This window comes from Stigmatopora argus, chromosome 13 (assembly GCF_051989625.1).
Source record: "Stigmatopora argus isolate UIUO_Sarg chromosome 13, RoL_Sarg_1.0, whole genome shotgun sequence".
In the NCBI taxonomy this organism is placed as follows: Eukaryota; Metazoa; Chordata; class Actinopteri; order Syngnathiformes; family Syngnathidae; genus Stigmatopora; species Stigmatopora argus.
The window spans coordinates 10,304,792-10,592,137 of NC_135399.1; the positions used below are offsets into that span (position 1 = coordinate 10,304,792).

General features: G+C 40.6%; 16 protein-coding genes across 40 annotated transcripts in view; 10 read left to right on the plus strand and 6 right to left on the minus strand.

Annotated features, from left to right (window-relative positions):
* Positions 1–2,084: 2,084 nt before the first annotated feature.
* LOC144087229 (olfactory receptor 52E8-like) lies at positions 2,085–2,791 on the plus strand. Its single transcript, XM_077617596.1, has one exon. It carries the CDS (start codon positions 2,085–2,087, stop codon positions 2,571–2,573), a length of 489 nt encoding a protein of 162 aa, XP_077473722.1. The 3' UTR covers positions 2,574–2,791.
* A 1,006-nt stretch (positions 2,792–3,797) lies between these two features.
* Positions 3,798–66,679, plus strand: adarb1b (adenosine deaminase RNA specific B1b). 4 transcript variants are annotated; one of them, XM_077616682.1, is made up of 12 exons: positions 3,799–4,033; positions 25,397–25,455; positions 43,735–43,773; positions 53,165–53,239; positions 56,079–57,004; positions 58,118–58,232; positions 58,357–58,525; positions 58,600–58,751; positions 60,023–60,191; positions 61,961–62,142; positions 63,247–63,425; positions 63,617–66,679. In XM_077616682.1, the coding sequence occupies exons 4-12, from the start codon at positions 53,212–53,214 to the stop codon at positions 63,791–63,793; spliced, it is 2,097 nt and encodes a 698-aa protein (XP_077472808.1). In that variant the 5' UTR covers positions 3,799–4,033; positions 25,397–25,455; positions 43,735–43,773; positions 53,165–53,211; the 3' UTR covers positions 63,794–66,679. The 4 variants fall into 4 exon arrangements, with proteins under 4 accessions (XP_077472809.1, XP_077472808.1, XP_077472807.1 ...); XM_077616683.1 differs by lacking the exon at positions 43,735–43,773 and having other exon boundaries at positions 3,798–4,033; XM_077616681.1 differs by lacking the exons at positions 3,799–4,033; positions 25,397–25,455; positions 43,735–43,773 and adding an exon at positions 44,543–44,772 and having other exon boundaries at positions 58,603–58,751.
* A 1,917-nt stretch (positions 66,680–68,596) lies between these two features.
* LOC144087230 (TRAF3-interacting protein 1-like) lies at positions 68,597–72,684 on the minus strand. Its single transcript, XM_077617597.1, has 13 exons — positions 72,340–72,684; positions 71,870–71,938; positions 71,645–71,806; positions 71,412–71,534; positions 70,948–71,332; positions 70,788–70,808; positions 70,599–70,725; positions 70,433–70,525; positions 70,222–70,345; positions 70,102–70,138; positions 69,954–70,027; positions 69,517–69,728; positions 68,597–69,247 (listed from the first exon to the last, which is right to left on the minus strand). The coding sequence occupies exons 1-13, from the start codon at positions 72,469–72,471 to the stop codon at positions 69,085–69,087; spliced, it is 1,722 nt and encodes a 573-aa protein (XP_077473723.1). The 5' UTR covers positions 72,472–72,684; the 3' UTR covers positions 68,597–69,084.
* Positions 72,685–72,910: 226 nt separating this feature from the next.
* Positions 72,911–82,085, plus strand: LOC144087365 (TRAF3-interacting protein 1-like). 2 transcript variants are annotated; one of them, XM_077617814.1, is made up of 15 exons: positions 72,911–73,130; positions 73,964–74,032; positions 74,369–74,530; positions 74,752–74,880; positions 74,963–75,367; positions 75,446–75,502; positions 76,001–76,085; positions 76,184–76,204; positions 76,282–76,345; positions 76,442–76,531; positions 76,639–76,762; positions 76,852–76,888; positions 76,969–77,045; positions 81,179–81,396; positions 81,509–82,085. In XM_077617814.1, the coding sequence occupies exons 1-15, from the start codon at positions 73,008–73,010 to the stop codon at positions 81,675–81,677; spliced, it is 1,830 nt and encodes a 609-aa protein (XP_077473940.1). In that variant the 5' UTR covers positions 72,911–73,007; the 3' UTR covers positions 81,678–82,085. The 2 variants fall into 2 exon arrangements, with proteins under 2 accessions (XP_077473940.1, XP_077473941.1); XM_077617815.1 differs by having other exon boundaries at positions 74,966–75,367.
* A 1,276-nt stretch (positions 82,086–83,361) lies between these two features.
* On the plus strand, positions 83,362–93,460 carry asb1 (ankyrin repeat and SOCS box containing 1). 4 transcript variants are annotated; one of them, XM_077616474.1, is made up of 13 exons: positions 83,362–84,473; positions 84,604–84,742; positions 84,851–85,153; positions 85,258–85,640; positions 85,773–85,958; positions 86,268–86,335; positions 86,639–91,324; positions 91,593–91,749; positions 91,942–92,041; positions 92,845–92,912; positions 92,985–93,214; positions 93,278–93,323; positions 93,385–93,460. In XM_077616474.1, the coding sequence occupies exons 1-5, from the start codon at positions 84,377–84,379 to the stop codon at positions 85,901–85,903; spliced, it is 1,053 nt and encodes a 350-aa protein (XP_077472600.1). In that variant the 5' UTR covers positions 83,362–84,376; the 3' UTR covers positions 85,904–85,958; positions 86,268–86,335; positions 86,639–91,324; positions 91,593–91,749; positions 91,942–92,041; positions 92,845–92,912; positions 92,985–93,214; positions 93,278–93,323; positions 93,385–93,460. The 4 variants fall into 4 exon arrangements, with proteins under 4 accessions (XP_077472600.1, XP_077472599.1, XP_077472597.1 ...); XM_077616473.1 differs by lacking the exon at positions 83,362–84,473 and having other exon boundaries at positions 84,538–84,742; positions 91,593–91,862; XM_077616471.1 differs by lacking the exon at positions 83,362–84,473 and having other exon boundaries at positions 84,538–84,742; positions 88,803–91,324.
* hdac4 (histone deacetylase 4) lies at positions 93,408–192,797 on the minus strand. 8 transcript variants are annotated; one of them, XR_013304526.1, is made up of 35 exons: positions 192,653–192,797; positions 192,177–192,328; positions 161,073–161,261; positions 160,838–160,983; positions 159,883–160,033; positions 159,403–159,523; positions 159,140–159,258; positions 155,518–155,646; positions 155,343–155,449; positions 154,612–154,731; positions 153,967–154,183; positions 153,155–153,366; positions 151,210–151,449; positions 149,021–149,210; positions 148,679–148,812; positions 148,266–148,368; positions 147,222–147,268; positions 145,196–145,303; positions 142,933–142,988; positions 142,661–142,748; positions 141,371–141,490; positions 141,198–141,295; positions 136,813–136,931; positions 136,177–136,310; positions 130,892–130,976; positions 130,664–130,805; positions 130,499–130,534; positions 125,137–125,282; positions 121,722–123,091; positions 97,364–97,471; positions 95,314–95,501; positions 94,568–94,646; positions 94,370–94,470; positions 94,177–94,230; positions 93,408–93,570 (listed from the first exon to the last, which is right to left on the minus strand). XR_013304526.1 is itself a non-coding variant. In XM_077616469.1 (27 exons), exons 1-27 carry the CDS (start codon positions 166,901–166,903, stop codon positions 125,261–125,263), a joined length of 3,237 nt encoding a protein of 1,078 aa, XP_077472595.1. In that variant the 5' UTR covers positions 166,904–167,066; the 3' UTR covers positions 125,042–125,260. The 8 variants fall into 8 exon arrangements, 2 of the variants coding, with proteins under 2 accessions (XP_077472595.1, XP_077472596.1); XR_013304525.1 differs by lacking the exons at positions 192,177–192,328; positions 192,653–192,797 and adding an exon at positions 166,900–167,066 and having other exon boundaries at positions 159,409–159,523; XR_013304524.1 differs by lacking the exons at positions 192,177–192,328; positions 192,653–192,797 and adding an exon at positions 166,900–167,066 and having other exon boundaries at positions 149,021–149,207.
* Positions 110,406–113,362, plus strand: LOC144087019 (uncharacterized). The gene is made up of 2 exons (XM_077617282.1): positions 110,406–111,308; positions 112,609–113,362. Exons 1-2 carry the CDS (start codon positions 110,723–110,725, stop codon positions 112,644–112,646), a joined length of 624 nt encoding a protein of 207 aa, XP_077473408.1. The 5' UTR covers positions 110,406–110,722; the 3' UTR covers positions 112,647–113,362.
* On the plus strand, positions 119,099–121,547 carry twist2. The gene is made up of 2 exons (XM_077616475.1): positions 119,099–119,918; positions 121,328–121,547. The coding sequence occupies exon 1, from the start codon at positions 119,354–119,356 to the stop codon at positions 119,897–119,899; it is 546 nt and encodes a 181-aa protein (XP_077472601.1). The 5' UTR covers positions 119,099–119,353; the 3' UTR covers positions 119,900–119,918; positions 121,328–121,547.
* A 6,364-nt stretch (positions 192,798–199,161) lies between the features above and the next one.
* On the minus strand, positions 199,162–207,170 carry pgap1 (post-GPI attachment to proteins inositol deacylase 1). Of its 3 annotated transcripts, XM_077617357.1 has the most exons (27): positions 207,120–207,169; positions 206,887–207,054; positions 205,709–205,862; positions 205,414–205,589; positions 204,473–204,644; positions 204,202–204,362; positions 203,824–203,876; positions 203,684–203,750; positions 203,509–203,614; positions 203,376–203,434; positions 203,206–203,289; positions 202,980–203,029; positions 202,839–202,890; positions 202,692–202,769; positions 202,536–202,611; positions 202,396–202,469; positions 202,265–202,316; positions 202,124–202,193; positions 201,937–202,048; positions 201,663–201,701; positions 201,244–201,428; positions 200,962–201,171; positions 200,518–200,653; positions 200,374–200,424; positions 200,113–200,300; positions 199,942–200,046; positions 199,162–199,869 (listed from the first exon to the last, which is right to left on the minus strand). In XM_077617357.1, the coding sequence occupies exons 1-27, from the start codon at positions 207,138–207,140 to the stop codon at positions 199,731–199,733; spliced, it is 2,838 nt and encodes a 945-aa protein (XP_077473483.1). In that variant the 5' UTR covers positions 207,141–207,169; the 3' UTR covers positions 199,162–199,730. The 3 variants fall into 3 exon arrangements, with proteins under 3 accessions (XP_077473483.1, XP_077473484.1, XP_077473482.1); XM_077617358.1 differs by having other exon boundaries at positions 205,709–205,833; positions 206,887–207,170; XM_077617356.1 differs by having other exon boundaries at positions 206,887–207,170.
* A 671-nt stretch (positions 207,171–207,841) lies between these two features.
* On the plus strand, positions 207,842–216,223 carry wdr75 (WD repeat domain 75). The gene is made up of 21 exons (XM_077617830.1): positions 207,842–207,981; positions 208,720–208,849; positions 209,099–209,164; positions 209,412–209,502; positions 209,730–209,854; positions 209,938–210,008; positions 210,098–210,214; positions 210,293–210,381; positions 210,457–210,615; positions 210,762–210,821; positions 210,926–211,041; positions 211,116–211,291; positions 211,431–211,594; positions 211,917–212,109; positions 212,948–213,042; positions 213,129–213,224; positions 213,448–213,617; positions 213,682–213,741; positions 214,123–214,269; positions 214,409–214,500; positions 215,547–216,223. Exons 1-21 carry the CDS (start codon positions 207,896–207,898, stop codon positions 215,764–215,766), a joined length of 2,523 nt encoding a protein of 840 aa, XP_077473956.1. The 5' UTR covers positions 207,842–207,895; the 3' UTR covers positions 215,767–216,223.
* Positions 216,224–217,901: 1,678 nt separating this feature from the next.
* slc40a1 (solute carrier family 40 member 1) lies at positions 217,902–224,507 on the minus strand. Its single transcript, XM_077617528.1, has 8 exons — positions 224,193–224,507; positions 224,041–224,108; positions 223,417–223,576; positions 222,969–223,084; positions 221,890–222,016; positions 221,483–221,731; positions 220,602–221,243; positions 217,902–220,269 (listed from the first exon to the last, which is right to left on the minus strand). Exons 1-8 carry the CDS (start codon positions 224,224–224,226, stop codon positions 219,953–219,955), a joined length of 1,713 nt encoding a protein of 570 aa, XP_077473654.1. The 5' UTR covers positions 224,227–224,507; the 3' UTR covers positions 217,902–219,952.
* A 2,801-nt stretch (positions 224,508–227,308) lies between these two features.
* cops8 (COP9 signalosome subunit 8) lies at positions 227,309–234,340 on the plus strand. Its single transcript, XM_077617827.1, has 7 exons — positions 227,309–227,448; positions 227,817–227,887; positions 227,960–228,008; positions 228,419–228,551; positions 233,156–233,263; positions 233,338–233,400; positions 234,193–234,340. The coding sequence occupies exons 1-7, from the start codon at positions 227,377–227,379 to the stop codon at positions 234,270–234,272; spliced, it is 576 nt and encodes a 191-aa protein (XP_077473953.1). The 5' UTR covers positions 227,309–227,376; the 3' UTR covers positions 234,273–234,340.
* trim63b (tripartite motif containing 63b) lies at positions 228,590–231,441 on the plus strand. Its single transcript, XM_077617826.1, has one exon. It carries the CDS (start codon positions 230,048–230,050, stop codon positions 231,086–231,088), a length of 1,041 nt encoding a protein of 346 aa, XP_077473952.1. The 5' UTR covers positions 228,590–230,047; the 3' UTR covers positions 231,089–231,441.
* A 3,732-nt stretch (positions 234,341–238,072) lies between the features above and the next one.
* On the minus strand, positions 238,073–281,733 carry LOC144086644 (collagen alpha-3(VI) chain-like). 3 transcript variants are annotated; one of them, XM_077616615.1, is made up of 44 exons: positions 281,540–281,733; positions 277,139–277,223; positions 274,422–275,015; positions 273,066–273,659; positions 272,375–272,983; positions 271,172–271,762; positions 251,478–252,089; positions 250,755–251,375; positions 250,084–250,680; positions 249,386–249,997; positions 248,931–249,265; positions 248,656–248,734; positions 248,282–248,427; positions 247,981–248,073; positions 247,866–247,919; positions 247,604–247,675; positions 247,408–247,434; positions 247,300–247,344; positions 247,159–247,212; positions 247,007–247,069; positions 246,829–246,894; positions 246,466–246,519; positions 246,364–246,399; positions 246,227–246,289; positions 245,964–246,026; positions 245,771–245,833; positions 245,459–245,521; positions 245,325–245,375; positions 245,171–245,206; positions 244,893–244,955; positions 244,676–244,738; positions 244,569–244,601; positions 244,452–244,488; positions 243,331–243,342; positions 242,761–243,254; positions 242,449–242,551; positions 241,625–242,326; positions 241,269–241,374; positions 241,130–241,185; positions 240,411–240,677; positions 240,265–240,345; positions 239,711–239,776; positions 239,408–239,593; positions 238,073–238,763 (listed from the first exon to the last, which is right to left on the minus strand). In XM_077616615.1, the coding sequence occupies exons 2-44, from the start codon at positions 277,221–277,223 to the stop codon at positions 238,723–238,725; spliced, it is 8,688 nt and encodes a 2,895-aa protein (XP_077472741.1). In that variant the 5' UTR covers positions 281,540–281,733; the 3' UTR covers positions 238,073–238,722. The 3 variants fall into 3 exon arrangements, with proteins under 3 accessions (XP_077472741.1, XP_077472743.1, XP_077472742.1); XM_077616617.1 differs by lacking the exon at positions 274,422–275,015; XM_077616616.1 differs by lacking the exon at positions 239,711–239,776.
* The window catches only part of mlphb (melanophilin b), a 60,582-nt gene continuing 17,092 nt past the window's right edge, over positions 243,857–287,346 (plus strand). For 6 of the 7 annotated variants that reach the window (XM_077616625.1, XM_077616626.1, XM_077616619.1 and 3 more), the window contains exons 1-6: positions 243,857–243,906; positions 244,559–244,666; positions 246,186–246,311; positions 246,396–246,525; positions 283,732–283,808; positions 285,878–285,963. The gene's annotated coding sequence lies outside the window, so the exon portion shown is untranslated. Of the gene's footprint in view, positions 243,907–244,558; positions 244,667–246,185; positions 246,312–246,395; positions 246,526–283,731; positions 283,809–284,912; positions 284,942–285,877; positions 285,964–287,346 lie in introns of those variants that run through there. The other variant, XM_077616623.1, reaches the window with a different exon arrangement.
* On the minus strand, positions 253,878–259,469 carry LOC144087192 (collagen alpha-3(VI) chain-like). Its single transcript, XM_077617553.1, has 7 exons — positions 258,792–259,469; positions 257,987–258,574; positions 257,263–257,895; positions 256,458–257,045; positions 255,734–256,366; positions 254,925–255,512; positions 253,878–254,833 (listed from the first exon to the last, which is right to left on the minus strand). Exons 1-7 carry the CDS (start codon positions 259,429–259,431, stop codon positions 254,154–254,156), a joined length of 4,350 nt encoding a protein of 1,449 aa, XP_077473679.1. The 5' UTR covers positions 259,432–259,469; the 3' UTR covers positions 253,878–254,153.

Genomic DNA, 287,346 nt, shown 5'->3' on the forward strand with positions numbered 1-287,346 from the left:
GCCTGAGTTATCGTACAAAGACCCCATTGTGAGATTGGAGGCCCCATTATTCCCCATGGTACATGGAATGTTTGATAATGAGCACCTTTAAAGGGAAAGCATCATCAAAACAGTATTGCAACAATGCACACTAATGTGGAAAGCTTGAATAAACCAAAAGGGCACAAATTATGGAAAATTATAAAACATCTTGGGTCTCTGGTGGCATGCGCTCCAGATATTTATGGATTGTGAGTCGTGACGAGAAAAGGTCTGGGAAAGCATACGTAAACAAAAGCTAATCAGGTTAATACATGGCAATTTGAATAATGGCAGTAATATTTGTAAATGAGTCCATCTGGTATACTGGAAGAATGTCTTATTTGCATGTTGAAATTTAACACGAGTTTATGTATGAATACAATTGTAGTTTTGACTAATTAATCTTAAAAATGTATTGGAAACTCAGTCAGTTAGTTGCATTTTTCTGAGCCATTATTTTTATTATTGTCGTGTTTGTTGATGCTTGGTCTTAATAATTTGCCGGACTGAAAAACATGTTTGTTATTGTCGAGTGCTTCCCATGAGAGTACTGTGCTGGTAATTGTGCTCAAGGGACGATGGCCCTACTGGTCTTAGTTGACCATGGAATTTACATTGCCCTTACCTATAACTAATTGACATGTATTTTTAATAAGTTGACAGTCATCCATAGTGCAAAGTTAATGAAACAGTCACAGAAAAGACATAAAGTATGATATTAGAAGTCCATCCATCAATGTTCAAGCTAAAGTTAGACTATACCCAGCAGAGCAACTAGTGACAGAAAACAATTAAATCTCATTTCACCCCATCATAGAGTAGGAATTAAATTCTTGGAGAAATATATACATGATTTTTGAAACCACTTAAACATCAACAGTTGTCAGCTGCTCTTGTTTAAAACTTATACAAGACCAGTAAGTGAGGGAATCCTGTTTATTTTGGATTAAGAAGGCAAACAATGGATCGTCAACAAAACTTTGTAGTTTGTTAAAAAAATAAATAAATGAACAACCTTACTTCAAAGTGTCAAGATAGAAAACTTGTTGGAAGTATCTCAAGAAAGTAGGAATTACTAGACAAAACAAATGACTCATACAAGTGGGCAGGAACTGTGATACAACTGCAAGAAACCACTTAAACAAAATAGGATTTTCACATAGAAAAGCCTAACAAAAGTATTACTAAATGCTTAAAAAAATCTGAATTTACCTTGGCATAAAGAAAGCAATCATTATTTATGCCTGTAATGAATTAAATGAATAGTTGACTCCAAAAGGGGCGTCAACAACTTTTAAGCTTCTACAATCAAACTCCATATTTTGTATTCCAAAGGGTAAACGAAAAGATACAGAATTGTATTTGATTGACAGGGCGCTGTCCCTTTTGAGCTTTCGGCGTAGTCGCCGAAGTAAGACGAAAGGCCAACATCTGCTGAGTCTTTTGGGCGTCAACACGCAGCGATTGGTCTGTTTCAGTCCCAAAGGTCACTCTGTTTTGCTGGAAAAGACTTTAACTAGCTGCCGCCGCGCGGTCTTCCGAGGCGCAGATGCTCGCCTGTTTCTCTGCTTCGTCTGCCGTCGGTGTTTGTGTTGAACTAATTTATGATGGAAAATGTTTCTGTCCCTACAATGTTTAGTCTGTCTGGTTTGAATTTTCCATTTGTGCAAAGAATCATCATTTTTATGCTGGTATTGCTGTGTTACCTTCTAATCCTACTTAACAATTTAACCATTATCTTTGTGATCATTACTGAGAAAAAGCTCCATAAACCCATGTATGTGTTCCTGTGTAATTTATGTGTCAACGCTCTGTATGGCTCGGTGGGCTTCTTCCCCAAATTCTTGGTGGACCTTTTGTCGTCTCACGTTATTTCTTACGCCGGTTGTATGTTGCAGGGTTATGTCATACACTCGTCAACTTGCTGTGATTTTTCCATCTTGGCGCTGATGGCTTACGACAGGTATGTGGCTTTGTGTCGACCTCTGGTTTATCAATCTTTCATGACAAAGCTGAGGGTGTCCCTTTTTGTGTTTTTATCTTGGTTTGTGCCACTCTTTTGTATGTTTTTAAACACCGCAACGCTTTTGGGGAAAAAGCTTTGTGGCTTTCACATTAACAGGCTGTACTGTGTTAACCTGATGGTTGCCAATCTGGCGTGCTCTCCACCCAAGGTCAACAGCATCATAGCGATGTTCAACATCGGTGTGTATTTTTGTCACTTTTTGTTTGTCTTTTATTCTTATGTCTACCTGGTCAAGATGTGCCTCGCGTCCACGCAAATGTGGAAGAAGTTCAGGCAAACGTGCACACCACATCTCCTTTGCCTGCTTGTTTATGCCACCACTGTGCTGTTGGATTTGTTGTACATGAGATTTGGTTCAGACAATTTGTCGCTACACTTGGATAACTTTGTGACTATCGAATTCCTAATCATTCCTCCAGTTTTGAATCCCCTCATCTACGGGGTACAGCTGACACATATCCGGAAGAGAATATTACGTTTTTTTCTTACCAAAAAGAAGATACACGGCTTTTTTATGAACAATTAATTCAACTTATATTATTTTTGGAAGGTCATTTCCCAACAACAATAAAGCCATGGTTAAAAAATACAAAATGAATCAATGTAAATGTGTGAACATCAAGCATAATGTACTTTCTATGATATTTTCTTTTATTATACATTTGTAATTTGGAGTTTGATGATGCTGTGATGTCACATTGCAAATTGTTTTTTGTTTTTGTTTTACTCTACAAAAGAGAATACAGAGCTTTCCCACAAAAATTGAATATCATATGTTGTATTGATTTTGGGGTATTTTTTGTATTGTATTGATTGATTTCTGATTACTTTAACTCATAATTTTTCAAACCAGTAAGCAGTAGGAAATTAATAACAATAATTCAGACTGGGCTTTGCATAAAAGAACAATTTAGCCTGCTATTCATATTTTTGAAATGTTAGTGGAAGCTGGAATATATATTATAATTAAGCTGCAATCATAAGAAGCATAATGTTAGGGAAAATACATTAAAATGACAAAGTTGGACAAAATGAAGTTTTATATATTCCTGTTCAATAGTCTCTATCAAGTCTTATAAAATATTATGGACTGCTTCTTTTCCTTATTGAAAATGTAAATGTTTACATTTTGGGGGTGAGCAACGTTCTCTACGTCACACGATGGTGCTAATATACCATCATGTCTGGTGAGGCAGCTAACATCATAAATATAATATAGAAGGCTGGTCTGAAGGCGGAGTCTGCGGCGTAAGTCTGTTGCGGCCATTTTGCGTCAGAAAACGTCTCGGTTCAAGTGCATCTGAGGTAAAGTGGCAGATTATCTACACCAGGGGTCACCAACTGGGGTCCTCGGGGCACCTATCCAGTCTGTTTTCCATTTCTCTCTTGTCCAAATAATCAGGACCGTTACCAAGCTTGTAGAGACATTGCTGACATAGGATAGAGACCCTCAAGGACCAGAGTTGGTGACCTCTGTCTGATGTGTACAAAATCATTTTAACTTGCTGAATTTAAAATTATCTTTCTTATAACAAACCATATAAACCTAGTAATCGTTATATAGTATATATTTTCATTTATATGTGGTAAAACAGTACCGCATTTTTGACGTTGAACTATAATGTTTAGTGAATGGCTCTGTTGCAAAATGGCCGACAAATAACGACGCTTATCTGTATTGCTCAGATCGCAAATCGGACATCTGGTTCTTATAAAATATATTACAGTCGACACATTGGAAGAAGGCCTCCCACCCTCCGCGCATCTAGTCTTAGTTTCAGCCAGTCAGTCGTGTGTACTACCGCAGAGCATACATTCATCTATCTATCTACCCAACACAATCGCACATGCCATAACCACCCGATAGCAACCCCTTCCCCACTCTTCGTCTTTTTTTCCTCGCTTCTTTCGTGTTTCAAACGACACGCAGGACAGACATCAGTGATTTTTTTTTAAAAAGGGGAGCCACGGTGAAGATTCCGAAACGTGAGTACGGCGGTGTCATTTTTTTTGGGATACATCGTAACTCGCTAATCGCGTGTCATTTTTCGCATCCTGTCATGATGTCCTAATGCGATCTTGTCCGGGTTGTTGTCTTAATTTTAATTGTATTTTTTTTAAAAACAGAATATATTTTGGTTTCAAAACATTGAATGGGTTGAAGGCTGATTATGATCGCTTAAAACGTGAGACTGTTGTGCTTTATGGCTGTCATGTCACCTCGGCTTTACCCTGACGCCGCTGCCTGACCGCTTGTCTTGCGAGGGTTCACCGGGGATAAACTGCATCGTGCTCGGTGAACCGAAGGAGCCTCTCACGCAGTTGTTGCTGCAACACACCGGGGGTGTTAATGCAGGTGTTAGCCGCAACGTGCCACGAGATGACGTCTCCATGCAAAGGCAATAATGGGTTGCATTCGGGACATAGACGGGCCAAAATATTGTGGGTTTTAGGGGCCCGATGAGGATTAAACATCCACTTACGTTGGCTTCTAGTATTTGTCCGACAGTAGAAACAGTGGATGTCTTGGAAAATGATGTATTTGTATCATTAGATAAATAGGTTCGGGTTCACATTGAGGTTTTTAGTGCTATTGACACTGATAGACGTTCAATTTTACAATGTGTCCAAGTGTCCTTGAGGAAGTGACCACCATGTTGCATCATCATCAGTAGGTATTTGAATTTTATTGTCATTATACATGTATAATGAGATTTTAAAGCGTCACCATGAAGTGCACACATAAATAATACATAAATAATAATACATAAATAATCAATAAAATCAAGTTATACCATGTGATTTGATAGTAAAAAGCCGTTATACAATAACTCCATATTAAATATATTTAGGAATTTTAACTATTTGGTCATGAGCAGGTAAGTGTTATCCATTTGAACTGGGAGGCTTGGCAGCAAATGACCAATCAAATGCAGAGGACATTGATTCCAATGAGTTAACTTTTTTTGTTATACTGTCTGACCTAAAGTGTATTTACATTCGTGCAATTAATGGGAAATGTTAATCCACAGCGTCGGAGCGGTGAGCACATCTGTCTCACAGTTAGAAGGATGTAAATTTGATTACAAGGCTTCCAGTGCGAAATTGCATGTTATCTAGGTGCGCTGGCTTTTTCCAGTGAGTGTTAAGTTTATTGAAAGCTAAATTAGAGTTGTCTTAATCTGATCATGTAATTATCAGATGATCTGCAATTAGGGGTTGATATTCATTCAGGCTTCACAGTGGATTGGAGGAAATTTCACTATTAATCACAGGAGAAGAAATCATCCACCTCAAAATCAAAGACAGATTACCCCCACTTTTATCTCTTTTTACTCAATTTCAAAAAAATTCAGATACAAATGTAAGATTTTTATAGATGTGTTGTTGTTCAGCAGTATTTATTTATTTTGGCTTTAAAGTTTGATTTATTTATTTATAGTAGTATATGTATATATAATAATTCGGAGATGTTTAAAATTCAACTCATAATTAAGGTGAGCAAAGAGACATGTTTTTCATGCAAATCAACTACATATCATCATCTTTTTAGCGTCATGAAAACAAACAACGCAAACTACTGTATAGTAGCAGTGCTGTAATAACATTTTGAGTAATGTATATTTGAATCATAACAAATTAAGAAACACACAAATAGTACTCTTGTTTTTTTCAGTGGAGAAAGTCTAAAATTGGTGTGATGTATTGAGCATTATTGACTTGCTCACAAGGAGACAGTGAACCATTCACATTCATACCAGCCTAGCATGCATGTTTTTGGAAGGGGAGAATTTGCAACCTCCACACAGGAGAACCGACCGGGATTCAAACCCAGGACCCCAGAAGTGTGAGGCCGAGGCACTAACCACTCATTCGCCGGGCTACCTAAATGGCTTTTGATAAAAAATAATATTGTATCATTTATTAGAGGTACTTATTATTATTGTAAAATATGCTGTAGCGTTGATGACCTGCTGATGTGATGTGCTTTGAGCGACAAAATGTGAGTATGCATGTGTGTTTACGTGGATTTTACTACTCGGCTTGTCAAGAGAACTGCACGCAGCCACAAGGGTGTCTTGGCTCTATGTTGATAAAGCCGGCACTGGCTGTAAAGAGGCCAAGATATTGTTGTCGGACATAAGTGGAAGTCTCTTGTCATCTCATTGTAAAACATAACTCCGGGCAAGAGGAATACTCGGCCCCACATGGACAGAGAGAGCAGCAGCATCTCTCGTCTACCATTTGGCTCCAGAGTTGAAGACTTGAAAGATGAATCAAGACCTCCGGGAATTATGTCAGTTGTTGATTGTTACATATTAAACACTTGGCTCAAGTCACAATTCGAGAGGGATTTCATCAGTGTGCAAATGTCGAGGGATGAGAGGGAAGGAAATGTCCAATTCAGGTGGAAATGAAAAGCCGCACGGCAAGGGGAAGGAAGGATTTCCTCAGTCTGAATGTTGTGCAGGACGGTGACATTACAGCAGCTTGCCATTGAAGCTGCTGTTTTGTCTGGAGATGGTGCTGAGCAGTGGATGATATGGATTTACTTAAAAGTGCTGCCTAGTCTTGGTGCAAGACTGAAATGTTGTGGGACAGAAATATCCGTGAGTTGTATATATTACTATTGCTATCAAGCCTTTAAAGGGCAATGTTGTGGGGCCTTCTAGCATACAATGGGGCCAATACACATCATAAGCTATGGTGATGAAAGTAACTAAGTTTAAATAGGTAAGAAAATCACAAAGGAATTTGCCCACTCAATCTGACACTTTCATGCACTCTCAGCATTTGCCCTGCACATGGGAATAAGACCTCTTTTCTTCCCATTTACTGCTGAAACAGCTGAAAACGCTTCATCAGACTAACATACTAGGTCGGCTATGCAAGCAAGAACCGAAAGTAATGTTAGTTCCTACCATTGGCTAACTTGATCACTGCCATTGGCAGGGACGGCAGTCGACTCCCATTTAACTGACTGATGTAGAGGTAAGATCGGGCCCAAAAAATCTGGCCGACCCGACCAGGCCCGCATGTTTCTCTATTCAGTTCTCCTGTCTTTAGTTTATCCTTAACTTCTCGCTGCGTTCACGTGACATGCACATAGCATGCTCTGACTCTACGTCTCTGCTTCCAATTGCAATTACATTACAGCGCCTTCTCTGTTTTACCCAAAATTTCAAATTATTTATTTTAAAACAAATATTAATTAGTTTAATATCCACGCATCGTTTTAGTATACATTTTTATAAACATTATTATTATTTTTTTGTTTAAAAGTCAGCAAGAGAGACCTCACATCGTTATAGTTTAGAGAGAAAAGCCTGGTCCGACCCGAACCCAAGGTAATGAGTGACATTCGGGTCGGGTACATGTTCGGGTTGGGCTTAACATCTTACCTCTACTCTAGTCTACTTTGGTCCTTTTTTTGGTGATGACTCATTTGGACATGGGGCATTAAATTTGGACAAAAGGAGGAGTTCAGGGGGTTAGTGCAAATAACGCCGCGTGACCCCAGCTCGCGTGACTTCTTTACTTCCCTTAGGGTGGCCACATCAATGCTGCTCCATCACCCATGCCACCAAATTATGGTGAGGAGTCAGCCGCAGGTTGTGGCCATTATTCATGCACTATACTTACTGTGACACTGCCTAATGCATAATGCATCACTCTAACTTTGGGGGCGAAACCTATAAATACAAATAGCCAAGTACATAGTCTTTTGAGGGTGCACCCTCTTCTAACCAAGGGTTGGTCTGTACCTATTTTAAGTCATCTGGAGTTTTCGGTGAAAGTACAAGAAAGGGCGAATGCACATGCCAGACGATGTTAACGTCACAGTGGAGATGTGACAAAGTCAGTGTTGTACTTAGACACGTACACTCTTGCTTTGCACAAGAGGCACAACAAACCCCTTTGCCTGACCTAAAGTGTATTTACATTTGTGCAATATATATATATATTTATATATATATATATATATATATATATATATATATATATATATATATATATATATATATATATATATATATATATATATATATATATATATATATATATATATATATATAACATATGTATAGATACATATAGATATACATACAATGTGATGATTGTTTCAAGTTTATAAAATAGGGGGTTAGAGCCCGGTCATACCATTACTCTGTAGGATTACGCAATGTTCTTTGAACCACCCCTTTGAAAGTGTAAAAATGCATCAGTGGCGTAGGCGTGAATATTATATTTTTAGTTATTAAGCATAATGTTGAATTGGCATAGAATAGTTTGTATAGAAGTTTTGGTATTGGTATCAGGTAGTCTCAGCTCAGGATACAGATTATTCTTCCGAAAATTTGTGGAAATCCAATCTTGCCTCATAAGTGAAGCCCACCTTAACCACAAGCTTCCCTGTGGCTGCCTGGTGTATACGGCTGTCACTCAAAGATTAACCAACGTTTATAAAATGTGTTGTAGGTTACAAGGAGATGCTATCTTTCATTTGTTGTATGGCGTATGCCAACCCCTTCACCTGCCACATCAGCCAATGTACGCATGGTGCTTGTGATTGGCTTGGCACTAATGTAAAGTGAGCCACAATACAAATCTGCAGACAGACCACCCAGATGCATTTGTTGTTGCCAAGGGGGATTTCAGGTGCGTGATGTCAGGGTCCCCCTGGTTTTCTACCAAGAGGCTAAGGAATGTGTCACTCCTAGTGATTTTAGGCAATAATTGATTACTGCATGTTCTCCTTTTAAACCCAAAGTTTGGGAAATGTGTAAGCCCCAAAGTCATGGATAATATGCCTTTGCAATGTCTACATGTTTTTGTAAAGTCATTTTGCTTTCCTAACTGCCAGCTTTGTGTGCAAGTGAGTCCCCGTGTTGTAGCAGCTCATGTGTATAAATCACCCTGATAACATGGAATTTGTCATGATGTGGCTGCACATTTAGTCGCTGTGGATTAGGCTAAGCCCATCAATAATGCAGGCCACATGAAGTAGCTGCGAAAACACTGCTCTCATTTAATAAGCTCAATTTTGCCGACTTTGTACACAGAAGGTATTCCAAGAGAGTGAATGGATGACACGTGACATGTTCAACTTTTGAAGATGAATGCATAAAGTACCTCCACTTATTTGTCCTCCTATTTCAATGCTATCTTTTTCAGTGCCCAGGTGCCTTAGAGACCCTTCCATATGGCATCGCCTGCCATTGCTCATGTTTGAAAAGGTTAACATAGTTCACATCCAGCCAATGGCTTGTTTTGTCTGCTCTGGAGCCACTAAGGTTAAAGAGGTCAAACCTCAGTATTCTCAAATAGCGCAATAGAAATCAATTAACCACAATGCCTGCTAGCTAAATGTCTATGATGGAAAAGCATTTGCAGTTCTGCAGCTTCCCAATGTTATTTTAGGCTTCAGTTGCTTTGCAACCTATATTTGATATCAATAATGTTTTTTCCATTTCTATAGCTGTGTTAGTTCATGTATATTTTCCTTTTCTATATTTTTAGGTTTTTAGCAAGGACATTGAATAGTTCCTTCAGACTGCTGCACAAACATCCTTCTTTACTTTGTGTTACTGAAGAATTAGATACAAAATGTTACAATCATATACCAAGGTCATACTGACCTCACATCTATCCCAATCTCACAAAAGCAATTACTCAGGACTTCTTGAAGAGGGTTATATTGAATCTGGCTAAAACTGGTTTTGGCTTTGCACCAATCTAGTTGTGAAAGCTAAAAGATCTGGATGAAGAAAATAGCATACTTTGGGGTTGGCTCAGGTAAGGCTTTAGTACAGTATGTCTAATGACAGTGTTTATTTTTTTCTGGAGGTGTCATCATTTGAATTCCCGCTGGTATTTCCAGCACTTGAGAGAAAGAGGCTGTGGCATAGGTGAGCATTGTTTGCTGTCTTTAGGAGTAGAGTGTGGGGCAGATGCTTCAGGTCTACGGGGGCATATTTGTGTACTGTGCTCACTCACTGGGAAAATTTTAATTTAATCCCTATGTTTCTATAAAACAGGTCCAGATTTGTTCTACCCTCAGGCAATTTGCGTTAGCGCTTGTACGGAAGCCATCGCCGTGGTTCAGAAGACCACAACGTGCACAGATGTTATAGCAGCAAATGTCATTTGAACTTTTTAAATACAAATTTTTGCATTGAAAATTTGATCCGAGATTTTTGGATGCATGAACTAGTGAAATCAATTCATGATCATTGGACATCTGTTGCCATATCTGATTTAATGTGGTGGTCACATTCTTTAAGTGGAGAGAGAAAGTGTAAATTTTAAATGGCACTGAGTCCTCACATATTCAAGATAAAATGAGACTGTAATTACTGCGCAAAACCCCCAGTGTGGCCTTGATTTTGGCTCATTTTGGGTGAGTGATTGCTGTGTTCAGCGATAGCTCTTAGTTTTCAACTGCTCTTTGAACATTATTTGCGTCTGTGTTCGAATCAAGTTTTCTAATTACAGTCAGAACCAACTCTTTTTCCTATAGAGCAGTACCCATTCTTATTGTAAGCCTCTTTAGAAAGATAAACCAACCTTGATTCTCGAGAGTAGCAGCTTTCCAACATATTGTACTGTTCCGCTGCAGATGCAAAGAAACGCGCTGTCTTCTTCTTCTTTAGAATTGTATTCTAGCTCGGATGGTTCAAACATGCATGCTCGTGTTGCTAAATGTATTGGCATCCACATTAACAAGCGCTGGGAGTGGGATTGACAGGTGGCTACGACACATCTACTCAATTCAAGCAGTGAGAAAATATATATGTATATCTGTGTGTGTATGTATATATGTGTATATATATGTATATATATACATGTATGTATGTATGTGTATATCTGTATGTGAATGTATGTTTATGTATGTGTATGTGTGTATATGTGTATGTATATGTATGTGTGTATATATATGTATGTATATATGTATGTATATGTGTATATATGTATGTATGTGTATGTATGTGTATATATGTATATATGTGTATATGTATGTGTATGTATGTGTATATATGTATGTATGTGTATGTATGTGTATATATGTATATATGTGTATATGTATGTGTATGTATGTATATGTATGTATGTGTATATATGTATGTATGTGTATATATGTATGTATGTGTATGTGTGTATATGTATGTGTATCTATATATGTATATATATGTATGTATATGTATATATGTATGTATGTGTATATATGTATGTATATGTATGTGTGTATATATATGTATGTATATGTATGTGTGTATATATATGTATGTGTATATATGTATATGTATGTGTGTATATATATATATGTATATGTATGTGTATATATATGTATATGTGTGTATATATATGTATGTATATGTATATATGTGTATATATATGTATATGTATATATGTGTGTATATATATGTATATGTATATATGTACGTGTATGTATATAACTTCGAACAAACTGTAGCTGTAATAAAAAAAAGTAAATATTAAGGCCTGTCATCACCAATAATAGCTGATTTCATGGAACCACTTGTGCCAGCAGTTTAAAGAGAACTTTTATTCTTCTTCAAAGCAGGACAAATGAAGTCTGTCTCCACGCCGCAGTCACTACGCAGGAGTAGATTACACCTCTACGAGGATTCCCGCATCGTAGCGCTTTATGAGTGGGATCTGAGCGGTGTTGCACATTCCAGTAAAATGCGGCAGCAGTTTTTGGGGGTGGGGGGAGATAAAGCACCCTCACCTCCTTCTGAAAGCATAGTGCCGTGTTATGCCTCCTGGGGGTTCTGCTCGCTCATCGGTGCACATTTTATGACCTTGTTGCATGGACGTGTGCGCCATGCGCACGCTTGCCGGGGAGCCTTTAGCTCTTTACTTATGCGCTGCATGGAGATTTCTTCCTGCAGCAATTCGAGCTGTAGGAGGTGCGTTAGTGTGTTTGTCAACTTAGAAAATTGCAGCTGTGTTTAAAATAAATAGTTGCGTGCCAGGGGGTCATTTATGCAGATCTGGCTCCGTACTCCTAGTACTGCCGTGACGCCGAGCTGCAGCTTTCTTGTTACCGTGAGTACAAATTTTGTAGACAAAGCAGCCCCCCCATCACGTTAACCGACCCCCACACATAGAAATGGTTTGAGCAACGTCTGGGCACAAGGAAAAATGTGGAAGAAGACGATCATCCTGTAGGGCGCTTGGCTGTAATCGAACCGTAAATAAGACATGGCTCATGCGGGATGCCTGTGCAAGCAAGCGTGGGTTTTTGTGTGTGTGTGGGAGAGAGAGAGGCCATTTCAATGGAGTGTGCAGCAGGGCAGCGGGTGGAGGATGGGGGTGGAATCTGCCATATGGATGAGAAAGACAAAAGGAGAAATGAAAGAGATGAGAGAGTGAACTCGAGATGCGGAGAGGGGGAACTCGACGACCCACGTCAACTCACTTAATGCTTCCTGCTGGCCACAGGGATGCTGACGGCACACTTTTGTTGATTTATACCTCCTCTTCAACTAGTTTCCCCCCCATCCTACCTTACCTCTATAGCAATCTGCTTCTATTCTAGTTGACCTTGTGCTCTTGGATTTTTATTTGGCTCTTTTGAGTTGCCCATGTGAATTTGTATACTCCATTTTGCACTGTCAGGTCTGCTGATGAATGCAAGTCATCTTCAGTATTCTGATTTTGCATCATTCAAAGACTGCGCATCTCTTATAAAAGAGGTCACTGACTGGTGAAACACGGAAGCTGACCCCAAAATTAGACATCCCGAAAAGAAAGGTTATGATTTGAAGCCTACTGACAGCATCTTTTTTCACTAGCGCATCTTTATGGTAGTGATAAAATGTACTAAACAATTACATGTGAACTAACTCATCCAATTAAGACTTCTCCAGGTTTTCAATGAACATAGCCACTCCAAATCGAAAATAAGATGACAGAGCATCTTGACAGCACAGGTTAGATGTTCTATTTTTATTTTTTATTACTGAGTAGAACAGTAGGGCAGTTGAATACAAGAAAGGAAGAAAGTGAACCTCATATTTGTTTAATTTATTGACTTTCATTCATTCATCTTCCATACCGCCCATCCTCGAAAGGGTTGCGGGGGTTGCTGGAGCCTACCCAGCTCTATTCGGGCAAAAGGCAGACTACACCCTAAACTCGCCAGTCAGCCGTCGGGCACACAGAGAGACAAACGACCATCCGCATCCCCAATCATACCGCCACCAGTGGGAATTGAGCCCGTGCCTGCCCGCACCGAAGTCAGGCGAGTGAACCTCTACACCACGAGGCGGCTCATTTAGTGACTTGACAGTATTAAATTCCAAAAGGTAATTTAGTCCCATATCACATTGGTAAGGGAATCAAAATCACAAAAAACTCTCAACAGACTAATTATCATTGTATAATTGAAATTGATTTAAGTTTATTGATAGCCCAAAATTGTGCATTAATGCGAATATGTGTAAAATGATTGTTTATCTATACGTGCCCTGTGATTAGCTCATCATAATCACAGCTCCATCTTCTGCAAATATGCAGTAAACAAGATATATATTTTTTTGTTGGTTTATTGACTTGTTTCTTCCTCTTCACTGATGATCAAAGAATAATCTTATTTTAAGGACTTTGAGGTTTCCTCATGTCATTAAATTTCAAATGTGATGCTTGCTCCTGCAACTCCCGGGACGCTAAGATTTGCAAATTATGACTCTGGCAAGTCATAAATCGGAGCAGGCTGCTGATTTTAGAGAGTACATGAGGGAAACTATTAAGATTATAAACTCTGGTTTGGATCAAGTAAAAAAAAGTGAAAAAAAGGTGGACTAGGTTGTTAAATTACCATTTATGTTTCTGACTCATAAAAGAAGTAGTACAATGCTGTTTATTGTTTAACAAATTTGGTAAAATATATATTTTTGGCCTGTTGGATTAATGAACAGCAGACACACTGGTTTGTACAAAGACAGATTTAAATGTGCTTTTCTGAGAAGACTAAAGTTCCCCGCTTGGATGATTGCTCTCGCCTTTACGTTCCTGAGACTGAAGAATTCCACCAGAAATCCAAAGTGATCCTCTTGTCACAAATCCCTAAAAAAGAGCTTTCATGAAACTATTTAAGCTGCATTGACACTTTGTATAAATAATGTGTGTCTTTTTATATAAGAGCTGATTTGCAAGGCTGTGTGACAATGCATCGAAAATATGATCACGTTACGATGGGGTTAATTACGCTGCATCACCATCTCTGGGATGGCTGTCAGGCGGAAGTGAAATGAAGATGTGCTCTCTGGTGTTTAACATGAACAGCTGTCATGGACACTCCTAATGACATACCCCCTGATCACATTTCCTTTAAAAGCAAATTAGGAGAAATCTGATAAATTCTTACACAGCCTTTGATTTTCTTTGGTCGTATGTGCGAGTCAGAATTATTAGCTAACATTACTGATGGGAATCTCTCGCAAAGTCGTGGTTTGATTTCAGCACATGATTTGAATAAATGGCCAATTATCTTGGCTGTCACTTTCACTACTGTGTTTGGATAAAAACAACATTTTTTAGGATGAACTAATCTACCAATTATCCCATCGATTAAAAGAGCAACCAGATGGAATGAAATTGTAATATGGCTAAAAAATGTTTCACGGAAATACATTTTGTATCTTAACTGCAACTCCAATGATACCATAAATGACAACCATGTCGTGTAAGTCCCAGTTTCGTCATGAAATAAGTGCTCACGCACAAATACAGTCAGCCTTCCTGTGACCTGTCATGTTTAGTCCACTTTGGAATTTCTTCTCTATTAGGAAACCTCTTCTGACTTAAAGGTCCTCCATCGCAGTGTTATTTAGCAAAGAGCATCGCTGTGACATTCACGTCTCCCAGTAGAATTACTGCGTGTGCTTTTTTTTCCCTCCCCTCTTGATTTGGTTGGTTTATTGCTGCGTGGCGAGTCCACACAAAAACTTTTCGCACCCCGTAAATTAGGCTTTACGAGAACATTACCTGGCATGCTTAAGCTTTTGGTGTTGACTAATGACACATTGCCTTTACAGGAAGAGCTTTACTCTGCACTAAAATTGCCCTCTAATTCAAATACTTGATCCCAAACGTCATTTCTTGTTGAAATGTTATAGTTGTAGAGTTTTAGCTATAGATTTGGCCATCTGTCTTTCCCAAAGAGAACCATTTTAGGAGTTGGAGTGTCTTCCAGGTACAATTGCTTTTCTTCTGGAGAAAATACCACTGCAGATAAATAATTGAATTGTTTAATCACATTCCCTGAGGCTTCATGTCCACTGCTCTTACATTCTAAATTTTCTTCCCTCATGTTTGCAGCCGGCTTGCTGCAGCATGGATAAGCTTTCATAATTCATGAAGCCAATGTTTGATCGCTCAATGGCAGAGATTAATGTTATTATTGTTATGTCGCAGATGAGCTTGACCGTGCAGCGCATTTGTCATCCTTGTCTAAACGCGCCTCCCTGCACTGATCCTTAGTCATTTAGGACATTCTCTGTCATGTTATGAAGTATACTGAGTCTCCTTTCACCTTGCAATTGAGATGATTAAAACACAGTTTGTGATCTGACATAACGAGCCACGAAAAATGGCAGACACATGGATATTTATATAGATATGCTTTTATTGTGACAGTGCATTTGCAGTCATTTTTTTACGTTGATGATAATAACAATAATTTGGGTTTGTGGAATTTAATCATACCTTTTCAAGTTTTGTGTCAACAAGAAGTTTTTGGATCATAACTGTCTTGAAGCAACTGAGTCAAGATTCCACTACTCGGTAACCCGCAGAGGTTGCGATTTATTCCGGACTAATTAGTTAATTGCCTCAAGAAATGCCGACTTGAGTACAGGAAATAAAAATTATAACCATATTGAAGTGCCTGCCATTCATGTATGAAAACATCCCCAATTTAGACATGATTTTTTTTCATTCAGCGGATATTCATTCCTTCACCCGTTTTGCCTACGTGTTTGCGTACGTACATTGCAAAATATATGTATAGTCCTGCTTCGTGTTTCGCTACTTGATTTCTGGAATAATTTTTGGAATTCAGTCCAAATGCTCAATTTAAAAAAATGTATCTACTTTGTGCCTGTCAAGACGTTCTTGCTGGCTTCTGGCCTAACAGCAGCAAATGAGGTTTGTGCCTGTGTCTGGAGATGGTTTTGTTCCATAACAGAAACTGACACAAATGAATTGCACTCCTCCGTTTGTTTCTATGCTACGGTTGTTTGCATACTTTGTCTAGCAGTCAATTTATCGCCTTTCAAAGTATGGATAAAGCTTTTCCGTTTAAGTATGTTACAATAAGTGAACCCCTACAATGCACTACACTAATTGAAAAAAAAACAATTAAAGTTGATTAAAGTTTAATTATGCATATTCTATGAAGAACGATTTTGTTATCCCCCAAATAAAAAAACATGGTTTGTATCCACCTGAGATGAGGTATGTCATGAAACACCTTTACATATGAAGGGATTAAAGTGAACCAAAATATTATTTCCGACGTTAAGGTTTAGATAAGTTGCAATTAGTTGAACCAACTGTGCACCATGTGTGGCAAATACAACTGGAAAGAAGCTAACAACAGTCGAAAATCATGGAGGGGAAACAATGTTACCACAATGCCGAACATCGTATTTGCAAGCTTGCCGACTGCCCAAACTTGTCATTCGTAGTAGCTTCATGCAGTCTCAAATATAGAAGCTGCTGAAACCTGACTGGCATTTTATCTTCATATCGCTTTTTGATTAGGCAGCGCTGTAAATTTCACACCTTCCTCCTCTCAAGATGTCAGATTACAGACTTGGTACTATTGATGAGGTGGGACAGCTGTGAATACACATGATGCATTCATAAATTGAGATTTTATTACAACAGACTCAATTTTGGCATATCCAGGCAGTCGTCGACTTCCGACCTATGCGAGTTACGTCTGTTGGACTTTACGACGGCAAAAGTCGCGAAGCATGATTCATGACAGTACACAGCGAATGTTGCGTACGACAGTTGCCGAATGTGGTCGTAATTCGACGACTGCCTGCACATGGCTCCCATTTCTTTCCTTGTACTTGGAAAATAAATTAAGGGCCCACATTGTAAAAACACTTAGACAAATGATTTAGTCATTGAGTATTTTTAATTAAAAACATTTTGCCTTGTTTGTGTTGCATTATTTTTTGCACATTTATGTCCATATCTTCTATTATTGCCATTATTTTTAAAGATAAAACTGAGATTCCATTTAAACCGATGGATCATGTTTCAATTAGTTTTGTACTTGATATATTGTAATTCCATCCTCCAATTATTTTCAATTTTTCCATTTTGCTTAAGGGCACACTTCATTGTTTGTCTATGTGTCACAAGTGATATCTCTCACATGCCTCAGTGGAGTCCAAAAGCACTTCAACCAAAAGAGGCATTCACCATGGTGGTGTTTTTAGCCATAGCGATGCTTTAATTATCTATTTAAATTGCATTTCAAATGACATCATTCCTATATCTATCTGTCTATATCATTTATATCAAATTTCTTAGTATGTATAGAGTGTAGGCCAAAAATCAAGGCAGTAAAATGTTTATGATGAGAAAACAGTCTTCACTTTTGTGATGTTTTTGAAGCACGTCAGATCTTTAGAGTTTCCCTTCAACTAAATGACGGGCCATATGGCAAACTAACTCATGGGGAAGGAAACAATGAATAGCTGGCAGCAAAGGGAACATTCAACCTAGAAGTTTTAGTTGTCAGGCTTCAAGGACTCATGTCAGTTCAAACCCTGGGGATTCAACATTTGGGGATAGCAAATCTAAAAATAAATGTTTTTGTTGTTGGTTTTGTATTTTTTTAAATTATTGTTTTATTTGATTTGTTTATTTAAGTAACATTTTGTACTAGTGGCATTCTGTCCCAGTTGACCTGGTCTTCAATACTTTATTGACATGAACACATTTTCCTTTTAAACAAAAAAAATTAGCCACAATGTTTTTTGAATGACTTGGGCTCCAATTCATTGGTTAAAAGATGTGATATCAACACTCAACAATGACCTTCTCAACATCTGGCAACCCGAATATCATTCTCCAACAATACACAAACGCGTGCGAGCGTACTTATGTTAAGTTAACATGAGACGCTTTCTCTGCTTTGTGAATGAATACCTACGGCTGAATGGCTAAGCGGGTCTTCTGTCTCTGTAAGGTCGACAGCCCAGTGCGGATTAAGCAGAGAAACATCAAATGAATGAGGAGAGGAAAAAAAGATGTTGGCTCAGGAAAACCTGGTGTGCAGTTGTTGTTGCAAGGAAATAATCATATTTCAGCCAATTGCCGTGTGAAATATCTTCAGGCGGAAATAACTCATTAATTTTAAGTAATTCCAGTAAGCACAGTCTATGTAAATTTATAATTTTCTTTTTTTTATTTTTGCTGTTGGATCATTTTCCACTGCTCCCTTCATGATCCCTTCCGACAGTGCACATCTATTTTTGTAGATGTGTTTTTACATTATTCATTACTAGGCAGTGCCGCTGGCGCACCCTGTGGGTGACCAACATGCACAGGTTATAATTTTACCTTTTTGCTTTTTTTCTGTCCCTTGTTGATTAGTTGATGCTGAGGAAAGTGGGTAAGTTCATACTAAAGACAAGCGGTTTACCCTAATTGCGTCATGTATTAGGACATATGTTTATAAATTGAAATAACTTGCCATTGCGTCACTCAGCTGTACACGAAAGACTTGGGATTAATAATAGGTAGCTTGTCCTTGATGTACGCGCTGGAGAATACCTCTAATTTATGCTAAAACGTGAGTGAATTCATAATAATTGCATTTGTGTAAATGTAAAACAATCAAATAACATGATAGCGCAAGCAAGCCACTGGCTAAAGTAGTTCGCCAGGAGCCTGGTATTTGCATCTTCCAAATGTCATAATTTCAGCAAATATGTGCTTGAAAAGCATGACACAAGGCTATAAACTGTTAACAATCCAATCAAAAGCAGTAAATACGCTGCCCAGTGTTGTGCCGCATCAGGAATGTATTTATACACCACTGTGTTGCATTGGGAGAAGCTATATTGTGTTCTCCAAATTTAGAAGGCCATATTTGACATTTGCCTAATGAGGCAGGCTTGCCAAAGTTGTTTTCCAAAGATGAACTGCTTTAATTGGGATAAACTGTTCACCCAGTGTTCTACTCCCATTCTATTCATGTTCATTAATTTCAATCATTCATTCCTTTAACACTAACCCTTTTCTGTCACCTTGAAACCTTATATGAGGGATCCAACATCAACCAAGGATCCCCTTTGGTCTTATTATTTCTCCAGCCTTTAAAGCATTATGCAAGCATTATTAGTCACATACTGCTGCACTGAGCCCTCTAACCGTCCCTTTACAGTTAACACTTCTATTGTCCTCATCTGGACTACTGTTTAAAAAAACAAACAAACAAAATCCCTGTTCAGCTAATGATTTTAAGACAAAACATGCTCTTTCCATACAACAGTTTCTGGTGTAAAAAATTCACTTCCCCACTCTTTTTGCATGCAAAATTCCCTCCCGTAAAATAGCCATGGTAGTCTGGCTAAATGGATGACTTACCGCGCCAGTGATATTGTGGCTGAAATAGCGTAGGATGGGGATGAACACGATTTTTATTGTGATTTATTTCCATTGCCCTTGTACAAATCATCAGACCATCTGCCAGTAGCACCAGAGGCCAAGACCAACCACTTAGTGCTTGGCAGGTTAAACAGGGTGCCATGATTCAAACTTGTGTGAACAGGAAATTGTCTTTGTTAGTATGAAGGTTATAGTTCCCTTGGACATACAGTATAAACAAGCTTAGTTCAAAATTAAATGTGGTTGGTCTGTTTTATATTTAGTTCTACCCGCAGACCCAATTTTCTATTGTTTAGACCTTGTTAGGAGTGCAGGAAGGGTGAGTGCTAAAACCTTCAGGTTATAAAGGATGTTGGGTAATTGAACCCAACTGCTGTGTTTTATAAACTGATCCAAACACATACCTCTTTCAGTATCAGGAAACTTTTAGATATAATACATACAGTGGATTTTGGACAATGTGTGCTATACCTATGAAATTACGTTATGTTGTCAAAAGATATGATGTTCCAGGGGTCTTGAAAGGGTGGGTCAAAATGTTTTTTAGTTATTTTTTTTAATGCACCATAACAAACAGGACTGCTACTATAAAGGAAATCATAGAATGGGCTCAGCAATACTTCCAGAAACCATTGTCGGTGAACACAATCCTCTGTGCTATCTGCTGTTGCCAGCTGAAAGTCTACCGTGCCAAGAAGTAATTTATAAAGAAGCACGGGCATTTCTTTGGGCCAGGGGTCATAAAACGAAGTCTGTTCTGTGCTTTTTGCATATCTTATTAATTTTAATTAGATTTTTTAAAATTTGATTTCTCTTTTTTTGTTGAGCACATATTTCATACAAAATTTGTATACTTTTATCATTTTTAAAGGGTTTTTGGGGTAGTATTGGGGACCTTAAAAGGGTTGGAATGAATTGGAGCTTTTCCATGTAAAATGTGTGTCTCCTCATGAAAACAAAATCACACAATTAATTTCACAACTAGAAGTGTTTGTAAATAAAATTTTATTTTTATTCATTATTGTTACAGTTTAACCGATTACCCAATGGTGTTTGTCATCGGAGCGATTTAATGGTACATTTTTTGAAAGCTGTTTTTTGGTGAACCTTTATACATTGTTATAAGGTACCATCTGTTTTCTTTGCTATGGTAAATACCTTTTAAGCCCAAAAGCTTTTTCCTTGTTTTTGTTTCTTTTTGTTGAAATGCACCCTTTCATAAATCTATAGCCTGTGTAGCCCAAGGTGACCAAACCAACTCACAATGAATGTGTCAGAAGCAATCAAATGCCAAAGATCTCTAAATGTAGCCGCTCTGTTTCCTTCTCTAATGAGTGCTTGTGACTCATAATCTATACTGCGTACTAAACCCGGAGGGTTAATCAAGGCTCAACATCAATGTTGGTTTTCCACATGCCCAGTTGTGTAATTGGGTTAGAAATCAACACACATTGAAAAATATATATCTCACTAAAAGTCAGATTGTGGATTTTGAAGGACGTGTCTGGTCCACACAAAGATTTGTCCATATTTCAAACAGGGAGAAAGTGGTACCTCTACTTATGAAATTAATTCAGAAGTGGTTTCGTAAGTTTGATATTTTTTTTGTAAGTAGAGATGCATTGTACATGTAAAAGCTTTAATTCGTTCCAATGTAATCACGCAACTTAAAATAATGTTACGTTTGGTGAAATATCGATCCAATGACGATTGCCTTCAGCGAGCTGGGCGGTAATTGGCGAAAATCAAATCTTTGACTATGTAACGTTGGTAAATATTGTGTCATTGTCTAAATAAGCGATATCGTATTTTCAGGAAATTCCTGATTTATACCCCTATGAACAATGTTTTGTTTCGTAAAAATTCTAACTTGGACTTAATATTACCGAAAGCATCAAACATTCTGTTTATAGTCTGTGCATATTGGGCTCAAATCAGCCAGATGGGTGTAAAGGGCTTTAGGGTGGAATGCACTATCTCGAGCGAATAGTTTTGCTAGCCTGACTTGACATTTGACTTGCATTAAGCCATCAGGCAAGCCTATTGGTGGCCCCTACTGGCTGGTTTATCTTTACGTATGTGTGTGCATTGCAGCTAAACTCATGTCATATTAAATTATATCATTCAGACATTTACATTTCATGGATGGGAATTATTTATGTCATCTTCTCTTTCCTTGTGGCAAGGAACAATTAACCATTGGTTTCTTTTATATTGAGATACACCTTCAGGTGTTATTATTCCATTTTTTTTTCAAAAGCAAACAATGTGCTATGACTGTTGTGACAGTTGTTTAATTGCCCTTGCGTTGGAAGCTTAGGTGAGTGATAGAATACGATGTGTTCTGACGTAGGTAAAAATTCATGTTGAGCTGCTGTCACAAGAAGCAGAGCTGTCATAATGCGAGGATAATATACTTTGTTCCATTTTTCTGCAATAAATTTTGAATGACCACTTGTTTATTTTGTGGATATTTTCCCACTTAAGCTTCGTTGCGACTAAATTTCCCCCCAGTGTTTCCAGCCAAAGTGAAACTGAACCTCTCTGCGGAGGTTTGGCTGACATGCTTCTTTTTTGCTACACTGCGTGTGCACAGAGGTGCTGCGCAAAGCTGTCAACAGAAGCATAACCCATTTACTTCGTCTGGTATTTTGTTTGAAGCCTTATTTCAAATTAACTCTGCCTTAACAGAGAAAATTTAGTTTGTCAAAATTTGACTTGCGGGAGGTTTGGTTCTGCTGTGTTTTTTAAATTAAAAAATGAAAAAGACATATTTCAAAGTCAAATTTATTGGTTTCAACTATCTTCTTGATAGCTGCATTTTGTTCTCAATGTTAATTTCATGCAGATACCTTGGGATTAAGTGTGAGTCATTGCTCCCCTCCTTCTGCTGCTTCTACTCTTTGGGACTCCTATTCGATTCCCCAACTTCATTTTTTGTTCCCAGAAGCAAATGCTTTTTTGGAACCAAATGTCTCCTAAAGCCATCAGCTGTTGTCCCAGCTGCGAAATGTCGGTGACTTTTGCTTCAATCAATCTGAGCACATCATCATTTAACCTATTGTTGCACTTTATCCTGCTCATTTGCCAACAAATTCATATCATATAAGAACACAAATGGTTTCTTTTTTGCTACCACTAGTATTACATGACTTATTTTTGCTTTACCTTGACAACACGCCTGATATCTCATCATTATTTGTTTCAAGAATGTCGCAGGGGACAGGCAAGGTTGTTCGATATTGGCTGTTGCCAGCATGCAATGAGATACCATAAACACCGCAGACAATATCGATCTATTTGAAATACCTTGGAAGAAGTCCGATGCTTTTCCAATGCATCTGCATGTGATTTGTCCTACTAAATTTGGCTTATCTTGGACACTCATCTTGCAGTAATAAGTCAGTGACACTTGCTCGCTGCGGAGGTCAAGGAATGTCTTTGTACATATCTGTGAACTATTCTTAATATTGTTTTGAATAGGAATTTCAACTCTAGGCGCACAACCATTTAATGGAGAACCTTTGTTGCGTTATGTGAAGACACTTTATTTGTGATTATGGGACACTTTTGGTTATACAATTTTTTTGATGTTGTTGCCATTATGCATTATTTAAGTTGATCTTGAACAAACCCTCTTTGTTGGCGTGAGCCTTGTCGATTAAGTTTGTCTTTTGAGAATTATTTTGAGTAAGATAAAGAGCAAACTAAGATCAATTCTGCTGTGGTTTTATGTCTTAAAGCATAGAAGAGCAAAAAAAGTATCGAATAATTTTACTGATGTATTGTTTTGTTTTTATGAAGTAAAAAGACTCCATTGTTAATTTTCTTCCACATTTACACATGTATACAATCTATAAAGCATGATCAACGGGAAAAGATGTCCGTGCCAAAAATTCAAGATATTGTTTTAGTCCAGAGCTCTAATTGCCATATTTAATACTGAAATATATTTGCTTTTGATTGTTGTATTGTCATACATATAATAGGAGTGACCACGGTAACAGTAATAATCGCGTCATTCCCATATCGCACTCTACAGTTATGCCTAATCTATTTACATGCAATTCAACTGACATACTAATGTGAAATATGCAATAGATTCTTTACCATACAAATGAAAATATTTTGCAAATATATGTATGGCACATTACATATTTTTATATCTTATTACAATATGTCAATACATCATGCTGCATTGATGACTACACAATCCCAACTTCAGTCAGTTCTATGTACGTGGAGCTAGGATGGGTGCAATACCACTCGTTTTCTTAGCCTCGTCCTCTCATCAATCTGTAACACAATGAATCTGTCCTTCTCAGAACATGTGACCTTTTTCCCATTGCTCTAGTCTCCAATCTCTGTTCCCTAACAATTGGAGGTCTCTCAGTCCCAGTTAGCCTCAAATAACAAGTGTTTGTCTCGAGGCTACACAGCTGCTGCTTATTTTGCTGTGGTCTTGCTGTCACTATTTAACACAGCAATGGATTTTACTGTTAATCTGTTATTTTTTTAAATTCACTGAGCATCCAAGAGACCCTGTTTCTTAAAAGATCTGGAAATGCATATTGGAAAGGTTAACTGCCATCCTACTGGAGTTTTGTATTAAAGGAAAAAAAAGTTTAAACTTTCCCTCTGGTAAATGTCAGATGTGCAAGTGAACTTTTCTGACTCTTTTAAAACTTTAATTGCGGAACGTTCAAGGTTTAAATTAGCTCAGGGTATAAGCCGAAAGTCCACCATTTTCCATTAACATCAGGTGCCCCCCATAAACTGTTCTTTCCTCACTGTTCAGTTTACAATTTCAGGACAGGTCTGATTCACAAAGCTTATTAGTGAATCAGTGAACTTTATCACTTCACCTATCATAACTCTCCATTTGCTGTGTCTGATATATGTTTGGTTTACTGGTGTGCAACCACAGTCTGGGTTGTTAAGACTCCAGCTGTGGTATAAAAAGAATAGAATCCGAGAAGTCATGTTTAATGACAATTGTAGCGGCTGCAACGCTTAAAACAGACCTAGCTTTTCGGTTCTAATGACTGTCAGGACAAATCACATGATGCAAATTCATTTCTATTGCTCATAGGCATATGGGTGCTGGGTCAGGTCATCACACTCCATTTCTGCAAAATTGTGCTCTATAATGCAATATTATAATGTGATTCCACTTGTGTGGCGAGGCACGAGCAGACGTCGCACAATCCCCAAAGCGAATTGCGGAGGTTGTTGAAAGTTGTTAGACTCAAATTGACTAATCCGCCGCTGCTAAAAAAGCTGCAATATCCATTCACCAGTTTATCCTTCTCACTTGCAAAGTGTCCTACCTAAACACTTCCTGAATTTTCTCGCAGATGACTCTCATATCTAAGCATGTTTAGATACTTCAGTTTCATTATTGCATGATCCACTTTTAGCTCATAACAAGCCACATAACTGAAATTTAATTGATAAAATATCAACAAGAGAGAGATGTACTGTGTCAAGGACATCCATTAATATTTTGGAATGACTTGCTTCGAGGGTTTGAACAGCAGCGTGTCTTTAACATTGGACCAGATCTCTTGTCATAGTCTTTTCATATACTTTACAGATTGTATTATATAGCTAGAATCTGACACTGGAATATATATATACATTGTTTTTAATTTTCCTAATGACCTTTTTGTTTTTATACAGGTTGACTGCAAAGGATTGGAAAATCAAAACAGCTGTCTCCGTGACCACACAGTGGAAGGGTGAGTTCAGATTGACTAGTCCGATTTTATTTGAATCCAGAGCTCACACAAAATGAATTATAGAAGAAATGTGCTATTCAAATTATTTGTTCAACAACTTGAGATATCTTTGAGGCTGTTGCCATGTATGAGGGGACAGAAATGACTAATGAGTAGCACAACAAAATCTCTAAAACTGGAGCACGCAGCAGGGTTTGTAGTTTTTTTGTGTGTGTGGAGATGTATTATACATCTTTGTCTCCCCATGGTTGCACAACACACTGCTCTATGTCGTTTATCACTAGAATCCAGTAAAGGACTTGCTTATGGCAGAAAGATTTTACCCAGTTAAGTCTTTGGGTAATTATATGGATTAATTAATATGGGCAACACACCTGGTTAGAATTAGGACAAGTTTGAGCTTTACAGGTGCTTGAAACGCATGCAAAGCAGTATAATTCATTTTAATGGTTTTGAAGCCAAATCAGAAATTGTTTGATATTCAAAATGAGCTAACAACGTGCTTTGAAGCAATACATGTTGACCTGATGCCCAAGCCTCAAATATTATTCAATGCACTGGCACAATATGCCCCCATCTTGTGTTGCCTCGGAGGGCTACCTTTCATATCTCTGCTTCAGTGTGGTTATTTTTAGAACGGCTGAAATGTCGGGGGACCCCGGACTCCCACATTCCTCCGAGCCTTTTTTGTCACTCTTTGCTTTGTTTCTCGCCCAACTCCCAAACCCGTCACTCATGGATAATTACGCACCGTGGGAATCCATTTATCTGCTTAGGAGTATGTAGCCATGTTACCAGTCTTTCCTCACTCTTGTGACTCATTTTCTTAAATATTTGCGAAAGTCGTTCGAGGACTATTTAAGTGGTCTCCCACCAAATATGTTTTACACCCGTGTGCCGTTCATTCAGTCGGGATTCATTGAGCCTGTAAAAGCACTTATACAATGTGAAGCAACATAAGCTTGGATAAAATAATCAGGATATTGTCAAGCGTCTTTCAATGCGAGGTTGAGATTCAAAGCATGTATGTCCAAGTCTTGTCATGTCTGGGTAGTGAATGGCGAATGATACAGAAGTCCATCTATCTATTTTGATTACAGTTCATCTCCAGTCTTTGCGGGTACGCGCATTGCAAAGTTCACCAGCTGATAACTGCAGTGCCATCTGCGCCATACATTTTGCATGAGAAGTAACCCAAAACAACTCATAGTAGGGACTTGAGCAGCAGAAAGCCCTCTAGGAATCTCAGTTTATTTTGAATTGCCTGAAAATACACTAGTTTTTGTAAACCTTTGACTTATCTATCGCTTTAGGGGTCGCCATGGTATCATGTGGAAATGTCTATCATATAGCAACAGAAAGAAAGAATTAAATACCTATATTATCATTTTTCCTTGTTTAAGGGTTAGGCTTCTTCATATCAGATTTGGAACAATATGTTTTGTGCCACCATACGATCAGAGTTTTCACAACATTACCAGCACAGTGTTTATATTTATAGAAATGGTTGTTGATACTGCTGATTCTCACCCTCCACCCACACTTCGCTTCCTCCGACTACCTTCTTATCTGTGCTATCTGCACAGCAAGTTCTTCACTTCCATCCAGTGATCCATCCCCATCCGTCCCTGTGACGAGACAGGACGCAGATGGATCGAGTATCAAAGCCTGCGTTTGTTTTGGAAACCTGGCGGAGGGAGTGGCAGCCAGATGCAAAAACAATGTCGTCATTCAGGCGAAGCCTCGTTCGAACCTGCTGTCACTAACACCGTAGGTTAGTTCCCAGCAAAGTTGTTCTGCTGTTTCCATGACATTTGTGTTAATTTGAGCAAACTGAACATGGAATGGTGATGAAGGATGTATCGCAGCAATAGCAAAGCTGCATTAACCGACTTTTGAGAGTTACGTTACTTGGCATTACTTTTGTAACTAACTTTTTTAGGGATAACTCAATCATGTCATGGCTCGTGGACATTTCCCCCCCACGCCCATAATGTACTTTGTCTCGCTAATCAACTAACAATGCAAATTAAATCAGATTACATTTTAAATGATTTTTCACCAGCGTCCCTGCCATTAATGAACGGCCCCCCTTGTCGGCCAAGCAGGAGAGAAAGGTCATGATTTGATCTCCTTTACCTTGATCAGATTACACATTTAGAATTAGTATAATTACAACATTTGCTGATTAATGGGTAGGCTATAATTAGGTCTCTGGATATAGTGTTTCTATGGAAGGTCGGGGGTGGGCGCTTTATGATAAATTATGTTCAAATAAAAAAAGACACATTTGAAGTTTGCTAGTACAAAAACCTTAATGTGGTTGGCTTGTGGGTCTAGTCACAATTTTTCACAGGCAACGATTAAATAGCAATATCAGTCAAATAGACATATTTTAGCGCTTGTCCTGGCCCCAAGCTTCACTGATCTTTAGCAATTTTGGGCCTGTTTTAAACTCAGGTTGTCCAGTTTTTGAGTGCGTGTCATTTGTAAATGTATTGTTTATATTTTAGTTCTTACAGTTTTGAGATAACTGCGAGGATTTGAGGCAAACATTTTGCTAGCGTTTCATAATCAGGTCGTTCATTGAATTTCTTCCACCCTGTTTCCCACCACACAGTTCCACATTTGATATCTGGCGTCTGGTTGGTTGGTCTCTTATGTTTGTCAATTGGAACAGAAATGTCCTTATTTTACATTCACGCTCTACAACCTCCGTGCACACATCATACAAAAGCGTAGACACCCTCGACAATTGCAGCAAACGTGATTTTCTTCTTTTTAAAAAAAAATATTTTGATCAATTGCATTTTCATGAGGGATTCAATCTCATTTGCATAATTGTTACATCTCTCTAACCTGTGGTGAATTGTAAACATGCACTCAATTTATGCGACATTCCATAACCTAATGAGAAGTGTTGTCGAAAACCAAGCCAGGCAAATGATATATGCCACATGTGCACTCTCATCCGACTCAATGGCAAATACAAATGTATTATGGTAGTGTAGCCTTCAATCGAGAATCAGAGGACCGCTGGTGACAAGTCCTTGTGTTTTCAACAGGGTTCTCAATTATAATGATTTTTTTTACAGTGAGCGTGTGGGTGGCGTTTGTAGATGTACTGATTTTTATAACTCCAGGGGTATAAATACATTTAAATATACATATTTTTTTTAAATTATTTTGAATTTCTACTCTATTGGAAACATCTTTGTCACTAATCAAAGGTAGCCACGCAGAATGGAAACGCAGGCAAATCCACACAATAGAGCTTATGAATCCTTTCTGACCACGGGTGCACAAACTGTTATGTCTAAGATGGGATAATCCCTATGTGAGCTATAATATTGCTGCTGTCTTAAGATGTGGGCGGCGGTGCTCTTGTCCTCTTTCTTCTATCGCAGTCCTACTTAAAGCAGCAATATGACATCATTTTTGCATCTTAGAAGGTTGATTACATTTGTTGAAAATTATGCTAGCTTTAGTTTTAGGTCGAATGACATGCTGAGGAAAACCTTAAATACCATGTGTTCAGCGAGGAAAATAAGTTTGACACTGCTGACACTGATGCTGAAATGTTGTTTTTCACATTTTCTCACAAAAGCCAAATGATTTTAGATTACGGAAAAAAAATGCTTCAGTGTTTTGATTGTTGAAAACACGGATTTAGAAAGAACTATTGATGAGCCAATTGGACGAGCTATCAATTTGTTGAAACGGATGTGGTTTAAAATGCACCGATGACGTCCACTCTCTTTTATGGATCGGTTTAAGTGGTCCCCACATTATTTGACAGAAGGATTTTTCTGATGGCGTTAGTTCATGATCTGAACTCCAAGGTCTCATTCGAGTGGGAGCCATTTTCTTAATTCATTCGGGGACCAAGTGTTACCTTCCAATGTACTGTATGTGCTCTAAGGGAACCTTGATTTTCCACACCAACACGATCACCTAAAAACTCCATTGTTTTTTTAATAAGTATTTGATATGATTTGGTAAATGGAAAAGAGCCTTGAAGATCTTGTACTGATTTCTTGATAAAATCTCACAGATGCTAGATGGTGAAATAACCACAAGATCATACTCCTTTTTGCCGCACCCTCTCCACTACACTTTTGCATTACCATGACAACCAAAGATTATCCTACCACTTGTACAATTCTGTTATGTCATGAAAAAAATCACAAAGACAAGACAAGGTCTTGGGATATTTTGAGGTTATAGGTTTGCCTCAATACATCCTATTCAGGGGCCTTACAATTTGAGAGCTTTGGCTTTAATTTGAGAAAAAAAATCAACAGTCTTCATTAAAGCGTCACATTTTGTTTAAAAATTGACTTGTTTGAATTGCGCCATGCAAATAAATTTGCCTTACCTTTCCTATAAAAGCTAACTCTCTTATGAGTACAAACTCTTGTATTTTCAATTCTGTGCCTGTTACACAAATGACTGTGCTTACGTATCTCAACACATTTGGCATAAGGTTTATTGTGAGACATTGTTCTCTACCCTAATTATCAACATTATCATACCACACATACACCAACCACATGTCACCACGACAGGTCTTGCTCAGTTAAGAATTTGTTGTTTTAGCCATCTGTGATGGGATTGCTGCAAGTATAGGCGTGTTTTTTTTATTTTTTTTACCCCTTTATTTACTGGCTTCGTGATCTGGAGTGATGTTTTTCCCTGCGGCAGTGCGAACTTTCAACATGACTACATCATGGCATAAGTCTGGTGTCACATTTTTCTAAAATGATGCCCATTATGTAAGAAGGGAATTCATCTGAAAAGTGGTGCCAAATACACATACAGAACTGCACATACTAGGTGCCTCCACCTTTAAATCTCTATAGCATTTGCTCATTCACGGTCAGCCCTTTCACTTCAAATGGAAAGGAGGTCAATTTCCATCAATGGCAGTAAATGGGTTTTAGTGACGTATAATAAGCACAATGACTATAAAAAGCTCACCACGGTTTTTGCAAAGACGAAAATATGATTCGCACACAGCATGGCAGTTCTTTGACAGCATCACCATTTTTGGTGCAAATCTTCACACTTCTCTGCCATACTGCCTTTGCAAGGTTTCCACAAGCTCACACGGTTAAAATTAGCACAACAAATTAGCACTGATGAGTCATTCATTAGCAGCTTTGTTTACGTTGGCAAGCGGCAGGCTGTTGAGGACGACTTTGGTTTTTCACTTTTGCAATTTATTGAAAAAGCCTATCAAGTGAAAAAGGTGCCTTTGACATATTACACAGAAGAGTGTATAGTTGGCATCCCTACAAATTTGAAGAGTTTAGAATAAGAAAAAAGACTTTTCTTTTGTTCCTCAGTAGACTTTTTCACATCAAATATCTAAATATACTTTATAAATGTTGAGGACACTGCAAAAGTTCTCATTTCCCCGAAGAGCAGAAGGTGTGAGGTCAAGATGATTTTTTTCACTATTTACTGAACCCAACATGTCTATGTGTAATTCATTAGGGATCATTAGCATATTCAAAGTCTTGTCACTAAATGACCTTTGGTTAAAATCTTATTTAGATACTGCAATGTCCTTCAGTTACTCCCTTTTGAAATTCAACATTACACACTTTAGAGGTAAGTATACAAAAGCATAACTCTTTTATTATATGCTGGTATATTTCTGAATTTGTTTTCAGGAATAAGGATTTATCTCCTTGGGAAGTCTAGCAAAAAAATCCATCTCAGAATTGTATTACAGTCCTTTTATTACCACTATACATGGCGTTAAAGAGTGGGCGCCAATAAAGACCCGAACGTGGGCTGCTTTGCTCTCTGGCTTCTCTTATCATTGTTATTTCAAGCTGGGTAACGGCTAGTTTCAGCAAAATGCTCTGAAAACACATTGTGATTGTTCAGCATCAACAACACACAAAGCAACAGACACCACTTCCATTGAACATAATTTTTGTCCCCAATTAGATGGGAATTTCCGCCAGAAGTTTAGAAACAGCCAAACCAAAAATAGCGAAAAGTGTTTATGCTGCAGTTCCAACTGTTTAGTCAGATGTTATATGTATATATTGGTATTGTCTATAAGACTTAAGCCATCTGGTACAGTTCTCATTTAGGTATAATGTGGGTTGTCGGCATGTACAATTTGCCCGGTTACCTTTTTAGAGGAAACATCTAAAATATTGAAGAGCATTTTCTCTTGAGTGCTCCCCCTCTCTCTAACCATTATAGTTTTTTTCTTTTTAAAACATATTTACTGTACATCCTTCCATGATGAAGTTGAGTCCATTTATAAGGAAAAAGTCAATACCTGAAAAATTGATGGGTTACAACGACACATGGCCTCTCCTTGAACGCTACCGTGTGCTGAAAATGACATCAATTTGATTGCATCTTTTAGTGCACTTTTCTGCAGTCAGATGGCATTATGTCCCGTTGGTTGAATGTTGACATGATTATTCATACCATATCCATAGACTGGCTGATGGACTTTTCTTGTTTGCCACGCTACAAATATTCTTTTGTTCGTATTGGGCTATTTTTCAGCGACTCAAAACATCTTGTTTTCATATGTACTGTGCGGGGGTTGACGTGTTTATCACATCGCGTTAAATGAAGTGGTCGTAGACGCAAGCAGGCAAGGAAGGAAGGAAGGAAAAAAGGTCATTAGTTGACCTAAGAACAAACAAACATCCTGGAGGAAGCTTTTTAGCAATGCAGCTAAAGCTGCATTGTATTATTTTCTTGTTGTGGCCATGTGTTCGCTGTAACGAGAACCTTTGGAGCAAAATGGGCCCTGGCAGCTCGTGACCTCACTGTCTGCTCACGTCAAACATTTGCTTTTATTCTGCTGTTGCTCAACTTTTACATTCCAATGTATACGTGCATCTCTGCTCTCATTCAATATTTTCCAAAATCACATTGTGTTATTATGTTTCCTGTCGGTAATTGTAAATTCGGCGCTCTTGTTGTTTCGACTTTTATCAAGTTTTGTTACGCCTCGGTCGCTTTTGCTATTATGTCATCATTGGTGTGAGTGTGACCCAGTCCCCATGTTAGGAAACTGGTTACATAAACATGCCTTGAGCAATTTGTAACACACCAGTGTCACAGAGCACACTGTATGCACAGACCTTTCTTTTTGTTTTCATTCAGAATTTAGAATGTTCAGGTCTTTCCAGAAGCCATATATCTTCGGTCAAGAGGTTATGACTTCCAAATGTGAGTGAATTAAACTTGTGAATGTTAGTGTTGTCAACTAAATGTATTGAAGATAATAGCCAACTAAATGTATTGAAGTTAATACCTACAAGGAACATTTTTTTTAAATTCAAAAGTGTAGATGACACTGAGATTGCAGAAAGGGGAAGTTTTTTTGTGGGTTTATAGCATTTGGTTAAATTATTCACTTTTTGAATATTAGGGTCTGAGTTCCATATAGTTAATAAACAAACTTATTTTTAATCTCTTCACTTTGAACATTTCCTTAATTTGATTGGAGAAATATGACCTCTTCAGAATTTTCAATTACTATGACTTAGTTAGAAAAATAAAATTATAAATATATACACATATAATATATAAAAAATTTATACTACATATACATCTATATATATATATCCCCTGGTGTTGATGTAACTGTCCACTATTCCCTTTAGTCATTGATTTACTGTTACTATTGTACTTCTCCTTGAAACTGCACATTATGAAGCCAAGTTACATTTTTAATGATGTCCGGTGCTCCATCTGTCACAATATTCAGACACTTGCCATATGTCCGCTCAAGTGTAATCACTGCAAATCTACCCATCAGTGCCTCTCAGTACCACAAAGATCCTCTCTCTAGCATTTGCCGCTGTTTTCCAGTGCTCCAGCATAACAGCCTGGCACCACACACAGTGATGGTTGGACACACTTGAGTACCACAGGCTAAGACAGGCGTGTTTGAATTGATTAGGCTGTCATAAATTAAGTGATGATGCACTTGAAATGCGATGATGGAGAAAGTCTTGCTAATTGATTGTCTTGTCACTCTACCAAGTGCTTTGAATCTGCAATCAGTATAACTGATTGCTGCTCAGTCACAATACGAAAAGTAGCCCTAGCCACATAAATCACCTTTGCTTTGAAAATGAGAACAATTGATACAAGATGACAAATTCGGTTTAAATTTGGAATTATGGAGAAAATCTAGAGGACTCCCATGGTGTAAGATAAAAAAGCTGCACATGCCAAATCTATTTCAATCACCCCATCTGGCTAAATAAAATAGGAACCCTTATGTAATTATAGCCTTGTGAAGGATAATGTCAAATACAGGAGTGTCGATTCATGGCTGTTCAAGAGTTCAAGAGCTCAATATACAGGCATAATTCCTCAGTTTGCCTGAAGTGATTGTTGATATTTTGTTGTCACAAAATTACCCAGACATTGTCTGACGTGAATGTTCTCTTCTGTATTCTTCCCCAATATTTAGGTATTAATAACATTTTAAATTATTTTGTTTTTTGTTTTTCACACAAATATTTTCCATAATTATGACTTAACTGCAATTTGGGCTCTCAGACTAGGCCCAAGTATTTTTCAAAAGTCGAGAACCAACATTTTTTTTCTTTTTTTATTTAAATGAGCTTTTTACATTATTTCACCAACCTTAGCATTAACAGTGGTTTTAAAGATCCTGCTGTATTCCTCCAAGAGTCCGTAATAGAAAAGGATGGCTATCATGGCAGCGCTTCTGTATGCCTGATTTTTATCATGCTGTGGTTTCGATAAGGGACTAACCACATGATTGAAGTGCTTCTCAGATGTGTTTGTGATCCTCTTCTTCCCCGTTTGTCCTTGTGTGCACATTGTGATCCTAATAGTGCCGGTTTCTGATAACTCCCAGCTTGTGTAACAAAGAGAATATTGATCTGTATGTTTTTTACCCACTATTGCTTCTCCTATCATCTTTAGTGGGCACCGCAGAGTCCAAGAAGGTCAAACCAATTCCTCTGATATCCTCCCTGGTGTTGATGTAACTGTCCACTATTTCAATGTGTCTTATAAAAGCCTCAGATTTATGTTTTGATATGCATCCAAGCTAAATCCAGGCAGTTAAATCAATGGTTGGCAACTGGTCCCACCCTTGGGATCGTGGCTCTGGTTTCAATTGGCTTCTATGGAGAGATAGTGGTAGGGCTGGGAGTCAGTGACAGTTTCTGCACACACAAGCAGGTCTGAGCTGTAGTTACACAAAAAAGCAATTCTATTCAATTATATTTGGAGCTTTCTGTCTTAACTCATTGGCTTGCGCCAATGTTGGTTTTCAACAGAGCTATATTTCATTATTTTACTTCCCTGTCTCTTATTTGATCCTCATAAATCAAAAGCAGACTGAACTTGGAACACTTAAAGTATAATTACACTTCCTCACACACACACACACACACACACACACACACACACACACACACACACACACACACACACACACACACACACACACTCAAGCTTAAGAGCTATTTGTTGCAACCACGACTTCTGCTGTCAGCAACCATGAGAAAACTATTTCGCCATTAATGGTTACACACAGCGCAGCGAAAGGAAATAGCCATGTTTCCAGACCGGGAAAAAAAGCAGAAAAAAATGAGAGTGTGGGGGATGCGGAACTTGGAGTGCAGATAGAGGCCAGGATGCCACAGGCACATCTGCACCATGCCTCACTTCCTTGTCTGTGGTTTCTGGCCTGCCAAGATGAAACCAACACCAGCTAACAGCAAAGATGTCACTCCTTATTTACACTTTGCGTTCTAAGAGTCTTTGGGAGATAAGGTTCGAGGGTGAGACCTCTTTCCTTCCGTACCTTAGAACTGATGCCTCACATTAACTTATTAAGGATGAGATACTACACACATTCAAATGTGAGACACTGAACATTTAAAAAAATCACAATGCACAATGAATTTTGCAAAAATGCAAAAAATGCATTTTTGCAAAAATGCAAAAAAATGCATTTTTGCAAAAATGAATAGTTAATGAATGTCACTAAAAAACATCAGACAGCGTTTCTCTAACGTAGCAGCCTTCATCAAGCAGAAACAAACAAAAATCAGAAACATTCATAGTCTCAAAGATTAAATTCTTACTGTAGCAAGCCAGCAGTTCATAGGTAAATTTGTTTGAAGTTGTGAGGGAGTTTCTGAATCTGAATACAGTTTTATAAGCCTTTTGGCTTCGTGCCACAGTAAGAAGAATTAGTGAAGGAGCTGATTTGGACTGAAAATATCCATTTGTCTAAGTGGACTCATTCATAAGTATCCTTCGCAGAAACTGAAGTCACCACACGAAACAATGTCTCTGGTTATGCCAAGAAATATCTATGTAAGTCAGTATGTTGTTACAGGAAGGAGAAATAGTAGGAACTGGACATAAAATAACTTCAGTTCACTTATTAATTGCCTAACATAATGTTTGACGTCACAATCAATCCCTCTGTGGATCACCTGACCCCAGTGTTGACCACCCGCCTAAGGATTTGCAATCATACATATGAAACAGAATTAACATTTACATTTGTTGGCAAAGGATTATCTGTCTGAGACATCAGAAAATCTGGCTTCTTGTAGATGTGGATCACAAGGGACAGAAAATGCTATAATTGGGCTTGATTGTCCCACTCTATGTACCCTGCTTAAGACCATCCTGCAGGAGCACTAGTATGGACACAAATTCTAAAAGCAGCTGTATCTTGGGTAAAATGGAGAAAAGCCATTGTTGCAAAAAAGAATATTGCAGGCGTTGTGGAGGTCCTCCATGACCTTAATCCGTATTTTATCAGGCAAGCCAGTTTAAATTCCACTACAAATTGCACAACAGTGTCCCATGGTGAATCTGCATCTCATCTTGCTGATTGGAACGGCAAACGGTTTACGCTCTGTTCGGCTGCCTGACTTGCTCCTCCTCCCCTCAATGACCCACTTCAACAGCATCCCCCTTCTTAGTTGTTGGTATTATTTTGTTGGGTTTGAGTACAGCCCCACCAAAGGTGCCTCCTTCAAATTGTTTGCCCCACTTTCAGAACAGGAATGTTAAAGACAACATATATCAATAAGCCCAAAGGCATTCCCGGTCTGTTTCATCTGCACGGAACACCGAGAAACAAAGGTTGAGTCACAGTGGCGTGACTGTACCATGTTTGTCCCGCAGTCTTCTCTTGGATGTCTGAGGTATTCACCAAATGACAGTGAGTCACTGCTCAGGACAACGTCCTCTGGAGATGGCATGTGTGCATAGAGATCCACATTTCCTTGGTAAAACGTCTCCAGACGTGTCTGTCAAGTCTTTTTCGAAGCATTTCTCAAGCGAAAGCCATGTGGCCTAGTTTCCCAATACTTTTTAAGTTCCATCTTGTACACAGGGTATGGAACGCACACACAAGTGAGGAAAGGTGAAAACAATATGTTGTGGCCTACTTTTGGGTAACACTGCTCTAATCCTATCTTTGGTTTCTGAATAGAAGCTGTGTGGGAATGCCTGAATTTCTATTATGACAGCGATAGGATAAGTGAGGAAAGCTTTGTGGTCTGCGTTTTGTCTTTGCCAGGATAGACTACCATAATAGTTCAATCAAACCAACTGGAACTACCCTTTTTAACATTCTCCCATTGTCTAGACAAGTGTGTGCTTAATCATACTACTATTACTTTGATGAAGCCTGGCAAGAACATTCAGTGGAGAGGGACCAGGTGGCGAGCCTGAACGCCTGCTTTTGGGGCAAGGGCAATGTTACCTGCTGCTGCGGTGTGTGTCCCTTTGCATATGCTATACTGCTCTTTTTAACAGTGTACTGTATTTGCTCATGTGCCCAATATGCATTCACTCTCTTTTTACACACGCATGGATGCCCATGCTGTGGATTTGCTTTTCAAGTCTCTGCCGCAGTTATGTGAGCAAGAAGCAAAGACCAACACAAGAAAGAAAACAAAGGACTTAAAAGCAGCTCAAGTGTTGCGACAAATAAATGCTGACACTTCAGCTACTGCCAGTTCACAGTGGCCATTTTGCCATTGGTCAGTTGATGTGGCGATTTGCTCATCAACGAGTGTGAGCACACTTGCGGTACACGATCAGAAGTGCTAGTCAAACTGTTGGATGGATTGCTGTTTCATCCAAAAGTGCGACGTTGGTTAATAAGCAATGACATAAAAAGGTTTGGAAAATATTTGAAATGGTTATATCCCTACTATTAACTGTCTTCCGTAGTGTTGAGAGTACATTATAAATCCCATGATCCTGAAGCTTAATAAGATGATCAGAATCTGCCACCTAGAACATGTGTCTGACATCTTTATGTTTCATATTTATGTCACATATGCATATCGCCAGGTGTAGTCAGTTTAGATGGTTTCAATACCCTGCATTGCATGTTAATGACTTCTCAAGGTTGTTGTGATGAAATTACCCTCTTACTATCACAGCAATTGAATCAATGTAGCTGTTGTGTTGAAATGATTATTTATTCCTTAGTAATCTTTTTTTAAAGGAAATTAACAAAAGGACATGACCACAAACCCATAAGCAGTGACATATTGATGTCTTTATGGATGTCAAAAGCATCAAAAAATAAAAGTAATTATGGGCTCTTGAGAACCACAAATTCATTTTTTTTAAATATTTATTTCTATTTTTTTTTTTACAAATAGCCAGCTCACCCTAAAAAAACTACTTCTCTCTATACAAGTAATTAAAAAGTCACTTTTCCAGTATTAATGTCACCTTTAATAAAATATGATGACACCAGCATACAAAACGAGCACAGCAACAGCAGGACAGAAGGTCACATTCTGACCAAAACATCATGCTGCATTGCAGTTCCCTCAACAAACTGCAGTGACTATGTCTTATAACCTACAATTTCGTAGCAGGCACATACTTCATTATCCAATAATGCAAGTGAAAATGTGGTAATGACGCTGTGCCTGCATCTGTTTGTCCTTTTTATCCAGATTCATTGTGCCACAAAAAACAGGTTCAAGTACATCTGTATAATTGAAGGTTATCTCATCAACAAGGTCATTCAGCAGCAGGGTAGGAAGATGAAGCATCGAGGGGAAGGTGCAGGAGAGGTATAATCATGTTAACTCATTAGCTGCCATCGATAGTGTGAGACATCCTCCCAGCCCCAGTTAAAATGCTTTGGACAGCTATTGCTTTTAAACAAATTGCCTCAAAGTTTTGCCTGAAAGTTTTACTGCAGATTTTGAGGGTTGCTTAGCTTTAAGTGAAACAACCGACTGGGAGACTTGCAAGGTTATCCATCTAACCAGAGTTGCCACGGCAACAAGAGTCGTACATTAAAATGAATGCTTAAAAGACCACAACAATGAATATACTGTTAATGTGAAGTGCCCCCTCAAAATCTTAAATAAAACATACATACGAAGTGTTTCCTACCGCTTGTCCAAACTCCTTTGTGGTTGTGTGGCCTGTATTTTTTGTTGACATCTGCATCTTTACAGGAATGACGTGCGCATTGACCTATAAAATGCATCAAATCCACGTCTGGCACATTATAAACGATGGTGACGCCTTGCTTGTTCTTATCCCAGCTCCCGCTTTAAGACCTTGCCGTTTGCCTTCAGGTATGTGTCCTGCCAGAGGGACCTAACACAGAGTAGGCCATTGTTTCCAAGCATGTCTATCAACAAAATCAAGACGCAGATGCTCAGCTAACATCTAAATCTCCAAAACAGACCATAAAAATTTAGGAGCGAGACCGCACCCGTTACTTGGCCCATTGGAGGCCTTGGAAATTCCCATAGGAAGAGTTAAATCATTCCTATTTTGACATCTTGCCCTTGAGAACAGAAGCAGGCTTCTGTTTGGAGTCAGTGCCTTCACAATGAGCAGTCTTTCATATTAAGACTGCTTTAACATCCTTTGATTTAAACTTAAACTGAACTAATTTTTTCATATACTCTGGGAAGTGTGGTGCCATTTCTATGCGTCTTTTACTGGCCATCTGCCAATGGCGAAATGCTTTTTTTAACTGTAAATACCTCCTTTGCATCTTTGCATATCTGTAAAAAATATATAGGTCATATGAAAGGCCATCTCTCGTAGTCCATATATCGTTCTTTGCGCACACGTCAAGGCTCTTAAACAAAACCCAATCCTTATTAGGCTTAACTGTAACCGATAATGGATGTTGTTTACATAGGGCTTTTTACAGTATGATCCAGCTAATGTCTTCTGCAGTCGGTTTTGTTAAGCGGCTCTCCACTGGTGAGCTACGGCGGTAAACAACATGATAAATACGTACAAGTAGCACTGGCTCACAGTCTTTGGCTCAGATTCTCCAAAGTGTCAAGGCCCGACGATGCATGTCTGTAATAAAGCAAAGTGGCCGTGTACACTCGCAGCAAGGTCACAACAATTAAGTGATGTCAACATTTTGTCAACACTGGAATGGCATGTGGCAACACGGTGGAATGCTTCATTATTTTCTTTTGATGGAGACATTTCCGCTTACCTTTTAGCGTCAACGTGAGACTGCTTTTGTCTGGTCTGTTTGTTGCTGGAAAATGGCATTTGAAAATTGTAGTAGGGAATCAGACATCCTTTCTTAAACTGTGTGTGTGGTGGGGTGGGGGTTGTATGGTTGGCCAGGAAGTGACTAAAACCTTTTTGCAACGTCAAGACTTTCTTGTTGGGTGTTTGTGCTGGCTTAGTTCCCCTGTGCCTTTGACTTTTTTGTTGTTCTAAATCACCATGTGGAAAATACTTTTTAAAAGCTGTCAATATCAAAGTGAAAGTAAAATAAGGCAAAAAACCTGATACTTTTATAATGTAACTATTTATAAATGGTTAAACCTTGATTTAATTTGAGATCAGGACACCTGAGTGGAAGATCTCACCTTGTTGTTTGAGAGAAAAATGTCAACACTTGGGAAATCGGGCAAGTTTAGGCAACTCATCCTCGAACAGGTTTATGGTATTAACAGAGTATGTGAAGTATTAGAAAGTGTCTGTTGCAAATGTGAGAAAAGATGATGCTGTTAATGGAGTGAATGATAGACACCATGTAAAAAAAAGTTGATGAACTTGAACCTGAGGGAGAGTCAAAGTCTCACAGCAGTTTGTGTTGGTGATATCTGAAAAGATTTCTATTTAAATCTAGATTTGTTTGATAGTTAAAAGCTATCAATATTTTGGTTGACATTCACAAAAAGCTATTTTCAGTCAGTTCTGACAGAAAATACTACCTTTTTTGGTCAGTTCTGTGCAGCATATACTCTGCTAGCAATATGACAATATAATAATAGCTTTAAAATATCTGGAAATTACTTCGTGTGAGAAACGGGCTATGCTTGTTTCAACAATGCCATATGAATGATTTATTCTGAATTTTGGAACACCAAAATCTAAGTTACACTCGCTATGGACAAAAGTGTCCCGTAAATCAGTGGTCCCCAACTACTGGTCCGTGGACCGGTACCGATCCACGAGCTACCTAGTGCCGGTCCTTCAGAGTAAAAAATATGAATGTTTTCAATCTCGCCCTCCTACTTGATATGAGAAAATTGGTTATTATAATAATAAATAATTACTATTATGCTTTTGACTTTTTTTTGCTGTCATGGGTGTTGTTCATGCACCGACCCCACCCCTACACAATTTTGTCTTAAGTCTCGCCCTTCCCATTAAACAGTCCGCGAGAAAATAGAAAAAGCTTTACCGGTGGTCCGCGGTGAGAAAAAGGTTGGGGACTGCTGCCCTAAATGATATGCTGCCTTGTCCAATAAGAAAAAATATTGAAACAAATTGAATGCAATAGAAAATTGTAGCAGTGCTTCCCTCTGCTGGACAAATGCACACACATAAACAACACTGCTGGGCTTTTTATCCAAATTGTTATTGAATGTCATTTAATTCACGCACACACACACACACGCACGTGCACACACACTCCCATACACAATCAATAACTAAAGCATGACAAGCACATTTAATAGAGCATGTTGTTAATTAAAACAGCGTCCCAGGGTGTGTCCTTGCTGGCAAATCTGGGTCAGCATCAGAGGCCTTGTTTAATGGCTTATTGGGACCCTTGTTAGCGGGTTTGTGTGCAGCCAGTGGTTACCGAGCCATTGGCCTAATTTTCTGCTGCAGCCGGGAGTGGAGTTTTGTAGTCATGCATCTCCATCACGCACTGGCTCTTTCTTTCTCTCCCTCACGCTTCACACACACACACTCTCTAATCGCGCTCCCTGTTCATTTCCCCTCTCTGCATTCAGTATCTCCAATAGCTTTTTAGTCCCCACGCTGTTTCCTTATCACCTCTGTCAAATTAAATGCAGCTCCTGCTCACTCCTGCTCCACCTGCATCAGGCCAGTCATCCTCAGTCTTCCAATATCCCCGGGAAGGTCAGCGACAACTCGTCGTCACTAAGCGCAACATAAATCAATACGTTATCGTGCAAAAAAAAACAACGTTTTAGGGCTTTCCTCCTCTTCTGTTGAAATTCGAGAGTTGCTGGCACCGGATGACTCACATTGAAATGTTGCTGTTTGTACCTTGCAAACTTTTTTTGTTTTGTTTTTAAATGAATTGTTGAAGCTAAGGAGGCGCAAAAGGTACAAACAAATTTGACATTTGCCAAAAATATCCTCTTTATATAATCTTCAACTATTACACAATGAAGACAAATGACAATTAAAACATCCTGTTATAAGAGTTTTGCCCTAAAGTACAGCACTGCGTGTCAGCCCAATTAAAATTTGTTGTTGGACATCTATTCCAAACTCCCCTGCAGCATCTAACACACACACACACACACACACAGACACACACTCACACCACCCTTTTATGTTTGATATCTAAACTGCACTTGTGCATTTCTCAGTAGTGTTACTTTTAACCTTGGAATTGTGTTCAATTAAAACTAAAATACAAAAGACTGATTCCCACTAGATTTTGTGGAGAAGCTGGAGACGCTGATCAGGGTAGTCTTTTCACAGACATTCTGTGTTTGGCTAGCGGCCAGCCCAGATTGTACCCCACTTTCTCTTGAGCAAAGTCACCTGGGATAAACTCCAGAGAACATTTGCAATAGAAAAAGAAGGGATGAGCCTGACAGGGAAATTGCTTACAAACTTAGAGATCCACCAGCAAACAAACACAGTGCTCAATTATCACTTTTTCCACCACTTTTAATAACAGTTCCACCTTGGCAGAGGTCAGCACTCTTGAATGATGTTGTATTGTTTTCCATAATCTGCAAGTGACGTCTCAAACTCTTTCCAAGTGCAAAAGAAATAACTCCAAGCACAGCCTTTTTATAGTGTTTTGCACTACAACCAGATGGATTTACCACATTAGGCTTGGCTTCTCTTGAGAGACTATTTTAGCAACTTGTTTTTTGTCAATGTATTTTTTTCTCTCCTAGTCAAACCTAAAAATAGGGCGTATGGAGTTGAGCAGACTTAAATCCCTGGTGTTGAAAACCTCAGCAAACTGGCTTTCAGCCGCTCGACTTAAAACGCTGAGACGAGGCGACATCTCTGCTGTGTGAGCTGTATATTTTGATATGTTTTTTAAACCCAAACAGTTGCGGGAAAGGGTCGACCGCACTCTTTTTGGCGGGGGGTGCTGGTCCTCCACTACAGTAGTAGTGGTTGGACAGTTGGGAGTTATGTTTGGCTTTTGCACAGCAGTGTGATTGGATTTATGTCCCTAATATATCTATATTTTCCCTTAGTTTTTGCTGGAAATGACTACTTTCCCCCCTCAATAACCTTGCATGCTTTGTACTCAAAAACCTCAGAAATTTTTATTGAAAATCAAACTGTGTGATGTCACATGCAAGGCTTTTGTTATTATGACGATTACTAGGGTGCAACTAGGACACTTTAGTAGTGAGGGCTGCTAAATATTGACTTTTCTGACCTATCCATTGACTTAGTTTTAGTTTAAATCTACTAGGGAAAATTCTAGTGACCTTTCTGTTTGTATTACTGATTTTTTAAGAGAAATGTTCACTTTTATGTGTTATAAAAGCTCTGGTAGATTTTCATCTTTCTTTTTCTTTACTTTTTTACAAACTCGTGTTGTGTTGGTGGGTTGCAGAAAGCATTTTGTGTGAACTCATCAGCTATAAAACTTCACTTGGACCTTCTTGGCAACATTAAATATTACAAATCAAATTAAAAGGAATTTGTTGAAGACATTAGTTAGGTGAGCAAAGTCAAAATATTGTTTACAAAAAAATGCTGTTCTCATACGTTCTCTCTCGCCTTTAGGTTTTCCTGTTTACTGATATCTACAGAGGCGTACTAAAGGTGAGATTTTATGTATTGGATGACCTCATGAGTGACTGAGATCACGGGTAGTTTCACTAAAAGCTCCTACAATTTTCACGTTCACATAGCTTCTTAGAGCGAGTCCAAAAAAAAATGTCACAATTTAGGGGAGAGAGTAAAGTAAGTGTACTGATCCCTTGCAGCCAGTAGAGAGAGCCATAGTATCTCAATATTCAAGTAGTGATGCTCAAAAGTGAGAGGAAACAAAATGTTTTTAAATTGGTAACATTTAATACAGCACCTTAATTGTGAAATATACCAAAAAACACGTTGCAGCATTTTTTTCATCACCCAAGTGCCCTTTGCGTTTTTATCTTGGTCTATTATTGCGTGTCATGATGTGATGAGAATCTAAATAAATAGTTATTTCAATGGCCATAATGAGTTCAGTAACATATTTATGAAACACCTTTGTGAAAATAGCAATGGGTCTTCTATATATAATTGGATATACTTTATTTTGTTTCATTGGGTACTTATTACCTTACCAGGGTCACGGGTGCTGGATTTTATTCCACCTGACGGTGGGCCTGGTTGCCTGCAAAATACATTTAGATAAACAACCATTAACAAAAGAGCATTTGAAAATATGAATACCTCCCCACACCCATTTGTGATTGGCCAGACAGAACCTTCACTGAGAGTGTAAAATTGAGAGGAGGAGGACGGAAGGGGAGAGAGACAGAGAACAGGGTGAGGGAGGGGGATGGAGTGGATCCAACGACATGCTTCAGGTGTGAGCAGTTGTCTGAATGTCATGTGGAGTGAGCACATTCAGCGGGAAGACGGCAAGTAGCCCACGTGAGGCATTTGCCGTGTGATTTAGGTGCAGCTAAGAGAGCTCATAAGAACGCAGTTAAATTGTGACAAAAGCCATGACTCTTCTGAGCAGCGGCAGCACGCAGAACCCGGGTTCCTATTATTGCCTGATTCGACGAAGATTTAAGAGGAGGCGCAAGAAACGCTCCGAACGCAAAGGTAACTTTCTCAGCGTGGAGAAAATCAGGAGGGCGAGTACTTTGTGTTGTTGTGCTTCCATACTTGGCTGTCCTAACAGAATTTTTATCTTGCATACCAAAAAAAAGTAAGCCGTGACCTCACAGATGGAAAAAACGTTAAGTTGAATAAATAATATTTTCAGTTTTTTGGAATGAATTCCCAAGATTTAGAATGTAGCAAATTGAATGCATTTCTATCTTTCTTTCAGGCCATTTTATATTGTTTATTCTGCCTATTTTTGGAGGAAAAAACAATTCATAGGATGGAATTTTAGACGATAGCTGTCTCATCCAAATGGATTAGAGATCCAAAAAGTAACTTTAGGTTTCAATAAGATGATGAAATATGTGACAAATAATTAGAGCTTAATTAAAGTGAGTCATTTGTCTTTATTAAGTGATTCCATCTATGTCAAAAACAATGTATCTGTTTGAATGTCGTGTCACAAGGCTTTGTTAGAGCTAACATCAATTGATTAAAGGCTGAAAGAGCTAATTGTGCTAAAGGTCATGTGTAGTGAATTCAAGGACTTAAACCACTCATTTCCTAATATGTTATGGCATGCCCAGTAAATCCAAGTAAACTAAAGAGCAACATAAAATGTGGACTAGTGAAATGATCGTAGATGAAGTTAAGAAGCTGAGAAGCACTGCTGGTATGTTTATTTTTTTGTCTTTTTTTAAAAGTTATTTTTCAGAATTAAGTTTATGACCCTTTCAGCCTTTATTTTTCATCAAGCTCAAATCACAAAATTTGCTACTTCCCTTTAGGTCTTACATTTTTTCTGTGGCATCTGCCTTTCTATTAAACCATTTTCTATTAAACTATCTATCCATACATTTAATTAAGTCAAATGTTACCTTCTTGTGCAATATACCTTCCGTCAACAGCTTTTCTTGATCTTTTTGGCACTGCACTTTAAATTTCATGTATTCTATGTATGTGCTCAGTGGCTGTATCACACTTTTAATAGAGATCGGGTGATGGATACCTTCTGACTTTGCTCTTGTAAAGATGAAGTCTAACAGCAAGTGGCCAAATGTGATCGGCAATATTGGCCGGCCGCTCGCTTTGATTGCTGCAACTCCCTTCTTCTTTTGTCAAGCCTGTTCCATTGAGCCAAATAAGTCCACCGCTGCTGATGCTGCAACTTTTCATCCCCGAACGTCCCTCGAGCCCCGTTTACCGTGTGACTGACGACATCTATCAGCATTACACAGCCCACATTCTCAGCCCCCTCTCATCACAGGGTCACTGAAAGTGACACTTTCTTGAAAATCCATCCAAAGTCTTTTACACCTCTTTAAGATGTCCAAATTGTCTTTATCATGGTACGTCACTTGTTCCCAGAATATCCATTCTACTCAACTGGATGCTATTTGCAATTATTTATCGTATTCAGGGCTACCTGGGAGTTATCTGGTAATGCTAGCCGTGTGAATGAGGAAGACAGAAAATCCTTTTCCTTCATCCAGAGAGGTCAGATTCAATAGCATGACACTGCAGCAGATACTCCATCAAGTGTAGATTAATTTGTTCTTGGAGGGTCCTTCACCACGTCAATATAAGGGACACTAGGGTCAAGAACCTTGTTTATACCTTTAATCCAGTCTAAACTGCTACCCTGACCACAGGAGAGAAGCAGGACCAGTGACTATTTCCAGTTCTTATTGCTCTGTGATTAAATTACCGCACAGGAAAGTCACTTTCAGAATGCTGAAGTTCAGCAAATCTTCCAAATGATAAGTTTCTCGATGCGTCGCTCATAAAAGAACCCAGACATGACTCTCGTAGGCGTTGCTTTACAGTTGGCCGTGTATGAAATATGAAGGGGGGCAGAGGCTTTTTCTGCCATGCCAGCAGAAACAGAAAATATGAGCTTTGCAACGCAAAAGTGTGGGTTGGGGGGGTTATAATAGGTGGGAGGGATGATTTGATAGTGAGTACTACCTGATACAAGCTTGTTCGAGAATAGTTAGTCACCCGTGGACTACATATCATGGAGTAACACGGAATGATTTATCTGCTTTATGTTGCTTTGAGAATAAATCAACAATGGTAGATCCCCCCTCCTCCTAAAAAAGGTTACAGGCTAATTGACATTTCATTGATTGACGCTAAAACCCGGTTCCACTAAGTCATTTTAGACTGATGGTATTTAAACAGAAGTAAACAGATAACCCCACTGAGTTTTAGCTTGACGTAGTGGCACTTGGAAGCCCAAGCGATACACGCAGTGCGGTTATCACAGCATAAGTAGATTCTGTTTGTGGGACCAAATGTGTTGCACAGATTCAAATGAGCCTGAAATTTATTCTGAAGTTGTCGATGAAGCCCTCTGGAGAAAATGTGTTTTTTCCCCTTACGAATACATTCATCAGAAGTACAGCAAATAGAAAGTTGGTCTCTAAAACGGTTCTTTTATACTACAAATGTAGTACATTCCACTTTGACTGGGCAAAAATCTTGCCTAATAAACGTATGTAATGTTGTTTTCATCCTTGTTAAGACAAGTTTTCAGTGAATCACTGTATTTTGTCGTTGTCTGTTGGGTCGCTCACATTTTATTCCCTCACCAAACTTTTAAATAACATGCATCCTCTTTTAGACTTTTTTTTTCTTGTTGTATTGTCAGGGTTGAGATATTTGAGCCCAGGTGTGAAGCTGAAGTTGCCCGGCTGCTTGAGCACTGAGCACCGCCACGTTGTTTTTCACCTAGTGTTCTTACTAACACACACTTTGGTGCAGCTTTGAACACACCGGGCCATACGCTCATATCCCTAGAGGCACTTTGTGTTTAGCTGTGTCATAAATCAGAGCTGTCACATAGATTTTACAGCACCGGCAGAAACGAGAAATGGCAGATGCCCAGCAACCTTGAAAAATAAACGAATAAAAACGGTGAAAGGATTGTTTTTATTAGAAAACTACATTGCCCACGAATCCATTTATATGATCTGATTTATACAGTTTTACACTCCTGGACTTGGATGTTGCCGTTTGATAAGTAACGGACCCTATCAATTTTCAACGCAAGTACTCCGTCAATGTGACATTAGCATTTGATTGGCGTCTGCTATCATGCAATTGTTGATAGTTCGGCATCTGTGAACAAGACTGTTTGTAGGAGTTCCTGGTTTAGTGACAGTGTGCAGTTGTGGGGTGGGCTGGGGGTGCGTAGTTGGTGTGTTGCGGTGAACTATCAGATGGCAATACCCTTACCAAACTAGTAAACCCCAAGCAGGCCCACATTTAACAACGGTTAGGCTCAGGGTCACGGGGTGCTTTAACCTATCCCAGCTGACTTTGGACGAAAGGTGCATTTCATCCTAAACTGGTCTCTTTCTTTAATTTTCTTATGTCTTCTCTCCACGGATATTGTGTTCTTAACCTGATCTTCCCTTTCATCTGTACATGTGACAAAATGCGTCATAGCTCGGACAAAATCATATTCACCAATCAGTGCACCACAGGATCCTCACTGCTTTTATGTAAATTCAACCTATTATAGTTTGAAAGTATTCTGAGCACATTCATTGTCACAGAAGCATTCCATAATGATGACTTTGATTTAGTGCACGATCATCCCACACAGCAGGCTCCCTGGTTTCCACTTTGTGAAACCCTTACCGCTTAAAAACTGTGGTTTGGGTGAAAAGATTATATACGGTGCAGTAACACTGCGGAGGTAAATCTTCTCTGGCAGCCTAATTCGCTTGTCATTAGAAGGGCCAAATTGAATAATTGACTATGAGGCAAGTGCACGTGTGTGACAGGGTGGCCGATGGTGGGTAACGGAACTCGGTGGCCCAGTCTACCTTGGCCCATCAGTTTCAATCAGACAACGAGACAAGCACTCCCCTTCGGCCAGGACCCCCTTCTGTTAGGTCACCGGGGCCCACACGTGTACTCCATTATAGCGTATTACCTGCTCGGCACCTGGATATGCTACCCGAAGAAGCATTGGAGCAGAAGAGAGATGGGATTTCTATGACCACCCCCTCCAAAAATGCTCCCACTTTTATTAAAATGACATTTTCTTTCATAAAGTAATCACCAAGCTGCCAAAGCTTTATTGAGGAAAGTAATGGGATTCGAGGCTGGTGACAGTCGCACTCAAATAGCTAATATCATACATTGATGGTTAAATAGGATCTCAAAAATGTCTACCCTTTGTTCGTTAAGTAATTTAAGATTCACAAAAATACTTACAGTTCTATATATATCACGAAAAGCTCAACAATTGATGAGAGGAATGTAATGCAATGTGCAAGGAATGGAATGTAACTTAAGATCCAACCTTGGTGCTGATCTAGAATATGAATGTGACCTTACCACTGTAACATTACCTTATTGTGAATGTTTTTTGAATGTGAGAGACATTACCTGGTGGGCCGATCATTCTGCGTTAATACTGCTGAGAGGACTGCCTCTTCTGCACGCACCATTTCCCTTGGTCATTTGTCTCTGTCCACTTTCTTTCTCCTTCCTTTTTTCCCCCCTTCACCCTCATATTTAGGTCTTATGTTAGACTCGATCTGTTTCGCCTATCATTTTGGTGCTTCTGATTTTCCTCCATTCCTCAAGCACTCTTTTATAACAGTCCAATTGTATTCTTCACTTGCCAAGGATTTTAAGGCAATACTTGCTAAACAAAAATGCCTGTAATTGGGTGTCATCATGGAACTTTATAGAATTGATTCATGGTTAGGTTTTGTTTTTAAAGCAGGCACATCGTGCCCGTTTACTGTTATTTGCAGCTTGAAGTGGATGACATAAGTGTTAGGGAACCTTGTAATTACACCTGTAGTATGAAAATACTTCCACTTTTTGGGTGCAGTATGTTTATGGACTCTTAAATGTGATAATGTACTTTTGTTCAGTAAATATAAAAGGTTTTGGCTCATAGAACTTTATGGTAAGTCGCTAGTTTACTTCACTGTAGAACACATGTTATGGTGCTTTTGAATTAGACTTGGCAAACATGTCAAAAAAACAGAACAACGTAAGGTAACAGGTACGTCTCAGTTTAATAAAATTACATATGTATGAAACTTGGCATCTAGTCCAGATTGTTGTTAAATATGATGTCCTACAGCAGCGCTTTCCTGTGGTCTTCTTTTTGCAGACACGGCTACATAATCTGTATGGCATTCGTTCCTATTTGTCAAACTCCACATTTGTAACTTGTACGATCCACATGTGACCATATATAGACTCTTGGAGCAGATGTTTACTATTGCTCTTCTTGGAGTTGGAATCCCTTCATGCCTCCTCGTGGTGTTTTTTCAGGTTAAAAGCAAACTATGAGGTTCAGTTTGGAATTAGATAAGTAAATAGATGATATACAGACTTCAGAACATATTTTACCTTTGGATCAGTGTACTTTAGAAGGCGGTGCTTGAAATTGTCCAAAATTTCAACCTCTCAGATCTGGATATTCTCAGATTTACGATGATAAAATGACTTCTGGTTCGTGAAAAGACATCGAAACACCTGCTTATTTTAGCAAAGCAATGATCAAAAATTTTCTGACATCTCTATGGCCCGAAGCATTTCTTTTTCTGCTTTTCTACATAATGGGTTTGAAATTGTTGTTTTTGAACTTTTTTTTTAAACAAAATATAATGGGCAGATAATCCGATCATCAAAATCATGAGTACAGCCCCACCGTCACAATCAATGGACCCTTGTAATACATTATTTCTTAGGTGTGTACATGAAGTCCAGCTTTTTTTTTTTGGTGTTATCCACTCAAGGTATTGACTTTACGATTAACACAAACAAGCCTGCAGTGTGAAGGAATATCTTGAGCAAATGCGTTCGTTAGGGTTGGTCTGTGGCACACAGCCACACCATTATGGCTTACCTGCCCTTTGTCTTGGTCTATCACTATCTCCTTGTCATGCTTCAGTGAACCTTGACTCCACCAGCCCCCTGAAATGCAATCTCCCGCAAAAGCCATCAAATAAAAATTCATATTGATACTCCGGCTGGGTTTTTTCGCCACCTTTTTCCTTCGCTCACAATCAGTCGCCCACGATGATAAATGACCGACTGTCAGATATTAAAGTCTGGAACACAGAACAACACATTCTCTTTTTTCACTCCACATGGCATCACCCCTGCAGTTCCAGCCCATTTGGGGATTTTAAAGACTTGTCGCCAGACTTCTTCAGATAGTGGAAAAACAGCAAATAAACAAGTTCTGGGCTAAAAGCTTATTATTTCAACTAATTTTGCGTAGGTTGAAGCTTTTGCAAAGGCGAAGCAATTCAGTATTTGTAAGGGTATTTTTTAAAGGATTTTGTTTATCTGTTTGGAAGTGAATTAGATAGAGACATTAACATTCCTAAATTAAAACATTAAGGCTGCATGATGGAGTTTTTTTTTTTTTTGCAGTTTTGTATTTGCTACTAATGCATCGCAAAGAACAGTAATAGATTCCGCATCTGGGCAAAACTGTAAAGCATTATTATTGGTGGTTATAGCACCATTCTTCTAACATGATGCCTTCATCAATAAACACGTAGTAAACTCATGCAAGTTGGTATAAATTGGATAGCAAGATCAATTACTTTAATATGTGATATTTAATCTATCCTGTATGTTTTTAACAAGTTGAAGATTCACAACAATCCTGATATTATCATCCGTAGCATCCATTGGCAGTTATTTTAAGCGGCTTTTTACCTTGCAACACTCCAAGGACAGACCTTTTCATCGTCTTGTTTTTCCAGAGATAATGATATTCTTTTACTTGGAATAGGATTTTCAGTCTTTCTCATTTTCTATCCATTGTTCACCTTCACCTTTCCCTCCCTCTCCCCCGCCAGTCGGCCTCCACCGGTGTTCCCTTCATGGTGGCGCAGCTCTATCGCGCCTTCTCGCCACAAGCGAGCGATGAGAGTCAAATCAAAAAACCTGCATTTCCCCAGTCTCTCTGACTGCGCCAGATTAAATTAGAGGTGTTTCATCTTCTTTCTCATCTTCCACTTTTTCCCTGCCTCCTGTGGCTCAACTCAGATTTACCTGAAGCCAAGCCATCTCCTAACCTGATGACGGAGTATCACAAGTTCATTTGGAGGGAGATAGTCTGAAGGTCTCAGCCTGAATTCTGTTGGCTTCCTTTAAATCCTGTTCAGCAAAGAGTCTGAAATGTCAAACCATGTCAATCAGGAGTCACCTGACTTGAGACTTTGCTTAACTATTTTTCTTGGACTTTTTCACAAGGGAGAAAAAAAGTGTGTCTTTTACTTTAGGTCATATATTTAATTTTTTTGTAATTATCAGTAATGCATGGGTAGACTTTACAATTTGCAGGCGTTTCTTCCAAAATCTAAAACGTAGTCAAATTGAAAGTAATGTCCTGCTGCTGACTTTTTAATGGCCCATATCATGTCCAAACAACAGCTTGGATGTAATATGCATTGTTGTCCTAATGAGCAAGTGCCATATGAGTTTGCCATGTTACGGGCTGTGGGAGAAAAGGGGCACCTGACTACTGCTGAAATCAATCGTATTGTTCCACTCTGTTGACCCTTTTTCCTCCCGTCCACCCCCCCACACCTCACCTTTTCATTTTCAATTAAGGCTCAGAATATGAATCTTTAATAGGGTGATAATTGTGCCAGCATATTTACTGTCACCCACCATTAGCCCAGATTAATTAGCCCATTTAGTTTAGCTTAGGCAAGTGTCTGACTGAGGAATGGGGGCACTGATGGAAGGCGAGGCGCGCGCGAGTGGATTCAGCACAATCTGCTCGCTATCATAATGCCATCTTTCACACTCTTTGTGGCGTTTGTCTCTGTCTTTTCATTTTTCTCCGGTGAGTCTGCTCCATCAATTCATGCTCAGCACAATTTCTTTTTCCTCTTTTTTTGGGGGGGGGGTGACCTTTCAAGTTGCTCGGCTGTTATTCACTACTTTCAAAACATTCTCATGTCTTTAATGTTCTCTTAATTGGTAGAAAAAGTAGAGCAGAATAAGGTGCCACTCCCATTACATATTTGTGTGGTCTTGTTTTCCGCTCACCAAATCTGCTGTGATGTTCAAATCCTGGTCAAAGATTTCATTTCTAGTTTGCTGGGAAACTAATTTATTGGCACAAGTGTTACGTTGAGTAACCTTTTTCATTGTTAAAGACTTGAGCAATGTCCACCATGCCTGGGTTTATGTCTTCCAGGTGGCAGTCTCAAGACCCTGTTCTCTTTCCTCTTTTGATGTGTTCATATTTCAGTTAGAGCTCATGTAGTCACACTGCAAAACAACATGGTCATAGTTACTCAATGCAAATCGCCTCTTTGAATCAGTCCAAGTGCGCACGTGCCACTCAAGACGCCCTCTTGTCTTGTCCTCTGCTTTGCAGGTGCTGTAGCTGTGAGGCTGCTCTCAGGTCAGGACAAACCCGTAACCATGGATATGGATGAGGAGGAGAATATGAGTGAGTTCACTGAGCTTTTCTGCTCTTTTGGCTGTTTTCCTGCTTAAGAATATACTTGCTTGCATGTCTTCCCTGATTTGTCGTCCTGTTTTGCCGGCGTGTAATCAGTACAAACTTACATGGGGAACAGGTCTTTTTTGACTGGTTAGCACCGCCAGTTTAGAAAAATAACATGTTTTGAAAAGTCTGCTAATTGGTTATTATGATTGCCTTTTAAATTTATGTCCTGATGTGAACTGGGACATGTACTTTAGCAGTGCAGGCACACCCGGATATTACTGACAACTTAAAAGAGAAAAGTTAATCAGTACATCTGAGAGGCTTCGGGTCACATAACAGATTTCAACTTCTTTGAGTTTCCTCCCCCGAAAACTTTTTCATAAGCTTATTGAAATTTAATTAGACATTTCAGGCCAAATTTATAGCGAAGGGAGCTGAGAAAGTCTCTGAAAGGAATGTGTGATTAAATAGTTTTACCCCCAAATACCATACCTTCATAAAGAATAGGTCATGTTGCTGGATAATGTCATACTTTTTGAACATTGTTAATTATGGCCTACTAAATATCCATGTCATGGCTGACTGTGCACCCGTGGTTTGTTTCGGGTATGCAGTAAATGAAATGACTGCTATGGACAATGTGAAAGGCCATATAAAAAAATAGAATACATAAAATCAGAATTTGGTCATCTTAACACCCACACTGTATAATAATAACTCAGAATAATCACTAGGCGGCAAGTAAGCATCAGGCTTTTCCTGGCTTTAAATCAGAAAAGAGGAAAAATGTTAAAATTGGACCCGATTATCAGAATTAGTTTAGAATTACTTAAGGCATGTGTCAAAGTGGCGGCCCGGGGGCCAAAACTGGCCCGCTGCATCATTTTGTGTGGCCCGGGAAAGTAAATCATGAGTGCCGACTTTCTGTTTTAGGATCAAATTAAAATGAAGAGTATAAATGTATATTAAATTTCCTGATTTTCCCCCTTTTAAATCAATAATTGTAATTTTTTAATCATTTTTTCTGTGTTTTTAGTTCAAAAATCATTTTGTAAAATCTAAAAATATATATTTAAAAAAAGCTCAAATAAACATCATTTTAGATCTACCAAAAAACTGAATATTCAGGGCTTTTAATCCAGTTCTTTTAATCCATTTATTAAAACAATCAGAATATTATATCTAAAATGGTCCGGCCCACATGAAATCGAGTTGACCTTAATGCGGCCCACAAACCAACCCGAGTCTGACACCCCTGACTTAAGGTAACAGAAAATACTGATTACACAAACACTGGCATGTAAAGTGCATGTGTCATAATGTCATGAATGGGCTCATGGTTGATGCTTTTAATCTCAGTCATCAAACTAGAAGCTGTTCTTTTATTAAAGCATTTCGACTTTGATTTTACATCCTGTTTTCAATGTGAAACTGCGTGAATTCCATTTGTTTTTATTTGCATGACAACCATTTCATTGTGTGATTGCAAGTAGTCAAATATATCCATTAGTGTTGCTTTGATTACAGCGTTAATCTGTGTTAAATGTGTCGCCTTAATTACAATGCAAGGTTTGTTGGCTGAATGGTATTTTTACGTGTGCTTTGCAGCAACTGCTGGTTTGTTTTAATTCATCAAGCCTCAGTTACCTGATATTTCCGGTGATGAGGTGTTGAAATTTAGTTTGGAGTTTTCTCCTTTTGCAACATTTCTCCTTCTCTTTCTTGACATTGATTTTATATGAAAAAAAAAACACCCATGAAGGATGCATGCGTAGGTTGGTGCATGTTTTCAGAGCTCAGAAACCGAGGAATGTGCAGCTTGAACAATGACTGATATTTTGGAGTACTTTCATGTTTGGCTTGTCTTAAGACATGACCATGATACGATTCCGATGGTAATGGCATGTCAATGCAACACAACACTGATGAGCTCCATGGGGTCGGGGGGATTTCGGAAATACGGGGTCACGCCAGTGCCCCCCTAATTTGACAGTTCCTTTCCTCCTGTTGGACTACGGCATGTCATTATTGTCAAATATCCCCGTGAAGGCGGGTTGATTGACACATTTTGAACTGGCACTCTTGTCACCAGCCAAGCTTTTTAGGATCCAGGCAGTCTTCTCATTCTGCCTCTTTTTGATGTGTTCTCCCGTTTTGCCTGGTCCTCAGCTCCTCCCCTTGCACTCTACCCTGCACTCCCTAAACCCAACCTACAGTCCCACTCATGCACACTGCGGCCTCTTTCTCCTGAGTACCGCAAGGAGTAACCTATCAAGCCTTTGCTGAAGGATGTTATAAATGAAAATTTTTGCCAATATTCCATCCGCTTTGTTTACTGGGTTCAGTGATATGTGTTCCCCTGCCTATCTAATATGTTAGTGATTAGCTGACACTTAAATGTGTTCTCTGTAGTTAACAAAGGGCAAATGAATGTACATGAATGGAAATGTTTAAAAAGTGTTGAATACTTAGGAATACAGTATAACCAGGACTTGCGGAGTTTGAACTTTCAATGTCCAATTTTCATGAGCTCCATAGGTCAAGACAAGACAAGGTGAATCTATCAAATGAAGCTACAGTATAGTAGCAATTTTGAATCAAATCGAAACAGAAATTTGACCACCTAGAAAATTCAAAAAGTAGGGAAAATGGTTATCTGACTCTTCTTGATATAATCTGTGGATCTCATTCGAAAATATTAATGAAAACATATCTGCCTTTTTTAGAGGAACACAAATCATTGGTTCAGTTCCAAAGAGTGATAAAGGAATCTATAAATTTTGCATTTACAAGATCCTGCAACGAAGGCGTTGTAAGTTACTCTTTCTGGGCACCGCAGGTTCGAGCAGCACAGACGTTAAGGAAAACCGAAACCTGGACAACGTGTCCTGCAAAGAAGGGGTGGGTGTGGCCGAGCAACTCCCCAATGGAAGCGGCCTGGGCGGTCGAAAGCGGCCCCTGGAAGAAGGAAGCAATGGTCACGCTCACTCCAAGTTCCGAGCCAAGAAGCGAAAGAAAACGCCAGGACCGATCCTGCCCAAGAATGCCCTGATGCAGCTCAATGAAATCAAACCGGGTCTTCAGTACAAACTTCTGTCCCAGACGGGACCTGTCCACGCGCCAGTTTTTGTCATGACCGTAGAGGTCAATGGACAGACGTTTGAGGGTATGGGTCCCACCAAGAAGAAGGCCAAATTGAACGCGGCGGAAAAAGCTCTGCGATCCTTTGTCCAGTTCCCCAATGCATCTGAGGCACACCTGGCCATGGGGCGAACACTGACCGTCAACACGGACTTTACTTCCGACCAAGCTGACTTCCCAGACATGCTCTTCAACGGCTTTGAGACACCGGCCATACCCGAAGAGTCCTTCTATGTCGGTTCCAACGGTAGCAGCACTTTAAACTCTCTAGGGGAGTATCCGCTCCCCACAGCACCTGGCAGCAACCTTGTCCAGGCGCCACTGCCCCCTCCTTCTGCATTCAGCTCGCCCTCCAGTGGCAAAAACCCTGTCATGATTCTCAACGAACTCAGGCCAGGCCTCAAATATGACTTTGTGTCAGAGAGCGGGGAGAGTCACGCCAAGAATTTTGTGATGTCGGTGACGGTGGACTCACAGACATTTGAAGGCTCGGGGCGCAACAAGAAGCTAGCTAAGGCCCGGGCAGCGCAGGCCGCTCTCACAGCTCTCTTCAACATGCAACTTGACCAGACACCGTCCAGGCAGCCCATACCCAGAGAGGGACTACAGCTTCACCTGCCACAGGTAAGACACGGCGGCTTCTTCTTTCTTTGTCGTACCTGCCAAGAGCTCGCGTTATAATCGATAAGATCATCAATGAAACCTCTCAAAATCAATATCATACGTTAAAGAAGAAAAGTTTCAAATGAGCCATCAGTCCAACAAAGATGGCTATTTTTGACTCTCCTGGCCTAAGTAAGACTCGCCCATAAAACCTAATAGTGGAAAGTGTTTTTCTATGTTTTGTTCACTTGGAATATAGTAAAAGTCTTGATCCACTTAAATCTTTATTATTTGAATAGTAACGGTTAACAACTGTTGGCTTCCAATAAAATGTGTTGAGGGTATAGCTAAAAATCTTACTCAGTTAATTTGTTGTACATGATTAACTGTTTCTTTTAATCAACCAATTGTACTAAGAATGTTGGCATTTGTCTCCAAGTACAAAAGATCTGTCGCATCCATAACCTTGTGTCTTGAAAGTTAAAGGACGTTGGCAACGAGTGGGTGAGTCAAAACTAGTGGCAAAGTAATTTTATAACGATCTCATTAGATTATGTCCATCCAACCGCCATCATCTCTTGTCTTTGGGTGCCGTCATTTTCTATCACATTAGCCCCTGAGTAAAAAGCTTAGGCAGAAAAAGTGGCTGTCAAAGAACATATGATATATGTTCACTTGAGCTTGAACTCGGTGGGCCTTGCTCTGTTGAAGCTGATTTACAGGACACCTTGAAAAATATTCGGGCAATATTGTGATCCTCCATTCTGTCATGGTATTATGATGGATAGGGGGAAAATCTTACACGTTTAAATTGATTCATTAAAGACAAATCAATTGCATTTGACCAGAACAAAATTACTTATGTGTTCTGTGTCCGCAGGATAATGCATTGGACCGTTTAAAACAAAATGAAAAGTTTAACCCCCCCAAAAAAACACATGCTAAATGATCCCTCGTGGAGAGAGTGAAAATCTTAGTGCAAATTTCTTTAAGGGGAAGGAGGCCAATATCAGACAGTTTTTAGAGACTGTAGTGTGTTTTTTCTTTAAGGGTAAGGAGGCCAATATCAGACAGGTTTTAAAGACTGTAGTGTGTTTAATGTGTGTATTGGTGTGTGCGCGCACGCGGGTGCAGGTTCTTGCCGATGCCGTCTCCCGACTGGTAGTGGATAAGTTCAGCGAACTGACGGACAACTTCACCTCACCCCACGCGCGCCGGAAAGTCTTGGCAGGCGTCGTCATGACAACAGGTAGATTGTCACGGTGGAGCTTTGACAGCAAACATATCGTAACGCCTCTTTTCAATTCTGTTTTATGTAGTTTATGCTAAGTCAGTCAAAAGTGAGCTTTATCGGTTTTAATTCTGCGTAACAGGGACGGATGTCAAGGAAGCGCAGGTGATTTGTGTAGCGACGGGAACCAAATGCATCAACGGCGAGTACATGAGCGACCGTGGCCTGGCCCTAAACGACTGTCATGCCGAGATTATCGCCCGGCGCTCGCTCATGAGATACCTTTACATCCAGTTGGAGTTCTTCCTCGGGTCAGCAAACACGCTTACATTTGCCATTTCCCAGCGTTTCATTTGCATTCAGTGATCTTTGTCTGTCGCTATAGCAGCAGCAAAGAAGAGCATCAGAAGTCCATATTCATGCATTGTGAAAAAGGAGGCTTCAAGTTAAAGGACAATATTCAGTTCCACCTCTACATCAGCACGTCGCCCTGTGGAGATGCCAGGATCTTCTCCCCGCACGAGGCCGGCGTGGAAGGTAACCGCCATGCTTGATTTCCAAAATTTATGTCAAAATGTGCTTGGGAAATTTACTTTTGTGATAAAAAAAACATTTGAAATTGTTCATATTTATTGTAAAATGTAATTATATGACATGTATTTGAATAATTCTATTTTATTGATTATAATGAACCGAACACATAATAAAAGGAATGAATAGAAAAGTTTAAACATGTAATAATACAACAATAAATTATTCTCCTCGTTTCCTTTAGTTACATTTAAAGAACCATTTTAATGAAATATAAAAACATTAGCTATATACTTGGTTGGTCAATTTTCTGATATGTTTAAACCATACTTTTTTTGTTACACTAAATGTAAATTGTTTATATATTGAATTAATTACTGAACCATTTCATTAATAAGGAATACAAACAGTTCAATTATCCACTGTTGGGAAGAAGAAAAATACAAAGATTAACATTATATTATGATATTTTGACTTCAACACAGTTGATTTTGTGAATGCCAAATGGGCCATAGATTTTCCATCGTGTTGCTAATCTGGCATTTGCCAGATAAATCCTTCCAATTCTTTCTACCGCTTATTTCAATTTAATTTACTGCAACGTCCTAATAGGCATCCGACACATTGAAAACCAGTCTTCATTAATTAGAGCTTTTGTTAGTTGCCGTATGCGCACAAGGCATCTGTTGTGTTTTTTTTTTCCTCCACCCTCACAGTGTGACTGATTAACCTTCTTCATACTCGGTCAACGTGTTTTCCTGTCACACGTCGTTTGGGACAAAAGCTGCATTCATTTAGCCAATGAATAGACTCCATCAGAAACATTGATAATGAAATAGTGTTGTGACATGTTATTTTTTTGTTTTGTTTCCTGACCCTTGTTCCGTTTTCTTTTCACTACATCATTTTTGCCACCATGTGGTTTAATTCCAAACCCCAAGGAGGGCGAGTGAGGGGCTGTCAATCATGAATATGCAATGGTTCCGGCTGAAAGGAGCTGGCCAAAATGCCAGTCGAATGGTAGTCGTCACTTTTACGTGCAGGCAGATGCTTTCTAATTGGCTGTCAGTTTCCCACCTTTAGCACAGCTCGGTGCACTTGTCCTACGATCAACAGCCGATTGCTGATGTTTCATGTCTTGTGAGCTCGTTTATTTTAGACAACAACAAAAAACGGGAATTTCTGTGCAAAAACTTTCCAGCTGAATAATTGGGAAGAACTTGGACCATTATGAATGACCCCAAGTATCATTATTTGATCTGCTTTTGCTGCCACAGACCAGGGAGACAGACACCCCAACCGGAAAGCCAGGGGGCAGCTTCGGACAAAGATCGAGTCTGGAGAGGGCACCATACCGGTCCGGTCTAGTAACACTATCCAGACGTGGGACGGCGTCCTCCAGGGGGAGAGGCTACTCACCATGTCGTGCAGCGACAAGATTGCCAGGTATTTTCATTCTTCCTAAAACTAATAATAAGTAATAGTATATTGGCTGTTTATAAACCAAACAAAATTTGATGTTTCAATAAGAATTGGTCTCCTAAACCTGGCTGGTCGTGTTTAAAATACTGCTGCCATCTGATGGAGTTCATCCATCAGCAAATTTGTCTAAAGGATTAAAATTCAGTGATGTAGCATCTACACTGTTGATTGACAAGAATACTTTCAATGCCAATGAGTCAATCACCATTAACTTGCAGTTGCTAATTATGAAGCTAATTTGGGAAAACTGATGGCACTGCTGTTGACCTTTTTTTTAAACCGAGGTCATCTGTATTTATGGCCTGCAACTGGTTTTTATCCCATCATGCTAAGCATTCCAGGTTGTCTAGTAAAGCTTCTAAATTATCCCAAGTGTGTCATTTTCTTCCTGGGATGTCAGGGCCGACCACAGTGATGGACCGACCTGTCCTTCCAGTATATTTGCGCGCCCATCATCGCGTCTTTAGTCTCTGTCCGTGTTCAAGGCGACATCGTGCCAACCTGGTGATGAAACGAGGCTGCCCGCAGTCACCAAGCAAACAATAAAAGTTCTCCATAACTCTTTCTGCCTTGGTTCTTCATCGCAATACTTTGCCTCAGTGCACCGAATGATTGGACGCCAAATGTGGGCTTGATGAAGAACGTGTCTGTTGCGTTAGTAGGCGCCCGCTTGGTCCTTCTCGGCACACGGTGTTACTGCCCGGTGCTTTTACTCTCCTCGTACCCGGCTATCGATTTCAATTTTTTTTTCTGTCGCCTTGGTCAGAAGCGGAGGGATCTAAGTCAGTAGAGGGCAAAATAGCTTTGCAACACCAAGAAAACAACACTAGAGTTAATGAGTAACAATTGATTGTTTGCTCAGATTATGTGAGGCCAGGTTTTCATTTTGATTAGTTCATTTTACAGTGGTGCATTGATTTTGGATTTGACGTATTTGCTTTCTTTTTTTTCCATTGAAGGAGCAGATTGAAAGCTCAGAAATGTATTCAAGTACAGGGATCATGAACTGAACTAGTTAATTTAAAAACTAGAATTTTCCAGTAGTTTACATAGAAACCGAAACCCTAGCACAGACAATTTGCTCTGAAAAATTGCATTAACCCTAGAAACTTTAGGACTACAATCCAATTTTTTCTACGATCAATATCAAACCATAAATAATGTCTTCTACTTGAGCAGGCTTAGAACTTCACAGGAGATCAAATAGTTCTTACAAGCATTACACAGGGGACACAGCCTTGTTCTTGAAACCTGCAAGTATCCTTCATATTTTTTCACATTCTTCACTTCACATTTCAGTCTACACGCACACACATTTCATCCCTCCAAGTAAGGTGGGAGTGTGATGCTTCGCAGAGCATGTCAATGGGAAAATGACTAGGGAGCGATGGCTAATGATACAGCACAGAAATACAGGGAATTTGGCAACAAAAAAAAGAAAAAGAAATTGGATCCCTCAGTGGGATTGTGTGTGTGACACCGCATTGCCTTGTGCCATTATATCCTCATATATCTAACATGCGTTGGCATCAACACATTGATATCTTCTCTTAGGTAAACATGAACTGCATCAACACCACCTCATTACTGGATGTCTATATTTTTATTTCCTTTCCATTGTGTATTCTTTGCGACTTATAGTCCTAAAAATACGGTCATTTGTTGCCATTTGAAACCAGTTGCCAGACACCTGCCAATTGTTAATCATCCTTGTGCATTTTTTTGGTACGTAGGTGGAACGTGGTGGGTATCCAGGGCTCCCTGATGAGCTATTTTAGCGAGCCCATCTACTTTTCCAGCATCATCTTAGGCAGCCTCTACCACGCCGACCACCTTTCCAGAGCCATGTACCAGCGCATCGCCGATATCGAGGACCTCCCCCAGCAATTTACACTCAACAGACCCCTTCTAAGCGGTAAGAAAAGATGTTTGGCATCAGATTCCCTGTTCGCGTTTCCAGTTATTTGGAATCTCGCCTTGTTAACATTTGATATTTAGACAGCTGCACCCTGGTTGTCAGAACTGACATTTACCTTGTGGAATTTGAACAAATGCGGCAACTTCCACAGAGACTGAGGATTTATGATTTTATTTGTGTAATATTTGATGCATTTCGCTTTTCTCTAAACATTTGAGCATTGATTGCACTCAATCTCTGCCATGAATATTTAATGTCTAACGCGTCAATGGCATTGAACGAATTAAATTTTAAAAAATCAAATTTGCACGCAACCCTTGTTTTTGTTAACCCACTACAGTGCATTGATCAACTATAATTCTGTTCTATTAAACTGCAAAGATATTTTCACTCATTGGCTGCCATTGAAAGCAATAGATATCCAATCAATTTCAAGGGGGAGGGTTGTAATGGTATAAACAAACATTCATTTGCTGCCACCCTCCCAGTCCAAATGGATCGGATGTCTACTAATAAATAACTCCTTTAAATTCACAGCAAAAGGGTGAAAAGAACAACATGATTTGACGTCTATCACTGTGGCTTTTCCCAAAATTCAAGTCCAACCTCTAAAGTAAGGGTGTCAGACTCGGGTTGGTTCGCGGGCCGCTTTTACGTCAACTTGATTTCACGTGGACCATTTTAGATATATTTAGATTTTTTTTTTTTTATAAATGGATTAAAAGAACTGGATTAAAAGCCCTGAATATTCAGTTTTTTATAGATCTAAAACAATGTTTATTTTACCTTTTTATATAATATTTTTAGATTTTACAAAATGATTTCTGAATTAAAAACACAGAAAAAATGGATTAAAAAATACAATTATTGACTTAAAAGGGGTAAAATCAGGAAATTTAATATACATCTATACTCTTCATTTTAATTTGATCCTAAAACAGAAAGTCGGCACTCATGAATTACTTTCCCGGGCCACACAAAATGATGCGGCGGGCCAGATTTGGCCCCCGAGCCGCCACTTTGACACATGTCCTCTAAAGTGTATTCAATCAAACAGGTTGGATATTGTGGATTTTTAAAAAAAAGTTTGTGGCTTTGTAGGTATAAGCAATGCCGAGGCCAGGCAACCAGGCAAAGCGCCCAACTTTAGTGTGAACTGGACGGTGGGCGACACCGCCCTAGAGGTGATCAACGCCACCACCGGCAAGGACGATATGGGCCGAGCATCACGGCTTTGCAAGCACGCCCTATATAGCCGATGGGTGCGCCTACACTCCAAGGTACACGCCCGCCAATCAATTGTTGATGTATTTTGACTTCTAAGTTGAGTTCAAAAGAGTGTCCTCTCCAAAAATTAAGAAAAAAAGCAAACATTTAAGAAACTACTGAAGCTACAGCAATCAAACTAAACTGTTTCGGTGCTGCGGATTGCAAAATGAATCCCGCTCACTGATAACGTCTTTTTGTGTAGCTCTCGTCCGTGTTGCGGATCAAAGCGCCGAAGCCGTCTTCCTACCACGACGCCAAGCAGGCAGCGCTCGAGTACCACTCGGCTAAGCAGGCGCTCATCAAGGCCTTCCACAAGGCCGGCCTGGGGGCATGGGTCAAGAAGCCCAGCGAGCAAGACCAATTCACGCTTGGCTCCTGAGGCACGCCCCGGAATCTTACTCGTGTTAGCAGCTCGCCCACGTTGACCTCCCATATATTTGCACGCACTCGCAGTTGTTAACTCGTGGAAAATAATGTGCATAGTCAAAAAAACAAAACAAAAACAAAAAAAAAGCCAATAACTTCCCACCCCCATTTGATCAGGTTCACTCCTTATGGAACTCACCTCATGAAAACGTGTGCTTTTAATTTTTGCTTTTGACAGATAACTGGAATCCTGGAAGTTTTTTTTATGTCGTAGACAAAGAAAGGTGTATGTTTATATTTTGTTTTTAGGGATTTTTATTTTGGGGGCAGCGCATGCTGTCAGTTTAGGTTAGACTAGATGTGCATGGACCCCCACTAATGACCTCAAGATTTAGGGAAAAGTTGTACATTTAAACATGCTGCGAAATGAAACCTACTAGTAACCCTGTAATCGTCATTTGAGTCTTTAATATTAGAGTTGATTTTATTTCGGGTTTTTTTCTTCTTCTTTTTTTACATGAATCCAAGCGTACTTGTACATTCCTTCTCGTCGCGCTCGCGGCGGGACCTGGTTTTGCTCGGTGCTTGTTGGCAAAGTTGGTTTGGTTCATCTGGAGATTTCTTTGCATGACCGACCCGCACAGCAGAATGGTTCGCATGCAGAGAAAAGAAAAAGAAACAGAAACAATAGAGAGCAAGAGCGAATGAATGCCAGCATTTCCCTCCACAGGCAGCTTCAATTGTTTCTATTTTCTATATTTTGCTCGTTTGGGTTAATGCAAAGTTGCTTCAATTTTCTCCAACTTTTTCTAGACCTCTATGAATATTTATATAATTCATTGGGAGACGTCCAATTTGTTTTGACTGGGCTGCCGGTGGACACGTTTACATGCACCCAATAAACATTGCAGATAGGTTTTTAGTTGTGACCCGGACATACAAGACACAGCATTAGGACCAACATGGGACTCCGTACCTTGCTCAAGAATAGTTGACAAGATGACCAGGGCAGGGAATCAAACCCACAACTTCTGGGTGGGGGAATGACTACTGTACCACAGGACTATAGCACCCCACAGTGAGCTGGCATACTTTTTAATGGTGGACTGTAGAACCAGACTAAAAAATGCCACATTCTCAATAACAAAGTAATATTTTCATTGGAGTAGGCGATTTAGACATTATCACCATTTTTGCACTATCTCAGCCAATCAAATGCGAGTATCTGTCGGGGTTACCCGTCACATTCTCACTAAAATAGCAAAAGATTGAAGAGATAAAATTAACTATAAAATGTCCATGCCTATTTTATTTAGCTATTATTCAACATATGATTTACAAATATCTTAAAAACAGATTAACCAACTAACTTATTGCTGCCATTGACATCGATGGCGTCCTATCCATTTTAATTGGAGGGCAATCATTCGCTACTAGCTTCTCCCTCTTGAAATATATTGGACATCCATCTTCGTCAATGGCATTTAAGCATCATTCTCCGCGAGGCTTCCCAGTTTAAATATATGGATTGGACGTCTATCAACAACAATAGTAGTGAACGAGGTTAAAAAAATAAAATAAAAATACATAAAAAAAAAAAAAGTGGGTTAAGGCAGGGGGCTGACTACTGATGCAGATTTTTTTTTAAATGATATTACTAAAAAAAGACTATTGAGCTTATGGTACACATGTACTATCAGTGCAATGTATTTTAAAAGTACTCACTATGCAAAACTGCCCATCTCGTGTTGTATTAGAGTATGCTTGTTTACATGAGCATCGTTTCAATTGTTGTCACTTGGAAAGAATAGGTAGTAAGATTACGACAAAAGCTGCACTCTTATGTACATTAGAGCTGTGTATTGACTGTCTTGCTGTTCCACTTTGGTCCTCTATGTGTCACTAATGTGTTTTAAGTTGTTTGTTTGTTTTCTTTGACAAAGTGATCCAGATTTGCACAGCCTAGCTTTAAAGAGTGACTCTTTAGGATTTCATTTTGTCGTAAGATGTCCACGTTTTTGTCTGATGTCAATGATTTGAGCGATTTTTAAGTCGTTGTTGAAATTATCCCCGACAAACGAGGTTTAAGCTACCCAGAAACATCATTATTCTTCACCAAAGATGATGTCAACTTTTGTGTGTCATCAAAAAGATGATCCTGGAATTCAAACAAAAAGAGCACAATAAGTGCAAAATGCAAAGAACGCAAAAGCTAAAAAATATTGTTTTTCTTTTCTTTTTTGTAAATAACTTTTTTCCCGTTTTTCAATCCTCCATTTATTTTCACGCCTCAGCATCTAGCGGCTGGCACGTGTGATGTCATAAGTAGCGTCTCCCGCCAAGTGATTGTGACGTTTTACCAAGTTTAAGATTGGAAAATCTTCCAGGATTGAATGTAAAGGATGTTTTTTTTTTCAAGATGGCAAAAGAGCAAAAGTAGGATTGACCCTACACCAAAGTGACATGCAATACCGCCTTCCGCCCCTCGTGTATGCTGTGATGTCACTTTAATGCCCCCACTTTACACACATTATTCTAATCTCTTGTACAAAAGACTGCCTGCTGGTTGATTTTTTTTCATTTCTTTTTCCTTTCGACTGCACTGACAATGTCAACCAATGATGTCATAAGAAACCTTCCCTGTTTTGGGGTTCGGCTCAGAGACGATGGCAACAAGAACTGAACTGAATTCTCACAACTCCACTTGTACATTCTCAAATGATGATCAGTGCCCCCCCTTTCCCCCCTGACAATATCTGTGACAAACCCCCACAGTACAACCTTGCATGTATTTACCAACGCTGCACCTCGCATGATTAACTTTTAAAGGACTCGTGTAGGAAAAAAAATCATGAAAATAGAGAGAAAAATAATAAAAGAGTTCTTAGTTTACTTTCAATGCTCTTGAAGAGTGTTTCTTAAATGCTTGGGATTTTTACAATGGATGCCAAGAAGAAATATGTTCAACAACATATAATATGTCATATTTTATTGATTAAGGTACAGTATAGGGAGAGAATATACAATTACTGAATCGCTCCTCTAATGCAGTTTATGGTGCAAAACTCCAAATCCAAGGTTGTCGTCAAACCGAGCAGTTTTAGGACTTCAACAGCCGCGTTGAATGTAGTCTTGCATCTGAGCTCACGATAGCTAAAACATGAATTAAAGAGGCAAGTGGTAGTCCTTGGGTGACAGATGCGTGGGTGTTAAAGAGAGGTGCTGAAGAGTTTCAGTCACTGGCGCCCCTGAGAGAAAATGACAAATCGTTAACGTCGGTCCACCACTAAATGGGAGTCGCGCTCGCTCTCAAGGCCTGCATTTCCATTTCAATTTTCTGCTCAACGGACTTGATGTATGCGCAGAATCGTACCGCCAGATCCGTCTTCACCTCGACCGTCTGTTACTCACTGCCATTGTGACCTCGTGCGTGTGTGTCACGGTGTAATTTCGCCTTGTTCAAGGCAAATGGATTGCGAGGGAAGTGGTTCTCTAGGTAAGACGCTGTTGAGGAGATTAATGAGCGCTCGCGTGGGGACGAGAGCATCTTCGGATTGTCCTCAGATGGCGCTTGCAAATGATGGCAGGATGCCCATGTCTGATTCCAAACAAGACGACTGGCATTTTGCTTTAAAAGCCTCATTCTGCCCGTTAAATCGGTCGTTTTTGGTTTTTGTATTAAACTGGAAAATTGGCCATTTTGGATTAAAGAAGCAATTGTGGCTCAGCATTATTTAGAAAGTTTATTGGAAAAATGATCCATGTGTACTAGTGTCAGCTATCCATATGAAATTTGGTTGACGTGTCTTAAAAAAGACACGTGCAAAAGTCTCAAAGACAAATGCCCAGAATTAAGACATAACAATTTGTTTTGTGTGTTTTAAGTGAATTAGAGCTTGTCATTATACTCTTAATGTAACCAATTTTGCGACCAGTTTGACTGATCAACATGAAATTTGGATGACAGTTTTGTTATAAGACATGATGAAGTTTCAAGGACACGTGCCTAAAATTAAATAGTATATTGCAAAATTTAGGTTTAATTCAGTCATTTTATGGGCTCTTCAGTTGTAAGAAAATAGCCACTGACACAAATTTCACCCATCAACATGAAATTCGGTTTCAATACCGGACACATAACAAAAGCTCAAGGACGTGCCTGAAATTAAACACACAAAAAGGGTTTGATGCAACCAGAGTTGAAATTAAATAGCTTAACGCTAAATTGCTTCTTTGTTGTGGCCTGATCAATTAGTTCAACATGTAAGAATGTCAGACCAGGCTTATCGGGGCGCTCAGGCCTCGTCATTTTGTCACAGCGACTCCTCACGCTGAAGCTTCTTACCTGATCATTAGAATGGAAGGAAGCGACGCTGACATTTGCATGCTGACCTTTCTGATGTACGTGGCCAAATTTGTTGCTTCAGACGCACATCGTAATAGTCCCAGTCGGTCTATATGTATTCAGAGAGTGGTTTTTTTCTTTTCTTGTGTGTAGATATGTGTTACATTTCTGCCATATTATCCTGAGCTCTTTTCTTGCTTAAACTGTTTTCTTGCAAGCCGCCTGTTTGAATTGCATAATTGTCAAAGCGGCACTCAAAGCGACACTAATAGCCGCCTGCCCTTGTCGGTGACACTGCGGTGAGATTTGTTGTCTTGTCAGACAGTGCCAGGGAAAGGCATTTGATGAAATGAAAACCAAATCAAAACTTTTCATTTTCAACATCAATAGTTGGAAAGTCCATACTTTAGCTTGAGATGGAGCAATGAGTGTCTGTGCCTAAATATTTGTTTAAGTATAACAGCTGTCACACCAAATTCAGCATTTTTATTGCATAAAACTAACAACAGACTGTAAAATTTATCGTCCGTGTCAAGCTAAGAAATGCACGAAATAATTAGTCACACAGGCTAATGAAAAACTATGAACATTTTTCTATGAAAGAACACAAAAAAAGCCGAACATCCAGATGAAATGCTTTAAAAGATATGAAAGACTTTTGCTTGCTTCTAATCAAAAACACACACTCAGTGAAGTTTGAATAATTTAGAGCAACATGAAGAAAACTTTCTGACCTATATAAAATGCTTTCCCTGCTTTTCTTACATTTCAAGCAAGTGTAAAATAATAATCACCAGATTCACCACCATATACATCTTATTTAGCTTAATGGTACTCATTGGATGGGGTGATGGGGATACCATTTGTACTGGGAGGTCTGGTAGTTTGGACATTTATTAGCGTTTAATGTCACTTAAACATGAGCACAATAAAGCATACGCCCTCACAGTTCTGTGTTTTCAGGATCTAGGAGAGATGATGGAAACCAACTTTTTCTGGATGTTCTCCTCGTTCATTAATATGTTGGACCGCACGGCACAAATTTTATCTTGGTAATCTTTCATCTGCTGGTCCAGCTCGCCCAGTTCGGCCTTGAGAGGTTCTACGGCAAGATCCGTCGCTCTGTACGAGTAAACCAAAGAACACACAGAGGCTATATGTAGGTGTGGTTTTTAAACGCTTAGTAAAACATGAATATTTGATGCATCTGTACTGTAACCTTCCTTAATTTTTCAAAATGAGCAAAATAAGGTGCATGAAAGTAGACCCCAGAGACATTGTGAATATTTGGACATTTTTTTGCATACATTTAACAGAAAAAATGGAAAGTCTTGATTTAAAAATGTGATATTTTGGATTTTTCAGATGACTTTGACTTTGTATGCACTTACTTCTGCTCTTGCATCAAAGCCTGCGAATGTTCCTTGTTTTCCCGGCGCCAACTTTGGAGCTCCGCTTGCATGGCGTCGATGTCCTCCTGCACATAGTCCATGATCTTACCCAAAGGCAGCGCGCTCTGACACACGGATTGGATGGACGCCCGCAGACGCTCAATCTCCCGCGTGACCAGATCTTGTTCCTGCTTCCGAGATTCCTCTGACTTCTGAATGAGGACGCAAGTTTAGAATGAAAGATGTTTAGCTCCGAATATCTGGATGCGTGTTGCAAGTGTTTTTCTTCTATGTGGTCTATTAGGGGCTTCACTGAAGGGGATTATTTTTTTTCAGGCTTCCAAGGCACTAAAAAGTGTGTTTACTGCTCTGCTGACAATAACAAAAAATGTGTTACAATTGTCATTCACAGGTTTTGAGAAGCCCAGAATACGTACATCTTTGGATTTATTGGAGGACGGTGACAACTCGTAGTCTTTTTTGGTTTCCAGGATTTTTTTCACCAGTCCGCCTGCATGAACACAATTTAGAGGACATTTAGTGAAACTAATTGCAAACAAAAAGCGGGAAACGACGTGAGCGTACCATGTTTTTCTTGACTGTTAAGGCCTTGTGCAGATTCCTGTAAGCAAAGAAGACCCACCACGATGACTGCGAATAGTGGGAAAAGCAATGTCAATGTTTCCATCTCGTCTTTCACTGAACCTTTTCCTGCGTATCTGCAGGTTCAGGGGCCGCCTCGGCCACCAGAAATTGCTCGTCTTCCTCGTCATCGTCGTCAGACAGCTTCTTGCCGTCTCTTATAACGGACGACTTGATACTAGAAAGCCTGGAAAGGGCAAGGAAAGAGAGCAATTCCACATTTGGGTGTATTCAAGGAGAAAAACCACACGGATTAAACGTGCAGTGACGTCACCTATCTGCCGGAAGCCCTTCTGTGAAGCTCTCCGGTTTCTTGACTGGCGGAGGACCCAAGCGAGCACTGCTGGGCCTTGAATTTCGATTGTTGCTAGAACGGCCCCAAATGCGTCAATTCCGCTAGACTCATTGCGAATGGCAGCTTTGGTGTCCGTGCTACACACCTGTGCGGCACTTCTGAAGGAAGCGAGGAAGCGCCGGTATCTCCGCTTTCCTTGTTTAGAAAATTTTGTGTCCGCTGATGTTCTGTGAAAATGAACGGCGGGCCGATCTTTGCAAGGGCAAACTTGCCTTTAAATTGGAAATTCCCGCTTATGTTGGCGCCTCACCAAATCTGGTCTACGAACACTTACCGCCTTCGTTGTCCGATTCGTCTGTTGGCAAAAAGAGGAAGCAAATTGGGTTTCCAGGTGAATGAGGCAAACATCAACTTCCTCAAGTCATTCGATTCTTCCAAGGAAATCAGGTTAATATTAGCATACATTTACATAATAGGGAATGGACAAATACTACCTCCAATTGTGTTTTTTCGTCTCGGCCCTCTGGCAGAGGAAGATTGACCTGTTCTCGTGGGTGTAGTGGTCCAAGACAATGGAGACGTCTCGCTTTCGGCACCTTTGGCTTTTTTCCGTTCTTTTTCTCTTTTCTTGTTGCTTTCCTTCTCCTGACTTTTCTCCTTCTCGTTGCTTTGCGCGTCGTATTTGTCCTTGTCGTGACGCTTGATTTCTTGGTCGCCATCTTTAGGGCTTTCTTGGTGTTCCCGCCGGTGGTTCCTGGTGGAACGCTCTCTTTCGTGGTGGTGTTCTCTCTCGGTTTCTCGACGTTGCCTTTCCTGTTCTCGAGGCGCTTCGGGGTCCTTCTCCAGCCTGGCCTCGCTGTGGTCTGTCGGCTTTTTCTCCTAAAATAAGGTTGCATAAATGATTGAGTGCTCAGCATCCTTGGAAAACCTGATTTTTTTTCAGAAACGTAGAGGATACCTGTCTATCTGGCTGAAATTCCCGTCCTTCCACAATCTCCTGAGGTTTTGAGATGCTCTCCTTTGGCTTCACTTCCAGCTTCTCTGATGCAAGAATTATCTTCACGGCCTCCTTACTGGACATCTGTGGGCCAAGTTAACACATTGCCATGACAATTCCAGTACCTTACAAAGATCTGACATTGATATTTATTTTTTTCTACATGTTCAAGGGCCGCTGTGGCTTTGACAAACTTTGTTGAGACAGCACTTGGCAATAGCCTGCAGGAGCTCATTGGTCTTCTCGGGTTCATGTCCAGCGACGATTTGCGCTGGTCTCGCAGCAAGTGGCTCTCCAGTCACCAGTACCACAACATCTATTGCTTTCTGAAGGAAGGCCATTTTCATCTCTTTGTCCTACAAAAGAAAAACATGAACTTTAATTTCCTTTGGAAATTTTAGATGTGTTTTGGCCCTTACCTTTACGCATTCGGACTTCAATTCGTTCTCTTTGTACAAGCCTTTCATAAAGCCTGTGGTTCTGATTACCTGAGGATGGACAGATGGTTGTTTTGAACTTGTTTAATTACTGTAACCAACTATTACAATTACTACTTTGTGAACTATTAACTACTATATCGCTGTTGGGAAAGAGCATGCCTGCCATTTCTGTTCGGTTTAAAAATTGCAGTATTTCATTTTCCAATCAATAAATGACATTGGATCCATGTGAGGATAAGTGGAAGGCAGACTGAATGAATGGTAGTATATTCAGGTACCTAAAGTATTTTGTCCAAGGGTTATTGGACACTTTCTCGTGCAAAACAACAGCTCCCCCTATTGGTTATTTCATGTTTAAACTGCATTCAGTCAGTAAAACAAATCTGTGTCCATACAAGTACAAAATGCAAAAATTGACCTATTTTTCTTCACTCTTGTGTTAATCTTACCTCAGTGAAGATGTCGTGCAAGTATCGAAACGGTGGTTTGCTAAGTAGCTTTTCAGTGAGAGCCGGTTTCTTTATCACTTTGCCCAACGTGCTTTGTGTCTTTTTCACTATTAAACAGTTTATAGTGGCCATTGTACAACAAACGTATTTTTTTTCCAAATTGATTTATGCAAAGATGATTTGATATTTTATAAACGACCAAGGAGGCAGTGGAAATTATTTATGCGACTTTGTTTCGTCACGTCAACGATAGGTGGCGTCATACTGCATTCGAATATACGTCACGATCAACATTGAAGGTGATATTTTATTCCAACATTAAAAAATATAATTTTTTAAAACCACGACGGAAACAGGACGTTCCTGGCTAATGGATTTTATTACATGAACACGGTAGGTCACCTCTGTAGAGTGTAATGTATTTTGTATTTTATTTTATTTAGTTTTGTTGAATTTAGTATTTTTTTAAATCTAATGCGTGTCAGCTCCAAGAGAGGGCAGCATACTGAGCTTGGTAGATTGAAACTACTGGAATTGTCCGTAGAATAAGAAACGGAACTTGAACGCGCCTCCCTCTCAAGTGCGCAAGCGTGTTAGTAAATAAGCCGCGCTTGTTTGTTTTGTTTGTTTTATTTCTAATTTATCGCGTTAATGAAAACCCCGCTACAATGAACGCATCTATTGTTAAAAAGACGCAGGACACACTAGGAAAGGTGATTAAGAAACCACCGCTTACTGAAAAACTGCTCAGTAAACCACCTTTTCGATACCTGCACGACATCTTCACTGAGGTGAGAATGATGCTGTCCTATTTCTATTCAAAATCTGACGTTTTGTGACGAATCTGCACATTTGACGTGCAACATAGCAGCCAATGAGAAGTAGGTTTACTCGCGATCTTCCGATCGCCCCAGCCGGTTTCCAATTTTAGTCATTTTAAGTCTGCTAGCATGCAATGGTGGTGCTACAAAATACATTCAACTATATAGGGAAGCATTTTTGGGCTGCTTCCGTGCATTATCACCGAACGATCCACCGAGAAATGGCGTTTTGGCTGATGTCGTCCCGTTGCTAATGCCGCCGTGCAAACAATGTTGTCGTCAGGCGGTGGTTGATAAATGCTTTAGGAAAAAGAACGAGGTCATCTGATTTAAAACTCGACTTCAAATTCACCCTCAGTAGCATTAAACATTTCTGCTATAGGCACTGGGCAGTGATGATTCAAAAATGTGGTAAAATTTAACAATTTTAGAGCAGTTTTAGGGGCTTTTTTGAGCGGTTCGGGCACCTTCATATTACTTTATTATTATAACTATTTTTGGTCATCTGATAAAAGTATAAGCAATTGTTATATTACATTTTTAAATGATCCTTTTAAATACATGTATGAATCAATATAATGCTACTAATCTAATTACAATTGTAATGAATACAAATACTGCTTTTAAATTGTGACAGCCGTGGTGTTCTTCAGATACGTCGTGTTGTATTTCACTATGTCTGCATGTATATTTGATAAACCACAATGTGTCAGCATTCGCAACTATTTTAACGGAGTCTTATTACACAATTAAACATTTCCCAATGACTATTATTCATATGTTCTCGTGCTTCTTACTTTCAGATCATCAGAACTACTGGTTTCCTGAAGGGGCTGTACAAAGACAATGAACTGAAGTCAGATAATGTAAAGGTAACCATGAATATCCTGCTATATATATTCCCCACAATTCATTTAGGAGTGTGATGTACTCAATGTCAACCCTCCGAGTTCAAATGAATTGGACATTATGCGCTGTCAATGGCAGCCAACGTCATAACTAACTGTCACCTTGAATTTCTTCTACCTCTTGAAGCATTGTGAATTTCACTCACCTGTAGATAAGCCGATCAACATAACAAAAAGCCTTCTCGTGTTGCTTGTGAATGCAGGCTTGTTGTATAGTCTTAATGTGACACAGTTAGTGTTGACTAGAAACCCAATACAGTTCTTTGCAATGGGGAACGACTCATCTTTTTTTTTCTCTAGGACAAAGAGTCTAAAATCGCTTTTCTTCAAAAAGCCATCGACGTCGTGACGCTCGTCAGCGGCGAACCTCTTGCCGCAAAGCCGGCACGCATTGTCGCCGGCCACGAGCCTGAAAAGACCAACGAGCTGCTGCAGGTTATCGCCAAGTGTTGCCTCAACAAGGTTTGTTCATTATAACCATCTGAAACATCCCATTTGTTCAAAAGTGTGAATTCTGTGGACAAAGTTGAAACAACTACCTTAGGAAGAACTATAAAGTAATTCAAATGTATCCAGGAATGGGTGAATATGTAGATAAATAGGGACCTAGGGAGTAAGTGGTTGTTTTGTAGAATATTCCCTGTAGTTCAGTTTTCAAATTACTATTGGTATTTCATCTACAGCTTTCCAGTGAGGAGGCAGTGAAACGAGTACTTTCCGGAGATAAGGTGGATTTGAAAACTAAGCCCACGTCTAAGTCTCAAGACAAAGAAAATCGAGAAGGACGTGAACATCAGTCGTCCGAACGAGAGGTAAGAAGAAAATCCATTTCTACGGTCTTTGTTGTTTAATATTCAATATCAGCTGACTGACTGTTGACTAAATCGGGAAAAGAAGAGGATCGAACGCAGCGGTAGCAGAGAAGACAAGGACCCGGACCATCCCAGAGAGCCGGAGAGACAGCGTCGCGATGGAGAGAGAGACCACCGTCACGACCGGGAGCGTTCCGGCAAGAACCACCGACGTGAACGGGACCGGGGCAAAGACGGCGAGCGGGACAGGAGCCGCGAACGGGCGCCAGACAAGGATAAAGACAAAAGGAGAGGGAAACACATAGACAAGGAGAAGGATAAAGAGCATGAAAGAGAGCAAGACAATAGTCAAGACAGAACGCGAGGACGGGATTCTCAGCGCGACGCTGAAAGAAGCAGGGGCAAACGGCGAGAACGAGACAAAGAGGCAGAAAGACGCAAAGAGAGCGACGATAAGAATCGAAGTCAAGAGAGAGAAAGTCACAAGGTTTGTCTGAAAATCAAGAAAACTGTTATTGGAGCCAGTAGATGTTTCTCATAGGAAAATAAATGTCTGCGTTCAAAGGATAGAATATCAGAAGGACCACCAAAAGCCACCGAGGAAGATTCCAGAACAACATTTGTAAGTTCTTTACCCTTTTAAACACAATATTCCTGTTCAAAAAAGTTGATAGCAATCTCTGTATTTTGTATTAAGAATTATTTTTCCTTCTATTGACCCACCTCTTATTCTTGGAAGGAACCAGAGGAGACTGATGAGGTATTCAGTCCAGTAGAAGAACGATTATAAGTGTGGGCCTAAATTTTGTAGTGTGGCTATTTGGTTGTCATAATCTTCTCGTCAGTTGATGTCTGCAAGTGATAAATAGAATTCGAGTGTAACGTGTAAAATAGCAATATTTTGTTATAAAGTTGTGTTTTTGTGCGAACAGCCTGCAGACAATGTTGAAAACCAGGTAACTTTACCACAAATAATTGACCTTATCATTAGTCTTTCATAAAAATGTTGACCATTTTTGATTACAGTGGGTGAATTTGACCCTTGATATAAAAAGCCATTGGTTTTATGTAGCTGGACAGATGGCCTTTGTCTAAAAAAAGGGAATCCTATTTTCTATAGGCCTCACAAGTTGACAGTACAACAAAAATACCTCGGCCATCTTCTGCCAAAGGACAACGGAGGAAACCTAGAATTGCAGGACAAGGTAAGTAAGCTTTTATCTCACAAAACATGTCTATTTCATTGTATTCCTTCATTATTTTTCCCCAACTTTGTGCAAATCAAAATTCTCATTCTCAACAGATGAATCTGACAGTGATGGGGGTAAGTATCCACACTCAATTTGATATAGTTTTTACTCAAACTTGTAAACTAAACACCAGTTTGCTGACCTTTTGCAGATGCTCAGCTTCCCAAGGACAGCGTAGATGCAGGCGCCACGTTTCCAAGTCAAATGACCTCCAGGTCTGTAATGGCAACCTGCTCCTTTTCTTTTTACACAAAATTATTATTTTGCAAACGAGAAGAAAGATCATCACCTTCAATTTTATTGTGCATCAGTAAGCGAACCACACGACCTGGCAGTGCTCGTGCGGCTCCTCCTCAAGTCAAGAAACAAGAAAGCTTTGTCGAAGGACCCCCTGCCGAAAGGTGACCCGACCGTGTGCTGTTTTCTGTGTTTGTTATCTGACATTTCTTTTTAATTGTCTGACAAACAAAATTGCATTAATATTGACTCAGTTATTATCTTTTTTCAGGCTTTCTAGTGCCAAGTCGTCAGTCATTAGGGAGGGAAAGAAGCCATCTGATGATGAAGATGAGGAAGATAAACAGTTTCTTGTGGGTGAGGCGGTCCCTGAACCGGCAGATGCTGACGAGAAGGTCACTGATAACTAATACACTCACATATTAGCATTATTCGTTGATCTGCATTCAAATAGCGCATGAATATGTTTTCTTTTTCCTTACAGGAACCTGCACAAATCCTTAATAGTGACGAACCACATGGTATAGTAATGTTATTTTCCTCTTTGTTTCGCAAGGAATGATTATTTGCTAATTGTTTGCTAATATTTCTGTTAATGCAGGCGGACTCGTGAAAAAAATCCTCGAAACCAAAAAAGACTTTGAAGCTTCATCATCGTCCTCCATGAAATCAAAAGAGGTACTGTCCAGCTTTCTCGCTTTTCCTTGTTGGTCCACAAGAGGGCGCGCTTTAACAATCTTGTCAGAGTAGTGGGCCTATCAATGAGTTTAATCAGACGTTTGCAAAATGTCTCCAAATGGCAACTGCCTGGGCCGCCTTTGAAATGTACCGTGCAACCCTGGTTATTATCACTCAGAGGAGATGTAAACAAAGTTGGTGTCGAGGTGCAATTACGCTGCCTCCAAACCACAAAAATGTTCCCCTCCAAGTAATGCTGAAGGTCTAATATCCTGACAGGCAAGTGTGGCTTCACGTGGACCACACACGTACGCAACTGATGCACACATTAAGATGTCTGGAGCTAAATACGTTCTGGTCTTTCTCAATACCTTTACAAAGGCCCAAATACAAAAACACTTCTGCTTTATGTGATAAAATAGTTGCCAACTCGTTTCATAACGAGTGATGTTTGAGATTTAATCTGCACTTCACGTGGAAAATAAAATGCAACATTTCTGTTCAAGTGGTCGGTGGTTGAGTTGTATATTGACTTTAAAGATTTGTTGACCCGTGTAGGTCAGAAAGGGGGGAACTTTTCTATATTTCATAGATCCGTGTGTACCTGACTCCCACTGAAAAGCAACCACCACGAGCCACAAATTATTTTTACAGTTCAAATGAAATAAGACGGCGTATAATGTTAACCTTTATTTAGCATTTGTCTTTAGGCAATCCATCAACTCTTACTCTATCAGATAAAACAAAATAATAGTCTCCATTTGAACAAAAACATAACATTCAATGACACACAGTATAGTAAGTAGTAGTTTGATTTTTACAAATGACAATGGCGTGATGACCAGCCCTATAAAAATGGTCTAAATTGACATTTGATATTTGTCACTGTACAAAAGAGTCACGTGTGGCTCTGGAGCCGCAGGTTGCTGACCCCCGTAGGTGTTGAAAACTGTGGGTGTCCTTCATTTTCTGTCGGCGTAGTTGTTAGTCGAGCTGCATTTGGACTCTGGCTGTGTTAAAAAGGGATTGTGTATGTTTCTGCATCATTGTCTTGAGTCGCGTATGAGCGTCTCGTCAGCAGTATTTCATTGTTGTTGCACACGTGAGAGTTTTGTCTGCTTTGGGTGGTCCTCTCCATTGAAGCGCACTCTCCCTCGTCCCTTCCGAGCCCACCCCTAACTGTTTTGGACTGTCATTCATGGAGAGAGGCCCCCTCGACCATGGCCTCTGATGTCATTGTTATTAAACACATCTCAGGTTCGATGTCAGCCAACATGAACTGTCATGTCATTTTTATTTCAAATAACCTCCCCCAACCTAGCTATTTTTTATATCCGAAATTTTAAAAAAAGACCTTGTAGGGTTTATGCACTCATTTTTCTAATTCTATCTTCTCGGTTTTCAGTGTCAAAACACACATCTCAGACTAGCCAGTGCGGTTTCCAAAGATAGACTGGAGCAGGTATGCGCCCTCGCTCGCCGGTCGTATTCAGGAGACCCCTCCCTCGTCAGCTGCGTATAGAACTAAAATGACTTCCTTCCTGACATGAAAGTGCGCAGACGTCAGTTTAATGGAGTCATTTTTCCTCGTGTAATCACGGCAGAGCGTGCCGGTTCAAAAATGTAAATATTGAACTTGCTCATTCCTGGTTTTATGTCGGGTTTGAAATTTCAGACGCCGCAATTCGTCACTGAGTGCTTTGACCTCAGAGCAGAAACGCTGACGTTTGTGTCTGATTAAAATGCAGTTGGGAATTGACATTACTGTAACTCTCCAACTAATCAAATTCTACTAACAGAAGTAGTAAGACATTTGATGTCGTATGTTTGTGGACTCGACCTGGCCTTGACCCCATTGGAGCTTTTGTATATTTACCACATTTAAGATCCTTGTCCTTTTTACGTGCACATAATTTACCTCTCAAAGCAGCTACGTTTTCGTAAGAATTTTGTACGCTCTTTTCCCCCCGTCTCTGAAATTTGGCTTGATGACGGTTTGTAACATATAAATAAACCCAGTGACTTATAAATGGACGGTTGTTGAGTGAGCACCACAGAGCGAGAGGAAAGAGGCTGGAATACTCTGTAGAGTTGTCGAAAAAATAAATATTCTGCTCTGCAACGCTTCATAAACATCGAGGGGTATTTCTGGAGCGCATCAGGAAATGAACCTGACATTCAATTAATCATGTTCATTCTTTGGGTGTTTAAATATCGCATGGTATTGGTATTCGTGGAATTTCAGTTCGAGTCAGGAGGAGAATGATTAGGAAGTTATATTAAGTGGCACAATTATGGGTCGTCATGAGAAAATGGAAAAAAAGGACATTTCATTCTTGCATACCCTTAGTGAGCTTTTTAAGACCTTTAACAGTCTCACATGTTCACAAAAGTAAGAGAGGTACCGTAATTTCTCGAGTATTACACTATATATAAGGCACAGGTGTCAAAGTGGCGGCCCGGGGGCCAAATCTGGCCCGCCGCATTATTTTGTGCGGCCCGAGAAAGTAAATCATGAGTTTCTATTTTAGGATCAAATTCAAATGATGATAGATGTACATTACATTTCCTGATTTTCCCCTTTTTAAAATCAATCATTGCAATTTTTCACTCCATTTTTTTTCCTTTTGTGTTTTTAGTTCAAAAAGCATTTTGTAAAATCTAAAAATAAATATACAAATATTTTCCATTATGTTAAATAAAAAACATGATTAAAATACATTTTCCAATACGAAGAAAAAAAAGCAAATAAACATTGCTTTAGATCTATAAAAACGGACTATATAGGGCTTTTGATCCAGTTCTTTTAATCCAATTTTAATTTTTTTTAAAAAAATCTAGATATTAGATCTAAAATGGTCCGGCCCACATGAAATGGAGGTGATGTTAATGCGGCCCGCGAACCAACCCAAGTTTGACACCCCTGATATAAGGAATGTCTCTTTCAAACTCAACGCAAAGTAGTTATTTCCTTTTTCTTATGTATTATAATTACTGTGCCACATTTCCAATGTTAAGTAAATGGAACACAACATGGCACATTTTCCCTATTTAATTTGTAGACATCTATTGTGCACACCACCAAATGATTAATGTCATACAAGAGAAATGACTTAAACTTGTAGCAAGTAAAGATGTGAACACCAGGCCCAGTATCATGTGCATTGCGCCGACCGAACCGAAATCCTGGAGGAACTGCGGTGTTTATGTAGCTGCAGGGTTCTCACCCAGTGCAAAGCCACCCACCTCGACGGTGAACCGCCAGGCCCAGGCTTTTCAACCCTTGGATTCGGAGAACCAAAAAAAAAGATGGCAAACTCACAAGCTTTCTGCAAATGCCGCGACTGAATAGTCAACATTGTTTACCCGTGTGACCTCGCCCTTTCCCCCCCTCCCCCGGGAAGGAAAGGCCGTCGTTTAGCGTCTACCGCACCGGCCGTGGCAGGTGTCTGCGCCGCCGTGGACGTGAGCCATGAGTCCAACTTGAAAGGCCCACTAAGTGTGGCGGTTGTTACTCAATACTGTAGTAAAATAACCTCGGTGCCACAGCTTGTTACTAAAATAAACAAGGACTGCGAGTGCAGGTGGGGGATGTGTGTGTGTGTGTGTGTCTTTGCCTGAATGTGTGTTTATGTCTGCATGGACGTGTGTGTCAGACTTCTTATTCATACACACACGTATAGGCACACTTAGAGATTGTCGAGGCTTTCGGACAAGCCCAGCTGAGCAAACATCCTCGGCTTTGCTGCCTGTTAAGGGAGGTACTCCTACTTTTTTGTCATCGAGGTTCCCCCCCGACTCCAACCCATCTAGTTTGTAACATTCCTGTGTAACGTTTTAGCTTTGAAATCGTCAACTTTTAAATGAAGCTGTCATTAAAATGCTGCTGATGTTATTAGGTTTTAAAGGAGTTTTAGGAGAACCTGCGTTGAATAGTACTTGGACTTACAATTAGTCCTGTTTTTTTTCCCAACTTGGCCTATGAAGGAAACTATAACGGCAATAAGGCCGAGAACAAAGTTGAGGTGGATATCCCACTACACTTTCATCAACAATTTCTGTGTCGCTATTTCACTCACGTTTTGAATCACTTATTAAACAAAATTGACCATGTCTTTCGCTTCCATATTCAGAAGTTGCTATCAGAAGAAGCCCTGAAGCAAGAGAAGGACCTGGTCTCCAGGGAGGTGGAACGTCTGCGTGCGTCCATCCAGTCGGTGTGTCAGAGCGCGCTGCCTTTGGGGAAGATCATGGACTACGTGCAGGAGGACATTGACGCCATGCAAGTCGAGCTCCAAAGTTGGCGTAGGGAGAACAAGGAACATGCACAGGCTTTGTTAGAAGCGCAGAAGTAAGAACACACTAAATGATCACCCAAAAAAGAAAAATGCTATACTAGAATTGCTCTTTTTTTAGTCTGAATTTCACATTCCCATTCAATTCAATGTTTCCTGCTTGTGCAGAGCGACCGAATGGGCGTTAGAACCTCTTAAAGCAGAACTTCATGAGCTAGACCAACAGATGAAAGATTGCCAGGACAGCATTTGTGCAAAGAGGTCCAACATACTGAAAAATGAAGAGGAGATTCAGAAGAAGCTTACTGGAATCATCTCCTCCTCTTCCTCGGACTAATGTGAGAAATCTATTCCTCTCATCTCATTTTCTGAACCGCTTTATCCTCACTAGGGTCGCGGGGGGAGCTGGAGCCTATCCCAGCTGACTTCGGGCTAGAAGTTATTTTGGGGCTGGAAAACAGCAAGTTTCCCTTTTATTGCAAATAGTTCCGATCAAAAACACAAAGCAAATACTGAAAAAGTAGGGACACTAAACAAATTGTGAATAGAAGCTGAACGCAATATGTCAACCTATTTTTCTGTTTAAAAAAATTCTCAGATTTTCCTCATATGTCATCTGTGTTTTATTATGAATACCATTTTAAAATATGGCACTTGCACATTATTACATTCAGTGATTAGTCACAATTTGTATAGCGCCCTAACTTTTCATTAAAAAAGGGTGATCATTAATAAATTGGGTACTAAACTAACAGTTATATTACATGGTAACGACAATGCAGATACTCAGTCCCGACCACTAGAGTGGGTTAACAAAAAAAATTCATTTTGTGGGGAACAGTTCACTTTGCAGTCTTGATTGCGCAGAACTCCAAAATGAGCAATAATGAATGTTTTCTTCCTTTTTTAAGATTATTTTTGCCACTATTCCGATCTGTATGAATGTATACTAAGTATAACTGGTCACAAAAGGCGACTCCACGACCTCCTTCCATTTATACTAGACATTTATTGGTCTCTCTGGGATATTAATGTAGCTGAAATGGCACACGTAGATCATTCAGTTTTATTCCAAATATTGTATCACTTCACAAGCTTTTCCTGCAATAGTTCCATTGTGTTCAAGTAGTGTTTGTTTTCAGGTCCACTTTTCAGGCACAGCTGCACTTTTATGTATAAATAGTGAAGTTAGCAATTATTTTATCATTATGATTACAATGTAAGAGTCTATAAACATACTAATTATTGATTATATGGATGAATGAATGACAATTTGCAGTCAAATTTGGAAAGAAAACCATGTACTCATGAAATTGTGAACATGGCCAAAAAATATAGTTTTTACTTGTATTTATGTACCTGATCTGAACCCCATTTTTTTTAAAACAATTTTCGACATCATGCTTTCACTTGGTGTATGAATGAATGAGTGCATGTTACGTGGTGTGTTATATAATTAAAACGTTTCTATTTACGCTACAGATTTCCAATTAGAATGTGGTAAGTTTTCTGCTTTTGAAAACGAGTTTACCGTTTTTGTGTGAGGTTTTAGGTCTGCTTTTAGCAAAATAAAACAAAAGCATTTGCTCCATTTCAGATCACTGTCAGTCATATCTACTGAAATTACTGTCAGTCTTGTTTTGTGGCTTAGAAAATGTTACTATCTATGTAACTATACTCCTCATCTATAATACTTTAAAAGCTTTTTAAAATTAGGTTGAATGTGTGGTAGTTTAACTAAAAGCTGGAATTGAAATGATTGTACTTTAATGTAAAACTTACCACATCAAATAATTTATCATAACAATTAAGTCAGATTTTTTTTTCTGGTGAGGCAGCAAATATTCTTCCAAGTCTATTGTAAAATAACTATGTAGACTGTATACAGCTTACTGTCGGAAGTACATATACATGTAGAGATTGTATCGTAGTCCAGAAAATGTAGTTTTTTGTAGTGAAGTATAACAATAAATGACTGCCACAAACTTATCCTGGACTAATATTAACATTTACACCTCATTTAGAGACCTAAAACAGCTGCCACCACACACAAGACATACTAAAATGCCACTTTAATTACCTTTTAAAGCCGATCTTAGCATGTAAGTCAAAAGATTCAAGTGGGTGCGCCTCACTGGAGGCACCTGCTCTCAGCTTCGTGTTCAACAGGTGGATTGGAACCGCATTGAGCAGCTCAATGGAAGACCATCAGCTTGAAGCCTTTCTAATACCCCCACCCCCCAAAAAAGCTGGTTTGACTTTTGAGATCCACAATGGTTGAAGTTGCTAATGAGCGAGTACACTTTTCAGCGCAGTAAAGTAGCCCCATAAACCCTTTAAGCTTTTATATTGACCTTTATGTTTTTAACGTCGGCCTCACTTTGTCTAAACGTAATACAGGGCACCCATTTAAGAAGAAAGGGCCTTTATGGATTTGATTTTCTGCAGTTTGATCAATAGGGTTGTCCCTTACACACTTTTTACACAAGTGTTGTGTTGCAATGGATTGGATGTCTATAGCTGTCAATGGCAGTGAAAGGGATAAGCCTTATCTCAGAATAATCTAGCGGTATAAAGATATTGCGATACAGATTTGTATTTATTTGTAACTTTTTAAAATCTATGTTTTGTATACCAAAACACTGAAAAGCAGTGTAGACTGAAATTAAGCTTCTTGTGCGGGCCATGTTCTATTTCCTTATGATTTTTTTGGGGTAAGCCAATAAAAACTGAATAGTTGGTGTCAAGGACCATAATTTGGACACACATCTTCAAGATTAGGTAATTTAACGGTTGATTTACCTTTTTTATCTTAACTGTAAAGCCCAAACCACAAAAAAATAAAATAACAATCTGTTTTAGTGTCCTGTCCCTTTAAATTTAGCTCACTTCTACCCGGAAGTAACGTGGTTCGCTCAGCTGACGCGCGTCCGCACCGTCAATTTTGTTTAATTTCATGCCCCTCGCCTCTCCTCGTTGCTCGGATCCCCGTTTTCAAGCAAAAGACCCCCAATCCCTTCCGCCGGACCACGAAGCATGGCCGAGCGACCCGATTTCCAAGTGGACGAGCCACCTCGATGCCATTCGCCTCCACTCATCACCATTTCGGATTTGCCCGTTCGCACTGAGGCAGGTAATTTAGGAGAGCACACTGAAGGTGGATGAACAACATTCATGAGGATAATCGTTGAAGTTCCAATTCAATCGAATGCTCATGAATCCGTTTCTGATCTCGTTTTGGTACTGACTAAGTTTTTTTCCAGGTCGCCACCTGAAGGAATGGCTTGAGGAGCAGTTTTGCGATAAACCTCTGGAGCAGGACGACATGCGCCTGCACAACGCCGCCCACGTGGGCGATCTGGAGACCCTGCAGAACCTGCTGGAGGAGGACGCCTTCCGACAGTAAGCTTCGTTCATTTGACGGAAGGGGCGGAGATGACGATGGCTACACACCTGGCGGGTGTGTTGAACCCGAAAACACCCACACTTTGCCCCCTCTTTTTCTTTCAGGCGCATCAATGAGAAATCGGTGTGGTGTTGCGGCTGCCTGCCGTGCACACCCCTACGCATCGCGGCCACCACGGGGCACGCCGCCTGCGTGGCTTACCTGATCGCCCAGGGGGCCGAGGTGGATTCGGTGGACGTCAAAGGCCAGACGGCGCTGTACGTGGCCGTGGTGAACGGCCACCGCGACTGCGTGCGCGTCCTCCTGGAGGCTGGGGCCAACCCCAATGGGAGCCGCCACCATCGCAGCACACCGCTGTACCACGCCGCGCGTGTCGGCCGCCTTGATGTATTGCGGGAACTCATCAGGTTCGCTCGAAAGACGGTCGCCGTTGCCTTTATTGTCTTTTTTTTAGCAAATCTAAACAATACAGTCTCGCTGCGTAGAATTTCTAAATGATTGGACGTTTCAGTTTTAACGCCGACGTGGACATGGACCACCTTCTGGGCCCCCGCCTGCTGCTTAGCGCTCGTACCCTCAACACCTTGGTGGTGTGCCCCCTGTACATCAGCGCCGCCTACCACCACCTCCACTGCTTCCGGGCGCTGCTGGAAGCCGGCGCACAGCCCGACTTCAACTACTCGGGGCCCGTTTGCCACGACGCCCTGAGCCACGGCCTGGCCTCCTGCATGCTGGACGCCGTGCTGAAACACGGATGCGAGGCGGCCTTCGTGCAGATACTGCTGGACCACGGGGCACGAACCGAGTACGTGGCCGTGGATGAGTCGCAACTGGAAGCTCCCAACCGAAGGAAGCTGGATACGGAAGCCCTCAGGACCTTCCTGGAAGCTAGGGGTCAGTTAAAGGTCAAAATTAGTATAGTGCTGTTTTATTTTTGCTTAAATGGTGTTCATGTTAATACAGGGAAATTAACTGGTAATGAGTGAATGAAATTACTGTAATATGGCAAAATGTCTTTGATTTCAGGATGCCCTCGCAGGTTAACCCACGTGTGTCGCGTGGCCATCCGCAGAGCGATGGGCAAGAAGCGTCTGCGCCACATACCGACGCTGCCGCTTCCCGAAGCCATCAAGAACTTTTTGCTTCACCGGAACTGAGACGACAAGAGATGCTGCCTCTTCTGGACACAATATCGCAATGCATATGTATAATGTATGTATACTACCTATTTATTTAGTCAGTCGTTGTTCGATGTACTTGTATACATTTGAACTAAACGGTTTTAGTGCAATTATTGTTGGAGAATATCATATCTGAATAGGAACAAATGACTAGAGAGATATTCAGTGCTAATGTAATACTATGCTTGAAAAAGTGCATTTATCATAATGGGCACAAATATGCCGGTTCCTCTTTGTATGTTCACTGAATGGCTACTGAACAGACTTATTTGTATTTTGCGTTGTATGTGTCATTTATATTCAGTAAAAGCTGTATTAATCGGATGTTCTCTCTTTCTAGTCTTGTCATTATCTCAATTGATTCGACTGGCTTTTGGCATCACCAGGATGCGAAGAAATTCTCCCCAAGTAAGTTCACACTTATTTATTTGGTGTTTTCTAACTCTAATTGGCAAATGTTAAGATTACATAACATTTTATTAGGAATTTTTTTATGACTTGAAAATTACATTTAAAAAAAAAACTTCATCAGCGAACTGCCTACCGCAGCCATCTGAAAAGTAGAATTACTAAACGCTTTGTAGTTTGTGCTTTGCGGTTTATTTTTCCGAGGTCTCTAGATGGCACTGTCCTCCTTTCAAGGGTGCCAGCATCACTTGACAGTGCGTCTCTTTCCCCTTTTGTTTTCTTTCCGTCTCCATCGGTTTTCAGCTGCATCTCGTTTTTTAAGGACACCATTTCAAGACTTATTTAGGACGCCCGGACACAAAACAGAATCAGCAACTCTGCTCGAGCACGCGGTGGATGAAACCGCCGTCTTCCTGTGGGAAGGCTTCGCTTTCAAATACATTGCACGATGCTGCTTGATGTGGACTTGTCCATTACTGTTAAATTAGAGGGCTGTGTCAAAGGACATTTGGGGATCCAATTGTGAAAAAGTCAATCCTCTTGTGGAAGAAAAACTCTTCATGTCCATTCCCTCTGAGGAAGTAGCACGGGCCAAAGAAGATTCCACAGACTGTGATTCATCATTAAGGAGACAGTTCTTCCTTTAGTGGTCACGGTTGATCCAAGACACCTCACGTCGGAAGAACCAATGCGACACCAGATTTGGATCGAATATTCTGATACACATTTAACCCTCTAAAAGTGATAAAAATGTGCGTTGCAACCAAAAACTAGACATTCAAAAGCAAATGTTTCTTAGTATGTTATTTTAATTCATTAAAAAGATTAGCAGACATTGAGGATTGCAAAAATCAGAGGATACAAATGCATATTTTTTAGGTGGGAAGCAAAAATAAAAAGAATATTTACTCTTATTTTAAATAAACTTGAATGAAAATACATTAAAATATATTTTCCTTTAAATGATATAAATAGATATTGAAAAAGGAGTTAATATTGACTATTAATGATCTAAAAAAAAAGAGGATTTGGACAGTTTTGGGCAACAATGTCTCTTAAACGAGTAATTGGCTATTAAAATAATCAATTTAATCATTGACCCGTTACCGATTACTCAATCGCGGAAGCCCTAGATTTACTCTAATTTACATGATTGTTTTGTTACATTTTAAGTCACTTGCTGCCATTGACGCCAGTACATGTCCAGTCCATTTCATGCGAACTAAAATGGACATCTAGCACCGTGAATAGCACTGAAAGAGTTAACGTTGGCTTGCAAAATTGAGCTGTCCTTTTGAGCTTACACAAGTTACCTTTCAGAAATTGCCTTGTCCTTTCATTCGCATGATCTCATTCCAAAGATATTCCGGAACTCTCCGTTTCCCCCCAAATTACAGCATCCGTAGAACACACATGCGCACTACGGCCATGCGACGCTAAAAATCTTTTAACTTTTAAAAAAATCTAATTAGCACCTATAACGTAGGCTATATTAGCTCGACTTCACAAACGGCGTGCTGATTAAAAACCTGAAAGCGGCTTAATGAGACTTAATTTGACTGTTTTCCAAAGGAGCTAGTAATACAGAAATGTGGCAGGAAGGATGTGAAGTGATTGCCTCTGTAATTACTCTTGCCGTCTGTTACGAGACGCTTACATTTAATTGGTTCCCTCTCATTTGACTGATGTTTTAGTTATTGTGTACCCAATAAAGCCTGTCCGGTGCGACCATTCGGCTGGAACGAGTAACCGTGCTTTCCAAACGTGGAGAAAAAGTGCTGGAAAACAGCTGTAGACAGGGTTCCACCTTTTTAACAAGTGCGATATCAAGTGGTGTCAATGTTACATGCTATGGCACATTAGAAGTAATGATCAGCCTTGATGAATGAGTCGGGCTCGTGGGGTTGGAAAAACAAAACCTGGAATCACGATTTCACCATTTTAATACTGCAGTACTCACAATCTAGCTGTTGAATCGAAATGCAGCATTATTTGGAGTGTCGGCAAATATCGGAGCCCCAAAAAATCGATATCGTATGGATTGTTTAGAGTCCATCCTTAGCAGACTGTCTAATTTTGATGCATTGTTTGCAGTTGTATCCCATTTCTATCTTAAAAAATGTAACCATTTTATACAGATGCAATTACAAATGCAATTTGCTCAGCATCCTTTCCAATCCACATTAAAAATATACAACTGCGCATTGGGGCCGCCTTATTGCACTAAATATGATGCATGTCGGTCCCTCTCTTTTAGTGATCAAATGGTATTTTCAAATGTTTGGTCTCGTGGGGTGGGGGGCTGCAATTTTCCATGCCCACAGGTTTGCTCTCTGGTGTGGGATTCCCAAGCCCTCTGGAAAGCGCACTTGACAACATTCCCACAGTGGCGGCCACCGGATGACTTTCCTCCACTTCTTTTCTCCGATGTTAAACTGGGATTTTGGCTTGGCCGTGTTGTTTTCAGCGGTTTGGGAAAGTGCCCAATGCTTCCGTGTTCTTTTTTCGTCGGGGGGGCAAGGATGTGAAGAAGGAAGAACCCCCTCCCCACCCCAAGAGAGCCTGAGATTCTCTCACTCCACGGTGCATGGAAGCCCCACAGCTTTGTTCCTCATCCAAGTTGGCCCCACCAACCAACCCCCAACCCAGGGATCTTCTTGGTGGCGGAAAATCCTTCCCTTATGGAAGTCTACGGAAGCAATTAAACATGGGCAGTTTGCTGTAATGGACATTGTCATGATGTCATCAAGTAATCCCTTGACTGGCCAACCAGAAGTTGCAGCCAAGCAAATACTGGATGGGCTTTATTCTCTTGCTCTGGACAGGAATAAAGTCTCATTATATTTAAAATAATACATATAAACATCATTTTTCAGAGTAGGGACCGTTTACGGCTCTGTCACTGCTGCAGGTTTAAAAAAATAGGTACTAAGACCTAAGACGTGCCTCAGTAATAGAGTAGTCGTTCAGAACCCAGATGTTGAGGGTTCGGTTCCCTTCCCTGGTGACCTTGTCTAAGTTTCCTTGAGCAAGATACTGAGCCCCCCATTACTCTCGGAGCCTGTCATCATTAGGTATAAATGATGATATAGTGTCAAAGTGCTTTGAGTGCCTTCAAGGTAGAAATGTTAAGTCCATTTACCTTTGGTGAAGAAATCTTCAATAGTGACAAATTAGAGTGGAGTGAATGCTTTGCACTAGTTTGGGTCAGCATTCTCACTTTGCTTCACTATATATATGTAGCAAAAGTTGCCAACTTGATCTTTACAGACATCTCCAAGCCCACCACGTGTCATAGAAAGATCCAAGGGGTCACAAGGGAAGCGTAAATAGATTTTAAACATGGGCCCTCGAGCATGTGATTCGGGGCAATGATGAATGGATGAAAAATATGGCTTGTTCTGGAACACCCCCTAAAATCATGGGTCTTAAGAGACACACCTTACTTCATGAAGCATTTCATCTGGGACGAGTCAGGTTCCTGTTCTTGAATTCTCAAGAGGAGCACGAGTTTCCCTCTGATGCTTTTTTTCATGCATATGTATGTGTGTCTTGCGCGTGTGAACTTTACGATCTCTCCGAAGGCATCACATGCATTAGATTAGATTTATGCCCCCGCAGTTATGTTTAGTACATCTCAGCGGCCGACGCCCACTCAGGATATCGCCCACCTCAACTGCAGCAATGGCTGGAAATGACAGAGGACCCCTATCTAGCTAGACCACGAGTTGAGAAGATCCATTTAAAGGAGTTTGTGACATGAATAAATCAGCGGAGTCCAGATAGACTGCTGGGAGCTCCTGCTTACAGGTAGCAATTAGCTTCACTGATCTCTTTAATCAGCCGTTGAGAATGGAGGCCACCCCACGCCTCCTCTCTTATTTTCTCACCCACTGATGGAAGGATGCGTATCGGATGTTTGTGTAATGCAGCAGGTGGACTGGTCTTAAAGTACTAGAACTATCACATTTATTTATTTATATTTGAATGCAGAAATTAAAGCAGATTGTGTGTTTCTTGAATGTTATGCAACAATCCAATTGAATTGTGTTTGCGTAGAACCTCTCTGGAGAAACATGTTTTAGATTAGCAAATTTAGTCAATGTTTCCTGGGAAACGTCGTAGCGTAACTAATCATTTAAACATGAGAAGATGAAAGGAAATTTGTGGCTAACTGCGCACCAGTAAATCCGACAGAAACAATAAGGCTACATTTTTAACAAAGCTGTTTATTTGCACGTGATATTGTGCAGATGGGTCGTGATGAGTCACCCACTAGAAATGCAAAAAGCACGCCACTTTGGGCGTAAATGCTAATAAACACGGTTCAGTAAAGGCGAGTTCCTCCGCACGCTTTTCACGCGCTGCAAACTAGTTGGAATGTACTGTACGGCGCCGGCAAATTCCTTTACGTTTCCATGACAGCAGGTTCAAATGTATATTTATTTGCTTCCGTATCGACCAAATGGTGTTGAGATGTGACTGCACTATTTAATGTTCTTTTGGATCCCATCCCAAAGTTATGTTTTTGTTTAGCACATCCATCATAGAAATTGATAAAACTGCCTATATAACAGTGGTGGACCGTCAGGGCCTGCAAGTCCTCTGCTGGCCAAAAAATATCTGAATCATAGATATTTTGTCCATGAATTCCAAATTTTCTGTCAGCTTTCATTGCTTTTCCTCTGGTTGCACTGCTTCCAGATGTATGTTTTCATATTTAAGCATTTAACCAATCACATTTCAGCCACAATTAATTGCCAGGGTCAGAAATCTACATGGAGGACTTCAGTCAGTTCTGCAGGCCCTGCAGCTTTAAATAAGCGTCGATAAAACTTTTGCTTTAAGCAATCAGATTTCGAGTTGGCGACAACGACGCCTCCTTGTGGGCGTAGGGATACGTCATCGCTTTCACAAACTATGATTGGCTGGTATAGAGTGGACTAGCCAGAGCTAACAAATTATCTGTAGCGAGCTGCACGAGCAATGGTACGTACTATTCCTAAATAATATTTCAATTGTATAAGGTTAGTAATGATGCTTTTTATTATTATTGATGCTGTGTCGCAGCTGTAGCTGCAGTAAAGGTTTTATAGCCATAAAATACTTATTGAGGTTAGATTGATTCAGACGTAGCAATACTAAAGCTTAAATATGAAAAGCACAAAAATACTAAATTGTTTTCATAATAACTTGTATTAATTTAAATCGGGTTATTATGAAAAGAATGTCTTGTTTGTGTTTCTATTTTCAACAGGCATGACCGAGGTCACAGTTCGAAGGACCGCCCCCAGTCTTCAAAATGGCGGATGAGCCAGCAGCCTTTAAGGCAGTCTACTGCAGAGCAGCTCAGAAGTGACGATTTACCGAAGAAAGACCTGATCAAGTTCTTCCAGGACAATGCAGCACATTCGGTATTTTGTCATTTGGGGTTTACGAAGCCCCAGTTCTCATTTGAAGGGTGCTTTTGGACGGGATCATACTTCCCTGGCGTGATGTGGCACCACGTGGATGGAGACGTCAAAATGTTTGCAAACAATTTGGCTGCATTGCGTTACCTATACCTCTTTATGTTTAACAAGAAATCATTTCATTGTGTGTTTCAGTTCCTCAACGAGCACAGACTGCTGTGAAACATCGAGAATGTGGCCAAAACGACCAAAAAGGAGCGGCTTGTCGGCGCCATGACGAGCTGATTGTCACAAAGTGAGTCATTTTTTTATTTAAATTTCAGTTTTCTCGATCCGCGTCATAATTAAACATCAGCGTTTAGTATTCAAGGTTTTGCTCAATTAGCTTGTTATTCATTGATACGTTCAAATTTCGAATGAAAACATTAACAGGTTTGGTGTTGATTTTTAATAGCAAGAGCCTGTGTGGATAATTCACACCCACAAGTGCCATCAGTGGAGTTGTAAGGAATAAACGGTACACTTATATAATGTATACCTTTCCCCTTCACTTTCTTAAAGGAAGACCTCAGGGCATAGACCTTTTCATTTTTAGTTAAAAATGTGGTTTTGACAAAATCAGTGAAATTCATTCAACAATAGCACAGGGTCATTTTTGACTCAAGTTTAAACATATAATAATAATAATCGGACATAGGCCCTGTCGTCATTATCACAACACAAAAGCCTACTTGTCATCACACGCAGAAACTGTGATGACAAGTAGGCTTTTGTGTTGTGATAATGATGACAGGGCCTATGTCCTATTATTATTATATGTTTAAACTTGAGTCAAAAATGACCCTGTGCTATTGTTGAATGAATTTCTCACTGATTTTGTCAAAACCACATTTTTAACTAAAAATGAAAAGGTCTATGCCCTTAGGTCTTTAAGAAAGTGAAGGGGAAAGGTATACATTATATAAATGTACCGTTATGGTGAAATAACTTTTTCCTCAGTGTAAGAGGAAAAACGAAAGACTGGAAGAACTCTAGGGTAAAATGAATGCAGGTCATTTGTGCATCAAAATGGTTAATCATGCTGTGTTTTTTTTGTAGGTTTAAAGCCACGGAGACGGTGGAAGAGGTGAAAGCTGTTGTGAAATCGATAAGAAGTCAAGGCAGAAGTAGGACCCATGTCTTTCATGTTATTATTTTCATGTACTCTGTACTAAAACTACTTTGTATCTTTTCTTCAGGGTCCACCCAAGTTTACCAAGACAAACTTCCCCCACTCTTGAGGGCCCCTGTCCAGTATGTTTTCCATATCTCCCAACCAAAAGATCAAGACCCTGATTATTTGATGTTGGTGGAGGACATGGAAAATAGACTGGATAGGGGCTTTTGAGTACTAAAATTAAAAATCCCCAGATCATTATTTAGTCTCTACCACTGCAGAGGACAAAAGGAACACCAAGCTGGCAGATGAGTATGTCTAATATTTCCAGATTCTTTTCCCCTCCTGTGGCTTTAATGTTGTTGCCTTTTACAGTGGGATGACAGCCTGGTGACTGAGAAAAGGACAACTGACAGGAAAAGTATGATTTATTTTAATGTTGGACTTAAACTATTGTATCTTGACTCTACTTTTTTTTCCAGAATTCACCGATGGATAACGCATGTTTGGAACAGCTCAGAACTTTATTTGTGAAAAAATAAATGATCCTAAAGTGTATATATGTCTTGTTCTTCACAAAATGCAAGTAACATGTTGGGGCAAAAAGTTTATTAACAGGAAAACATTTTAACTCTTGCATCATGAAGTATGGCCAGTCTTTTCTCCACCTGCAGACAGAAGTTATGAAAAAAAATTAAAAAAATTTATTTTTTTAAATAAACACTTAGGCAAAAAAAACACGCTAAAAATCAGTGATTTTTAGCGTGTTTTTTTTGCCTAAGTATAAAAAAAAAAAAAAAAAACACAAATGGAAGTGTTTTCTTGTGTTTTTTTTTTCCTTTTTCACTTAAATACTGCTCCAAAATCTACTTTAGCCAACTAAATGTTGGCTAAAATAGATTTTGGAGCAGTAGTATTTTTAATGTTAACAAAAAGTACTGCTCCAACATTTAAAGCCAATATTTAATGTTAACAATAAACATTGGCTTAAGTAGATCTTGGAGCAGTAGTTTTTGTTAGCATTAAAAATTGCATTTAATGTTAACAAAAACTACTGCTCCAAGATCTACTTAAGCCAATATTTAATGTTAACAATAAACATTGGCTTAAGTAGATCTTGGAGCAGTAGTTTTTGTTAGCATTAAAAATTGCATTTAATGTTAACAAAAACTACTGCTCCAAGATCTACTTAAGCCAATATTTAATGTTAAATATTGACTTCAGTAGATCTTGGAGCAGTAGTTTTTGTTAACATTAAATGCGATTCTTCTTACCTTAGGAGTCTGGCCTCTCACTTTGCCAGCACAAGTCAGAGCTGTGGACTTTACCTATATGAGAAGGGGAAGTTCAGTGAAATCTCACCATGGCAATATAAGTCATAAAATAGATCAGATGTCACATTGAGTTACACAGGATTGTTATAAGTTTAATATAATTTGGGTATTCGACAATAAACAAATACATTACCCTGCCAGAATTCAGAGACACCACATGATGCAAGAGAAGCATCATCGTCAAGCGGGCAACCTGCGAGGAAGATCACCTGACCCTCCAGTCCGGACGTGGACCTGTTGCATGCAAAAAAACAAAACAAAAAAGTTATAAATAAAGCCTGAAGATTCAACAAATAGGCTAAGGTGGAGTTTTTTGGGAAAGTAGTTTTACCTTATCTGGCCCAGTCTCCTTTCCTGTAACTTCAAGGTTGCGAGTGTTCTCGGCATACGGGAAGAGCTGCGTGTAGATGCTAAACAAGGAAACATTGATTTAACCAAGCTATTTGGGTGTTGCCAAACAAATATTACAGGAAAGAGGAAATCTTACAAGACATTGATTAAACAATCAAGAAAAAAGAATGACAATAAGTCAGTGAGTGCGCTGTGCTATTTACCCTTTTCCAGACAAGGCGATTAAATATACAGACTGACGTTAACAGCTGGGAGAAAGTTGGTTTAACATATTTTTTTTTTGTGAAAATAGAACAATGACAAATTAGAAACGCATATTTAAAACACGCCGTGAAAAAAACCTATAATTACAGGAACTAAGTCATGCCTCTCGATGTCATTTTTGAGTCAGCCTTTACCTAGCAAAATTCAATTGATGTCCCTGCTTGGTTTGATTACATTACAAGTCTTTCTACAAGACTAAATAAGAGAGAGAAAACGGACAAAATATTTTTTAAGTCAAATGGGACGAGTCGGCATGACGCTAATGCTAAGCTAAGCTAACTAGACACATACGGCACACAGTCGGTGAGGATAACGAGCCCTAAACCTAAATTGTCGACGGATTGTTCGACCTGGCATTAAACTAACAGATTTGTTGGCGTTTTGGCCCAATAGATTCCTAATAAAATCTCCCGGTAGCGTGATAAAAAAGGACTTCGGCTACGAAATTCCTCTACGCCTTACTTCGTGCTCGTCCGCCATCATTGGAAGGGCTGTCCTAAAGGACGAGCGACTGCGCATGTGCTTAATTTACGCACCTGCGTCAACGATGGGCGTAACCACGCTCATATTGTCGAGCCATATTGACTCAATGTTTATGTTTTGAAGATGGCGTGTCTGCATGACGTATCGTCACTTTTGCGGTCTTGATGCTATAAAACAGTATATTAGTACACTCAAATATTGAGTAACATTTTTACGTAGTATTTTACATCAACTCACCTTTATTTCAGCCCATCTGACTCCATTAAAAATGTAACATTTGAAATGCAAAGACTGCTTCATTGTATTGTATGCAATAACAGGTATTGCATTTATTAGTTATTGCAGTGGTGGACCATCAGGGCATGCAAGGCGTTCTCTGCTGGTCTAAAAATACCCCAATCACAGACTGATGTTAATTATATTTTGTCCATGAATACTTATTAAATAATTCCACATTGTCTGTCAGCTTTCTTTCATTGTTTCCCCTGGTTGCACTGCTTCCAGGTGTGTTTTCATATTTAGGGCATTTAACCAATCACATTTCAGCCAAGCAACATTATAATCAAAGAATATGTGCTGCTGAGAAGCCGAAATTTGAAGTAAAATATCTAAGCAATGACTTAATGATCATAATCCTACGGTTTTAAAAAATGTCGAGTAAAATGTGCGTGACAATTATTTTTCAAGACTCTTTGGTTGCTCTTTCAGAACAATGATTGAAGTTTGAATTCCACATATTTTCCATTTGACACACATGTATATATTGGTATATTAACATATGCATAAAGCATACCAAAAACATGGATATATATCAACCACAAAGACGAAATAATGCTGCACAACCACAAGGAAAGGCAAATTCATCATCGTTCATCATCATCATCACAGGAAAAAAAAAATGCTGCGGTTTCTTCTAAATTTACTGCTGCATCTGTACGCAAACAGGTCCGCTGTTATGATAAACACGCATGTCAACAGTCCTTTTAGGATGTTTCCTTTGTCCTGGGATTTGATTTCATAATGCAAGTCATTCTTTGAGTCAATATATCATTGGCTCTTAAAATAGTACATGCCATTTGATCACATCTCTTTTTGAGACGATTGAAAACAGTTAGACAGAACTATTTTATGGCATGCTGATTTCTTCTTTTTCTCCAGAATCCACGATTAAATTTACTGCTGTCTTAACGGCAAGTGTAGCTTTTGTTACCATAACAACTGGGAACGACACAACTAACCTTGGACTGGTTTGTAAGGTTATCATATTGTTCTAACTCTTAAGTTGCACTGGACAAAAAATGCGCAATAAAGATTTTAAAAATAAAAAGTCGCACTGGAGTATTATATGGAGTGTTTTTTCTTTCTTTTATGTTATCAAAGACCCCAGAACAAACACCATGCCTTGCACTAACTAACTAACGTAGGTTTTGTCAAAAAACATAGATATTCTGAAAAATAATACATAGGGATAATTTAGGGGAGGTGGTTAACAAGTTTTCAAACTTAACCTTTATAAGATTTACTTCAAATCTTGAATGCATTTTTTAGCCTTACTACCTGAAATCAACCCACAAAAGTATAGAACATACAAACACAACAACCGGCGGCCCAGTGGTTAGCGCGTCGGCCTCACAGCTCTGGGGGCCTGGGTTCAAATCCAGGTCACGTCCACCTATGTGGAGTTTACATGTTCTCCCCGGGCCTGCGTGGGTTTCCTCCGGGTACTCCGGTTTCCTCCCACATTCCAAAAACATGCATGGTATGCTGATTGTATGAGTGTGAGCGTGAATGATTGTTTGTCTCCTTGTGCCCTGCGATTGGCTGGCCACCAATTCAGGGTGTCCCCCGTCTCTGGCCAAGAGTCAGCTGGGATAGGCTCCAGCACCCCCAACGACCCTAATGAGGATAAAGCAGTTCAGAAAATGAGATGAGACAAACACAACACAAGAAGGTTAAATCCGAACTCTGAGACCGACACGCAAACCACAATTTTAGCAGTAGATGCAGTGAATCTGGATGTTCCTCTCACCTGTGTAGCACCTCACCCACGGCCGTAGCATCAACCCAAGCGTGTCCCGCTCCTCTCCGTGTCGCCGCTTAATTCAAAGCATCTTGCGGGGATGAGCGTAGGATGTGACTGCGGGACATAAAAGAATCATAACAGGAGGATCAAAGACGTCCCAAAATCGGTTCCTTCTGGACACGGAGGCTCTGGCGTAAAACAAAAGCAGTCAAAAGCCAAGAGAGACGCAGTGAACAACAGCGAGAGAAGGATAAAAGGAGAAAAAAAATCAAGTCCTGAACTCTGCACATCATGAAGCGGCTCATCCGCAGCACGTGCGGCCCCCTGATTTACACGCGGCTTCGCCATTCCACTTTCAAAAGAAGTTCACCTCCACCTGCTTCCCGCCAGTGTAATCGCACAGCTGCGTCGGGTCCATAATTCTGCCCTGTCAGCGTGCACTTTGTTTTCTAATTTACCGTTACGCTTCATGTCAGTGTCTTCGTTTTTGGACTACTACAGGACGGCACACAGCTAGCAGATGGTCGAGCTTTAGTCCTTTCCATTTGTGTTCTGCAAACACCATCGAACATATTCCTATCATCATTGTGCAGGAAAATGAAGAGACTGTGCACAGGGCAATAGATCTAAGAAATGCGGGAATTTCTGTAATAATTATATGGTACTCGGCCGTTTGGTCGCCGGACTTTTGGTCGCCGGACGTTTGGTCGCCCGGAAGGTATTGATAATAACCATTTAAAATTGTTGCTCAAATTCCCTAAATACAAACTGTGAATTATTATTTAGTCATACTTAATGCCCTATTAATTATTAGGCAAAAAGAAAGCTCCAAATTTCCCATACTTTTATTGTGTTTTGTTGGAGAACTTGTTAAGACCCTGACTGACGTCCCTTCCTAAGTGGACAACTCATGTACATACAAACTCTTATACACTCACACGTCGGCTCAGTGAAACTGCTCAGGGCCATTGTTGGCTTTTATTGATGCGTAGACAAGGTTGTTTTACTTTGTTTTGTCGCTGGACTTTTGGTCGATGGACGTTTGGTCGCCTGTTGTTTGGGTCTGGGCGACCAAACGTCCGCGAACAAACTTCCGCGACCAAAAGACCGGCGACCAAAAGACCGGCGACCAAAAGTCCGGCGACCAAACGGCCAGTCACGGATTATATAGACGAGTTTTGCGTCAATTGTTCAGTTTTCGCCATTTGTTGAATTCTAATACCCAAAAGTGTCGTGCTCTGTGCTCAATTTCAGGCATGGGGCCTTCAGACATTTTTGTATGATGGCCAGTTGCAACAAATTTTGTGTAGATTGGTAAATCGAGTCGAGGGTTTTATGATCAAGGACTATGGACTTGGATTTAAATCAAAGTGACAAACTTGCTGTTCAATGCCAGGCCTTATGGACTTCAATAACTCGTTCATGTTGGCACACACAATAAAATCCATTAAATGATCAGCAAGATACGTGAGCGTGTAATTTTGAACTGTTGAGATTTTATGAATGTATAGTTTTTTTGATGTTCCGATGCATAAAACAAAGAACAAAGTCTAGCGGGGAGCTCCAAAGATCGCATGGGCCACCCTTGAACAATGCGCAATGTTACGAAACACTTCAAAGAATAGCAAGTTTAACACAAAAAACCATAACATGAGAAATGTTCGCTGCCCTGACCAGACGCTTCTCTGGAGAAATACAATTTGAATTCCCCAAAGTAATATAATAAGCATCTCTAGTGAGGAAAACATATTCCAGATCTGAGTGAGCCTGATGTTTGTATTCAGAGCTGTTAGCGTTGAGTGAAGGTGCCAAAAGTTCTTGGGGTTGTCACTGCGGATGCAATTTGAGGACAGCGAGGTGTTTACTGTGTAAATCAGCGTCTCCTTTGACTCTCTCTGAAACAAAGAAGTTGTTGTGTGACAATTTAGAGGAAGTGGTTTCAGTCAGGCAATAGGGCCTTTGAGATCACCACAAAAGAACATAGCAGCTGAGTAAGTCCATAACTCATCCACATAAACAAACTCCCATGTCTGTAAATGAGAACCAACTCACCCCCAAGGGTGAAACTTGAATTTTCGTGGTTTAGGGGAAGACAAACAACGTTGCCGACAGGAAAGGATGACACATTTCTACGAAATATGACCCAGGCGACTTAAAAAACAGTAACCCGATTTTTCTACTATGATTCGATTAACCTTTCTTGTCAATTTGAACTTCAATGAATGTCAGAAGTAGGAGAGATTGAGTAGGATAGAGAACCACATGGAGAAATTAATGCTGTGTCCCAATGTCCACAGTTCTGGGACTCAAGATACCTGGCGTATGCGGATGTGGGAAATAAGCCTACCGTACACATTGAAGTCTCTCTATGCAACTGTAGGAGGATCTAGGCAAGGAAGATGATCTTTAAAACCTCCAGACTACTAAGGGACTGTGTGGTAACCTCAGTCTCAGTCTGCAGGTCCCCACCTTGTGGACTCCCTTTGTATGGCTCCAGTTTCTTACCTAGGTCTACAATGTCTTGTGTGTCTTGTGTCTGTCTTGCTACTGCCACCAAGAAATTTCCCGAATATGGGATGAAATAAAGTTCTAACCTAACCTAAACTGCCAAATAAAAAAAATAAAAAAAATAACAAATCACAATATATGTATTAATACATCTGAAAGTGACATGACATAATCGGGCCATATTTAAAATCATGTAAAGGGATCTGGTAAATCCCTTATATCATCAAGTTTATTAAATGACATAAATGAACACTGATTGACAAAGCGTAAAAGCTTCTGATTTCTAGATTTCCGAACACCCCCACCCCGTTTTTCATCTAAAGTTATCAAGGTATTGTTTGACGGCTGCTACGGACCTCACAGACTGTGCTTTTAACAAGTGAGAAACACACAGAGGCCTTAGGAAAACCTCGCTTAAGGTCACCCATGGCAGCTGGCACGCAAGGCGGCCTACAATAATACACAGTCCCCACCTCTTGACGGCCATCAGTACACACTCGTACAGTCACGGCACGGCAATGGCGCATGCTTGCGCTGACATCTCCAGACAGTGAAAAATAAACGGAAAGAAGGAGGGAAAAGAAGACGCGTAATGAATTCCAGCATTGTGAGCGAAAGGAAAGCCAAACCTCGCCATCGTACACAACAACGGCCATGGCCGTGGAGTATTAATGTCATAAAGTCCAGATCTGACTACGTCTCCAATGGAGAGAAGCATGAAAGCAGCAGTCATTAAAATACCTTTGAGAATACGGGATGCTTATCAAATAATCTGAAACACATTGCGCCACTCTGGATTTGGGTGCTGGAGATTCGGCTACCTTTTTTTTAAGTACGCTTTGATGTCTGGATTGCAAAACCTGTTCATGGGAACTTAAAAGACTGCTTTAATACACGGGGTGACCTGACTGGCGTTTTTACCCGTTGGATGATAGGAGCCTAGCAAGGTTTAGCATTAGTGATAATGGCGCAAGAAAACTTCATTCGGTGTTGTTGTAGTGCTTGATTAGACCTCAAGAAGATGGCAGCGCTCTGTAAAAACACCAATCACCATTTCCTCATAATAAACTAAGGGAGACGAGTCGTCAAGAGAGGAAATATTTTCCATCACGCTCTTTTCTTTTTCCACCCTAAGCTGTCTTAACAACAGAAGAGCAGGGCATCTATTTAAAAAGACGGAATCCAAGGTCATTCGGGCCTGCTGAATTCTTCCTGGTGCTGGAGCAAAAATATTATCATTTTCTTTCTTTGACTTTGCTAATTTGGAATTGTAGTTTTATTGGAAACATAAAACAGTGAGTGATATTAAACAGACACCTATTTTTCCATTTAAAGAGTTGACACATTAATTTGTACTGTTGTGTAATATTCGGGATATTTGGACCACACTGGAACCATGACTTAACATTTTCCACATCTGTAAAATGACTTACGGAAGTCTGCTAAGTGGCAGCTATTAAAAAATAACATATTTTGAAGCTGTTAACCATATTTAAATGGACATTTCAAACACTGTGTATACTTTTAACATTGACAACAATAGGTGGGCAATTCATTTGGATGAAGCGCCAGCAATATTAATCTCAGTCTTTCTTTTATGTACTTAATATATTATTATATGGTCTACCCAAAAGGATTCCATCCGTGCCAGATATTGATTTTACCTCATCGTTCACTATTGATGGCCGCCCAATTCAAATGTTTTGGTTGCCCATCAGCCTCAATGCCACTAAAACCTCATCACGTTTGTTTATCTCTCAATTATTGACAAACTATGTGGAAAAAACTATTGTTTATGCATCGCCCTCTTAAATTTTCGAGGCCCCTCTCTCTTTGCAATTGAGTTCTGTATCGCATACACAAGTCCAGAGAGCAACGGGCTGACACGGCTGTCTGTCTTTACCATTTCCCTCTGATGTTCTCAGTCACCCCGCCCTCAAATTCCTCCAGCATGCCTCATTCCTTTTTGCTGTGAGCCAAGCCGGTTCCCCGGGGGCTCATCTTCAGGAGGAAATTATTTTTCATTGCCACCAAAACATTGCGACTTCAGCCAGCCCGGCCTCCCGGCCTCCCGGCCCTCGCCACGATTATTCGGGTCACGAGGTCGTACTTCCTCCTGCCCGTTAGCTGGAGCTATTGAGGTCACCTCGACCATCACGCGGGCACCACGGGGTTGTATTTCATCGTAAAGCTCCTGGATGGACTTCTTCAAAGCCATGGGGTCGTCCAATCCATCTTCACTGAAGCAACTCTTGTCAAGCCTTTAGGACGTTTTTAACCATAATGGCCCTCAAAAGTATTGTTTTGAGTATTAATACCCTTCACTTTAGGGTTCTCTAATGAGACATCCATCCATTTTCGATACGACGTATGTCGCCCGGGTTCAAATACTGCTAGAGCGGTTCCCCGCTGACTGAAAGAAGGCGGGGGAACGGCATGGACTGGTTTGAGGCACACAAACTATTGTTTTGGGCTCTTTATAAGAGTTTGATGCATGATTTTTACTTTGAGAATGTCGCGACTCATCAAATTGGTTTCACGGTTTTAGTCATTCAGGTGACTCAGGATTGTATTGACTTCATTGATCGCAGTTGCTAAGCAACGTGGAGCCAAATAATGACGTCGCTCGTTTCTATTATAAAAACACAGATGTGGTTTTCCTCTGAGAGGCCCAAAACTCAGGAGGGATTCAACAAGTGAGCAGCTAGATGTAACGGAAGAGAATTTCAGTCAACTTGTGGTTCCCAAAGCTGCAGGGCAATCTTAGCCTTGAGAAATTCCATTTTCAAATGAATTATTGGGGTATGCGATTTGCTGGTGACCACTTGAGGTCTTCCCATCCTCCGGTCCAAAGTCCACCGGAATCGGATCCAGATCACTGACGACCCAAATGAGGGAAGCGCCATAGAAAATCCATTGATGGATGGAGACAAGCATTGGACCTGATCTGTTTCTTGATTCTTCTTTAGTATATTTTGAGTTCCTTCCTCTTCTGAGTCTTTGGAGTTCTTCTCAGTTTTTGCAAACCCACCCACCCACCTCTGCGACTAAATGTTGAGTCACAATGAATCATTGATTGTCGTTTTCACTCATGGATGTTTAGGATATCCCCCCACCTCCGCTTGCTCCTGGGAATCTAATTTCCTGTTTCTGCTCCTGTCAACTGATTGATGTTTATGTTTAACAATCTGTTTCTGTTTTCCACCCTTTAGTCCGTCTCTCATCCAAACCCGCCGATTTTTCTTTTTCCCTCCAGATTTGCTCGCTATTGTCTACACGGAACGTTCCGACATAGTGAAGGATAAAAAGGGTGTTTAGTAGTTGGCAGCAGATGAACTAGTTTGAAAAGTGCTACACTTCCAATACGAGTCTCCAAATCCAACATACACATTGGAGTGGGACTTGGAGAACTGCTTGATGAATGTTATTAGCTCTCAAAATTGCCTCATTTTCTTTAGTTGACAGACATTAAGGCATGCTAATACTGTGACAAAGATCAGACCAAAGGTGACAATGTAAAGATATATAATGCCATGTGCACGTGGAGGTTAGAGGTTAGTAATATTTGCATAGCTTTAACTGGAGCCTCAAGGCAAAATGGAATCAGCTCACACTTTGAGTCAACTTAATGCAATTATTCTTCAGTAGCGACCACTAATTTGTCAGACTTTCCAGCGAAACCAGATGCTTCAAACAGTGTCAAAATACGATAGGACACCACCTGGAGGTAGTGTGTATACTTACCTGTTAACACAAACTCGATATTTTCTAACGATAAATAAACACTTACCTCAGACACATTCAATTCAATGTTTGTACACTGAAATTGTGTTTGTAAGAAAATTGCCATGTAAGTCGCCAGTCTTTCACAATATGAGCGAAATTTTATTTTATTATAATTAAATTTGGCCTTGGCTCATAGATCCCTGAATTCAAATAACCCTAACCATTGTCTAATAATAATAATAACAATAATAACAATGATAACGATGACGATGATAATGATGATAATAATAACAATAATAGTAATAATAGTAATAATAATGATAATAATGATGATGATGATGATAATGATGATGATAATAATGATGATAATAATGATGATAATAATAGTGATAATAATAATGATAATAATAATGATAATAATGATAATAATAATGATAATAATAATAATAATAATAATAATAATAATAATAATAATGATAATAATAATGATGATAATAATAATGATGATAATAATAATAATGATAATAATAATAATCGGACATAGGCTTTGTCATCATCATTGACTCGACGAAAGCCTAATTGTCATCATACCCAGCTGCGTATGACGAAAGTTTATAAAGTCACATAATGTTTGTGAGGATTTAAATAAATGTTGTCTAATTTTAATTCCAACACTTGTTTTGCTGCCTTATTCTCCTTTTAGGAAAGTCGGTCCTCGGGTTAAATGTTTTGGTGGACTCTGAGGTACAACTGTTGGGGGGTGGGGGGGGGGGCAATGGTGCTCCGACCCCGGCCCCCCTACTGCAACTGTCAGCCGCTCATGGAAACCAGACGTTTAATTGTTCTCATATGGTGAAGCGTTTGGTGCGAGACGCAACGGGTGACTGCGCTCTCTGCCCGGATTCGGCCATTACTCCAACGATTTTGTCCATGTGGGTGTGGTACCCAGTACTTGCTACATCGACAAGAAAGTACTTTTAGGGGAAAGTTTGGCGGATGGATTTACTTTCGGTTCAGCGTTTGGCTGTCGATCAGACAAAGCCAGTGTTCGCATGTTTGTACGCGGCTGCAAAGCAAAGTTCACACATCTGCTGTCATTGTCACTTAAAAGAAAGCGATATTTTTGTCTTTGAAAGAAACGATGGTATCACTGTCAATCTTTGAGGCCATTAAATGTGACTCTGCCCGTTGGTTGCCCAAGTACTAAAGTCCACCCACTGGACAGAATCTGGTGAGATGTACATACAGTTCTCACAGACTCATGAGAACAGTGGAAATCTAGACCAAACCTCAAACAAGACCAAAGACAAGCAGAACAGTCTGATTTTGATTGATCAAGACTCCAAGGAACAAACTTTGTTTTTTTTCACATTTAAAGAGAATTTGACAATGTGAGAAATTGGACCCACGCAAATAAGCGTGACACTTCTGTGTAGAATATCACTGTGGAATTTTATCAGTGTTTTTTTTTAACCAGATAGAAGTAGGTGACTTGAGTTTCCTGGAAATATGATTCATTTGTGGCGTAGCGTTTCGAACATTTTTGAAATCTCCAGCAAGTAACCGAAGATGACGCAGGCGTCTGATACTGTTTAGAAATATCTCTGCGTTCTCTGAGACCTCCTGGAGACCAGAAGGTTGAGAGGAGACAACACTGACATTTGCCTGAAACTAGATATCATTGCGATCAAATCAAGAGTTTTGCAAGTCACCAAGGTCAAGACCAAGACTAGAATGTGCCTTTTAGGGTCAAGACTAGATCAGCCTGAAACTCTAGTTGAAGGCTTACTTGGGCATAAATCTGACTTTTATTTTAAAAAGAGGAGACATCATGTAACACGTGACGAAATTGATCATTTTTCATGGCATTCCGGGAGTTGAGACTTTGAACTTTGTCAATAGATGGGAAAGTGTTTTCCATACAATTTGAAATGCATGAATTGAAATGTACTAATTGTGAATTCATTTATTGAGAATTTTTTGACGCATTATACTGTGGAATGTGAAATAAACCACAGAAAAAGATTGAAAATGTTGCTCTTCTCAAATTCTCTTGTATACAAGCTGCCAACAGCCAGATTGCTCCTCACTAAATGGAAAGTGACACCTCCAATTTCAAATGATTGTTGGTATGCTATTTGGATGGAATTGATCAATTTTACTGTAATTTCTTTGGATTATTCAGCTGTAAAATGTTATCCTTCATGACTTTAATCACTGACTAACAAGAAACATACCCTTAGTTTGTTTTTTTTAAAAAGAAACTACAGTCCATACTGATGTCAATGAAAGTTCATTAATCATTTTTAGGTTGAATTACAACAAAAAAATATACAGAATCAAGATACTTGATATTGTACTGACAGTTTATTGTCTGATTTAGTCAAAAAACCTTGGCAACCCTTCCGGGTTCCATTGCAAACATTTTTTTCCTAAAGAGTTCAGTATTAGGTTATTAAGAGAGAGTATGTTAAATTGTAAACCATTTTATTAGCTCAACCTTTAAAATATTTGACATATCTTGAAAGAATATGGACTGCAAAAAGTCCAACTTATGAAAATGTATTTGAAATATTATGTTATCTGTGTAATCATTCAACATCTGTGACCAGAATAGACACATTCATCCAATGAGAAGAAAAGGAAATATCAGGTTATCAGTGAATCAATGAGTAAGTCAATGCTGTTTCCCGTTTGCATTCTTTTTGTATGGGTTGGTTTTTCCGCACTCGACAATGAAATCTACCCACAATTAAAGCCATCGGTGCTTCCAACGGATCCCACGTGAATGCGAAAGGTCATCGAGAGTGTGAAGGTCCTAAATGAAAGTATTCATTTTCAATTGCAAGTTCCACCCTGGACCTGGCCCACACAAAAAACAACAACGAGAAAGGATGAACAGGCTGGAATTGTTTTTTCCCCTCTTTTCAACTCTTTAGTCTCAAACACCTTGATGACTGGGACACGTGGGTCAGAGGACAAAGAGAGATGAGACTATGACAAGGATAGCAGCTGGTCTTTAGGAGTCTCTGCAATGACCTAAGACACCTTTGTGAAAGCAAGTATCCGTGTGTGCGCAGTGTTTGCTCCTAAGGAATCAGAGCCACGGACTGAAGACATTTCCATCTGGCTCAAGTGTCCTCATAAAAAGATACCCGCAGGCCAAATCAATCAAATCTTCAATGTTCGGAGGCTGACTGTCCGAAATCAACTTTAAGGTCAATGGAAATGAAAATGATCTATTCAAAATATGATGGTTTCTTTCCCTACATAATCCACATAGACGTACATTTATACATAAATATTATCAAGCGTATACAGAAATTGTGACTCTCAATAGAGCAGAGTCACCTTGTAAAAGTGAAATTGGATTGACAGCCCTTATTTATTAATGCATTAGTTCCTATTCATGACAAAAAAATAATGACTAAAAATATCATAGCATTTTAATTGCAGCTTGTACTCCTTCCTTCCTTCTTGGCACAATCTATACTTTTTGGTTAAGGGCATGAATAGCATCAAGATAATCATGATGACGTGACAGGTTAATGGCAAGACAATCTTTTCCAGACGTCCGATAATCGTGATCACAAGTTGTGACTCTGGCCCAATTAAACCTGATTATCGGTGTGAGTGTACCCTCGCTTTAGTTGAAGTTATCTACAACAGCGTTCTGGGAATCCAGTCAGTTTTTGAGAAGCCAACTATTGGATGGAGCTGCACAAAATGGCGTTGACAGTGGAATAGTCTGTTCCCCTCTATTGATTCTACTCTTTGCTTTGATGATTCTAGCCGTGGAGTTAAAAGGACACAGTAGAGGTCACACGATCTGAGCTACACCTGTTAGACATGTTATAAAAGTGCTTTTATCAAAGCGGAGGCTGCAGGACATCCAGCTTCAGAGTTTTTTTTTTTGCAAGCTAAGAGAGAAACAAGGACGGCGCCCCTGGAGGGTCCGTTTGCTTTGGGCCCACTTTACCTCCTTGATGCCTTTAGCAGACCCACCGCCTGAAACGCAGACAGGAATGAAAACACCGGCGCTTCTTGCCTCCAGGCACAATGTCCTTAAACGTTACGATAGCGGTCCCAAAAGCCGTCGCCCTCAGCCCAGACGCGCTCGGCGCAAAGCTACATGAGAGCCTATCCGAATCCAAATCGGCTGTACAGTCAAGGCCAACTTGCGCTCTGAGCTATCGCTGCAATGTGGCGTGACGCTGTAATGGCCCGGCGCGGATCAAAGAGGCCAAAAGTTTGCAGTCAGCCGCAAAGACGGATCGCAAAGGCTTTCCGAAGCTTATCGTCCTCGTACACAAACAAACGAGACGCGCGTCGCTTAACGCGACTGTGGAATTCATGGCTGTTAGGTCTGTACCTCACTGGTTATATCAGTGGTGCCCGTTGTGAGTGGGCAGAGGCTCCAGCACCCCCTGCGACCCTTCTGAGGAGAAGCAGTTCAGAAAATGAATGAATGAATTAAAACATGTATTTTGGGAAACAATAATAATTGTGTTCTGCTGTGGAAATACATTATTAAAATCTGTTTTTCAGATTCCTTATTGGCTGCTGCAACATCTCAGCTGGGATACTGGGAATATCATCCTGACGTCACCATGGTTACTAAATTGGCCAAGTTATTTCATACTCTAGGTCACTTCCTCGCACTGCTGCCATTTGCTTATACCTCCCAATACGCAGTTCAAAATTTTTCTAAATGCAGTATGACTGACTTTAAATCGAAATTTAACATTCTGTGAACTCCTTGCCAGAAATTATTTTCCCATTTCTGTTATCCTCGATGAAAGCAGACTTTGTCATGAATCAAAATGAGATATTTTCCTAAATCTATTATTGCTCTGGAAGCAAGCAGTCACATATAGTTACAAGTCATTCATAGTCCAACATTTCTCTGTGCAGTTTTGGGTTCCAATGCACATTTTGCATCTAAAATGCACAAGACAACATCTTGTAGAAACGATATATATATAAAAGACAGTGGGCAAATGGCCAATTTCATCAAGACATCTTATCATGAACAAATGTTCAATGACAATGTTCAAACACACAAACAATTTAAACAACTTATGGGCGTAGCCATTTTGTGATCTCAGTTATACCCACACTAACAGATTTGATAGGCTACAATAGTCCTGAAATACTATTTTTTATTGATGTTTTTCTCCACTACTACACCTGTTTTTCCCTTTTTTAATTCAATAAATAGACTGTTTCCACCAGGATGGACGGGATAGGTCTGTCAGTCTGTCTTTTAACGTATTTTGAAGCTGTCACTTGAGCGGTACTTGAATAGCAATGATTACATAGGACGACGGGCGTCCTGAGCTGATGAATTGTAGGACAAACAATGAAACCCGACTGGCTGTGACGGGACCCTGCGTGATGAGCGTCAGCTGGGCTTGCGGTGTCTTTGGCAGAGAGGATCCAGAAGGTGGTGACATGGTGCGGTTGGGGGGGGGGGTTTGAGGGAAGGGGGGCGGGCGAGCTCAGTGGATGTGATCTGACTGCTTCAGTCTTCATCACTTGTCTTGGCCATTCACTTTCATGGACGTCTAATCCATTTTAAATGGAAAGTCTGTTAGTGAATGATTATTTTTCAGTGCCATTGACAATGAGAGCTTTGCAATTCATTGAAAATAGGAAGATTGCTCATCTATCTGTACCATTGACTGCACTAGACGTCCAATCTGACTGTGAATAAAGTTCATTGGATCCCTCCCAAGTGAGTTAGCTTTGTCTTAAAAAAAGCTTTTTGCCTGCAGCACAATTCTCAAATGACCACACATTAGGTTGTTCTAATTGACTGAAAACAGTTTAAACAGCCCCCTGCCCCCCTCCATCCCCCTTATTAGACCCATTTAATTTAAACTGACCTCATGCTACATTCCTGCGTAATGGTATTGACGTTAGAGTTAAGGCACGATGCATTCCACAATGTTTGCTGCAAATTACCATCACTTAATTTTTGGGATAGGCTTCAAAACAAACAGTTATTTTGATATTTTTGGCAGAGGTGGAACATTTCGTTTATTGTTCGGAATTTGCTGTCATCAAACCGTGCACTGATTGCACCAACGTGGTTTGGAAACCACAGCTAAAGCATAAAAAAAAGATAGTTAATATACATTTTTATTATTGCTTGAATGAAATGAGACGTTTAAATTGAAACGTAATTATTTTGTCAAATGCTTCACCTGTTTTTGTTTTATTTTCAGGCTAAGGCCTTCCTTTGTTTTTGAAAGAGTGCAAACAACATTATGGAGGACTTTGGTAAATACAAGACACATTACATTTAAATCCCAATTTCTTCAATTGCTTGCATTTTACGCTTCACCAATAGAGCTTTTGGGAAACAATCGTGCTGATGTCATGTCCAGGAAATCTTGTGGAACGAAATATGAAATTTAAATGCATTTTTGAGTGTTTTTTTGTGTTAATACCTGAACAGACGTTTTATTAGGTACACTTACAGCTATGTTTTAATTGTTAGATTGACTCAAAAATAAATATATATGGGCTTGCTTTGAAAAAAAGTACATTTACATGTCCCTTATATGTTTTAGCTTTTTAAAAGACCAGAAATAAGTTTTTGACGCATTTTCTCTCTTCTTTTTTTTAGGTAATAGATATGTCTTGTTAATAGATTTGCCTTCTCCTCAATTTGCTTGCGGCGTAATGATGCATTTATCTTGAAATGAGACTTCAAACACGTTTTAAAGTGCTGTCGTGTGTTTTTGACAGTAGTGTCCCCAGCTTAAATAGATCCGAACACGGCCATTCATGGGCAAGTCCGCAGGAGCGTCTCGGGCCTGCTGCGCCGCATAATAAGTGGCGCAAGTCCTCCATGAGTGTTTTGTCAATATTAGCGAGACTCCTTGGAGTAGACGAAGGAGGAGGGTTCGAGTTGGGGGGGGGGGTTCTATAATTGGACACGTGTTCCCCCCTTTCTTTTTGTCATTTGGAGATCAACCGATCCCTTTGTAATTGTTTTTTTTTCTTTTTTTCTGAGAGTTCTCGAGAGCCTCTTTTGGGCAAACATGGAAGTATTTAACGCACGCAGTTTTGACGCCAAACGTCATTCAGGAGCTACACCTGCCCAGAAAAATACATCCAGGGATGGAGGACGTTCTGTTCGATTTGGACCAAGATGGATCCACGGATTTCGCCTTTTGGGGGGAGATGGAGCAAAACTTGCAGTTCCAGACGCAGTTGGACTCTTTCCTGTTGGACTGCGGCAGCTCGGCGGCGAGCGGCCAACTTTCGCCCTGGTCGTCGCTGGGCTGCCAGTCGGTGTTCCCCGAGGCCCAGATCCCCTTCGCCGACTTCGACGCGGAGTCCCCCGGGGACGAGGAGGCGGGCGGGTCCCCCGCGGAGGAGTCGGCGGCCGAGCGGCGGCGGCGGCGCGCTCGCCGCCTACAGGTGTCCCATCATCCCCCCTACAAGGTGCAGAGGCACGCCGCCAACATCCGCGAGAGGAAGCGGATGCTGAGCATCAACTCGGCCTTCGAGGAGTTGCGCTGTCACGTGCCCACTTTCCCTTACGAGAAGCGGCTGTCCAAGATCGACACGCTGCGCCTGGCCATCGCCTACATCGCCCTCCTCAGGGAGATTCTGGTGTCGGGCTGCGATCCCAAGTCCTACGTGGACGAGTGCATGAAGAACGGCTACAAGAATCAGACCAACGCCATTTGGAACACGAGCGGTGAGCATTTAAGGCTTCCTGGGTTGTTATTTGGTGGGGAATGGTAAGTTGGAGTTGATCCTTTCATGTACAGGTAAGATCCCTGCAAACTCTGGGATGTCAAACCTGTGGCTCCTGGGCCAATTTCAGCCCATGGGAGCATATTTTGCGGCCTACATTTGACATCCAAATGTATAGTTTTAGTGTTCTGTCGATTTACTCTCCCTGTTTCCCGTTGTCGACAGAAGTGTAGCTCAGGCGCAGCCGTTACATAGCTCTCAATGTCATCAGGATTGTATTATTGTAGGCTAAGTAGTGCTTTTTCATCAACTTGCATAAAAAAATAAAAAATTGGGGACGGGAAAACAATATCAAAATTCTTGTATCATATATGACATGGGGATAAGGGATACCATCCCAGATTGAAACATCTTTAAAACCTACCTCAAGACCCTTTCCATTAAATCGCTTATATTTTACAACAACAAATGTATTGTTCTTTCAAACATCATAAGAGAATACTCCTTAACATACATTTTATTGCTATAACTTAAATGCTTCCATTCAGTAACCCAAGTTTTGAGCTGATAAATATTACATGAGTTTTGAAGCACTACAAAATTCACAAAGTTTTTGATGCAATTTAAAGAAAATTAATTATGGCAAAAGATAACATATCTTTTGCCATAATTAGTTTTTAAATTAATTTCCACTGGGCCAAATTATCCAAACATTTATATAAAACTTGAATAAATAAATTTAAAAATAATGGTTAAGTACTGATCCCAGGCTGTACTTTCATTCCAACTAATCCACTTATCAATATGAATTAAAGCTTTAATATGAAGAATATTTGCAAATAATACTTTAGTTGATGCACTGATTTTTGTAGTACTTCAAAACTCGTAATATTTATCAGCTCAAAACTTTGGTTACTGAATGGAAGCGTTTAAATTATAGCAATAAAATTTATGTTTAAGGAGTATTCTCTTTCGATGTCTAAAAGAACAATACATTTGTTGTTGTAAAATATGAGCGATTAAATGGAAAGCAATTTTATTACAGTTGAATGAAAATGTCATTTGAAGTTGCATTAGCTCAAGACTGCCCCTCCCAGGTTTATTTCTAATTAGCTATTAATTCCCCAGATTTCCCCCAGCTTTTTTTGTTGTCACACTACTTAACAAATTCTCTGGGAATCCGCTCTCATGCCCGTTTTTTTTGTGGCCATTGACCAGTAAGTGTGCCTCCATATAGAACTCGTTAAACAGTCATTGAAACGTATCAAAACTCCCGTGTTGTTCCGCTTTTGTATTCACAGATCTGACAGCTCGTCTCTCGTGGATAAAGTGGGATTAGTTGAGGACCCTGGGGCACCCCCTCCGAATGTTGGCCGGTCAAAGGCGTGATCGACATCTGTGGACTTCTCACTGGCTCGCATGCACCTTGCGCTTTTTAATCTTCTAATTTATTGTGGACTGATCATTGAGAGCTTCAGCCAGCGAGGCCTCGGAGGCACGGAGGGGCGTGGGCATTGTTTGCCCCAATGGATGCCACTTGTCACATCCAGTGAGCGAGGGGGCACGCTGGCACGAGCCCGAACAACTTCCAGGGCTCTCGCGTGCGGCGTTGGAGTGTTTTCCTCACGAGTCTTCATGTATTAGAAAAGAGTCTTGATCATGTAAATGAGAAGCCGGCGAGACGCAGATGACGCCACGACGCCAGCTTGTTTACACTTTTGTTCTTTGTTGTATTATTTATTAAACTCGTCGTCATTTTTAATTTATGTTCAAAGTGAATCCCGCTTATGTGAACCAGATTTTGCTGCTGTCACGACACTGTTGGAATTGGTGGTTGTTTTTGGGGGGATTCGATAGGCTTGTAACACACGAAGTGATTGGTGACCGAGTCTAAAGAAGTCAGCTATTTTTGTTAGAAGCACTCTAAAAGAACTATGACTGAAATTTGGATACTAGTTTAAAAATAATAAAGTTCCTCGGAAGCCCTCATGACTGCCTTCGTGCACATTTCTTTTTTGTGAAACCTTTTTAATTAAACTTTTTCGTCAATATCAACATATTTTGCCTGGTTTATTTAAAATTCACCGCACAGGAAAGCATTTAGTGACGTTCTCTTCACATCATGCTTTATTTGTACATTTGGCTCGTGAATTGATTAACATCCGACCGAGTGGGACTAACAAACACGCCAGGCAGGTGTGTTTACCATGTTAGAGTAAATACAATTAGCAGCATCACATCCTGTTGGAACAATTGTCTGCTTCGAAAAATGTGTTCAACAGACATCAAATAATAAATCATAATCTAAAGTGCAAAAATTTAGACGTACGTCCTTGGGAAAAAAAATGCTGACTAGCCATTAGCAATCACCATGGCGACTCGGTATGTTGGCACTTTAAAGAGCTGTGAAAGCCTTGTTAAAAAGCTCACCTGCTTTTCTCATTACTAATCTTCACGAGACCACGAGTTTAGCGCGTGAAGGAAAAATGTGGTGTCGTCTTTAAAACGGGTCCCCAGGGGAGTGCATTCAAGGACCCCGAGTGGCACGGGGCCGTGCAGATGAGCCCCGCAACATTGACTAATTCCCTGGGTGATCTGGGAACACGGGCCTCCTGGTGACCAGGAAAAACAGACTACATGGAGAGAAGTAAACACCAGCCGCCTCTTAGCTTCTATGAGGTGTTAGAAATGTGAGCTCACAGGGCCATCAGTCTTGCTCTTAAACAGCCTGGCAGTGCTGTTTAGGGAAGGGGGGTCTTTTTTTCTTAAATCCCTCTTTCAGCCTTCCTCATACAGACGTAAGTCTAATATCATTTTCCCGCATTGATATCAATGCAAATGCCTTAATCTATTTTACAGAGCAGTCTTCCCATTTTCATTCACCTCAAGGGGCCTCCATTTTGTCCAGTACCGCCCTGTACACTCAAATCGAGATTAAGGCCACAACGGCTTTGACGTGAATGTCACGTGACCAAATCTGGAAAAGTGATTTACTATGTATCTGTATGTTTGAACTCTAAAGTGGCTAATTTTGTTCCAAAGTCATAACCCTATTCAATCTTTTAACCCTACGTACCTAATTCCCCAAACACAATATTAATCAGAATGATGTGATTGACTAGTGGTTGACAATATATAAGAGGTTCTAACATTGATCCCTGTGGCACTCCTTAAAGTTTTTCTTTTTTTGAAAAAAAATCTAATCATTCCCACTACATTCCGTGACTATCAAAAACAAGACTCCTAAAAATCAAAGTCTTAAAAGCCAAATTTTAGGCTTTTTCAGCCCGTTTTTGGTGACACAGGTGACATTGGGCAAATGACAGTGGACTGTAAAGACCTCCTCTTTGTTGACATGCGCTGATCTTCACCCCGCATGTCCTCTGTTCAATCATCAAAATCAACACCGCTGCCGTTTGCCCACACTTTCTCACCTACCCCACCTCCGAAAACCCTCAACACGGCCTTCCCATGCATTAGCACAGTGCAAGGCTGGTGGAGGGGTGCACCTGGCCGTGGCCCTCATCGCGCTGTGAAAGTGGGCCCAACCGTAATGTTAACCTTGGCACCCAGGTCACAAGTGCAGCGCTAATTACGGGACGTTATTTGTGCAAGGGGCTGCGCCAACAGCACCCAAGTGCACAAACCTTCTGTCATTTGTTCAACAAATTCACTCTGACCCCATCATCAAGTCCTGAACCATCCCCCGTTCAATACGGCCGGTTAAAGTTCAGATCCTGGAAGTAGTACATCATAATGGATATAATTACAATATAAGCAGCATAATTGCTCCAGAGACACTGCTTTTTGTAACTGTCAAGGCCATGAAGGGTATTTGAGTTGACTAGGGTTTTGGTGGCAGCCTTAGTGAACTAAAGCAAGGAAAAAACTGCTCCAAGCAGTTATGATCCTGTTTTTTTGGATTATGATTGAGCGTTTTCGACGTAGGTGAGAAATCGAGCAATTTGGTGTCACCCATCTGTCAAGGATATCTGCTTTAGGAGTTTCTACATATCATTTTCTTTTTGGAAGAATAGGTCAAGCGTTTCACAAAGGTCTCACCAACCAGAAACACCTTGTAGCTAGCCAAAAAAAGAACCTGGCATTTGGACCAGTGCTTCACGATTGTCTATATCCTTTCAGAGAGCACCGATGTGGGCAACAAATCCATCAAGAGCCAGCTGAATTTCGTCACGGCCACAGACAGTAATAGAACTAGCCGAGGACCGGGGATTTGCGGTAATTTGGCCACTCTGAGCCTCACTCATGTCAGACACGACTTTGCAAGCCTTCCTTATCCAGCTCTAGTCATATAAGTGTGGAAAAAGTTGGTTTCTGACATCTTGCCCAAAGTATTTTGAGTTTAGCCAGGAAGTGGAAGTTAAAGAGAATCTTCACTTCTAATGAATTGTAAGCCCTTTCTTTTGCGGAGTAATATACTAAAATGTCAAATGAACGTCCTACGGTTTCTAGTTTGTGGTTTGCCATATTCCCAAATGCGTATTCTCTACTATAAAATACTACTCAAATCTACTCTACTATACTAAAGGTTAATGTAAAATTACACCATCTTGGTATGTTGGCTGTATTGTATAGCTATTTAGGAGTGTACTGTACACTCGGGGACAGGAGAGCATGTTTATATGTGTTTAGGAGATGGTGGGGTGGGGGGCTTATTCTTTCCCACTTCCCCTGCGCCTCGCTCTCCACCTTCACATTTCAAAGCAAACACTGACAGTGGGGGTCCTTGGTATCCCGGGCCTCCTTCCACGCTGGAGACAAAGCAGTGAGTCTGCATTGTATTAAACAAAGCTTAAATGCTTCAAGCTGCTACACACTCCCAATTAAAACTTTATGAAAGGCCCCTAATGCCATTTCAGAAACACCTTGTCATCAGCCTCGAGCGTAGTCTGGATATGAATGAATGGGCCCTTGCTTACTGTAGAGCGAATTCGGGAGTGTTGTCGCCTACGGTTTTATTGGCCGACGCGTACCTGTCTGTTGTTTCGTTCACTGCGGCCCAGACCGTTGCCTTTTAATATCAAGGCTGAAAACGTCATTGGCGCTTTTGCTCTATCAAAGGATGGCGATGTTTATGAGTGTGCAATTAAGGATGGAAAATGATTATTTTTTAATCACAGCGTTATTCCTTTGACGTGATGTAATCCTCTGGTGTCAACTGATCTCGAAATTAACTTTGCAATCAAGGCTGACGTGAGAGTTGTTATTCTGGAATGACCAGAGTGAGTCACACTTTACTGGAAAAGCAACGCACCGTGGAACAGATGCGTCTATTTGTTTTCCCCCACAAATTCAAATGCCAAAATGCCAGTGCGAACAACAAAAGGAATCCTAACAATACCTGTACCCCTAAAACAGCACATCTCAGTTATGGAAGTTCATTTTCTCTACAGTGAAGAACAATATTAAGATTAGAAACATCATAAGCAACAATGACGACGATCATATATGTTTTAATATTACCAAAAATGCTAGATTCACAAATGAAGACCTAGCAACAGTAGGTTTAGTTTTAGGTCACTTTAATGAATATCTTAGTGCAATTAGACCCGTTTTAAGGAATGTTTCAGTAAAATTAAAAAAGTTATTATTAGGATACTTTAGGGAGTATTTGTGTACGTCTACAAGTATTTTCAACAGTCTCACAGAATGCTTCAGTAGATTCAAAAGTTTTTTAAGGTCACTTTAGAGAGTATTTGGGTACATGAAGGAATATTTTGATCCCATTTAAGCAATATTTACTGAGATTTAACTTTATGACACTTTATGGCAATAATCGAGTACATCTAGATATGTTTAAGTCATATTGTTGTTGTTCATGGTCCTACTACAGAACTGGGTTTGAACAATCTTCATCCTGTTGCTAATTTTGGAGGTGATGCATGGTATTAAAGGTTTGAAAATCACTGGTGCAAAGTTGGGATCATGGGATTGGGTGGACAGCCAACCAGTGCAAGAACTGTACGAGCTGGCTGAAGTGACATCGCACAAGACACTGCATGACCAAGTAGCGAATCATATTTGGTAGCGGTATGGATGCAAAATAGCTGCTCCAATAGCATCTGTGGGGCCGCAAGTAGCTTGAAAAGTGATTGCGGGGCTGGTAAACGACAGTGTGTATTGTGAGCAATGAGAAGCAGCTGGAGGCTTCCTCTGCCAAAGATCATCTTGAAACACTTAAACACATCCACAGCGGAGGGCACGCACCCAGAGACAGGTGTAGATAATCAGGTGATAATGTATACAGAGCACACATTCGCCTTCAGATCGTTTGGGGCGAGAGTCATCGCCGTCGGCGGGGCTTGAAGGCCGAGTCGAATCGGAGAAGGAGGAGAAACACGCACGGCAAAATTCCACTCGCGGAGGCCGCTAACAAATCATCTCTTCCATAACGTCACTCACATATGCGAGAGGGGAATAGTGGGGGGGCTTCTGTGTCGACTTCAAAAGACTTTTCCAGAATCAGCGAATGTTTGTAGTCAGTCTTCCATTTTCCCATCCCATGGGGTCCCGATTCAGTTGAAAAGCAGCAAAAGACAAAAGGATGCGTTGCGTAGTTGTCAGGACTGGATGGCATCAGACAGATTTTCCAAAAGTGCATTTTCATGGTCTCGTAATGCTCGCCTAAATTCACTTTTTTTTAATCTGACGGATCAGTTTTTTCATCTGGACCTTCAGTACCCATTAAAAAAAAGGAAACGAAAACATGTTTTAAATGTTATCCTTTCTAGTCCTTTTGAACCGGGACGGCCGGGAGCAAGTTAACCTTGTCTACAGACTTGAAGTTCAGTTTTAGACATCCTTTATACCCCTGCCTGTGAAAAGAACTTGGAACGTAACCTAGTCTTTGGCATGGAATATGATAAATTGATCCATCCAACATCCGTAGACAGAATACTTGGTTCTACTTCATTTGCAGCCACCGGCGCTACCCAAATATCCACTGGGGACACTTGAGACAGTCTTGTTGAAGTTCTGGGAGTGTAAATGAGCCAAATTGCTTCCTAATGTGACGCGGCTTGACGAATGACTGATTCGACTTGAGAAATAATAAGCCTAATTAACGAGCAATAAAAAAACATTATTTATTGGGTCATCAAGTGAGCGGTTTGATTTTTGTTCATAGACTAAAACAAGTATCATTTCTACAACCTCAGAGCAATGAAAGAGTATTTATGATTTATTTTTCAGTTACTTTCAGCATTACGTTATGGCAGTCCAGTCAGCTGATTTGGCTTAAGTTGAAGCTATAATGTGAGCCATGTGTGCTGAAGAAACATGACATGTCACATGAACAACATGGAGGCATGCACATAGACAAATTTAGGATGATCTCCTGCTTTCTGGCTTTCAGAAGCATTTGAAAAAATAATTATAATTCAAATAAGGAGATTTTGGATCATATACATATCGTGGCCATGACGACCGCAAAATGTTAATGTATTGCCTTTAAGTTATGTTTTTGAATTGCAAAAAGTCACTTTCCATGTAAAGAAATGCTTGGCTTTCCCAATAATCATTCAAACAGTCCTTATTGGCTATGACCGCCTTCAAGCTTTTACACGTTTCTCTATTTGTTCTCCACTCATCTTTATCTTTCACACTGTACTTGCAATCGAGTGTATAAATACTAATAAATGAGACAGGAGGGCACGCAACATCCTCATCCTCATCTTCTTTGCAAGCTCCCCCTCCAGCTGCAAAAAAAAATCCCTCCCCTTCCAGCCTCCCAAGTATTTAGCATCCCAAACCGGGATGAGGTTCCCCCCTCCAAAGTTAGGGAAAAACTTCCTGCGCGCTCGAGGAGAAGTCATGCCAAGCTCCAGTCAGCGGCCACAACTGTGCTCTTGAGCAAGCCGGGCCGCTCGGATCGGGCTTGGGCTTCTTTCTTCAAATCTTGTCGGATACTTTTTTTTTTAAATTATTTTTTTAAGGGGGTATAGAGGGGCTTTTCGACTCGCCACCACGGCTTCCAAGGTGGACGCCGTGTTCTCCTCGCTGCCCTTGCATTTCTTCAAGCGAGAAATGGAAGAGGGCTCGAGCTCCCCGCTGTCCCCCGCCGACAGCCTGGCCAACACCAGCGAGGAGGAACCGGAGCGCCGGCGGCCCAACAACAAGCGCTGCGCCCGCAAGCGGAGGCCCAGCAAGAAGTCCGGAGCCGACGACAGCGGCAGCGGCCCCGGCAGCCCGGCACCCCTCACCAAGCGGGGCAAAAAACCCAGCCCGGCCGGCTCCACCGGCTCCACCGGCTCCGGCGGACCCCAATCGTACGAAGAACTCCAGAATCAGCGCGTGCTGGCCAACGTGCGCGAGCGCCAACGGACGCAGTCCCTCAACGAGGCCTTCGCGTCGCTGCGTAAAATCATCCCCACGCTGCCGTCGGATAAACTGAGCAAGATTCAGACGCTCAAGCTGGCGTCGCGATACATCGACTTCCTGTGTCAGGTGCTGCAAAGCGACGAGATGGACAACAAGATGTCCAGCTGCAGCTACGTGGCCCACGAGAGACTCAGCTACGCCTTCTCCGTGTGGAGGATGGAGGGCGCCTGGTCCATGTCCGCCACGCACTGAACGACCGATGGACGGAGAGGTGAGTTAACTAACTCCCAATTTGGATCGAGGAATCCCCTATTACTGTTCCAAACGAATGCGAGCTTTTTACTCAGACTATTTAAAAAAAAAGATAATTTCTATTAGAATTTTCTTATTTTACCCATTAAATCACACTAGCTTGCTTTCATGCAAGATGTCTATGACATTTTTATATCTATGATTGAGCAGAGGTGCCTATTCTTTGATGGGGAACGATAAATTATACAAAAAAATACAGGAAAATTTTGGATTGAATTAAAAAATCAATTGAAAAACTGAATAATTTGATTCTATGCCTTGAGAATGGAATGACGCCAGTAATGTTACCCAAACACAAAATAAAAATGTAGGGTTTTAAATGTATTCATATTTACATTTTGAAATTTTACCCGGATAGTCATTTTAAACATTCCCTACAGAATATTAACAAGAGAAGGTTTAAAATTGATTTCAAAACACAATCATAAACATCATAATGCCAAACAAAACAATACAAAATGCGACAAAATAGAAAATGATGAATGACCCCATCACATAAACTATATCGCTTTTAAAATGTTCAGTCTTGTTGCATTCGATTCACGAAAGGAATACAAAAGCAGATGAAAAACATTCAAATGACCCTTAATCCTAGAGCAAAAACAATCTGATCCAACTTTCCCATTTAAATAATGTATTCACTCACATGACAAACATGGCTTTGGAAACATTATGGGGCATTTTTGCATGCAAGGAAAAAGAATACAGTAAATAATATTATTTTACAGTGTCGGGAATATCATTCATAGCCGTTATTTGCACAAAAAAGGGAAAACACATACACAAAGATATGTGGTCAACTACTCTACAGTATACGAAGGTAGTAACAATATATTTAAATGCCAATCCATGGTGCAAATACCAGTACGATTGATTTATTCACACCTCCCCCAGTCCAAAATGTGTTTTTTTCTTTTTTATTACACGCATTCGAGCGTCTAACAGCCAAGTGCAGCTGCAAAAGGCCTCACACGCCACAGGGATGTGTGGCAAAGCAGTATAGTGCCGGATGATAATAATCATAATAAAATTAAATTAAACATAAGCTTTCATTGAACACAGTGTTTTGAGTAAGGACACTCTTGCGAGGAGGAAAAAAAAAGGATGGAATGATCTCATCTATTTGGCTGTCATTTAACTGATCATGTTTTAGTGCCACTGACGGCCAGAAACGTCCAATCCTTTTGAACTAAGCCAAAAAGACTGGACGTCAATCACTGTCAGTGGCAGCCAATAACATATGCATGGAATTTATTTGTTTTAAAAAAAAAGATAAAGCAGTTTCATTACATTATTTCACCTGAATGTGATTTCAACACAATCAACCTGTAAGATAATAATCATTTTTCCTCCATTTTTCTCTTGCAGACTGTCTATAAAAAAAACAAAATGGACTATCGCGGAGCCTATGGACATGATAGTTGGGACGATGGCTTAGACTTGTACGGAAAAGGATCAAAATCTATTCATCATTTGTTCCCTGAACCCTGAAGACTTTTTCAAGATTTCAAAACAAATTGACAGAGACCACCGCGGCCCCTGCACGCTCTTTCTAAAGTCTTGTTTGTACATTTTTGCTTATTTATTAAAACATATTTTTCAAGAAAATCTGGTGCATTTTTCCCCAAGCAATGAATAGCATTACAAGGAAGGATAAACTCATTGACAGCATTGATATTGATAGACTAACAGTCTTTTTTGATCAGATGGCCAAAATTGTTTGTGTATCTATCACTAGGCAGAAAAGGGGTTAAATGCTTACCTCACTCAAGCTTCTGTATTGGATCCTCTTCTTTTTCCATTTGTGACAACAGCAACTTGCTCTCTTAACTCACTGATAAGATCTATTTGTTAAACTTGAAAACATTTCAAAACAACATACTAGTGATTCCTGGACATCCTGCAAACTTTCTGGAAAGATTCTGTTGTGGGAGGTGCTTAACAGTTTGGCACCTGCTTGTAATTGGCTTAATTTGTTGCCTGATTCTGATATGTCTGAGTGAGGCTTGAAGCTTGACAAATGTATGAACAGTGTGTAGGGGCATGGAGCTTTTGCAAAAGGTCAAATGTTATTTTCTAACCTCTTTAATACATAAAATGATCAACTGTTAATCATTCTGATCAGTTGGCAATGGCACAAATGTCTTATCTTACATGCATGTTGCGTTAAAATGCATTTTTATTCCCCAATGTAGTAAAAAAGGCATTCATTCATTTTGCGAACAACTCATTCTCGCAAGGATTGCAGGGGTGCTGGATACTATCCCAGCTAACTAAGCTAACCAGGAAGGGAGACACTCTGAACCAGTGGCTAGCCAATCACAGGCCACCAGAAAATGGACAAGCATTCACACTGACAGTCCCATCTAAGTGCAATTTAGAGTGTTCAACCAGCCTTCAATGTAGTTTTTTGGGATGTGGGAGGAAACCTGACTACCCGGAGAAAAACCATGCAAGCCCGGCAGAACATGCACACGTCATACAGAAGGACCGACCTGGGGGATCAAACCCAGGAACCCAGAACTGTGAGGCCGACGCGCTAACCAGTCACTCATTCCCCTTCAAAAAGACGGATTTATCTTTAATTTTGCAAATCATGTCTTTGTTTAAACACCAAATAAAGGACTTTGGCACATAAATATACAAGTATATAGTAATTATATAAAAGTAGGACACACTTAAGTGCTGTAATGCTGATCTGGATTATACCACAGACAGGACGCCCCTTTTTTTCATTGTATACTCTATGAGGGCACAATAGGACTATTGAAAAAAAATCACAGGTGAGCGCGTATTGTGCATGGACTTATGACGCGGTGGTCTGAGATCCCGTCCTACTTCCTGGCATGAGCCCCTTTTATACCCGCTCATTATTGCAGACCCTCGCAGCTAAGCGCCGCGCCATCGCCCGAGGCCACACGGCGTACTTCGCCGGGCCGACGCGTCCAGATGTTTCCTGTAAAATCAGATGGAAAAAAGCTACAAAACTTTCATTAGCAGGCAAATGGAATCAAGTGGAGGTTTACACTCGGCACCCCCTTAAAAGAGTGTTGCGAGCAAATACTAACATTCGATGAAAAGAGATTGGAGGCGAGGCTCGCCGTTGCCAAAATCCTGCTTTGGTCTCACCGCCTGTTTACAGATGGGGTGTCAAAGTACTTTACATCTGGGACTTATGATTGTAGAAACATATATGTTATGTGTCAGTCACCAAATCATATATAATGTGAAGTAAATATCCCTGTTAAAAGGCCAGGTTTATGTGGTGTTGAAAAATGAGAACTACGATCAAAATGTTAAATTTGTACAATCAAATAGAAACCAAAAATACTGATAAAAAGTAAAAGTGTGCACACCCTGGAAAAAGTTAAACCTATCCTTTGAACTCAGGAAACTGCTTAGATTATTCATGAAACTCATGTGGTATACATGAAACTTATGACAATAAATCTCAAGCTTCTCAGGTTATATGTAAAACGCATGTAAAATTATGAATCCTATCACGGAAGAATGTCAAACGTATAAGGATAATATTGGAAGGTTAAATTGTGACCCTTACCACGTTGTAACAACAAACGTCTCAAATTAATCTTTGAAATTGAACGTATTCTAGCGTGATTTTGAACGTTTTTTTCTCCTGGCGTGAAAGCAATACATTTTTGTCATAATTGAAACTGTCAGTTCCTGTCAATAGCATTTTTGCTCTAAATCTTGATCACGCAAAGACAGTTTTTGTCACGACACGTAGGTAGTAACCGGTCATTGCTGTATTTATTTGACCTGAAGTCCACCATGACTCATCATGACATTTGCATTCAAAGAAGCAAAAGAAAAAAAGTATGCATATCAAGTTTGGATGCAAAGTTTACTTGGCATTTTTTCTTCTTCATTTTCCATTACGCTCATCCTGCGTATCCCTGAAGTAATCATCTCTGATCAGTGTCTTTATTTCTAACTTAAGCCAAACAATAATTACACATTCTGTGAGAGCTCGGCCTGGAACACGACATCTAACCAAGGAATATTTTCAAGGCTTGTTTGAATGGCATCTTTGTATGCTTTATTTTTCTTTTCTTACAATTTGTGTCTCCTGGACTATTTGTTTGGATTGCTTTTACTGCGCTTCTCCCCGGGCTGCAAAACCTGATGGAAGAGGTCCGCGGGGGCTATTCAGGCAGGTGCCTTGGGCTTGTTTTTCTGTTCAGGGATGAGCAGAATTTCCCCTGGGCTCATTAACAGCAGCGATGGCCGCATAGGTCAGCGTGAGTCAGAAGGTCGCACTATTTCAGGAGCCCAATCGCATACTTCTGTTTAGACTTTTACTCGCCGGCCATGCCGGACCACCCCCGAAGAGGACAGGAAACGGAGGCGAAATAACAACTCGAGCACGAATATTTGAACAGGGAGGCTTGCTGTTGTTTCAGTGCCATTGACGGCGATAGGCATCCAATCCATTTTGACTGGGAGGCCTTTTCCCGTCAACGGTAGCGAATGAACTAAGGGTGTACCTCAAGGCTCCGTGCCGGTTACACCGCTCTTTCCATTTGTAAACAATTCACCCAACAGCAGACTAAACTACTGCGGTCGTAAAGTCCCGTGTGCGTAGCTTCTCAAACATAATCTGACTCACAAGCTGCACTCAAACTAGTGGAACGAACATCTTTTGGAAAGAACTTTTCTCTCTTTCATGCACAAATGATTTATATTCTTATCGTATGATTTTTCTTTCTGAAATATTGGATTACATTCACAGGAGAGGAACTCAAAACAATATTTGCGGCCCTCATTTGACATCCACTTGTAATTAAAAAAATATATAAATATTTCTAAATGAAATAGATAGGGCCAAAAAACAAATCCAACCAAATTGTGATAAATTGAAAGAAGACAGATATAAATTGAAAATTGGTGGCGGCGTCAGTCCAGTTGGAAAACATAACTGACAATTTTCTTGTAATTTACAGTAAACATTCCAATTTGAATGATGAGGAAACAGTAAATGAGTTATTAAAATAGAGAAGACTATTTTAAAAGATGCTTTGCGGCTGAGGTTTAAAAGATGGCCGACTTGCTTGATAAATACCGACTCGACTGCTGCTATCTTGCGAATAAACACAAACCAACGTTAACACATAAAAAACAAATTACATTAAGTAAAAAAGGACATTAACATTTACTTGTCTGCTCTCATGATTGATGTCCACCGCCAACTCTTGACTCCGGTCTCCATTTTCCACGCCTCTTTTGCGGACGCTCCAAAAACGATCGTAATGGCCGTCATCTGTAATTAGTCTCGCGGCATCACTCATTTAGACACTGCAACCTGCAATTAAAATGTGCTGTGTGATGAGTCCAGCTGGGTGGATGCGGCCTCACGACTCACGCACACACACACACACACAAACACACACACACACGCATGGGTGGCTGCGTAATGATAGAGAGAACGGACGACGGCAGACGCCGAGGCCGCAGACCGCAACGTCGCAAAGGGGAAAACGAAGATAGTGAAGCTTCGAGGGGGGTGTCGCCATATTTCAAAACGGGATGACATCTCGCTGCTTTATTGTGGGGGCATGCCGGCCGCCATCTTGCGGGCAGGCCTTCAGGAAGAAGCGACGTTCTCCACCTCTACTCTGACCCGACTTTGCGGTCGGGTCACGGGGTTACGCGTCTCCGCGCGGTGCAGATGATGAATGTAGGCACAATTATCACATTTACTGCTAATGAAGGCGATGGCAGCCAACTATACCAGTTCAAATGGATTGGACGTCTTTCAACGTCCGTGGCAGAAAATCTGTGTGTGTTTGACGTCTCGCTGATTTACACAATCTGACGGGTTTACAGAATCCGCTTTGCCGGCTGTTGTTGACACTCGTAGTCTCTTAATTCAGACTTGAGACAAAGGCACACTGGAATGTGTTTATTTGAGAGGAGGTGAGGTGCTTGTATTTGCTTTTGAAATGTGTTGTCTTTGCGTTAGTTCCACCACCGACGGGGATTCTCGTCTGTTTATTTGGAGACAAGTTCCGACCTCTGACCTTCCCCGATGGGTGGCGAAATGCCGTCAACGCTACTGGGGGACCCTTGTTGATGCTACTCAATGGCTGACCTCAGGCCAGATCGATAGCTACAATAAATCATGTCGAGTTGGACGACTCTTTAGCCACTAAATACCCAACGATGGCAGCAAACATTCATTTCTTGGTTGAATTTGTTGTTTTTAATGAATAAAATTGAGCCGCAAAGAGGGCTCCGTTCATCGCCGGCTTGTTGCCAGCGAATCACAGGATATCGCTAGAAACAAATGAGCATTTATACATTTAGATCTTCCGTTGAGTTACTTTACAGGTAGTTACTTTAATCTGAAACTCCAAAATAATCAAGTTTCGGTTTAATATACAGTGCCATGCCATTAGTTAAATGGAAAAAGAGAATGGTCTGATTTTTACATAGATTTTTAAGAATATATTGAGTCGTTATCAACATCACTACCGTATTTTCACGACTATAAGGCGCACATAAAAGTCTTAAATTTTCTCCAAAATAGACAGGGTGCCTTATAATCCAGTACGCTTTATATATGGACCAATACTAAAATTGTTATCACGATAAAATAAAATAAATCAGTCGATAGGGTACACCATCCTCTACAGCTCTCACAACTACGGCAAGCAGCCCCCGACTCTACTATTTTCCCGTAGAAAAAGTACTGCGCAGTGACTGCTGGGATATATAGTTCTTTTGTCAATACACCCAATGGATGGTGGCCTGGCGATCAACATCAACACAGCTTTACGAAGCATGGAAGACAGCATTGGAATAGTTACGCTAGCTACTAGCTAGCTACTATTTGCGAATGGATTGTGGCCGCCTGGACGAACGTATAAAACTCAGCGTTTTCGATGACTCAGTTGGACAATTGTTCAATTCGGACTCAGAAAATGAGGACTTTGATGGATTTGTGGGTGATGATGACGTGAGTAAGTTGTAAAATGTCTAAATAAAGTACAACCGAACTCAGTTTTGCTTCCGTTGCCTTTTTAAAAACGTGTTTTTAGCGTGTGGGTGTAGCGTGTATGTTTAAACTGGTGTATGTTTTGCCATGCCTGGCTGCGTCTATAAAAACGGTGCGTCCTTTGTGTGTGTAAAATACAGAAATAGCACTCGTTACCGACACTGCGGCTAAAAATACGATGCGCTGTATAGTCGTGAAAATACGGTAAGTTTGTATTGTGACAATTACGTTTTAAGGTGATGATTTATACATTTAAGTTGATAATTTTTGCATTTAACGTGATACATTTTGCCTTTTAGCGTCAAGTTTTACTTGAGGTCCTCACGATGAGAATAAGAAGAAAGAAAAGAAAAGGGTCACTTTAACTGCTGTTATGGCAACAGAACAGCCAACAGGTTAAAATGATGCATTTGTAGTACATGAGAGTCATCAGTAAATAGAGTCAGAGCCCACAAAAACACTTCCTGCACCAGATATACTGAACTTCAAAAAGTTCCCAACACTAAGATATGCTTCCTCATAATAAATGGAAATTCTAAGAAATGGGAATGTTGCACATTTTACACGGGTTTAGACTTTTGTGTTAAGACTAACGGCGAAGCCAGAAAGACAGAGTCGTCAGACGCTTGCTAGTTTTGGCTCCGGTGGAGAAAGGAAATCATTCGACGGTAGAGGACCAGAGTCTGCCACTGTTTTGATAACTGGCACCGCTGTGAAAAAGCTTCTGGGAACATCGCGCAACAGCTTGGAGCAGAAAAGCAGCTCCTGCACGGGGGAGCTGGGATATTTCAATTCCAAACTCATTTTTACAAGCAGTATCGTGACAAATCACACTCCTGTGGCTTGGTGTTTCATATATATTCATTATTTATAAGAGGTGTCTCACAGAGAGATGATGGAAAATTGACCTCTTATAAAAATTGTTGACTGCATGGAATTTAGACATTAAGACCCCACTAAAATGTTTCCCCTTTTTTAACGATACATTCTGGTGTGTAACTTTTATATTTTTTCTAGACCACGACATATAGTCCAGTTTGTGAATTGTAAAATCCAAGTTTAATATTGGTCTCAGGGTTCTTCAATTACTAAAATGTAACAAAAACGCATGTTCTTCTACAATCAAAATCTAAAGACAGGAAAAGATGAGGAGAGTTTGGAAAAGTACAAATATGTGCGCGACTACGTGAAGCGGAATGAATGAGTCCAAAAAGGTGACATCGCTGAGCAAAAAGGCAGCCCATAATAAGCGCAATAGGACAGCAAACCGAAAGCGAGGAAAGCGATCGGCGGCTTCAGTAACAACCCCGTCAAGGACCTACTGCGTGGAACGTACAATATACGTACATAATCGTTATAGAATATAGTAATCATTTCTTTTTCATATATATAGAACTCTACTATGAACAGACAATACACAATTGTATACAAAGTAGAAACATTTCCCCACACAAAAAACCCTCGGTCCATTTCCAGACCCTCATCAGTCTTGTCAGCTTGAAAACACAACTTGTAACACAAGGCAATATAAACAAAATATACAAAATGATAAAAATACAACAACAAAAAATGTCACTGCAATGATGGGAGGATGACACAGTCCTCAAAAAACCTGCCAGGAATATGGCATTCACTGTAATTATTATCTATGCTTGTCAAATATGTAAAACTGGCACTAGCTTATCATCCAATGTATTTTTCCCTCCCAGTCAAAATGGATTGGAAATCTATGGCTGTCAGTGGCAGCCGCTGAGTGAATGATTAATATTATATATTTTTTAAGGAGGCGACTAATCAAACTTTTATAATAAAATGTACTTTCTTATGAGGCAAAGTATTGACTGGAAAAACTAACATACTTAATATGGCTGTTGCTAATTTAAAATGACAAGATAAAGTACATTACTTTAATGCTAACTACATTTTTTTCATTCATTTTTGGGGGATTTTGCAACTGATTTATAGTATTTTCATTGCTTAATATAGTTTTGAGCTATGAGTATGGTCACCAACACATTAGATTCATATCTCAAGGCATCACCACATAAGCTTTCTTCACTACGTAAGAAAAAAAACATAATTAAGATGATTTAAAAAAAAAAAACCAAATAAAAACCCAACATGTGTTGAGTGTATTAGATGAACACACCTGCCACATTCACCAAAAGCAGCCATTTGGGCTGCAGATGTTGAAGCAGCTGCCCCTCTGGAACCTCCCAGGTGGTATATCGAGGTTGTCATAACGACACGTTCTGCCCTCACATGTTCAAACATTTACTGGGACACCGTTTTGTTGAAATATTCGTCTCGGTAAGTGTTGGAAATGCACTGTGTTCCACATCATTTGACGTTGTAATATTACTGACGTTTAGTTTATTTATCTCCCTCGTTTAATTTCGAAGACGAAAGTTCACAATTCTATTGATAGAGTGAGGACGAACAAATGGCAGTATGTTGAAAAAATTTGGAAGATTAATAATAATAATGTTAAATAATAAATAAATGTATTTTTTGCATTCCATGAACTCAAGGTCATTTAAACAAATACTGTTTTATGCAAGTAGTTTTCCATAGGGTTAAGATCAGGGGAAGACGCATCCCTATCAATTGTTTCTTTATATTTCCTTAAATGTATAATAATGTGGAACACAGTGACTTTTTATTTTTTTACAGTGTGTGCTACTTTCAATGACCTCCCTGGCAACTCCAATGGATATTTCTCAAATTGATGAGAGGAGGAAAAACAAGTAAAAGCAGAGTTAAAAGTCTTGCTGGCGGGAATGTAACGTTAACAAGCCTACCAACACGCAGTTTGGATGCCTGGCCAAGTTTTGTAGAATTGGGGTGATCCTGGTTTTAAGGCATATCTCTTGAAATCAAGGGCACTCTTGACACCGATCCAGCCATTTTAACAATGAAAGAATTCCTCCCAGTCAAAATGGATGATCTATTGTCATCTATGACAGACGATGAGTTAAGCAAGTATACAAAAAATATCTATATTATTTCAAACACTAACAAAAAAGGCACAAAATCATATTTTTTATCTTTCACTGTCAATTATTTTGGAAAGAGAACACATTGGAAAAAATGTCACCAAATTGATCTCTTTGTTTCATTCTTTCCGATAATCAACACAAAAAGCAGGAATGTTCCATCCTTAGTGCAGAGTCACATTCTTAACATCCTCCGGTGGGTTTCGATGAAAACGTGCACGAGAAAAAAAAAGGACTAGAAAGCAGGACGGAGACTCTCCGAATGTCCGTTCAAAAAAGTACATGAGAACATGAGACGAGTGTTGGAAAATTACTGGCACTAAAGGTTTGCGCAACGGCGGCATCTTCCACTAGTTGAGCCTTAAGTCGCTTGGGACCTTGAAAGGTAGATTTACGTCATCATGCTTTTTACGATCCCTCTCTGCGTGTCCACGAAAATACAGGAAGTGGGGGAGGAGTGGTATTGAGAAGCGACACGATGCGAGGGCAACACGCAAAAAATGAAAGGCAATGAAACCTCCTTACATTGGGGCGTCCTCTTCCATTGGTTCCACTACAGGCCTTGGGGAAAAAAAAACAGAAAAAAATCATCCCTGTTCTTCATGTAGAAATAAAAGCACAAAAATCACATTTCTGTGGCGCATAAGTTTTCGATACAAACTTGAAAGCCAGAAGGCCCATTAGAAACACCTTTTTCCGATGTGCTTGTTAGCGACAGATAACGACGCCATCGCCGAGACGGTTTCGGCTTCGTCATTGTCTCGTCTTCGGGCTTCGCTCAAAGAGCAGCCGAGCGTAGAGGCAGAGCGTTGTAGCGAGCGCCAGTATTTACCTGCACGCAATAATACGTCTTTATCATGTACAAGATGGCTGCTGTCACATGACAATAATCACGTACGACTTAGAAGATGCACTCACTGTGAGCTTCGAGAACTTTCTCCATCGATTGGATGGCGTTGGCGTTTGGTCTCTGATGCAACACCTCCTCTGGAAGAGGCTCCAACTGAAACAAACAAGAAAAAAATGTCAAAAATCTGAAAGAAAATGTTCAGGGTCAACTGGAATTGGTGTCGCTGGAACTGTTCGGTGGAAATCCAGCATCACAGGTGAGCAGATGTAACCTCACTTGAACTGCCGTAACCTCTAGTTCACCTTTGAATTTGGACAACAGGCCAAGAAATGAAATGGCAACTAAAGCTGCAGACGTTTGAAATGGTCGGCAGTTCCACACCTACCCGGGCCCTGCTACGTTATGACAAAAAAAGCCACAATATGTTCTTTGTACAATGACCCACCCCAAGGACACACACATGGAAACTGCCTGTGCGCACCAAAATATACACGCCAAGTCTGGAATGTTCAAACACACGCTTTCAGACTACACATCATGACACATCCTTTACCAATAAATTCAGTGGATTAAAAATAGAACAACAAATGGAGATGTACACAAGGGCGACATTTTTGTTGCAGGGGATATAAAGTTAAGGACTAAGATGAGGACGATGCAGTTAGATTCCTTCAGCCAGGTTGGAATAGTTCTTTTAATTTGAACAAACAGAGTGTGGGAGGGGTCCACAGGGGAGAAGGAAGCAGCAGTGTGGGGAGAAGGATACTTTAATCCCGTTGTGTCACGCCACACTATGTCCTTAGCACATTAATGGATCGGGTATATCCATAAGAACCGAAGAGTACTATATGGTCTTTTGCCTATATACCACTAAAGAACATAATGTCCTGATAATGACCTTTGAGGACAGGTTTGGGGACCCCTGTGTTATAGAATGAGATAAGATAGTGTTCAGACCAAGTGAATGATTACAGTGTTTGGAATTAAGCATCGGTGGGCCTTCCCGGGCTTGGTAAAGGATAAAATACCTAACTTGGAAAATGCAATTAATAAAAATGTATAAAAATCCATGTCTTGGTAGATTTCCTCTGGGTACTCCGGTTTCCTCACGAATTCTAAAAATGTTCATGGTAGGCTGATTGTACACTTCAAATTGTCCCCAGTTGTGAGTGTATATCTGAATGGCTGTTTGTATCCTTGTGCACTGCGATTGGCTGGCAACCAATTCAGGGTGTAATCTGTCTTCTACCCATCGTTAGCGGCGATGGGCTCCAGCACGCCACCGACTCTTATGAGGGTAGGCGACGAGGAAAATGAATTCTGAATATAAGATCATGTGAGCATAAAATTAACTCATTCAATTCCATTGTGCTAGACATCCAAAATACTTTGACTGGGAGAGCAATCATTCTCTGCCATCCCTCGCAGGCAAATGGATTAGACATCTTGCACTGTCAATGGCACGAAAACATAATCAATCACTGCCAGCCTTTCCAGTCAAATGTTTGCCACTAAAGAGAATTCCAAGCATGGGGTATTTTGCTCCAAATCGACCTTCGGAGCCTTTGGGCAGGAGCCAAAAAATGACTTGGCGTAACCCCAGCCGCTCAAAGCCCACTTGCTTGAGCTCCCCGTCAAAGTGAGGTCAGGGGTTCTCTGGGGTTTTTAGGGGGCTCACCTCAGAGATGGGGGCTGGGAAGGGCAGTCTGTCTGCATGATTGACAGCTGGGCCCCATGCTTATAAACTTTAATGGCTCATGTCAGGGTCCTCTGGGGTCCCCCACCTGGCAGGAATGGCAAACACATAATGCACGCTATTTGGAAGCGAAGAATCTTGAGAATGACATCAATCTATAGCTAGTATGAGCAGAAGAAGACCACAAAGATTGGTTACAAGCTCTTCAACGATACGGCGACCGATGTCCCTGCAAACCAAACCCTGCAAACGTTGGGGAAAGTCACTAACTAAGCACAAGGAATGCGCGCCGGTCTAAACATTCCGGGAGGGAGTGCAGAAATAAAAACATTGGAAGAGGGTGGGATTCCACTTGTTCAGCAAAAGAAAAAGGCTCACAAGGCGGCCATTGTTTACTGTTGTGACCGCGTACATGTGTTAGCAGTCACCAAGACTTGTTGATTATGTCACGCTAACTGAGCGAGGTAATGGCGTGTGCCCTGCAAAGCAGGTGATCTTTTCCATTGGTTGTCAACAGGGTGAATAGTCGGGCCTTGGGGGGCGAGGGCGGGGGGGACAGGTGAATTTGAGCGTCTTACTGTAAACACCAGTGAAAACATACTCAAACACAGATGCCAGCAATTAGTATATCAGCCTGTTGCTTATCAAATGATCACTAAGCGTGCGTCTAAGTGGCGCCAACATCTGTTTGCGAGCGATTGTTATTGGTCCGATGTTCACAGTGGAAGATGGCGGTCACCAATACATCACTCATAAGCTATTTAACTCGGAGACTTTGGCATTTCATATTACATCTACGGGCAAGATTTTTTCCCCCTTTTGTTTTTGCAGGCTAATTTGAGCTGTTTTCAAAAGAAACCTAATGCTCATTATTGCACAACTTGTCCTGACTCGGCAATAAAAGACCAGGTACTATATTTCTCCCACTGGTGAGCAGTAAAAGTGCATGTTACATGGGCCGAGGAGGTCACAGTGCACACTTTAGGTAGTAAAATAGGGACAATAAAAGAAAAACTGGTCTAATGTGTTATCAAATTTGATAGCAAACAAGAAAAACAAGGAAAAAAACTCTTGATCAAAGATCTTGATAAGACTTAATTCATTGGCTACCAACTAAATCAGATCTTCACAGCCATCATCTGTGTTATGTCTAGTACAGTGTTTCTTAGCCTGGGTTTGATTGAACCCTAGGGGTTGGTGAGTCGGTCTCAGGGGTTCAGTGAAGCCTCTGCCACAGAGGTCAAGACACATCTACTCATTCACGATAACAGGCCCTACTTGAGCATCACTGGCTGCAGACGATCACGTGACATTGCTTGGGCAATCAGTGCTGCGAGGAATCTCACATATCTTGAATTTGGAAAAAAAACAGTTTATTTTATACTAAAGTAAGGTTCGGTGAATGCGCTTATGAAACTGGTGGGGTTCGGTAGATCCAACAAGGTTAAGAACCACTGGTCTAGTATTATACTGTGTAATGTCTTACCAAAACTGACTGATCGTCATGTTAACAGCTAAGAAGTCTTCGATTAAAAAAAAAAAGAATGCTATGGTAATACTGTAGTAGAAGTAGGGAGTCCTGGATGAATTTATTATTCAGGACAGCACAAAACCAAAAAAGAAAAAAACAGCCTAAAGCAAGACTCCGCTCAATGCACCATTGATGTTTTTTAGCCACATTCCATAACCATTACAGAGACCTTTACTGATATTATGATAAGGTACTTGCTTCATGCTTTGATACCATCAGGGACATTTTAAGTTCCTTCTGGTTGTCAGTTATCAAAGCGAAGAGCATCAAAATAATCTGCTTTTTCTTTGTCCCATGGCTGAGTGAGATCACCAGCTGGCCTGGTGGAAATCAAGAGAATTGAGTTGACATTGATTCAATTTATCATGGTCAGGGTTAACATTTCCTTAATTAGGTTTAGACTCCACGTATTTTGGAGTGGAATCTTAAATAATGTACACGTCATTATTATACAGAATGACCAAGATTTTGATGGCATATTCCACCAACATTATATTGCAAAGGTGAAAAATTTTCAACCTGGTATATATAGACATCAGCCTTTAACTAGCTGTATGATTTGTTTAGGACATATACAGTACATAAATGTTTACCAGGCCGTAGATTGTTGCCAAATTTGGTCAATTTTTAAGCATTCTGAGGACCCCAAAAAGCCGATTCATCTTTTGGAAGAATAACAAACAGCAACTCAAAGAGAGCAATTACAACCTTGCGGCGTGTATGCATAATGCTAAAACAACACCAAAATATTTAGGAAACAGCATGGAAATACAGCCAAGTTCTTTAAACACCGGTTTCCTCACTTTCCACTTCAAACAATGACCGCACTTCCCCGTGCGTTTTGATCCCGACCCCGCGGAAAGAGGTGCGAGGGTAACCGTTTTCAGATGTGCACCAGCGACGGGCCTAGGGTGCGTGGGCAAGCAGGGTGTCCCGCTGGGTCCGGGCAATTGACGCTCAACGCCTTCTGCCTATTTTCGAATTTTCTTCTCTTCGAGGTCCTCATCCAGTGACCTCGTTCAAAAAAATACAAAAAAAAAACGCCGCCACGTCTGGTGCTCGGCAGGCTGCCGTAACCTTACACGCGCACCCCCGGTCCAATTCATTATTATCGCAGCAGAGTGTGTGTGTGATGAGAGGGTCGTTCACATGGAAAGTGCTCAGTGCAAACCTCACTAAAACCAAACTGCAGAGCTGTTTTTAGTTTTGTAGCTTGGAGTCATGCTGAACACTATGAATAATAAAATAATAAACAGAAAAGAGTAATTTTAATTAGGTTTTTTTTGTACCTCAGAGAACTTATTTCTGAAATCATTTTTCCCGGTTAAAAGTTAGTTTCCCGACTGTAAGTCGCAGCTTTTTTGATAGTTGGGCCAAGGGTCCGATTTATTCTCCAGAATATGCCTTGACGAGAATGACATTTTGGCTCGCACTCAGGCGACAGCAAGGGACAATTTGAATATTGTAAGCCATAAAACAGGCATACATTCAACAACATGGATAAATTATGGCTGTAGATGAACTCAAAGGTCATGTTTCATTTGATACATCTGAAAATACAATAAGGCTTTTTTTGACATGAAGGCAAAATTCTCTAAACTGGAGTCAGTTGAAATTTTTGGGCGATGAATCAATTAATTACGAACAGAACTTAGTCAGGATTTCATCTAATCAATACCGTGCCATTTTTGTATATACTGCCAGCTACCTGATGAAAAAATTAGGCATTGTAGTTAAAAAACAAACATCTGCTTGCAGCAACATCAACTTTGGACCTCATCTTCATCAAGTTGTCAATGTTCCCTTGCCAAATCAAGGTAGCGCCTCAACGAGAGAAGTTATCTTAGTTACATCAAATCAAGTGAAAAGCACTCCAGCTTCTGCATCCGCTCCAAGAAAACCTGGAGGCGGCTTTTGCTATTCTGTCGGGTGCCATGAATCACAAAGCTGCGATCTAGAGTCCAGCCTACACACTCCCACAATTAACCTTTCTGCTGAAATCCCTCGCCTACTCCTACTTTCTGGGAACGTGTGTGCTTCTGCTGACTTCCTGTCAGGGTGAAAGTCTCTATCCGAATATCCGACACCCGGCAGAAGCTTTACGAAGTGACGGACTCCCATCTTACCTCGTTGCCCAGCAAAGCTGAGACGCAGGCTTCAGATGCATCACATATGGCTGTGAGGTCATGGCCTCCCTCCAGGGCGAGCACCAGCCGACCGCCTGCCAGAGCCATCAGCTGCCTGGTCAGGTAGCCGAAACCTGCGAGCACAGGAAATGCCAACGAAAAAAGTTAGAATGGGGAAGGCTGAAGCTCTTTCTTCCTTATTGGAAAGTCGCCTGGGCATGGATTAAAAGAACGGTTACAATCAAGGAGAGGAAGAAAGGTGCATTGTGGATTTATAGGGGGAGAAAATCTGCCATTATACGAGGCAGGTTTCATGTTAATAGCCATATGATGCCTAGTATTCAGGCTGGTCAAAGCTTTTGATCTTTTCATCAGAGGAATATATAAATTTAAGACTCCACTCCTCCCTAATTTACCCCTGTAGATCGCAAAATATTGCATGCAAATTGAGGTCTTCGGGAACAGTGGTTTTAATTTAGAACAAGGTCCATATGTAGCTTATCATTGTCACGTTACACCACTGTTGAAACCGAGCCTAATTGCATGGCCGGGATATCAAGTGGAATACAATATCATAATGATGATTATTTGGCAAAAGTTCAACCAAAACAAACAATGATTTTCCTGGATACTCACATTTGCCAGTAAGTGTGTATCCACCCAGAGGTGGAGCATGTCCATCCACCGGGTCGAAACCAGAAGATACCAGAACCACGTCTGGCGCAAACTCATTGGCTATTGGCATGACCACCGTCCTAAACACAGAAGCAATAATGCCGTTAGGGAGATATGACAATAAACAACAGAATTCTGTACATAAAGTAGTCTCTCAACTAAAGAACTTAGCAGGTGTTGCTAGAAGTACGAGAAGAAGCGCTCCGGCTAACTTTTTCCGGCCGCATTTCATTAGAAGTTATTTTTGTAGTATTCATGCGAAAAGGCTGTCTGAATGATACGCCTGCTGACAAGGCCAAACACCAAACGCTCCAAGAAACACAAAATTTCCTGAGAAAAGAACTGTCACTCCACCCATTCTTGAGCGCAATCAAAACCACAAAGTCCAGATCAGCGAATAACGACCCCGAAAAATTTATGATATTCCCTTTTGATGGGGTTAAACTGCCTGAAATTTGAACATTACTCTGTCAAGTGAAGTAAAAGTCACTGCTGACTGTTCGGACAGATTTACCAAGAACTGATAGAGATGTGGAACAGCGATAATACAGCTTTACTCTCTCTACACACATACAAAGACACACTCAGCATTTGACTGTCTGTACAGCATGTGTGCGCGGAAGTGAAAGTCACCGCACAACTGCCTAGAAATGGTCATTTTGAAAATTTGGAAACGGCAATACAAGCTCCTTAAGTAAAAAGAAGGCCGAGGGCAGTTATAATTGCATGTTTGCAAAGTACAGGAGATACTTCTAAAAGTGGATGGGTGTGGTGAATGACAACTGTTTGTTGACATGGCCTTAAGCGATAGTTACATTGACTATTACACACTCAATACACATTTAGATATGTAATGCAGTTCATATCTTTATAGTTGCAGTTTCGACATTTGGAGTTCAGTAAAACTGACAAGCAAACCACCAGTTTTACATAAAATAATACATTTTGGTAGTTTCTTACAATCTATAATTTTGCATACTTTATCTATGGAAACCACAGGGTTAAACACGTGGTTCTTTTAATGGGTATGGCTGTGAGCACACTTTTTTTTAAAGGGTAGGAGGGAGTGACTGATAGCTAGGCGTGTAGTGTTGTTAGTGGGGAGTGTCGGAGTACCGCAGGGTTCCAGTGTAGGTCCTCTGTAGTTTAAAAAGATCTTTGCGGCAGGGTGACAGTTTGCTGTTTGCGGATGAGCGGCGGGCTCTTAATTCAGGGGGCCTGTGTCGATTTTCAACTGTTGTTCACCACCAAATTATAACCTTACACTGGGGACGCTACACCACAACACCCATCGCTACCACAACATAACATTCGTACAGCTGTTTCGGCAAGGAACAAAGTAGGATTAGGAGCTTTTTGGTATTCACAGTTTGGGTATTTTATTGCATTGGCCAAACCTTGGAAAATAAACAGTTGTGGAAAGAAGATTAAGGATTACAATGGGGGAGACAATTACAGGGCCATCTGGAAAAATATTGAAAATGCTAGAAAAGTTGATTTACTGTATTTGCGAAGGATAACCTCTCGTCGACAAGTCCCTATGTGAGTGTCACAGCAAGGAGTTTTCCTCATTGTTTTCCGGTTTTACTGCTTAACGCGCAGTCAATTATGTGCAAACCCCAGATGCACAAAATATAGTATATATGTATGTATATATATATATATATATATATATATATATATATATATATATATATATATATATATATATATATATACATACACACACATATATATACATATATACATATATACATACATATATATATATACATACATATATATACACAAATATATACATACATATAATATATATACACATATATACACACACATGTATATATATATATACACATATATATATATATATAAAATCATATTTTACTATTTGTTATTTACAAATACTAATTAACCTGTTGAAATTCATAAATACATAAAACACAAATTTAGAACAGTATTACTGTTTGATATTTCTGTCAATTTTCTGGGGGCACAAACGTTTACGTAGTGCACTGTTAAAATGACATCAAGTTAAGTTTGTAAGTAAGTTCATCTATGATGAAAAAGCTGAATCATGAGAGTCGTCTGAAAGTAAATGCTGTAGATACAAAAAATGAATGACTCCGAATATACGTTGGCACCCTGCATTTCATCAACCACTAAACAACTCAGCCTTTTCCCATTGCAACTTCACCACGTGCTAATTTGGACCGGCACGCGACACAAAGGGAAAACCTTGACCGCCACGTTTACTCGGAACTATTCCGTCCACCTCTTCCAACCTTGACTTGAGAAAATTCTGGTCCAGATGATAAAAACAGCTGCTGTGATGACTTGTGCCTCCCACCCCACCGGAAAGAAATCGGAAGTAAGAGGCTACAGCAATCATTGCGCAAACTGGCATTGGGGGGGGACTGCATTTTGAAGGAAGACAAATGGATGAATAAAAGGCCAGGCTTCTCATTTTCTGATTATATTATGTGGTGTGCACTCATTAAAGTCATTTTGGTGCCATTGGCGTCGCTAGACATTCAACTCATTATGAATGGGAGGGGCAAATAAACATTCGTTCATGAACGGGGACATAGATTGTGGACGTGGATCAAGGGTAGATTAGAGTGTGAAATCAATAGGCGGAAATGAGTTTCCTTCACACAGTGGCCGAGCTGAGCCTTAGAGATAGGGTGAAGAGTTGAGTCATTTGGGAGGGCCTAGGAATAGAGCCGAGTCCCCTCCATGGTGAGAGGAGGTGGTCCGGGCATCTAGTGATGATGCCCTCTGGATGCCTCTCTTAGGGAATGTTTCAAACATGCCCAACTGGAATAAAATCTGCGCCAACCCATGACACGTTGAAGGGATTATATGCCGCAGATGGCCTGGGAACACATCGGGATTCTCCCAGATAAATTGGTAGAAGTGGCTGGGGAAAGGGCTGCAAGGGTCTCTTTGCTGAGGGTGCTGCCCCCGCAACCCGGATTCAGATGAGCGGCAGACAACGAGAACTTATACTACTATACTTTTTGTAGTTTGTACAAAAAAGCTGCTTTAGTATGAAGTACACCTGAAAGCTGCCAACAGAAAGTGAAATTGCAAAAGCTTCAGGGTTTCCCTCTTCGTTCATAAAAAAGTAGAGCAGAGTAAGCAACGAGAGAGGGAATGAGAGAGCGACAAAAAAAGGGAAAGAAAAAAAAATCACTCACACGCATACTCACACTTCAAAGCCATGTCATCTGGCTTGGCGGAGGGCTGTTTTGAATTAAGTTTAATTCTCCTCCCCTCTCATTGAGCAAGTGAAAAGTGGTGAGAGAGAGAGAGAGTGAGAGAAAGAAGGAGCGAGTGACAGAGAGAGAGAGAGAGTTGCTTCTGGTTTTCATTAGAAGCAATATTCTTATCTTTTTTCTCCATGCTTTTCTTGCGGCTCAAACATGATCCCCTCAAAAGCAACGTGGCACAGGCCAAAGGTAGGAGAGGAAGGTATGGGGCTAGAAGGCATGCATCCCAAAAACAAAGTGAAAAGGGAAAAAAAAGATGGAGGAGAGAGCTTGACATTATAATGCAGTTATCCCAAATTATGTTCTCTCTACCTGAATACTTTGAAATAAACTTACTGAGTCTTAATATACCTATAATTAGATATAGTTGATGGGTAAATTTGACCAAAGACTGCTATGCCATTTGCGGAGTTAAGTTATTTACATGGATAATTTCCCCTGCGAAGCAACTCCCACCTGCCGTGTCCTATTTTCCATCGAGTACATTCTCACAGGTTTGAGCACTGCCAGTCCACACATTATATTAACTGCATTCCTAAGTCGGGCTATGTTGTTCTTATACTTTGGTTAGGGTGTTGTTTTCTCTCTGGCCCCTCTCAACCGTTGTTTTGTCTAAACACATTTGACAAGGAAATAGGACCCTGACTGTACAGCATCCTTTATATGATAATGTTGCGGTTTGGAATGGCGATACTTGATCGCCTTGTGTTGCCAAGGTGGCCTTTGGGTGATAACTGCATCAGTTACATAAATAGTGTGACATCATACCAGAAACACACACACACACACACACATGTTTTTCCCATTAGATTCCCGCTTAATGGAAATGACAATCCTAACATTGACCAATCAACACACTGCTTGTCAATAGATTATGTGCCAGAAAGCTGCTAAAAGAGACATCTGACATTTGGTTTGATATGCTGTGTGAGAACCTTTGGCTTGTTTTCAGAGAGCACTGAAGCCAAGCTTTTAGTTTGTTGAAACATTTTCATGAGAGTTGTTCTTAATATATTTCATCTAATAAAAAAACGCATTGTTCAATGCACTGTCGTGTTTCCAGCAGATCCTTACCGGAATGCGGCCAAGTACTCTGCATCGCCCATGGGAGGTTCAAGTCCTCCAGTGAAAGCCATGTTCACATTGAAGCCAGTACCAGGACCGCTGCCAACCTTAAGTCAGTCATCATTTCATTAATGGTATGTTCAAAATGGCCACTGTTGCTCGGAAAGTGTCAAAAGTGCTACCTCGTCAGGGGCTCCACTTCCAGGGAAAAAGTTGCCATCGTCATAGCGATGCAGTGACAGGTAAAGAACGCTGGGGTCCGTGTAGAAGGCCTGCTGAGTACCATTGCCGTGGTGAACATCCTGGTTATTGAAATAAATAGTCAGGTTAGCTCAAATGAGCAAATCCTTGAGACAACCATCAATATACTTCATTCCTCGGCGTGCAGCCGAGAAACTATTTCTGCCCATATTAAATTATGTTGGCACAAAAATGTAGTGTGGTTTATAGCCCTTCAAGAACAATTGCATGAATGTACTTGTCGGAATTTGTCAAAGCCCTGCAATTTTGACTAAAAAGGCTACTTCAAAACAAAATGACAGACTTCGTGTTCAATTTCAGGCCATTTCAGGGTTCTTGAGACTTTGTAAAGATATCCAATTCTATATTGATCAGTAAAACTGGTATTTGGTGAGCATGTTTTATGCTTTCTGTCTTCTAAAGAACAGCCAAGTTCTTGTAAGAAAGTAAAAGTGGTGTCAGAGTGCTTTTATGCCTTATTTTTTAAACAATAAGTACATTTTTAGGGGGACCTGTTTTGATCATAACCCCATCAACCACAATCCAAAATGCGTTCAATTTCTAGGCATGCTGACGCACAATTCCAAATGAGATGGATAATACAATAAAAAAAATTGTAGGAAAAAAAACAAAACAAAAGGACAATGCTGAAATACAGCTCATTTAAAAAAGGATTGTCAAGAATATGGTGTCTATTAAAAGACTCTTGTCAATTACAGAAGAATGTTTTAATACACCAAATCCAAAAATGTCCCTGTTGTCTGGTGGCAGAGTGGCACGATAATGTTCTGGCGGAACAACTTGTCCGGCCATAGACAGACAAAGAGACGGATAGAGAGGAAATGAAAAGGTCCTTCAAAGCGTTCTGAGAATAGCCACGAGCAGGACAGGCCGCACTCCACCTAGACAAAACCGCGACTTTGTCATGCACTCTTCAAAGCGCTTTGGACGACATGTCCTGCGAGGACCTTTACCACTCATCTGTGGCGGGATTGTTTTGTGGGCTGACATGCAACACAACAGACAGGAAAACCTTTCCAAAAAGCAACAGGTTCACTGAGTGACACAAAACTCTAGTGTAGTCCAATAATTGATTTTTTTTCTTTGTAAGATTATATATCTTATATATAACTTGCATAAACAGAGAACAACTGGTCAATTTTCTCATTTCCTCCGTTGCTCGCGAGCCAATCGGGCAACTCAAAGTTTCGTGTGTTTTCTGTGGCACTCACCCAGTCCACAATGAGGATCTTGCTGACACTGAGCCTCTGCTGCAGGAGTTTGGCTGCAATAGCCACCGAGTTGAAGTAACAGAATCCCCTGAGGATGGAGTCAAGTCACACAGTATATATAACATTTGAAGAACTGGAATTATGACTTGTTTTGTTTTCGTTTTGACACAAACATTGCCCAGTGGAGTTACGGTGCACATTGTGTCTTAGAATTTTCACAAAACAATAGTGTAGTAAGGCCTTTGTTATGGCTCTCATTGAAGTTGACTTACATGGGAGTGCTCTCCTCCGCATGGTGGCCAGGTGGTCGCACGACTGCAAAACCGTTCTGTCACAACACACAAGAATAAAGTTCTTGACCAAATGTCTCACCGCCATGTTTCGACAATACGACTTTATGGTTGGCAAACACGTACAAAAACATCCCGGCACACTTTTTCCCACACAGACACACTTTTACAAGCGCACACACAGCAGAATGAGTTAAAAGCATTTTTTCTTCTGCTTGGAGGCAAGTGCTTTTGGGGGACTCCCAGCGCTATATGGGGACATGAGATAAATGTCCAGGGTGATGTTAAGTGAGGCAAGATGGACTAATGATGTTGAGCCAGCTGCTGTGGATTAGTAGCCAGTCGGGAGATTAGCGGATAGACAACTTGTACAGCTGGCTTTAAAAAGCCGGCCGTACGACTTGGTGGATGAGACACGTTGGTGACGATTATTTTTCTAAGTAGCAGAAAAATAGCCACACATTGAAAGCTTACATGGAAACAAAAACACGTGGACATGAGGGAGCGTGCGGTCGCAGGTGTGGGAAGACACAATTTACGGCATCCTGCGGCGCTGACAGTTGTTAGCGCAGGTGGAATTTGGTCATCGGGCTCCTCGGATGACCATGTGGGGAAGCCCGTGTGTATGTGTTAAGATCGGGTTAAGCCGAGGGCAAGTCAATAACGGCCAACTTTAACCCCCAAATTCATAATACTCAGACTAGACGTGCACTTTCACATTTAGATGGAAACAATGCAATATTATCTCTGTGCCGACAATGCAATATTATTACTGTGTCAGTACTATGAAATTTTACAGATACCATTTTACAAACATCAGTCTACTTTTTGAATCCACATTGACAAATTTCTGGGAGAAATTAATGTATTTGTTAAAAAAATAAAACCTGGCATATGTTCTTGCTGATTACTAAAGAACAAAGAAGGTAGCATTTGTGTATATTACATATCTGGCATTACAGAGCTGGCTGCTCTGAAAATTCGATGAGGGGTTAAAATATGAAGTTAGAAAAAAAAGTTTTTTTTTTACTGTAATTCTAATTACAGCCTCGTGTGAAAGTAAAAAAGAAGAAATGTATCTGGCCAAACTGGTGCACTACCGTTGCTTTGAATCGAGCCATTAGTCTGCGGCATGCGGGTACTACGCTAACGGCAAGTGCCAAGTCTGCTCGGCAGGTGGTTGCCGCGTCGGGCCAATAAATCTGGCCAGTTAGTCGGAACCGTAAGCGTCTGTGAGGGCCTCAGTGCTGCATGGCGACATGCTGGGTTCAAATAGTAAGCAGTCACTCGCGCAGACAAAAGGAAGGCTGGCCGGTGGGCACCGTGGGATGGGCGAGTTCGAGTCGGGTGGTGTGTTTGGGTTCCAGTACATTTATATTGCAGCTGTCTCATAAAAGACGCTAACACAAATAATCCAATATCCACATATTAGGCTTTCAACGCTCCACAGGAGTAAATGTCAGTGGTTCATGTCTGTGTTTTGGAAAATTGAGAAACTGCGTGTCATGATTGCGATAAAAGACGGCCTCTTGTAAAGAAAAAAAGACTGATGTTATACTCAAACCATGGCTGAGTCAGTGTCACATCTGTAATTAATAATTACTTTGACGTAACAGGCATTTCTTAGCTTTATTTAGATTTTTCTGGGGAAAAAGTTTCTTTGGTATGTTGATTGCCTATATTGTCATACATCAAAATATTCAGCGCCTCTTAAAAGACACATCATGACTTATTACTACCATTTACACCACATGTGTCAAAGTGGTGGCCCGGGGGCCAAATCTGGCCCGCCGCATCATTTTGTGTGGCCCGGGAAAGTAAATCATGTGTGCCAACTTTCTGTTTTAGGATCAAATTAAAATGAAGAATATAGATGTATATTAAATGTCCTGATTTTCCCCCTTTTAAATCAATAATTGTAATTTTTTAATATTTTTTTTCTGTGTTTTAAGTTCAAAAATCCTTTTGTAAAATCTAAAAATATATTTAAAAAAGCTAAAATAAACATTGTCTTAGATCTATAAAACAACTCAATATTCAGGGCTTTTAATCCAATTCTTTTAATCCATTTATAAAAAAAATAATTAAATATTATATCTAAAATGGTCCGGCCCACATGAAATCAACGTTAAAGCAGCCCGCGAACCAACCCGAGTTTGACACCCCTGATCTACACATTCGGGCGACGTGGTTTCCTTCATTAACTGAGGCCTCCAAGCACAACTTTATGTGTGAACGTACGAACCTTCAGCTCTCCCGACGCCACTTTGAAGACAAGCTCCACCACGGAGCCAACAGCCAACCGAGCGGCGCTGGATGAATGGACTTCGTTCCAAATGGTGTCGCTGTCCACCTGTCAAAACACACGGCGATACGGTATGGTATAATACATGGAGATGGCATCAAATAACGCACACATGCAGTACAAACACTCGACCGAAACAGATTGCAAACAAAAACATGCTTGATGATGTCTATAGCCTCCATCAGGAAGTGCTGAGAGATAAACATGGATAGAGGGAACTGGCAGAGGAAAAGAGGAATTTTGATTTGTGTGTCATTGTGTTTGGACATTACACACAAACACATGTGAGGTGCTTAATGCCAGAGTTCTGCTGCGGCTTTCAAATATAAACTCAAAGCGTTCCACCGTCAATACGTCAACTGAAGACTGGCAGGCTTCCTTTGTAGATATTAACTATTTTTAGCAAATCAAACACAAATTTAGACAGTTCTACTCAGCACTTTACAATCTGTTTGTATATCAGTCATCTAACAGCTCGTGTTGTACACTCAAAGACCGGTCTCGGTTCAAGGCAAATTTTAACGTACATGGTTTGATCTAAAACACGATTCCCGAAAGTTTTGCTCAGTCTCTTTGTTTAATTTTTAGTCCTGACTTCTAATCAACTAGATCTTGGCTTAATCTCAGTAATTGCTGATTTCGGGTAAGTCATGGTTGACTCTCACTCGACCAAAACACCCCACAAAAACCCAACTTTAGTATTCAGCAATGCATGTTTAGAAAAAAAGGATTTTTTCTCTTCCTATGATTTCTGCGTCAACTAATTCACTAGATTTCTACCACCATCAAGTGACAATGAGTTTAGAATGTCACAAATCCTAAGGGTAAGGAGTAGCCTTAATATTTGTGAGGCTAATGCTTATATACAGATAAATTACTAAAATTATGTTGTGCTAAATTTTCTCAACTTAATCTTGAATGAACATGGCAAAATATTCGTACACTGCAGAATAATCCCAAATAACCTGAATGCAAGGTTAAACATCATCAAACAACCCCTACAAAAATCATTAAATGATCAAACTCTTGGTTGGTGATCAATACAAGAGTTTATAAAAGGAAACATGAAGCTGACTGTTTTCATTTCACCGCAAATGCTCACCGAAAGACAAATATATACAAAATAAAGAAAATGAAAACTGGGAATTACATTCAAGTCACGTTTTGTTCCCTTGAGGCGATGTGCACCAGGTAAAAAAAAAACGTGGGAGCGTGCTGGTATGATGAAATGATGTTTCTCCACAGGCTGACAGCATAATTTCAACCGCTCTTTTCCTCTGTAAGCGAGTGTGTGCATTTTGTATGCATGTGTATGACAGGAAGACAACAATTTAGCCCCATTTGCCGTTATAAAGAGCAGAACTGAGCTCTGGCTCTTATTGTTCCCACCACAGCGAGCCGTAAAGGCCCGCGGGAAGGATGAAGGGAGGGAGGAGGTCAGAAAGGGGAGATGGAGCAAAAAGAGAGAGAGTGGACGAGATTCCGATACACCCCCTCCCAAAAAAAATGAAGATTAATTTAATGCATACACTAATGCAAAGCGAGGACAGACTTTTTAAATTTAGGCAATAAACCAAATTATTCTTCAAGTCATATCCTAATACTCTGCTAGACAAACAAAACACACACGCGTGCACGCACACACCTCGTATGCGCAACACATCTGGTTACAATTACAAACACAGCGGAAAGGCGAGCAACAGCTTTTGTTGCCTCCGGTGCTTGAGAGGCGGTGTTTGTGAGTTGGAATGGAATTATTATTGAGGCAGGGGACACAAGAGTGAGTGGGCACTGCAATTTAAGTAGATTTGTTTATCCTAAAACAAACAAAAATAAATTGGGATATTCGACTGTTTGAGTTGATGTTGTTTTGGAGACTGACTTGTTATAGGACACTTCTTAACCTGATCAATTTTGGGATTTTTTGTAAAATGCGAGATTCATGTATAAGTAGTTAATGACTTACCCCAATGCCTCCACAGGGTAATCTCACAAACATGGGACTAATAGAACCTGGAACAAAGAAAAAAAAGAATAGATTGATGTTCTTATATGTCAATAATAGTGCCCAAATATGTACAAGATAACATGAAACCACAGCCTTTGCTTTAGCAGAATATTTAAATACCAGGGAAAGCTGAAAAAGTCCATGCAATGTTCAAACATCTAGTGATAGTGAAATACCCTAGATAAATGGAAAGCAGGACAAAATTGATTTAAAAAAAAAACAGGCCCTCAAATCTCAATCATTTTTTATTCTGTTTTGCTTATAAGTCCTGTAGATGTTGTTTTTGTGTGTCTTGTTAGGCTAGAGTCAATTTCTTGTGCAAAAGGTGCTGGACAAGAGTTTTTTTTTTGAACCCCTTCTAAATGTAATTCTTCCAAGGTAATAAAAAAATATATATAAAGGAGGAAGATTCACTTTCCTGGTGTTTAAGCCCTAATAATAATAACACATGGCTAAAGAAGAGCGCGGTTTAAGCCAATAAATATGTCCCTGCCTTTGCGTGCAAAATTGCTGCATAGCTAGCAAAACTCTACATTTGACAATGTGATGTGTGGCAGCAGTGAGTAAAAGCATGCAAGGCCACTCCTTGGTTGAAGAAAGGAGGGGTGCTGGGTGAAAAATCACATAAAATGGGGGCTTTTTGGAGACTCACGATTGTGGATGATTGGTCTCATAAAAATGCAAACAAAAAAAACTGCGAGTGTATAAAAAAGAAAACACAAAATGAGGTGTTGACAGCAAGACAAAAGTATCTTTGTGTCATATTATAATATCATCTTATGAAAAAATGCATTCAAATAGCATGGAGTGCCATCCAACTTAGCAATGTGTAAGATTTGCACCTCTTATTACATATTAAATGGCCTAATATTTCAAAAAATATTGAAGCATGTTTTTTTTAAAAGATGATATACTTTTGAGTTTTCCTTTGTTACCTTTCCTCCCTTATTTCTCCCTTTATGATAAATCATTCCATTCAAAAGAAAAAAAAATGTTACTGACAGTCCAATTTCTGCCGCAGTGGGTTTGTTCCATAGAGCAAAACATGAGCTTCTGAGTGGACCGTCTGAAGTTCTTCCAGGGTGGCTTTCCTTCCCCGGATGCACTGGACACCAGAAAGACAGGAAAAAGGAGAAGACGAGAGTCAACGGCTTCTTTCTCCATGTCTATCCACTTCTTAGAAAATAACGTATGATGGTACACAAGAGTATTGAAGCGAACATAGTAATACTTAAAGTTGGGCAGGTGGGCGGTTAGGCAAGGTCTGCTTATGTCATTTGAATTTGAGGAGGGTATTACTAAATCTCCATCTATTAGAAGGCTGAATGCAGAAATGTGAGTTCAAGGCCATTCGGGGTAATAACTGGCGAAACACTCCCCCCTGTTGGAGAAAGTCAATGGAACGGATGCCTTACCTCGCAGTGTCCCCTGAGGCCCGTCTCCTGGAGACGCGACCAGATGCTCTGGATGCGACCCGCGTGTTCTGGGTGGCTGTTTGTATTGCCGCACATACACTGGTGCTTTTGCATCAGTGAGTCGTACACCAGCCCTGATCGGTAAAAACAGCAATAATTCAACGTCAGGGATTTTACATGAGCACGACAGGCACGACAAAATGTGATGACAATAGATGTTCAATAAATTTGATCACTGTGTTCAAAAGGATGACCGTAAATGACACAAAAAAAGGATCATTTAATGGTAGCCCTGTATAAATTGGAAGGAAAAAAAACACTAATGTTTTCTTTTCAACAGACCTGTAGTGAAGCGAGGCTTGACCACCGGCTCGGGCACCATCATGGGGAAGGAGGACGAGGCCGGAGACGACTGCGCCCTGGAGAGCGGACGGTGGGCCGCCATGTTGACCGACAACCCGGCCGCTTCCATCGACGCCCGGTAACTCCGCAATTGCTGAATACGCTGTTGCTCCAACAGCAGGGCCTGCTGCTTTCACGTGATACACAAAATCATACAAAACCTGTTAAAGTGAGGCACAGTCATCCACATAATTACGCCCATAATTAGCATTTTACCATCAAGTGACCAAAGAATGATTTTTTTTTTCTAGGAAGACTTAACTATTAATTAAAAAATACTTTTCCACATGGCCACCATTTCACCTTCTTGTGAACTTCAGACAGAACCTTCTCTGATATCGTGCTCTTTATGTAACACTCTGTTATGCCACAAGATGGTGATAAATCTGTGGTTGGTTTTTGGGAGGCAGGCATATTCGAGCCCCCCCAATTGCAACAACCAGAACTGAAAACCTGCGTATTTATTTTAAAGGACGTAAAGTGACACTACAGTGGAAATAAAACATTTGATCCCTTAATCGCTGCCGACCCACTCAGTCAAAACGGATTGGACTAGGTCCAAAAGGGGAGATGCTCTAGCACCATCAATATTGGCTGTGTACCTGCCTGGCTGAGACAAAAATGAGTTTAAAATTAGATTCAATTTTTTTTAGCTGTACTTGACTCTATATTTAATATTTTACTATTAATATAAGGTATGAATATTTATAAAAATAAATCAAAGTATTAATATAATGTATATTTCATACCTGTCAACCTCTGCCGATAACTGCCCTTATAAATGATTATGATTCCCCTTACAAACCCCCAAAAAACCTTACAAACACCGTACGACTCGTACGGTGTTTGTAAGGTTTTTTGGGGGTTTGTAAGGGGAATCATAATCATTTATAAGGGCAGTTATCGGCAGAGGTTGACAGGTATGATATTTGGTCAATCCCTGCTTTCTTCTTTAGACTTTCTGTCATGAAAGAATGGGGAGGGCAAACTCTCCCTTTTGCCACTAGATGACGCCTTGAGTACAAATTCCAAAAGTGAGATTCCAGATGGCGACTTCTAAACTTGATGTATGAGGTTGAAAGAACACATTTGAAAAAGTTGTTGGAAAAGCAGGCAGTTCCAAAGAACACAAACTGTGAATTTGGTGCAAATTCAATGCAAGCTGCTTTAACACTGAAAATAAATCATCGGTGTGGTTGAGCAGCATTCAGACTACTATTAGAATACACTTGCTCCTATTACTGTATAAGGCACTGCACTGAAACATTAGCCAATATCGTGGCATGCCAGGATGCTCTTTCCACTCCGCGGGTCGTCAACCGCTGGTGTGTTGCCATCCCGATAGGCGTGTCCGCTTACACTATGGGCGCCACGGCGACAGCCAGAGCAGCGTCTGATTGGATTTGGCTGAGGGTGGGCGAGACAGGAACCGATCGCATCGTTCTGACTGCGTTAAAAGAGAGTGCCTGCTAAATGGGAAAACGTTATCGCGGGGGTTTTACAATCTGTTATTGTGCTTATAAAATCATCTCTAATATTAAAAGCACAATTATAAAGGTGGAAAGATGTTTGGCACGTCCGCCTCACAGTTCTGAGATCGAGGGTTCAATACCTAGTGGTTTCCGACCTTCCCGTGTGGAGTTTGCATGTCCTCCCCGTGCATGTGTGGTTTTTCTCGGGGTACGCCAGTTTACTCCCAAATCCCAAAAGATGCATGGTAGGCTCTAAATTGTCCCTATGTCTGTCTCTATGCGCCCTGTGATTGGCCGGCAACGAAATCAGGGTGTCCCCGGCCCGAGATGTCCAATCCATTTGAATTGGCAAGGCTGCCAGCTCTCCCAGTTCAAATGGATTGCTCCTCCATCGCTGTCAATGGCTACTGCCGAGTTGAACGTGATGGATCACACCGTGCGGCTCTCTTACGTAATATTATCGGGCAAAGAAATGTCCAGAAAAAGTGTGTGATTGCGGTGCCTTATTGTCCATCTGTCATGGCTGTCTAGTTGCTCCCACTGACTTCCTTTATGAAAAAATAATCACTCCAACATTCAGCAGTGGGAAGTGAGAGAGAAAGAAAAGCCTCAGTATTACACAACCAGACCGAGTAGATTTAAACTAGTAGGTCTTACTTGTCGGAAGAGCAGCTCCTGCTCAGCCTGCTTGTCCTCCTGTTCATGAGGGTCAAGAGGCTCCTGCTTGATGGCAACGGAGGAAGAGGACGGAGAGGAAGATAGCGAGGAAGAGGACGAGAGCGCCTGGTGCTCCCTGAGCTCCTCTTCCGTCTCCTCGGGGTGACTCTGGTGTTGCCTCGACGACACGGACGGAGGCGAGCAACCGGCTGAGTTCTGTTCGCCCGGTTTAGACATCATCTGAACAGGGGAAAAAAATGCAGGAAGTTAAAGCAAAAAGGGGAGCGCTTTATGATATTTACCAAAAAGCAGCAGTCTGACAAATATAGTTAATGAGTTTTCAAAAAATTGGACTCTTAGCTAAAATAACTGTATAGATTTGCCTCAATTAAGCTTAATGCTAACAAACAGTGCAACACAATTGAAAAATTGCATTGCTGTCAAGGTTTTAAAGTTAAGGTAATTGAACATAAATCAAAAAGAAATGACAAAGTTGTGATGTTAAAGTTACCATCTTTAAAACGTTGAATTTTTAGATTAATCAATCACAGCACCATATCTAATCCAGCATATATTTGAGAGCACTGTTGTTCTTGTGAATAGATTTACAGTAATTCATGACATTAAATTGATTAAATTGCAAACTGACGGCACTACATACAATATGTATATGAAAGCACTATTACGTATACAAATTCTAAAGCCGAATAAATGGCGAATACTGCGTTCTGTAGTGTTTAGTGCAGTGATGGCTTGAGGAAAAAAGGAGTCTCTGAGAAAAATTAGCGGCAAGGACAAATGATTAAAGAACTTTACCTGTTATTTCACCACTAATAATGACAAACAAGCTAAAACATTCGTTATCAACCAAAGCAGACATGTTGTCAGAACTTGTTTGTTTCACGAGAGAATGTCTGTGTTCTGTTTTAAATTATGTATGGCTAACATGTCTGGGCCTGTGAGAAAGGAAAAACACTGAGCAAACCATATCAGGGCTCGCGGAAAAGACACAAGAGGAAGTAGGCGGAAAGAGATTTTGTTTAAAGAGCCTTTTACGCGTTCGAGGCCTTCGACTGTCATCGGGCACCTTGTGTTGGTCAGGAATGGAGAGGATCAGTGTTTGTGCATGGAACACAAACGCTCGCGCAAGCGCGCACACCCGCATAGAAAGACACACACATACACACTTGGCTGGCATATTGCCCAGGGAACAGTTCATTGACGTCAAAGCGCAGGCTCTTGCCTCATCCCCGTCTCTCTTTTCCAAACAAACTCAAAACAGCCTTTTACTCTCGCAACACTGATTCACACTCATCCTTGCCACCTCTGTCTTCTCATTCTCGGCTTTCTCTACCGTCGCTTGACCACCGTGAGTCATTGAACAAGCCAGTTTAACTGAGAAAAGTAAAGTGGAATGATTCGCAATACTCTATATATTTGCATGAACGTACACTGTTTAAGTGTATAATGGACATGTTGAAATGTATTAATCATCCATGGTCTTTTGTGACTAAGCATTTATCAACAATATATGCTAATGTATCCTCCAGGTAATTAGCCCCACACATGGATTCACACAAAACAAGCCGTCCCTCGCCATGAAAGCAGCCATGTCTCATTTACACCTCACACATAGTGTCCATACGCACATCGCAGCACCACACACGCCCACAATGATTACGATGAGTCACGTTTCCTGGAAGCTATACACGGAGGCAGCATCGCTGGGAGAACTGTTGCCGTGGCGACCAAGAGAACACACGCACGCAAGAAACACTAAGGAGACTTATGATTGCCCGCTGTGCATTCTGATATGGAGACATTGGATGTTAAAGGGCTTAAAAAAATCTCCCACAGATAGTCAGAATGGAGTGAGCTAACTACTTCTTTCTATGATGAATTTCCATATTTTTGGGGGACAAATGGTTTAAAATTGCAATTTTACCTTGTTGATAATATGCTGCTGATGCTGAAACTGTTGTTTGTGCTTTTCCAGAAACTGCTGGTGCTGCTGCTGGACCACCAGCTGCTGCAGGGCCTGGGCCTGAGCGCATTGCTGCTGCGGGAGGGGCGCTGACTGGGTTCGACCCAGAGGGTGGTGGCCTCGCGCCAACTTGGAGATAGAAGGCGGCGGGAGCGGAAGGCCATTTAAGCCCACTGCGGGACACATAAGCAAAGGAACAAATGCAAGGCGAGCTACAGAAAGTAGCTAGAAATATGTCCTTTTCATTCATTCATTTCCAAAATGCTTATTCTCATAAAGGTCACAGGGGGTGCTGGAGCCGAGCCCAGCCAACTATGGACACCAGGCGGGGGACACACTGAATCGGTGGCCACCCAATCACAGGGAACAAGGAGATGAACAATATAGAGGCAAAGGGCTCATTTAAAGTGTTTAACCAGCCTACCCTGCATGTTTTGGGAATGTGGGAAGAAACTGGAGTACCTGGAGAAAACCCACCCAAACCCGGGAAAAACATGCCAACTCCGCACAGTGAGGACACACCCACCTGGGATTGAACCTGCGACCTTAGAAATGTAAAGCTAATGTGCTAGCCACTCCTACACCGGGCCGCCTGTCTTTTTCATATTTTGGAAAATATTTTCAATTGCAGAGGCTGTCCCTCATGTTACTATAATTGTCGAGTCCCATTTCTGTCCACAATCCTAATACTTTCAAACTATTTGAATCCATGCAAGCGACAGTTCAGGGTTAATCCCCGCCGCGAGTACAATTGTACTACAGTGAAGACTGACCCATTGGACTGTGGCTCTGCTCCAACAGCACCATGTGTTGCAGGAGGGGGGCATGGCCAGCTGCGCCGCTGGCTACCCCCTCTCTGTCCAGACCTGAAGATGCCAAGTAGGCAGGCAAGTGGGCAGCCGGCAGGAAAGGGGGAGTTAAAGGAATGCCTTTCTGTAAGGAGGCGGACAGCGCCAGCCGGCTCTCGGCATCTTGATGTCCTGATATTGACTACAAAAAAAGAGAGAGACGCACCGGCAGACGTTGTTGGGACACAAAAGGAAGTCGGATCAGACAAAAGGAAATAAAAGCATTCAACAACCAAAAATTGTTTCTATTAGGGAAACAAAAAAAGCCTGTTTGATAATCATTGAACTGCTATAAAATTGGTTCATAATGGTGTGCAACTAGATTACGAGTATATCTCATTCTGGCTTCCAACTTGGGATGCCACACCTAATCGACGGCTAATCGATTATCAAATGATTCCACAACTATTTTCTCAATCTCTCATTAGGACCTACAATTTGATTAAAATTTTATCTTGGCGATCAACAATGCACATGATTTACTTTTGCGGGCCACAAAAAAATGAAGAGGTGGCCGGTTTGAGTTTAACAGCTATGAGGTAGACACGTGGTGTTGATGAGACTACTCACAGTGTTTCCCGGGCACGTCGCTGGCAGTCCCAGAGTAATGTTGGGTAGCGAAGGGGACGTGTAAAGTGAGAGATGGCTGACAGAACCGTCCCTGGAAACTAGACGCTGAAGCAAGGAGGTCTGAATGGACACACACACAAACACATGGACGCTTTTGGCACTCATCTTCCTATCAAGATTCACTATTGTCTCGTGATCCCATCCCAACAAGAACCATCTGCCATATGGGCCCTCAAGCATTGTGTATACAGTGCGAATTAATGTAAATCACAAAAAATGGCTATATTGTTATCGGAAAATCAAACGGATTAACAGTCAACAGGCATTCATCAGCTTAGAAAGAAGTCAAAAGTCCAAATACGAAAGGTGCATTCAGAAATCTTGTTGAATTAGTGTAGTCATTTTGGTCTGTGCAAATATGGCTTCATGTGCAATTGACTGTACTACTACGGGAGATCTTGGAAGTTTTCTTGGATTTCTTTATTCTGGTAAGCTAAGCGTTGCTTTGGTTAATTTAAATGATGGTAAATTTATTGAACTGGCTTTGACATCTCTAGACTTTGATTGGATGCTTAAATCCAAAGATTGTTAGGGGGAAAAAAACTTTGGTAGAACATCGTAAAAGTAGAGCCATGCTTGACTATGTGTGTATTTGCGCATTCTTTGTTTGATGGGCAAAATGCCACCCTCTGTAAGCTCGGCAAGTAGTGACACGTAAAAATGGGAGTTACCTCTCCCGGGCTGCTGGAAATGGGAACGCCGTTCTCATGGGGGATGTTACCGGAGCTGTTGTTGGGGGAGCTGGGACCTGAACCGGGGGCGCTGCTGCATGCAGAGTCTGACAGGAAGACCGAGCGGTTAGAACTTTATTGAAATTGCAACTTTTCAAGGGCATTCGCTGCTCACCGGCAATATCAAGGGAACGTTTTTTGGCGGTGGGGACGGGGCCATCTTTCCTACGGAGGAGAGGGCTGCTCCGGCGCTCCGTCACCTTCTGCTTTAATCGCGAGCGAAGCTTCAAGTTGGGTTCCGAGGCTGGAAAGAACAAGAGAAACGAATTAAACAAAGACGATCAATCCGGAAAAGGTTTATGCCCGCTTCCAAATGCCCCTTAAGTGACACTCAAATGGCCTCATGTTGAGGTTAAGTGCATGACTCAGCCTTCGGTAGTTTAGGAAAAAAGACTCTATTGGGCTACTGTAGAGCTTAAATGGTGGATGCTGGCCAGTCTTGCCTTTTTTCCCTTCACTGTCAGAAAACTCCAAACAGAAGGCGCTTTCTTCTCTTGCAGTGATTTCCTTCTGGTTCATTACTTGACTTGGGAGGTTTAAAAAACGCTTGACCTTAAAGCTCTTCCCACAGCCTTGTATCTCGTAGGTCCTACTGTATTCAGAAAAGGCTCTTTTGACTCATATATGAAAGCTATCCATGGATTTTTTTTTTCATCTGGCTTCAAATTCAACCTGATTCTTCTAGGCAAAGACTCTCCTAAGTGGGAGTACTGTAAAGGAGTTTGTGATAGCATTGGGAAACTTTGGTACGACGTTGATTCCAAATGTATCTAAATACATGAGTTACGATTCGATGCAAAAATGAAAACGCAATGGTTTGATGAGAATTGGGTCCAGTTTGGAGGCAATATAATTTCAAACAACACACCGATTGATTGGCAAAGAGAGATGGCTTGAGAGTGGATTGGAGAGGAAAGAGTCAAGGTTCAATTTGTGCACCCTCAGCAATAAAGGACTAGACAAAGTGGACTGGGTACAAAAATGGAGTGCCAAAAAAAACGACAGAAAGAGAAGTGGAGGATTAAAGTGAGGTGGAGGGAGCCGCGAGCACGTTGGTCTCAGGGCACGGTGACTTTGACGGTTGTTAATGCCGACTGGGCAAAAGCGGAAGCCGCTCGCTCACTCTGTGGCCCAGACTGTTGTACTGCTGACATTGGCTCTTTTACACACCTCCATTCTACTGAAGCGCTAATTCTCAACCTCTCTCTTGCCCTTGGCATAACTTTCCCTCTTCATTTTTGTTTTTCAATCTCAGCAATACTTTTTCTAAAAATAACACATGTAGCAAATGCATCGTTTTCTACATTATTTCAAGTTGGGTGTAAAATTCCTTAGCTTAATGCCTTTTTTAATGACAACAACTAGTCTTCTCAATGATGAGTAGAGACATTTGTAAGTAGAGGTACCAATGTACTACTTTCAAATCTGCTCTTCACACAACAAAATCTTAATCAAAATAAAATGTTCATCTCATAAAGTGGATTATACCAATTCCAAGAGAAATGCACTTCAGACTAAAAGAACATTTCAATACATTTCCACTTTATAATAATTTGACATTGATGAGATGATTAGATCCTTAATAGCACCACATCGGAGTGGAGAAAATTGTTTCCATTAGGCAAAACATATTGACCAGTTTGTTTGGGGAAAAAAAGCCCTCCCTTCGCTACCGGAGTCACGCAGGTTGTTCAAAGAAGCAAAGCAGCAAAATGAGTACTAATCAATAGTTTTGCTGTAACTCATGAGTCCAATTCCTGGAAATATCAGCATTGTGTATTGCATTGATTTCGACCACCTTGATTTCTTCAAGCAATTTGGAGGCAAACAAGCCAACTAAAGCCAATCTGCCGCCTAATCACCTTGTTGTTGTTCTAATTTTATATAACCATTTCTTCAAAACCAACAATTAGGGACCGAGCCACAACTCCTGTGGGTGTGCATCGTTGTTGTAAACAAAAGCTGGCTGACATTTTTCCCTCTGATGACAACTAAGTAGGTCTTCTTATGACCTGACATTGTTCAAAATGAACTGCATCCATTACTTTCTGATTACAAAACCCATTATGGTTAAAAAAAACTGTGGTGGGTGGAGAAAGAAAAAAAAAGTGGGTTTTTTTCTTCCTTATTTACATAATAAATAATCAAATTAAAGAGAATAATGCCCAAGTGCACCATTTTGCATATTTCGAAAGGAATTATCAGCATGCTTAAAGGCATACAATAGAGATGTAAAATATGTAGTATAAATTACTATTAAAGTACTTCTATAAATAAATGGATGAATGATTAGCATGATGTTGGCTGCTCAATTTGAAGTGCTTTTCTGTTATAAAATATACAATACAAAGAATAGACGGTTCTGCAAATACAGGAAAGATTTGCGTTACAAAGGTGGCACAAAGTTAATAAACCAATCAGGATCAGGTTGTTGCTGATTTTTGAGTGTAAGGGAAGTATAATGTCAAAATGCAATGAAAGAAAATTTTGAAACTAAGTGTGCACATGAATGTGTGCTCGACAATGACCGAGAGCGTTGCATTGTCCACGTGGGCCAAACAGACTTCCTGGAAGTGCATTGAAAGTGTCTCTGTGTTTGCTCAGAGCCAGTATAGCAAAGCCTCTCACAGCTTTTGAACAATGCGTGCCTGTTGCCCTTTGCTGCATGTCTGAGCTCACCAGACAGAAAATAATTTTCAGCATATCTATAATTCATGTGGACGTCACTAAAATGGGTCACCCGCCCAAAACAAAAAAAGACGTCATGCGTGACAGCGGCGCTCGTCAGACGAGCGTATAACTGTGGCGCCCTCTGTTCCTCACTTCCTGTTGAAGACAATTCAACCCGCTGCCTATTTGATCTGATCTTGATGCATTTGTCATGTGACCGTTTCATGTATAGTAAATGTCTTTAAGCATAATTTAGACAAATAAAGCAAACCTTTGAAAGTCACTCTTCTATAAATATGTCATTTTGTTTACTTAGATGGCAAAGTCCAGAGGTCAGTTGACCTTGGGCCAAATGTTCTCTTAACAATTCAATAGCAGGGCAAAATGACACTTATTAGAAAAAAAAATGTTTGCTCCCCATATATATACTGTTGTATTGTTGTATTTTTAAAACAAAACTTTTTTTTTCATTCTTAGTGTTGTAAACCTCAAATTAGTCTAGAAATAAGGCACCCAAATGGTTTAAAACATCAGTTTTACTACCATGAGTGATCTGTGAGAAGCAGCAAGTAAGTCAAATTAGTTTCCTGTCTTTGCTTTAAACATTTAAAATGGAATCCAAGCAAGTTGAGGATAGGAGTGGAAAAAAATAACCTTAACACATACCAAAGTGTCAAAACAGACAATTACTTGAATTAAGTTGCGTAATCTGATCACACTTAATGAAGTACATCAGACATCAAAGCAGCATCTTTCAAAAAGGCAAGGACTGATTTGTCCAAACATGGATGAAAAGCAGGGTTGGGCAATATGGTCTAAAAATAAACCATCCTGTATGAATTGAATGGAATTGAAATCTTTTATTGTCATTATACAAGTATGACGAGATTTAAATGACGTTGATTTAAAAGAATAAAATCATCGCTTTTTGAAAAATAATTCATCTGATTAGCCTCATGTGAGGTGCTCCATTGTAATTGCTTTTCTGCTGTATTATGTCATTGTCAATTACTGGGAGACTTTTGTTATTTGGCCTATCTAATGCAAAAAGAAGGAGTTCACATTACCTGTTTTGCGTAGTGGAAAGTCGTCTCTGGAATCGTACGTGCCCAGCACTGCTTGCTGATAGGCTGACATTATGGCTTGAGGAGGGGAGCTTTGATCCAGAGAACTGTGTTGGGTTTTCCTAAGGAAATGTGATAATATTATAAGATCACTCAGGTTATAGTGCTGTGGTTTTCAAAATGTGGTACAAGCCCAATCAGTTTATTCTGAACAAAGCTCACTAACCGCTGGTGGTTTCCAACATTTGCTGAGCTCTGACACTCACCCGTACCAGTAGCGTGGATCGTTGGGCAGACAGTGGTTTAAGTTTCGCTGAGCCAGCGCTTTCTTCTTGTTCAGGACAAACTCTTGAAGTCGCATCTTCACCTCAGTGCTGGCCACTGCACCTGAGACAAACACAGTGGGGACGTTCACAAAGGAAATCCATTTTGACTGATATAAGCCAACCCTCCCAGTCAATTGGACATCGATGACAAGCCAATATTTATATTTTATTACAGGGAATGTGTGTGCTATATACAATGAATTTGTGCGACAATGGCAGTATTTTGGAGATAGAAATGCTCTTGGACTGGAATCATCATCCCACACTACTAGTTCTCAATAAAATGAGTTTTTGGGTTCAAGCTTCCAGACCGAAAAGTTCTGCTATAAAGTGATTCAAATTTCCCAATAGATGGAACCGGACTACATGCATATAGAAAAACTCTTTGTCAAACGGTAATTTTTCATCTTGTTCACTAACTTTCTTGGCCCCGCTCTTTGTTTTTGAGCTGCAGTAACTTGTGCTCCCGATGCTGCTTCTCCAACTGCTGCTCATTGCGCTGCTGCTCCACCTTTCTTTGATGCTCCAAAAGCTCTTGCTGATGTTTCAGCGTCATCAAATCCTGTTGGTGCTGTTGGAGAGAGAGAGAAAGATTGACTAAACTGAGAAATTACATAACGTGCAGTTGGGGGTCAATGATTTAAGGATTAGGTTTTAGCTTTTTGCTTGAAAATGCCTCGGCATCAGTTGTGGTTATAGCAGTTTGTGTAAGAAAGTGCTTATTTCCGAGTTATTTTGTCTGAAAAATCAATTCAAAGTTCCCCAATAGCCGTCTTTTTTAGAACATGTTGTGTTGTTGTAGGAAAAAGGGTAATTTTGTTTTACTAGAAACACGTTATCTTCTTTATTGGCATGTAAAATACTTTCTGTCGGACTTTCTTTAATGATGTACTTGCAAACCCTGTACTTATGGTCAAGTGAATATTTTTCTACAATTCGATATTATTGGTTTGGACCTGCATCATCTATTATTTTTACGCACTGTTAACCAAGTGGTAAAATAGCATCAGAACAAATCCAATAACTTTCTCGAATTCTTCATTGCGTCTTCTTCACCCTGTGAGAGGTGTGTTGCATTTTGTTATCTCAAAATTTAAAGCCTCGATGTTCATAATATATAGAAGAGCTTCATTTGTGTGTGTCTTTTTTGTTTAAAACTGATTACGTTAACATTTTGCTAGAGATATGAACTGACACTCCACTCACTCACTATATGTGCAAACTTTAACATGGACAGCTGCTTTAAACAATGATAGGCTGATTTTTAATGTAGCGAATGAACATGACGTCGGGGAGATTATAATTCAATAAGGTATAATAGAAAATGAAGCAAAGTGTGTGTTAACTTTAGCGAGACGACAGATGTGATGCTCACCTGGATATGATCATGTAGCTGGGCTTCATGTTGTCTAGACAGCTGTTCATGTTGCCTCTGAAACTCAGCAATAAGTATCTGTCTCTGGAGTTGCTGCTTGTGTTTAAGCGCCACCAGCTCCTGCTGCAGCTGCTGCTCTTGGTGGGCTAAAAATATATATATGTAAAAAAAAAAAAATCAGCTTCTGACCGCACATGAAAAGAGTCCTCGTGGCTCAGAGATCACTAACACTTACTAATGACTGGCCCATTGCCCAGCTCATTAGATGTGGGGCATGTGGTGGAGGTAGGCGGCACAGGGTGTGGCTGGGGGAGTAAACAAGGGGGGCGTTGGTGGTGGTGGTCAACCATCCGCAGGTCCATAGGGAGGATCGATGTGGTCGTGGGGGGCACCTGCGTGGGCAGTGCTGCCGTGCTCACGTCAACTACGGGAGGGAAAAAAGAAGCAAAGGTGAGAAATGAATAGAAACAGACTACAAAGATGGAAAAAGAACCAAACAAGATGAAATTAACTAATGGCATCTTGTCTTCAAAAGACGCCATTAGTTAATTTCATCTTGTTTCGTCACATAACACTTAATCCCTTGACAAATTATTCAAAATACTTGCTTTTAATTTTTCTATGAACATCTGGCAGTTAATAAGTTATTATAAACTCTCAGTTTAAACTGAGAGTTTGAAATAACTTAACTGCCAGATGTTCATAGAAAAATTAAAAGCAAGTATTTTGAATAATTTGTCAAGGGATTAAGTGTTATGTGACGAATCAACAAAATGAAAAATAGCCAGAATGGGCGTCGATACCGCATATTGGATCGCGATATTACTCATTTCTACGTGTAAAATTGTCACACTAGTATTTTTTTCTTACAGTGTTACATAGTCTCAGCACATAAACCAAAAATACATAGTATCTAGAAGAGTCGCATAATGCCCTTTCCATCCGCCTTTTGTGTACTGTAAAAACAGGATCCCAACACGCTCCATTCATTTTCTTATTGACGCAAGCCGACTGTGAGGAGAAGGGAAAAAGAGTCTTGCGCGCACTTGACTTAAGCGATGAAATATGGCAACAGAGAGCAAAAAAACAATCCTGATGTTACATGAATTCTGCGGTGGAGATTTGCTGACACACATGAGGCTTATAGCTTCAGTGTGCGTGCGTGCTTATGTTTTTCACTCTTCAGCAGCTCTCAAGTGCTTTCAAACGGGGATGGCTTTCCCAGAAGTCATGCGGAATAGTGAAAAGCGTCCAACAAACTAAAGTCATGATCAGGTGTTCACCACAACAATGACAAGTCAAATGCCAACCAGCGTGCCATTCAAATGAATGTTGTTTTCTTACAATTAGTGTTTATTGTTCCCTTGAGTGGCGTTTTAGCAGACGGCTTATTCACGTTACGACAAGCAGATGTCCTACAAAGGCGAGAAACGACACAAAAGCAACGTGATGCGCTGTTGATTGTCTCTGTGGGATTTCCGATGAGCAAAATGACTGTTTTGACAGAAGGCGGCATTATATACATTTACTAGCGGACGGCGCAGTGTGAGTTGTCCTTATATCGCTCATTATTGAAGATGAAAGCTGTTGATGATCCAATTTAGATGATGACATAAGTATCCATTTATGTGGGGTACACACTGAACGGGTTGCCAGTCAGCCACAGGGCAGATATTGACAAACAATTAGGGCCCAACTCATTAATCGGTCAATTTAAGTGCTTTTCAAATCAGCAATAATGAGATGATTATTTTGTTATTGTCAAGATTAACACACACCTATCACAACCTATGATAAAGATTTAATTTTAAAAAAATCATTCAAAAATCACCAGATTTTGCTATTTTTTTAGTAAACATAATGGCAAAAAAAGGTATTATATAACAGACAGAATTTAGGTCTGGAATTCTCTGAGAAAAAAAACTGATTACTAATGAAACGATTACTAACCTAAGGGGGAAAACTCCATTTCGGCCGTGGCCTATAGAAAACCACATACAGTCCGATTTGACGAGTGGTCTATTGACATAAGATATGATTTGATAAAAGACACAGTTTGGACTGGTCCACACACAGACATACAATAGACCATGCAACACTGCCAAACTAGACTTAACTGCGCCATAGTATAAAATAACAGTTGCCGATCCAACACAAGCACACTGAGTTCAGCACATCTACTGAGACAAAGCAACATAAAACTGTAGTCACAACCTATAGTATATTGGACTGGATCACTTTTATTGAGCTTCAAACTACGGTGCGATGCCCACTTGGAGCCACTTCGAGCCAAACCTTGCTCGTCAATATCTCCAACCTATTGGCGAGCATCTCTGACCTATCATGATGTCCGTAGCACGCCGGCGTCCAATGATGTGAAGGATGGAGTTGCTGTTACTTGTGACATAGTTGCTAGCGGGCAGTGTTTCAGGGAGGGAGGAAACTTGACACCCCTTCAGCAGGATGGAAAATAGAGAAGAAAGGGTGTGGCAGGAACAGACATGCTGGTGCATCAACGTGCGCTTTACTTGCAAAGGGTGTGCACCAGATCTTGATGCACGCGGTAATCGTTTGGTCTAGGCCCCCAAAATTGAATTGGGGGGAGTAAAAAAAGATTATTCAATTGACTAAATCAGATTTAAAATAATGTAGCTGAATTCACGCATGTTCTTTCTCCATCCACTCAACGTTGGCAAAGGCTTGTTTAGCAAATGCCTCTAAAAGATGTTCCTGTGGTCTCTTTGCTATAAAAAAATGATTTTTTTTGGCTTGAAGAACACTTGGCTAGACACGACATGCTCTGTGCAAATCAGTCACTTTCACCTTATCTGAAGACCCAAAGAGATTCTTGTCTATGAAACTATACTATACCCCCCAAGAGAAAAAGTAGACTGTCTTCACCAGAGCAGGTTCTCTGTGACTTTTTAATGTGACATCTTTTCTCACCATCATGACATTCTATCTACCAGAGCATGCAAATACCACTCCAAGTGTCAGGAGCCTAATTTTGTATGACTTGTCAAAGTATTTCAAACCATTTCTCTCCCTCATTCGATATGACAAGCGAAAAATCCCTGCCTAATCTTGAATATTTACACAAAAAACTGCAATGATTCAGAGCTGTGTATCACTATTATAGAGATCTGCCAATGCAGTGTTTCATTGACAAACTCCATGGAAAAATGACAAAAATACAATGATGTGTAATGACAATCGTATTCAGTCGTGTCCTAGTGGTGTCATGAAATTTGAACACCCCAAAAATTGGACAGGTAAAAAAAAAACATCTATCTGAAAAACACGTGCGCTTTCAAGCACACCTTCGAAATTGTCATGTTTTTCCACTGCTGTACCTTTTATTATCTTCAAAAGCGACAACAACAACAAAATTATCACACTTAGACAGCATTGAAGGATGGATGCTGCGTGTATTTTTTTTCTAAGAGTGAACAAGAGGGACGTGAGATGTCACGTTGCCACCAAGTAAACTAACACATATTCTAGCAAGTACCTTTCAGAGATAGTGTGAATGAATGTTTTTCTTTGTATTGATTGTGTAGTTCAATAATGTTTGGCTTGTAGCAATCCTACCTAAAATACAGGTTTATAAGTATAGGGGTCAGGTGAAACAAAGCATAAATAATATTGCTTAAATCAATCACAGCCAGCCATTTTCAAAGAAGAAAACCTACTACTGCATTTTCGAGGAGTTGACTCATCTTTTAAGGCACACAGAATATTGTGTTATATGACTTTATATACAGCAGTGATTTTCTGTTATGTTAGTACACAGGAGTAGAACATTTTTTTTTCCTGATATGTGTCAGATTCCAAAAATGGAAAGAAAACAGTTATTTGTAAAACTAAGTCAAGCAGAACATCTCTAACAACGCACTGGGCATCTATTTAAATTCTCAAAAGTACCGAAAAATAAAACACACTTTAGGAAGGGTTTTCTGAGAAAAACTATCAAATCTTTCGCAATGCACAATTCAATTCAAATGTGTGTAATGTAACTCAGTTACTTACTGTTGTATTTGTCACACTGCTAACTACCACAACATATATTCTATCAATCCTTTTTGAATGTAAAACACTTGACTTTCCATCATCCTTTTAGAAAAACAGCAGAATTACGCATTGTCACTCATTATCCCCAAATCCAAGAAGCAATGCGCTCAAAGAGCAACAAGTTGCCAAATCACAAAAACCACTAAATCCTGGTAAATTTAAATTTGAAATACCAATACTATGCTATATGTATATGTTTATACAATCTAATTCGAATCAACATAATTACTCCTTGAATTCTTGAATCAATCCGCCAAACATAATCACTTGATAAGGGGTTAATTGGCGGCGGGGGAAATTAATCACTACTTAATCAACCTTTTTAGTAGCTGACCCAGTAGCTTATCCTCACACAAAGCCTTGGAGAGCCAGTCAAACCAATAGTGTTTTCCAGAGTGAAACCTTGAAAAAAAACATCAATCAAAACAAGATGTGTGTTCATCCAAAACTGGTCACCTTGGACCTCAGGTCGGCTCGACCTACCTCTGAACGAGTCTTTACGCATCCCTAAGAGTCATAGCCAGTGTGTTTTGTAGGGCGGAGAGCTGTGTGTTGTCCACGGACAAACACAAGAATACCCCACCACGCAGTGGGGAGCCTTCACCTGCGAGCTAATTAATACCGCTGACAAGGATGTTGTGGTGTCACACAGACATTCTTGAACTTGGACAGTGTGAGTACAAATAGCTGATGTGGGCTGTCCTAAATGTTTGCTTCCACACACACACAAAAAAGGGAAAGTATCAAACAAACTCCTGTTTGGCATTAAATCTGAATCAGGTATCCCCTGATTATATTTTTTACCTGTAAAAGTGATGATTCAGTGCCAACCTTCCCAGGAAAAATGGCAGATTATTGTCGTCAAAGGTAGCCCATGCGTAACGCTTGTTTACAATCTTGGAATTCACAGGATTCTTCTCAGGAGAGTGCTTTTCTTCGCCTGTCACCTAGTGCTTGCCCTGCGGGTTTAAGCTGTGGTTCAATACTTCTATTGTGATTAGGTTCTATTTAAAGCACATGGATGTGAACTGAAATGAATTCAAGCAACAACAACAAAAATTCATACAATTTTCTGTACTAGAGAGTATATGAACCACAATTTACAATTGCGTTCATACTTGGAGAATTTAGAGTTGGCAATTGAACTAAGCTCACTTTTAGAGAAAAAAGTCAAGTCGATAACTTCATTTTTCTCTCACCTGTCTTAATCAACATTTGTCATCAAAACAAAAACAAACAAAACCCTCAAAAGAAGAAGTTTGCAACTAGTTTGAGCAGACAAAGCAAACAACATCATGCACACGGAAATCAGACATTTCAAGGAACCTAATGTCATCACTTACCCCAACACACAAACTCTAGGATCAAACCCTGAACAGAGAACCATGAACCAACATGTTACTCACTCTTGACACAAGGAACCATACAGATCATTTTTCTTCAACTTTTTCATTAGGCAGTGCTGCGCTGAAAAAGCAGAGGCGTTTCTTACGACCGATTAATAACCTAAAACTTCAACAAGCGTGCACGCGCACGTTATCCTGCCTGACCGTGAACACAATAAGCTTCGGGGAGGCACAGATGCAACCTCTGCCATCTGTTCCATTCAGTTAAATGCCATGCTGTGTAAGAGTCTCTGTACATCAGTACCATTCAATAAACACTGTCACTACTCAAGGCTGCCTGCACACCCACGCAGCAAATTAACATGTACACACAGCAACTCATCCAAAGCGAGAGAGGGAGAGAGAAAGAGAGAGAGAGAGAGGGAGGGAGAAGGAGAGAGGGTGAGGGAGAGAGGTGGAGAGAGAGAGAGAAAACAGTGCTACAACAACAAACACAATAATGCCGAGATAATCAGCAGAACACAGACTGAAGGTACATTTACTGCAGTGCAATGCAAACAAGTGAATCAGAAGGAACAGGGACGCCGGAGCAAGTATTCCCAACACACTTCCAATCCATACACAACAATAAAAAGAGCTGTTTACCCATCAGTTGAGCTTTGATGTCCACTAGGAGCAATGTGAGTGTTTTTATGTGAGCCCCCAACGCCACTTGAAAAAAGTGAGCTGGGAAGTCCAGCAAAGAAAAACACAGCAGGCAAATGTTCGTTTTCCTTTCGGGAAGAGAGAGAGTGTCTCTCGCCTGTCTCCGTTTTCCCTCACTGACGCGCTCGCCTCCGGCTGCCTAGCTGCCCCTCCCTCCGATGCTGAGGTCCCCTCCCACTTTATCCCACTCCTTCTCCCTTTCTATCTCTCTCACCTCTTTGCATCCAGGCATGTTTTCTCAGGGAGTCACTTTCTGCTTTCTCGCCTGTCAGATTTGACCCATGTAGCTTTTATTTCATTTTTGTCTTTTTAACTCGGAGGTGCTTTATATCAAGTAGACTCACACTTGCAGTGTCGTTGATTCCAAACAAGTTTTTGGCTGGCTAAAGCCCTCCTACACACCAGCAGTCCAACAGTTTTTTTGAAGATAACTTGATGATGATGGTTGAGAGAATTTACCACTCTTCCTAAAGTTTTAAATGGACACAGAATGGGATTTAAAAAGTCCACACACCCCTAATGAAATGCGAGCTTTTTGCCATGTACAAAATGAAAAAAAATTAAGCTTTTTTCGCACTTAATGTGATCTACAGTAGAGCCTGTACATTTATAAAAAAAAAAGTCAATGTCACAATGCCAATCCATCAATTTATTGTGCAGATAATAACAAATAAGGGAGTGCATTCTTATCCTTATCCCCATTTAGAAGCGTGTGCACACTTGTGCAACCATGTTATATCAGGCATTTGTTTGATCTTACACACTAAATCTGTGTGTAGTTGTAATGTGTGCATCTGCGTTGGGCACAAAGTGCATGGCCGCATGTGTTTTTACATCTATTTTTGAAGTGCTGCAGAGAATCCCGGAAGCCGGCTTTTCTACAATTGCTAAACACACACACAAACACCTGGCATCGTTAAAAAGGACCCGTTATCAGCATGATGTACGCGACTGACGTCAAAGTCTTACCTAAGCTCCATGACCCTGATAAGGGCCAATGCTATTTAGCGGTCCAAAATCATACACAGTCACACACTTCATTTTTAGAAGCGAACTGTCCAGGGAAGGCAATGACCCCAAACAGCAAAATGACTCTGTGGGTAAACATTGGGAAGCATGGTCAAAGATCAGTGGTGAGTATCTCAGTTATACAGTATATGTACCGTATTTTGCGGACTATAAGTTACACCGTTTTGGCTCGGCCTGCGACTAATACTGTGAATTATATGTGTATTTTTTCTTCTCTCTAGAGAGACAGCAGGTTATGTTTTTTTTCTTTGGCTTTAGTAGTTATCAGAAAAACTGTTATACAACCAGATGCCTATTTAGCCTGCTCTCCATTTTCCTATCGTTAAATTGAGGTGTTTTTGTTCTTTGTTTTCTGATCAAATAAAAACGTCCCTCCCAAAAATGCAATTTATACTCCAGTGCGAAATATATTTTTTCTTCTTTGTTGTGTATTCCTTGGCTATTGCAACATACACAGATGTGACTTATAGTTAAAAAAATAGTATACAGAGAGAGGGTGGTGGTATGGTAGTGAGAGGGTGAGAGAGAACTCTGATATGCATTTGGTTTTATGACAATGGCCTAAAAAAAAAATTATGAGCAAATATTGGCTCCACTTTGTTACAAATTTGCATGACCTTACCATGTTTGACCCAATGTACAATAAAAGCATCACATTTAAATTGTATGTCTTTATCCAGGTGAAAAAGAGCCTTTGTTTGCATTTGTCAGCAAGAGAAGCAGACAAGGCGATAAGTGGGCATACCCGAGATAAATATCTCATGTAGTTATCTGCATCTGAGTCGGCAAGCGTGCGTATTCATTCAATAATGCATGTGGCATAATGATTTCAAGGCATGTTCAAGTACACAACGTGGCAGCGGGCAGACAGGACTTATGAATAAATGATGCCAGCATCAGTCTCGTAATGTACACGAGTACAAATAAACACATTGGTGGGTCACAAGTTAGTTTAGCACGTGAAAAATAGGTCGAAAATGTGAACTTTTATTTTCGCCACTTTAAAGGGACCTTCCTCTGTGTGCAGACTGGAATAGGAGGGGTTGGTTTTATTTCATCCAAGTCTCACGAGAACCACATATTGAGACTAAAAACGTGAGATGCAATGTCATTTATTATTAATTTAGGTTATTTATAATACACAAAGAACCTCCCCGCCTTTCCCTGTTACAACGCCATGATTTGTCTTGCTGAGACTCAAAAATAAAAATCCCTCTTTGAGAAGAAATGAGTAACCGACAAACGTCTGATCAACTATTTTACTTAAAAAAATAATCTTTGGAAAATATTACAACATCAATGTGTGAAGGATATCACCATTTGGGCAAAGGAAATTTTCAAAGAAAACCCCTGTCTGTAAATAGAGTTTGGCGCTACAACAAAGTGCAACTCGAAACTCTACCATGCAAAGTCATTCATCAATAACACTCAGAAACTCTGGCATCTTCTCTGGAGTTGAGCTTATCTAAGATGGACTGATGCAAAAGGGAAGTGCTCTGGGGTCAGACAAGTCCACATTTCAAATTGTCTTTGGACATTTTGGCCTGGAAGGGACGTATCGCAAACTACAAATATATTAGTCTCATATTGTTGAATGTTGGCTTTTCTGTCAATATAGCAGTTCACATGCAAGCCCTTCAATACAATGTGGTAAAATAGCAGCCCATAACAGCCAGTAGAGAGCTAGGCAAAATAGATTTGTTTTGTTCTCGAGCAAGGAACTCCCTTCATTCATATTTTACACGCTCTCCTTTCATGGTAATGCCTTCTGGGGCCTTTGCCGAGATCGTAATAGACAAAAAGCCATTAGCTGTGAGCAATGTTTTTCTCAAATTGGTGCTACCCTCCACCCTGCCTCCGCATTTCTTTATATGCACTAATACATTTTAGAATTTCATGTTTTTCAACTTCAAAAGGTGCAGAAAAAACTCTTTGGCATTTAAGCTTTAAAAAAAGACCAATGCAGACACCCACAGTCATCAAATCTGTAGTTAATGTCTTAACGTCTTGCACAGATTGTCTGTAAAATTTGACTACATATATAAAATTATTACAGTGCTATAATGGCTTATAGATTCCTGAAGATACCATTTGATATAATTGGAGTTTTTCCTGAGAAGAGAAATTTCAGGCAGAAAATATTTGCTCGCAATGTTGATTATGTAGAAAAAAAAGTTTACAATAATTCAATATTTTTTCATTTGCACACCAAACATTATACGTATGTTTGTGAATCATTGTGTGTGTGGTAAGACACTTTGTTCTCATTTTCTTCTTCTAAAAAAACAGTTTTCTATGTCTTGTCTTTAGGCTGAAACCAGCCCATGTTCTTGCTAATTTTAAAAGAAAAAGCCATAAAAAACAACAACACTCTGGTGAACAAAGTGTGTGTAGTCCTGTTTCATGTTGAGGTGTGTGTTTGTGGTCAAATAGAGCCGATGGTCATCAGACAGTGGTCTTGATTTGAAAGAAATCCTCTTTCTGGACTAAGTGCCCGTTCATGCTGATATTTTGTTCCACAGGCCCACCCATCAGAATCTTTGGAAAGGAAAGGCTAAAGGTCTAAACCCAGAAGTGGTCATCCATTATGGATAGCTTTCAGAAGACTGCTCGCTATCCATATGGTTTTGCTTGGGCTTTTAAAAGCATTTACAAAGAAAACCACTACATTAACCAGCCAGAGGAAGTGAAAGAGGGGCGAGGAATGTCTGGAGTCAAATGTACAAAATATATCTTGGTATGCGCTCGTCTAACATTTGCACACGGAGAAAAAAAAGGGAAGGTCAGTATGGATGGGCATGAGACAACGTCACGGGGGAAAATGGCAACCGGTCGGGCACGGAAAGAGGTAGTGATAAAACTTTTGACACCAGAAACCTCGAGCATCCTGGCCTCCCTTTCAAATCAATAGTGTCCTGCCAAAGTGCAACTTTCTCCGTTTGAAAGGGAAACTGCTTGTCACGTTTCCTATCTTTTGTTTTCGTGTGAGCAATTAAATTTGCCAGGACACAGTGCAGTCAATTGAGTGGCAAAATAATATCCACCTACAAGATATATTGCATTAATTAATGTAAATCAACCAGAAAGCAAATAAACATAATGAGGTCAATTCCATCATCCTCTTCTTGCCAAAAAGAAATGGGAACAAAACCATTGATTTGAGTTTTGGGTGAAAACAGGGGTATCACTCCATCTTGCCAGTGACGGCAGTTCACATTTGGACCAAATTACTGCGACATATGGCACGGTCGCACTACCCCCACTTGTTTCATTTTGCTGGTAGAAATGCGGTATAGCACTAAAGACCAGATGGATACACAAAACTGTTGGGACCTGTCCGTTCAAGGAATCCTCACAGAAGACTAGGAGTTTTTCCCACTAAATGAGCCATACTTCTGTACTTTTTGAGGTGGTCTTGCGCTGACTCCGAGGAAGAGGCAAGGTGTTGCCCTTATACATATACACACACTATATGTATATATATATGTGTGTGTGTATATATGTATGTATATATGTGTATATATATATTTATGTATATATGTGTGTATATGTATATATATATGTATATGTATGTGTATATATACATATATACACACCATGTATGTGTGTATATACATATACACACACACTATATGTGTGTGTATATATAAATATATGCACACACACACACACACACATATACATATACATATATATATATATATATATATATATATATATATATATATATACATACATATATATACATATATACACATGTATATATACATATATATATACATATACACACACAATTGTTACTGTTCCACCTGCTTTCAAGGTTAGTTCTTCAACAAATTAACTGCAATGGCTCCTTTTACGACATGGCCTTGCATAATAATCTTGACACCATTAAGATTTTAGACGACATCCTATGAGTTCAAAACATCTGCAAAATAGCAGCACTAATCAAGCTTGTGGATGTGGATCAATTGTAGGCGAGGGAAGATTTCACACACATTTAGGTTGAGTAAAATTAGTGCTCCGAGCCAGACTTGTTTTTGTCTTCCAGCAGACCAGACAATGTTTTAGCCTACTTTGTCTGCTCCGGTGCCATTATTCTGACAGCTGTGTGTGAGTGTGCACTTGTGCGACTGTGTTTGCATGTGTGTGTGTGTGTGTGTGTGTATGTGTATGTGCCTGCTTGGTGATGTGAAGGTCACAACCTCCAGTTATAATTAGGTAGTGATAAACTGCAGTGTTTTACCATTCAAAGTCAAGTTTTTCACTAATTTAGAAAGTTTTAATCTCAATATATTTTAAACTTGATGAACATTGTGAACAACTTTTACTGAATATGGTCATAGAAATACAAATGTGCAAATGTGAGCTGTGCTGACAAGCATTAACTGCCACTGAATGTTGCCTACACCAAACTGGCACTAGACCTGGCACTCTATGCCAGGTCAGGGAGTGTGTGGGTGTGCCACTGGGTTTTGTGGGCCCATCTGGAGATCTGGCAAGCAGGCCCGAGGGCAATGTAGGCTCCCCCGGTGAGCATATGTGTACCAGAGAGGTTACGTGATCCTCAAAGGTGCTTCAAAGACACACGTGCCCATCGAGGTCACAGTCGAGAAGCAAGGTTCGGACATAAAATGCGGTGCTGGACTGAAATTCCTCTGAAACCACTAGTATTTGAAACTATGAAGCACTTCATTGCCAGGAATCATTTTTGTTGATATGGAGACCACAATTATTCCATCCTGGTAGCGGTCTCCACTCTAAACAACGTCTCTCTAGTTGCCGTGATCTACATACCACTGTCCCCGTGGCAGATTTGCAATGGAAATTGTTTTAAAAATGTTTTAATGTGATTTTTGACCTAAAATATACAACGAGAGAAAAGGGAAAAAATACAATACAAGCGTGCATTCCGATAGATGGGCTTGTGAATTGACAACCACTGTGTGGTATATCTTCTTCTTTGCATTAGGGGGATCAGATTTGGAAAAAAATGCTTTGGTTGCCTTTTGGAAGCGGCTGTAACAACACAATGGCATTTCCAGTCTTTTCAAGAAGGGAAAGTTCAGAGATACAAGTGTTTTTGGAGTAAAGATTAGGTCATTAAACAAACAAAACATGTATGTCAAAGCAACACTGCATTGTAAAAGAACCTAAGGACTGAAGTCAATCTAGATAAGGCATAGATCGGGATTTTGCATTTACAAAACGCCATAAGCATGTTAACTAAAGCTTACAGTAAAAGTGTTAAGTCCCTAAGAAGACCCAACTGAGGCTTAAGGAGTCAAGAAGCCAGTCTTTATGTTAACCTCTGAAACCCACCACACTCAAAACGAAGTAGAAATAGGGGTACATTGGAGCAATTTTACAATTAAACTAATTCTTATATTCATTTAACGTTAATTTCAGTTATTAATATGGCTAAATGACTTTTGTGTGTTGGTTGCTTGTGTAAATACCGGCAGCGAGCTGCTCCGGCTTTGCAAAGGCGTCGTTTTGCTTCTTCCATTTACAAGTTACGTCACTTAAAATAATCCCAAATATTGACACACTGCGCAGCTGTGAGCGACACTCTGACACGCGTGCACACAGATCAACATAGCAAAGTTTCTGCGAGGCTCAACTCAGTGGGCCGGGATGGTTGCCAGCTGTTAGTTAAGTTAGCGTTGTTTCTTTTTAAGTGTTCTTGCCGACAGATATTCTGTATTCCTTGGCTCAGAGCTGCTTGCTTAAATTCCTGTCACGAGGCGGCCGCTTGAATTATACACCGTGGCTGAATGTTGGCATTTCTTAGGATGAAGACAGATGTTCTGTAGTCAATTAACGTTCAGTTCACCTTGGTTTTTCAATGGACCTCTTTTCCAGCTATTGAAATAGTCACCAATTCATTATTTTCTGAATGATGGCTCTTATTTCCAAAGCATTGTCTTGCTAAAATAGGCAGGGACAACCCTGAAAAAGACATTGCTCGGAAGGCAGTATTAATCCTTTAGCACCTTTTTACCTAAACAAGAATGTCCCTGCTTGTGTAATGTTGTATTTAATTTATTTAATATGTAATAATTTAATAAAAATCTTTAATAATTGTATAATGACAATTAGGCTTTTGTCGAGTCAATGATGATGACAAAGCCTATGTCCGATTATTATTATGTTCTATTTTTGTTTTTAAGTATTCCAAGACATTCACTTTTTGTTGTTCTTGTTGCACCTGATCCTCCTTTTTTAGAATGTGTAATAGGAAAGAAATTACTACACTTTAGGAATTAAATATAGGTGAAAAGGGATTTGCAAATGATTGAAAAATAGTTTATATTTTATATTTAATGCAATGTCCTAATGTTTTTCGCACTCTCATGCAGCAGAAAATGAATGAACGAAATGATTTCATTGATAATTATTATATTAGGTGAACAAATGAAGGGCATATGTATACTACACACATAAATAATAAGTACTACATTTTTATGTAGGGCTATTTTCTCCCGTCTGGTTTCTTCTCCCGCCTTCCTCCTCACTCCCTGCAGCGTCTGTGCTCTGATAGCTATGTGTCAGTAGCGTGTGGGCTGCTGCTAATTTGTGCAGAGTGGGAGAGAGCTTTTTTGGCATTAGGTGAAAGTGTATTTTAAGCCATACAATTCCATTCTCGCAGGCAGGTGCGCACACACACACACGCATGCACACATACACATTTTTGTCTGGGCTCACGTTTTTCAGGTCCTGCCCTGAAGTCACGTGCTCATTCACCAAAACCGACAGGTGCCTCAACCCACATTCTCATTTAAGAGAGTGTGGTATTTGCTGTCAGTTGCACTAATTCTGATGTGGTGGAGACCCACATGCTTCTTTGTGGGTTCCGAATACTTGCCGTCTTTGTAAATCTGGGATATTATGCGACACTTTACAAAGTGTTTACTCCACATATTTAAACGATGAGACATGATGAACTCGGGCATTAAGTCTGATCATGTACAATTACGTTTCAGTCTGTGGCAATCCCTTGAGTGTTTGGTTATACGTCATGTGATTCCATGGCAATATAGATCATAAACAGAGTCACGAGGGATGTAAAAGAAGCTTGTTAACGCATGGCCAAGGGAAAACAAAAGGAATAGTCACAGCCCTAATCTCCACATAGATATGTTTACGTTAGAGTTATATGTGACGCTACATAGTATGAGCTACAAGATGGTAAGCATCGCCATCTGTTACAGTGATGCCTTATCAGTATTTCCTACCGCCACGAGACAAACATACAACACGTGGGATGATTGCATGCTTATCAGGCAGCAGCATCCCACGTGAGGAGCAAAATGTTCACAAATATAAAGTCATTTAAAAAAAAATAGGTGTCAGATACAAAATAGGTAAGACACTGGCGAGCAGAAATAGTTTTTATCATCAACACATGATAACGATTCAAAGAAGCACCAAGCATCAATTATTGCATAATTTTGTCCGTCCACATCTAACAAGGATTTGACATACACACCCTATTAATAATGCTATTTGATGATGTCATCTACATAAATAGGACTTGTCTTATGGCTTTTTCCATCAAGCAAATCCTGCTCTCGCTTGATGTCGTATGTTTACTCCATCCTCCCAATCTGGCCATGGTTGAGTAATCTTATGGTAAAGTCTATACATTAGAATCCTCAAAACCAGTTCTCTTATCTCAAATCATGGTTCCCTATTGGAATTAATGGTGAAAAATACAAGCAGATGCTTGTAACGTGTATTTCATGTGATAAAAAGTATTCCATAATGTTATAAATCATAAAACATTACACAAAATATAAATACAAATAAAACCTTTTTGCTTCTAGTGAATGGACATTGTGCCACTCCCTCCCATGTGTTCAACTTGGCCAAATGGGGGCAGCATATCAAAATCATACGTATTACTGTCTCAGCACTTAAGCGCAGTGATATTAGTCATTCTTTGCAGAGGATAAATAACATATGCTTATGGGTTGTTATACTGTATTATCTGTTACATGCGTTTGTACTTGTTTTAATGGAAATTGACTATAGGTTGATATCTAGAGCAATAAATGCACTATTATTATTGAGACCATTATGTGTTAGAGAGCAAAATGTGTCCTGTCGTGAGATCATTTCATTTTACTCCCCAAAAAAATTATGACTGTACCCTAAAGCACCAACTGTAATGCTTTCATCTTTTGTCTCCAATGGTGTAGAATGGGGAAAGATAACATTTTAATTTCAGCCGTCGAAACTGTTTTTTTTTTTAAAGAATCCCCAATTTACCGTACAAAATGTGAGCCGAGCACTACTTTGAAAGGTGAACATGTGTTGTGCAAACACAATGTCCGCTACTGCCAGCATCCCCGTGAAGTGAGACGCAACGCCAAGGGGAGGGAAAATGTGAGCAGACCTTGTGCTATGTCACACGTGAACAAGCAGCAGACCATAAAATACACACAAATGCTACACATTTTGTTGGGTTGCTAGGCGCTATTTTCAGCCCGAGCAGACTGTGCCATGATTAATACATGGCAGAAGGAGGGCCTGGATTAAATATTCACATCTTACACGCCAACACACAAAATGCACATCTCGGAATTTCTGATTCCTAACTAAGCCTCCTTTCTTTGTTTCTGAGATTTACACTAACAACAACAAAAATGACGAAAACACAAGAGATGAGTTGTGTGATGTTTTGCTATTAACAACTGGCATGAGTACTTGTGTACTTGTTTGCATGCGAGTGTGCACATCAGTGGGGAAATAGTGGCAGATGGCGGAAAGGCAATAGCACAACTTGAGGGAAACACACCCAAACAGACACCATTGACACAGTATATACCATAGAAAGCCAGCATTCTGCACTGTCACTTCAATTAACCAGCAGAAACATTTTTAGCAAATAGAGGTAAAAACATCTCAAGCAGAAAAGTGACTTTGACGCTGTTTCTTTGAATTGATGAAATCTTAAATCAGTGAACGCAAACAAGCTGAACAAATTACAGTTTTGTTGAATTTAACTTTTTAAAAACCATTGCCTACAATTATAAAACAACAAAAACTAGATTAAGAACGGACTTATAAAATATACACCTAAGAAAAGCTGAACTCATTGAGGCCTTTCTGATTTTGTTTTTTTCAAGTTACAGGATGTTAATCGTGTATGGCTCAAATTATATACGTTTCAAATCATTCTTATATAAGTCGTACATGTTTTTTTTTCTTGATCTAGTGTTTGTGCCTATTTCTGAGTCCTTTCAAGGACAGCGTCTCAAAAGAAGCGAGTCATAGCCACAAAATGACACTTGTGCGCTCATGTAACAGTGCCAGGTAGAGCAAACATATCTCTCAGGCAACATAGAGGTTTATAGTGGGTCCACATCAACGCCATTGACGCCCAGGGAGGAAGACAGGTCAAGGGCTCTTTGCCTTGACACACATGAATAGAGGGGAAGTGGGGTGGTCATTTCCATGGTAACCAATACAAACAACTCAAGTGGTGTAACCAGCGTGCAGGCTAAAGTCCTTAAGGCACTGATTGACTAGATACAATCTTGGGTAGTAGTCCATCAGAAGATTTTAGGAAGCTGTTATTGAACTGTCATTTCAAGTATTGTTCACTACTAGCCCTCCGAGCTCAAATGGATTGGACGCTTTGCCGGCATCAATGGCAGCCAAAGAGTTTTAACATGGAAATTTGTCTTCATTCAGTATATTCTGTGGATATAAATAACATGTAGTCTACTGTATAAGGCTGAGACAGACTTTCTTGCGGATAGACATACGTGATCACCACATGGAAAAAGGAAAAGGAACGAATGCCAAGTGACTGGAAAGAAGACAAGTTGGCTGAGGATCGGGAAGCCGACATGACTGTTCCTGTCCATACATCCATCGTGTACAACAGTGTGAAACACTTATGTAATACAAAAAAGTCAAACCAATAGTACTATAAATCATTGTTAAAATCCACAATCAAGCATGCCGGACAGATCTATCATGTAACATTTCGAAGTCACCCCGTTGACAACCAATCACCGTGATGGTGTGCCAGCCCAGGCAACCTGTCTGGTTCAAGACAAGCCAGTCTGGTGTATTCTGAGCCGCCATTATCTGCCGCTCTACATTGTGCCAAGTGTGCCATCCTGTCTGCTAAGTCTCCTCCAAAATTGCCCTTCTGGTGCATGTAAACCAAGCCAGCGGTGAGAGGGTGCCAGCCACAATGACCTACCAACACTTTCTGTTCTTTGCGGGGGATATGTTTCAGAGCCATTCACTGAAGGTGGACATATGGTAAACTGAAAGACTACAGGGTGTCTGAATTATTTTGTACCCTTTTATTTTCTACTTTGTTTCCAGTTTCATTTTCTATTTTGAAGCTTGATGGTAGTCTAAAGTCTGTCTGAGTGATATCTTACATATACAGTAGATAAAAATGTCAAGTATGCAACGAATAAACCTGCACTTATTATGTTAAGGTGTTTGACCTGTTTTTTTACTATCGCCTCGCATTCCTCCTCAGCGTTCTATAAAGATTGTTAGAAATCATAGATTTCTGGGATATAACAGCCGTTTCTTTCACAGACTAATATATTGAAAAAATATCAACTGAACATAACCCATAAAGACAATAACAAAATATTCGACATGGAAAGTAATTGTTTCAGAAATCCCCACAATGGATTATGACAAAGGAATACATTTTGACTATGAATTACAAGTCAATAGCTGTCGAATATTTTATTTGTTTCTTTTTAAGGGAAAAGAAACGGAACGATTCCAGAGTATTCCGCTTACGGTAAAAACAGCATGTTCACTCCGGCTGTCCAGCCAAGCAAAAAACTTTTTTACTTGAGTCAACAATAGCTCAATGCTGTCCCCTGTGGGAACAATAAAGGCTTTGTCAATGGAAAAACAATGACAACAGTAACTCGCAAGCAAATCTGCAGAGGAAAATTCATTTAACTCAAAGTGAACATTTTCAGTTTTCCAGCTGACCTATTCAACGTTAATAAAAGATTACACTCATTGATTGATTGTGCATGATATCTCCTCCGGAAAACTGGAACGTTACGTGGAAAAAAATCAAAAAGATGCACAAGACGAAAACATGTGAATGTTTGAGTGTTAAAAAGAAAGTGTACAAAAATGCCCTGTGACCTCTGTAGAGCAGTGGAAGGGTCAATGGGAAGAGAGAAGGGCCTCTCTGTTTGGAAGAGGGTGAACACATGTGGCTATCACATGGCAGATTCCACTTTGTCGCCACGTAATATATCATCCGCATTGTATTTACACATATGGATGGGCATGCCTTTAAGTCAAAACAAGGGTAGATAAGGCATTCAGAGATTTCAGCCCCAAGTACATTGTCAAGTTGAACTGCCAACACAACTGAATGTCAGTATTTTTATGAAATTTGACATTTTAGAAAAAGTATTCCCGTGCCAATTCAGCACCGAGAAATGCTGTCATTAAACTGAAGAATTGAGAAGCGAAAAGGAGAATAAAATGAGAAAATTGATCTGAACCATTGAATGTTTCTCATCAACAGAGAAACAAACGGCTGTTAGAAAAACTGCATTTCCTTGTTCACATTCATATCCAAACATGAAATTCATCATCTTGTGGAGGAAAACAACAATTCATCGATTCGCTCCAGCAGCGCTAAATATGGACAAGAAGAACCCAGTGAAGAAAGATTATTAATCGGTAATGCCTTTTCTACACAGGGAGATAAAAGAATATGGTTGATGTGAGAAAACTCACAGATGGAGCAAAGTGGCATATTAGCAGTGGCCTTTTCAGATGTGAATATGAACTCCAAGCGTCTTCATACAATAAGGCAGTGCATCCACAGTAATTAGGGAGGAATTTATTACATGTGGCTCCCTCTGACGTCAATCCGAGGCCTTCTCAGTTAGCCTTCTTTCTCTCCTTCTCTCTCTCTCTCTGTGAATTTTTAAACGTAGGGCTCCCTTTGGCAAAGCTCCCCCAAACGAGGTGCCGCCTGAGGTTTAGAGAGCTGGATGAGGTTCCTTTGCTTGTTTTAAAAAGCAAGCCTGGATCAGTGCGCTCACCTCATTTAAGCATTTGGCTCTTCTGTGCATCTGTACACCACTGATGAATGCTATTTCGGTGGAGGGGTAACTCGATGCAGTGGGCGTTGTCGAGTTATTGCTTTTAAATCAACACTGCACTTTCAAATTCTACAGATTCATCTCCAAATGTGTGAAGGCCTGTGTTAAAAACATACAGTCCATGTTCTACAAGTTAATTCTCAAGTGACAACCGTGACCTTGCCAATGTAATTTTTCCTGACACCTCGGTACCTTGAGATACAATTTAATTTCATTCTGGCACCATGTTCCTAAGCTTAGGCGCCCATACTTCAAAGCATGTCTCCCCATGGAAGTAATTAAAATTCCATTAACGGAGAAATACCTTTAATAAAGAAAAAAAACATTTATATATAAAAAAAATATTAGTATTTAAACCACAATTGATGAGGTCCGAAGCAGCTTTGAGGTGAAATTGTCCTTATATGTTTGGTACATTAATGGACATCCAATTACGTGGCTCTTTCTGGTACACAGTCGATTGGTCGCCGGTCTTTTGGTCGCCCGGAAGGTAAGTGATAATTACCATTGAAATCGTTGCTCAAATTCCCTAAATACAAACTGTGAATTACTATTTAGTCATACTTAATGCCCTAGTAATTATTAGGCTAAAGAAAAGCTCCAAATTTCCAGGACTTTTATTGTTTTTTGTTGGAGAACTTGTTAAGACCCTGACTGACATAGCTTCTTAAAGGGACAACGCATGTACATACAAACTCTTATACACCCACACGTCGGCTCAGTGAAACTGCTCATGGCCATTGTTGGCTTTTATTGATGCGTAGACCGTGTTGTTTTACCTTGTTTTGTAGCCGGTCTTTTGGTCGTCGGTCTTTTGGTCGCCAGTCTTTTGGTCGCCCGTTCGCGGTCAGGGCGACCAAAAGACCGGTGACCAAAAGACGGCGACCAAAAGACCGGCGACCAATCGACCGCACACGCTTTTTCTATCCTTCTGCTGTGGAATTACATTACTGTAGTTTGTAAGTGGTAGACATTTGAGCTGGGAGGGTTCACAGCAACTTCAATCTTTTGCTGCCGCTCCCAGTTCAAATGGATTGGACATCTCTTGTCGTCAACGGAAGCCAATGAGTTAGAATTGTTGCATGTATTTCATCCTAACTGCCGATGAGGATCTCAAATTAAAAAAAAAAAAACTAACATCTTGTAATAAAATCTAATGTACATACTAAAGACAAACTATAGACTATTTCCACATTGTCAAACAATCTGCAATGATGTGATGTTGGTAATGCAATACATTCCAATTCATCCATCACTTTGGCAATAAGCTAAAAAAAACTCTCAGCGACATTAAATGCAGCGACCATCTGCTCCGCTGAGGTTGAGACAATCGTGGAAAGACAATCCACGTGGAAAATAAAGAAGAGAGTGTGCCTCCGTGTTGGGCGGGATGTCACAAAAATAAGACTAAGGGATTATCTGTACTAATACTGAGTCACTCCAGTTAAAGCAGGAGTTTAGTGTGGCATTACAAACAAGCTGATGCTGAGTAGAGTGTGCTGTCATTATGATTATTATAAAAATAATCTATTGTACTGGACTGTGTGCTTTATATTCAACCTGTGTCTTGTTTACGCAAGGCAGAAAAAGAACGTTTTTTTTTGTATTACTAATGCAAAAACAAAAAGCCACATTGTGGTGCTCAATTTTTTAACAGCAAGCACAAATCCAAAAAAAATCATTGTTTGGACCATTAATTCATGGCTTTGAGTCCTTATTTAACATAAATTTGCTTAAAAAACAAGAACTTCTTGTCTCTCGGCCGAGGTTTTTGAAAGGGTTTGAAATTTTAAATACATTTCTAAATCAATCAAAAATGTTTTACAAATCGATTATTAAAATAACTTTCATATACAATTTTAATTGGAATTATTTCCTGAAAAAAAAGATGTTCCTGGCATCTTCTTGCCATCTGAAGGCAACATGAGGGGATACTTGCCTTGGGTTTAGTTTATTTGTTTTTTCCTCGCTTTATGTGCCAACTTTGGGTTTTTCTGAGCTTCTTTTCTGAGCCGTGCGAGTGCATTCGTAGTTCCCATGCCATCTGATGTCAACAAGCTTCATCAGCAGCACTAATCCACTCCACAAAGCCCTCCTTTCGGGGCACCTTTCATAAAGCAGCAAGAAAAATGAAGGAGGCACACGTTTGCGTGTTTTTCCTTAACTTTCACTGAGTGATTTGTGGTAGCAGAGAAAAAAAAATCACAGACTTGATAAAAGATAGAACATTCCAATATAAATGCAAAGTACAAGATCGAAAGGGATAGAATCACAGAACTCCTTTAGTGTCTCCTTTTTATGTTCAGGCAATTATCGCAGAGGGGGAAGAAAAACTTTAAGGTCAATTGCTCCAGTAAGATGTCCATTAACAGAGCTAATCTTTCATTGTACAGCTGCGTATGTTGTAAGGCTGTGCTGAGACGACAGAACTGTCAACACCAGTATGTCCGTTATGGCTTATTGTAAGATTTGGTTTCTAATATGGAGGCTTTCAGAAGGAAGAGGAGTGCCCGTAACCCCCAATTAGACGCGAATCAACTGACGAAGACAAAATACGATATGGGGTAATATGGAGGGGGTGCCATGTTGGTTGAAAAGACACCAAGTAAGACTGGACGTAATGGCTCACAAAGACAAAACACAATTTTTTGGGGCATTAAATCCCAAGCGGTCACTTCAACCTGCACTCTTAATCGAGCTTTAATTCTAAATAATGAATCACACAGCTTGAAATGGAAATGGCTGAATGGTTCCTTTTGCAAATAGGGCATCAGTTGCTGGTATTTCTTCTTCGGTGGTCGACTGTTTTGGTGTGAGGCCATTGTTTATTTGTAAAAGACAAAAGAGGTGAGGGGCCCCTTTAGATCCGTGCTCACAACAAAATGCCCTTTGTTTACTGATTTAATGTGTGAATACATCTGTGAGAGGGGAAGGTTATTGGTGGGGGAGAACAGGGTTGCTTGTGTCTATTAATAGGGAGTATAAATAGATTTTGAATGTGCTATTAATTCAGTTCAGTGGATATGATTTTCAATGCAATAGTGGTTTTTAACATTCACGTTAATGCGCCTAAAATGATTACCCTTCTTTCTCAGGGGGAGACTAAGAAAATCAAAATCTGGGTATTTTAGGATGCTTACATGAGAGATGAACACTAAAAATAAGCATTTTTAATCCAGGGTTATATAAAGTCTTCTAAACCAGTGCGGAGAATACAAATTGTCGGCGGCAAAGTGAATAAATCCTCATTCTACTGTGATGCCAATTTAGCTTGCATGCAGTGCGACTGTAACTAATGGCATAGACAAAGACGTTATCCTGTAAACAAGCCAATAAATCAAAATGAATGTGAAGCTGAAAGGATAAAACGTATAGTAGAAGCAGCATTAGTAGTATCGTTCATTGATTCATTTTCCATACTGCTTATCCTCAAGAATTGCGAGGGGTGCTGGAGCCTATGCCAATTAACTACTGGCACCGAGAGGGGGACACCCTGAATTGGTGTACAGCTAATCGCAGCCCACAAGCAGAGGGACGACTTTTCACGCTCACACTCTAACATAATGTTTGCCTAGTATGCATGTGGTAGGAAACCTGAGTATCTGGGGAAAACCCCACACAAGGCGGAGAGAACATGCAAACTCCATAGAGCACAGGTGTCAAAGTGGCGGCCCGGGGGCCAAATCTGGCCCGCCACATCATTTTGTGTGGCCCGGGAAAGTAAATCATGAGTGACGACTTTCTGTTTTAGGATCAAATTAAAATGAAGAGTATCGATGTATATTCAATTTCCTGATTTCCCCCTTTTAAATCAATAATTGTAATTTTTTAATCCATTTTTTCTGTGTTTTTAGTTCAAAAATCATTTTGTAAAATCCAAAAATATTTTAAAAAAAGCTAAAATAAACATTGTTTTAGATCTATAAAAAAACGGAATATTCAGGGCCTTTAATCCAGTTCATTTAATCCATTTATAAAAAAAAATATCGAAATATTATATCTAAAATGGTCCGGCCCACATGAAATCGAGTTGACGTTAAAGCGGCCCGCGAACCAACCCGAGTCTGACACCCTTGCCATGGAGGAAAGTCCGAACATGGGATTGAACCCTTACTCTCAAACCTGTGAGGCTGACGTGCTAACCACTCGTAACCGGGCCACCCATTAATTGTATCAGTAATAGATATTTTTATCAAGCCTTTCCCTAAGAGCGCTCCCGCGTTGGCCTCCAATGTTCGCGCTTGTTCAGTCGACACATTTGTGTGAAAACGCATCTTTGTCGGCTCAAATCAACATTCCCACGGTTGGCCTGAAGTTCGCGTGTATTACACGATGTGTGTCAGCATCTTACAATTGCATTTCCATGCGAGAAGTGCTTGGTGTGCGGCTTGTCATTGCACGGACGCTCATTAGGGTGTTAGCCCTCTGGTGCAGCCATGTGAGAATGACAATGAGCCTGATAGATGCCGACACAAGACAATCTGTTTACTTTTATGTGTGTATGTGTGTGTGGTGGGAGTGACAAAGAGATTACTATTATGATTATTAGAGAAAAATAATCATTTTCTATACAGATGGAGTCATTCCAAAGGGAGAAGCTCTATACCTCTGCTTGAGTGTATTAGCAATGTCAAACAATGCAAAGAATATAAAGTGGCGCCTTAACATAGTATAATTCGGGTCGATGAACACATGCGGCCCATCACTAAAATGTAGTTGGCTCAAATCAAAACAAAAGCCGTATGGATAAAAGGCACTTTCTGTCACTAATTTCGGTACCTAAATTCTGATCGTTGAATGCTGCCTTCTATTTAAAATACTGTCATGAATGGAATTTATCAAAACTTTCTATTTATGTAAGAGGCGTTTATTAAGCAGGCAGCCCTTTCCAGAAGAAGGACTTCCAATTGCACATATTCACAGTCGCAAGACGCCAAGTAAAACCACAGGAGTTTTGCCATTGGCGTCCAATGAGCATGGTAGCAAGCCACTGTATACTCGGTTCAAGGAGAGCGCCTGTGTATAAAACATGAACACGTATTTCCGTTGGCCGATCCGAATCCATGAAATCAGTCAAGCTTTGCTTTCAGTAATCCTTTTTAGTTCAAACTAAACTACTTAACTGGTTTCAGCCACTGTTATCTTAAGGCATAATCACACTGACAATCAAAACTTGAATCCTAAACCTACTTGTCAACTTAAGACCGGTATCTTTAGGCATATTTAAGGACAACTAATGTAGGGCTTCAAACAGGAGTTAGTGGCTTCAATTTTTGTAATGCTAAATTACATTGCATCTAACGTTCTGACAAAAACGGCAATTGACATAAATCCTATTATGAGTCCTGTAATGAGAGAAATTAATCGTACATAGTATATGTGTAATAAACTTGATATACAAGTATGTTTTACATTTGTCTTCTTGAGTTGGTTTGCCATATTTTGCCAATTTTGACCATGACAGCAACTTATGTCTTTCATGGCTTCATTTTTAGACCTCAATTTCATGGTCTTCACACAGATTAGTGCCTGGAAAAGTTCATTCTGCCTCCGGAGACCCGGGCACTAAGCCTCAGATCAACTAGATTGTGTAACTGCTGGGAATTTTGGAATTTTTTGTGGGTTACGGATTACATCCACGCAGATTCACCTGAATGGGTTTCACTACGGTTGATTGTGCACTGTCTTTCACAGGTCTCCAAGGCTCAGGGAACGTACAGATATACTGATGACGTCACGTACAAAATAATTCCCAAATTGCACCCAAACAGTGATCTGCTTCTTTATCGTCAATACAATGGTGGGAAGTACTTACAGTAATTAGATTTTTCCAATAGCTGCAGGTCTAGTCTGTACTACTTGTTTACTTTTACTTAACTCCAGGAGTTGAATCATTATTTCTACTGTTTCCAGTCTTTTTACACATCTGTATTTCTACTTATGCAAAGAGAGTAAGAGTCCTTATGCAGCTTCTGCTGAACTCTGTACTACCAATCCTACTTTGAACAGTCCAAGAAATGGATATGAACTATGCAATATTGTAATCCTGACCTCTTGTTTTTTTTCATTTTTTATTTTATTTTTTTTACTAATACTTTAATCTTGGTAGCAGATGTGAATCCTTATGGGTTAATCTTGATGATTTTACATGTTCTTAATCTCCGTATCTTTTGCAATGGACATCTGGACGAGATTGCAGGCTGACGGAAAGATGTTAATGAGAAAGCCAAAGGTCTGAAAGTCAACCCTATAAATACATTATGAATAGCTTCGCATCAATTCAACAAGTTTATTCATCTTTTGACTATAAAGTAAAACATGTGCAATTGAACACCATTTTAAAGTTGCTAAGAGGCAATTACAAGTTTCTCTTCCTCAAAACGGGCACTGATTACAACCCCACAATTAGCCAATGAAATAATGAAGACCAAAAATAAGATAGGACTGCAAATAATGCTTCATCAGCTGTAGTAGTTTCAGCAAAAACATGGGGGTAAGAGCCACTATTAAAGCTTGGGAAACCTAAAAATAAATCACATTTGCAACAGCTAAAATAACTACTCAAGAAAGATGCCATAAACAGTTTGAGTTTGTGTACTTTGATTCCAGATTATTGTTAACCGTCCTACTAAGACAACTCAGGGGGTGTAGTTTTTATACCTTTCATTAAATAAACAACTTACAATAGAGAAAATGCAGGATATAATGAGAGCTACACTAGGGGCATCTATCTAATACAAGTTTATTATACATGTTGCAATTAAGCAATATGACACAAGCAGGACTAATGGTGTACAGTATATCATCCTAACTGTGATTCCTGGGTGAAATATAGACTAACATCATCCCCGCTTGGGTCTTATTGTTTTCATACAACAAATATACAAACAATCAGTAAACAACAACCATTTTGAAATCAATAATTCAATTCTGCCAAAATTCTTGGAGAGATCGTTGTAAAATCCAGGAGATTTCAAAGCAGGTATTCTTTGTTTTGTTTTTTGTGTCTAAAAATATATCATCAATTATGGAAATACTTTAAATACTTCATTGCAACTTACGGTTATATAAAACAATGCCACGTGTTTTTCTTTTGAGTGATATCTATTCCCAAATGGCATGTACCACTGTATGTAGTATTCAAATGTCTGTCTATATGTACTTTAATTGTGAACACATGACCCTAGACAAAATGTTCTTCATAAAAAAAATGTTTATATCTATAAAATGCAGGTAAATGTGATTGGCCTGATTCCTATAGTCAACATGGGCATAAAAACTAATGATAACCATTGATTACTACCAGAAAATAGTCATTTGTGTATTTTATGGATGAAATAATATGAATTTTGTTGTTCTCTCTTTCTGTGACTCCAATCCCTGGAATAAAAGTGACACATCCTTGCTCGGCTTCCCAAATATCAAATGAATAATTCATAACCACCTGTCATTTTTTGGGTGGTGGGGGGTGTTGTCTTTATTTATTTTTTCTCCACATATCCCGAGCAGGTGCTCCACTTGAAAGAATGTCTGACCCAAAATAACACAAACATACACAACTTCAATTTATACATCTGCAAGCGATTTGGTGTCGTGTGCATTAAATCTATTGACGAAAGAATTCTCTTCTCACTCAACAGTACTCACTAACTTTGGCACACAATGGGTGAACTTATATTTGTTAACTGTCAAGACGATCCATTTTTGTATTTTTATGGGACTCTAATTCGATTTGAGACTCGAACTCTGCAACTTTCCACTGCGACGCAGACCAATTAACCATCCAAGCACGGTGGTGCCCTTTAAAATGAACAACTGAATCCAAATGGTTTAAATAAAGAAAACACAATCGCATCACCTACTGAACCCAACATACACTCTCCTTTTGCTCTGGCTTCTCAGTCTTAACATGCTACACAAGGCTTCTCTCTCTCTCTCTCTCTTTCTCCCTCTCGCGTCAAGCTGCATCACTATTTATTGACGCAAGATCCCCTTTGGCCAAGATGCACCACCCATTACTGCTGCTGGCATAAGGAGGCGAATGAGAGAGTTTGTGTGAGTGTGTGTTCTGACTCCGGCCTCCAAGGCCATAAACACAGCTCCAAAATGCCAAGTAGCATGTCAACATGCCAGCCTTCGCCACCCAAGTTTAAGGTGCACAAAAAGGTCCTTGAGTGCTCCTAAAATGTCTTGAGAAAGGGAAACGGTGATCTGTCATGTATGGAGAAGGGCTTAAGTATAGCAATCAATGGAGGGCAACATGGGAAATGAGTAGCTAACTGGTTGAGTAGATTACATGAAAGTCAAGAATTAAAAGCTTCATGTTTCATTTCAGAGTAACTCAGGGAACAGAACTTTTTGGCAGTGCAACTATTTGCTTGGGCTTTATCAGAATCAATAAAAACAACTGGAGTATGATTTTTCCAGGTATATTCTTGGTGAATCCACATTTATATGTGGGATCAATTTGGCATTTACTGAACTGAACCAAACTAAGAAAAAGAAGACATCTTTTATGAAGGCTTCCCAAGGCTTATGTCACATGTGTTTCATTTGAACTTAAGTTAACAGTTCCAAAAAACCTCTACAAACATTTTTTTTATTTTTTTCAAATTTACAAGAATGTCACACTTCTCTGGGCTTGGATCCAAGTTTGATGAGCTAAAACATCCACACTGCTGTAAAAGCACTTGGCCTCTAAACCCAGTCCCTAATCACTTCAAAAGGAGAAAAAGGCAGACCTCAGCAAAGCGTACTTTTGTCAAGAGAATAATTAACAGCAAAATTAAGCGACGGCACTGCCATCAATCCCCTGAATGACCTCTGCGGGATGGAGAGACAAGCAGCTTTTTATACATTTTGGCCTGATAGTTGGAAAAGACAACAAGAACGCTCATTAAATAATAGCGAGGAGTAATGGGTTTATACAGTATACGATTAAATTGTATCATGCTGTATAAATGGTATTCAGTGTAGGATGACATCCTACATGCCAGCGGGAAAAATTTAAAGGTTTTTGGTGAATGTCAATGACACAGTGGTGTGGTTAACCGCCTGAGGAGGAAACACTGATGAACTAGAAATAAAACTCGGGTCAAATGAGCTCCAGCATGTGATGAGTCAGGTCACTTAAGAATGACTTTTGCAATTGCTTGGCTTATACTGGTAAAGTAGTTATTTCCCAGCTTCGTTGATGTCATTCCTACAGGTTTTTAATATATTTAAATGTACAGATAACACCTTTAGGAGGGGCATCACTAGTGGAAATAATCTTATCAAATCAATAAATTGAAAAGAAAATATAATTGCATTTTTCTGTTGTTTATTCTTCAGGAAAACCAGAAATAAAAGTCAATTTTCATCAACGTCGGTACTATTTAAGACACAGCTGTCATAGTGGCGGCCCGGGGGCCAAATCTGGCCCGCCACATCATTTTGTGTGGCCCGGGAAAGTAAATCATCAGTGGCGACTTTCTGTTTTAGGATCAAATTAAAATAATAGATATTGATGTATATAACATTTCCTGATTTTCCTTCTTTTAAGTCGATAATTGCTATTTTTTAATAAATTTCTGTTTTTAGTTCAAGAGATTTTCCCTGACTAAAAAAAGCATTGTTTTAGATCTATAAAAAAACAGAATATTCAAGGCTTTTGATCTAGTTCTTTTAATCCATTTATTAAAAAAATCTAAATATTATATCTAAAATGGTCCGGTCCATGTGAAATCAAGTTGACGTTAAAGCGGCCCGCAAAACAAATGAGAATCCCAGATTGCCCGGCCTTTTGTCATGACGCATTTTAAATGTTAAAATATATGATTTGAGAGTAATCCTGACAGTATTTAAAAACAACATGTGTAATAATAAACAGGAAAGAACAATAGCGAAATCTCTCCTGTTGCATAACTCGTGGAATGAACCATTGAGAATTCATATGTAGTCCAGCCCCAGGTTTTCTGCTCTAATTGACAATGAATAATTCAGCCAGCAGCACCAGTGTTATATTACCCACTGACATGTTCTTGGTATTAGCTGAGGTATGTATAATTTTATCTTCCTAATTTCACACATCATCAACTTTTGAATATAGAGGGAAAACGGCACATTACAAGGAATTGGATATGAGGTAAACTGGGTTTTACGATGGGCAAGGTTGTACCAAGGCGCCGATGCGGATGTTCAAAAGGGAAAGAGTAACCGCAACATTTAAAGGGAAGAAAGAAAGCGACACTATAGTATAACGGACATGTCATGAGCCTGAGAGACAATGACCACTGTTATGGTGGAGATGGCGTCAATGTTTAGGAATCTTGAGGGTTATTGGTTATTAGTATTATAATTTGATCCTGACACCATTTTGAATCACATAAGAAATGATTTTGAGATATGACCAATCCAAAGGAGATTGGAGGGCTCTCGAATTGCTGATGCAGGACGATGGGCATCCATACAGTGCAAAAGCCAGCTATTAGCTGTGAAGCAACGGAACAGATAAAATGGGGAGCTGGCTTGTCCTACAGTCCACAATCGTCCTGTTTAAGTGTGCCCGAGCACAGCATGGTCCTTTCACAACAAGCAAGATGGGGCCATTAATAGAATCCATTAGTAACCATTAGCGTGACATCCACAACATGTCCACAAACAAGGATGCCTTTCCAAAGCGTCAGCCCCTCCAACACTTGCTAAATGAGTTTTGGAATCGGGTTCAAAGTCGGGACAAGGGCCCGGCGAGGCGCAGCAGATCCAAAAAGAGAGGTTATTGTGAGAGATGCGGGTTATGGCAGACTATAGGAAGCCGAGTGGAGGAAACTGCTTCACAGCCGCAGGCTCATTGGGTCAACACAAGGATTCATCAAGCCTCAAATCACATCAGTCGAGGCTGAGAGATTCTGTATAGTTGCCCATTAAATGCTGGATGTCCATTTTACTGCGTTGAATCTTCCTCTTGTCTGCTTTTTACTGCTCGCTGCCTCTGCTGCCAATAACTCGCTCCCCTTCTTTCATCTCATCAACTTTATATTTAATGACCGGAGATATTGCTGCATGCTAAAGGATAGCACTGACCTTACTATTTCTTAATTTACTTACTTTATTCTCCACAATTTTAATCAGAACATCTCAACAAAATCCCCACATACAGACAAGCTAGAAAATAAGAAATCAAAACGGAAAAGACAAAAGAACAAGAGCAAGCTGAGGAAATGAAAGAGAGCCTGTGTTGCCTCAAACTGAGCTTGGGGTCCCCATTTTTTCAACAAAAAAACATTCTTTTACCTTCAGTTTGCATGCGAGCCGTTCCATGACAATTACATCTTCTAAAATGAAAAGGCATTGCTTGTATAATGGGGCTTTGGCCTCATTATTTTTTACTCCAAATGTACCTGCAAGTGCTTTTGTGCACCAATGTTGTCGTATGATCAACATAAATCCAGTGAAAGCAAAACAAATCACTTCAGAATTTTATAAAATTGTGTAAATGTTGACCTGAAAAGTAACACAAGGAGAAGGAAAGAATAAAAAATGGTATGGGAAGTTGATACCTGTTTCTATCCTACCTAATATGCATCATTGCCATTTTTTATCAGGAATTTTAAAGGATTTTGCTAATGAAGTAAAACATATTTGATGTGTGAATATTATTTTGGCATCAAAGCCTGTTTTAGCAATAAAATAAAATCTGCATCAACGTCAAAGGGAGAAATTGTCACCCAGTGGGTCTTATAATATGAGTAAAAGTGCTCTGAAAAATCTACAAGTGTTGGGAACTCTGCTTTGGAAACATAGGGGGGGAATCGGAGTACCTGGAAAAAACCACACGGGAATGGGGAGAACATGCAAACTCCAAAGGGATTGAGCCCTTGATCTAAAAAATCTGAGGTGAAATTACTAACCACTTGTCTACCGTGCCGTAGCCTTTTTTTTTTTTAAATTGATCATTTAGTCAAGAATATTTAGGTTTCATCGTGAATTGTGCATAAAAGGCCCAAGAAGGAAACACACACCAGAGATGGGACAATAAAACGTAAGTTCTTTGAAGAGTCGAAAATACAAATAACCCACCTCTCCAGTTGTTTGGATACTTTCTCGTCGAGGAAAAAACAGTCTGCTTGTCGTTTTGCTGAAGCTCTCGTGGTTGTCTTTTAACATTCAGGAAACCAAAAGGGAATACGGCGCTGCCAGTGACATCATGATATTTCGAATCTGGCTGTCATCTGAGGGAATGCAAAGTGGCCTCCATCATCACATAAACAGGGAGACACTATTATGTTGCACGAAGTGCAGATACTAGTGTAAATTAACACATCCATTGGGGAAAACATTTGATTTCAACTCACTGCTCTACTGAAGTAAAAGCATAACCCTAGCAAGTTAAAAAAGAAATCAAAATAACTCGACAAGCTATTGTTGAAAAGGTAAAGTCAGGAAACTGAAGTGACCCTAGTACATACTAGTAGATGATACCTGTGATATTTGGCACAAGTTTATCGCTTCTCCAGCGTCTTAAGGCAATAAACCGAGTTGAAAAATCACATTACCCTCTGGTGCATGTTTGCTGCTTTCAATGAGCATCTTGTGATGATTAACAGCGGTGTGAAGCGGCAGTCAAGCGAGGCGTAGTCTGCCAGCCGGTAGCAGCAGCAGCAGCAGCAGCAAGCAACGAGGCTGTCACTGACTTGTTGCTCTTCCGCTCGGGTGACGCTGATTCAAACGCACCGGAGTGAATTGCCCTGGTGGGCGGGGCTTGTTGTCAATGGGGATACCAGGATGAAGTTGAAGTGTACCTTCATCCTGGTTTTAGCTTCATTAGTTTTTTAGCTATAAACTAATGAAATGCAATGCAGAAAAACTGTCTAAACTCGTTATAATTAACTTTTTTTGTGTTGTTCAGTTTGACAGCCCTTTGAAAGTCGGATAGGTTTTTTTATATACAATTTACAGACATTTTTGATTACATTCATTTTAATAAAGGGACCTGTAAACAAGTGGTTGGCACCTAGGCCTCAAAGTTTTGAGATCCCAAGTTCGGACCTTTGTGTGTGAAGTTTGCATGTTCTCCTTGGGCTAGTGTGGGTTTTCTCTGGGTAGTCCGGTTTCCTGCCACATCCAAAAAACATGTAAGGTGGGCTGGTTGATATTGCCCCTGCGTATGAGTGTGAGTGTGACTGGTTGTCCATCTCCTTGTTAAATTCAGTGTGCATTTATTACGTCTATTTCCTATTTTTTTCCTAAATTTCATAATTACTGATTATTTCAATCAAATGGTTGTAATGGCCTCTCTAATGACTGCTTATTATTTGGCCAACAAAAAGCCTTCAAATAATTCCAACTCTCCATTTTCTGTAGCACATGTACAAGCTGACATGCAAACAGCTATTGCAAGGAGGGGAAAAAAGGATGCAGTAAACTCAGAAAGCCTAAAAGAATCTGACAACATAATAACCATCCTCTCAAAGTGACTTGTCCCTAAAGTTTATTTAAACATCGTACAATTTAACCTGGCTGCACTTTTCACGTCAAGGATAGGAAAGTGACAACATAATAAGCCTCCTCTCAAAGTCATCCTCGAGGCACGTGGAAGTGGATGCGTTGAGATTAAAATTGCTCAAATCAAAAGGATGAATGACAAGCTCTTGGTGCATGTGATTAAGACATCATCACTTTGCTATTTTTCTCTTTTGGGAGGCATTTTTTCTGTAAAATCTAGCAAGTGTTTGAGTCCTGGTAAGAATGAATTGTTGGACAACGGACGATTGAATGAGGGATGATTGGAAGGAGGGAGGAAAGAAGAGGATAGGTGGTAAATAATAGACTAATAGACAATGGGCGTGTCTTCTTTGTAATATTGCTTTGACAGCAGCAGCTAGATTTCCTGTTGACGATGACAGGAAGATCAATGATTCCGAGCACACAATAGCAGAGTGTTCTCTCGGGAGAGCGGCATTATCTGTCCCAAGATAAACTGGCGCGGTGGATGTGACAAACAGGATCAGTGTGAAGGTGCGAGGGCTTTTTGAGCACCAGAGGAAGTTGCTGTCACTGATATCTAGTCCTATGAGAGAAGTTTGTGAGCGAGAGAACCCTTTTGGGCAAATCAAATCAAACTCATATTCATTCGGTTATCTAATTTCCAGGGTTCGGCCACCCACAGTAAAAAGGAAAAATGGCTAACAGGCCTTGTTTGTTCACCCAGCTAATGTAATTATGACAGCGAGTCAAGTCAGGAGTTACTTCAATGATTTAAAGGTCAAATGTACTTTCACAGGGTTATTAATGTTAACTTTTCTCTTGGAGAAGTGCATTTTGTAAAAGCATATCTGGAGTGGAATTTAAATAAATCCCATTCATTAAACAATATTCAATGGACAAGGGTGCTATTACTAAAACAGGACTGGGTATAATTATTATGCGCAGTGGGGAAGCTTGGTTTTGATGTAGGGCTGCTTTGCTCCATTTAAATGAGCTTCCATGGATTCAAGGAAATGGGAAATTTTACATGAATGCTAAAGAAAATCAGTTTTTACACGGTGCAAATACAAAATAGATAAAATTGCATGATTTTTTATATCCTGTTATCACAGTTTAAAGCAGGAAAAACATAAATAAATCATTGCTTCCCGCTTGCAAAGACACCAGCCAGTATTTCTGGCTCTTGGCAATGTTTGGGATGGATTCCCCAGAGGATTTCCCCGCTTTGAGGATGCTTCATATAACTGTTGTCAAGCCTGCCTGCACATAAGCACTGTATGGCACTCAGACAGCACGCTCTTCAGTGCGTTACAGTATTTTTATACACTCAAATTTCAGTTCTGCTTCCTCTGAAAAGTGAATTATATGTCAAAAGAGCTGGAATAGTGGCAGGATGTGAACTGGTCCCTCCCAGCTATTAGAACGGTATCAACATGAGTAGCATTACGGTGGATTATCAGCAATTACATAACCGAGGAGGAAGCGCGATTGAAGGCGAAGACCTCAAACTTGTGAGACAGGCGTGCTAACCACTGGAAAATAGTGGTGTTTCACCAGAAGAAAAAGAAATGAATACACTGAATTGTTCAATTGTGACAATCGAGTGTTAGAATTGACAGCAAATCTGCTGCCATAATCTGCGTTGGCTGCGGGGAAAAATTGAAAAGCAGCCTTGATGGCGAGCTGGATGCCAGCTGTTGTGTGTCTGTGCGCCAAGCGTGTTTTTGAAGGGCTCCGCACAACGAAGCTGCACAGAAAACAAGCCAAGGCAAAAGTGAAGGTGCCAGAAGCACGCCGTGTATTTCATGCCATGTGATGGTACTGTATGAAGTGGCAACAGTGTTATAAGTGGAATGATGTAACATCCGCAACAGGTTGGTGCGGTTGGCCCTCAAAGCATTCTTTGTTATCAAGACCCCGAAAAAAATGATGCATTGACTTAATTCAAATTGAAAAATTCAAAGTTGAAATATGGATTTTAATGAAATTGGAGGTACTCAGTTAAACAAAAATCCAAAAGTTAATGAAACATTTTCTTTCATTGTAAATAATGGAAAAAAATGATCCTGGATAGATTTTGTCTTCAAATAAACCATTTTTTAAAGTGTTTTGAATAAAGTAAAGCCCAATAAACACAGGATATTTGAACATTATATTGACAATATTTTTATTATATACATCATTGTTTCACAAAAGAATAAACAATGAAAATTTTAGTCCCATTTCTGAGTTATTCTTCATTGCATTTTTAACTTCATATCACAGGGACTACTAAACACCCTAAGGTTAATTATAATTACACCATTTTCTGAAATGTATTTTTTTTCTCAACCCAACGTTGTTATGCTGTGCTTCAAATCCAAACCACAGCACACGTGTGTCTGCTTTTTTGAAGGGGCACAGACAGCATGTGCTTGGCTAATTAGCCTCATGAAAGTAACACAGCAACCTGGATGTCTTCATCTGAGCTTTCCACAGGAAGCAGGCGCAAAAAAAAAAAATACACAAGCATCCATTAAGATAACGTTTCACAGATGCCATTTTGGGGAAGCCTCCTCTCACCAGAAATAGACGTTTTTTGTTTTTTTGTTTTTAGGTCAACTCATTAGTCAGAATAATACTATACATCCTAGTCGTCCCTAACCCCAAAAGTGAAAATCCAACAATTTACAACCATACATTGGCAAAAACAATTGACCTCCAGCATTTCTAACTCTTTGACTGTAACGCCTCTATAACCAGTGGAGGCCGCGATGGTGTTACACAGAGCTGTTTCTCATTTAGTCACCCATCCACTTTCTATAGAGCTTGTCCTCATTAGTGCTTGAGCTGGATTGCTGGAGCCTATCCCAGCTCACTTTTTTTGGCCCGGGCAAGCACTGTGCACTCTGGACAAATTTTTGCTCTACCTCCTTTATTGGATCTAATTAGATATTCCAAGTAATGGGCAACTGTGGAGCTCAAATTAGACAAGTGGCTGATTGAACTAATTGTGAGCGCTTTCTATGGAGTGTTGAGTCGAGAGTTATATAATGCATGTCCGTAATATTAATCGGTGAGGCATTTTTTTGCGTTCTTTTCAGTAATGGGAAAAATAGGTGGTACACCTGTCAGGTTATGGATTTCAATTCAAACAACCAGTCAAGTGGTGGCAAATTTCAGGTGTAAATTAACTCATTTGTTACACTATATTTGAATTGGGAGGTAATGATCACTGCCAACCGTCTCAGATTAAATCATGGTTTTGACATCCTTAACAATCAATGACTTGAGGTGGGGTGCTGGAAAACTCATTAATGTACATATTACTGTTCAAAATCCCAAAATAATAATCGTGTATGCTCAGCCAAATACAAATCTGAAGGTAAGTGAAAAACATTAAAATGAAAAAATACCAAATAGAGATGCTGGCTCTCAATGGTCCTTTTCCTAATTAAGTCAAAGGTCAAATTTGGAAAAACACATTGGACAATGTCAGCTCAAATTAAGTCCTTCTTAAGGCCGCCATCCAGTGGTTACTAATGGTTATCCTATCAACAACCAGCATTGCAGTCCACTGATTTTCACACATTTCTTTAATGGGGGACAGTCAGTTTAAACTTATACAAAAGATCACAAAAACAATTTAGTGAACTAGTGTGTATCGGCGTGAACCATGCAGTACACAAAGTGGAATACTAGCAGGTTTTACATAACTACATTCACAATCAATGGTTAGTGATTTTTAATCCTTCTGGTGTTTAAAAAAACACACACACAAAACAGATAAGTTCAGATCCAAATGAATTGCAGAACACCGTACTGTACAGTGAACACATTCACAAAAGGCAAACACAAAAAATGGCACATCATTTGTTTTCCCCCCTCACATTACACTACTTTTTTTATATTATCATAACAGTACATGACAGTATCTTTGAACATAACTTAGCAAACAAGTCCCACTTTCTGAATTTCCAACAGGTTGTTCTTCTTACAAAGAGGCACTTGAAATTAAGTTAAATGTTTCCACACACCCTGCTCATGAAGTGAATATAGTTAACCCTATTTTGTGATGTTTAACGTCATATATAAAATGTGTAATTTAATCTGGATCCAAGTTAAAATATATTGAATAGGTTTGCCTTAATTAATGCACCCCAGATCAAAGTGACTGAACCAACGTTGGTGTTGTTCCTGAGAAATAATGACTTAAGACTATTAAGCAAAGCAATGGGTCACGACTTTGTTTACAGGAAAATATACACAAAATCAATTATGAAAATTTGCTTCTTTTCAGCCTCAGTCTTTTGGTCATTTTGTGCATTGGTATATGAAAATGAAATATTGTTTAGTGTCCCGAATGTCGAATAAAACTACAAATACAATCAAATAGAGCAATTTGCTGCAAATATATGTAATGTATACACGATTGGGCTTATTGTACCATTAACAGTCACTTTTCAAAAAGAATATTCAAGGAGTGTTTCACTTGACTAGATATCCACAACAAAGACACATTGATTAAACATGTATATTTGATAAGACCAGAGATGCTCGCTAGTAAAATGTCGTCTCAAAATGATGGCAGTCATGCCGCTTGGTCGGGACTAAAAATAACCATTTGAATCTGACAAATGGCAGAAAAACTACACTCCATTCAGGGTCTGAAGGCATTTGGTGTCCACACAGACAGCGGTCAACTGATGTTCACCTTGAAAACATTCAGTTTCCCCCGAAAAAATTAATGTGAAAATACAGCATAATAGAAACAGCTTCCTGTTGCTTGTGTACAAATAACTGGGTCACTCGCTTATTGATGTGTCAGTCGAGACTTGATAATCAGTCAAGCACTCCAATGACCCAAAGATTTGGACAGGTGACATTCAAGATTTAAGTGTTTTTAATAATGTATTTCTCCATTCTATCAATACAATGTGTAGTTTTGCACTGCATTGGATGGTGTTTACGTATGTATGTGTGTGTGTTTGTGTGTGTGTGTGTGTGTGTGTGTGTGTGTGTGTGTGTGTGTGTGTGTGTGTGTAAACACGGTCACTTTTGGTTCTCTTGTGGAATGCATGAAAACTGGCAAGAAATGAGGCCGAGCTTCAACAGTCCATCGGTAAAGGCAGTGTAGGACTTTAAACATTACGACGAAAACATTAAAATCATGAAATACAGTAAAACCTTGCTGACAAAGGTTTAGGTATCAGCAGCTTAACGCGGTTGCCAAAAAAGGGGCAGGGCCATTGATATACAGCGGAAGGCACACTGGGTTCACCAGACATGCTCCAAGACTGGAGATTTTCATTAAAATGCAGCGACACCTTTCTCTACCAGTTTTTGTGATGTCTTTTTTCATGGTATGGGAGCAACATGCTTCCCAAATATTGCGCGTAATAAAACAACAGTACTGGCATAATGAACTTATTCGCAATTGGGACTAAGAGGGCAGACCTTGATGGAGTACAGCAGCATAGTGCCACGACTATTTTGTGCATGGTAAAAGAACTAGTTAACTAAATGGGTTGTTTCAAAGGTAAATGAAGGATTTATTTACTTAAACTCAGCCATGGTTGCCAAATAAGTTTCACTAATTGTGAATGCAAGCAAAATGAAATGTGCCGGCTTTATTTTCACTGTCACATTTCACGTTATAAGGTGCAAATGTATTAGCATGATGTCAAAATGATCTCCAAATATGTTCTAGATAAAATTGTCAGTCATCCATCAACTGTAAACTATGGTCATCTGTCAATTGCCACATATTTTGTTTGTCTAGTGGGAGATCAACAAACCCACGTGGTTGACAACAGATCTCCAGGTAAGATTCGGACGAATACTACACCAGGGTGACAGCAGAGTGTGTTTAAAACTAAGCTAAACACTCTGGCCTACTACTCAGTTGCACACACATTCCATTAAAGGCATTGGCAGTGAGGCTTATGTGTAAAACGTTTCCATGAAAACGTCTTTGGCACTGAATGCGTTAGAGCCAAAATACTTATGTAAGTCAAAGGACCACTGCATATTGGAGGTGTTAATGTATGCCGATGGCTCTGCCCCCAAACCCACAGAAATAAAACTGTATCAAGTATTTACCAAGTAAGAGCTTCAAGAAACAAGGCTCGCCCCCAAAAAACAAAACAAAAATCGAAACATGTACTGTCAGAGAAGACAACATAAAACCAGAGGAATGAGGACCCCTAACAAGAAGTATGTCAATCTGTACAAATGCAACGGCGTGAAGAACACCATAGCGGCAGAAATGGGCAATGGTAGCAAGGATGTCAGCCGAAGCAGTTTGCTTGAAAAATGGAAAAACAACAAAATTATTGTCACCACGTCGGGATGTTGTGATAAGTGCGTGAGTAATTACCTTTTGGCTAGCGTCTGCGTGTCGCAGTTTATAAGGAGCACATACGAAATGATCATTGGTAACAAGTAGAGTCGGCAAGGGTCAGGATCGAGCTGGGTGGAGTACCTGAAGAGGAATAGACAGCAATGAGATGTAGAATCCTTTTGGGTAACATACATTTTAAACATTTACCTCAAGTTGCGGCCCCAGTAGATGAGCGAGGGTCCGCTGAGCGCCACTGGTACAGTAAAGAGCGCTGACAGACACAGGTGGAGCTGCAGGTCATCTCTGGCCTCCCGCAGCGCTTTCTCTGACAGCAACGGCTCATCTTTGTTTAAGTTGACCTCCATTATGGAATTTTCTTTGTGTTGGAGAGGTGCCTGTAAAACGGTTGCAGGAATGCTGAAAACCAGCTCTTAAAATGTATAATTGTTATGTTTCAGGATGGTTTACCAGATTAAGGACGTAACGCAAGGATCTTTCGGTCATCTGTAACCTCAATATCTGAACACACAAACAACTGTTAATGCAGCAGGTGTTATATATAATAAAATGTGAACATAACACTACAGCTATATTCAAAACGTCCACTCTTACCCTGTACAGATGAAGCGCAAAGGCAGCCATGATAGCCAGTGCTCCACAGGTTTTAAAGCCCACGGCGAGTAGAAAGAACGTAGCGGCGATCTGCATCCATGGGCGCAGAGTGCCGCTGTCTCTTGAGAGAGTCGGTCTTAGAATATGAAAACAATCTATTATTGATAATTTTGGTGTGTGAAAAATGTAACCAGCTATATGTCACATTAGATTTTTTCCCCATATACGTTACGTGCCATTATTCAAAGATATAGATGTAAGAGGAATGTGCAGATATTGTTACAATAGTGATAAAATTTAAAAAATCCTAAGTATATTTAATCAATGACTGACTAACCCTACATATTCCCGTATGAATAAGGTTGTTTTAAATTAATTTTGTTAGAGCTCATTCAATAAAACAATTAAAAGTAAGCTGTGAGCTGGGTCAATTACTTTTGGTACCTGTAGAGCATGGCTAAAAAAAACGACAACAGCCGTGTGACGAGTCGGAGCAGTGCGCTGCCCCAAAATGCCACAGCAGCACCCAATATGTAGAGGAGAGGATGCAGGAAGTATGGCCAGTCCAGAGACACGTCCTGAACCGCTGCATCAGGGAAGATGGGAGGGGCGATGTCCATGGGAATGCTCAGTGACCACGAGGCTTTTAACCGGCTGGAAGGGAGAAAAGCCTCAGCGACATCGTGAGGTTGTTGTACAAACTCACCCGAGCTACAGCCAGCCTACCTAAATATGATGTGCAGAATAGAAATCGAAAGGTTAATTTTGTGTGGTTGGAGGCCTTTGCAGAGCATGAGGCTCATTGGTGCAGCTCCCTGTGACTTCCGTATGGTGGACAGTTGAACACCAAAGGCCAGCAGGAGGGTAACAGTCGTGTACACTGGCATCATGGGGAGAAAGAAGCGCATGACCTGTGAAAAGAAATGCCTCATTAATGTGGATAAAGGTAAAGAATCAAATTAGAAGCGACATGTGGCCATATCAGGGTGCCAAAATGCAAACCAAAGCTTTCATGTTGAGATGATCCCACCTCGCCACTCTTGATTCACATTGTTTTATCTCATTAACTCTATTTAATGAAGCATTTTAAATGACAATACCATAATCTGCAGCTAATTAATACGAATAAAAGAAATACCAATTACCTGCCCCAACACCTTGGTTAATGACGTCCTGATGGTAACCTTAAAAAAGGAAAAAAAACAGACTAGTGAACATATGCAGAGTAAAAAATACATAAATAAATGATAAAAGCTCTTGTTGTGTTACGGGTCAATTACCAACAAAGACAAATTATGTTTAGCATTCATTTTTCTCAAGTTTCTGTCACTTGGTTACCTGTCAGTATCCCCGAGAAATATGTACATAACGGGGAGTAAATGTGGGTCAGTGAATTGGTAGATCATTGGCACTAACAACCTTATATTGGCAGTTGGGTGCAGTGTGGAGATGAAGGAGGACATGTGCTTGGGCCATGTTGTTTGGACGATTGGTGTGTAGCATCCCAAATATCTCCGTCACTGATGGCACACTAGTGGAATATCCACATGTAGTCAAAATGTAAATATGAGTGCCATCTTGGCAGCGCGCCCAGATAATCACTAACCTGGCTGTTGTTAAAAAGTCCTCCAGAAACCATGGTACTTTCATTCTGTAGACACTTGGAAGTCTATTGACTGGGAAACAAAATAATGCATAGAAGGTTTTGTTATTTTTAAAACAAAACAAAGAAACTAATCGGCCTTACCTTTCTGTGCTTTACACTGACTTGCAATGTTAATTCTAAAAGCCTGGTACACCTGAAAACACAAAAGATGTTCATAATCCAGTGACAAATTTAGAATAGGATGACCACGTCATCCTATCGTCGCCTGATACCTCATGAAAGTATTTCAGCTGAATGGTGTGGAAAAGTCCAGTTTGGTTCACTGTGACTTCACTGACTGTCAAACCTGGAAAAAGATCATTGTTATTGTCATTTGTTACAAATGGTGATCAGAATAGGTAGTGCATCTTACCTAAAGACAGAACATGTGGAACAGCAATTGACTGAGTCAGAACTTGTTGCTTTTGCCACTCGCACTCCACCATGAACTACATTCCATAAAAAGTGGATTTATTAGCAACCAGCCTTCAACTATAAATTTGGAAGGATTCCTGTGCAAAATGCCAACCTGTTTGGCATTGAGATTGGAGGCCGACACTACCAGATGAGTGTACGAAGACAAGTTGCTGAGGCTCAGCATCAAGACCTAAATAAGATGACAAACAGTTAAAACATGCATCGGCAGCACAGCTTTCTTGGAATTTCCTTTAATGACCTTGTATGGAGGCAGGAGCTCAGTTCCATTGGACAAATCCACTGCATGCTCACTGTGGAAAGAAAAACCTCTACTCTGCTACAGGACAGTGACAATATTACAGGGTGAATGTGAATGCTGCTAGAGTAATAGCATGCTTACCAGGAAGAACCATTCTCGCGCATGCAGCCATATACCCAGCTGCCCATGTCCTGTTGAACAGCAACGAATAAGAATACAGGGATACACGGGTGAATTTGGTTCATTGCCAGATGAACTTTTTTTTGTACATGTGAAATTTTTCAATTTATCAAATGTAGATCATTTCATTTGATGATCTCATACTACGCGCTCACGAATGAGGCAACCATGTTTCTGTAAAACCCACCGGGTTGTTGCTCCGACAGTAGATATGACTGTAGGCCTTCCTGCGACTTGAAAGGGCAAACGTAAAGTATTTGACCTCAACTTCCTGGAGGCACACAGCATTGTGAAATATTTGGAATTACACAAACGGCAGAAAATTTCTTTCATGAATTTGACCGTCGTATACAGTACCTTTGGTGTGCGATATGCCAGGCGCAATGTCTTCACTTCACTCCATGCTTCTGGATCATCTGCAATAGTGGGAAGGGGCTTAAATCAATATGAAGCAATTGAAATGAATCTGACAGATGAACAGAAAATTAACCTAGCATGGAGATAGAGGATTCCTGAGTGTCTCCAAACATCCGGCCGGGATGTCGAACAAAGTGGTGGTTGAGTACAGCAACTGTCTTATTTGTGCTGTCAGTGAACTTCAAATGAAATGCCAACAAAAGATTTATTTCCAAAACTGAAATTAAACTTTACCACCCCAAACCAACCTGTCTGGTTTCAGGATCAACAAGGTTAAAGAAAGCCCTTACAGTAGCCAGAATGAGCTCATTGCACCTGAGGAAAACAAACGAATATACAGAGTGTCCTTGGTAGCTTAATAGAAAGACTCAACAAATGTGTCCTTTACCACACTATGGATAAGTGGTCAGTGGAAACCCAGATCCTCGGAACTGCAGTAGCCTGAGAAAGAAAAACAACAACAAATGGAAACATGTACGTATAAGTGTTTGAGCGTTAACCATTTGGGAATTACTTGTCGAGGTTTTTTTTTAGGGAAACATGCTCTTTTGTGTTTAAATTACTAAAATTGAAATCCTTATTTTTTTAGATAGAACTGTTGCCCCTTTCAAACATACAAAGAATCTGGTAATGTACCGTTATTTACCTGGCACAGTGTTGAATTGTTTTTTTTGCTATCTTAATTACAGTACATAAATCTGAATGTATTTATAATTAGTGTGAATAAAAGTGCAGTTCCATCCATCATTGCCACATTCAAACTTACCACCATGGACAATTTACTTGTGTCATCCGGAGGACTATGAATGGAGGTGAGTCCTGAGCGCACTTGGAAATCACGATATCCACCACCAATTGATAACACTGTGACGTTTCTCAACTCATCGGCTTGCTTTATCCATTTTATCCTCAGCGATGAATAAAAATCTGCCATGGAAAAACAACAACAACTACTACAACTACTACTACTACTACTGCTATGAGGACAATTCACCGCTGAGCTACTATCTAAACATACAGTATTAGATTTCTCTTACCCTGCAGGTAGGGATCCAATACCAGCACAGGCGCTACATGAGGGGATGCATAGGTGATGATGAACCGAACCAGATTGGATTTGACGCGAGGCAACATCAACAGGGCTCTCGCCACCACACCACCCATGGAGTGGCCAACAAGTACCACAGTCTTGGGGGGTGTCTTCAAGTGCTATAAGCAAACAGACAGCAAGTAGCAGTTGGCGGTTGCATACACTTTCCTAACTGTTCTATACTGCATTCTGCGCATTGTAGTTTTATTCACTCGAATTTCTTATTCTAAAACTGATAGGTTCATTAATAGATATATTAGTCTCTGAGGACTGTTGATCTGGGTTCGCAATGAAGATCTGTGAAGGACTCTTAAATTGCTTTGACTTGGATTCCGGAGCAGATGGCGATAATCGAATCGACTTCCGAAAATACTCGCATATTGTTTTAAAATAGTGTTGCTCGCTTCACCTAATATGGAAATTGTTTTGCTCGCTTGTGTAAATTCTTATGCAGTTGTTTTTGGTTTCCGACCTTAATTGTTATTTTGAAGACCTGATATGCAATTGTTTTTGCAGTTGTTTTTTTTACCTTAATTGTGTTATGTGGTTAGCTTATGCAATTGTTTTGAATAACATAACCTTATCTGTTTTGATTCTAATGCAACTAAATGTGACAGAAGAGGATGTCTTTCTTTAGAATGGTCCGTGACGGGGACGAGTCAGGTTTGATTCTCATTTGCAAGTTAACGCTGGATTATGTCTCCGATGTCTTTCCTTTTATTAAAGTATATCTATTAATGAACCTATCAAAAACACACACTTGGAAAACATTTTTTTTCCACTTTTTGAATGTTTTATATTTCTGTAGTGAGATCAAACATTTGGGTTAAGTCTAAGTAGGTAAAGTGGCGTGTAGAAATTATTGAGGAAATATATTTTAGGTCCCACCTTGTAAAGTTCCAGTATGGCCTTGACGCTCTCGTACAGGAACTGCGTCTGCCGTTGTAAACTGCCGCCGTACAGGGCCACGAGTTCTTCATTGAAGTCCAAGGTGAAAACGTTAAAATGTAGACCACCTTCAGCATGCTCTGCCTTCCTCAAAGCCACCGAGCCAAGAGAACGAACTTTAGGAAGACAAAAAAATAAAACAATAATAAAATACCTAGACAATCTATCACACATACCCAATTGTAATGTTGACTGGCGAAACACACCTCTCTGAAATCTACTTAAATATGTTTACCTTGCTTGTAACTCCCTGCATTTCCAGGCAAGAAGAGCACAGGGGCGCCATAAAGTTGAAGGTCACGTGTCTCCTGGGCGTACAGACCCTCACCATACAGATAGAGCCCATAAGCCGGGTACATTCTGGCCACACGGCGAGGTAAAGGTACACGCTACACATGGCAAAGCAGAGATTTATATTATGAATTACCACAGTCACATTGAAATTCACATTGTTCACTCCAAAATGACCCAAGAGATGTTGGTTGAGTTATCACATTAACAGTTCCATTATATTGCATTTGTATTCGTGTCATCACATATCACTTTAAAATGTTTGAAAAAAAGATAGGGGAAGATACTTAGTTTGATTCCTTTATATTTTATTTGCATTTGAGTGACTCATTCAATTAGTTAGTTAGTTACAATATTACTACCAAATAGAAAAAGATGGGTTCAGATTCTTCACATAATCTTAATTTCAGGAAAAATGAGTCTCGGCTCTGATGGGTCGGCAAAAAACAAAACACTTGCCTGACTTGTTTGACAACTATTTTCATGGCTTAACTAGTATCCAGAAAAGCTTGAAACGCCACAAGGCAAATGAGACGTAAACAGCAATAACAATATTAAATATATTCCCCAGGATTAAGATTTTTAGGGGTTGCCCTGCACCTCGTTCCTCCATTTAATTTGTGGCTGCCATTGACAGCAATAGGCGTCACATCCAGTGGAAGTGGGAGGGATGACAGTGAATTAACACTTTTGATTGTTATTGATGGCAACAAACATCCAATCTATTTGAAGTGGCGCAATTTTACCAGGTCATGTTACCTCTTACCATGCTGAAAAAAATGAATTTTGACAGCTAACAGACGTGTCAACGCTTTTCTTGACAAATGAAAGCCGGAGATCCAGTTTTGATGTTCTCAAAGGGATCCGGTTTATGCTCGAGTATATCAAAATTTAAATGATTTAGATGATCATTTAGGATTGTGCTAACCATCAACCGTGTAAAAAGGCAATCAAAAATCGGGTCTACTTCGTGATTTTATTCGCAAAGGATCAGATGAGCCCATTTACACCTGTTCCTTCATTCCAACACTTGCGATGCCATTATGTCAACGTTCAAATGAGTTGCCATTTTGCTTTGCCACTTTAACCAAAGCTGATCGAAGAAGCCTATTTGCTACCTACCCGATACTCGGGGTACTCGAACATGTAGGTCATACGGCATCGGTTCTCCTCAAAGCCTGCGAGCAACTCTCTCAGGCCGACAACGAGGAGCCCCAGAGCGGTGCCGTAAAAGAGAAGCGTCGTCAGTGTCATGGTGCTACGCCCCTTCCTTATAAAACTGCACTTTGGCTGTGGACAAGTGTCAATTGTCATGATGTGCACCAAAGATCACTCATAGCCGGGTTGTGGAGTACCCAAAAATCAACCAGTGCCATGGCGACGGAGGGGCACTTCTTCTTCTTCTTCTTCTTTGCATTTCCGGTAGAGTCTACGGACATATGACGCAGCGCTGCCCTTTTCTGACGGAAATAATGTTACATTATCGGAGGAATAAACGTAGTGGCACAATATATTACTTTCAATTTTGTATGCAATATTCGTATTTATATCATATTACTATGCAGTTTTTTTCATTTAAATTCACTTTTTAATCGGCAAGATAAGCAATATCAAAAGGAAAGTGGCGTAACGATTAACGATTATAATTACATTTTGTTCCATAGTAATTTATTAATAATCATGTTTTTTTCCCTCATCCTCACGAAGAAAATCATATATTTTCCTGTCAAAATAAATAAAATAAAATAAATTATTGTTGTTACACTTTGTTTAGATATTGTCCATGTGCTTTTTATTAGAGTTTTTACATTTTATTATTTATCGATTAAAACTAGTGAGGATTGTTGTTGATGTTTGTGTTGCATTTTGTTTTGTTTTTGATAACAGATCTGATTTGAGTGTTGTCGATCAAATGTTTGTGTATTTGTTGTGACTGCTCACTTTTTTTAAATGTATCCCTTTAATCATTTTTGTTGAATTTGATTAATAAAGGAAATTAAGGTTGGGGGGAAATCCATGTGTCATTTTGGGAGTTTTAGATTTAGGCATAGACCTCCCTCCTTTAGGTGGCTCCATTGCTCATGTTATCCATTCACAGTCCGAGGTTCAAAGTTGAGCCCATAACGAAAACATGGTGGAACACGCAGACATCCGCGTGGTTCGTCGCGGCGGTAGTAAAATCAACTTTAGAGCTCCCGTTGTCACCAGCGATTCCAAGTAAGTGCAAGTTTATCCAAGTTTTTTGCAGTATATTTGTAAATCCGAGTTACAGGCACGGTTGTTAACGCTGGGTACAGCCTATAGCATTACTCCTTGTAAAGTGTCTGCTAAGGAGCAAAATGTAAATAATACCGCACAGCCGATGATCTTAAGCGTAATAATATATGATTGCCGTTAGTGATGATCAAATAAAACGTATTGCTTTCCACACAATGATTTCCAAAATGGGGATTTCTCCTGAAACCCTCCTGTTGGCCAAAAACTTAACATTTATCGCTTTTCTGCAATATATGCAATTCTCCTACTTCTGAAGATGATAATCAATTATTTTTGTGCTTAATATTTACCTTTGTGCTTAATATTTACGTTCCTTGATTCTGATCTGCCACCAGGGATTGAATGCTTTATTGTCATTATACCATTATAATGAGATTTAAAGCTTCACCATGAAGTGAACACATAATCAATAAATAAGTAATAAATAAAAAAGTAGTCAATAACATAATAGGTAGTCAACAACATAATGGGTAGTCAACAACATAATGGGTAGTCAACAACATAATAGGTAGTCAACAACATAACAGGTAGTCAACAACATCAATAAGTAGTCAACGTGAATAAGTGGTCAATAATCCTCCAATAGATTTTGACTGGCATTGCACTCATTCTTCATCATCGACGGCGATACTGCTAAGCAAATGAATTAATAGCCTCTGATGTGTGTTTTGACTGCAGATTCCTCCTGTGCGCCTCGGGGGAGTTCGTTAAATTATACAGCACGACCACGGAGGAATGCATTCAAGAGCTGCGGGGACACACCGACCTGGTCACGGGCGTGCTGCTCAATCCCAGCAACCATCTGCAGGTTCGGTCATCTTTGGCATGCTTGCTGGGCAATTCAGTTTACCATTGAAGCCGTTCATACGTTTCCAAAAGCCGTTTGGATGAATATTCAGAGCATTGGAAAAATCTTTTGAATGTCAAATGGAACAATTGCATTGGATATGTGGAATGTTTCAAAGTACAAATGCAACTGCACCACATCTTAAATGAGGCCTACTTAATATAAAATTGTTTTTTGTGCATTATAGTTATGATTGTTTTGTTGTTGCAGGCATATTCCTCTTCTCTAGATGGCACTGTTAAACTTTGGGATTTTACAGATGGCATTCTAATTAAGGTGATGTATTATTTTTTTCATTTTGGGCACACATATGCAGGCTAGGCTGGTCGAAAACTCGAAATTGCCCCTAGGTAAGAGTGTGATTTGGGGGGCACTGATTCAGGATTTCCCCCCCACTTCCAATTGGGATTTATTTTTTTGCCATTTATTCTTCTGCGAAAATGTAAGCCCACTACATTTTTCTCGGGGTGCTGAGAGCAAAGTAGCAGTCTGTTTTATTAACATTTCAACTGATTTCTTATAGTCTTACGTTGTTGGGCATCCAATATACGCCATCTATGCCTCTGCTAATCACAAAGGAGCCATCTTCATTGTGACACCTGGCTCAAAAAATGGTAGGTGATTTTTTTTCCATACACAAATTCCATTTTTGGTGTGCAAGAGAACACACAAATGAGTATTGTGTATAGATTTGAGGAAACAGTCAGTTTATTTCAGTCCCTCATAACTAAGCACCACCAGGGAGTGCCACAGACAAATCTATGTGACTGACTGGATTTCTCACCATTAGTGAAGGGGGAAAGCAGGTAAAAGGTCATTAATTGTGTTTGTGTCCGAATAGATCATTTCCAGCTCATGGCACTTCATCTACCTCAGACTGGAGATCAGGTGGTGGAGGGCCTTAGTCTTTCAGCTGTGTTTCAAGATGTCTGCTCCAGTCCAGAATCCATTGCGTTCGGCAGAGGGGTCTGTACTCTGCTACTGTCAGACAGCTTGTTTAGACGTTTGGAGAAAATAAGCTTTGTAAATATGACTTTTTATCCTTACAGGGGGAGTTTATTGTTTCAATCAGAGGTTTGCTTTTGGAGGTCTATTTCTTTAAGAAGGAAAAGACATATAGGTGAGATACAAAACCTTTTTATGGTGTCCTAATGACAAAAGCTCTTTGCATGGCCACTCTCTGACTGTGTTGTGTGGATTTCCCAAAAGCTTTTCTTTGAAACGAGACAACAAGAAAGGAGGCAAGAACACGTTCACATGCGTCGCCTGTCACCCGAAAGATGACCTCATTTCCACAGGGCACGAGGATGGAAAGATTCGTTTGTGGTGAGTTGTGTACAATGGCATTAATTAGACAATCCCTGTGTATTAGTGCATTTGTCCCTTGATTTTTTTATCTTTTAGGAGAAACTTCAACCACAAGAAGGAGTACACATATTCTACACTACACTGGCACCACAATGCTGTCAGCTCGCTGTGCTTCACCCCAGAAGGTACACAACTTTTAACATCTATCAATTTGGAATGAGGCTTTATTTTTGTGAGTTTTTTTTCCAATATATAACCAGGTACAACCCTGTTGAGCGGAGGTGTGGAGTCTGTGCTCGTCCAATGGCGATACAATCAGGAGAGCCAAAAGGATTTTCTTCCCCGACTCGGTGGGGCAATCACACATGTCACTGTGTCTCCCGATGGGTCTTTGTTTTGCACCTCACATGTGGATAACAGTAAGACATTTTCATAAATCTTTTAGGACACCATAAACCTTCTTGTTAGGTTCTGAATCAAAGCATCTTGTTGAAAATTGTAGAAAAAGTACAAAAAATGATGAGACTGAAGAGCTAAAAGCTATCGTTTGCATTGATTGTTCCAGAAATCACAATTATCCAGAGCTGTGTAAAAGTTTCTGCTGTCATTCAGGGACTTGTCAAAGGTAAGTTAGCACTCAATAAAAGCTTTTTTTAATTTACAAAATATATCATTTACAAAACAAAACTACTAACAATGCCACACATTGTGATTTTTGTCCATGTGTAGGAGAAAGTGTTGCCACAGACTTGATAGTAGACCCTCGCAGCAAAGCACTGGTGCTAAATGGAAAGCCAGGCCACTTGCAGTTTTACTCCCTCCAGAGAGATAAGCTGCTTTTCAATGTAAGTGTTCTGAACTTATAATCACAAGGTCAAGGTTTTTCGTTTGGGTTTTTATATATATATCCTTCTTGTAGTTGGATATTGTGCAGCAAGAGTACATCCATGAGTCAGGATTGCTGCAGTTCGAGGTGGTGAAGGCCACTTTTGATGCCGCTGGAAAGAACCTTGCGACGGTTGAGGAAAGGAAACAGAAAGCGACAGAGTGGGAGGTCAATTTGAAGCTTTGGACATTTGACGAGCAAACGCAAAGGTATCTTTCCCCTTCGTGCAAGTGATCATTCACTGCTCGCTGGCTTCTCCTGCTTCAAATGGATTAGAATTCCATCACCAGCAACAGAAGTTAAAAATGGGAACACCATTGTCTAATTATCCCCTTATCACCTACCTAGTTTTGTGCTGGACACGACCATCTCAGCCCCCCACGAGGATCAGATTACCGCCGTGTGCTTCGGACCCACTGTCGCGGACCACCATGCTGCCATGCTGGTTTCCGCCAGCAAGGACGGACACTTCAAAGCTTGGCAGCAGACGTTGCCACCCACCCACTCAAAAGGTGAGACGACCACTCCACCACGCAAAAAGGAACTGTAAAGTTATTAACTAATACCTCCGTAATTTCTGCTTTTACGTTGATATATTGTGCCTATGTGCTGTATGAACACGTCAGTTAGCAAAAATCTTTTGAAGCTTTAGAGCTGGTCATTTTGACTCGGCATATACTGTAACAGGAGGGGTTAACACAAGTGATATATTTGGAATTTTACAAGTGTTATTAGATGATTCTCTGTTGAGTGCGTGATGCTAACCCTACCACGTCTGTAATATTTGATATTCTCTCTCTCTTCCTTTCTTCTTTTTTCTTTCTTCTTATGAAGGGACCGATATAGACGAGGGTCCATCATGGGCTTGCGACTTTGTGGGCTCTTATCACAGCTTGGCACCTCAGTGTTGCGATTACTCGGCCGACGGCTCGCTGCTTGCCGTCAGCTTCCGTGAGGTGGTGACGTTGTGGAGCCCGGCTACATGGGAGCTTTTAACGACGCTGTCGCAACCACCGGGTGATATCAGGTTAGTTAAAAAACGAAATAAATGCTCATCTTTCTCTGTCTCTAATGTTAAAAATGATTACCCTGGTGAATCTTCCAATGAATTTCAATTGCTTGCATTTTGATGCACTCACAGTGGGTTTATGTGGGAATTGTCCAAGGGATTTTTGCTTTGCCAGCTATGGTGTCTTGGAAACCAGACGAACATCCAGGACATTACTGGGCTCTGCCATTAATGCTCCCATTGAACTGGTTTAAAAAAATAATAATGCCTGGAATCTTTTATTTTGCTTTTAAGAATGACATGGCAACTGTTGTTTAACCCGTTCCCCACATGTGAAGATACATATTCATACTTTTGCTCTTCCAAGGTTACTAATGTAACAAAACTGTTACAATGTTAAAATTAATATAAAAAAGGGTGTTCCCTCTCCAAGTCTCGCCGTGTCAGTGGGATTTAGTACTTAAAGGAAGGGAAAGAACAAAAAATAATTTCAGCTGTTTTGACAGCTGGCCACAGCACTGTCCTCTTGTATAACTACCGCCTGCCTATGGATTTGTTGAGTCGACTGAATTACTTAACCTCAAATATCTCCCGAGTCGCTGAGTAATGCTGAGCTTTTTTGCTCGACATTGAGGTTCAGGCTCGTGATCGCAATGGCTCTTAAATGACCCTGTACGATGACTATTAGTCCTTTTAAAGTTGATTTTTGTTGGTGCCCAAGCCCTGCGAGTGCATTCCAATTAGAAGTCTTCACACGGGGGGTAAAACACTAATCCCATAAAAAATGTGTAGAGTTGGCTCTTGACTCTTTTGTCTCACACACACACAAATTAAAGGAACATTTTTTTTCTTCCAGACATCTTTGCTTTGGCCAACTAAGCTGCTCCAAATACTTGCTTGGGACGACGGAGAAGAACCTGCTCTGCTGTTGGAATCTCCTCACATGTTCCTGTAAACCTGCACTATTATTATTATCATAAGAAGCCAGCAGTATGTACACTGAGTCTTCATATTTTTTACTGTCTTCTTTCTGGTAGTGGAGTGGAGCACCTCCATGGATGTCAGCTTGCTGCTGCATGACCCCCTGTCAGAGAACATGGCGGCGTTCTGCAGTCAAGATGGATGTAGTGACTGTAAGCTTTTGGACCACCCTTTCAGACTTTCTAACTTGTTCATGTGACTGGACGCCTGAGGGATTAATACCAGACGTTGGCCATTTTGCTTTGAACCAAACATTTCTGACTTAAAGCATTAAATGTGATTTTTTGTAGTACCTTAAACACTTTTCTAACCACAATCATGAAAGTGAATCGTTGCCAGTCAAGTAAACGTCCATAATTTCCTTGTTCTGCCCAGTGTTTGTGTTCAAGCCCTGCGAGCCACGGCCACTGTTTTGCCAAAAGGCTGTGTGTCTAGGAAAAGTGAGCCGGGCCGTTTTCTCGCCAAGGGAAACCATACAAGAAAGCTGCGACGAGAACTGCCAATGGCTCAACCGATCCCAGCTGTATTTCCTCAGCCAGCACATGGTAGGCCAAAACACCACTAAGTTTGAGATTGTCCTCAACTTGACACAAATCCCTTTCTGTGCAGGACCTCATGACGTTTATAACCAAGGCAGAAGAGAGGCGACTGATGGCTTCTAATAAACAGGTACATTAGTTGATACAGCGTTTTATGATCTAGACCACTTTTTTTTGTAAACATCAATGTCCTTTTGGCCCGTCTTTGTTTTACTGCATTTTATGACGGAACACCATTAAATGAACTCTTCAGTTTATTTGGAATGAAAATGTTAATGAGTCATCGTGACCTGCTGCATGTTTAACAATTACTAATTGAATGCATAGGTAAAAATACATTTATTTTGGGAGATTACTGTTTTGTATTGTTTTTTTATTTTTAATCATTTATGTTTTTTTATGACCCGCTTTTTCCAGCACTGTTGGTTAACATTCACCATGTCATACTGAGCCATGAGCACCCCCCACTGCTATCTCTATTAATATATCGACTGTGGGCTTCCCTTTCCAGCTTGCCATCGACGACACCGTTGCCATGACGCCGTTCCAATTATTGCTAGGCCAACAATGGCGAGAAGGAGACAGTCTTGCCCCTGGAGACAATCCTGACACTGCAGAGAGGCTGCAGCTTCCACAGGGCTCTGCTGCAATTAAGGAGGTGGGCTATTTGATAATTATATAATAAAATATCACTATTGGGGCAACCTTCATTTTGAGGAAGAATTGTGGATTGCCACTGTTAATTGCCTAATTGACTGTTTTTTTTGACTGCCCTCCCCCGCATTTTTTGTGGATAGCTTCTGCAGACACCTGCGCACGTCCTCCCTTCTGCCACGTTCCTCTGCTCCATGTTTGTACAGTCATTGCTCATCTCTGTCACAGACTCCAGGTCAGTTCACTTACTCTAGGCCACATGTGTCAAAGTCGCGGCCCGGGGGCCAAATCTTGCCCGCCGCATCATTTTGTGTGGCCCGGGAAAGTAAATCATGAGTGCCGACTTTCTGTTTTAGGATCAAATTAAAATGAAGAGTATGGATATATATTAAATTTCCTGATTTTCCCCCTTTTTAAATCAATAATTGTAATTTTTTAATCATTTTTTTCTGTTTTTAGTTCAAAAATCATTTTGTAAAATCTAAAAATATATAAAAAAGCTAAAAGAAACATTGTTTTAGATCTATAAAAAAAAAACTGAATATTCAGGGCTTTTAATCCATTTGTATAAAAAAAATCTAAATATTATATCTAAAATGGTCCGGCCCACGTGAAATCAAGTTGACGTTAAAGCGGCCCGCAAACCAACCCAAGTCTGACACCCCTGCTCTAGGCCAACTGACTAGTTTTATATAGTGTGTGTGCGCTGTGTATAATTTAATAATGGTGCCTTGACATTTGGCTTTATCGGGCTATGAGCTGTCATTTTTTATTTATTTTTCCGAGCCCAACCTTTAGACGGTGGATAAGAAACTGAGTAAAGTGCATTAGTGCTCGCACTTGGTCACATAAGTCAGAAAATGAAAGTGTAATCGGTTGACTGCCACCAGGTGCTGCTGGTTTCAGAAGAAGCCCCGATAGTTATACTGTCTGTGCTGAATCAGTTGGAACAAAAACCTGCACCCACCGCGACCTTTTGTGGAATAGTTTGGATACCCCTAGTATAGAATCAATTGACGACCATACCCGTCAGATGCGTTAGTCAACAGGGATGATCTTGAGAAGTGCTGATGCTCCAGTGATGGTATTTTTGCGTGGGTGCATTAAATAATGGTTAAGCCTTTCAGTGTTCATTTTTGCAGTTAACGCTTATGAAATTGCACAAGCAGACAAAATGACTTCTGCTAATTTCTCACATGGGTTTCATCGGAAGGAGAAATTGTTGATGATGATGAAAAATGGTCACGTTGAAGCCTTTCTCATTGTTGTTATGCCCTTTAGTAAACCAAAACAGACAGAGGAGGAAATGGAAAGCGAGAAAGAGGAAGAGGGGTCCTCCGATGAGGAGGAAATGGAAACTGGTGCAGCGAGAGCCAAGCGACTGGAAGAAAGCAAGGAGGCCGAGCCAGCGGTACCCACGTTGACGCGAGCGCAGGCCAGAGAACTGAGACGGGTAAAAAAACAGGAGCGCAGCTGGCTATGTGGTCTCCTTGACCGCTAAGCAAACACTGAAAAGAGAGAAATTCAAGTTGGAAATTGTTTTATCTGGCTATTTTAACGTGTACCACCCATTCCCTGAAACATTGTACGCTGACAACCTTCTCATTGCAACAACCTGTTTTTGCTATTCGAATGTTTTGGCAATGAGAATCAGTGGAAAGTTTGATAATTTAATGAAAAGTACAGTAACATGTACTGTAAACCTGTCATGATCATTTTTAGGACTGCTGGCATATTTCAACATCAAATTTTATTGTCACAGAAACTCTTAAAGGTAAAAAAAGATGAAATTTAGCCATTCAATTAGTTGGCTGCCATTGACAGAGGGACATCCTTTCCCCTTAAACTACTATTATTGAACATTTTATATATCAGCTAAGTTGATACACCAAATATTGTGGTGACCCTAATGTACTGTATATACTTTAGTGTCATTCTTTCGTACGAAAGATAAATAAAAAGAAAAAAACTAAATAATACTGCATTCCATTTTTTTAAACACGGGGGGCTTATGGGGTATCTTGACGTGGAGCTCTTATATTCAGGAAAGTGCAAAATCAATCATTTGTTGTCTTTTGGGTTGTAAAGGTACTTAAAATTAATGATATAATGCAAGAGCCACCTGTAAGTGTTTTACTTATGCCCATTTCAACCTCATTAAGAATACAAAGATATGACAAAGCACGTGGCTCCTACTTTATATTTCTTGGTATTTTCAAGGTTCAATGTCTACAGGCGAGAAGTGGTTGTAAACACATTAGATAAAACTTTGTTCAAATGAAAGGCCTTCTTTGCTAACAATTGAGATAAAGACAGCTTCCAAGAAAACACTCATTTTGACCGTCACATCACAAGACGAATCCGAAGGAACTGATTAGACTGTACCAATTAAAGCCATGTTCAATCTGTAAAAGGTGAATGCAAAGTCCAACACATTGTGGGAAAAATTCACAAAGTGAATGTTGCCTATATATGTTGACCCACTTTGGTTACGTGACTAAGAGCATACAAAAATGTTGCTATTGCTTCATCGATATTTGACCGAATCTTTTGTATTTGTGAATCCATTTTTTTTTCCCTGGCTATCAGCCAGGGCGTCCGCTAAGGAGGGAAGTGAGAAATGCTGATAAGCGAAGTCTCATGTGACTCTGGGCCCCAAATGTGACCTTGGGAATTTGCAGGCTCATGCAAACCCTTTTTTTTCCTTACTTCAATCCTCATATTTTTGGTTTTTGAACCAGTAAATGCCTCATATTGCTTAACAGATTTGCCGTGCAAACCAGAGATTTTTGCGTCGGATATGAACAATGCTTTATCCGTTCATTCATTTTCTCAACTGCTTATCCTCGCAAGGGTCGCGGGGGTGCTGGAGCCTATCCCAGATGAACTCAGGCACAAGGCAAGGGACACCAGGGGTCAGCCAATTGCAAGGCGCGAGGAGATGGACATCCATTCACGCTCACACTCATACATAAGGGCAATTTAGAGTGTTCAATCAGCCTACCATGCATGTTTTTGTGCCTGGAGGAAAACCCACACAAGCAAAAAAGTATTACAACCCTATGTTGGTGCTGTTGTGTCATTCAGTCGTAAATTCAAGATGATCACTTTATGATCTGGTTCATCAAGGAGACATGAAATGACCTACTGAACATTTATGAGGTCAAACCACCTTTCCAAGAATCATCAATTAGTAGCTACTTCTAACTTGTTTTAATAGTTAAAAAGCAAATTCATACTTTTCACCAGAATACGGGTATGAATCTACAATTTTCTGATGTTACTCTATCCTTTTAAAGGACAACAGCACGATATTTGCAATGTTATACCAAGTCTGCCATCATTCCATTCATAAATTGGGCGTCTATTGCCGTCAATGGCAGCCACAAAGACTATCATGTATACTGTTATGATTTATGTCCAGACATTTTTAGTATTACTTGGAAAGCAGTCATGTAAGCCAGAGATATGAATCAGCGCTTTAGACATAGTCGTTAGCCATTCTTAAGTGTGTTCAACAGGAAAACTTTAAAACAAAAGGGATTCTGTGACGGGAGGAATGTGCAAGCCACTAGGTGAAGCCAAGAATATAAACGACACAAAGCTTGCGTAAAAAAAATACTCGACTCTTTGAGCTGGCGATACTGAAGGTCCTTTATTATGCACGCCTCTTGCATTACAAACAGCACCATCCATTTTTATTCAATGGAGTGATTCATAACAAAAAGAAAATCACAGAAGTCTGATTAAATGAAACAATACACATGTACAAAGTGTCATCCATGCATGAAACTGAGATCACAAGAACAATTTGACAATACAAAGTGTATATATAAAAACATTTAAATGGACCAACACAATGACATTTTTTTTTTACATTTTTTGCAAATGGATATATGGATTCTGCCTGACGTCAAAAGTTATCTAAATAGAAAATGTGTTTATGGCTTTTTGTAATGATTCCTGAAAAGCCTCCAGAAAGTGGTACTGATAATCAAGTAAGGAAATGGAAAAGTGAGCATTGTTCATAAGGCGAGTTTGCAATTTAGTAGCAAAACTTGGATGCTCCCTGCAAAAATTGGCTTTGCTTTTTACTGCATTTGGTGTCTCCCAAACACACCCTAACCAGCAAAACCACAGCAAAATCTAGCTTATTTCTAACAGGTGGCCAACCTTCTAGTGTTGAGTGGTTGTCAAGGATACAATAAGACAGAGTGGTTGCTAACTTTTCTGAGGTACTTTCTTTTGTCATATACACCAATACTTGATACCTCTCCTGTTATGTTGATCTAGAACGTTTTTCAACAAATTAGTGCGTCAATTTTTTCAATCGATGAATGGACTTACAAAACATTAAAATACCTTTCCACAAGTTTTATTTACTCTGAAACATTCCAGCTGTTCGTGAGAAATAAACATAACAGGAGGGTTAAATTACACAGATGAACACGGATCTTTTTTTATCATTTGTGGATAGCCAAAGTAAATACGACCTACATTCAGACCCCCAAACGGAACTGTGACTGACATACTTTTGGACTATTACCAGCCGTAGTTCACCAGTGGATTTAATCTTGTGCAAAAAAACAATCAAACATCAAGTGTAATGACTGATATCATTCCAAACAGACTAACAAATCAGATTTACTCATTGGCATCAATCCATTTTGGCTGGGAGGGCTCTTGGCCAATGACCACTGCCGTTAATGGCGCTAAAACGTCATTCACAGCCATCCCTCCAAGTTCAAAATGGTTGGATGTCTATCACTGTCAATGGCAGTCAATGAGTTTAGTGTAATGACTGATGTCAATCACATAAAGTGCTGGCGCAACCACAATCACAGATGCGGGAGACTCGAAAAAGACAATTCTACCTAGGAAAGCTGTAATTACAAAGAGGGAGCAATAAGTAAACGGAATGACAGTGGGAAAACCTTGGTAAAAAAAGGGTTTTGCTACTGCATGCAAAATTGCAGTTCGGAAAGTTCAAGACAAATGAAGGGATTTCCCTCTCTTCTTCCACACATCTATTAACCCGGACTTTGGTAACTGATAGCTATTGAAGCGACTGCATAGGTTGTTGGTTTTCTCCCTGGTTGAGGAATATACAGCTGAGACTTATCCAAAGCACCACCTGCATCACCTGAATAGGGTCATTTGCATAAGCCTTTACCCAAGCAAAAACAGACTTGAGATGCTAGTGCTGCTGTTTGGTCACAGTAAAAAAAAAATCCCAAACTGTGTAACTAACACAAGACTATGGCTAAGACACTTCAAGCACCAATGACATAAATGCAACGCTGAATGTTGTCTCGTTATGCTTTGTTCATGAGTATGTGATTTACATCCAATTGACTTTAAATTAAGACAGGCAGAATTTTTCAACCATTTTGTCTTGACATAAGCTTGTGCTTAAATATGTAGTAAACCGCATTCACTCATGAACATTGTTACTGTACCAAAGAGACAAGCATAACTGAGTTCAGGAGAAATCTGTAATCTGAAATTCAGGCTTGGATGACGCAACTGACCTCGACTCACTGCTTCTCCACTCAACTGGCTAGATGTAAAGATGTTAATAACGCTGCAGTGGGAGATGTATATTCACTGTATATATTTTTATATACCCATAACACCAAACTACAGTATAATGATATATACCAACAAAGATCACCATGAAAGGCATTTTAGATAGCATTGTCAGGGGAGGGATTGCCATCCGTCCGGACTTTCTGCTCAGGTGAGCAGCAGAGGAACAGACGAGGGCCAAGACTCTTGAAGGCGAAGTAGAAATACATCATGTGGCCCGTCGCCACAAACGACACGGAGATGATGACCAGCAAACCAAAGGCCTCAGGGTTGGGTGCCAGGATAACCATGATAAAGTGCAGCAGGTCCAAGAGGTAATTCATGGAGTTTTGGACGCCATTGATCACGCCTCGCTCTGACTCGATCACGTTCTCCTGGATCAGCTGAGTCACCGTCAGGTCAAAGGACCACAGGCCTGGATGGGGGAAATGGCACGTAGTCAATTTACGATGACACTAAACTTCGCTGGAGGAACTGCGTCATTATTGGGATCAAGGGTTGAAAGTAATTGCACTGACAGTCTCTGTGCAAACTGGATTTTAGCCTCAAAGTTCAAGCGACTTTATGAAAATTATAAAAGACAATATCCTGACAGATCAGCAAAATGCTCTAAAATGACGAACGAGCAACTAGGTTTGGAGTATAATTACTTTTGGACCTTCTATCATCAGGACTGAGAACAAAACTCCAGACATCCCCAAATGTTAAACTAGAAGTGGTCAAATAAGGTGAGCTGGTTATACTTACCGACCCTTGCAGCAATGACGCCTGCAAATAGCAAACTGACAGACACGTAGTTGCGGCTCAGCATCTCTTCACTCGGCGGACTGGTGGTGGTTAGGTTCCCGATGGTGAGAATGCCCTCGATGCTCTCAATCATGGGCAGGGTCTTTTCCCCGATGACCTGGGCGTACACCTCCTGAAAGGGCGAAACGCTGAGATCCATGGGGCTCCCGGGTGCGAAGACGGAGAAGACGCAGAGCATAAGGGACAAGAGCTGAGCCACCCCAGAGATGAAACCAGTCCTGATTAGGCCACACTTTTTTCGGACCCACGTGAAGGCGACTGTGCCGCAGATGCCCGACACCGCCGAGGCACCCATCAGGAGACTGAGGACCGATCCGTTGAGACCCTGGGTGTAGGCGTAGCCCGTGGTGATACAATCAAAACCCAGCACGGTCATGTAGAGGAAAGCCAGGGATATCCCGGCGAAGAAGATGCTCTGGTTGTAGTAGGCCTTCCAGCCGGCTTGCAGGGTGCGCAGCGGTTCGGTGACTTTGTAGCAGCGGCTTTGCTTTTTGGGGACCTTGACCATGACCTTGAGTGTCGGCGATGTTGCTTCTATCATGGGTTGAGAGGACTCCTCGGGATTTTGGGTTGTCTTGGATTCTGAAAAACACAACTGGGGATTACCATGGACTACTACTCTCATTCACTGTGGAATTCAAGGATGCTTGAAGAACAGTTTATTTCAAAGGTGCTTTGTCCTGGGGAAGCAGTTAGACTGCGTCTCAAGAACTACATCTATTCTGAACTGAAATACTACAGGCAAATTTTCAGAACTCGTACTTTGACAAACTATGACAGGAGAATTTGCGTAAATTAATGAAGACAGTTCTGCCAAGTACCTGGGTCGGGGCTCAGTTGTTTGAGCTCCTCTTCGTTTTGCTCCTTGTGTCCCGACTTGACGGCCAATGCTGGCGTCTTCTGGTAGACCTTCCATAGCACCATGTATTCCAGAAACATGGACAACAGGTTCCAGCCCGAAATGAAGCCACAGCCAATGAAGTGGGAGCCGAAGGCCATGATTTGGCCCACGAGCATGGGAGCCAGGATGTTGGTCAGTTGGTCGATAATCCGCAAGGTGGCATTCATATCTGTCGGATGAGAGGGTTACTACAGTCCACTTGTAGATATTTCAGTTTGATTACAAGCTCTGACATGAAATGTAAAACGGCAGGTTTAAAGTCCATGTCAGACGTGATAAAGGACCACGTGAAGCCCACATTTGCAAACGATAAGTGCCAACACCGACCTGCCAACTTGCTGCTGTCCTGACCTGCCACAACCACCACCCAGTCCCTTTGGATGGTGATGGACATCGCCGTACTGGCAAGGTTGGCGACGTTGGCAACGCTTATCACCAGGATGTAGCAGGTGGTCTGGAAAAATAGTGTATATGTTCAGTAGCATGCGAGTGAGAAAGTTGGGTCAAAGTTCCTTTCACAGCCTATTTTCTATACTGCTTGTCTTATTAGGGTTGCTGTTGAATCCACATTCAAACTCCTAATATTGAAGGTGACAGGCAGATGTGCACCGCCTGCCCGCCTTCTTAAAAATGCCAGAGCAGATACTTGCCATTCTTTGCCCAGTATAGTGAGTGTTCACCCTCTGGGTTTACATATCCATAGTTTAAACACTATCCATAGATGTTACATATTACTCATCAGCCCATCTTTGCTATTTTGAGCTAGGATCAGCATGATGATTGGTAAACCAGCTAACATCTTTAATAGTCTTTTTTCCCTTTTGTTAACTTTTGTATAGCATCATTTTATGGAAATTCAAATCTCAAAATATCCTAAATGTGCCTTGCCTAACAAAGGAACTAAAAATATGAGCGCAACATGCACTGATTTCACTTTTGCATGGTCCAACCCAACTGCTGCTTCTCCTGCTGCAGGCTGGTCAGAATAGCAACAACAAAAATGCATCAACAGGCCTGGCCACATTTCACTGTGTCATATGACCGGCTTTGAAGAACCCGTTGACTTGCACAACCCTTCAAAAAGACCCCCAACAGTAGTCCAACAAGTGCAAACAAGCCTTTAGCGCTCACTAGGCCATTGTTTGGCTTCTGTTAAGGCCTAAAAATTAAAAGGCTAATCCGTTTTAGGACGTGATAACTACATTTTTTGAAGCAAAAATACTCTGTCAACCATTTTGTGCCGAACTTCCATGATAACGTTTTAATTGCCCATGATACTGACATGGAAGTTCATATCAGTCAGTGGGTATGATTTGTTGGGTCAGACTTTTTGTACCTCAGGTAAAAGGGCAGAGGGAAAAAAAAGTTTCCAGCGAGATTATGTAGCTAATATATGGGCGTCTTACCAGCAGCCATCCATTGTATAACTCCGCAAGCTGCGCTTTAAAATGGAAAACCACCATGAGGAGACCTCCACAAGCGATGACGCAACTGTTCTGGACGACCAAAGATGTCTGGGCCACTGTGGGTGTGCAAAAATAGCCATTAAGGATAGACGTGAACAAATAGAACAGATTTGCTTGTTTGGTCATTCCAGTGCTCCTGTGGTGAACCCTTTTTCCCTTTCAATGAGTTTACTGCACTCTGGTCCATTCAAGTGCTCTTTGTCTTTGTTAAATGTGCTTGACAGAATGGTTTTATGGCCAGAAATGTGCGAGTTATAATGGACTGATTTACTATTGTAGTAGATATTATGGACCAAATTTATGACAGGTAAACTTGAAATATTTTATATCTACATGTTAACCTTTTGTGTAAGCGGGTTTATTCAGCCAGTCCAGAAATTGGTCTCACCTTTGAGTCTGGGGTTCCTGTCCACCCAGTCACCGATGATGGCCCCCAGCAGCAGTACAGAGCCAGCCACTACCAAACCATACACGGCCGTCAACAATAAACTGTCTCCATAGAGCTCCACTAGAAACACAGCCACGGCAAAATTCCACATTCGGTCCCCCTGTGAATTAAAACAGTATGAAGGAGAATTGACATTGAAATTATGTGCTCACACAATATTGAATTTTATAAACTAAGTTATAACTGACTCTTAAATAATGAAATTCAATTACAATTCAGTGGTTTCTTCAGTGCACGTTAGATTTTGAAAGTATAATGACATAATCCTATCCAAGTCATTGTCCTCATGAGGTGATCTAAGAACCATTTCTTCAATAGACCTGATATGAAGTTTGCTGAAAAGATGGGTACATTTTGGATTGGCCGCACACTTTAGGCTGAATTTACCAAGCACGGCTATTTTTGTAATGTATTATTCTAATTTCTAGAACCTTATAAAAGCAAGAGAAACAGGTAACCTGCACCGTGGTGATGCACGACAATGTAATAACGTTCTGTTGATGCACGATTATGTTAAAAGATCCTCAACAATATACGATAGCACTTCAAAATAAATTTACATACCCATGTTGACATTGCATGTCCCATATAGATGAGCAATTTTGATGAAGTAAAGAAATTTTGCAAGGATTCTGCACAGCGGAGGAGAAACAATAGGCGAAAAATTCGTTAAAACGAAGAAAAATTGAAACAACAGAATGTCACTTGCTCCTTACCACAACATGTCTTCTTGGCTGGAGAGTTTTCCATGTTTATTAAGAAAAACGGTTGCTTTGGATGTAGGAAGATCCTTTTTTTCCAGTGTTACTCGGCTCGGTAACAATAAGATCAAAACAATCAAATGTAAGCGACGTCTCTTGCTCTCGTTTTCCTCCTCTCCAAACTTAGCTATCACTGTAGCTGAAGTCGGAAAGAAAAGCCTCACTAAGTGGCCGAGCAAGTACGAAAACCGGCAAAATGCAGCTTGATTTTTATTTTTTGGCCCCCAAACGTCACTGGGCTTTCGACGCCTCTTTTACTCTGGAGCTGTGTTTACGTCTGCTCGGATATAAGCGCTCCCCTCCCAACCCCCATGTCACATGATCCGCCCCTGAGTCACGTGATGAAGCCAGACCGATGCTGCCCTCAAGTGAATTGTCCATACTCAATTTTTCTTTTCTTTCTGCTAAAATACAATCAAAACGTGCTGAACGTGACTCTTGAAGCCAACATATGAGCAGCAATTAACTCTACTAAAAGTAATCTTTGCCTCCAAAATATTTGGCTCCACACTCAAATTCAGCATTTTTCAATGAATAATAACAGTAATGCGTTGTTTTTTTTCTCCCCACTACCGTATTACATTAACTTTCCTCTTTAATATTCCAACACTTAAATGTTAGTTTTCAATTGATGATTTTGTGACTTCCATACTAGAAGTTTGAATTCAAATTTGTATACAGTTTCTTTGTTTTGTAATATTTTCTTGTTTTATTTTGGATACATTTTGGATACATTTTGGATATATGAATTAAAACAGTATGAAGGAGAATTTATTTATTTTAAATGTTAGTTTTCAAATGGTGATTTTGTCACTTCCACACTAGAAGTTTGAATTCAAATTTGTATTCTTTTTTTTTAATAATTGTAGAATTGCCGTATTTGTTTCGTTTATTTTATAGCATTTTACAGTTTCTTTGTTTTGTAATATTTTCTTGTTTTATTTTGGATACATTTTGGATATATGAATTAAAGCAGTATGAAGGAGAATTTATTTATTATTTATTTATTGTAGACACTGGTCTTGGACCAGTGTTTATCATTTTGGTCAGTATGAGAGTCTTAGTAACTAAAATATTAACAAAAAGAACTGGACTAACTGGTCTAAACATGTAGCCAAACAAGCAATTAGTGACCAGTGTGTCAGCATTTCATGATGACTTGCATTGTGGACCTGTCCAAAACACTGACACACATGTAAAGCCCATGTAAAGAAGGATTAAGTTGGGGGGATGGTGTCAAATTGTAACTGGAGAAGATGATCAACACCCAAGTGACCGACCACCTGACTTTTTTTTGGCCTTACCTACCTTTAGACAACAACATGGGCTTGGCACGCTCATGGCGGCCCGAGGTCGATAAACATTCCTATTTGAAAATGCTATCTGACCTTGTTTCTGAGAAGTGAGATAATCAACATTTAACAGCTGTTTTTGATCGATACATTGTGTACCGTGTAGTACGCTATTCACACACAGCTGTTTTGTGTGATTGTGGAGCATTTAATGTTTCGGATCATCAATCAAATGTATATATCAGGCAACGATAACCCGAGTAAACATAAGCTGCAGTTTAAAATGGTGATTTACCTTTTGAGGGGAAGAAAAACTATTTAAAGTACCGAAAAAAGTAATGCCGCCTAAATAGAATAACGACCATAACTGAATTTAAGGATTTTTCTTTAGGTTTTCTTCATCTTTGTGGCCCACTCTTCCTTGCACAATTGTTTGACCTCAGGGCGTTGGCGTGTTTTCAAACATGCTTCAACAGCTTTTTTAAGGTCATGCCAGCGTAATTTAAACAGATTCAAGTCTGGACTTTAACTAGACCGTTCCAAAACCTTCATTTACAAGGTGTTCTAGATGTCCTGGGCCAAATTGACATGGAAAACCTTGAAAACTGTTAAGGTTATGTAAATTCATCTGATTTATTCTGAACGCTTGCAAGTTTTTTTTTTAATGGAATGTTCAAATACTTTCAATGGGATCCCTTTTGGTCATGTGGCAGACATCAAGTCTATAGTCATACATCTTGCCAAACGTGTTGCAGCATTGCATTGTCAATGGTTGCAACAGCTACGATTATTCCTGCCTTAAGTTCATGCATGTCTTTTGGAAGTTTAGGCACATAGACCAGGTGTCCTTTCGCAATTCCCCACAAAAATAAATCGCTGAGGATGAGACGATATCTGGAAACCTCATCTGTCTTGCAGTGTTGTGATTGTTTTGAATAAATAAGAAGTTAAATTGCTGGTGGGGGATTGTTGTTGAGGTCATAAATTGATGGTTTTATGTAGTGTGGTCCAGATCCTGAAGCATCACAGCCTCACCTATGACATTATTACCACTGCCTGAGAATTTGTGTGATCTTTCAACCGTCATCTAACACTTATGTGAAGTCGGGTTGTGGTGTCATCAGCATCTTCAGAGGGTTGCCAAGATTTTATTCCTCCCAGCAACTTTATCCAGATCCTCCATGGGTAACCCAAATCACCATTGCACATGCTCGTGAATGTAAGTGCTGCTCTCTTGTGGCTCAACAAGCAATTGCCCCTCTACATGTTTAATGTAAAATTATTCAACAAATGAAAATTACCCCAAATTAAATGTAACACATCTATATTCTTTTCAAATGAAAACAATAACCATATTCGTTTAAGTTAACAACATTGGTGATTATGAAAACATAGTACGTAGTCTGTAATAAAATAATTAATGATCAAACTGAAAATACTTTATTTCATTAACAATTCTATGTGCAACAACAATTTTTCTTCTGTACACAGCTCAAAATATATGCAAATATTATTTGCATATATTTTGAGCTGTATTCTATATTTGCTATAGAAGAAAAAGAGGAAAATGTTTATGGAATTATTGAACTTAGTTTTGATTTTATTCATGAATTATGATTTTTTTTAAAGAAACGTTTATTATAATGTCTTAATGCGTCAACTTTTGACTACATTAGAACCCTAAAAGACTGAACCCTATGGGCTATGATTACTAAATGAATGGAATGAATGAAAATATTACTATAGGTTTCAATGCTAGAAATTGAAGGAGGAGGGCAGCAAAGCGCCAGATTTGCGTGCATGCACGAAGAAGAAGAAAAGACGTCAACAAACCGACAACGGTCATCATGCCTTCCGCTGTGATTATGGAGGAGAATTTTGACAAATTACTCGAGCAGTGCGAAACTCAAGAGCTCGAGGTATGTAATCAAACAAAAAGGAGAAATCCCTTTTATTTATGTGCATCTTGTGTCTGCAGCTTCAGCTTTGATTAGTAGATTACAGGTTCTGGAGGCTAATGTAACAAAGCTAACAGAGTACTAAAATAATAGTAATAAAAGCCTGTTTAACACATACGATATCTGTATTTCACTGAAAATAGTCATAGTTTGTCCTTTTCGATGTCCGATTTTGCCAGTTTTCTTAGTAAGAGTTTGTCAGTTGGATGATGAGTGGTGGGCGGGTCATTGAAAACATTGATGGCCACCATTGAATGGAATACAAATAAATTTGCCTTGCTTTGTCACATGATTATCAATTATCATTTATTATTTTTCTTTTCCAATAGGCACCAGGAGGCATTGCAACACCACAAGTATATTCTCAGCTTCTGGCATTGTATTTACTACATAATGATATGTAAGTACTATTTATGTAGGAAAAAAAAAATGAGTTGTTGTTTTCTGACTTATGTTGTTGTGGATTTCACAGGAACAATGGCAGGTATCTTTGGAAGCGGATTCCCCAGCCAATAAAAGTGGTAAGCGTTAACCTCACCTCCATTTTTTGGGGGGGATATGATGTGCAAGTGTCTCATGATAAGTCAAAACTACCATGACTTTTGGTCATCAGTCAAGTAGTTGACTCCCCTGGATAAGCAGAACGGAGGATGTATGAATGAATATATATACGGGATGAATAAAGTTATCTAATCTAATCTAATTCTTAGACCCATAGGTTAAAATAAATAAAAAACCTAAAGCTACTTTTTGTTTGGAGTGACCCAAATATGAAACACTTGTTTGTGATGATTTATTTTTTTGGCTGAGATAGGCTCTAGCAAATGATTGAATGAACTTTTTAAGAGCATCCAGGTGTGACCATCAAATGTCCAAAACAAATTTCCAACTGTGAGTAAATCCAATTAACATTTTTCTTTGTTGTTTGTAGGCAAATCCCGAATTGGCAGCAATTTGGACAGTCGGTCAGCACATTTGGCAGCGCGATTTTCCTGGCATCTACACATCTATAGCAGCTTTTCAGTGGTCAGAAAATATTCTTCCCGTAATGGAGGCCCTTCAAGGTAAATATTAATAGGAGTGGGAGAATGTGTGGAATGTGTTATTGCAAATTTGCTGCTTCTAACTAACTTACTTCAACATTTAATGACCTGTGAGGATGAGTGGTTAATGAAGGAATGAATACTAAGAAACTGTTGTTGGTGTTTAGGCTGTTATCCATCAGTAGAGGGCACCAATTGAACATCGTGTCCAGCCAGTTATGATCCTATTTAAATAAATGCTTATTTAAATCCAGTTTTAAACACCAACAGGGGTGTATTTTCACAAGCAGGCAAAGCTCAAATTTACAGATTTTTTTTGGTTGTTTTTTTTCTTCAAGGAATTATTTTTGTGTACTTAGAGAAATTCATACCACGTGACCTTGCCTTGTGCAAGCGTTTTAATAATAGCGTCTCCGTCATGTTTTGGTTCTGCCTCATGTTGATGTGCCAGAGGTGTATACAAGCTGACGTACAGTTGTCACAAGACACTCGGTGGAAATAGCGAGACGATAATTGCCAGAGGATGCGTTGACACGTGTGAACGGAAAGACTTCACATAGGATTTAGCAGTAAACAAATTGACTTGAACTCCTCTGTTATGGTTCAGCAACAAATTGATTTGAACTCCTCTGTTATGGTTCAGCATCACCTCTTAATCTAATAAAATAGACTGCCGTGATTAGCCATTCAATTATCAGTGCAAGTATTTTATTTTTGCCCTCAATTTTTATTAACGTTTTATCTTATGTAGTCTTTAATGAACATGAGTTGAAACAAAGAAAATTATGAAAAAAACATAAAGCTAGTGGATGGAGTTCACGATAATTCAACTGAAACAGTCAAGCAATGAATGGGGTGATTTTCCTCTTTCTTTTGACAATGTTTTTGTGGTTCTAGGAAAACAATAGTCAAATGTACTCTGCGGGGAAGACCAAAATTCAAATACAGGGTCATATTCTTTTCAATGATAATCAAACAAATGTAGCTGTTTGATTTACAAAACAATTTTAGTTGTTCATATGAATGAAGTGAAGATAATACATTACCAAATGTGTTTGACCCTTGTTAACATTAAGGGAACAACAAGCAAACATGCTTTTTGAAGGCTTATATTTCACACGATGTACAGGAGTTGCTTGTTTGGCTTCAATTTACATCAGTCACATGCACCCTGTTTATTTCCCCGTTTGTCCACTGTGTCCATCTCCGACTTTTGGATGCGACAAACGGCCAACTGGGGCATGTGACACATGCTGCAATGAGTGGGTGGGGGTGTCAATTCTGTGAAAAGTTCCCCGGGCCGGCGAGCAAGCAGGCAGGAATGTGTGCTTTGGTTGGTGGGATCGAATGTCACCAGCTGTGAAGGGGGCGGTATAAAGGACAGCGGGGCTAGTTGGTCAGTCAGAGTTGATCCATAAACGAGCGAGTAGCTGCAAAATACCAAGTACATCCGAGCATCACTTTTGAAAAACCTTTCCCCACTGACCAGCAAAGAATTTGGACATTTACTTATCGTCATGGATGTCCAGCGGAGTGGTTCCCTGGTTCGGCCTCCCAGCCCCATGGACAGCTTGGAGAAGCAACTGAGCTGCCCCATTTGCCTGGATATGTTCACCAAGCCCGTGGTCATTCTGCCCTGCCAGCATAACCTGTGCCGCAGCTGCGCCAGCGACCTCTACGACTCCCGCAACCCGTACCGCTTTTCCGGCGGCGTCTTCCGCTGCCCCACGTGCCGTTTCGAGGTAGTGCTGGACCGCCACGGCGTCCACGGGCTCCAGCGGAACCTGCTGGTGGAGAACATTATCGACATCTACAAGCAGCAGCAAGAAGTGAGCAGCAACAACAATAACACAGAGAGTTCCCTCAAGCCCAAAGAGTCGAAAGAACCCAAGTGCCAGGAGCACGAAGACGAGAGAATAAACATCTACTGCAAAACCTGCCAGACTCCGACATGCTCCATGTGCAAAGTCTTCGGGCAGCACAAAGACTGCGACGTGGCGCCTCTGGAGGCCGTCTACCAGACCCAAAAGACGGAACTGAGCAACGCCATCGATAACCTCGTGTCTAGCAATGGGCGCCTGCAATCCTTGCTCATCCAGATGGAAGACGCTTGCCGCAACGTGCAGGAAAACGCCCAGCGCGCCAAGCAAGGTCTGAGCGAACGCTTCGACCTGCTCTACGCCGTCCTGGAAGAGCGAAAGACGGTTCTCCTGGAACAGATCGGTAAAGAGCAAGATGACAAAGTAGCCGCGCTGCGGGCCATGTCTCAACGTTACGGCGAGAGGCTCCAGGCCAGCACCGACCTCACCGACTCGGCCGTCCAGGCGTTGGAGCAGAACGGCGCCGCAGAGTTCCTGGTGGCGGCCAAGGGCCTGATAACGCAGACCAAAGACGCCGCCAAAGGCTCCATGGGCGAAGAGAGGCCCGAGCCGGGTTTCGAGAAGATGGATCACTTCGCCGTGTCGACGGAGCACGCCGAGGCGATCTTGGCGAAAATGGACTTTGGCTCAGACAGCGAAGATGATTTTGATGACGCCGATGAAGAAGAGGAGGAATAATGGAAGTGATGATGGACTTGTGTGCTCGTGAAGGTGTTCTGACAAGAGTATGGCAGGGGACTCGTGAATGTCAATAGTAAAAAGTTATGGAGTGGGGGGGGCGTCACTTGCCAGTACTTTCAGTGCAATATTTAACATCAATGTTGAATACATAACTTTCCTTTTTATACTTTTGTACTTCTGAACCACTTGAACGTTGGTGTTAAAGGGAAATGTCAAGGTTAGAATAACGAATGTCGAAGATATGTTGATTTCATTTCAAATGTAGCAGACTTGTGTCGATATTTGCCATTTCACTCTGTCTTGGTTGACTTACTTGAATGGAACTCGAAATAAAGTTGCATGACACAAAATTGTGAAATGTCTTTATTGTTCCTTTCCAGCTCACTGTTCCAGAAACACCCCTTGTTCTTTTGACACGTTTTATTCCGAAGGGGTCAGCAGGGCTCTCGCATAACTCTAGGCTGCCTTTAAAAATAAAAGCACCGCTATGTCCTGCAGGCTTTGCCTTTGCCGGTGAAAAACGGGGGCTATTTTTAAGAGGTGAGAGGGTGAGAAGCGATAGCCGCCCTAGAATAGAACGCCAGAGAAGGACAGGCTAGGTCCTGTTTCACCCTCTCCCCCAACCGACCGCACGATTAAACGGCGCTACTGACCCAGACCTCTTTTGCCAACGTCAGAAAGGGCGCACTAAGAATGACCAATGCAGTTGCCGCTCTCATCATCACCCTGGGGTCGAGAGACTGAGATAAAAATACGTGTCTGGTTGTGGGCTGGGTTACAGAAAGCCCCTTGAGATGACCTGCTTGGCTTCACTGCTCACTCGTTCTCAGCGGTTTCCAATGTTCGCCCTCATAAAGCTTCCAACATCACTCGCGGTTTCATTTATATCCTTCCTGCCATGTGGCTGGTCACACTAACCTGTTAAAGAAACTTAAGTTCCTAATAACCATTGTTTTCCAAAACAATCAGTTAATCCTTTTTTTCCAATGAATAGTATTATAAAAGATCGCTTTTTGGCAGTGCAGCATATACATTGTTGTCACGAAGGATTGTCCGAGAACAATTGTGATTTGCCAAGATTCAGTCAGCTATGGTCTCATTCATTGATAATTATTGAGTATGTTCTCATATTGAAATGAAACGGTATTTGTTTTCTTCCCCTGTCGTGTGTGGACCGATAAAGGAACTGTATCTAGAGCAGGCCCATCTGTGACGGCTTGGCTAAATCTGTAACATGATGTGTTTGAACCTGTGTTGGGTGCAAAGAAGTCCAGTGGCATTCTGGAGGGAAATGTGTCTTATAAAAGTTAATATGGCCCAGTGAAATACACAATGTGAATTGTTTTTTGTTTTTTCCTGAGCACGGTCTTGTTGACGCCGCGATCAAAACTCAAGTTTGTACAGCACCGATGGCAATGATTGTAGACAGGAAGCTGGCTGAACGGGAGTACGGGAAAACTAGTCTTGACAAATCTTACCACTTCTCCCAGCTGTCTTTTCTCATCACACGACGTTATTGTCACGGCTGCCGGCCGCTGTGGTGGACGTCGAGTTGGGGTGTTGATACACATGAGCGAGGTTGCTAGGATATCAAAAATGTCAGGCCGCAACACCGAGGCATTAATGTGAGAGCTGCTGGAAGCGGCGATGCACAAAACACATCTTGGCCGCGTTTGCGCTTGGCTCTTAGATTCACAAACAACGGCACCGGGAAGAGCTGAGGGAAGAATGCATTGGGCAGCTTTGACATCTGAGACGGTCCAGCCACTGCTAGTTGATAAAGACTTTTCCTGACCCTGATTGCTCATGTAACTGTTGGCGTAAAACCCGTCCAGACATATTGCTGCCGTTTAAACACTGTGTAAATGTAAACGCTCTCTGGAAAAGATTTGCGTCTTATTTCTCTAATGGAATTAGTTTCTCTGTCAATACTTGTTTTGTTTGCCAACACAATTAAGTTGTCATGAGTTGATTTTGCCTTTTCATTATGTCTACAATTCATTGCAGTGGGGTTGGCAGACATTTTGGTCCAGTAATGTCATCACCCTTTGTTTTTTCCCCCAGAAAGTACGCGACAAAGGGCCTATGCACTGGTGGCGCAGGCGTACACTTCCATTACGGCCGAAGATTTTGCTGCCTTTGTGGGCTATTCGGTGGAAGAGGCCGTAAAAGGTAAAATGCCACAGAAAAGTCAAGGTAGCGTGTTTTGAACTTGTAATATATATGGTTTTTTTTCTCGCCTAAAGTTGTTGTGAGCCAAGGATGGCAGGCAGACCCTACAACAAGGATGGTTATGCCTAAAAAGCCAGGTAGGTGGCACTACTTCTTTACTTAAAAGGTCCATATTTTCTCCCCAAAATCACCCCTTTTTCAGTTTTAATTGTGAAGTATACATTTTGATGTGGAAAAAAGCAAGAATGTTGGAAATCAGTCAAAACCATTGCGCAATTTTCACATTTAAAAATAACCAGTTAGGAAGGCGGTTATCTACAAGTAAGAAGCTGAAACAAGATAAACAGCAACATTTGACAACAGAAACATTTTAAGAACTTTTTGTTTGCAATAATGCTAAAAGTCACATCAGCCTTGACAGAAGAATCATGAAGATCAAAGTTTGGAAGCCACACTAGAAAATGCAAAGCATTCATTAGAAAAAGTAGGAAGACCAGGCCTACATTTTGACATCTGCAGAACAACCTTACGATGTATTTTCTTTGCATTGGGCCTTTTATGAGTCCATGTCCACATTTCTGTAACCCAATGAAAAACACACATCTGCCACGCACATGTTCAACATGACACCGAACCCTCCCTTAAGCACGCCACTGGGACGGAGGAGTGTTCCTGTGCTATCATGTAAATCTTACCAAAGGAATCCGTCTGGTAGGAATGAATACAAAGCGACGATGTCGCGCTTCCTAAGTGTCTATGTCAAGCTAAACTCAGTCACTCCCCGCTTGTCAACAAAACATGGATGGCGTGAGGTCATACGTGTACGTCGACATCTGAGTTGAAACGTGGTGGCTGTAGTTCAAACTGGAGAGACTGTAAAACTGTAAAAGACTGGATTACTCAATGTCTCTCTGCTGTCCCCTATGCAGATCCTCCCCCTGTTTCATCGGTTCCCAACGAGCAGCAGTTGGCCAGACTCACCGACTACGTGGCTTTCCTGGAGAACTGATAACTAACTCTTACATTATCCATAATCAAGCTTTCACAAATTTCTGATAAAAACATTTTGAAAACGCACTTATGATGTTGGAGTTTTTTTTAAAATCCCGAATCATTATCAGATGGATTCTTATGAGCCAGATAATACACCATGTAACTATCCTAAACATGACTTTCAGTTGTTCAGTTTCCTAAATTTGATCTTTTACTTTTAGCCCAGTAGTGGTTGTGTATTGTATCATATCCCCTACATATATTAGTTTCAAAATGTCAATGCTGCAAAATTGATAGCAGCCAAGGGGCTCCTTTTTTTCCTATCATACAGAATATTTATATTTTAACCTGTGTTGCCCTTTCCCCCATTTCTTCCAATGATATGATGGCATTTAGAAATTGCGATACTTCCATACATAGCTTTATGTTCATGTGCATATGTCCTGATTCATGCAAATGGCCGCTTGCCCGTCCATGTGTTGAGGAAGCAACACAGCGGCCTTCTTGACGCTGCACATGCCAGTGACAGTGTGAGAAGTTACCGGACTCCCTGCTGGCCTTGGAAAATGTCTGCCAGGACTAAATTTGCTTTCTCATGCACGTGGGTAAAAGCAGATAAACATATCAGAGCGAATGAATGATGAGCTGTGCTTTAACTATATATGTCTTTCTGTTTTCTTTTTCAGACCTTCGGATGTTTCAAAACAAAACAAGAGCACAATTAATGAAATGGTAAGCACCACCTATTGTAAGTACATACGGTATTTCTCTCCATTTTCAACCATCTTCATCACCATAGTATGAGCATTCAGATTTTGAAGTGTGATGCCAAGTGGGTGCTGTTTACATATCAAATACTGGCAAATATGTAAAGAGAAGTGTAAAGAACACAAGGCCTTTTAAATGACACGCCAAGGTACTACCAAACTACCAATTTGCAACCACATGTCAAGTGTTAAATTTTAATTTCATGACAATACTGTGTTTGGACACGACGGATGCAATAAGTGAGGTCGACTGTAAGACAACTCCAACTTTGGCTCCAGTCCCTGCGATCTGTTTTTATCGCCAGCGCGTAACTTGATGCACGCCGTCAAATTGACACGTTATTATGATGATTAAAGGATATCGAGGCAATGTTTGTTTTGAAATGAGGACTCGGGTCTTGCTGCGTCCAGAATAACTTCCTTGGATTCTCTTGTTGGATACAAAGCAGCGCTTCTACTGAAAATAATTTGGTTATATACATACGTTAGTCTATAGTAAGTTGTGCTGCACCAAAAGCCTTAAAATAAAATAATTGATATGTGTATAATGTTCATAAGTCAAATGAATAAATTACTGAATTACCACACTTCCCAGTCAATATAAAAACCTAATATTATAAGAAAAGTATGCCAAAGATATTTAATAAATTGGCAAACTTATAAGCAAGATGTCTGCTGGTTACTTAAGATCATTTGCATTATAAATATGGCATCTATGGCAATGATCACTGTATATATGTTGAAGAGAAAACAGTAGAGGGCAGTCTTGTGCAATATTTAGCATCATGTCGTTGCCATGGAGACAGGCTCAAATACATGATAAATACATTAATATACACTTTTTTTGTTTAGACGCAAAACCCAAAGTATAAAATGCAAATGTCATAAAAAATAAGGAAAATTACATGTGGAAAAAGGACCACTTGCTAAACTACACTCATTAGAAAGACAAAAATATTTGATGGGATTTTCAAAACGTTAGAAAAAAAGGTCACCTAAAATCCACATTTACAGTCCTACACATTAATTTTAAATGGTAATATAATACTTTCTGTAGTATGATTTATATTTATCGGATATAGCTATTTTACAGTAGTTTTGGAGTACAAAGTATGATCAACATTTAATTCTTTTTCTTTTCTACTTGCTTGCGCATGGGAGAATTGATTCATTGATCAGTGTCAGTCTACAACAAAACCTACCTCACATCCACAGAGAAAATGTTTCCATGAGGGGAAGTGAGATGAGTCATGAGCACAAGACTAAGGAAAACGTGGGCGAGTCAGAGAAGAGCACTGATGAGAAAAAGATGGAGGAGTCAAAGGCAAGGAAGTCTGTCAAAGAGGGAGAACGATCCACCAGGGTCCGGTAGGAGCCAAAGAAAAGTGGTGGGTGGGAGAAAAAGAGTGCAAAACACAACAGAATATTTACTTGGAGTACATAAGTGTGCACATTTGAATTTTCTTGAAAATTAAGATAGGAAATCACTCATTTGCCTGACTCAATTCCCAATCTGTGGCGGTGTGATTATGAGTTCAATAGGGTGTCTGTCTCTTGGTACGCCCTAGCGACCAGTCAACGTGTGGTCCGTCATTCAGCTCGAGTAGGCTCTGTGCAGTGTTGAAAATGAATGAAAGAAAGTAAGAAAAAAAAAAAAAAGAATTGAGAATATATTTAAGTGATAAGTAATGAATGCTGACATTAATTTACTGTAGAAATTTTGAAAATAAAAACTCAACCAGGCCACTTTTAACCCTACAATTGAGTTCTGGTTCGCCTAACTGTTGCCATGTGAACAACAAGGAATAACATTACTGCCATGACATTCATTTTGCTAGTTTATATGACTCATAAAGTAAAACCATAATGTCTATCTTCCTATTTAGTTTCGTGACTTGGTGCTTGAGACTTTCGCAGGGTTCTCATGGTAATGGATGTGAACCCAATTGTGCTTGTCATAAGGGAACTCTGGAATAGGCCAGAAGTTTCCACTAGATTTTACTCTTACTAAACCCAAAGGCATGCACTTAGCCAAATAAAAAGTGGGGAAGTTTAGTTTGTTGGTCCAGCACAGTAAGCCTTCTGGAACTTTAGATAGCAAGTGAGTGCGTTTAACAGGGACTGCTGCTCAATGTGATATTCATTTACAGTCTCCTCGACTTTTATGGAAAGACGCAACGCCAGCAGTGTTTGTCATTGTTAGCGTGGCATCACTCGTGCTGTTTTAGCAGTTTGAGAGAAAAAAAATGAACAGAAGTCGCTGGACTTCATTTTGAATATGACATAACTCAAAGAGATGATCATTGGAATCATTTTGAAATCGTCATTTAGTAATGATAATAAATTACTCTTTGGACTGTTTTTCCAAAATCTAATACTAACCAGATTTGGCAGAGGCGTTCACCCTTGGGATCATTTTTACTTAAAATGGAAGTCCAATGAGAAAAATCAGTCCTCGGAATCAATTTTACACAGTAGTAACATAATTAAAAAATTACAAGTCACATAAAAAAACTTTGTTGCTATAACAAGTGTAAATATAATTCTTTTTGTTGCACTCCTGGGTTTTTTCTAAGTGTTTTTTCCTTTTTCTTTTCCATGGAATCTGGAGTTGAGATACATTATTAATGAATGGGGAGCAATACAGGAAATTAAGTGTTTATTGCAAGAGTATTTCAGGAATCCCGGGAGATGTAACATCTGGAAAAAGTGGGCTAAGTTGGGGGAAAAAAAGTACACTTGACAGGAGAAATGTTAGTTTTATTTTTTTTGATGAGTGACTTTTTAAACTGTGGACTCTCCCGCATCATCTCTTTTCAATGAACCATTTTTGACTGGTTGCCAGCAAGTTTCTCGTGCCTTACATTATTTACAAGAAAACCTAAAGACTATTTGCATCGTGCAGTGAGAAATCATTAACGTGATCATCATTTCAAGGCGATCAAGCTCATTGGCTGCAATTGACGGCAACTTATAGGTTCAAAATGATCACCGCCAATAGCTCGAAAAATGTGAATGTCTGACCTGACCTTGAAAAGAAGGAGACTGATGAATGGAGGCGTTTGTTTATTAAAAAGTCTATTTTATTGTGTGTTCTACAATCTGATGAAACAAGTTTCAGTAAATGAAACAAAATCAACCAATACATTCGAACTTGGAAAATTGCTTTGGTTCGTTTGAGGCTGCGGATCGACAAGTAAACTTTACTCACTCCTTTGCATTCGAACAGTTGGGAGCAATTTAAAAGTTTAAAAGACTCGTGCTAAGACGGCATTCTGTGGCTACCGAAGGAATGATTACACGGTTATCGAATGACACTTAAAAAGGCAGAGAGAGCAAACCGGTGAATGTGGAATCTGAAACAGAACATAAGAAGCTTGGTGAAGTGGTTCATGCAAGCCCTGAATGTTGTTTACTTTACGCTTGATTCAGTAAAAAAATGCTGCACGTAGAAAAAACCTACCGCTGGACTGTACAAAACAAAATGCACATCATGAGCGTCTGCCAAACAAACATTTGAAGTAGCACCAGTAGATGAAGGGAAAAAAAACAATAAACAATTCATGCGGCAAATGTGGTTGCTTCATTTGGAAAGGTTTGGCGGTGGGTGGGGGACGAGTCCATTTGCGCGGAATCCAGCGCGGCCTCCATTCGTACAGTTTGATCAGTGTGGCTCGTTCTCCTCAAAACGCAGGTCTCCTATGTTCGCAGTGAAGCCATCGTAGCTTGATTGATGGCCGCTGAAGAAAAAGTGCAACAGTTTAGGGTTTTTTTTGAGCAGCACTAACTATTTTATTCCTTGAATTGTATAAAAGACTAAAGGTCGCCTTTTAATGCAGAATTTTCATTATACGTACATGTTCTGCTATGGAAATTCTACTTTTTTCCTCTATTTTTCCTTCCTCAAGAAAAGAATGATATACAATATAATATAGCAGATTGATACAAAATCAAATCAATCAAATCAAAAGCCTTCATTGTCATAATACAATAACTGCGTATAACAAAACTAGTGGTGCTACTCCACAAAGTGTGTGTTTCTCTGTAAAAACATAAATAAGTAATATAAAAAGGTAAATTCTAAAATATTGCACAATCTAAGATATTGCATATATATATAAAATAACTATATAAAATACATACACATTTGGCTAAAGTAAATATATAGTGTTGGCTATAGTATAAATAGTATATAGAAAAATGAGTTTTTCCATGTAGATACAAAACTATCTTTTACTGTAAAATGTATGTATTTTTTTAAGAATATGGCTTTTGTTCCTCATTTTAGTCTATCAAAGAGATCCTTTTGACCGTATTTATCCTCACATAAATGTGAAATATTATTTCCTTGCAAACTGCTATTGCTGTGGGAAGATGTTAGTACCTTTTTTTCCACAAGCCTTCGCGCATTGCTCGTGTGTGTCGAAGCGATTCTGGTTTCCGCCGCATCCTCCGTACCAGAAGCGTGCGCAGCTCTTGCTGGGCGCATCGTAGTGCCACTTGAGGACAAATTTGGCGCACGCCCCCTCATCTTTGGGCATCTGGCAAAAGTCCACGGCCCTTAAAGCCGCTGTACCATCAAACAGGATACGATTAGACACGTTAGTATAGTTTCAAGTCAAAAAGGATGGAATAAAAACAGGCGTGATATGTGAGAGAATGTTGTTAGGAAGGCAAAGGTGCCAACCTGGAGCCGGGTGGAGCTCCAACGTTTCCACCTGCTGCTCCTGAGCATCACGCTGAGGCTCTGGTTCTGTGATGTCACACAGGTGGAAAGATAGGAGAGAAAATTAGAAATAGCCACTTTGTTTTTGGCGGTACACTTAACTGTATTTGGACAGTTTGGCCAAAATGTTGAATTTAGCTTTAGAATGACAAGGTGAGATTCAAAATATTTGTTGAGTCAAAACAGAACATGTGAGGTCGATATTACCATTTTGTAGAGAGTCATATTTTTTCATATTTAACCCTTTTAGGGACAGTGATCACAACATTAGGCCCATTTTTTTTAAGTGATCATTAACTTGACTCATTCAAGTAATCAAGCATTGTTGAAACAGTTACCAAAAGAGAGAAAATTATATTTTAAACTGCTTTTGATGTCAAATGGGGCCTACAATTGCTCCCCGGGCCACAGGTTTCACACCTTTGTCCAATATGAATGCAATAACAAAAATTGAAGATAAAAAAACAAGGGTTAAATTGGAGCAAATAGTTTATTTGCCAGGGATTGGGATTTACCGGTCTCTGGTTTATCCAGCGGCGCGTTGACTGGAGAGGTGATGACGTGACCGCTGACGACGGGCCGCTGCATGGCCGCTTCTATTAACGACAGGGTTAACGAAATATTCTCTGGACGGGCAATGTTAAAGTGTTTAGGGACGTACTGGTGGTGACGATGCCTTTGTGTGTGGAGAGCACGTGTCCATCGGCTCCGCGGCCCGTCACGACCACGTGGTAGGTCTGCCCGCCCTCCAACCCATCCACGGACAGCTCGGACGCCGACACGTTGGTCTTGACCACCGGGGCGTGGCCACGCAGATGTGTCACCGTCACTTGGAAGTAGACGAAGTTCTTGGGGTCCGGGTTGTTCCAGCGCAGCCGGAAGCCGCCAGAAGTCACGTTGGACACGTTAAGCTCGTCCTCGTCCAATTCTGACCGGTGGAATAGCAACAAATAATAGATAATTTATTGTTTAACTTCTATATTTCATTTGCAATTCATTTTTTAATCAATATTTGTACTTTTAATCTCACTTCTTGATGTTTTTAATATTTTGGGGGTATTTTCTGTCTCTAATTTTCATCATAAATCTAATTAATCCTTTTTCATAATTATATTTGTGTTTCTAATATTTATGTGTGTGTATCAGGTTGTGTATGTTTTAATGTTTTATGAAACTATACAAGAATATCTTCAAATAATATTTGTACATTAGATTTTTCTTAATCCATGTGTTTTGGCTTTCTTTCTGGAGTCGTTTTTTGTCTTAAGTTTCCATATGTATTCATGGTATGATATTTTTTTTATTTTTTTGGTCTCATAATTATAATTCAGGAACAAATGGCTCCTTTATATTGTGCACAGTTACTAGCGTGAATCGTACCTATGTGTTTGACTTGGTGAGATTCCTGCTGCTTTTCATGATGTTTCGTTTGGCTCCTGGAAACAATGAGATCACAATAGAAAGTGATGAAATTCATAATGCACTAACCCCAAAACTTGTCAATCAAAAAAATGCTCACTGGTGTTGGTGGATGTGATTGGTAAAAGGATTTTTCAGAGGTTGGTCGCTCTGGAACCACTTGCAATGTTTGGACACTTCAGGGGACATGTAGAAAGCATTTTCAACTGCAAAATGAACAAAAACATTCAAACTATATTTCAAAAATCTGTAAAAATGTCTATTATCAAGTTAGAACTGTTTTCAAAAATGTCATAATTTTCCAAGCAAAAATATTACAGAAAACTAAGTACAGTAGTATTTTAAAAACAATATTAATAAGAAGGATACGACGGGAGAATACAAAAAAATATTAGTAATAAGAAAATACGGATTAGATTTTTTTTATGGAAAGAAATATGAGCTTTGTAAACTTACTGCTGATGTATTTGGGCAGCATCTGTCCAAATATGAGAAGGTTCTTGTCGTAAAATTGCGAGATGTCGTCAATCCTCTTGAAGAAGACGTCGGACGGCTCGCTGGCCACGCGCGACAGGACGCGGCTGTCGGCCGCGCTCAGCTTGTCGCCCACGCCAAAGACGACCACGAAGTAGCCTCTGCACTTGACCTCGATGGCGACACGCACCAGCCGTTCCTCATCCTCCTCCACGCCGCCCGTCACGAAGAGCGCCAACACCTTACGAGGGCGCGGTAAGGGCGCCTTCTCAAAAACGTGATCAGACGTCCACTCCACCGCGTCCGCCAACGAGTGTCCGCCTTCAAGCTGGGGCGTCTTGTCCAGCAAGAAGTCGACGAAGGACTTCGCCGACTCGTGATCGGTCAGGCCGATGTCCACGTGGACGGGAAGGCCGGTCCGGTTGCGGAGGAACTCGTAGGGCGCCTGCTGGACGAAGGCCACTCTGGCGTGGTGGGCGGACGTGCTGGGGACGGACGCCACGTGGAGGTGCTCCACCATGTGTGCGACGTAGCGTTTGATTTCCGTGAAAACAGCGGGGTATGTGCTTTCAGAGCTGTCCACCACAAAGCCCACGTCGATGTCCACGTCAGTGGTGAAAGAGCGTCTGTCTCGACCAGGCGACGGCGCGATGTAGTCGCACGTTGAGTCCGGAGAGCAGAAGTCTGTAAAAAATAAGCAATTTTTCTTCTTAGGTTGAATTTCCAACTCTTTGAAAACGGTATTCATATTTGATCAGTAACGTTAAAGTCAAAACTTAAAAACGTTTATTTGCAAAGTGTCTTACCAAAACAAAGATGACAGCTCATGACTTTTTTCATGACTGAGTCAAACTGTGCGCTTCCTGGGTTCGGCAAGACGATGACCTGGGCCAAAGCTGTGTTGTTCACCTTAGAGGAAATAAACAACAATGATGACCCTGAGAAAATGTAAAGAATGCAAGCAGGTGCTATACAGGTTGGGAAACCTCGCTCCTAATTCCTTCACAAAAACCTTCTGGCAACTACGTTGGGATTTAGCTCAGCAGTCAGCATGCTTGACTTCCACAGGAAATCGCAAAGGGAGTGCAGTGCCTCCAACAGTGGGTATCCTAGTCTACCTGCAAAGCTCTCGTGAGGCTTCTGTCATCATTCTTGAGCAGGACCACCGTGGCAATGCCGGCATCGTAGAGTCGCAGCGCGGCATTGGTGACGGCCTGCGTGTTGGAAATGGAGCCGCCCACAAAGAAGACGGCGACCTTGCGGACCAGGAAGCCGCTACGCACTCTCTTGAAAGTGTTGTGTGCCACAAAGCTCATGGCTGTCTCCAGGCTGCGACGTTTGTTGGTCTGCAGGGTCTGCAGGCCCTCCACGTGGCGCAGCAGCGCACGCTTCTTCATCGCCTCGGCGAAGCGTACTTCGGTGGTGACCTCGCTGTTGTAGAGGGCCAGAGCCACGCGGGCGCCCCTGGGGCAGTTGCTCTCTGAGATGGTGATGTCGCGTAGTAGACGCAACACGGCCTCGCGCATGTTGTTGAAGGCCGGTCTTCCCACGTCGCTGGACGCGTCCAAGGCAAACGCAAGCTCGGTCGGGTACAGAGGACACTCTAGTTTACCTGTTGATCACATGAGCCACAATTACAATGTTCAAGCGCGACACACACACAAAAAAAGTTTGGTTTTGGGACCTACCGTGACAGCATGCTGTTGAACAGAAGGGACAAAAGGAATTAGAAATGGTGCAGTTAAAAAATAAAATAAAGTCAAAGCAATAGTTAAAGCATTCCAGCTGAATCTCGTATATTGAATTGAAATAAATGCTTTTATTATCATTATTCAATTATAATGAGATTTAAAGCAAACAAAAATAAATAATCAATAAATAAGTACTAATAAATAAATAAGTCATCAACACAATAAGTAGGGAATAAATAACAACAACAAACAAATGAACAGATAAATTATCAATAAATAATGCTAATAAATAAATAATCCATAAATCAGTAGTCAACAAATACATTAATTTAATGTTTCCGATGTGTAATATTGGACAAATACTTAAAATAGTAAATATTTTTCAGAAGCAGTTAAAGTAGGTGTTTACATGCATTTTACAATGCTTTACGATTTTAGCCAATCCAATACAAATATCTCAATTTGTCCCGCCTACTCGTCACCGATTGGCTACCCACTGTACTCACCGTAGCAACTGTTATTTACACATGGTTGCCTTAATACACGAGGAAAGGAAGCAAACATTTTGCGCAGGTACAGAAAGTATAATGCTTATTTTCTTAGCTACTTTTTGCATGTTTATAGTGTCTAGCGTTATTATAGTTTTAATACATTCGCGATTTGCATATATAGAGTCCTTGATCAACCATCTTTCTCACGAATGTCATACTAGCTCTTGTCTTTCCTATGAATGGAGACATTCTGCATTAGGAAATGTTTGTCTTTGCTCTATACAAAAAGCTGACAGTGGCTCATTAGAAACAAAAAATAAGTGAATTTAAAATCTTCAAATTCTAATATTTTCGTTTATTTTTCCCATGCAAAAATTATTAAATGATCTTCTTTAGATTGTTTCATCATCCAAATTCCACCGTCTAACATGTGGTCATGCAGTAAAATTGCATCAAAAAGAAGCACCCCTCAAAGTAGGCTGTAAATAATGACAAAAGCTATAAATATTTATCCCAGTCTTAGTATAAACACATTTCTATGACAATCATTAAATGCTGAAAAGACAGCCTATGTCTATTACATTGATAGACTACACTAGGGTCTGTGTTCATTAAAAAAGTACTTACGGCAATTATCTCGGATCTTCTTGACGAGGTCACATTGCTGAAGAGAAAGAATGAAGAAACATGATGTTAAACCTCAATTGAATGTTTGTGTGATTTTTTTCTTGAAGGCGTACGTACCACAACGCCCGGTCCTCTTGGCCCTTTCTGACCCTGAAGGATGGCAATGGCGACGTTAATGTCAAGATAAATACATTTGGATGAAGAATGCAGACACGGTAACTTACGTAAGGCCCTGGATAGCCAACCTCTCCTTTCTGACCAGGTGTACCAGCATTTCCAGCAATGCCCTTTAAATAAAAAGCAAAATAAGCCTTTTAGACTTGCGATTGAATGATGGCATGCTGCTACAAGTTGTTAACATGCTCACTTTAATGTTGGTGCAGTATTATTTCCTGATATATAATATATGTTGATATTTGTAAATTTTCTATATTTTTTTACCCTCTGTCCGCTATTTCCTCGAGGACCTGGTCCACCCGTGGTCCCAGGGTTACCAGCTTCTCCCTGCAGGGTAACAAAAAGGACAAACCATACACGTCATCAGAGAGCTACATTTCTTTTGAGTATAGATACAAAATAACTTACTAACAGTGATTTGCAATTTTCTTTTCACTTTTATGTTTGACCTTGCATTCTCTTAAGTTAACCGCATCACTGTACAGTGTGTACTGAAGATTTTATTTATATTTGACACATTGCAGAAGACGTGATTCGCCTACCTTTAGGCCTGTGAACCCAGGGAAACCTTCGTCACCCTACACAAATAAATGAAGATAAACTTTAGAGTATGGTCTCATTGTTTGACAGTATCAAAATTGTATATGATATCTATCTAAGAATATATTAGTGGTACAGTGACAGAATAGGACTTGCCCGTCTTCCTTTGGGTCCTGAGATACCAAGGCCGTCTCTGCCGTCTTCGCCCTTGGAAGGAAACACGGCAAATCCGTTTGAGCTATTCGCTGTCTTTCAAAAGCATTACATATGAAAAACAAAACACTTCTTACAGATTCTCCACGGAATCCGATGGGTCCCTCGACGCCCTTAATTCCTGGATCTCCGGGCTCTCCCTACGCAAATAAACAACAGCCCGAGACAGACTTAAATTTCTTTCTCATCTTGTTTGCGCATGCATCTATAGATTACATCAATTTCCCTTTGTTCTTTCCATCAAGCTTTTGTGTTTTCATTTGGTCTTTTCTTCCAATAGATTACACGTGCGCTCAGTAACATGAGAAAGAGCCGGATTTAAGGCCGTACTGTTTAGAAATAAAACAAGGCCGTCACAGAAAGAACAAAACGTTTGTTCTAGTGGTTACCTTGCGACCGACGCCACCTCTTCTTCCCTTTTCTCCCAAAGAACCCGGGCGTCCGCCGGGACCCTGCAAACATTCACATTCATTAGATTTGAATTTGTATTAAATGGAAAAAGTGCTGTCAATATTTTCTGAATGAACTCTTTAGGTTGACAATGTATTTTTAGAACAAGAAAGACCCATTAGGCTCACTCACTCTTGGTCCAGGATTTCCATCCTCTCCTCTGGGTCCTGGTGCACCATTTGGTCCAGCTGGTCCCTAAACAAGAACACAAATTAGCCAATTGTATATGAAACTAATGCCTAATACTTCAAACCTGTATGCTGAACACTCCCTGCAATTTCTTACATGGTTACATGGCTACATTTTTGTCATGGATCACACTTGAACTGATTGTTGTGTTTTCTCATTTTCTAGGGCACGCTCCTGAGCGAGTCTAATATGCATAGAGGACTTACTCTGGTTCCCCCGATTCCGGGTTCTCCCCTCACACCCTCCACTCCAGGAGGTCCGGCGTTACCCTTGATGGCAAACAGATTTTGAGTGAGGCGACATCAATATTACTGATAATACAACATCTAAAACAATGACTTACAGCTTGTCCTGGTGCACCTCGTCTCCCATCAGATCCCTAACGAGAAGATTCAATTGAGTACAATATGGTCACACTGCAAAACCAATTGGTAGAATGTGTTACCCTTCTTCCTGGTTCTCCAGGCGTTCCCTTGTTTCCATCCTCACCAGGCTCGCCCTTACGGTAAGCAAAATACAACAAGTGAGTTATATTTTTCATTATGATTAAAGCACCTTAAACAGTTCAGCCCAGGCAACATTGGGGGAATGGCACAAAGGGGACTATAGATTAGATTAGGCTGGTTAAATATTTGATGAATTGTCTAAACTTGGCTTGGTCCCGGCATTCCCACAAAATTAAAGTTATTATTCACCTTACATATGGAGTGCTTTAATTTGAGGAAAACCAAGTTGGTATAAATGTAAAAAGTATACTGTATGTAAAGTATTAACAATCTAGAATCTGTATAAGCATATGATTCATTACCACTGGTCCGGCATCACCAGGGTCTCCTTTTGGACCGGGTTTGGAGTTATCACGTCCACTTGTACCCTAGTGAGATAGACATGACATCATCAACACAAACACTTTTGTTTGACTTAAAAAAAAACATAAGGAGAGTCATTTCAACAGGAACAATATACAAAATGTTAACAAAACTTACAGGATCTCCTCTGATTCCCATTTCACCACTTTCTCCTGCTTGACCTTTAATGCCTTTCGGGCCCTAGAAGCATTCATAAAACAAATCTCAGTTGGGAGAAGTTTGGATGGCAAATATACATAATACAAGTGATTTAAATATCCAATGTTTACTCTATATCCAGGATGTCCTCTGCCTCCCGAGGGGCCAGCAACTCCACTCTTGCCCTGAAAACAAAACACAGATACAAATTCATGAAATACTATCCATGTAACTATCTGATTGGATGACTACATTTCAAAAGATGCAGTTACCTCTTCACCATTAATACCATCCAGGGCAATCTCTCCAGTTTCACCCTGTGAGAGTATTAGAAGTTAGCATTTTTAAATGGGTCATTTTCACAATGTGAATTTAGTCACCTTTTCTCCAGAGTATCCCCAAGAACCCTGAGGAGAAAGCAAATCAAATGTCAGAGTCGGTAGATAGAATGTGGATGTTATTAGATGATATATATATTATAACTCTAGCTAATGAGCCCCAACAATTGTACAAATGTTAAGGAAATCATAATATTTACCAAATGCTTACAGCCAATTCAATTATTTTCCACGTTACCTTCAAACCTCTCTGCCCGGGACATCCCTGAAAACCCTGACTTCCATTGACACCAGGAGGACCTCGCTCTCCCTGTGATTGGAGAATTTACCACCAAAAGAAAAAAAATTAATCTATGACAGTGAAGGAATGGAAAATTATACATCAAAATGGAACCAATGAAAGCCTGGAATGGACGTTGTTTACAGTTCAAGGTCATACTGAAGTATAATACAGTCAAAATGGCCACAAGTTGTGATGGGTAGTATGAAAAAAATAATACCGGTCCACCCTCGTCTCCAGGATGGCCTTGGCTTCCCGGACCACCTGGACGCCCCTAAAAAAAAAACAATTATTAGCATTCCTGATTTTTTTTTAAAGGTATTTTTAATGTCTACCTTCAGTCCTGAAACTCCTATGCCGCCTCGGTGACCCCTTGTGCCTGCACATTTGCAGGCCACTCCACAGCACTCCCTCTCTGCAATATTGTCCTATAACATAAATACATCAGGTTTATGAATATAATGTGTTTTATGTTGTACAACACTTTAATATTCTGAATGGTCAGCCATGGCACAGTTAATAAGTCGTCCTATTGGTGTATGAATGTATGGGTGAATTTGAGCCAACATGAAGAACTTTGGTTAAGGTAAAAACAGGTTGATAAATATAAGTACTTTCATTTATCATTTTACTTACCAGTTCCTCCTTCAGTTCGTAGTCCAAGTCTAGTATGTTGAGTCGAAGGGGTCTGTTGTACCTTAATCCACGGCCAAATTCCAACAATGTAGCTTCCTCAAACTTGGCCACTCGTTCCAGCCCAACCAGGATAAAACCGTTGACTCCTGGTTGTAAATAGAATAATTGTCTCTTCTTACTTAGAGCAAACCTGTTCCTTGTGAGTTATAATTTTCATACAAACCCGTAATAGGTGAAAAAGGTTCGAACCTGAGTTAGTAAAATTATCTGTGGGATTGTTTTCATGCGTATTACTGTTTCTATCGATTGCAATGAATGAAGGCATTAGAGATTTTTGATGTGTGGAAAGTCATCATTTTGAAGGGTGTAGTCACCTGACTGACTGAGCTCTTCAGTTTGCCTTTTCATTTCAGGATATGGCTCATCAATACCATCAGTGAAATGAATAACAACCTGGATTGAAAAAGAATTATATAGATTCAAATATCATTACTAGTACTAGAATCAAACCTGCATTTGTGAACCTATCAGTTTATGAACAAGATTTCTCAATAGAGTGGGGTGGAAACGTAGTTACTTTCAAAGTAATATCATGAACATAAATTTGACTGTTCTTATAATAACCTAGACGGGTGTCTTTTTAACCAACCTTGACAGTATTATCTTGTCTGGTTCTGAATCTGTCTTTGTAAGCCGAGATGGTCTTGCCACTGAGAACGAAGGGGCCGCGAGCACGCAAGGCTTTGAATTCTTCCAATAGCTTCGTGGCATCGTCAGAGAAGTCCACCTGGACTGGCCTTCCATTGGAATCCATAGCGAGCATACCGATCTGAATGGAGGGAATTTGTCCTGATGAACAACTGATGGTTGACATTTTAGCAATCTGCTTCAGAATGGCAGTCATTTTGCTCAGGAGGTGGGTTTGGACACTGAAGATATTTTGGGCCGAAACATCGAAGCCCACCAACACCTCAAGGTTGCAGTCTAGAAAAGACAACATCACAACATGAGAGGTTTCCATAATAATAATATAATAATTCTATAGTAATGTCTGTTTATCATTCTATCATTATTGGAACAAAATAGTGCCATTGTTTTTCTTGCCTTTGGGAGCTTCCTGTACACCAACGCACCCCTTGCCCTTCACTTCATCGTCTAACGTCCCTAGGATTTGCTCAATGAGCTCGGAGAGCCCCGTGACGGTTCTGGCTCTGGCAACAGTGGAAGAGTCACTGGCGAGTGTCTCTAACTCATTCTCCATGTCGCCCACTCCAACCGCGAAGATTCGCACACCAGTGTTCTTTAAACCTAGCGCCGCTGATTTGCTGTCATCGGATGAGGGTCCTCCCGTGATGACCATGAGAATCTGAGGAGTTCCTTCATCTTTCCTACTGCCCTTTTCTTTGGAGAAGTGCACATCTTGAATGTGCCGAATGGCCGCACCTGTGTTGGTTCTACGTCCTCCTTTATAATCTGCACTCTCAATGGCAGTAATAATGTCAGGTCTGTTTTTGTGGGTGTTAAGGTAGAACACATCTGACACATCAGTGCCATAATGCGCCAGTCCAATCCTTAGGTTGTCCCTGTCAGTGTAGAAAAGATCTATTAGCTCGGCGACAAATGTCTTAACTTTGTTGAAATTATCTCTGCCCAGGTTCATGGAGCTATCCACCAAAAACACAATGTCAGCCTTCTTGGGTGCAGGTAAACCTTCGGCTGAGACAGAGAGGAAGATGTTGTTTAATTAGTTAGTTTAGCAGTTCTATCATACAGTAATACTTTGTTCAGTTTTGCAAACTTACTGGGAATCTCATATGGGGTCGGGTCAACTGGGATGGTCCCCATCAGTCTTGCAACAAACCTATCGCTGATTCCTGGCAGACCAGGGAATGTAGGAACCTGAAGGACATCTTCTGATGAGCTAGCAATTTGGGTGAGCTGCCTTGCGTCTGCTCCACTTGCTCCTATGCCAATACAGTTAACCCTGGATTGTTTTAGCAAAGGCCCATAGAGAGATACGTCCTGTGGGGAGCGTCCCCCTGTGAGAACCACAAGATGCTGAGACGCATCCAATGGACGAACACCAGCAGAGGGCTTTAACTCATTCTGTATGACATATTCAATTGCATCAGCCAAGTTGGAGGAGCGCCCGCCCATTTGACGAAGTTTTCTAATGGCCGTGACAACTTCTGGCTTGGTGTCATATGTATTGAGCGAGAACTCAGTTTTGCGTTCGTCGCCGTACTGGACGACAGCCACACGCACTTGGTCAGACCGCACGTCGAGTTGTCGAACAAGCTTCAGAATAAAGTCGCGGATGTGAGCTATACCTGTGACACCTGTGCTGTCTGACCCGTCAATCAGGAAAACAATGTCTTTTCGACCAACGTCTAACAAATCTGCAAATGTGAAAAACAAGAAGATTTTGTTATTGGTCAATTCAAGAACATTCAATTATATACAGTTATCTTACCTAAAACTACATCTGGAGGGCGATAGCTGTCGATGATTTCAGTGGCGGAAATAGTTTTGACTGAATCAATTAGTTGCTGCTCCACGGCTGGAAGTTCCCTGAAACTGTCAACGCTGTATACAAGTTCAGGCTTCAGGGAAATTTTCCTCAGCTCGTCGGGGTCTGAATTTCTTGAACCGATGGCAATAGGTGCAATGTGACTTCTCTTAAGTTGGTCCGCTGGTATGCTAACATCGTCTGTGGAACTGCCACCGGTAACTAAAATTAAAAACTGAGGCACTCCGTCTTCAATCCTACTTCCTGCAGATCTTTGGTATATGTTTCGAGAGACCCACTCAAGAGCACGACCTGTGTTCAGACCATTTCCTCCTTTGCTTCGAAGTTGTGTCACAGCCTGGCGTACTTCATTTTTATTAGAAAACTCATTGAGGAGAAACTCCACTTTGGCATCATCACTATACTGTATAACTGAAATTCTGACTTTGTCCATTCCAACATCCAGCTTTTCCACAACTCTTTGGATCATTTCGCGAATGGAAGCAAACTCATTTCGTGCTGAACTCGAACCATCGATAAGAAACACAACATCTCTCTTTTCTCCACCCGTGCTTGGTACAACTTCTGTATTAAAGGAAAAAAAGCAACACATTTTTAATAGGAGTAAAATAGTTATAATAAAAAAAGCATGAAAAAGTAAGCAAGTGGATAAAGATATATAGCTACCTTCAATGACTGTGAATTGCGGCGTGAGCCTGGCAATGTCATCGTCTGATAATTCAGTAAGCTTGTTAATGACAGTTTCTTGAGCTGTATGCAAGCTTGGGATATCATCCACTATGTAGGCAAAGTTAGGGACGTAAGACACAATTTGCAGATCTTGTGAATTCATATCCCTTGTGCCAATGCTAAATGGAATAACTCTTGATTGCTTCAGTGTGGTTGCTGGACGACTGATGTCATCTGTCGGAGACCCACTTGAGACGACAACCAGAAACTGAGGAACACCCTCTTGTTTCCGGCTGCCTCGCGCAGCTGTCAGCATATCATCATTGACAAATTGTAAAGCCTGGCCCAGGTTACGTTGTCTTCCTCCCCGTTGTCTAAATCTCCTGACAGCATTTAAGACTTCTTCTTTAGTTTTATGTGTGTTCAGATACATATCCGCTTGCGCATAATCACCAAACTGAAGCACACCGATCCGGATCTTATTTTCACCAACATTGAGATTCTCTACTACCCTACGAATGAACTCCAGAATGACAGGGAAATCCCGTCCAACGCTGTCAGATCCATCAACAACAAAGATGATGTCTTTCCGGGGTCCTTGTGACTCGGCTAAGGAAAAAGGAAAATAGTGTGTTGTAATTTCTTTTTATTTTGTCCAAAACTAAAATATTGCATTGAGCAGTTAGCTATACTAGCACTTAAATAAGATGTTGAAATATAACAGAAAAAAATGGGAGTTTATTAGAAATAATTTGTTATTGGAAATGCAGATTAGGGCAGAAAGACTTCAATACCCTTTAGATACATAACAGTAAGTAAACTATAACCTGAATAAAAGAAGTAGAAAAACCTAGTGGATTGAAATATGAAGCAAAAGGGACATTGTAAGAGAAATTGACATTTTTGAGACTCAACTTTGTTTGATTTGATTAATTCCATCCTGAAATGATGCTGGAGAAAAATTGAAAAGAAAAACTTGTTTGGGCTAAAGGTCTTACTTACCATTCACTGTTGGTGTCATGAACACAGTATTTAGAAGCTTGCCCATGACAGAGGAAGAGTCAGTGAATTCAGAAACGGAAAAAATATTCCTGGGATCCTTGACTATACTTTGCAGTTCTCTGCTATCAGAGTTCCTGGTAGCAATTGCAAAAGTGATAACACCCAATTTTTTGAGAGCAGAAGCGGGTGCATCCACACTATCAAATGACTTTCCACCACTTAGCAATATTAGGACCTGCGGGACGCCTTCAAGACGTCTGCTGCCTGCAGAGTCAGTAAAGACATTATCTCTCAAGTACTGGAGAGCTGCTCCAGTGTTGAGGGGTCTGCCGCCCCTGTGCCTCAACGCTCTGACAATGTTAAGGATGTCGCTCTTAGTCGTGTATGTGTTCAGATAGAACTGAACAGCGGCATCTCGGCTGTACTGAACCAGCGAGACACGATCTTTGTTGTCATCCACACTCAGTGTCTCTACGACTCTTTGGACAAAGTCTCTCATAGCTGGGAATGAGTTTCTTGTGGTGTCAGAGCCATCTAACAGGAAAACAACATCCCTTCCTGGTCTGCCCACTGTGGTAAACAAACATGATAGCAATAAGACAACAGGCCCTACCATTTACACTCGGAATGTCGACAAGAGCCCCTTTTACAAATGAATCGCAGCCAAATTGCGAAACTGTGACACTAGCTGGCTACTGATACTGTCGGGACAGCACTCCTGTTGGCAGCTAAGTTTCTTCTATGGTAAATACAAACATGGTAAATAATCACTAACTATAAGTCGTGTTAGGTCAGAGGAATCAGACACCCCATCCATACACAGTGAGTGTTGTGCTTGTACACATACCAATTACTGGTGGCGTTTCTGGGGTGACATCGGTTGCCACAACCTCCACAGAGGACTCAAGCTGTTGTTGGATACTCGGAAGGTCAGTGAATTCAGGCACAACTAGAGCGTATCTGGGATCGTGCGATATTTTCTGCAGTTCTCTGCTATCTGAGCTTTTGGTTCCAATGGGGAAGATCAGCACCCCAAGCTGTTTGAGAGCAGAAGCGGGTGCATCCACACTATCAAATGACTTTCCACCACTTAGCAATATTAGGACCTGCGGGACGCCTTCAAGACGTCTGCTGCCTGCAGTGTCAGTAAAGACATTATCTCTCAAGTACTGGAGAGCTGCTCCAGTGTTGAGGGGTTTGCCGCCCCTGTGCCTCAAGGCTCTGACAATGTTAAGGATGTTGCTCTTAGTCGTGTATGTGTTCAAATAGAACTGAACAGCGGCATCACGGCTGTACTGAACCAGTGAGACACGATCTTTGTTGTCATCCACACTCAGTGTCTCTACGACTCTTTGGACAAAGTCTCTCATAGCTGGGAATGAGTTTCTTGTGGTGTCAGAGCCATCTAACAGGAAAACAACATCCCTCCCTGGTCTGCCCACTGTGGTAAACAAACATGATAGCAATAAGACAACAGGCCCTACCATTTACACTCGGAATGTCGACAAGAGCCCCTTTTACAAATGAATCGCAGCCAAGTTGCGAAACTGTGACACTAGCTGGCTACTGATACTGTTGGGACAGCACTCCTGTTGCCAGCTAAGTTTCTTCTATGGTAAATATAAACATGGTAAATAATCACTAACTACAAGTCGCGTTAGGTCAGAGGAATCAGACACCCCATCCATACACAGTGAGTGTTGTGCTTGTACACTTACCAATTACTGGTGGCGTTTCTGGGGTGACATCGGTTGCCACAACCTCCACAGAGGACTCAAGCTGTTGTTGGATACTCGGAAGGTCAGTGAATTCAGGCACAACTAGAGCGTATCTGGGATCGTGCGATATTTTCTGCAGTTCTCTGCTATCTGAGCTTTTGGTTCCAATGGGGAAGATCAGCACCCCAAGCTGTTTGAGAGCAGAAGCGGGTGCATCGACACTATCAAATGACTTTCCACCACTTAGCAATATTAGGACCTGCGGGACGCCTTCAAGACGTCTGCTGCCTGCAGAGTCAGTAAAGACATTATCTCTCAAGTACTGGAGAGCTGCTCCAGTGTTGAGGGGTTTGCCGCCCCTGTGCCTCAACGCTCTGACAATGTTAAGGATGTCGCTCTTAGTCGTGTATGTGTTCAGATAGAACTGAACAGCGGCATCTCGGCTGTACTGAACCAGTGAGACACGATCTTTGTTGTCATCCACACTCAGTGTCTCTACGACTCTTTGGACAAAGTCTCTCATAGCTGGGAATGAGTTTCTTGTGGTGTCAGAGCCATCTAACAGGAAAACAACATCCCTTCCTGGTCTGCCCACTGTGGTAAACAAACATGATAGCAATAAGACAACAGGCCCTACCATTTACACTCGGAATTTCGACAAGAGCCCCTTTTACAAATGAATTGCAGCCAAGTTGTCATATGTCTGTGAATACATAACGCTTACCAGTCACTTTTGGTGTCATGGGGGTAGCTCTGAGTACCATGCTCATTGCGGCCGAGAGCTGTTCTTGGACACTAGGGAGGTCAGTGAGCTCAGACACTGCCAGGGCATGACTGGGGTCATGGGAGATCTTTTTCAGCTCGCTGCTGTCAGAGTTCTGTGTTCCAATGCTGATTGTAAAGATGCCCTGCTGTCTGAGAGCAGTTGCTGGCGCATCGACACTGTCAAAAGACTGCCCACCATTTAGCAGGATCAATATCTGTGGAACACCTTGTGGGCGCCTACTCCCTGAGGAGTTTGTAAAGACGTTGTCCCTGACATATTGGAGGGCAGCCCCTGTGTTGAGGGGTCTCCCTCCTCTGTGTCTGAGCCCTCTGACTGCATCAACAATATCCTCTCCTCTTGTGTACGTGTTTAAGTAGAATTTGGCCTCTGCATCTTTGCTGTACTGGACCACAGAGACACGGTCTCTGTTCACGCCCACGTTCAGTTTCCCCACCACTTGCTCTACAAAATCGCGCATGGCGGGGAACCCGTTCCTTGTTCCATCAGAACCGTCCAGAAGGAAAACAATATCCTTTTTGTCTTCAGCTGAGAAAAGACAGGAGGACAAACGATAAAAAAAAAACGTTGCGAAACTGTGACACTAGCTGGCTACTGATACTGTTGGGACAGCACTCCTGTTGCCAGCTAAGTTTTTTCTATGATGAATACTATAATTATGGTAAATAATCACTAACTACAAGTCGCGTTAGGTCAGAGGAATCAGACACCCCATCCATACACAGTGAGTGTTGTGCTTTTACACGTACCAATTACTGGTGGCGTTTCTGGGGTGACATCGGTTGCCACAACCTCCACAGAGGACTCAAGCTGTTGTTGGATACTCGGAAGGTCAGTGAATTCAGGCACAACTAGAGCGTATCTGGGATCGTGCGATATTTTCTGCAGTTCTCTGCTATCTGAGCTTTTGGTTCCAATGGGGAAGATCAGCACCCCAAGCTGTTTGAGAGCAGAAGCGGGTGCATCGACACTATCAAATGACTTTCCACCACTTAGCAATATTAGGACCTGCGGGACGCCTTCAAGACGTCTGCTGCCTGCAGAGTCAGTAAAGACATTATTTCTCAAGTACTGGAGAGCTGCTCCAGTGTTGAGGGGTTTGCCGCCCCTGTGCCTCAACGCTCTGACAATGTTAAGGATGTCGCTCTTAGTCGTGTATGTGTTCAGATAGAACTGAACAGCGGCATCTCGGCTGTACTGAACCAGTGAGACACGATCTTTGTTGTCATCCACACTCAGTGTCTCTACGACTCTTTGGACAAAGTCTCTCATAGCTGGGAATGAGTTTCTTGTGGTGTCAGAGCCATCTAACAGGAAAACAACATCCCTTCCTGGTCTGCCCACTGTGGTAAACAAACATGATAGCAATAAGACAACAGGCCCTACCATTTACACTCGGAATTTCGACAAGAGCCCCTTTTACAAATGAATTGCAGCCAAGTTGTCATATGTCTGTGAATACATAACGCTTACCAGTCACTTTTGGTGTCATGGGGGTAGCTCTGAGTACCATGCTCATTGCGGCCGAGAGCTGTTCTTGGACACTAGGGAGGTCAGTGAGCTCAGACACTGCCAGGGCATGACTGGGGTCATGGGAGATCTTTTTCAGCTCGCTGCTGTCAGAGTTCTGTGTTCCAATGCTGATTGTAAAGATGCCCTGCTGTCTGAGAGCAGTTGCTGGCGCATCGACACTGTCAAAAGACTGCCCACCATTTAGCAGGATCAATATCTGTGGAACACCTTGTGGGCGCCTACTCCCTGAGGAGTTTGTAAAGACGTTGTCCCTGACATATTGGAGGGCAGCCCCTGTGTTGAGGGGTCTCCCTCCTCTGTGTCTGAGCCCTCTGACTGCATCAACAATATCCTCTCCTCTTGTGTACGTGTTTAAGTAGAATTTGGCCTCTGCATCTTTGCTGTACTGGACCACAGAGACACGGTCTCTGTTCACGCCCACGTTCAGTTTCCCCACCACTTGCTCTACAAAATCGCGCATGGCGGGGAACCCGTTCCTTGTTCCATCAGAACCGTCCAGAAGGAAAACAATATCCTTTTTGTCTTCAGCTGAGAAAAGACAGGAGGACAAACGATAAAAAAAACCGTTGCGAAACTGTGACACTAGCTGACTACTGATACTGTAGGGACAGCACTCCTTTTGCCAGCTAAATTTCTTCTATGGTAAATATAAACATGGTAAATAATCACTAACTATAAGTTGCGTTAGGTCAGAGGAATCAGACACCCCATCCATACACAGTGAGTGTTGTGCTTGTACACGTACCAATTACTGGTGGCGTTTCTGGGGTGACATCGGTTGCCACAACCTCCACAGAGGACTCAAGCTGTTGTTGGATACTCGGAAGGTCAGTGAATTCAGGCACAACTAGAGCGTATCTGGGATCGTGCGATATTTTCTGCAGTTCTCTGCTATCTGAGCTTTTGGTTCCAATGGGGAAGATCAGCACCCCAAGCTGTTTGAGAGCAGAAGCGGGTGCATCGACACTATCAAATGACTTTCCACCACTTAGCAATATTAGGACCTGCGGGACGCCTTCAAGACGTCTGCTGCCTGCAGAGTCAGTAAAGACATTATCTCTCAAGTACTGGAGAGCTGCTCCAGTGTTGAGGGGTTTGCCACCCCTGTGCCTCAACGCTCTGACAATGTTAAGGATGTCGCTCTTAGTCGTGTATGTGTTCAGATAGAACTGAACAGCGGCATCTCGGCTGTACTGAACCAGTGAGACACGATCTTTGTTGTCATCCACACTCAGTGTCTCTACGACTCTTTGGACAAAGTCTCTCATAGCTGGGAATGAGTTTCTTGTGGTGTCAGAGCCATCTAACAGGAAAACAACATCCCTTCCTGGTCTGCCCACTGTGGTAAACAAACATGATAGCAATAAGACAACAGGCCCTACCATTTACACTCTGAATGTCGACAAGAGCCCCTTTTACAAATGAATTGCAGCCAAGTTGTCATATGTCTGTGAATACATAACGCTTACCAGTCACTTTTGGTGTCATGGGTGTAGCTCTGAGTACCATGCTCATTGCGGCCGAGAGCTGTTCTTGGACACTAGGGAGGTCAGTGAGCTCAGACACTGTCAGGGCATGACTAGGGTCATGGGAGATCTTTTTCAGCTCGCTGCTGTCAGAGTTCTGTGTTCCAATGCTGATTGTAAAGATGCCCTGCTGTCTGAGAGCAGATGCTGGCGCATCGACACTGTCAAAAGACGGCCCACCATTTAGCAGGATCAATATCTGTGGAACACCTTGTGGGCGCCTACTCCCTGAGGAGTTTGTAAAGACGTTGTCCCTGACATATCGGAGGGCAGCCCCTGTGTTGAGGGGTCTCCCTCCTCTGTGTCTGAGCCCTCTGACTGCATCAACAATATCCTCTCCTCTTGTGTACGTGTTTAAGTAGAATTTGGCCTCTGCATCTTTGCTGTACTGGACCACAGAGACACGGTCTCTGTTCACGTCCACGTTCATTTTTCCCACCACTTGCTCTACAAAATCGCGCATGGCGGGGAACCCGTTCCTTGTTCCATCAGAACCGTCCAGAAGGAAAACAATATCCTTTTTGTCTTCAGCTGAGAAAAGACAGGAGGACAAACGATAAAAAAAAACGTTGCGAAACTGTGACACTAGCTGGCTACTGATACTGTTGGGACAGCACTCCTGTTGCCAGCTAAGTTTCTTCTATGGTAAATATAAACATGGTAAATAATCACTAACTACAAGTCGCGTTAGGTCAGAGGAATCAGACACCCCATCCATACACAGTGAGTGTTGTGCTTGTACACGTACCAATTACTGGTGGCGTTTCTGGGGTGACATCGGTTGCCACAACCTCCACAGAGGACTCAAGCTGTTGTTGGATACTCGGAAGGTCAGTGAATTCAGGCACAACTAGAGCGTATCTGGGATCGTGCGATATTTTCTGCAGTTCTCTGCTATCTGAGCTTTTGGTTCCAATGGGGAAGATCAGCACCCCAAGCTGTTTGAGAGCAGAAGCGGGTGCATCGACACTATCAAATGACTTTCCACCACTTAGCAATATTAGGACCTGCGGGACGCCTTCAAGACGTCTGCTGCCTGCAGAGTCAGTAAAGACATTATTTCTCAAGTACTGGAGAGCTGCTCCAGTGTTGAGGGGTTTGCCGCCCCTGTGCCTCAATGCTCTGACAATGTTAAGGATGTCGCTCTTAGTCGTGTATGTGTTCAGATAGAACTGAACATCGGCTTCTCGGCTGTACTGAACCAGTGAGACACGATCTTTGTTGTCATCCACACTCAGTGTCTCTACGACTCTTTGGACAAAGTCTCTCATAGCTGGGAATGAGTTTCTTGTGGTGTCAGAGCCATCTAACAGGAAAACAACATCCCTTCCTGGTCTGCCCACTGTGGTAAACAAACATGATAGCAATAAGACAACAGGCCCTACCATTTACACTCGGAATGTCGACAAGAGCCCCTTTTACAAATGAATTGCAGCCAAGTTGTCATATGTCTGTGAATACATAACGCTTACCAGTCACTTTTGGTGTCGTGGGTGTAGCTCTGAGTACCATGCTCATTGCGGCCGAGAGCTGTTCTTGGACACTAGGGAGGTCAGTGAGCTCAGACACTGCCAGGGCATGACTAGGGTCATGGGAGATCTTTTTCAACTCGCTGCTGTCAGAGTTCTGTGTTCCAATGCTGATTGTAAAGATGCCCTGCTGTCTGAGAGCAGTTGCTGGCGCATCGACACTGTCAAAAGACTGCCCACCATTTAGCAGGATCAATATCTGTGGAACACCTTGTGGGCGCCTACTCCCTGAGGAGTTTGTAAAGACGTTGTCCCTGACATATCGGAGGGCAGCCCCTGTGTTGAGGGGTCTCCCTCCTCTGTGTCTGAGCCCTCTGACTGCATCCACAATATCCTCTCCTCTTGTGTACGTGTTTAAGTAGAATTTGGCCTCTGCATCTTTGCTGTACTGGACCACAGAGACACGGTCTCTGTTCACGCCCACGTTGAGTTTCCCCACCACTTGCTCTACAAAATCGCGCATGGCGGGGAACCCGTTCCTTGTTCCATCAGAACCGTCCAGAAGGAAAACAATATCCTTTTTGTCTTCAGCTGAGAAAAGACAGGAGGACCAACGATAAAAAAAAACGTTGCGAAACTGTGACACTAGCTGACTACTGATACTGTCGGGACAGCACTCCTTTTGCCAGCTAAATTTCTTCTATGGTAAATATAAACATGGTAAATAATCACTAACTATAAGTCGCGTTAGGTCAGAGGAATCAGACACCCCATCCATACACAGTGAGTGTTGTGCTTTTACACGTACCAATTACTGGTGGCGTTTCTGGGGTGACATCGGTTGCCACAACCTCCACAGAGGACTCAAGCTGTTGTTGGATACTCGGAAGGTCAGTGAATTCAGGCACAACTAGAGCGTATCTGGGATCGTGCGATATTTTCTGCAGTTCTCTGCTATCTGAGCTTTTGGTTCCAATGGGGAAGATCAGCACCCCAAGCTGTTTGAGAGCAGAAGCGGGTGCATCGACACTATCAAATGACTTTCCACCACTTAGCAATATTAGGACCTGCGGGACGCCTTCAAGACGTCTGCTGCCTGCAGAGTCAGTAAAGACATTATTTCTCAAGTACTGGAGAGCTGCTCCAGTGTTGAGGGGTTTGCCGCCCCTGTGCCTCAACGCTCTGACAATGTTAAGGATGTCGCTCTTAGTCGTGTATGTGTTCAGATAGAACTGAACAGCGGCATCTCGGCTGTACTGAACCAGTGAGACACGATCTTTGTTGTCATCCACACTCAGTGTCTCTACGACTCTTTGCACAAAGTCTCTCATAGCTGGGAATGAGTTTCTTTCGGTATCAGAGCCATCTAACAGGAAAACAACATCCTTTCCTGGTCTGCCCACTGTGGTAAACAAACATGATAGCAATAAGACAACAGGCCCTGCCATTTACACTTGGAATGTCGACAAGAGCCCCTTTTACAAATGAATTGCAGCCAAGTTGTCATATGTCTGTGAATACATAACGCTTACCAGTCACTTTTGGTGTCATGGGTGTAGCTCTGAGTACCATGCTCATTGCGGCCGAGAGCTGTTCTTGGACACTAGGGAGGTCAGTGAGCTCAGACACTGCCAGGGCATGACTAGGGTCATGGGAGATCTTTTTCAGTTCGCTGCTGTCAGAGTTCTGTGTTCCAATGCTGATTGTAAAGATGCCCTGCTGTCTGAGAGCAGATGCTGGCGCATCGACACTGTCAAAAGACTGCCCACCATTTAGCAGGATCAATATTTGTGGAACACCTTGTGGGCGCCTACTCCCTGAGGAGTTTGTAAAGACGTTGTCCCTGACATATCGGAGGGCAGCCCCTGTGTTGATGGGTCTCCCTCCTCTGTGTCTGAGCCCTCTGACTGCATCCACAATATCCTCTCCTCTTGTGTACGTGTTTAAGTAGAATTTGGCCTCTGCATCTTTGCTGTACTGGACCACAGAGACACGGTCTCTGTTCACGCCCACGTTGAGTTTCCCCACCACTCGCTCTACAAAATCGCGCATAGCGGGGAACCCGTTCCTTGTTCCATCAGAACCGTCCAGAAGGAAAACTATATCCTTTTTGTCTTCAGCTGAGAAAAGACAGGAGGACAAACGATAAAAAAAACCGTTGCGAAACTGTGACACTAGCTGACTACTGATACTGTAGGGACAGCACTCCTTTTGCCAGCTAAATTTCTTCTATAGTAAATATAAACATGGTAAATAATCACTAACTATAAGTCGCGTTAGGTCAGTGGAATCAGACACCCCATCCATACACAGTGAGTGTTGTGCTTGTACACGTACCAAATACTGGTGGCGTTTCTGGGGTGACATCGGTTGCCACAACCTCCACAGAGGACTCAAGCTGTTGTTGGATACTCGGAAGGTCAGTGAATTCAGGCACAACTAGAGCGTATCTGGGATCGTGCGATATTTTCTGCAGTTCTCTGCTATCTGAGCTTTTGGTTCCAATGGGGAAGATCAGCACCCCAAGCTGTTTGAGAGCAGAAGCGGGTGCATCCACACTATCCAATGACTTTCCACCACTTAGCAATATTAGGACCTGCGGGACGCCTTCCAGACGTCTGCTGCCTGCAGTGTCAGTAAAGACATTATCTCTCAAGTACTGGAGAGCTGCTCCAGTGTTGAGGGGTGTGCCGCCCCTGTGCCTCAACGCTCTGACAATGCTAAGGATGTCGCTCTTAGTCGTGTATGTGTTCAGATAGAACTGAACAGCGGCATCTCGGCTGTACTGAACCAGCGAGACACGATCTTTGTTGTCATCCACACTCAGTGTCTCTACGACTCTTTGGACAAAGTCTCTCATAGCTGGGAATGAGTTTCTTGTGGTGTCAGAGCCATCTAACAGGAAAACAACATCCCTTCCTGGTCTGCCCACTGTGGTAAACAAACATGATAGCAATAAGACAACAGGCCCTACCATTTACACTCGGAATGTCGACAAGAGCCCCTTTTAAAATGAATTGCAGCCAAGTTGTCATATGTCTGTGAATACATAACGCTTACCAGTCACTTTTGGTGTCATGGGTGTAGCTCTGAGTACCATGCTCATTGCGGCCGAGAGCTGTTCTTGGACACTAGGGAGGTCAGTGAACTCAGACACTGCCAGGGCATGACTAGGCTCATGGGAGATCTTTTTCAGCTCGCTGCTGTCAGAGTTCTGTGTTCCAATGCTGATTGTAAAGATGCCCTGCTGTCTGAGAGCAGATGCTGGCGCATCGACACTGTCAAAAGACTGCCCACCATTTAGCAGGATCAATATCTGTGGAACACCTTGTGGGCGCCTACTCCCTGAGGAGTTTGTAAAGACGTTGTCCCTGACATATCGGAGGGCAGCCCCTGTGTTGAGGGGTCTCCCTCCTCTGTGTCTGAGCCCTCTGACTGCATCAACAATATCCTCTCCTCTTGTGTACGTGTTTAAGTAGAATTTGGCCTCTGCATCTTTGCTGTACTGGACCACAGAGACACGGTCTCTGTTCACGTCCACGTTCATTTTTCCCACCACTTGCTCTACAAAATCGCGCATGGCGGGGAACCCGTTCCTTGTTCCATCAGAACCGTCCAGAAGGAAAACAATATCCTTTTTGTCTTCAGCTGAGAAAAGACAGGAGGACAAACGATAAAAAAAAACGTTGCGAAACTGTGACACTAGCTGACTACTGATACTGTAGGGACAGCACTCCTTTTGCCAGCTAAATTTCTTCTATGGTAAATATAAACATGGTAAATAATCACTAACTATAAGTCGCGTTAGGTCAGAGGAATCAGACACCCCATCCATACACAGTGAGTGTTGTGCTTGTACACGTACCAATTACTGGTGGCGTTTCTGGGGTGACATCGGTTGCCACAACCTCCACAGAGGACTCAAGCTGTTGTTGGATACTCGGAAGGTCAGTGAATTCAGGCACAACTAGAGCGTATCTGGGATCGTGCGATATTTTCTGCAGTTCTCTGCTATCTGAGCTTTTGGTTCCAATGGGGAAGATCAGCACCCCAAGCTGTTTGAGAGCAGAAGCGGGTGCATCGACACTATCAAATGACTTTCCACCACTTAGCAATATTAGGACCTGCGGGACGCCTTCAAGACGTCTGCTGCCTGCAGTGTCAGTAAAGACATTGTCTCTCAAGTACTGGAGAGCTGCTCCAGTGTTGAGGGGTCTGCCGCCCCTGTGCCTCAACGCTCTGACAATGTTAAGGATGTCGCTCTTAGTCGTGTATGTGTTCAGATAGAACTGAACAGCGGCATCACGGCTGTACTGAACCAGTGAGACACGATCTTTGTTGTCATCCACACTCAGTGTCTCTACGACTCTTTGGACAAAGTCTCTCATAGCTGGGAATGAGTTTCTTGTGGTGTCAGAGCCATCTAACAGGAAAACAACATCCCTTCCTGGTCTGCCCACTGTGGTAAACAAACATGATAGCAATAAGACAACAGGCCCTACCATTTACACTCTGAATGTCGACAAGAGCCCCTTTTACAAATGAATTGCAGCCAAGTTGTCATATGTCTGTGAATACATAACGCTTACCAGTCACTTTTGGTGTCATGGGTGTAGCTCTGAGTACCATGCTCATTGCGGCCGAGAGCTGTTCTTGGACACTAGGGAGGTCAGTGAGCTCAGACACTGCCAGGGCATGACTAGGGTCATGGGAGATCTTTTTCAGCTCGCTGCTGTCAGAGTTCTGTGTTCCAATGCTGATTGTAAAGATGCCCTGCTGTCTGAGAGCAGATGCTGGCGCATCGACACTGTCAAAAGACTGCCCACCATTTAGCAGGATCAATATCTGTGGAACACCTTGTGGGCGCCTACTCCCTGAGGAGTTTGTAAAGACGTTGTCCCTGACATATCGGAGGGCAGCCCCTGTGTTGAGGGGTCTCCCTCCTCTGTGTCTGAGCCCTCTGACTGCATCCACAATTTCCTCTCCTCTTGTGTACGTGTTTAAGTAGAATTTGGCCTCTGCATCTTTGCTGTACTGGACCACAGAGACACGGTCTCTGTTCACGCCCAGGTTCAGTTTCCCCACCACTTGCTCTACAAAATCGCGCATGGCGGGGAACCCGTTCCTTGTTCCATCAGAACCGTCCAGAAGGAAAACAATATCCTTTTTGTCTTCAGCTGAGAAAAGACAGGAGGACAAACGATAAAAAAAAAACGTTGCGAAACTGTGACACTAGCTGGCTACTGATACTGTTGGGACAGCACTCCTGTTGCCAGCTAAGTTTTTTCTATGATGAATACTATAATTATGGTAAATAATCACTAACTACAAGTCGCGTTAGGTCAGAGGAATCAGACACCCCATCCATACACAGTGAGTGTTGTGCTTTTACACGTACCAATTACTGGTGGCGTTTCTGGGGTGACATCCGTTGCCACAACCTCCACAGAAGACTGAAGCTGTTGTTGGACACTTGGAAGGTCAGTGAATTCAGGCACAACTAGAGCGTATCTGGGATCGTGCGATATTTTCTGCAGTTCTCTGCTATCTGAGCTTTTGGTTCCAATGGAGAAGATCAGCACCCCAAGCTGTTTGAGAGCAGAAGCGGGTGCATCCACACTATCAAATGACTTTCCACCACTTAGCAATATTAGGACCTGCGGGACGCCTTCAAGACGTCTGCTGCCTGCAGAGTCAGTAAAGACATTATCTCTCAAGTACTGGAGAGCTGCTCCAGTGTTGAGGGGTCTGCCGCCCCTGTGCCTCAACGCTCTGACAATGTTAAGGATGTCGCCCTTAGTCGTGTATGTGTTCAGATAGAACTGAACAGCGGCATCTCGGCTGTACTGAACCAGTGAGACACGATCTTTGTTGTCATCCACACTCAGTGTCTCTACGACTCTTTGGACAAAGTCTCTCATAGCTGGGAATGAGTTTCTTGTGGCGTCAGAGCCATCTAACAAGAAAACTACATCCCTTTCTTTTCTTTTCTCGTCTGTTGTGGTACAAAATTTTTGAGACAGATTTGTTTTTAAGATTCAGCTCTTTATACATGTTTATTATCATTTTCTCTTCCTTATATGTTTGAATGGTGAACCTTCTTACCAGTAATTTTTGGAGTCTTTGTTCTCCTTTCCACTCTTCCTATTAAAGAGGAGAGGCTCTTTTGGACATTTTGTAATCCAGTAAAGTCAAACACTGTTAGTGCATAACTGGGATCGTAGGATATTTTCTGCAGCTCGATGTTGTCAGAACTCCGAGTGCCAATGCTGATTGTATATATGCCGTTTTGTTTCAGTGCAGAGGTCTGTGCATCAATGCTGTCAAAAGATCGTCTGCTATTCAATAAGATCAAGATCTGTGGAACACCTTGGAGGTGTCTACTCCCACTGGTGCTTGTAAAGACATTTTCTCTGACATATCGGAGGGCTGCCCCTGTGTTGAGAGGCCTTCCCCCCTTATGTCTTAGACCTCTGACTGCATCCACAATCTTCTCTTTTGTGTTGTACGTATTCAGATAGAATTGAGCCTCTGCATTTCTACTGTACTGGACAACAGATACACGGTCTCCGTCTCCGTCCACATTTAATGACTCCACCGCTTTCTCAACAAAATCACGCATGACAGGGAAGCCATTCCTTGTTCCATCAGAACCATCCAGAAGGAATACAATGTCCTTTTTGGTGTGCGTTTCAGCTATAAAAATATTGAAAACTTTTTATTGAAGATATTTTTCCTTTTCACCTGCAATGATTTCACTATTTATCAGTTAAAAACAGCCTCAGTTTTGAGAATATGTTTGTGGAATAGCTTATTTTCTAATATCGTATCAATTAAATGCTAAATTTTAAGATGAGTTATTTTTTTAAAAATGCCACTCACCGAGACCAGGGCCAGCTGTTTCTTTATGAGATAAAATTGCAGAGAGCAAATGATTGGTTACTATTGGGAAGTCAGTTGTTGCATTGATAAATATGGGAGTTTTCAAACTGCCCGATATTTCCTTCATTTCCTGTCGATCAGCATCATTTATTCCAAGGCTATGAAGGACAATTCCAGAATTTCTTAGTCTATTCAGTGGTTCTGCAACATAATCGTCTGACTTTTTCCCACTGAGAACAATCATTGCTTGTGGGATTCCTTGCTGGGCTCTGCTTCCAGTAGATGTTGTGAACACGTACTTCTGAGCAAAATCAAGGGCTGAACCAGTGTTCACCGTTGAACCTCCCTTCAGTCTTATAGTGCTTATGTGGCTGATCAACTCATCTTTATGTCCATACGAATTTAATAAAAATTCTGTTGTGGCTGTTTTACCATATTGAATGAGACCAACTTGTACATTGCTTGGCCCAATTTGTACTTTTTGAACAAACTGTCTCACAAAATCCAAAACAGGTCCTTCACTTGCACTCATGTCATCAGATCCAGCAAGTAGAAAAACAACATCAGCAGGACCACCCATTTCTAATTCTGTAACTGTGGAAGTATCTGAAATTGTACACAAATGTTGTTAAAAATGTAGACTTATACTTGCAAAGGGTGGAGTGCTTCTCTAAAACAAATCCCCCCCTTCAAAAAAGGGGTACATCTTACCAATAGAGGGCGTATATCTGGTTGTGTCGTCAACCTCTCTTAACATGGCTCTGATGGATTCCTGAACACTTGGCAGATTGGTAAAGCTCGTAATAGAAAAATAGTGTGATGGTGAATTAGAGATGTTTTGCATTTCCAATATATCAGCATTGTTGGTTCCAATAGAGAATGTTTTAATGCCATTTTCTTTGAGTGACCGAGCTGGTCCTCTTACATCATCCCTGGATCTGCCGCCACTAAACACAAACAGATACTGAGGGACCAGCGATGCGCTTCGGCCCCCGACCGAAGATGCAAAGACGTTGTCTCTGACAAACTCCAGTGCTTTGCCAAGGTATAGGGGTCTGCCATACTTGTGCCCTATGGTTCGTATCGAATTGAGCAGATCAGTCTTCGATGAATAAGAATTCAAGTAGAAATTGACAGTGGCATTCCGGCTGTACTGAACGACAGCCACCTGGTCTCTGTCATCAAGGCTCAAGTTTTCAGCCAATTGTTCAATAAATTGTCGAATGGCTTCAAAGCCGTTTCGTGAGTCATATGATCCATCAATCAGAAACACTATGTCTTTTTTCCTTGATTCTGCAGTAAAGAAAAACATTAAAGTAAAAATGTCAGTTATAGTAACTAACTGCTAAGCAAGAAAATCTTTTTTTGATCTCCATTAGTCGAAAATACTCGTTACTAATATGGAATCAAATCCACAAAGAACAGCTTACCAAAACTTTCCATTGGTGTGGACTGTTCTATTTGGTGGTCTGGCTCCTTAAGTATTGACAAAACACCTTCCTTAGCATTACGTAGCTCTTTATAATCACTTACAGAAAGTGCATATTTGGCATCATGAGACATGGTCTGAAGTTCTAGGGTGTCAGCATTCGCTGTTCCAATGGCAATTATGATCACACCAATCTCTTTCAGCATTCTGACAGGCTCTCTTATGTCATCTGCTGATCGTTCATTGCTTAGCACAAAAAGGATTTGTGGAACACCATGTGGGAATCTACTACCCGCATTAGGGGTAAAGATATGCTCCCTCAAATATTTGAGTGCTGTGCCAATGTTATTTGGCGAACCGCCCTTGTGATTTAGACTTTTTATTGCATCAACGACAGTATCCACTGAGGAAAAGTGGCCCAGGTCAAAGTTAATCTGTGCAGTGTTGCTGTACTGAACCACAGCCACTTGGTCATTGTTTCCATGGATATGAAGGTGTGCTACTACCCCAAGAACAAAATCCTTAATATCTTGGAATCTTGTTCCAGATTTATCAGATCCATCGAGTAAAAATACGATGTCCCGTCTCGTGGAATCTGTAACCATAGGGGCAACAGAAAAATAGGATAGTTGTGTGGATGATGGACAGATGGACGGACAAGAGGAATAGTTGGGTGGGTGCTTAGGTTGGATAGGAAGGATGGGTGGGTGTGTTGGTTGTGTTTGTACATTGTATGTTCGGAGGGTTTCGATAGGTAGGTCTGTCATTTGCTTACCAGATACAGTTGGAGGTTTTGATCTGGTCTGCCGAGGTATTCTCTTCACAAAAGAAACTAGCTGCTGATAGATTTTCCCAATATCCTCAAATTGTGGCAGAGTAAAGGCATATGATGGTACATGTGCAATGTTTTGCAGCTCGAGTAAATCTGAATTTTTAGTGCCCACGCAGAAGGCGACAACTTGATCCTGTTTAAGAGCTGCAGCAGTGCTCCTGACCTCGTCTTGAGATTTACCCCCACACAACAGAATCAATATTTGAGGCACACCATCTTTATGCCGACTCCCAGAGGACTCGGTGAAAGTATTGGTCCTCACATATTCCAGAGCAGCCCCAGTGTTGAGGCGCCTGCCACCTTTGTGTTTCAACTGCTCAACAGCAGTGAGAACATCTTGTAAATCAGCATAGGTGTTGAAATTAAATTGCGTTTGTGAATCGGTGCTATACTGGACCACAGAGACCTGGTCTCTGTTTTCACCAACACTGAGTGTTTTGACCACTTCTTTCATGAAACTTCTAATGGCTGGGAATGCACCCAAAGTTTCATCCGAACCATCCACCAGAAACACAATGTCTCTTTGTGCGGAATCTTGTTCCACTATAGAAAAAAAAGAGCAAACCTTGTTAAGGATAAAAAACACGATTTATAAATTGACGTCATTTACATGCTATTCAGCTTGATTTTTTATAGATACATTTTTCAAGCAAGTGATGTGGTTGAAAACAAGAAGAGGCAAAGGACACCCTCTGTCAAGAGAAATAAAGTTATAAACTTTGAAAAAGAAGACTCGCATCAAATGTGAATTCGATGTCAATGATGCAATAATCATTGGCTCAAGAAAGAGCATCAGAAAGGGAACCAATGCTCTGCAGAAAGGACGTTCAATGAACCATACAACAAACAGTGTAGCCAAATTTCTCTGATAGAGAAACTTTAAGCAATATCAAGCTGCTCAAGATTTTTTTCCAGATTTTGATGCAATTCCCTTGGAGTTTAAAAAAAGGATCAAATATCAAGAAAAAGGAAAATCAGGGGTAATTCTTACCTATGGAAGGTTCAAGCAGTTTTCCCACCTGGACAAAAGAGACTAATTCTTGTTGGATGGATAAAAGTTCGCCAAAAACAGGCAGATTAAAAATATAAGAGGAAGAGGAGGAAATTTTTTCTAACTCCTCTTGTTTAGCGTTTTTCATCCCGATAGCAAAAGACACAACACCATTTTTATGGAGGTCAGCTGCAGCCCCTGAAATGTCGTCACCTGAGTCACCTCCGGTTAATACAAACAGAATCTGAGGGACTCTATGGACAACTCTGCTTCCTGAGGCAGTGTTGAAAAGGAAATCCCGCACAAATTCAAGTGCAGCACCTGTGTTCCTCTGTTTCCCTCCTTTATGTCGGAGGCTTCTAACAGCATAGATGATGTCCCGTTTGGAACTATGAGCCATCAAGTTGAAATAAATGCTGGTGTCATCACTATACTGAAGGACGGCCACTCGGACCTTATCGTCGTCAATGTCCAGCTCTTCCACCATTCTTCTGATGAATTCCCGAATCGCCGGTAATCCATTTCTTGAGTCATCAGAACCGTCGACAAGGAATACTATGTCCCTTTTAGTGCGGCCTGTGTCAAGCGTGTGAATACATATAAAGATCTTTCAGAGACGACAGATATGCAGAGAATGGAAAGTGAAACCCTTGGTTTTTGCTCCGAGTGTGTGAAACTAATAAAAGATTTGTGTTGAGAAAGTTTCTTTTTGAAAAGCTAAGAGACAGAAAACAGTCTTATGTATCAAGAAGAGGGTGGATATCACAATACCTTATGCAAAATATGTATCGTTACAATTGAACAAAATCATTGAGCTTCATGAAAGCATGTTATGATGGAATTCTTACCTATTACATCATGTGTTGTGGATTCTGTGGCATCTTTATTTGCATAGAGTGCGGCAATGATCTTAGATTGGATAGATGGTAACTCAGTAATATGAGTGACTTTATATGTGAAAGCAGGTTCAAAGGCAACCTTTTCCAAGTCAGAAAAATCCATATCCCCCACTCCGACCCCCAAAGTCACAATGCCGTGATCCTTGAGCGCAAGAGCTGGGCTGCTCACGTCATCGGTGGATGGGTTGGTGGCAAGAAGGATCAAAATTTGCGGCACACCCTCTAGTCTCCTGCTGCCAGACGAGGAAGTAAAGACGCTGTGTCTCACAAACTGAATTGCCGCTCCAACATTAAGGAGCTTCCCACCTCCACCATGGCTTAAGTTACCAATGGCATCCATAACATCACTCTTGGTCTTGTAAGAGTTTAGATAGAAGTTGACATGTGCCTTATCCGCAAATTGAATCACAGACACCCTGTCTTGGTTCTCACTGACATACAGACTTTCCAGTATGCTCTTAAGAAAAACTTTAATGTCTGAAAAGCTGTTTATGGTGTTTTCAGAGGAATCCAGTAAGAACACAATGTCCCTTTTTACAGCTTGACCTTGTACTATAATTGGGAAACATATGCACATTTTTTGTAAACCCTGGATCAAAAAGCAGCAAAAAATAGTTATTTCTTACCTTCCTGTAGGACTATGTTGAGCTGGTCTGCCGGAAGGCTCACGTAGGTATTCAGTTTTTGAGGCACAGTATCAAGTTCGCTAAATTCCTTTACTTTGAAAGCAAAGGAAGGATTGTGTGAAATCTCCTCAATCTGCCTTTGGTCTGCATCCTTGACCCCGACGCCAAAGGGCACAACCCCCTGAGTTTTCAGATCACCGGCAGGCTCCCTCACATTATCCCTGGATCTGCTTCCAGTCAGAACGATCAAAAACTGTGGAACACTCCGCGCCCGGCGGCTGCCATGTGTTTCGGACAAGATAGTGTCCCGCATGAACTTCAGAGCTGAACCTGTGTTGAGACTGCGTCCTCCGGCCAGTGTCATTTGAGTGACTGCACGTATCACCTCCTCTTTGGTCTGATAGCTGTTCAGATAGAAATTGGGAGTCGGACTTTCGCTGTGCTGAACCACCGCAACTCGCACTTTGTCACTCCCGATGTCCAGTGGTTGAATGACTTTAAGGATAAAATCCCGGACGTAATTGAAGTCTGGCCGAACAGAATCGGTTCCATCAATAAGGAAGGCGACATCTCTTTCCACTCCAGCAACCGCTGTGAAAAACGAGTAACAGGAAGAAAAAAAACGTTATTTAAGGGATCTTTGCCAGTAATCTGTATGATATTATCCATTTGTATTGCAGTTTCTCCCTGTTGCAAGAATACTTAATTTATAGTTTTTTTATTACATTGAAATAACTACTATTTCTGAAAAAGTATATATTCATTCACTGGTATATTTTTTCAAAGGTGCACGTTTTAGAGCATTTTGACCGAATTTTCAAGAAGCACAGAATATTATATACTTGGGTAGATTTTCTCTTTTTTCTTCTTGCTGACATGGTGGGATTAGTAAAAAAACAATCCTTTCCAAGTTTGAAAATCATAGTTGAGCAGCAACAATTTCACCTACCCATATCTGTTAAAATATGTAATCCATGAGTATACCTATAAATGCTAGTTTAATTTTCCAATTATGGTTGACAAATAATTTGTCAATTACAATGAAACAGTTTTAAGAAATTAATGATCTTAATAAAGTATCTGTGCTCATATTTTTTTTACTAAATTACTTTAGTGCCTCTATTAACAGATACAGGATTTTTTTTTTGTTCAGGTATCATTTTAATGTGTTTGCAAAGTATGTGTCAAACACAAAAAACTTACCGGATTCTTCTTCAGTAGCACCGACCACTGTTATTAACTTTGGCATGATTTGTTCAGCCATTGCCGGCAAATAGGAGAAACTTGGCTCGTGGTAAGCCAAGTCTGGGACAAAGGCAACTGTTTGCAGGACTGCCTGGTCTGCTTGTCCTGAACTGACCACAAAGGTCAGAACTCCTCCGAGAGCTAGCTTATCTGCCACACTCTTCATCTCATCCTGAGCAGGACCTCCTGTGATGAGGACCAACACTTGCTGTACTCCTTGCCTCTTGCGTGAGCCGGTTCCTGGAGTGAACATGTTGCGCAGGGCGTATTCCATGGCAGCACCCGTATTCAATACAGAGCCTCCCGTCAGTCTGAGTTGAGAGATTCTGTTTACTACATCTTGCCTATCGCGCGCCGTATTGAGATAAAATTCAATTTTTGGCTGCTCAGCGAACTGCATCAGGCCAATTTGGACCTGATCGGGTTTGACATCTAGTTGATTGACCACATTAATCATGAAGTCTCGCACAAATGGAAAGTTGTTGCTGCCGATGTAGTTAGAGCCATCTACAAGGAAGACAATGTCTCTGACCACACTTTGGGTCTGCACCGTTGTTATTTCCACCACTGAGGAAAAGCAGAAGAAAAAAAGACACGCATTGAAATGCTATTGAAATCAATATGGATAAAACCTATGGATGTGCCCTACCTGGCTCAGTGGGCTCTTCAGTCACAAAGATGCCGGCTAGAGTAGAAAGCGGATTAATGATCATCTTTGGGTTGCGTAGTATCATGCGGAAGTCCCTCATCATGAAAATGAGACTTTCGTCAAAGACAATCTCCTTTAGTTCTTGCTCGTCGGCTGTCTTGGAACCGGCGGCAATAGTCAGTACACCCATTTGCTGCAGAGCCCTGGCTGGACCCCTGACATCATCAGCTGACTTTTTGGTGGTCATCAGGAGAACAAGCTGCGGAACGCCTTGTTGAAGGCGACTGCCTTTTTCGGATCGAATCATCTCAGTCCTGACAAAGTCCAAGGCAGCCCCGATGTTAATTGTCTGCCCCGGTCTGGGTTTGATTCGACCGAGAGCAGCCATTAGGTCATCCCTAGATTCGTAAGAGTTGAGGTCTATCTCCAGCCGGGGGGCATTGCTGAACTGGGCCACACCCACTTGAACACCACCTGGGCCTATGGGCATGATGTTGACGAACCTCCGGATGAACTCACGTATGGAGTTGATAATTGTGGCACCCATTGTGCTGTCAAGGAGGAAAATGATGTCTCTTGGTTCAACAGCCACGACTGATGAGGAAAGAAAATAGATTAGTAGTAGATACCAAATGAAATTCAACTTGTGAGAAATTGACCTTTTAATGCTAAGCAAATTTCTGAATTTCCATTTAAAGCATTAATCATTTCCTTTCATTTCAATGGTTCACCATGTATAGTACCTAACAACCACTACTCAGTGTGACTTTTATGCAAATTAGCAATCACAAACCATTTCTGATAATAGTTCATACTAAAGCATTTCACGAAGCTAGTTCCTTTTTATCAATGCAGAACTTAACACACTTAATGCACCACCTGTCATAGGAAATCCTTAATAACCATCTTTTATACAAATAAACTGACTTCATGCAGCATCTCATATCTGTAATACGGTAAAAGTTTTTTGTTTATATTTTTTGTCTTTTCTCGTAGCGTACCCATTATGGGTGTCTTACAAAAAATCCCTCAAAAACAACTTCAAGATTCAACTCTTGAAATTAAACATTCTAACGTAGGAATTTATTTGAGAATAATTGTTTTTATTTTTTTTTATTTCACACATTTTATATCTAATGTTGAGATTGTCAGGGAAATAACAGCTCAAAAACGATATTTGAAATGCTAAAAGTATAATTATTATTACCCATTACTTTTCAAATTTACTTTTCTACTCGAAAAACCTAAAACTAATAATAATAAAAAAGAAATATTTCAAAGGTGAATGTTTTATACCTTTGGGCTTTAGATTTCTCAAAAGCCTCTCAACACTACAATTACAGAAAAGTGACCTACCTTCTGTGAACTCATTCTGTACTATAATGGAGCGACCGATCACACCCTGAAGCAATGGCGACAGCTGGTCACCCATGCCTGCCACTGATCTGAAATCAGGGGCCGACAGGACAAACGACTCATGGGTAGCCACTGCTTCCAAATCTGCCATGGCGGTGTTACCGATGACCAAGGCGAGGGTGATAACTCCGGCCCTCTTTAGGGCCCGGTCGCCAGCCCCGGTATCATCGGTGGATGGCCCAGCACTGATAACGACCACCATTTGGGGTACGCCCTCCTCTGCCCTGCCCCCGGTGGACTGGCTCAAAAGACTTTGGGCTACTTCCAAGGCTCGGCCCAAGTTAGATTCGGGACTCCCTGTGTACGTAAGTTCCTTTATAGCCTCCAGGACCGAAGCTTTGCTCTCATGTGTACTGAGATAGAACTTAATCTCGGGGTCGGCGTGGTACAGGGCTAAGGCCACCTGAACGGTCTCTCTGCCAACATCGAGGCGCTCAACAATTCTCAATGCCAAATCACGAACATATTCAAAGTTCGCTGCTCCAACGTTCTGTGATCCATCAATTAAGAGTACAAGGTCTGCGGAATCTTGCGCTTTAAGGAGGGAGAGAGAAACAGAAGAAAATGGAACTTGTGAAAGGGTTAACGGTGAAAAAGTGGGGAAAGGATCTAAGGTGTCAAGTCACATTCAGTGTGGACAAGTCATTGCAAAAACATTATGCTGCATGTAGGCTGAACCACGGAAATTTGCACAAGGCATTCCAAGTATTACCTATGTTTATTAGTTTATTATGTTTGATTTAGCTTTTGGGTCATTTGGTGTGAATTGTCGCAACGATTTTTCAAATTCTGTTGTCTTGTTTTATTTAACGGAGATGTTGCCTGGGTTTTGTTAAGCAGACTAAGAGTATTATTGATTTCAGTTGTTAATAAAACTTTGAACTGTGGAATACGCTTTGCCTTGAAACCTAAAAAAAAATTGGATATGAAGAAATTGTTGAAAAAACAATGGGTGTAACTAAACTTAAGTCATTATAGTTTGATAGTTGCATCTGTTGTCAAACCGGAGCATGTAAAATGAAGAACTTAGTGAAGAACTTATCTTCTCTCTTGCAACAGTTCTGGAGGAGAATTTATAATGTAAATATGATATTCAATCAATGTGGACCAAATGTCCTGGAATAATGATGTCCTAAAAAATCTAAAAAAATGTTTTATAGTCCTTTGAGACAGAATAAAAAAAATATCTATCTTGATGATTACATTCAAAAGGTTTTCTTGAACAAACCCAATGGTGTCAGCCAACCATGCAGTCTCGTGTTACAGACCTCAGATAACTTGACCAGTAATGACCCGTCCGCTCATTCTTTCGTGTGCTGAAGTTTGTACTTTTTTGACCACTACAAAATGTTTGTCTTTTCACTATCAATGACCATTTCTCTCTCATTGAGAAAAAAATCATTACAATCTCTATATCCAAAATTTGGTTCGGGTGAACCAGGGTTCTCAATGGACTTGTTTTTAGTACGTCCTCAGCAGGATAAGAATGGAGTCCAGGCGGATTCATCACTGTCTTAGATACAAAACATCACATATTTTTTTAAACACACAATTAAAAACATTGACACAGCTTGATGGATAAAGGTGAACATGTAAACACACAAGCAGGTGGTGTTGGTGAGTGGTTAGCAATTGTTAGAAGGTTACTTATTGGTGTAGAAGCTGTGATACAAGATGTGCAATTGTGCAATTAACAGTCATTTGTGTACAGATTTTGACTACTTAAACCTCAATTTAAACCCATCTAGTGTCAGGAATCATATATATTTTTGTGGCACACAAATTTGATCCCATAATTTCTGTGGGTTAAAGTTTCTCAGTTAAAAAATGGATTAGGCTAATTATGAGATTGGTAATTACTTTATGAAGGTAATGTAAATAAGATCAATTCAATGTTTTTCAATTCTGACATTATTTGTTGGGTGTACTCTCTCAATCACATGCATCTAAGTGAATTTCTAAATGTGGGCATAACAAGTTGGTGGATCATAAAAGGTTACTGTGGGTAAAGTGTATCTGATTGTGCGTTAATGGTAAAACAGTCAGCCACATGTGCAGCGGAGTCCATCTGGCACATGTGGACATATTAGTATGGTAGTGGACGACCGTCCCATTTTATTACCTGTCCCTCCTCTAGCCTCGGGAGCTTCATTCGGCATCGGCACCCCCCCAAACTGTCCTACTGTGTCGCAAAGCCCTACCATTAAATCTTGGATAAGATCCCTTAAAGCCAGAAAAGAGCCTATGCTGTATACGTGAGTTTGAGGAGATTTGCTAGCAATCTCCCTGAGGGCCCAGTCCACAGCATCCAGAACCCCAAGGGCGAACACCTCCACGCTGGCTCGGCCACGTCGTCTTGCGAGCGGCCATCAGTTAGCACGATTAACACCTGTGCCGCTCCCTCGGTTGCCCGGGACAAGTTATCGCTGGAGGTGCTTTTAAAAGACTCCTTGAAATATCCCAAATGAGTATAGAACATCCGTTTCAAAGTCAAATGGTGGACATCGTTTGTATGATTGCTTGAGATATTTTTCTTGGTCTAAACACGATAGAGCTTACCACCTAATTACATATGTAGCTAGATGGCTGGATTTTTTCAAAAACTGTAAGAAAAATGTCAGGGTCACAGTCACGAAAGCTTTTGCAGTTCAACTTACCTTCCTGAGCGTCGGTTTTCAGGAGAAATCCTGAAAACAAGACCCCTAGAACGGCACATAGCGGTATCAACCGCAAACTCGTCATCTACAAAAGAAACCAAAAAGAAAAATTTCAATTAAATAAAAAAGCTGAGAATGCAAAACACTTTTTTTTTTAAAATTACATGAAACATTTTTATACATTAAACGTGGCTTGCATACATCATGGCATGTTTGGAGTTTGAATTGCATGTTAAATCAGCAGGTAGTATTTTTACCTCCAAAATGTAATGGCATTTTTAACATATTTAAAACAGTTGTGGTAAAACGAGTTTTGCATGGAAAGTCGATGCAGAGGCCAAGTTCAAATTAAAACCAATGGACAATTTTGTGCTTTCATATAGTACATACATATACATGTTTTTGTTGCTGTATTCAGAGAAACCCCACAATTTTTTTATTTTATTTTTTTTACATAAATAGAAAAAACAATGCTGGCATAGACAACTATACAAATGCCAAACAGAAAAGCTCAAACCGCAACAATATGAGGCAACAGTGCTGACCACTCTAATGTGCTGTCTCGGAAAAATACATGTTTGCAAAAATACCAAACAATGGTTGTGCGTATGTGTGATGACATAGTGTAAGTGATCTGTTATGTAACATGCTGGCTAAGGCTTATTTACCATGACCATCAGGCAAACGAGCACTTGCAGAGCACGATTCTCTAGACTCTAACTAGTAAAAAGTGACTGTTAAGGCAGGATTGGAATGGACCACACACAAAATTACACAATTACTCTGAATGGAAGAGACCGCACACATAATGTCACACTTAACTGTAACAAAATGTTATTAAAGCTGTGCGTAGTGATTAACTGGCCCTGAAAGCAAGCACTGAAATTGACCCAATATGCTTGGGTTTCTAGTGAAAATGGTCAACCTCCAGAATGAATTGTCTTTATGTTAATAGGTCAAACTGAGTTCAGGGGGCAAAATTTTTCAAACTTTCCAAGCAATAAAACATGGCTGCACAACCTTTTCATCTATTTGTTTACTTTAAATCCTTGAAATGGCCCTTTTTTGCTTTTGAATTTTCCAAGCAATAATTGAGCAATTGCAGCCCAAAGTCATTGAAATGATTTTTTTGACCAAACTTTTATGCTTAGGGTCCTGCCATAATGGATGAAATAGAAATTAGCCTCATTTTTTTAAAATATAACTTTCATTTTGACATCTGCTCCCAAATTAAGTGATGCAAATCTTTTTGGAGAATGGCAAAGTACAAAGTCAGGGATTTGTCAGCAATTACTATTTTCCAAAATGGCTAACTTCCTGTTTAATTTCAGGCATGTCTGCCATTGTAGACTTATTCAGGCAATATTATGTCATTTGCCAGAAAAATTATCATAAACAAGATTCCAGGGAAACCTCTGCACTGCCCTATAAGGAAGAAATTGTTGCTGCGGCTTTCTTAGAAGCATTTGACACACCCAGTGATTTATTCCATTCATTAAAGTTAAAAGCTTTTTCTTCCTGGATTTTTTTCCCAACATAAACATGCAAAATTCCCTCATTTTTGCCTATTTTTTATATTTCCTAACTCATATATGCTTGACACCCTTTTGCATAGAACACTGTGACGTCACGTCTGCTGGAGATTTTACTGCTTAACTTTTTCAGTTTTTTTTCTCCTCTTGCTAAAATTCATATTCCAGCTGTGTTTGAGCCTTCTCAATTTATATCATTCACATCATCCTCCAATTGCAATGCGATTTTAAGCATCCATGGATTTCCATATCTTTCAACACAGATTTTATAGAACCTTAAATCTTGAGCATCATACCAGCATATACAGGAACCACAAGGAAAAATCAGCTTTGAAAGTGCCATTTTAGGGGTGCTTGTGTGAAACACTATAAATTATGGTAGCTTTTTTTTACTAGGAAGTTCTCTCCTTACATATTGCACATACCAGCAACCACTACTAACTGTGTGGCTAAACACGAGTTTAAACATGAGCTATGACTACCCACCTTAACTTTTTGGGACTTTATGGAGAAACAAAGTGGAGTGAAAGGTCTCTTTTGTTATTTATACACCACGAATGATATACTGTAACTCCACACTGCCACCTCCCGACAAAATACAAAGGCATGTTACAACTCCAAGTTCAAGCCCAGCCTCTCAGCAGGAGGATGTGACTTGCAGAGGAGAGGAGGCTCCATGATAAAGTTACAAGCTCAGAGGAGAGTTTTCGACACAGCTGCTTCATGTTAGACTGTCTGACAGGGAGCAGATGTGCACGGGCTGCATTACGTTGCCCATCGTAGGCCTTCATGTTGGCCCACAGATCAGAATAGTGACAATTGGCACAAAGTGGCAACATGGACAACAACCAATACTGACAAAGACATTAAAAAACATGACATGTGATTCTGATTTGGCGTTTTTGCCAACCGACGGCTCACATTTAAAGTGTTCGTTGTTGATTTACACCCATCCCAATTACAGATAGCCACTGCCGTAAAAATACAGAAGCTTTCAGAATGTTCCAAGTTTCCGCACATCTGTGCCACATCATGGAAAAAAAAATAGCAAGCGCACATGAGAGACTGGAATAACCATTAAACAGGCTGATTGATAGTGTATTTCTTCAAATCCTTTGTTAAGGATACTTTTGCCAGAAACAATATGAGCATCCAAGAGGGGGGTTCCACTAAATTATGTGAGCACAATAGACAGCAATGTGTTCATCTTTCCAGAATGTATTTATCTTAAGTTTTTGTAAAACTATGTGCTGTTTAAACTTTAGTTTGAACAAAACTGAACAGACAACAAAGTAGACTCTAACCATAATATCAAAAATGAAAGCTAACATACAAACAGTCTTTGATAAACTTATGACAATGAATATTCGAATTAGGCTTAATTGCAGTCATTCAATAATTTTCAACACTGCTTGGTCACAGGATGGGAGACCTCAGACGAAAGGTGGACTACAACCTAAACTGATCTTCAGTCAGTTGTAGGGCACACGCAAAGACAGATAAGCAGTCACAGCTCTAATCACGCTGCCACTGAGGGGGAATCGATCACACGCTGTCCACACCAAAGTCAGGCGAATGAACCAGTACACCATCAGTTCTATTGCAGTCCTGTCTTTTCTGTTATGAACAATCTCATTATTATGAGGTGGTGCCAATACCTACTGATTTCCATCGAGAGCTGATTGATATACACCATGGATTTATGCCTGACGTACGTTTTAATATTTCATTAGTATTGATTGTAAGTGTGGCTGTTGTCTAAAGCATATCGATAGGTTACAGCTGGCTCTCTACTGTCATTCCCCCTCATACTCTTCTTTCTCCTCTGAACACGACTCATCTGGCCAGTTGTGTGGAAAGAAATGTCTTCACATTCTCTTGTTCATTGGTCGAGAGAGAGAGAGAGAGAGAAAGGGAGAGAGCGGAAGGTGTGGTTTTAGGCTACTGCTTAGTGGAAACAACTTGGCCATCCCAAAAGACTCCTCCGCTATGCAACTGAGGGGTTTGTGTAGCCTCGATGTTTCTCCAAAAATATTTCTTTTAAAAGGAAATGTATGGATTGTTCATATAGTCATAATCAAAGGTTTGAATCCTGGGTTAATATCACGTTCTGGCTGATCATCACTAAAATGAATATTACAAATTTTTTGAAAAAATATATATAACGAGCGGGAAGGAAATAAGATACAAATATAATCATTTCCACAATGGTGAATTTTGCAGTTAAAAAAAACGGAATGGAAAAATTGTAAATGAAAAATTCTGATTTTTTTTAATCTACAAATGGACTGTTTAATATGAGATTCACATAACATAAGGGGGCGTGGTTAGCGTGTCGGCTTTACACTTCTAAGATCAAGGGTTCGATACCAGGTCTGGACCTTCCTGTGTGAAGTTTGCATGTTCTCCTTGCTTGCGTGGGTTTTCTCCGGATACTCCGGTTTCCTCGCACGTCCCCAAAACATGCACCATAGGCTGGTTGAACACTCTAAATCGGTCTTTGTGGACCTTGCATTTGGATGGCCACCAATTCAGGTGTCCACTGCCTAATGCCCGAGGTCAGCTGGGATAGGCTCCAGCACCCCCCGAGACCCTTGTGAGTATAACCGAAGGGTCGACTAAAATGATTCAAGAGGTGATCCGTTTAGTCATCAAAAAGTATGGTGAAAGTTAATTTTTAAATGGGCCCATTTTCACCCAAATAGTACCAGTGGACAATTTGGACACACCTACTCATGCAACAGAAAACCAGCTCAACATCCCTTTGAGATCAGCTTTTCCACTCACCTTTTGGCCCTAAGCAGTTTGAGATAAAATGGACAACCCTAGGATTATAACATGTATCATACAAACATGTTTCAAAACTTACCCTGGACGGATGTAGTGGGCTCTCCACACTCTTCTTAGGTGCAAGAAAAAAAAGCCTATTAGTTGTAAATGTCAGCAAGCAGACTCGTGGTCATTATCTTCTTGGTAAGGTCCGAAAAGGGGGGAAAGTGTTTTAGGACAGGCAGGCAGGCAGTCACCCTCCCGGTCTCGACCCAGAGGAGCTGTGGCGCCGAGTTCGATGTTGGGATGGGACAAATTTCCAAACTCTTGGAATTCTGCCGCCTCACTCGATTCTTCCCTCCCACTTCTCTCTGAAGGAAAAAGAGGAAGGGGGGTGAGGACTAAATGAAAAGCAGACACATACTGTAGCCCTGTTTGGTCTGGATCTGAAGGCAGTGAGATCACCAATTTCTTTCTTCTAGCTTGTCATCTCCACTGTCTCTACCAACTTTCCACATGCTGCATAAAAAGCCGTTTGTTAGCATTTTACTTTCATTCCTACCTTTCTGACACACAGCTCAGCTTTTTGCATCCCGTTGAGTTTCACACAAATTTCAGGAAAGAAGCATAGTAGGATACTGTACCTCGACTCTCTTCTTGTGCTGTCAGTGCCTGTGATTGACTGGGGACCAGTTGGTTTTTTATACAAACACTAAAGCTCGAAATTTGCTATGCGTGCATATAACACTGATTATTGAAAGATTTTTGGCCTTTTTGAGCGCCAACTCTCCTCTTTCCTCCCCATTCTTCAGTTTCAAGCTAACCTGGGGTCTTAATCAGAGACACTGTTAGAAAACACAATGTTGGCTATTTTGAGGAACATTTGTTTAAAAATCTTACACCATAATTACTGTCTTTCTTCTTTTTGTGAAAGTATCCCTCATTTATTTTAATTCATTCAGTGCCCAAGACATGCTTATCCATCTTTTAGTTTTTTTTTACAGGGAGAATAGATGAAGAATATTAATCTGATGCTACTTTGGTATGAATTCCAAGTTTGTAGATATTGTTACATAATTTGCCATCAGTGGGAGCTAAACCTAATCCACTAATCATGGAATATTGTGTCATTGAAATTAGTTGCAGTTATACAGTAGATAAAAAAAGTTGAATATATACATAAAAATCCTCTCACACTCATGAATGCACTTCATAGTACATTGGTAATCACACTGGAGTGAATAAAATTCTTTGGTGACAATAGGAAAAAAACAAAAGCATTTTAATGGCTTTATAATGATAGTTTACAGTGCAGCATAAGGGGCCAGCTTGAGTTCATTGTAATGTACTGTATATGCCACCAAGCCTTAGTGGCAAGCGTCAATGAGCACACAGTTAACACAAATGGTAATTGCGGTGTAACATTTAATGAGGTGCTAATTATTGAATACATTTTTACACCACGTTATGTTGGCCCCAGAGTGAGTGTGTAGTTGAGGCATGCGACCTGTCAACTGTAGGACTGTTGACATGTTTCCTTTAAGAGTAAAAAGGTTCAATATTTTTCTTGGATGAATTAGAACCCGCAGAGGGACCAACACAGGCTGTGTATGAGTGAGTTAGTCTTGTAGCACAGCCACAAAATCTCATTTGCAAATGTAGGGCACTCAATAAAACACCACTGACTAAAACTTACACACACACAAATAAAAATACAATATTTTAAAAGCAAGCAATGCTAGTTACAAAAAGTAACGTGACATTTGGTCAACAATTGAACAGAATTTGACTCAGAAACAATAGAGAAATAATAAATAATTGGCAGTCTTGTTTCCATAGCCATAGTCTTGGTCTGGACCACCAAAAGTCCTGATCTTGACTTAGTCTCAGGGATTTCTAGTTTGGGTGTGAGGTCCGGTCTCTCTCAAGGACTAAGGCAAAACACTAGAGCGTCCAAGACCAGTGGACCTGAGGCACAGGGCAAGGTTTTGATTATGTGAAAAAGAAAAATAGCAAAGTCTTAAAATGAAGTCTCAAGAGATCCCCGAATAGGAGGTATATGCTCCCTCTTAGATGTTCCTGTTAAAAGTCAAGCAGCATAAACAAATGCAGCCAATTTGGGGAACCCTGGCTCTACACTAAATATTTCTGGGCCTACTTTATAGATTGCACAGCTCAGTTAAGCAGACACAAATCCCAATGCCAAACAAGAGTATGTTGCGGAGCTCGGAGGAGGATCTCCACAGGGTTTTTTTTTTCACTGGTGAGCTAAAACAGACATTCTCTCCTTAGGCCAGTGTGCTGGGACATCAGGCTATCATCTGCACAACTGTTTGCTCCACTCCGTCTGCGGTCTACTATCAGCAAAGGTAAAACCTTGTATCCTAAGCAGGCTCAGTTACACACAATTCGTTATTCACCAAATGCACGCAAAAAACACACAAAAAAAGTCCCATATGGAAGCGCTTATAACATTGGCTCGTGTGCGTCCATGTTCTGTCCACCGAAAACCATTACTCATGCGAACGTTCGCGGCAAAGCAATGCTCTGTTGTGGTGGAGGTGCTAGGCAACCACTCGTGGATGATCTTCTAAGCTTTGTTGCCCTGAGGGAAGTTAATAAGCAGCAAAATCTTACTACAATTTCCCACCTATTTGAGGAGTCACCTAATAGTCTAATAGGAAGTGAGGTTTATTTTTACGTAACCAGAATTTCTTGTATTTTATATTATTATCATGTGTGGGATGCGCGCAAAAATTCACAATATATTCTCCAGCGCTTGTATTTTTGTGATAATCTATATATTTTAGGGGTACGTTTAGACAGCTGTTTTGAAGAACTCTTTGACGGCTTTCTGGGTTTGGCGCGAGAACAATGCAGTACTTGTACTTAATCCTCTCTGACTTATCATTCCCGTTCAAAAAAAGACAAGTGGCCATTTTCTTCTGTGGCCCGGGAGTGGTTCTTCCAAACTGTATATGTGGAAATTATGAAGAGCATAGCTGCATTAGTCATCAACTTATACTTGGCGATTTTACTCATACCAGAATGACATGATCACTTACTCTATTGCCCATGAAGATACTTAATGGACAATAAGTGTACTGGCGCAAACATTGGAGAATAAATCACCCTTAGATGTCTCAGTCAAACAAGTAACTCTGAGTCATATGTAATATATGCAAAACTAATAAATCAGTCATATTTTTCCTGAAGTTGAGAGGTGAGAAGTTAAATGATTGCAAAAACTCCTGGTTATTCAAACCTCATGTATCAGTACATCACCATTTTATTTGTACATGCACTGATGTGAGGTTTTTGACACTAATGAATTCACAAAAAGGAAATTATAATAACTTTTGGCTTTTTTCTTTTGCAATACTGAGAAATGGTGACAAATGTTTCTTCCTCACAGCATATGAAACTATTCATGTTTGTGTAAATTAAAATGAATGGCTATAGTTGTACACAGTAAGAAAACGAGCCTATCTTGAGATTCCAGGTGAGATTTTTGTACCCTGAGTTTTTAAATGTCATTATCAGGGTGTGACAGAGATTCTGGAAAGCACCGAAAGTGGCCTTCCAAAGCAGCAAGATATGCAAAACTACGCACTGTAACCAGTTGGATGTACTTTTGAAAGTCATTTTCCACAAACCCCCTTTCACAAAATTCCAATTCCCTCCTCTGTCATACGTCACACAAACTATTTGATGTCTCCATAAAGGACAGGTTTGGGCTAACCAAACTCCTCCTAGAGGTGGCCCTGGTCAAAGTGAGTAATTGGGTGAGACCGTAGCTTTGCTGAGAGAGGTAACAAAAATAACCCAATGGTCACACTTCCGCGATCCTGTGATCAAAATTCCAGACATTTAACTCAGGACTGCAGCCGTACACAGCAAAGGACAAAAGAAAAAAATATTCCCAGCCAGAGAAAGCCAGAACCACATATTATTTTCATTTATCCTTTCCAAGGGCTACTATTTTCTTTTTGGTGCCTTGCTCAAGGATTCACAGATAGTGCCCAGTCAGTAGACTGCTACCTGTGCAAAATTTATAATTGTTTTCTCAGTTCTAAAACATGCAGGGCCACTTTACTCTTCACAATTCTTGGGCCAAAAAAATCAGCATTTGTGATGACAAAGTTGCGCCAAGTCTAACAACTAACTTATCATTTTGCTGTTTTATTTGGCTTAAAAAATATGCTGCTGCAGAAACTTTCATCAACAATTTGTTAGTTTATCTATTCTTGGATATGTGACAGTTCTGGTATGCGCATGTTATGTTTTGTACACTTGACTCACTAAAAGGCTAATAATTCAATGTCCAATACCACAAGTTTTCTGGCAGGTTTTTTGCATCCACGTGGTATGGAGTAGAGTAAATGTGGGATGCATTAACGTGGATATATTTTGATCTGTTCTATATTCTCTCTCATAGGCTTCATCAGTGCTAAAAAAATCATCACTACTCAGAGGAGAAAAACGGAGAATCTGCGGATTTACTCAATGGGAGTCCACTAATAGGTAAGGGGTCTTGAGACTTTTTCATGTGCTCGGTTACAATTCATTTTTCCTCCAAATTTTGTGTCACATTGCATTTTTTTAGGACATTGCTGAATACATGTTGTTGAACATCCTTAAAATTGAGACAAAAATGACACTAAACAAATGTCAAGAGCGTTTTTATTTACCTTAACATGCCACGTCTGCATGTTTTTTTTTCAACCTATGAAGCATAACAGTAATCGTTGAAGAACAGGTCAAAGGGAAGTCCCCAAAATCTTGCAAATCATTTAGCAGCAACATTTCCTCTTAAAGGTTGAATCCTCTCTTGAACATCTGCTTAAGTACTCTTGTCGCCCCCTTTACATTTTACATCTGCTCGTCTCCTGAAAGCAAAAATGAACTGATGTCATTTGCAAGAGTTCCTACTTTGTCGGCTTGTAGCTCCTCCAATTGTTTAATCAGCAAGTAATTAACATATGCATGTTGTGCCTTTTAAGGATTATTATATTCAACTTTTCATGCATTTGAATTTGCAAGTTTCTAACTATGCTCCTCAACATAATCTTGATCTCCTTGAAGGTTTGATTAAATAAATCAGTTTAACACCAAAGGAAATCACGTTGAACATGGAAATGTGTTGCACACATGCAAGTGCAGCTATGTAACATCTTTTGGGATCCCACTTCCTTTGACATGCTTTGCTCTCAGATGGCCTACTCTTGTGGACAGCCCAATGAAAATGTTTGTCATTTCAGCGTGCTGTTGCCTTGGAAAATCTTGTGCTTGCATGCGAAGAGGGTTCAATTCAAAACAGTTTGTGTCAACACAACAATGTGCACAAGTTCAAGTAGTATCAAAACAAATCATACCAAACAATAGACTATTTTGAGAGTCTTGAGATAGATTTCATAGTAGGCTGCCGAAAATTGAAGGTACCCTGTGATGGATGCAATAAAGCAAGCACAAAACAAAGAAGGCTTAGGTTTAGAATTCCGGCTCGGATTTAGAATTCCTTGAGAATGTTCAAAACATCATTGTACGTTGGCCAGGTGCAGTAAAAGTGCTCCCCCCAAAATCTGTCCAAAAGTCATCCCCCTTTTTGTGCAAGAAGCCCTCCCATGGATTGCACAAGATGAAAACTGACATAATGGATATCTGTAGTTTATTTATAACTCCTCCTGGACTTTTATGTGGAGGGCAGTTTTGAAAAGATAGAAGCTTATGCACAGAAGTTAACATTTTCCAACTGTACACTTACATTATAGTACTGAAAAAGAACCCTCTGTCTCCAGAGTCACGCTTTTGGAGCAAACTGTGTCTTTTACAAGAGCCGTTGTGTGATGCACACATATTTCCACAGCCTATTTGGGGTTTGGAAAGACATTCTGGAATATTCCTTGC

What these genes read in the sequence shown, in the direction of transcription:
- LOC144087229 (XM_077617596.1), top strand. Translation starts at nt 2,085, where the DNA reads ATGTTTTTAAACACCGCAACGCTTTTGGGGAAAAAGCTTTGTGGCTTT.
- adarb1b (XM_077616680.1), top strand. Translation starts at nt 44,670, where the DNA reads ATGACTCTTCTGAGCAGCGGCAGCACGCAGAACCCGGGTTCCTATTAT. An exon ending in TACAGCTTCACCTGCCACAG is followed by an intron (nt 57,005 to 58,117) that starts GTAAGACACGGC and finishes ACGCGGGTGCAG; the next exon opens with GTTCTTGCCGATGCCGTCTC. An exon ending in GCACGAGGCCGGCGTGGAAG is followed by an intron (nt 58,752 to 60,022) that starts GTAACCGCCATG and finishes TTGCTGCCACAG; the next exon opens with ACCAGGGAGACAGACACCCC.
- LOC144087230 (XM_077617597.1), bottom strand. Translation starts at nt 72,471, where the DNA reads ATGGCCACTATAAACTGTTTAATAGTGAAAAAGACACAAAGCACGTTG. An exon ending in AATTTCAGCCAGATAGACAG is followed by an intron (nt 71,333 to 71,411) that starts GTATCCTCTACG and finishes ACCTTATTTTAG; the next exon opens with GAGAAAAAGCCGACAGACCA. An exon ending in GCTTTGATGCAAGAGCAGAA is followed by an intron (nt 69,248 to 69,516) that starts GTAAGTGCATAC and finishes TTACTCGTACAG; the next exon opens with AGCGACGGATCTTGCCGTAG.
- LOC144087365 (XM_077617814.1), top strand. Translation starts at nt 73,008, where the DNA reads ATGAACGCATCTATTGTTAAAAAGACGCAGGACACACTAGGAAAGGTG. An exon ending in CCAAGTCAAATGACCTCCAG is followed by an intron (nt 76,346 to 76,441) that starts GTCTGTAATGGC and finishes ATTGTGCATCAG; the next exon opens with TAAGCGAACCACACGACCTG. An exon ending in GAAGGACCCCCTGCCGAAAG is followed by an intron (nt 76,532 to 76,638) that starts GTGACCCGACCG and finishes ATCTTTTTTCAG; the next exon opens with GCTTTCTAGTGCCAAGTCGT.
- asb1 (XM_077616474.1), top strand. Translation starts at nt 84,377, where the DNA reads ATGGCCGAGCGACCCGATTTCCAAGTGGACGAGCCACCTCGATGCCAT. An exon ending in GCCCGTTCGCACTGAGGCAG is followed by an intron (nt 84,474 to 84,603) that starts GTAATTTAGGAG and finishes GTTTTTTTCCAG; the next exon opens with GTCGCCACCTGAAGGAATGG. An exon ending in GACCTTCCTGGAAGCTAGGG is followed by an intron (nt 85,641 to 85,772) that starts GTCAGTTAAAGG and finishes CTTTGATTTCAG; the next exon opens with GATGCCCTCGCAGGTTAACC.
- LOC144087019 (XM_077617282.1), top strand. Translation starts at nt 110,723, where the DNA reads ATGGAGGACGTTCTGTTCGATTTGGACCAAGATGGATCCACGGATTTC. An exon ending in CGCCATTTGGAACACGAGCG is followed by an intron (nt 111,309 to 112,608) that starts GTGAGCATTTAA and finishes TTGTATTCACAG; the next exon opens with ATCTGACAGCTCGTCTCTCG.
- twist2 (XM_077616475.1), top strand. Translation starts at nt 119,354, where the DNA reads ATGGAAGAGGGCTCGAGCTCCCCGCTGTCCCCCGCCGACAGCCTGGCC.
- hdac4 (XM_077616469.1), bottom strand. An exon ending in AGGAGCTGCTCTTCCGACAA is followed by an intron (nt 149,211 to 151,209) that starts GTAAGACCTACT and finishes ATCACGTGAAAG; the next exon opens with CAGCAGGCCCTGCTGTTGGA. An exon ending in TACCCTGTGGAGGCATTGGG is followed by an intron (nt 145,304 to 147,221) that starts GTAAGTCATTAA and finishes GTGTTTTGACAG; the next exon opens with GTGGACAGCGACACCATTTG.
- pgap1 (XM_077617356.1), bottom strand. Translation starts at nt 207,078, where the DNA reads ATGACAATTGACACTTGTCCACAGCCAAAGTGCAGTTTTATAAGGAAG. An exon ending in AGCTCCTGCCTCCATACAAG is followed by an intron (nt 202,770 to 202,838) that starts GTCATTAAAGGA and finishes CATCTTATTTAG; the next exon opens with GTCTTGATGCTGAGCCTCAG. An exon ending in TTTTTAGCCATGCTCTACAG is followed by an intron (nt 200,654 to 200,961) that starts GTACCAAAAGTA and finishes TCATATTCTAAG; the next exon opens with ACCGACTCTCTCAAGAGACA.
- wdr75 (XM_077617830.1), top strand. Translation starts at nt 207,896, where the DNA reads ATGGTGGAACACGCAGACATCCGCGTGGTTCGTCGCGGCGGTAGTAAA. An exon ending in ATTTCCTCAGCCAGCACATG is followed by an intron (nt 213,618 to 213,681) that starts GTAGGCCAAAAC and finishes CTTTCTGTGCAG; the next exon opens with GACCTCATGACGTTTATAAC. An exon ending in ATCTCTGTCACAGACTCCAG is followed by an intron (nt 214,501 to 215,546) that starts GTCAGTTCACTT and finishes TATGCCCTTTAG; the next exon opens with TAAACCAAAACAGACAGAGG.
- slc40a1 (XM_077617528.1), bottom strand. Translation starts at nt 224,226, where the DNA reads ATGGAAAACTCTCCAGCCAAGAAGACATGTTGTG. An exon ending in AGCCAAGAAGACATGTTGTG is followed by an intron (nt 224,109 to 224,192) that starts GTAAGGAGCAAG and finishes TCCGCTGTGCAG; the next exon opens with AATCCTTGCAAAATTTCTTT. An exon ending in TATACAATGGATGGCTGCTG is followed by an intron (nt 222,017 to 222,968) that starts GTAAGACGCCCA and finishes CTATTTTTCCAG; the next exon opens with ACCACCTGCTACATCCTGGT.
- cops8 (XM_077617827.1), top strand. Translation starts at nt 227,377, where the DNA reads ATGCCTTCCGCTGTGATTATGGAGGAGAATTTTGACAAATTACTCGAG. An exon ending in GCGAAACTCAAGAGCTCGAG is followed by an intron (nt 227,449 to 227,816) that starts GTATGTAATCAA and finishes CTTTTCCAATAG; the next exon opens with GCACCAGGAGGCATTGCAAC. An exon ending in GGTGGAAGAGGCCGTAAAAG is followed by an intron (nt 233,264 to 233,337) that starts GTAAAATGCCAC and finishes TCTCGCCTAAAG; the next exon opens with TTGTTGTGAGCCAAGGATGG.
- trim63b (XM_077617826.1), top strand. Translation starts at nt 230,048, where the DNA reads ATGGATGTCCAGCGGAGTGGTTCCCTGGTTCGGCCTCCCAGCCCCATG.
- LOC144087192 (XM_077617553.1), bottom strand. Translation starts at nt 259,431, where the DNA reads ATGGTAGGGCCTGTTGTCTTATTGCTATCATGTTTGTTTACCACAGTG. An exon ending in AGAAACGCCACCAGTAATTG is followed by an intron (nt 257,046 to 257,262) that starts GTACGTGTACAA and finishes GTCTTTTCTCAG; the next exon opens with CTGAAGACAAAAAGGATATT. An exon ending in CATGACACCAAAAGTGACTG is followed by an intron (nt 254,834 to 254,924) that starts GTAAGCGTTATG and finishes TGTAAATGGTAG; the next exon opens with GGCCTGTTGTCTTATTGCTA.
- LOC144086644 (XM_077616615.1), bottom strand. Translation starts at nt 277,223, where the DNA reads ATGACGAGTTTGCGGTTGATACCGCTATGTGCCGTTCTAGGGGTCTTG. An exon ending in GACCCCATATGAGATTCCCA is followed by an intron (nt 249,998 to 250,083) that starts GTAAGTTTGCAA and finishes TCTCTGTCTCAG; the next exon opens with CCGAAGGTTTACCTGCACCC. An exon ending in TCGGATTCCGTGGAGAATCT is followed by an intron (nt 245,376 to 245,458) that starts GTAAGAAGTGTT and finishes TTTCCTTCCAAG; the next exon opens with GGCGAAGACGGCAGAGACGG.